Consider the following 253,454-nt stretch of genomic DNA (forward strand, 5'->3'; position numbering starts at 1 on the left):
TATATATATATAAAAATTCCACAGTTTAGGCTGATACGTATTCTTCTACATATTTTTGGTAAAAAGAAATTGCAATAAGCGTTTATTGATTGGTTTGCGCAAAAGTTATAACGTCTACAAAATAGGGGACTGTTTTATGGCATTTTTATTAATAATTTTTTTTTACTAGTTATGGCGACGATCAGTGATCTTTATCGTGACTGCGACATTATGGCGGACACATCGAACACTTTTGACACCATTTTGGGACTATTGTCTTTTTTACAGCGATCAGTGCTATAAAAATGCACTGATTACTATAAAAATGACACTGGCAGTGAAGGGGTTAATCACTTGGTGGCGCTGCAGGGGTTATGTGTTCCCTAGGAAGTGCTTCTTACTGTTAGGGGGTGTGGCTACACGTGACACGTCACTGATGACCGTTCCCGATCATGGGGAACAGTCATCAGTGACAGTGTCACTAGGCAGAATAGGGGAATGCCTGGTTTACAAAGACATTCTCCTGTTCTGCCCTTGCTGACCCCAATCGTGGGTCTCCCGGGAACATCGAGTTCACGGGACAAGCGGCCGCACTGGGCAGCAGATTTAAATGGACGTACCTGTACGCCAATCTGTCTGCCCGTGCCATTCTGTCAATGTAAATAGTCGTGCGGCGGTCAGCAAGTGGTTAAAAAAATAGCTTTTAATATCACTTTAAACGCAACATGAGAATGAAAATAAAAAAGGTCTAATGATTTAAAGTGGATCTTTTTATTTATTTTTTCAGAAAAGCTGCAGCTTTTATCATGAGAAAAATCAGTTCTTGAGCTCCAGTCCAATGACTTTGCTTAGACGAAGATAATGTAATCAGTCTGCTGCAGGCAAGAGGAAGCATTTCCTCGGTCTTCTCTCTCCCGCAGTGATTAGACTGCAACAATGTAACTTTCAGCAGACCACAAAAAGTGAGCCGCACTAGTGAAAAACACTAAGGCCTCGTACACACGACCGAGGAACTCGTCGGAAAAGACACATCGTTTTCCTCGACGAGTTCCTTGTTAGGCTTGTCGAGGAACTCAACAAGCTTGCTTTGTGTACACATGGTCAAGACCAAATCTCCTCGTTCTGAAACGCGGTGACGTACAACACATACAATGGCTGGGGAAGTTCGATTCCACTTGCACAACCCTTGGGGCTGCTTTTGCCAATCTCATGTTACTGCGTGTTAAGTAAAAGTTTGGTAGGAGACAATTTGCACTTTTCAGTCTGTTACAGCGTGACAAATGTGTTATCTCCATTACAAATGCTACTTTTACTCCCATCTCACACTTTATTCTGAGCATGCGCGGGTTTCTTAGCATACACACGCTCGAGTTTCTCGTCGAAAACCAGCCCGACGAGGAACACGACGAGGAAATTGAGACTCCCGTCGAGGAAAAAGAGAACTTGATGTTTCCTCGATGAAAAACATACACACGACCGTTTTCCTTGGCAAAAAAGCTCTCCCACCAAGTTTCTTGATGGATTATGTCGAGTTTCTCGGTCGTGTGTACGAGGCCTAAGGCCCCATTCACACCTTAGCGTAGCGTATTCACACGTATTTGTGCATTTGCATACAGCGCTACCCGACGTTTTTGAACTTTGTCGTTTTTTATTTTAGCCAATAGGAAAAATGATCATCTCTTTCATCACTTGTTGCTATGTTTGTAGATTGTTTTTATCTTCTTCCTGGGTGAATATTCCATTTCACTGAACAGATTAAAGCGACAAAACGCCCGTAGAAATGCTCGTTGTCACGCTAGACGCTTGAATCGAGCGTTTCCATTAGTTTCTATGGGAATACAAACGTTCAAAAACGCCCAAATCTGCCCAATTAGAGAGACAAAAAAGGGTCCAGAACTTGTTTGAGCTTCAGGCATTCGGCTTCAGACGTTTTGGAGTGGAGATGTGAACCATCTCCATTGAGAATAATGGATTTTTTCCCCTCTAGCGTTTTGGAGCTTCAGGCTTCAGGCTACAAAACGCTCAGGTGTGAATGCAGCCTTAGTGAACGTAAATAATCTACGACCCATAAATACTGCTTGTGATGTGAAAATATTTTGAGAAAATATCCAACTATAAATCTACATGTCTTCAAGCATCATAAAATAAATGTTAAATAATGTCCAATCAGTCCAATAGTGAAAGTAATACAAATTACAATAAGTATTAATTTGATGATATCAGACTAATAATATCTGGTGTTAGCAGAATGTAGTTGCCACGCTCTTAATGGAGTTTCTTTTTTCTTATTGGATGTTAAAGTATTTTGTTCCATGATATGGAGTTTGAGATAAATTGAATGGCTTCTCAGATTCTGATCCCTAGAGAGTCCAAATAATACAGTTCATATGTCATTGCATTCAACAAGTATAGTAATAGGGTGATATGGAGGGAGTTTAAAGGGTCCCTTTAACACAAAAGAACACAAATCTAATGTCATCTATGAAGTATGATTAATACACTGACACCTAATCTGTACCCATGAGATATTCTACATTTTTCTGTGAACCAGATGATTTATTTAGGTTCCTAAAAAATTGTTTATACTGTGCCACACATGGTTTATATACAATGGGCCAGATCCACAAACTAATTACGCCGGCGTATATATGGATACGCCGTGTAATTTTTAAAATGCCCCGTCGTATCTGCGTTTTGTATCCACAAAACAAGATACGACTGAATCTGGGCTCGATCCGACTGGCGTACGTCTTAGTACGCCGTCGGATCGTAGGTACGTCCGGCCGGCGCATTTTTTTACGTCGTTTCCGTAAGGCTTTTTTCGGCGTATAGTAACCCCTGCTATATGAGGCGTATCCTATGTTAAGTATGGCCGTCGTTCCCGCGTCGAATTTTGAAAATGTTACGTCGTTTGCGTAAGTCGTTCGCGAATAGGGCTTTGCGTAGAATGACGTCAACGTCGTAAGCATTGGCTTGTTGCGGGTTAATTTCGAGCATGCGCACTGGGATACCCCCACGGACGGCGCATGCGCAGAAAAAAAAAACGTCATTTACGTCGGGTCAAGACGTATTAACATAAAAAACACGCCCCCATCACATCCATTTGAATTGCGCGCCCTTACGCCGCCTAAGTTACACTACGCCGCCGTAACTTACGGCGGAAATTCTTTCAGGATACAAAAAAAAAACTGTAAGAGATACGCTACGCCGGACGGAAGAATGCGCCACGCTACGTGGATCTGCCTATATATATATATATATATATATATATATATATATATATATATATATATATATATATATATATATATATATATATATATATATATATAATTCCATCATCTTCAGAATTTCAGAATCTGCAATGTTTTCATGTATCTAGTTGCAAATGAATATATGCCACCAAAATAAAGGACAAGAATTTATAGACAAACGTCTGGATTACAGTTCATATGTCATTGCATTCAACAAGTACTGTATAGTAATAGGGTGATATGGAGGGAGTTTAAACACAAAAGAACACAAATCTAATGTCATCTATGAAGTATGATTAATACACTGACACCTAATCTGTACCCATGAGATATTCTACATTTTTCTGTGAACCAGATGATTTATTTAGGTTCCTAAAAAAATTGTTTATACTGTGCCACACATGGTTTATATACAATGGGCCAGATCCACAAACGATTGCATGCGATTTATATATCATGACACTTTTGCTGTCCTGCTGTTATATACAGTACTTGCATCAGTTAGGTGGATTATACATTTTATGGGATCTTTTGCTAGGATTTTAGAATAATTGTTGACATATTGTTAAACAATTACCGTTAATTAAAAGAAATTATTAGGGAAAACATTTCCTATGGTCCTTTCTTGTATGAGTTGATGTTTATTTATTACGTGAGGTTTGTTGAACTTATTTATACATGTGTTTTAAATATTCATTACATGTTACATTAGTAACAGAGATCTTGAACCTATTATGTGCTTATGGGGTTGATTTACTAAAGGTAACTACTGTTCACTTTACAAAAGTGCAGTTGCACTCTGCAAGGTTATTTGCTCCAGAGCTTAGAAAATGAGGTGAAGATTTACTTTGCAAAGAATACCCAATCACATACAAGGGAAATAAAACTAAAAAAAAAAAAAAACAGTGTTTTTACTTTCACATGATTGGATGATGGAAATCAGCAGAGCTTCCCCTCATTTACTAAACTCTGGAGTAAATTCCCCCTCCAGAGTGCAACTGCACTTAGACTCCATTCACACCTGAGCGTTTTCTAGCTTGAAGCCTGAAGCTACAAAACACTGGAGGGGAAAAAATCTATTATTCTCTATGGAGATGGTTCACATCTCCACTCCAAAATGCCTGAAGCCAGAAGCTCTAAAACGCCTGAAGCTCAAACAAGTTCTGGGACTTTTTTTTAGGCAGATTTGGGCGTTTTTCTGCTTTTTACATTGGTGACCTTTTGACCTGTACAAAATCGCGGCAAAAACTCACAGAGAGGCCTCGTACACACGACCGTTTTCCTCAACAGAATCCATCAAGAAACATGGTGGCAGAGCTTTTTTGCAGAGGAAAACGGTCGTGTATGTTTTTCATCTAGAAAACTGTCGAGGAACTCGACGAGAAAAAAAGTCTAAATTTCCTCGTCGGGCTGGTTTTCGACGAGAAACACGTTCGTGTGTATGCTTAGAAACCCGCGCATGCTCAGAATAAAGTATGAGACGGGAGCGCACCTTCGGTAAAAGTAGCGTTTGTAATGGAGCTAGCACATTTGTCACGCTGTAACAGTCTGAAAAGTGCAAATCGCCTCCTATCAAACTTTTACTTAACACGCAGTAACATGAGATTAGCAAAAGCAGCCCCAAGGGTTGTGCCAGTGGAATCCAACTTCCCCTGCCTTCGTATGTGTTGTACGTCACCGCGTTTGAGAACGACGAGATTTGGCCTTCACAGTGTGTACGCAAAGAAAGCTTGTCAAGTTTCTCGACAAGCCTGACAAGGAACTCGTCGAGGAAAACAATGTTTCATTTCCGACAAGTTCCTCGGTCGTGTGTAAAAGGCCTGAATCACAGCAAATTTGTTTGTCTTTCTGCCTGAAAACGCTATGCTCAGGTGAACAGTCTATTTGCTTTTAGTAGAGCCACCCTCTTGAGTCATTATTATTTAGTAAACTATTAATCCCCCCACCTTTTGTGTAATAGAGATGAGGAAAAGAAAAAAAAAAAAGTCAAGTCCATTCTGGGTGGGAACTATGGCTCCTTTCATAGATACAGTGGAGGAGTGGGTGTTTTGATCCTCTGACAGGAAGTGTGTTATTTCTAATATTAGCAGGTGAAAATAAAGAAAAAAAGCCTAAAAATAAATAAATAAATAAATAAAACAGCCACCACATCTAAAGACTGCAAAAGTTTGTTTTTCGTTTATTTTTTCACACAATCCAGAAACAAGGGATTTCACGGTTGTGAAGTCTTATAAGTGAGAAACAGCTGTAAGCGAGCTAGAATAAAAAGGCTCTGTAACTGTAGGCTGTACATGTGCTATACGCCAACATATTGGGGAACATACTTGGCCCAAGGGGTATAAAGAAATGATTTGCATTGCTCTGCCGGTTATTGGTAAAGCAACCCTTTCATTTGCCAATGTTTACAGAAAATGCTGCCAAATATAAATCTTGTAAATAAGTCATGGGTGAAAACAAAAATGTAACTCTAGTCTGTCTCAAGTATTTAATTTTTTCATCATCGTGCCGGTTGCATGGCACAGAGTAGGTGAAGCCAGGCTGTCCAACACAGCCATAGCTGGGAACATGTGGAAGTTGGTCAACCTAAGGCCTCGTACACACGACCGAGTTTCTCGGCAAAAACCAGCAAGAAACTTGCTGGGTTTTTTTTTTTGCAGAGGAAACCGGTCGTGTGTACACTTTGACGAGGAAACTGTCGAGGATCTCGTTGAGCCAAAAAGAGAGCATGTCTTCTTTTTCCCTCGACGGGAATGGGGAAATTTGGCTCACCGAGATCCTCGACAGCCTAACAAGGAACTGGGAAAACGATGTGTTTCGCCCGTCGAGTTTCTCGGTCGTGTGAATGAGGCTTAAAAGATTATTCATGTGGAAGTTGGTCAACCTAAGATTATTTATGTGGCATGCAGAGAAGCCAATAGCATTTGTTCAAAGCATGTTGAAATGGAGGGGTAATTTGTGTGCTTCTGCAAATTCCAAGGTTTAAAAGTTGGGAGAATTCAATAAAGCTGCTGAACCACTTCTCTGGCATTAATTGCTCATGGTAATGTGTTGCACCAAATGCAAAAAATATTTGTGCCATTTTTGGTTTTGACAGCGACTCATGCAGCAAATTCAGCTAGTTCAAATTTGCTCCACTGTACAATGTGGCGCCACACCGGCACCAAATTCAAAATAAAATACTGACAGTTTGTATCTTACGAACGTGGAGATAATTAAAGGGGTTGTAAAGGTTTGTTCTTTATTTTCTAAATAGGTTCCTTTAAGCTAGTGCATTGTTGGTTCACTTACCTTTTCCTTCGATTTCCCTTCTAAATGTTTTTTTTCTTTGTCTGTATTTCTCACTTCCTGTTTCACCTCAGTAAGATTTTCAGTAAGCTGTTCTAAATGACTTTCCACCACTCAGATGATGGTGGAAAGCTTACTGAGGAGAAACAGGAAGTGAGACATTCAAACAAAGAAAATAAACATTTAGAAGGAAAAAATCTAAAGAAAAAAAGGTAAGTGAACCAACAATACACTAGCTTAAAGGAACCTATTTAGAAAATAAGACAAACCTTTTAAGCTCGACTTTCCTTTGGCGTACAGAGACAGATTTTGCTAAAGTGTCTCACATGCGTTCTAAAAAGTGGAGCAGCGTACACCAAATTCAAGTACTTGTTCTAGGTATGTACATGAATTTGGTGTGCGCTATACCATTTTTAGAATGCATGTAGGTAGGTAATAGTTAACGCTGCCCCAGCCATAAAGTTGAGCATTTAAATATGTTCCCGGGTTTTCTTTTGCCAGGCTTCACTGGGTCCAACCCACTGGTTCCGTGTGATCTATAAGGAACAAAGGGCCAGATCCACAAAAGGGATATGACGGCGTATCTACTGACACGCCGTCGTATCCCTGTTTCGATCTTTGGAACTGATCCACAGAATCAGTTTCCAAAAGATAGGGAGAAGATCCGACATGTGTAAGGGACTTACACTGTCGGATCTTAGGATGCAGTACCTCGGCCGCCGCTGGGGGCATTTCTCGTCGGAATGCCGCTTCGGGTATGCAAATTAGCACTTACGGAGATCCACAAAGCTTTTACGCTTCGTTTTTTCTCCGTAAGTATTAGTTTGCAAACGCAATGTTAGGGCTGCTTTTACAAGGCCTAAACTGTTTAGGCCTTGTAAAAGTAGACCCTTCTATCTCGCGTCGTCGTCTTTTTTTTTTCAAAAAAAAATTTTTTCCCGCCGCAACTCGTATTTTTTTTTTACGCCCGTCGCGATTCTCAAAACCCGGCGCAACGTAAAACCGCACTAAGCACGTCGGGAAAATGACGTTGTGAGCATGTGCAGTACGGCCGGCGCGGGAGCGCGCCTAATTTAAATGGGACTCGCCCCATTTGAATAGGAACGCCTTGCGCCGGCAGGATTTAAGTTACACAGCCGAAAATTTCTAGGTAAGTGCTTTGTGGATCGGGCACTTAGGTAGAAATTTTGCGGCAGTGTAACTTAAATGGGAATATTTAAGTTACGGCGGCTGGCTGTGGATCTGGCCCAAAGGGTTTGAGCTCGAAGGAGGGGGGGGGGGACCCTAGGGAAAACATGGGGGATTTTGTAATACTATTCTACCAGAGTCTGGAAACCCAATGATGTGCCCAAATCGAAGTTCCCACTGCCCAGAAGGGTAGTGCCTCTTAAATACGCCTATTTACTTTGGACCTTGCCAAGGACGGATTATTTCCTCTACAATAAGCATCTCCAAACTTTCTAAACAAAGGGCCACTTTACTGTCCTTCAGATGTTAGGGGGGCCAGACTGTGGCCATTGGGAGTAGAAAATGTACCGATGTCCATTGAAAGTAAACAATGCCCTATCATTTGTGTTAGCGGAAGGAAATCTGTCCCATCGTTGCCGTTATCATTAATCTTAGGACTAAAATGGCATTTTAGTTTTAGTCCTATTTTAGTCTTTTGCAATTGTTTTAGTCCTATTTAGTCGACTAAATCTCCAGTACATTTAAGTCATATAAAATCTAATATGTGTAGTTAAATTGTAATGCATTATTTTAGCATTTCTTTATAATTTCCAAACTCATATACTGCTAGAGTGAAAAATCGAATATGTTATTATTTATGTTATTGAGGTATGAAAATGCACTACAGACCAGAGTTAATTTTGACATCAAATTTCAATTTAGTTTTAGTCTTAGTCTTTTGACTAATATGGCATTTTAGTTTGAGTCGTATTTTAGTCATCTCAATTTAGTTTTAGTCGGTTTTAGTCTATGAAATTAACACTGGTTTGGAGACCACAAGTCTGAGTTAGGGACTATGATGTTAGGGAAAAGACTGCACCTTATGTTGAACTCATACCTGTGAATGTCATCATGTTAATTTTATTTAACCACTTCAGCTCTGTAAGGTTTTAACCACTTCCTGACCAGGCCATTTTTTGCGATACTGAACTGCGTTGCTTTAACTGACAATTGTGCGGTCTTATGAAGCTGTACTCAAATAAAATTGTTGTCCTTTTTTTCCCCACAAATAGTTTTTTTTTTGGTGGTATTTGATCACCTCTACGGTTTTTATTTTTAGGCTATAAACAAAAAAAAGACTGACAACTTTAAATATAAAACTATATTTTTTACTTTCTGCTATAAAACATTCCCAATAAAATTCAATTTAGGCCAATATGTATTCTGCTACATATTTTTAGTAAAAAAAATCCCAATAAGCGTATATTGATTAGTTTGCAGAAAAGTTATAGCGCCCAAAAACTATGGGATAGATTTAGGGACTTTTTATTTATTTTTATTGTTTTTACTAGTAATGGCGGTGATCAGCGATTTTTAGCGGGACATTGCGGCAGACAAACTGGACACTAAATGACACTTTTGGAGGACCAGTGACACCAATACAGTGATCAATGCTAAAAAAAAAATGCACTGATCACTGTATAAATGACAGTGGCAGGGAAGGGGTTAACACCAAGGGCAATCAAGGGGTTAAGTGTGTGCCTGGGAGGTGTTTTCTAACTATGTGGGGGAGGGACAGACTGGAGGAAAAGAGAGATCGTGTTTCAGCTTAGCTGAAACACAAAGATCTTTCCTTTGCTCCCTGACAGATTAGCGGATTAGCCATCGAGGCCGCAGGACCCACTGATTGGCTCCCGCTATGTCCAGTCACAGCGGATTAGCCACTCCAACAGCGCACACACGCCCCCTACATGTACAGGTACGTGATATTGCACAGCCGGACCGCCCTGCCACAGCTTATGTATGGTGGGCGGTCAGGAAGCAGCAATGTAAAGCTTTTAAAACTTTGCCTCTGCCTGGTAAAAAGGTTTCTCTAGCAGCCTGTCATAAGTGTGTACAGGTAGCAGGTGAGATAGCCCCTTGCAGCTAGGGAGATTTTATCCGCATGCCTTCTGCAGCGATCCGTATCCCATAGCAACAGGAACAAATCTGCACTGCTAGGCCCTCATCCTATACACAGAGAAAGGTGAAGTGCACAGAGTCCGTACTAGGTGCACAGTGGGACCCCCATACAGTTACTGGGAGGGAGGCAGGGTTGGCAACCGTCAGTAAATTTACAAACAATTTGTAAAATCCGTAATTTTTTGCATCTGTCCATAAATGTCCATTACGGACATACAGACTATACGTCCATAATGGACATTAATGGACAGATGCAAAAATTACGGATTTTACAAACTGTTTGTAAATTTACTGAAAGTTGGCAACCCTGGAGGAAGGTGGCGGAGATAAGCTGGATAGATGGAGCGGGCAAGGACTCTGCATGTCCTTCATAAATGCACAAGTGTCCATCATGATGTACAGTAACATCAAGAGAGTTTATTAGAGTTCAGTCGGTTGTAGCAGTACCCCATGTGTGAGATGGTGACGTTAGCCAAAGTGCCTAGCGTAGTCCAGAAGAACCAATTCCGGGGTAGGCCTCTCATGTGACCCTTGCTTGGCGCCCAACGAGGAGGGAAACAGGGAGGACGCGACGACCACCCCCCCACCGCCCTACCCTTACCTTACACGCATGCAAGACACTTTAACAAAACCTGTCTGTGCCCACCTCTATGAATTCCAGGGATTGTGAATTGTGGCAAAATATGGGGCTAACTGTAAAAAGTGACAGACCTCCAGGGCTTTACGTTATAGTAGTATAAACTTTAAAACAAATAGTGCCGACTTGACAAAATATAGACAAAAAAAATTATCCTGACAACACATGGAGCCACAAACAGGCAATAGTTAGAAGACGTGGGTAAGAAACTGACAGTCTTTACAATACGCTCAAACAAATGGGCAATCTTAGCAATATATAGACAATCAACGGACAAGGAGAGCAATTGGCAATCATGACAATAGGTTTGCAACAAAAGGCCAATTACAACACTATGTAGACAGTATAACCTGGGCCCTGAGCCATGACCATGGCCGGTTGGTGTTTGATTAGTGAGCTTGTAACCAGATTCAGTGTTGCTATATAAACAGATACTCCTTTATTTCTTCTCCTCTTACACAAGAACATTTTTTTTTTATTAGCGTGCTTTCATTTTAAAGTGGAGCTTCAGTCATTTTTTTCAACTTTCCATCTAATAAATCTTTTGCCCTTGTTGTTTTATTTTTGGATAGTATTTTTTTTCTGCCAGTAAATACCTTATACAGCCCACTTCCTGTTTCTTGTCTGGTCATTAGCCCAGGTTTATAAAATCATGCACAGCTCTCTCTCTCACTCTCATTAGAGTTTGCCAATAAGGGAGGGGGGATGAGCCATAAGAGGGTCAATGACAGCTGCAGAGCTGGAGGTATGCCTCTGTGTGTGTTTAAATCCAGGAAGTGAACAGGCAGCAGCTTCAGCTGCCCACAGTTAAAAAGGATGCAAGCCAGACTTAGTGGAGGGAGATTTCTGCAGCATATTTGGCAAGTACAGAATCACAGTGGAAACTTGGATTACGAGCATAATTCATTCCAGAAGAATGCTTGTATTCCAAAGCACTTGTATATCAAAGCGAGTTTCCCGATAAAAGTCAATGGAAACTCAGATAATCTGTTCCACAGTGACTTCTATGGTATGCAGTACCACATGTGGCCAGAGGTGGGGGGCGCCGGACACACTCAGAAACACCCAGGAACCCACTCGGAGCTGCTCGGATGCACTCAAACACTTAGAGGCTTGTAAACACTACAACGGAGTGTGCAGTTCGTTTTGCACAGAGTGGCCCCGATCAACCTCTTCTGGGGTCCCTTGGCGGCTCCTTCCCATATCAGATAACCCCCTAGGAGAAGTGCTCTCCCACGGGGTTTCCTTTGCGGGCGTGCTCCTGAGTCCATCATTCGGCGACCATAACCAATGAATGTACCACTTGGCACCGCCCTCCTAAGCATCCGCGTCATTGGATTTGATTGACAGCAGCGGGAGCCAATGGCTGCGCTGCTATCAATCTATCCAATCAAGTGCCTAGAACCCCGGCAGAGAAAGAGTGTGTTGCCACCATGGGAAATTCCAGGGCTCAGGTACGTAAAACGGGGGGCTTGGGGGCTGTTCACTGCATATGCCAAGATACGGTACATGCAGTGGTCAATTTATTGTTTTAACGCAAACAAACCCCTCCAGGTTCACACTCACCAGAGGATGCCTTGTGTTGCACAGGACAAGAAACCGAAGATCAGAAGTGACGTGATAACAAATACCGATTCGCTAGCATCAAAAGTGGGAGGGTTCAGGGTGCAGTAATCTGTGTCCTGAGGACAACCTGCAATAAGCCAACTAGAGTCTCAGCCTCAAATCACATGTTTTCAAAAATCTACAGACCTAATAAGACACTCATAGTCCAGCGCCCCACACAGTACACACACACAATTTATTTTTTAAGGCTGGGTTCACACTGGTCTGACAAACACCCCGACATTGGGAGCTCATGTCGCATGACGTGTGAAAATGAATTTTCCCTATGAGAGCAGTCTTAACTGGTCTGAAACACAAGTCAGTCCGACTTTGAAAATGCTCCCTGTACTACTTTGCTCCGACTTTGATCCTACTTCAGCCCATTCAAAGTAGGATCCTTGTCCTAACCATACGACTTTTGACATCCGACATGGTGATTACAGCAGCAGTAAAAGGAATTTATCTCACACTTGGATTGTTTTGACAAGTCAAACTATTACAAAGTTTGATCAAAGTCGTATCCTGTTCATTCAAGTCAGATGGATGTAGGACCAATGTAGGACTGATGTCGCAGAGCAAAGTAGGATGAAAGTTGTATGGCTGTTGTGTAGTATCAGTGTGAACCCAGCCTAATAAATGATATGTGTAGCGGTACCCTGTTTCCCCGAAAATAACACCTACCCCTAAATTAAGACCTAGCGTACTTTTCCAGGAGGACTGCAATATAAGCCCTACCCCGAAAATAAGCCCTAGTTTAAAATCCTATAACCCACTCTATTACAGTAATAAACAATGTACAATGTGTGTGTGTTTCTGTAACATAAAATGCAGGGAAGAGAGCTCGGCAGGTCACAAAAGCGCAGAGCGGCGCTATAATGAAGGTATTTGGCACAATTATATTACAGAAATACACACATTGTACATTATATAATACTGTAATAGAGTGGATTACAAGATTTTACAAGCATTTTAACTAAGTTCACACTGGGGATTCCTAACAGCCAGGGAGGGAGAGGGGAAGAGAAGACAGCACATTACATGATAAGACCTACCCCGAAAATGAGCCCTACTGTGTCTTTTGTTGCCAAAATTAATATAAGACCCGGGCTTATTTTCGAGGAAACACGGTAGCTACAGTATGCCTCTTCATTACAGCTAGCCGGGACTCTTACTGAACAAAGATTCAGCTTGCCAGCTTTGCATGAGGGGTTTCCCCTCTCCCTTTCTTCTCACAGAAAAGACAACCCCTCTGCCCTTTCACCTGGTTTTTAATAGGCAGAGGTGAGTGAGCCAATCAAGGAAGAACTTTGGGGGAGATGCAAAGAACTTTGGGAGATGGAGTTCTTAGCACAGACTGTTTGATTGAAATCAACATGTAGAGAACTACATCTTCCATGAAGCACGGCTGGATAGGAAAAGTTTTACCCTGGAGGCTTTCTGGGAGGGGGAGAGCCACCATGAGGCACGGAAGAGTCTGGACGTGGGGAGAGGACGCTGCGGCCTTAGATCTGGGGGATTGCGCCTCTTACGGCTGAGAAGTAAGCAATACTCAAATGCTGGTACTCAAATGCTGGTACTGATTCAGAGGTGTTGCCACACCTCCCCCCGACAGCCCAGTACTTTAGCAGCACATGGTGACCAGTGGACTACTAGGCCCAGATAGTCCAATCTTGCAGATGCTGCGTTCCCCGGTCACAGTAATCCGCACTATGTTTAAAGTCTTTTCCTGAACTGCTGCGTTCCCTGGCCACAACAGTCTACACTATCCTCAATAGCTTCCTCTGGTTCCAGTAATTGCTGTAGTGTACACAATGACCTTCTCCATGCCCCCGGTCCATGGAGGAAAACACAGTTCAGCTGCACAGTCCAGTGGTTCCTCTAATCCTTTCTCTCTCTCCTGAATTCCTCCTCTGCGGTGTGTGTGAGGGATAAGACTTCCCCCAGCTCATGGCAGGCCCCAGGCTGGGGACTGCCCTGCAGCAGCTACCTAGTTCTCCATCTTGCTTCTGTAACAACTCCTCCCTTGCAGCATGTGACCTCAGCTTATATAGGAGGCCTGCCCCCTGCCAATACTAAATGGGGATTGGCAGAACTTCCTCACATGAGCTACCTGCCACTTCAGCACAAGACTAAGCCTCTTTTCCAGAACATACTGACTAGGGTTGTCCAGATACCAATACCAGTATCGGTATCGGGACCGATACCGAGTATTTGCGCTAGTACTCGTACTCGCGCAAATACTCCCGATACCAAAATAGAATACTTTTTTTTTTTTTTTTTGTGACATCGAACACAAATTGGATGGCACCATTGGATGGCACTGATAGGTGGCACTGGCATTGATTGAATTGCACTCATAAATGGATGGCACTGATAGGTGGCACTGGCATTGATTGGGTGGCACTTATGAGATGCACTAATAATCTGCCTCCCTGCACTGATGCACTAATGGGCACTGATCTGCACTGATAGGTGGCACTGGCTAGCTGCACTTTTGGGCACTGGCACCGATGAGCTGCACTGACAGTGATCACTACTTCAATGATATGTAGTTTTCCAGTACCGTATGCTAAAAAACAGCCCCACACCATGATGTACCAGTTCTTCATAATTCTAAAGAAAATATCTTTGGTCTGTATTGTGGTTTGAAAAGGGTCACATGACATTAAAAAAAAGTATCGGTATTCGGTATCGGCGACTACTTGAAAAAAAGTATTGGTACTTGTACTCGGTCCTAAAAAAGTGGTATCGGGACAACCCTAATACTGACTGAAAGCAGGGGAGGCGTCTCTGAGCCTGAGCACAAGTGGTCACACCCACAGCTACTCTAAACACTCCCAGCCCCAAATCAAAACAAGCAGGCCTAGCCTAGAGCACAGGCCTGCCTAAATTTACCTGCATTGATACCTGAACATACAAAAAAAACGAATTCTAGCACCTACCAAAAGGTAGTGGATGCTACTGTACATTTGTTTTGTCCTCTTTTAACCACTTGCCGACTATCCGCCACAGTTTTACTGCGGCAAAATGGCACGGCTGGGCGAAACTACGTTATTTCACATCTCTTCGCCTTTTGGCCACTAGGGGAGCCCGCGGCATGCCCCTGGAGCCAATGTGAGTGCCCGGCGGGCACGATGACTGCCCAGCACCCGCGATCGCTTGTGACAGAGAGAACCGGGATCTGTGTGTGTAAACTAGCACTTTTGATTTCTCCCATAGACTTTTAATGGGTGTTCCGCGGCTTTCGAATTTGCTGCGAACACACCAAATTGTTCTCTATTCAGCGAACGGGTGAACAGCCAATGTTCGAGTCGAACATAAAGCTCATCCCTACCAACAATATTCAAGTGGCTCCTGCGGGGGTAGCGATATATATGACTAACAGCTTTTAACATGTAAAAGTAGCTTTCTTCTTTTGAAAACTAACTTTGGAAACTTTGTAGGGGTGGCACCCCAGCGCCACTTATGGATTGGCCACCACTGCAATTGACGCTCCTTGTCATGATCCAATTAAAGCCAAATTCCAGGCTAAATTAAAACCAGGTCATAATCACTTGATCACCCCACCCCTCTTCGTTTTTTTTGGATAGCCTTTTATTTTTTTTGTGTCATTTTGTACCTTTTTTCTGTCCCAGCCCCTGTTCAAATCCAATCCAAGGACAAAACCGTTGACATACTTGGTCCAGGGACAGTGGATGTCTGGTCACCCTAACATATAGGCTGGTTTAACAGCAGCAGTAAGGTCACTGAACAAGCTTTGCTGATGGCAGGGGTGTCTGTATTACAGCACTGACACTATTATAAAACACAGATTACATATATGAATTTCAACTGTGTAGTTAGCTGTTTTTCTGGGGGTCAAAATCATCTATAAACATAGTCCGTTAAAGCCACTCTCTAGCTTACCCTTCTTTCCTTTGGCCGTTCCTCCTCCTTCTCCCAGTAAAAGTCGGCGTGAAAGGTTAAGAATCTAAAATCCCCCATGTGACATCATCCAGATGCCTGGATGATGTCACATGGGGACATCATCTGCTATGGGTGACAATGCTACAGAGTTTACTATGGCGCACGCAGCATTGTCACCCCTTTGAATGAAGGCAGAGCTACTGGCAGGATCCAAAGCTATATATTTGTTAGTATAATTATTTTAATTCAGATAGCGCAAAATGACCTTTGGATAGTATTTTTTTAGGAGGAAATATTTGTACTTTAACTGAAATATGATTACTAAAGATTAGAGTGACTAAATAAATATAGAAACTGCTTTTTTTTTAATTCTCTCCAGAGTTCGTCATCTTGACCAAGGCCTCACTTAGTTAATGACTGCCAAGATCCCACCCGATATACATGTTTGGGATAAGTGACATGAAAAGTATTTCATGGTTAGTTCACTTTCAACACTTTATGGAAAACAAACACTGGGGCTGCCTTTCTTATCGCTGAGTTCCAATAGCATGAACATGACTTACTATTTACTGGAGGTTTTTTGCAGATATACTTGAGGTTTTCACTCTTGAGATTTCAACTTCACAGATAAGACACAAATAATGCGCAATAAGACCGGCCACCTGCTGTTGTTCTGGATGTCAGCACTTACTGTATTAGAAGATGTTGACTACACAAATGATCATTGCAACATTCGTCTGGACATTCTGGACGTGCATTTATCATGTTTTAGGCTAGGTTCACTCTGTAGCAGGTTATTGCGGGGGCGTTTGCGCAGGCACGGCAGCTATTAATTTAAATGGAAAACGAAAGCCCAAGGGCTGACGCTGCGCTAAATTATGATAAAAAAAAGTAAGTAATAAAAAGTGTAAAAGAGCAGCTAGCACTAAAGTTCAGTACAAAAAAACTTTAAAGCAAATAAAAAATAAAAAAGAGTGCAGCGCTGATTAATTGATAACAAACTTAGTGACACAATTCAAATGATCAAAACAATCCTTAAAACTTTCAATTCAAAAATAAATAATTATCCATAAAAAAAGAAAAAATTTGAAAAAGAAAAGAAAAGAAAAGAGGAAAACAAAAGCAAAGTCTAATTCGGGTTCTGATTTTGAAAAGAGTCCGTGAGAAGTTGATTCCCAAAGTGGACCAAAGTGATTGCTGGAAAATAGTAAGTGACACAAATCTTCCCGTAGACAGCGTGATTTTCAGAAGAAACACCCAAGTGTATGGTATCCTGCTTACCAGAAAGCCGTGACTGTAAGGCCGCGTACACACGGTCGTTCCAAACAGATGAGAATGGTCCGACGGGCCATTTCCATCGGTTCACCGCTGAAGTGGTCTGATGTGCGTACACACCATCGTTCCAAAAACCGATCGGGTCAGAACGCGGTGACGTCAAACACACAACGTGCTGAATAAAACAAAGTTCAATGCTTCCAAGCATGCGTCGACTTGATTCTGAGCAAGCGCGGGTTTTGAACCAATGCTTTTCTGTACTAACCATCGGTTTGGACCGATCGGACAGCGGGCCATCGGTTCGATTTTAAAGCATGTTTTAAAAATTTTGGACCGAAGGACAACAGAACGATGGGCTATACACACACGATGAAACTGAACCTCGGTCCATTCTCATCGGTTTTGTCCGACCGTGTGTACGCGGCCTCATAGGCAGTCTCACCTAGCCCAGGGAATGAGGTCTCCCCAAAGCCTATAGATATCCGGGACGATGGCTGGTAATCTGATATTGCTCAAAGATAAAAAAACTGAAGCTTTTTTAAGAGTGATCACATTCCATCTGTTCTCAGCTGCAAAAGCTTATGCACCTAATGCAGCTGAGAACAGATGGAATGTGATCACTCTTACAAAAGCTTCCGTTTTTTATCTTTGAGCAATATCGGATTACCAGCCACTTGGGTGTTTCTTCTGAAAATCACGCTGTCTACGGGAAGATTTGTGTCACTTACTATTTTCCAGCAATCACTTTGGTTCACTTTGGGAATCAACTTCTCACGGACTCTTTTCTTATCAGAACCCGAATTGGACTCTGCTTTAGTTTTCCTCTTTTTCATATTTTTTCTTTTTTTATGGATAATTATTTCTTTTTGAATTTAAAGCGGAGCTCCACCCTAAAGTGGAACTTCCGCTTATCGGATTCCTCCCCCCCTCCGGTGCCACAATTGGCACCTTTCGGGGGAGGGGGGACAGGATACCTGTCAAACATAGGTATCCTTTCCGATTTCCGGGAGTCCGGCCGTGGCCGTGATGTGGCCATGACGTCACCTCAAGTCTTCCTCCTCCCCCGGCCACCAGGCTAAAAGGAGCGAGGAACGGGGCCTCGCGCATGCGCAGTAGGGCTCCCGGCGTGAAGCCGAAAGGCTACACTGCCGGGTTCCTTTACCCGCAATGGCGAAGGCAGCACCTGACAGCTGATGGTAACATCAGCTGCGATGTTGACATCGAGGGACTGCAGGACAGGTAAGTTTCCATTTATTAAAAGCCAGCAGCTGCAGTATGTGTAGCTGCTGGCTTTTAATATTTGTTTTCGAGACAGAGAGATTACCTCATCAGTCTGCTGCTTCTCAATTCACTGCCCACTGAGGCCCCGTACACACGGTCGGACTGAACCGATGACAATGAACCGAAGTTCAGTTTCATCGGACCAAACCGACCGTGTGTATAGGCCGTCGGTCCGTTTTCCTTCGGTCCAAAATTTTAAAACATGCTTCAAAAACGAACCGATGGACCGCTGCCCCATCGGACCAAACCGATGGTTAGTACAGAAAAGCATCGGTTCAAAACCGCGCATGCTCAGAATCAAGTCGACGCATGCTTGGAAGCATTGAACTTCGTTTTATTCAGCACGTCGTGTGTTTGACATCACGGCGTTCTGACCCGATCGGATTTTGGACCGACGGTGTGTACACATCAGGCCGTACGGCCACTTCAGAGGTGAACCAATGAAAACCGTCCGACGGACCAGTCACATCGGTTTGGTCCGACTGTGTACAAGGCCTTACAGATTCATGATACTGGCAAATGCAGCCTAAAGGTAAAGTAGAAGTAGCTCAGTTCAAAAGGAACTTTGCAGAGATCCCAACACTTTGCCTGCATGTGCAAGGTGACAAGGTCTCTAAGGCCACTTTCGCACTGAAGCGGCGGCCGCGCAAGTTTTAGCAGAGCTTTACTGTCCTTTTGGTTATAAGAGCCCGCATAGCGCCGCTGCCAAAGCGCTATGCAGGCGCTTCGGCAATGCTGCGCATTGATTTCAATGGCAGGGGCATTTTGGGAAGACTTCTTTCTTTTTTTTTTTTCAATTAATAATTTTATTTATTTAAAACAAGAAGATACAACGGAAAAAATCATACATACACTATACATTCCATATTAGAAAAACCATATATAGGACATATCCTCATAGAAATAACGAAAAGAAAAAAAACACGGAGAGAAATAACTCCCCCCTTCAGCCTTAAACATCTTAAAGTGGAGGTTCACCTGAAAAGTAAATTTTTAACCTTAGATTGATGCTCATTTTGTCAACGGGAATCGGGTAGTTTTTTTTAAATCGAAGCAGTACTTACCGTTTTAGAGAGCGATCTTCTCCGCCGCTTCCGGGTATGGGCTGCGGGATTGGGCGTTCCTATTTGATTGACAGGCTTCCGACGGTCGCATACATCGCGTCGCGATTCTCCGAAAGTAGCCGAACGTCGGTGCGCAGGCGCCGTATGGAGCCGCACCGACGTTCGGCTTCTTTCGGCTACTCGTGACGCGATGTATGCGACCGTCGGAAGCCTGTCAATCAAATAGGAACGCCCATTCCCGAAGACCATACCCGGAAGCGGCGGAGAAGATCGCTCTCTAAAACGGTAAGTACTGCTTCGATTTAAAAAAAACTACCCGATTCCCGTTGACAAAATTAGCATCAAATGTTAAAAAAAAATGTTTTGGATGAACTTTAAATTGAGACCTATTAACCTATTCAATTCATCCACTTATTAACCACTTAAGACCCGGATCATTATGCAGGTTAAGGACCTTGCCCCTTTTTGGGATTTGGCACTGCGTTGTTTTAACTGACAATTGCGCGGTCTGCAACATGGCTCCAAAACAAAATTATCGTCTTTTTTTTCCCACAAATAGAGCTTTCTTTTGGTGGTATTTGATCACCTATGCAGTTTTTATTTTTTGCGCTATAAACAAAAATAGAGCGACAATTTTGAAAAAAATTCTATATTTTTTACTTTTTGCTAAATAAATATCCCAAAAAAGATATAATTTTTTTCCTCAGTTTAGGCCGATACGTATTCTTCTACCTATTTTTGGTAAAGAAAAATCGCAATAAGCGTTTATCGATTGGTTTGCGCAACATTTATAGCGTTTACAAAATAGGGGATAGTTTTATTGCATTTTTATTAATAATTTTTTTTTACTACTAATGGTGGCGATCAGCGTTTTTTTTTGTGACTGCGACATTATGGCGGACACATCCTACAATTTTGACACATTTTTGGGACTATTGTCATTTTCACAGCGAAAAGTGCTATAAAAATGCACCGATTACTGTGAAAATGACAATTGCAGTTTAGGAGTTAACCACTAGGGGGCGCTGAAGGGGTTAAGTGTCACCTCACATGTGTTTCTAACTGTAGGGGGGTGGGGCTGGACGTGTGACGTCAGTGATCGTCTTTCCCTATATCAGGGAACAGACGATCACTGACATTACACACACCTCTCCCCGTTCTTCAGCTCCGGTGACTGATCGTGGGACACTGGCGGCGATCGGGTCCTCGGGTCCCACGGGCGTGGTCACGGAGCTTCGGACTGGGTCGTGAGCGCTCCGCTGGCGGCGCTCTCGCGACCCCACGGCTGGGCCTTAAAGAGACACGAACAGGTACGTGCTTGTGCCCAGCCGTGCCATTCTGCCGACGTATACCTAGCCAGGTATGAAAACCCAAATTCCATTTATCTAATAACATTTGGACCTTTTCCAATAAAGGTGGGAAATTTCGATCAAAAATCCCATCAACATTTATTGGGAGTTGTGTACCTAAGTATGTTAGAGCTCTATTAGTCCATTTGAACTTAAAATTTTGTTCCAAGTGTGTTATCAATATTTGTGATACATTAACCCCCATCGCTTCAGACTTGTTAAAATTGATACGAAGGTTCGAGAGAGAACCATATTTCTCAAACTCCCTCATCAAATTCGGGATCGAATTTAATGGGTTTGTAAGAGTAAACAGCATATCATCTGCATAGGCTGAGATTTTACACTGATTCTTCCCTATTTGTATTCCTGAGATGTCCCGATTCAGACGCAGCGTGCATAGAAAGGGTTCCAGTGACAGGGCGAAGAGGAGTGGGGATAGGGGACACCCCTGTCGTGTCCTATTTGAAATCCGGAAGGTCTCTGATAGTATTCTATTGGCCCGTACCTGGGCTGTTGGACAAGAATAGATAGAAAAAAATCCACTATATTATCTTACTACCAAAGCCTCCGTTCTGTAAGACTGCCCGCATAAAACTCCAATTCACCCTGTCAAAGGCCTTCTCGGCGTCTGTATTTAGGAATACACATTGCGTCTGTGTGGTGTTCATTATCTGTAGTAGATTAATGTTTTTTTTCGGTGTTGTCACGGGCTTCACGAGTAGGGACAAATCCATCCTTGATCTAAATGTATCAAGTCCGGGATATACTGTTGGATCCTATTCGCCAAAACTTTAGTGAAAAGTTTAAGATCCAGCCGATAGCTTCTGCAGAGGGCTGGATCTTTCCCCTCTTTTGGTATAATAGAGATATATGCTAACAAGGTGTCTTTTGTTAGAGTTGCCGAGGATCCTAGTTTAACCAGATAACGAAGGGAACAGTATTTTATAGTATTGAGCCGCAAGCCCATCAGGTCCCGGGGCTTTCCCTAGTTTCATTGAACCTACCGCTTCCTTGAGTTCCTCCACCGTTATAGGGTCATCTAGTTTATCTCTATCTACCTCCGAAAGTCTAGGTATTGCTGACGCCGAGAGATACCGATCTATCTGCTTTTGAGTCGGGAGTTTACTAAAGGGAGTGATAATATTCCTGAAATTCCCTCGTTATGTCATATGGCTTCGTAACCTTAGGTTTATTCTGTGGGTTAATATGTGGGATATAATTACTTGAATTCTGTCCTCGTAAAAATCTAGCCAGTAATTTCCCACACTTATCCCCTGATTCATATGAAAACTTCTTACATAGAAGTAGCCTTGTAGTATAGAAGGTCAGTGATTTGTGTTTGTTTACCGACAAGCTCTCCCTCTACTGATGTTGACCGTATCCGTTTATGTCTAAGCTCCAGTACAGTTAACTCTTCCATTAGAACTTTTAGCTGTTCTGTACGTTTCCTCTTAGTCCTAGATCCATGTTTAATCAACACTTCACGAATGACCGCCTTATGCCCTTCCCAGATAATTCACACTCTGGGGTGTCGTTAGTGTTAAAATAAAAATGTAACCTCTTTATCTTGTAAAAGGCTTTTGTTTAATCTCCATTGATTAGATCTAATCTGCAATAAATCTTGTAACGCATATGTCAAGAAAATTGATGCATGATCTAACCAAGTGATGGAGCCTATTTTTGCAGATCGTACAGAGTGAAGTTGGACATGTGGGATAAGGAAAAGATCTATATGGGGGGAGAGTAAAACGTAAAGTCTTTTTCTTTGGGGTGAAGAAGCCTCCATATGTCAGTCAGTTGATTATTATGCTGAATTTGGGCAATGCGATGCCGCGCACCGAAAGAGATAGATGGCATCCCAGAGGAGGTATCTTCCTTAGGAACCAATGGAATGTTCAAATCCCCCCCCAAAATCAGATGTCCTTCTGCAAATTCCATCAGTCGCTTAATCGCCTTGCCCAAAAAAGCTTCTTGGTGGTCATTAGGGGCATACAGATTAGCAAGTGTAACCCCTACTTCTCCTATTTTACCTTTCACAAATATATAGCGCCCTATTGGATCTCTCATAGAGTCTATATAGGTCCATGGTTTCTCCCTGCTAAAAGGATGGAAACCCCCTTTGACTTAGCTACTTGATTGGTCGAATGGTATAACGTTGGGTATAACCGACTCTTTAGGATCTGTATTTTGTCATCTCTAAAATGTGCCTCCTGTATATAGGCAACATCTATTCCTGCAGGACTTTTTCTAATGTCCTGCAAGCGCACCGCTCCAGTGTGAAAGCACTCAGGCTTTCACACTGAGGCTGCAGGGAGGCGTTTTTCAGGCTCTATCTTTAGCCCTTCAGCGCCTGAAAAATGCCTCAGAGAAATGCCGCAGAAAAAATTAGGTCCCCTTCTGCCTGGCAGAGCTGTGTAAATCTCAAAACTGGGTGGACAAAAATACATATTCTTTGGCAGGTAAAATAGCCCTCAGATGTGTGTTTAGCTGCTTGTCTGGAGTTCCCATCCATTGTTCTAAGAAAGTATCCATCCATCTGTGACTGGACTAAAGACAGCCATACACGGTTTGAATGCTTCTGAACCATTAGTGGGCAGGCTGAATGTACCAAGTTGAATCGATCAATCAACTTTGGTACAACCAGCCTGACAGATTATCTTGCGATCATTGCTAATGGCTGCTATAGTCACCAGCAATAATCACTGTCTTCTCCAGGCGGGGATGGCTGATTCCCCTGTCAGTACTGTCTGTGTTAATGAATCGTGCAAATTTCTTTCCTGACCCCAATTCGCACCGTGTATGGCCGGGCTTAAGCAGAGCTATTTTAGGGGCACAATGAGTCTGCAGGATTTCCAAATAACAAAATGTATCTAGATTTTACCCACATTACATGGATGACGTTTTTTCTGCTGAACAATGTAATTAGTGTCCACAACTGATAAGAGTCTCAGTAAATAAAGCAGCATCTGTATTTATGACTCACAAATGTACTTAAAATATTTCATAATAGTCCATCTGAGACAGTTGTTTACCTACTTCAGCAACGGAAGGTTTTCCCCCCTTAATAACCAGTCCATTTGTTTGTGACACTGCACTGCGTCAGTTTAAATGACAATGACAAAAAAAAAAAAAATCGCAATGGCCCTTTATTGATTGGTTTGCACAAAAGTTATCCCGTCTATGGGATAGATTTAGGGACTTTTATTTTTAATTGGTTTTACTGGTAATGGCGACGATCAGTGATTTTTAAACGGGACTGCGACATTGCGGCGGACAAATCTGACCCTAAATGACAATTTTTGGGGACCAGTGACAATATTACATTGATCAGTGCTATAAAAATGCACTGATTGATGTAAAAATGACACTGGCAGGTAAGGGGTTAACACTAAGGGACGATCAAGGGGTTAAGTGTGTTCCCTGGGTGTGTTCTAACTGTAGAGGAGATGGGCTGCCTGGGACATGATAGAGATCACTGTTCCTGATGACTGGGAACAGTAGATCTCAGTCATGTCACTAGGCAGAATGGGGAATAACCTTGTTTACATAGGCAGTTTACCGTTCTGCCTCTCCTCACCGTGATCGCGGGTCGCCAACGGACTCTGCATCCTGTGACGCATGCGTGCCCCGCTATCCTACCTGCATGGACCAACGTACAGGTACGCCGGTTCATGCAGGAGAGCCAAAGTGCCGCAGTGAGCTGGTTGGCTAGTGGTTAAGGCAGTGTGGTTTGATGGCACTCTACATTGTGGATGGTTTGGGATCAGTGCAGGAGAGGGATTGCCAGACACACCCACGCTGTAGAGTCCACCAGCAACACCAAATATTTCCAAGTTCTAATCCCCTCTGGAAAACATCCTCACTCTTGTAACCTCTGCCTTACAATTTCCAGGCTGCTAAAGTTAGTCGTGATGGTTGCCGATGTAGTGCATCTCCCTCCGATATGAGGAGTCGCCGGCAGAGTGATCGGTGTGCACACGCTGATACCCATTGCCAGAGAGACCCAAGGTCTGTGAGGCCAGTAAGGAAAACCTGTGATGACTGCCAAATCTTATCAGGAATTTCAGGATTAAAGAAATTGGAGGGGAGGTATAGGTCAGTTGCCCAACCCAAGGATTGGTAAAGGCATCTGTCCCCTCCACTAATGGATGAGGGTAGCGTGAGAGGAACCAGTTCCCCTTGTAGTAGGCTGATGAGGCAAAACAGATTCAGTTGTGGGAACCCCCACTCGTGGATGAGCCTTTGAAACACTTGGGGGTGAAGGGACCATTCGTTGGGATCCTTGAATTGTCCGGATAGACAATCCGCTTCCAAATTCTGATAGGCTGGGAGATATATGGCCCTCAAATCTGGGAGATATTGCTGGGCCAAAGTCATGATTGGTTCCACCTCTCTCAGGAGGGATTGGCTGTGCATGTCACCTTGTCGCTGTATATAGGACTGCTGCCGTGTGGTCCAGACGGAGTAGGACTGGCAGATCCTATATGTGTGGCAGTAAAGTGTTCAATGTCAATGCTGGTAGGAGTTCCAGAATATTGGAAACTAGACCCTGAGTGGGAAGTTCCCACCTGCCCTGGATCCTGAGATGCTCGCAGGTGGTGCCCCACCCTGCTGTGCTGGCATCTGTGGCAACAATGGTCCACGGCTGCAGCCCAAATAGACCAAGCCATTTAGCAGTTGTTGTTTTTTTAAATCACCAGAACTCTGGAGCCTCTGGCTGGAGATCCTGATTGGCTGGGCTATACAAACTCTTCCATTGCATCAGGAAGCCTTGTTGGAAAACTGAGTTTCCAGTGAACCCAGAGGATCATCGGAATACAAGAAGCCATTGTCCCGAGAGGACTCATGCACTGGGATGCTGACATCACTGGAGCAGCCAACGGCTGTTGGAACATCTCCCTGACTTTAGGGAGTTTGAGGTGGCAAAGAAAATGAGGCCGCCTGAGTATTGAATCGAGCCCCATTGGTAGAGCTCATTCTGCATAGGCGCCAACTGGTTTTGGCAATGCTTGCCCCTCAACACGAAACTGCTGGTATGACTGAAGATCGGGACATGCTGATAGGCATATTGCAGGTCCACTGAAATCCTCCAGTAACCTGGTTGAATTACCTGGATTTATGGTATGGAGAGACTCCATCTTGAGTCTATCCGTATAAATTGATTCAGCCTCTTGAGGTAGTTTTGGAGGCTGCCGTTTGAGCAACCAATAACGGCCTTGCCATTGGTAATGATTAAGCACAAAATGAATGTGTGAAATGCGTCTATGTGACCTTGTGTTAGTGTCATCACTTTGAACAATAAAAGGCAAACGGAATGCCTGGATGTGCAGCCATTTCTTTTCTTACATGGCCTTGCGCCACTGTGGACTGAAACCACCATTTTTCGGCAGTGGTCTTACCAGAACTGGGTCACTTTGTGCCACTTGGCTCCAACTGCCTTCTGGGCAGGCCTGGCGTTAAAAGGGCTTCTGGGTAGCTTGGTAAGCCGCAAGGATCTTGGCTCCCTGCAATCTTACGATGGTTGACTCTGTACCCTTCCAACGCCTTCTGAAGCCCTTGGATGGGCGAAAGCCTCCGAAATCCCAGTACCTGTTTGGCGCTCCTCTGTATGGTTGCCCCCTCTGGCTCTTCGATCTTGGGACAGAAGATCTGATTTCCCTCCTATAACCCTGGAGATGATAGTTTCCATTTTTTTTTTGGTAAAACAGCGCCTTCCCATCAAAAGGCAGTTTACAGCAATTCTGCTTTGAGAATGGGCCAGCCGTCCAGGATTTTTAGTCGCAGTGCTATTTTGGCTGTGACTGAGCCATGCATGGCTCTGTATGACCATCGAATGATGTCTATAGCTGCCTCACCTGTAAAGTCCGCTGAGAGTTTTCTCTCATCAAGAGCCTTGATGACTCTTCTCTTTGGCAGCTGGTTTTAATCACATACTTCAAGTTCTGCGCCCACACTCACATAGCACTTGCTACGGATGTTAAAGCAATGCGTCAATCAAGGATATCGTGAAAAGAGGAAGAGTCTTCCATCGGAAGAGTCACATTCTTGGCCAGTCTGGTGACTGCCGCATCCACCGTAGGTGGGTTAGATAAAAGGAGTCGCATCCTTCTCCGTTTGTGGATACAACTTCTGCAACCTATTGGTTGAGGAGTATTTTCTCTCTATTTTCTCATTCCTCCTGAAACAGGCTTCTTATTTATGTCATAAGAGAAAAGGTAGCTTTCCTGCTTCTTTAGATTCCTCCTATGGAACCCAAAGGCTTGTTCACACTTGCAGCAGGATCTGCTATTGCAAATCTGTGCTTAGGTCACTTTACAGAGGCATTTGACATTGTCACTTAGAGGGGACCAGTGTTTATGCGATTTTCAAAGAGCGATTTGTACACAATGTTGCAACTCGCATGGGTGCGGCCCATTCATTTGGTTACCCTCCGTGTGCAAAAAGAAGCCCCTGCTCCTATTTAAGGATGACCAGTTTTACACAATGTTTTAAAAGGCACGTTCTCCTACGTGACCTATCACAGCAGAATCGCATGCCATTTGGGGTACACTGAAAGGATAACGGCACCTAATGCATATTGTACAGTGATTGTCACAATTTTAAAATCAGATCAGGTGTGTAATAACAGGTTTTCTCCTTCTTTAGAGGGGATTCCGGATCCACCCATTTCAGTGCAGCTTTACTGCTATAACGAATGGTGATATTAGCGTAAAAACCAAGCCTCAACCTTCAGGATTCTCTGTTGAGGAGGAGGCAATATCATCCCCCTCTGCCTGAAAGGTTGGCTGTAATACTGGGTCTGGGGAACCAGCCTGCCTAATCTGCTGGGCTGGAGTCACCCCTGAAGTGCCTGGTACCCCTCTATTTAGAGAGGGTTAAATGGCTTGGTTTAGACCTGGTGTAGTGCCCATACTGTCCGTCCATTTCTGTCCCTGGCTGCCAGAGATGATTGGAAAATTCAGCCAGGGGGTTGGGGACCATTTTGCTGAGAAAGGTTGACACCTGCTGACTCTCAAACTCCTGGTCTCTGGCAAGCTGCCTGAAGCAGTTGCTGCAAAGTAGCTTTCCAGGCATAGGGTCGCCTCCACATGACCAACATTTTCCTTTCGGGCGCTGAGCCCTCATAGGAGAAGCTGTGTGCGTTCTCTTAAGCGTACATTTGCGCCCTTAGTACTGGGGTCTGCCAGGATTGGAGGAGACACTTTCCGCCCTGAAAAATCCTGATGATCCAGAGGGCCTCTGAACCTCCTTGAGCGAGTGTGAGCGGCCGGGGTTGCAATAGATAAGAAGGCACGCTCCTCAGGGCTCGATGCACTCTTTTCTCCTGCGTCTTCTTACTTACCAAAAGTTGGCCCTTTACCTGATGGCGCGGTGGTCTTTATTATGTGGCGGTAGGCTCATGCTAATGGAAGTTACTGAAAGATGCAAGGCGGACTGCATGACAACAGAGAAATAAGGGAAGCGAGAGAGAAAAATATATACATATATAATCTCTTTCCCTTTTTTTCTTTTTTTTTGGGCAAATAGTAATAATTTAAACAAAATAAATCTGGGAAAACCCCTATCCCCTAGTAATACATTGCTCCTTACTCCTCCCCCCATATATCCCCATTACTAGGATAGATAAAACTTACCTGTCATTGACTGTTCCTCAGACAGAGATACTGCTTCTCTGTATTTTGAATAGCAAAGACATTCATTACCTGTCCATTTGTTCCCTGCAATTAGATCACCTGAGACTCAGTCCTCTCTCACCTCTACTCTGATACTATTAGGAGGGCCAACACCCATCCACACAAAAGGACATCTTTAAGCTGGCTACACACCATACAATCTTCTGCAGATTTTTTCCCTCAGATCTATCAAAACCACACAACATAAGGCAAAACCCTAAAGCCTATACCTGTATGCAATCAGGCAGGCACCACATTGTCCCGACAAATCTAAAGGAAATCAGACAACAAAAGTTGCAGTGTGTATGGGGACTTTAAAGACATGAGAGCAAGAAAAAAAGTTTTATAGAAATGGACAGACCTGGAAGGAGTTCCATAGGAGAGAAGGAATCATGCAGTCACAGCTTGCTTAACCACTTGCTTACTGGGCACATAAACCCCCTTCGTTCCCAGGCGAAATCTCAGCGTCCGGCACTGCGTCGCTTTAACTGACAATTGCGCGGTCGTGCGACGTGGCTCCCAAACAAAATTGGCGTCCTTTTTTACCCACAAATAGAGCTTTCTTTTGGTGGTATTTGATCACCTCTGCGGTTTTTATTTTTTGCGCTATAAACAAAAAAAGAGCAACAATTAAAAAAAAATATATATTTTTTTTACTTGTTGCTATAATAAATATCCCAATTTTTTTTTAAAAAACTATTTTTTTTCTCAGTTAAGGCCGATACGTATTTTTCGACGTATTTTTGTAAAAAAAAAAATCGCAATAAGCGACTGGTTTGCGCAAAAGTTATAGCGCCTACAAAATGGGGAACAGAATTATGATTTTTTTTATTATTTTTTTTTTTTACTAGTAATGGCGGCGATCTGCGATTTTTATTGGGACTGGGATATTGCGGCGGACGTATCGGACACTTTTGACACAAATTTGGCGCCATTCACATTTATACGGCGATCAGTGCTATAAAAATGCACGAATTACTGTATAAATGTGACTGGCAGTGAAGGGGTTAACACTAGGGGGTGAGGAAGGGGTTAAATGTGTAGCCTGGGTGTGTTATAACTGTGTGGGGGGAGGGGGGGTGACTGGGGGAGGGGACCGATGCTGTGTCTCTATGTACAAGAGACACAGATCGGTCTCCCCTCCTGTTTACACACAGAGCTCCACGTCCCTGCTGTCACCTGCCGTGTCACCGACGATCGCGTGTACCCGGCGGACATCGCGGCCGCCAGGTACACGCATCGGGTCTTCGGCGATGCGTCGGGACAGTTTTTACCCGCCGCGCGCCACCCAGTGGCGCGCGCGGGTAATGCACATAAAGGCCGTTTTTAAACGGCCACTTGGCACTTGAGAGCCGCGCTGCGGACGTATTTCGTCTATAGCGCGGATCTCAAGTGGTTAAATCAGACTCCATCGCAGGCAATGCCAAAGGAGGACTGTCGTCTCTGATTAGAGAACACCTCAACCCCAGAAGACCACCAGAAGGGGTTCCCCACCTTGTTGGTGCATTTAGCGTGCCTAAGATGTGGGACCTCGCACTGGGAGAGGCTGAACCCAGGCGGAACTTCGACATAGTCGGTAGGTAAGGGCTTATCCTGAATGTAACGGTCTGTAGGTTGATCTTTGAGAACAAAAAGGAGAATGGGGAGGTTGCTCTCAGTCAGACTTTTATAAGAGAGTTAAAGGGTCACTAAAGGAATTTTTTTTTTTAGCTAAATAGCTTCCTTTACCTTACTGCAGTCCTGGTTTCATGTCCTCATTGTTAGTTTTTGCTTTGATGTTGCTGAAAATCCTCTCTGTTCTGGACACTTCCTGGTTGTCTTTCCTGATCACCACAGTACTGGGAGATTTCTCACTGTGGTGACTAATCAAGGAGGTGTGATTACTGTGTGTAAAACGAAACTGGATTGGTGCTGAGGAGTTTTAGACAAAGTAACGCTGCCCTCTATTGGCTCTCTGTACATCAGAGAACCAGGAAACAACAGCAAAAACGAAACTAAACTACAGGCACATTATATGATTGGTTTTTATCTATTTTTAATCATTTTTAAAAGGAATCAGTTAACTATTATGTCTCTATACCCTGTAAACAGTCATTTCAGCTAAAAAATGTTTTTCCTTTAGTGACCCTTTAAACGTGTCCTGTGGGTGGATATAGGGGCGGGGCTATATCATATGTAATGCTGCCATGTCTGGCGTCAGGAAACTACTGTTCATAATGGAGTAAGCACATTCATCACGCTGTAACAGACAGAAAAGCGCAAGTCGTCTTTTACTAACACGGAATCAGCTAAAGCAGCCCAAAGGCGAATAGAACTTCCCCTTTATAGTGCCGTTGTACGTAGGGTTGCCACCTCATCCCTTTAAAACTGAACACATATTAATAACACAGGTTCTGTGGCTGACCAGGGAGATAATTTAACTCACTAGGTGCCTTATCTGAATTAAATTAGTCTCATAACCTGTGTAATTCATGTGTTTTTGGGTTTAAAGGGATGAGGTGGCAACCCTAGTTGTACGTCACCGCGCTTTGCTAGATCATTTTTTAAAAACGATGGTGTGTGGGCAACATCGTTTTAATGATGAAGTTGGGAAAACTTTGTTTTTTTGGACATGCTGAAAAATGATCGAGTGCGCAGCATGACAGCTTGTAAAAATCTGTGCGTTTTTTTACAACTGCCAGTAAATATCAGGGGCTGAGAATTTCATGCTGTGTTGACTTTTTAAGTGTAAATCAAGCAAATTGCTTTTTTATAGGTATTGTCAGTGTTTCCATATCATGTTTATACTGTTTAAATATTCAGTTTTCAATAGGAGTTCTGTAATTTCTCAGGTTGCCAGTGAAAAACGCGCTCTGCCAGTAAATTTTCCACGTTTTTTTGTCAGTAAAAAACGCTGCAGGAGGCTGGCATCCCTGCCCGGTGTGGTCAGGTACCCGGGGGACAGCTGTCTATTTACAGGCATATAACTGTGGAATCACATTGAATCCAATGATCACTGTGTATAGTAATTGCACTAGAACTATATGATACAATGTTGCAGATAAATGAAAAGGCACATGTGCTGTATAATGTAAATCTTGGCAGGCAATGTATCTGTAGATGTATCTGTAGAGGAGTGCCTTATAAGAACTTGAAATGAAAGTAATATTATCCCTGTAGATCAGCCACCATGTCCCTCCTTTCTCCAGCCCCCTCCACTCCCCCCTCCAGGAGCTCCTTATCTGCTGCTTGGTCTGCCTAGGTTGAGTATAGCTTGATGTCCTCAGTGAACTGTACCATGGAGCTATCCAGAGAGCAACACCGTGTCCCCCTTAGTGATGGCAACAGCATCCCCCTGCTGGGACTGGGCACCTATGCTTCCCCCCGCACGGTGAGTCCGGAGAATACTTTCTTTACTAGGGCATAATGACTCAACTACTACTACTACCCCAATTATTGTCACTGCTGGATCTGTCCTTATACTATTCTCATTTCTACGGCTGTATTCTGTTCTACAACTACCTTTATCACTAAGGCTGCATTCACACCTTGGCGTACCTAATCGCGGCGTTTTGTCCCGTGATTTGCGGCGACAAAACGCTGCGATTGTGAATGCAGCTTACCCCCAGGTCCACATCTCCTATGCCGAACGCCGAAAGCCAGCTGAAAAAAAGGTCCCGGACTTGTTTTCAGGCGGCAGGCGTACGGCGTTCGGCGTGGAGATGTGAACCATCTCCATAGAGGGCAATGTAAAATCATCCCTCCAGCGTCTTAGGGGCTGCTGCGGCGTCGCGCTTCAGGCATATATACGCCTAGGTGTGAACAGAGCCTTACAATCCCCCCACTCTACCTACTTCTACTATTATTGTCGGTGGTCATGTACTAACTATTATTTATTTGTATGCTTTCTTTCTACCATATGTATTACCACCTGTACTGGCTATATCCCAATTGTACTATATAATGCAGATTATTACAGATTCAGGGGTGTCTGATTGGTAAACACTTCTGAGTTTGTTGTTCACAAACTATGCTCCTTGGCCTCGGGTTACTTCTTCTATTGTTTAGGGCACAGTGGCATTCTTTCCCACCTTTGTACACAGGTAATATCAGGTACCCTTAAAAATGCTTTAAGCAAGTAAAATGTAAATACTTAAAGCGTTAGTAAACTGCTGAAAAAAAAAAAAAACCTGCAAGAAAATTGGCATAATGTGCTAGCATCGCATACTAGCACACTATGAAATACTTGCCTTAGAACGAAGCTCCCGCGGCCCGACCCATCCAGCGCTGAGGGGGCTGACATGTTGCATCGGCGTTTCTTCTGGGGTCCCGGTCTCCGGCGCTGTGATTGGCCAGAGCCATGATGAGAGCATGCGCGGGAGTCCTCCGTTCCGGCACAATACGCTGGACCTTCACTGCGCATTCGCCGCTGACGTCAGCGGCTGCATGTGGGGTGAGTATCTCGTAAACCAGGGGTGCCCAACATTTTGAAGAGCGAGGGCCACTTAAACAACTTGATAACCGGTCGCGGGCCACAATGAGCGGAGCCCACTCTACTTTTTTTTGTGGATCAGATTGAAGTCGGTTTACGTCTGCCACTACTTAGAGGTTAATGGAGGGTCCAATTGGTCAGACTGTCGGACTGACCGTGTGAAAGGGGCCCAAGGCTGCTTTCACACTGATGCGCTGTGGTTTACCCACACCGCGGGTGCAACGCAGTGTACCTTTTGGCTTTCCTGCACTTTGCAATAGACTTCTATTATATTCTGCAGGTTTGGTACACTTTCAGAAAGCTCACCAAACTCGCAGGTAATAACAGAAGTCTGTGGCTCAGTGCAGGTAACCCGCAGGTAAACTGCTCTGCATCTGCGGATCGGTTTGAAAGCAGCCCAGTAACCATTGCAGAACAGATATGCCCACATATACACTCTGATTTTAACAATAAACTGACTTTTAATAACAGTATCCTATTCTATTCCATCCCAGAGCAGGAGGTCGCGGGCCACATCAGAGGGCTCCGCCGGCCACATGTTGCCCCCGGGCCACTGGTTGGGCACCCCTGTTCTAAACTGTGTAGGTTTAGGAGATATTAATTTTACCTACAGGTAAGCCTTATTATAGGTGTACCTGAAGGTAAAAATGTCCAAGTGGAGTATACAATCCCTTTAAGACCACCCAATGTACCAAAATTCCGGTTCAGCGGGAATTGGACCATATTCATTATGTGGCTTCTGTTGAACGGTCATGCTGGAAAACTAACATTCGACCAGTGCTTGTAGTCAATGGCTGGTGCTGATCTGTGTATTCTGATGGGGAGTGAGTCCCCATTGTCAGAATGCAATATTGAAACAGGAGAGAGCCCTATAGCCACATCATTTGTGTTGATGCACTATGCATGTATACCCCGCTTAAAGTGGAAGTAAAGTCTTATTCTTTTACTTGTACCTACCGGTAAGCTTATAATAATATTAAGAGCTATTCAGAGTGCATGCGCGCGAGTGATATCATTGCAGCTCTGGCCACTCACAGCACCGGAGCCCGTGAACCCGGAAGAAATGCCAGGGAAGATGTCAGCCGTATACGGCCAACGCTGGAGGGCTGTTCTGAGGTAAGTATTTGATAATGTGATAGTATGCGATGCAGGGCTCAAAATTTCAAGTCCTGAGCTACTAGCCAGGCCTCAAGAGTTACTCGCCACCAGTTGCCCCACCTAATTCATACACTACCCTGCGCCTAATTGAACCCGTAAACACGCCCTCGTAGATTATCTCATGGAATTACAATGTTTTATGCAGAATCAAGTTACAAAATGAAATATTACCAACAACAACTTTAACAAAATGGGACAGGGCACTGGGGGCAGACCAGAGGGACAGGGCACTGGGGGCAGACCAGAGAGACATGGCACTGGGGGCAGACCAGAGGGACAGGGCACTGGGGGCAGACCAGAGGGACAGGGCACTATAACTGGGTCTCTTCCCCATTCTCTTGCTGTCTCCTCCTCTCTCTCTCTCTACCATTCATCTCATCATCAGGAGCCTGTGTGTGTGGCTCCACGCTTGCATGTCCCCACTTCCCCCTTTTATTCAGGCTGGCAGAGAGGAGAGGAGCTGCAGCACAGCGGGAGGGAGTACAATCCAGCGCTGAGATCCACACAACTGCACAGCCATTGACACCATAGCACAGCACACATTGACACTACACAGCACACATTGACACTGCACAGCACACATTGAGACCAGTCTGCTCACAGTGCTCAGGCTGAACTGTTGGACACTTACATAGAGCACAAGGAGAAGAAAACTGCACAAACTAGAAGGCTGCCGCTCTCATGTCAGGGCAACTTTCAGTGAGTGCTGCACCGGAGTGGTCATTTTTGCAATCCTCCACCTCACTCATTACTTTCTGCTCTCCAGCTACATTGGTCGGGGCCCGGGGGAGAGGGGCAGGCTCAGAGAGGTCATACTGTTAGGTCCCATGGCTTAATGAGAATTGTAAGGAGAGCACCTGTGTACTGCTCTGCCTGTGCGCGGCTCAACAGACTACTTTTCCCGAGCATGCACCTTTCCTCTTCGGCCGCCAATCTCATCGGGACTCTAAGTGTAGGCACAGATTGGAGGGAGATTGGTCATGCAGTCCTGTCATCACTCGCCCCCAGCTTAAATCCACTCGCCAAATGCTAGTAGGCGAGTGGAAATTTTGAGGGCTGTGCGATATATACTAGCTCATTATGCTTTTGCCTTACAGGGTTGTTGTTTGTTTTCTCCCAGAGTTTACAACTGCTTTAATACCGTAAACAATTAACAATGACCTATTTGAATAGAATTGGCTGACGAAGATTCTGACAATACTATTCTATCAGTCTTAAGGAGCTTCCTTTTCATGTGTAAATGGGCTTTCTACATGTCTACATTCAGGAGAATATATATATATATATATACACACACACACACACACACAGTGTGTGTATATATATATATATATATATATATATATATATATATATATATATATTAGGGGTGCAACGGATTAAAAAACTCATGGTTCTGATCGTTCCTCGGATCAGAGTCCCGGATCGGATCAATTTTTGGACCAGTGGGGGAGATGTGGATATTAGTAATATCCACATCTCCCCACTGTAATGTCCACATCTTCCCCCACTGTAATGTCAACATCTCCCCCCCCATCTCCTCCGCTCTAATGTGCACATCTCCCCCCCACTGTAATGTCCACATGTCCCCCCCACTGTAATGTCCACATCTCCCCCCCCACTGTAATGTCCACATCTCCCCCACATCTCCCCCACTGTAACGTCCACATCTCCCCCACATCTTCCCCCCACTGTAATATCCACATCTCCCCCACTGTAATGTCCACATGTCCCCCCACTGTAATGTCCATCCCCCCCCCCCCTACTGTAATGTCCACATCTCCCCCACTGTAACGTCCACATCTCCCCCACATCTTCCCCCCACTGTAATGTCCACATCTCCCCCACTGTAATATCCACATCTCCCCCACTGTAATATCCACATCTCCCCCACTGTAATATCCACATCCCCCCCCCCCAACTGTAATATCCACATTCCCCCCCACTGCAATGTCCACATCTCCCCCACTGTAATATCCACATCCCCCCCCCCAACTGTAATATCCACATTCCCCCCCACTGCAATGTCCACATCTCCCCCACTGTAATATGATATTACAGTGGGGGGAAGATGTGGATATTACAGTGGGGGGGGGGGGGAGATGTGGATATTACGGGGGGGGGGAGGGGTGGATATTACGGGGGGGGGGGAGATGTGGATATTACGGGGGGGGATATGTGGATATTACAGTCGTGGAGATGTGGATATTACTGTGCTAATATCCACATCTCCACCACTGTAATGTCCACCTCTCTCCCCACTGTAATGTCCACCTCTCTCCCACACTGTAATGTCCACCTCTCTCCCCCACTGTAATGTCCACCTCTCTCCCCCACTGTAATGTCCACCTCTCCCCCTCCATCTCCCCCACTGTAATATCCACATCTCCCCGCAAGCAGACAGACCTGTGCGCCCAACGTCAGCACGCCGCCGGGTGTACCAAGATGGCCACCGCTCCTGAGCTAGGCCGAAGCCGCCCCGGAGCTAGGCCAAAGCCGCGGCCTTTCCTATGACCGAGGATCGCGTGGTGTGCCGATCCGAACAGGTTGACCCTGATCATGGATCGATGACGATCCCTTGCACCACTAATATATATATATATACACAATTAATCTTAACTTTGAAAATCCATCTTCATGTACAAACAATTGATTGCACAAGCAACTATACAGTTTCAAGCAACACTCTGCTCTTTCTCAAGCCATGTGTTGAGTGTTGATTGAAGCTGTACAGTTGCATTATACAGATCACATCCTAATGTTTTGCTGTTTATCATCAGTGGATTGATTGGGAGCCCACAGTTGATGTGATCTCAGAGTGGTGAGACGTGAAGGAGTGACTCACTCTACTTTCAGTGTTTCAGTGTGTGTGTGTGTGTGTGTGTGTGTGTGTGTGTATATATACATACACACATACACACTGAAAGTAGAGTGAGTCACTTCTCACCACTCTGAGATCACATCAACTGTGGGCTCCCAATCAATCCACTGATGATAAACAGCAAAAAATTAGGATGTGATCTGTATAATGCAACTGTACAGCTTCAATCAACACATGGCTTGAGAAAGAGCAGAGTGTTGCTTGAAACTGTATAGTTGCTTGTGCAATCAATTGTTTGTACATGAAGATGGATTTTCAAAGTTAAGATTAATTGCATTATACAGAGATCTCATGCTAATATATATATATATATATATATATATATATATATATATATATATATATATATATATATATATATATATATAGACATACATGTGTGTGTGTGTGTATATATATATATATATATATATATATATATATATATATATATACATACATACATACATAAATTTTTAAACAACATGTGTGTGTGTGTGTGTATATATATAATATACATTAATATAATCTTGCGCTCTTATAACTGCTGTACTTCTAATTTGATTTCCGTTGTTTCTGCTCTATCTATCCCTGCCTTTCCCACCTGCAGTGCTGCCACCTTTACGTCGAACCTCTATACTGTACTGCCTTCTACTGGCGGCCCTATTTCTGCAGCTACTCTCTTTGTCCTATCCTACTCACACTGCTACTACAACTTCTGCTCCTGATCTCTCTAATTATAGCTACTGCTGTATAGTTCCATTTACTATCCCTCCTGCTATTCTCCCCTCCACCCCTAATATACTGACTGCTACTGTCTCTGTTGTTCCCTGTCTTATCCCATGTGTAGTGTATAACTGTCATCGGTTATTGCTACTCCCTGTCCTACCTGCTATCCCACCGGTACTATGTCTACTATCACCCATGTTACTGCTGCTTCCTATTCCTGTCCTAGCCCACATGTACTACTCCTACCTCTCTGTTACAGCTACACCTTTCCTATCCAACCTGTACTACTGTCACATTTGTTATAGCTGCTCCATGTCTCTGTCCTAGCCCACCTGTATTACTGTCACCTCTGTTACTGCTGCCTTATCCCACCTATACTCAGAGCTTTTTTTCTCAGAAAATAGGTGCAGGAACTCAACCACGACCCGTTCAGATTTCACAAACAGTAGAAGGGTCTTAAAGGGGCATTAAATACCAGAATTGCATTACATACAGAGTGCAGAGTTCAGGGGGGTTACACACAGAGTGTAGAGCTGTCACTTGTAAACACAGAAACCAGACTTCTGTGTTTACAAGTGATTGTGGTGAGCAGGCACCAAAGGGTCTGAGCCAGAGGTGGTGGAACTGAGTTCCACCAAGTTCCCCCTGAAAAAAAGCCCTGCCTATACTACTATAACATCTGTTACTACTGTTTCTTTTTTCTGTCCTATCCTACCTGTACTACTGTCATCTTTGTTACTGCTGCTGCCTGTTTCTATCCTTTCCCACCTGAACTACTATAACCATAGGTGTGCACAGCCTATTGCATTAGGGTGTGCAGTGCACCCCAAAGCTCAAACGCACCCAACCGATTACTCACGATGTTCATTCAGGGGAAGGGAAAGGGAACAGTAAATTACATATTTAATGGCGCCTTTCCCCCCATTCATCCTAAGACATCCCTGCAACAACAGCTGGCGGGAGAAGAGAGGAGGAAAGCCAGCAGCACCGCGGGAGGAAGGGGGAGGAGCCAAGGCAGTAGGACGAATCTGAGCTGCACAGGGTGATTAGGGTGTGCCTGGGCACACCTGGCACACCCTGTGCGCACGCCTATGACTATAACCTTTGTTACTTTTACTTTCATGATTGTTGACCTGGACCTGTCCTCTCCCACATCATTTGCCTTTCTATTGGCACATCACTGTAATGAGCTGCTTCACTAATATTAGGTCATATGGGGTCGGTTTGGAGGGCCCAGAGATAACAGAAGTTGGTCGGTATTAACAGTGGTAGACAAGTTAAAATGGAATTCAGAAGACAGTCCATCCAAGCCAGGAGCCAGCAGGATTTTTTTTTGGGGCCAATTCTACTGACAACAATTATGCCCTGTACACACGATCGGTTCATCCGATGAAAACGGACTGGTGGATTTTCTCATCAGATATCCGATGAAGCTGACTTTGATCAGTCTTGCCTACACACCATCAGTTAAAAAAACGATCGTGCCAGCATGCGGTGACGTAAAACACTACGACGTGCTGAGAAAAACGAAGTTCAATGCTTCCAAGCATGCGTCGAGTTGATTCTGAGCATGCGTGGATTTTTAACCGATGGACGTACCCACAGACGATCGTTTTTTTCTATTGGTTAGTTAACCATCAGAAAATTTTAAAACAAGTTCCTAGTTTTTTAACCGATGGATAAAAAAACGATGGGGCCCACACACGATCGGTTAGTCTGATGAAAACTGTCTATCAGCCCGCTTTCATCAGACAAACCAATCGTGTGTACGCGGCATTAGAGAAAACCTTAAAGTTAGGCTCTAGCTTTAAGTTTTAAACAGCGTTTGCTTCTTGGCTCCTGGGATTTGCCCCGCCATGGTATTGGCATCACATAGCACAAGTGCGAATCGGAGGCACCATGTTGTGCTTAACCACTTCAATACTGGGCATTTTCACCCCCTTCCTGCCCAGACCAATTTTTAGTTTTCAGTGCTGTCGCACTTTGAATGACAATTGCGCGGTCATGCAACACTATACCCAAATGAAATTTATGTTTATTTTCCCCACAAATAAAGCTTTCGTTTGGTGCTATTTGATCACCTCTGCGGTTTTTATTTTTTGCGCTATAAACAAAAGAATGTTGAAAAAACACAATATTTTTTACTTTTTGATTCAATAAATATCACAATTTTTTTTCTCAGTTTAGGCCAATGTGTATTCTTCTACATGTTTTTGGTAAAAAAAAAAACGCAATAAGCGTATATTGATTGGGTTTGCGCAAAAGTTATAGCGTCTACAAAATAGGGGATAGATTTATTGCATTTTTATTTTTTTACTAGTAATGGCGGCGATCTGCGATTTTTTTATTGTGATCATGACATTGCGATGGACATATCGGACACTTTTGACACATTTTTGGGACCATTCACATTTATACAGCGATTAGTGCTATAAAACTGCACTGATTACTGTGTAAATGTGACTGGCAGGAAAGAGGTTAACACTAGGGGACGATCAAGGGGTTAAATATGTTCCCTAGGGAGTGATTCTAACTGTATGGGGGCGGATACTCACAAGGGGAGGAGAACGATCTGTGTTCCTCTGTACTGGGAACACACATCGGTCTCCTCACCTCTGACAGGACGTGGATCTGTGTGTTTCACACACAGATCCATGGTCCTGCTGTGATTGCGGTCAATCACGGGTGCCCGGCGGTGCGGCGGGCGCACGAGCGCTCCCCCTAGATGAAGCGTCATATAACGTCCACCCAGGATGGGAGATCCCTCCTGCGGACATCATATTACAATAGCCCGGTATTGAAGTGGTTAAAGCAGTTCTTTACCCTGTTCAAATGTTTTTTTTATATACTGTAGCTGCTGACTTTTATAAAACAGACACTCACCTCTCCAGGGATCCAGTGCCATCCTCACATGAACCAGTTCTTCACTGGTCTTTGGGTCCTCTGCATGTTAAAGGGGTTATAAACCCCTTTAACCTACTTTAACCTTCAGGTAAGCCTAGATTAAAGCTCATCTGTAGGTGTAACAAATATCTCCCAAACCTAAACGGTTTAGGAGATATTTGCAGAAATGGCAGGCGCCGATGTCTACGGCGCATGCGCACTGAAAGTGCAGTTTTTGTCAATGCCATTATCGTGGTTAATGCCGTGATTTCACACATTCGCATGCGCAGGAGTGACGTCATCGCCACTCCGGCCAATCACATTGCCAGAGTGGCGATAACAGGAAGAAGATGCGAGGAAACATGGTGGCGGCAGCGGAGGGGAACGAGGAGGACTTCGGGGGCTTCAATCTCAGGTAAGTGCCACATAATGAGCTAGTATGCTATGCATACTACTGTAGCTCATTATGCCTTTCTCTTGCAGGTTTTTTTTTTTTCGGGGGGGGGGGGGGGGGGGTTTACTTCCTCTTTAACTGTGGCAAGTCGGCTTTGACTCCTTGCGGCTTCACATCCTGCTTCCCACTGCGCAAGTGATCGGAGGGCGAACCGACCGAAAGTATGCGATCCAACCAGAAGTGGGGGCAGGTACCTGTCAAAATCTGGTACCCACTTCCCCTCACTCCCAAAAAAAGAGTTACAAAAGCAGGAGAGGAGAGGGAGAGGAGGGCATAAAGCAGAACTTTCCCTTTAGGGTGAAGTTCTGCTTTCAAGTTTTCAGGGCCATTTAGGTTTTTGTAAACACGGGTTCACTTCAGTATGCCTAGATGTGAATATTATTTTCAGCTATTTTATTTAATATATTTATCATTTGAGTTTAAGGTCATTTCAAATTCATAAATTCAGATGGGTGTCAGTTGACAAGGTCGTGGGTGTGATTTGTAGTTATGTTTACGATATCCAGCCTTTATCAGATATGACTAATCTAAGTATCTATGTCTGACCCAACCACCCCAATTGAACTCACATACAAGTCGTTTTTATCCTGGGAACTACCATTTTAACCACTGACCATTCACTGGATTGCTGTAAGTGTTTAGTAACCTTTTCTCAAAATAAAAGGGCCAGATTCTTAAAAGGCTTACGACGGCACAACGCCATTTGCGCCGTCGTAAGTCCTAATCTGGCCCGGTGTATCTATGCGACTGATTCTTGGAATCAGTTACACATAGATATCCCTTAGATCTGACAGGCGTAAGGCTCTTACGCTGTCAGATCTTAAATGCAATTTTTTTTCCCGCCGCTAGGTGTCGCCTCGTCGTTTTCCCCGTCGTCTATGCAAATTAGCTATTTACGGCGATTCCGAACATACGTGCGGAACAACGCAACGAATTTACGACGTTTCCGTAAGCGTAAACTTTCCCCCTGCTATATGAGGGGCAAGTTTACGAAGGTCCGTCGTAAGCCATGTTAAGTATGGCGCCGGGTCAGCGTTGTCTTTTTCCGTTGTTTACGTCGTTTTCGTAAGTCGTTCGCGAATACGACTTTACGTCAATGACGCACACGTCGGCGTCATTGACGTTTTCCGTCGTGAGCTGGAGCATGCGCACTGGGCTATTTTTATGCCCGGCGCATGCGCAGTTCGATCGTCGCGGGGGCGCGCTTAATTTAAATACGAGGCCGCCCGCTTTGAATTACGCGGGCTTACGCCGAGCTATTTACACTACGCCGCCGCAAATTACGGAGCAAGTGCTTGGAGAATACGGCACTTGCTCCAGTAATTTGCGGCGGCGTAGTGTAAATGGCTTACGCTACGCCGCCGCAGATTCTACCAGAATCTGCCCCAAAGTGTTTTATGGTTTTACACCATGTGGCATCCTTTTCCTTCCTTATTGGTCACGTCTGAGGAACACCTTGGGTTTGTTTGGCCAGCCATGTTACCTTTTTTTCCGGTCTAACCACTAAGGGATTCGCTTTGAGTGCTGGATCATTATCGAAACGCTTGTCTAGACTTCTATGATGTGGAGTCTAAAGATCTGGTAAGCTCACATCCTTTGGAGTACGGCTGTCCACATTTTTCTTTCTTTGCACATAAATTAAAGTTTTACGCCATCGACAAAATAGATCAAAACTGGAGGAATTTGAATTTAAAAAAGAAATGTATCGCGTAATGAAACCCAGTGGAATTTTAAATTGGACACACTCAGACCTATTGGAATGAATGTGGAATTAGATATAAATTGTTTTTTGGAAGTTTATTAGCAAACTTTTTTTTTTGGAAAATTAAAAAAAATTACTGAAGGTCCGCTTTAAATCCCTCTCTCACCGAGTTCTCCCTTTATCCAGATTTATACACGTTCCTGTATCTTCGCCAGTCTTTTTCAACCAGGGTGCCTTGAGGTTTCTTCAGGGCTGCTTTGACATAATGCCTAAAGATTTATCAAAAAATGTATACAAGCCAGCAGGTGGATTAAGCCTGCCTTTTAGTTACAGAAAGCCATGCCTTTTCATTATGCACCATTACGACTTTCTAGACACTGGCATCCTAACAACCAATGATGTTGATTAAAGAGGATGTCTGTTGCCTCCACAATATCCTTGTTTGACCCTCCTGTGCCCCTCTCCCTCAGCACTGGGGTCACATCCGGTGAAACCACTTTCCACTATATAAAGAGCCCTTCAACCCACTGTCCATGAAGGTCTCGACAAGTTGTTACCTTGCTGGTGTGAGGAGATGACGGGGTTGGAATATCTTATGCAACAACTGGCCTCTACCCAGGACCGATTGCTTCAATTTAAAACTCTCCATGGAGTTTATTTTATTTCCCAATAATTACAGTACACACACTGTTTTCTTTACATGCATCTACATGCTGACGTTGCTCAGAGGATCCAGCAACGTACTTGCATGTGTTTTGGAACTGTCTAGTAATTAAGTCCTTTTGGGCAGATGTTTCCAGGTGTATCCACTCTGTAACAGCTATCTTTGTGCCCTTAAAGTAGAAGTTCAGGCTAAAACTAAAATCTCAGATCCATAATCTGAGACTAATCTATCTAGCCCTGTAAAGAAAAAAACGATTTACTTACCTATTCTGCAGCCAAGCCGGTCCAATCCCACACTGAGCTGCAGGCAGCGGCCTCTGTATGTGGGAGTGTGCAGGAGAGGCAGCCGACAATGGAAGCCCCATAGTAACTCTATAGACTCATACACATGATTGGACCTCCATCAAACAAATCTGTGGAATTTTGTCCGAAGGGCGTTGGCCGTGAACTTGTTCTGCATACAGACGCAAGAACTTTTTCAGCCAACATTCACGAAACTACATGTTTTTTCTGCTCTTTAGCACCGCCCTTTGGGCAACGTCTGCTAATGTTGTCTGATGGTTTGCATTGGTTCGGAGCATGCGTGTTTGTACTTTGGATTTTAGTCCATCGGCTTGTGTACACATGTTGGGATAATCCAACGGAACACATTTGTTGGACAATTTGAGAGCATGCTATCCAACATTTCCAATTGTCCGATGGAGCATACAGATGATCGTATTATCTGACAAAACACGTCCGTCGGACAATTGTTGTCGGGAATATCTGATCGTGTGTACAGGCCTTAAGAGTGACATTACTTCCCAGCCGCTGTCGGCTGTCTCCTCTGCAGAGCTTCCGCCGCTGGAGACCAGACCGGATCAGCTTTAGAAAGGGTATGTATAGCATTTTTTGCTTTACAGGGCTAGATAGGTTAGTCGCACATTGTGGATGCAAGCAGACTTAGAGATTTTGGTTTTAGGCTGAACTTCCACTTTTCTGGTTCAGTTATGTTGTGCAATAGTCATCCCACCACAGGGGTCACTGTGGGTAAATATTCATGTTCATCTACTCACTGACACATCGGCGCTGAACGAAGTGTAGTGTGCCAATAGACACTGGTTGCCATGGTATTAACCAGATAGCAAGGGTAACTTGCCACAAATTTGTGGCAGTGTTGAATTGTAAGACTAAGGCCTTGTACACACGAGAGGACCGTTTCCAGCGGATAAATCCTCTGGCGGATTTTGATCTGATGGCTGTACACACCATCAGATCAAAATCCCCGCGGAATACATCCGCGGCGACGGCGATGACACGGCGACGTGCGTGACCCTGGAAGGTAAATACTTCCACGCATGCGTCGAATCATTACGACGCATGCGAGGGATGGGAGCGGACGGACTGATCCGGTGAGTCTGTACAGAGTGTACAGACGACCGGATCAGTCCGCTGGACTGGATTCCAGCGGATAGATTTCTTAGCATGCTAAGACATTTTTATCCGCTGGGAATCCGTCGGCTGGATTTTTATCCGCCTGAAAATGTCCGCTAGGCCGTACACACGACCGGATCTATCTGCTGGAACTGATCCGATGAAAACGGTCTGCGGACCGTTTTCATCGGACATGTTGGGTCGTCTGTACGAGGCCTCAGTGTTGATGGTGGTATTCCTCCCATAGCACTATTGTGTTCTGCTGTTCCGACAGAACACAAGGATTAGTGTTGCCCGCTATAGCCAGTGGACCTAATTGTTTGAGAAAAATGTGACAGGCTAGTCGTGCAAAAGTCAATCAATGGATTAACTTGTGTACAACCAGGGTGCCCATACATGGATTGAAATTTGGCTGGTATAGACTTTTCAATTCTTCCACCATGGGTTAAAGGGAAAAGAAATTGCTTGATTCCCCTATTCACAAAATCAGTGTGGATAAAGGAATCCCTCGTGCTGCGCTATTTTATTCTGACAGTGTGAGGTTTCTCTGTCGTCAGAATACAATGATCACTGCCGGTGTCAATAGCACCTATTGCTTGGAGGAGTCAAGCATAGTAAATTAGTTCCATGCCAGGCTGCCAAAAATGTTTGAGAACTATCAATGAAAGGTGCAGCTTTCTCAAATAAATATGTAAAGAGTAACAATTCCAATTTTGAATTACTTCTTACCAAGACCACAGTACTTCCTTTTATTCATGCAGACCTTTAAAGGAAATTCACATTCTCTTTCATGCAGATGACCACTAGAGGGAGCATTTACAGATCTGTACCAGAATAATAAAAATATGGAACATCAAATAATTAAAAGCACAAAAAGCTATGTAAAAATGTACTTTCAAGCAGTAATAATGTCTTAAAATAGTTTGGTTTTCCTTTATGCATATTTAACTAAGCCACATGGCCCACAACAAGCTGAATGTTCTTCAGCACTTCCCATAATAACGGGTGAGGAGGAAAAATGTGCAGCGTTGTACATTTATTTGCTTTTCCGTGTTGTTGGAAATTGGCTGCCTTCTCCCTTTATGTTCGAGGAATCCCTCAAAGTTCCTCAGAAAGACTTGCAGTCAGGACACTTAAGCCGGGGTAAAGGCAGTTCAACTTTAACACATTCACTGCCATGAGCTATGGGAATGGAAGGCAAAGCAAATCTTCTATGAACCAGTATAAAATTCCGTTTTGAAAAGCAGTGGAAGACTATCCATTAGTTAGGACATCAGGTAAACAAGGGAAGTGGTTAGTGAGCCAAATAGGACCGACTAACACAGCTGACCTGATTTACTAAAGAATATGCGTGTCATCTAATCAAGGAATTTAGTATGCGCAAAGTGTGCGCACAGGCTAGCGTGTGTGCTGAATTTAGTAACAAGTGTGATTTGCTATGTTATACATGCTCCAGTATCCAAATACATGGCAGCTTGCATAACATATATTAGAGGGGTGTGTATGCACTCTACGGTCATCTGTCAAATGCTCTCTGAAGAGTGATCTGAATACAGAATTTACAAAAATGTGAGGGGTGCACTCACTTTTGTGAGATACTGTATATTATATACTGTGTGTGTGTGTAAGTAATATAACTATATATATATATATATATTTATTTTTTCTCACAAAAGTGAGTACACCCCTCACATTTTTGTAAATATTTTAATATATCTTTTCATGTGACAACACTGAAGAGATGACACTTTGCTACAATGTAAAGTAGTGAGTGTACAGCTTGTATAACAGTGTACATTTGCTGTCCCCTCAAAGTAACCCAACACACAGCCATTAATGTCTAAACCACTGGCAACAAAAGTGAGTACACCCTAAGTGAAAATGTCCAATTCGGGCCCAATTAGCCATTTTTCCTGCCCGGTGTCATGTGACTCGTTAGCGTTACAAGGTCTCAGATGTGAATGGGGAGCAGGTGTGTTAAATTTGGTGTTATCGCTCTCACTCTCTCATACTCGTCAATGGAAGTTCAACATGGCACCTCATGGCAAAGATCTCTCTGGGGATCTACATTTTTTTTAGTTATTTTTTGCTCTACATAAAGATGACCTAGGCTATAGGAAGATTGTGAAGACCCTGAAACTGAGCTGCAGCATGGTGGCCAAGACCACACAGCGGTTTACCAGGAAAGGCTCTACTCAGAACAGGGCTCACCATAATTGACCAAAGACGTTGAGTGCACGTGCTCAGCATCATATCCAGAGGTTGTCTTTGGGAAATAGATGTATGAGTGCTGCCAGCATTTCTGCAGAGGTTGAGGGGGGTCAGCCTGTCAGTGCTCAGACCATACGCCGCACGCTGCATCAAATTGATCTGTCGTCCCAGAAGGAGGCCTCTTCTAAAGATGATACACAAGAAAGCTTGCAGTTTTATGAAGACAAGCAGACTAGGGACATGGATTACTGGAACCATGTCCTGTGGTCTGATGAGACCAAGATAAACGTATTTGGTTCAGATGGTGTCAAGCGTGTGTGGCGGCAACCAGGTGAGGAGTACAAAGACAAGTGTGTCTTGCCTACAGTCAAGCATGGTGGTGGGAGTGTCATGGTCTGGGGCCGCATGAGTGCTGCCGGCACTGGGGAGCTACAGTTCATTGAGGGAACCATGAATGCCAACATGTACTGTGACATACTGAAGCAGAGCATGATCCCCTCCCTTCAGAGACTGGGCCGCAGGGCATTTTTCCAACATAACGACCCCAAACACACCTCCAAGACGACCACTGCCTTGCTAAAGAAGCTGAGGGTAGAGGTGATGGACTGGCCAAGCATGTCTCCAGACCTAAACCCTATTGAGCATCTGTGGAGCATCCTCAAATGAAAGGTGGAGGAGCGCAAGGTCTCTAACAGCCACCAGTTTTGTGATGTCATCATGGAGGAGTGGAAGAGGGTTACAGTGGCAACCTATAAAGTTCTGGTGAACTCCATGCCCAAAAGGGTTAAAGGGGTTGTAAAGGTTCTTTTTTATTTTCTAAATAGGTTCCTTTAAGCTAGTGCATTGTTGGTTCACTTACCTTTTCCTTCGATTTCCCTTCTAAATTTTGTTTTTTCTTTGTTTTCTTTGTCTGAATTTCTCACTTCCTGTTCCTCCTCAGTAAGCTGTTCTAAATGACTTTCCACCGCTCGGATGATGGGGGCAAGCTTACTAAGGAGGAACAGGAAGTGAGGAATACAGACAAAGAAAAAAACATTTTTAGAAGGGAAATCGAAGAAAAAGGTAAGTGAACCAACAATGCACTAGCTTAAAGGAACCTATTAAGAAAATAAAAAAACAAACCGTTACAACCCCTTTAAGACAGTGCTGGAAAATAACAGTAGCCACACAAATTATTGACACTTTGGGCCCAATTCGGAAATTTTCAGGGGTGTACTCACTTTTGTTTCCAACGGTTTAGACATTAATGGCTGTGTGTTCAGTTACTTTGAGGGGACAGCAAATTGACACTGTTATACAAGCTGTACACTCACTACTTTACATTGTAGCGAAGTTGTCACGTGAAAAGATATAATAAAATATTTCCAAAAATGTGAGGGGTGTACTCCCGTTTGTGAGATACTGTATATCACACATACACTCTTAAACCTTGTACACCAGGGGCCAGATTCTCAAAGGACTTACGACGGCGTATCTCCACATACGCCGTCGTAAGTCCGAATGAGCGCCGTCGTATCTATGCGCCTGATTCTTAGAATCAGTTACACTAGATTTCGGCCAAGATACGAGCGACGTAAGTCTCCTACGCCGTCGTATCTTGGGGTGCATATTTACGCTGGCCGCTAGGGGCGCTTCTATAGATTTACGCGTCGAATATGTAAATTAGCTAGATACGCCGATTCACGAACGTACTTGCTCCCGCTACGCCATTTACGTAAGGCTTACGTCCGGCATAAAGTTACCCCTGCTATATGAGGCCCAGGTAATGCAAAGTATGGACGTCGGAACAAGCGTATCTTTTTACGTCGTTTACGTAAGTCGCACGTGAGTGGGGCTGTGCGTAGGTTACGTTCATGTCACAGGCATTGAGCCGGCGTATCTTAGGGCGTAAATTTGACGTGATACTGAGCATGCGCCGTTTGTTAGGCGCATCATTTACGTGGGGTTACGATTAATTTCCATACAACACGCCCCCAACTAGCCTACTTTGAATTACGCGGGCTTACGCCGGCCCATTTACACTACGCCGCTGCAATTTACGGAGCAAGTGCTTTGTGAATACTGCACTTGCCTGTCTAAGTTGCGGCGGCGTAGCGTAAATAGGATACGCTACGCCCGCACAAAGATATGCCCTCCTACGTGAATCTGGCCCCTGATCTGAAAATCGGATGACAGATCGTTTCTTTTTTTTTTTTTGCATGCTAGTCGCAAATTGAATATGAACAGTTAACTAAAGTTAGGAAAAACTTGTGCCAACAGAATAAAAAATTGGAAGTGGTGTCAGGTTCTGCCCTCTGACCACACAACCAACTACAAAGAGGTTCTCTGGAACTCCAGTTTCTGGAGGTATGACTTTGGGATAGCTCCCTCTCCACTAACCTTTTTATCCATACACTGACCTTTATTCCTTTTGGACAAATATATCATGACCAATTTATGATGCCCGAATGTAAGGTTTAAATATACAGGTATGTATCCAAACAATATCTTGCTGTACATTCATTTGTTTATAGATCATGCAACACAATTTAAATGCTATCTAACACAGCCCTTTCTCCACGTTGGTGACCGTGAATCAAAATTCTGTTGGCTCCACATGAACACTCTAGATTTAGTATACACATTAACATTTCTGTTGTGGGAACCATCCGACCCCAGTGGATCACTAGCTGGGCATTTTTCAGATTGTTCAGAGGGCAATATGCAGCCCAAATTTTAATCCTGGTTATTTCTAGATGTACTTTCTTTTTGAAAGAAGGCAATCTTCTCTCTCTAATGTGCATACACCCCTGAAGAAGAAAATCACTTTCCAAACGCGTTGGGTGTTTTCCATCTTCATCCTTTGTTTGGTGATTCCCTTTTTGAGTACACTGTATCCAGAAAATTATCCAATCTAAGTTTAACACGTACTGTCCTTTTGTAATTTTGTAACATTAAAGCGGAGTTCCGGCCACAATTTCACTTTTTAAATATAAATACCCCTGTAATACACAAGCTTAATGTATTCTAGTAAAGTTAGTCTGTAAACTAAGGTCCGTTTTGTTAGGTTGTTACAGCATTTAGACACTTTATAAAATAGAAATTGACTGGGGCCATCTTAAGTGTGGGCATCATGAAGCCAGACTGTATGACTTCCTGGATTTCAGCCTTGCAGATCTCGCACATGCTCAGTGCTGCACAAGCAGTGTAATAGGTTTCAGATCAGGTTTCAGCACCTGTACTGTCCAAGTCGCATGATTCTTCGAGACTGGGGAGTGCACAGACTCCTGGAAAGTTACACCCACTACATTCCCAGGAGTCTGTGCGGTGTAGGTTAGGAAGCTTAAGCACCTAGGTGCAGGAAGTGGGAAGATTAACTTTTCTGCCTAGCAACAACACTTTGAAGGCATCTAAACAAAAAAAATGTTTTTCTTAAAGGACTAATGACATTTTTTTAAAACTACTGATGTAATGTTATATTTATGGGTGGAACTCCACTTTAAGGAATTTTCAAACTTTTAACAATCCTCTCTAAGACACTTTCTATTTACTTAAAGGGGTTGTAAAGGTTTGTTTTTTATTTTCTAAATAAGTTCCTAAGCTAGTGCATTGTTGGTTCACTTACCTTTTCCTTCGATTTCCCTTCTAAATGTTTTTTTTCCCTTTGTTTTCTTTGTCTAAATTTCTAACTTCCTGTTCCTCCTCAGTAAGCTGTTCTGGCTGACTAATCCCCAGGGATGATGTGGGCAAACTTACTGAGGAGAAACAGTAAGTGAGAAATTTAGACAAAGAAAAAAAAACATTTAGAAGGGAAATCGAAGGAAAAGGTAAGTGAACCAACAATGCACTAGCTTAACCACTTCAGGTCCAGTCCATAGTCAAATGACGTCCACAGATGGGATCTCCCATCCTGGATGGACGTCATACGACGTCCTGGGCTTCCCGGCCATCTAGGGGGTGCGCGCCCGTGGCATTGTTGATTAACGGTTTTCAGCCAAATGACCAGACCAGTAGTGATATGCAATTTCTACTTAACTTAACAATGAAATTCAACACAAATTGTGCAGGAGATCATGTGAACACGGGTATACAGTACAAAACATTAATATGAACCATAAAGGGAAAGGCTATAACAACTATACTGCAGTTCTACTAATGTCCACCAGGTAGCAGCAGCGTGTTCTGCGTTCAATCTACAGATAGAATAGAGGGCTAAAGAATCTCACGTGTCCAAGATAGTAATTGTTCATTCAGCGGACTGTGAGCTGAGTGGACCTCCTGCTGGCACGGACTTCACACTGGCACTGCTTGCTACTTGCTTTGGTCAGGAGGTTCTGGTGGCTGCAGATAGGGCCAACCCACTTCATGGACAGCTTCCCAAATGGACTGTAACAGAGTCCTCTCCAGTGACTGGGGCTTGGAAAGATGCTGCGTGCTCTTGTGCTCACTGCTGGTGGCCCGCACACCAGGCTTAACAGGGGAGGACCTAGCACCTGGGGACAACTCACTTGCCCAGTCACTAATGTCCTATCAGGCCGGATCTCTCTGAGCCCCAGAAGCTGGGTGGAGCTGACATTTATATCCTGTGCGTGTCTAGGAGCTCAGAGGATTGTGGGGAGTTGAGTTAAAGGGACCTGCACCGGAATCTGGACAAAGAGGCATCCCACTACAGCATCACTCGGGACACTGTGCATGTGCCCAGCGGATGCGATGTCTGCCGGGCACACGCGATTGCCTGCAATCACGGCACGAACTGTGGATGTGTGTGTGTGTAAACACACAGGTCCATGTCCTGTCAGAGGTGAGGAGACCGATGTGTGTTCCCAGTACAGAGGAACACAGATCGGTCTCCTCCCCTTGTGAGTGGCAGGTTAGGGCCGTATAGTGGCGGCCTGGGCAGTATAGTGGTGGCCTGGGGCAGTATAGTGGCAGTATAATGGTAGGCTGGGACAGGTTAGGGCAGGATAGTGGCAGTATTATGGCAGGTTAGGGCAGTATTATGGCAGGTTAGGGCAGTATAGTCACAGGTTAGGGCAGTATAGTGACAGGTTAGGGCAGTATATTGGCAGGCTAGGGCAGTATAATGGCAGGTTAGGGCACTATAGTGGCAGCCTGGGGCAGTATAGTGGCGGCCTGGGGTATTATAATGGCAGGTTAGGGCAGTATAGTGGCAGTATTAGGACAGGTTAGGGCAGTAAAGTGGAAGTATTATGGCAGGCTAGGGCAGTATAGTGACAGGTTATAGCAGTATAGTGGCAGGCTAGGACAGTATAATGGCAGGTTAGGGCATAGTGGCAGCCTGGGGCAGTATAGTGGCGGCCTGGGGCAGTTTAGTGGCAGGTTAGGGCAGTATAGTGGCAGTTTAATGACAGGTTAGGGCAGTAAAGTGGAAGTATTGTGGCAGGTTAGGGCAGTATAATGACAGGTAATAGCAGTATAGTGGCAGGCTAGGACAGTATAGTGGAAAGCTAGGGCAGTATAGTGGTAGTATAGTGGCAGGCTAAGGCTGTATGTAGTGACAATGTGCTCAGTCGCTTACAGCATGGCAGCATGGCTGGAGATGGAGGCTCACAGGCTCCTCTTTTACCTTTTGTGAGATCAGCCTGTGTGAAGGAGTCTGTAGGGGGAGGGTGGAGGAGGCAGCCAGACCCACCAACTCCAGCTGCCTCGGAAGCTAGTAAAGATGCCCGAGGGACAACCTAACCTTGTTGCACAGGTACAGGCAGCCTCCACCAGTGGCGTCACTAGGGTTGGTGCCACCTGGTGCGGTAAAACATGGTGTCACCCCCTGGTGGGAGAAGTGGACGCCATGTTGTCCTGCTGCCGCTGCTCCTAGCACAAATCCCTCTTCCTCGCACAAATACAGGGGAGGGCACAGACTGCACCTCCTAGCTCTATCCCCTGTCATATCTCCTTTGCAGACTTCACTGTTCCAGGCTGTTCTCCCATTGTCCCAGCCAAGTGTGTGGGGATAGGGGAAGGCACTCAGCAGGCAGGCGCAGAGACCACGAAGAGAGACCTGAGGCGGCAAAACTAAAATCTTGGGGGGGGTAGCACCCCCCTAGATCTGGCCATGTGAGCAGATAGCTTTTCACATTGTACGTAGCTCTGCGCCTACGTGAATGAACCCCTCAAGGGACAATAATTCTGCTATTCAACATGACCACATTGTTACAAAACATCGTGGGGTTTAATTTTTAATTTTTTTTTACTTTTATTGAAGTGTCATAAAAAGACACTTCATTCAGCTCTATGCACAACCAAACGTTGGGATGCATTGACATGCAGAAATGCAGGCCTGTTGAATTTTTATGCTACACACATCATCACACATGTATGGTATGAACAGGGCATGGAGTGACTTTTTTTTCCACTAAGCTTTCATTGATCAACGTGACTCGTGTGAAAAAGACCTTAAACTAAAAGTTCAGTTGAGTTTTAAAAATGATAAAAGGGGTGTGAAGAAGGGTGTGCTTTGAAAAATAAAAACCGAAGGCCTTTTTCTGCTGAAGCTTACAGCTTTAAAACAATGTTATCATGTACTAAGCAGCTGAGAATGGTGCCAATCCCTTTAAAGCTCTCTGAAACAATGGCGGCATTATGAGATTGCACAATGGCAGTATGAGTGAGCACTCTGACCTTTTGTGACTTTTACCCACATGATGCCTCATTTAATCCGTGGGGGGGTTGCGACCTTGCATCGGATGCTTCGCATTGTCACATTATTATTTCTATCAGGTCTCATCATTATCCTGTGGGTATATTTCTGCCTCGTGGAAATCACACTGGAACAGCAAGGCCCTAGCCTTAAACTGTTAATATATAGGGGCCATTCATATGAAAGTTTTAGCTTACGTGGTTTCTAACATGCTTGCGTTAACACATTGCGTTTAAGGCCAATGGGATGCAAACACACCAAAATAGATAAATGTGCATGATTCTTTTTCAAAATGCAACAATGCACAGTATGGCCTAGATTCACAGAGAGCGGGCGCACATTACGCCGCCATAGCGCAAATAAAATACGCTACGCCGATGCAGCGCAGAGAGGCAAGCATGGAATTCACAAAGCCACTGCTCCCAAAACTGCGATGGGTTTCGAAGGCGTAAGTCGGCGTAGGTGGAAGTGGGCGTGAGCCATGCAAATGAGGCGTGACCCCATGCAAATGATGGGCCGAGCGCCGGACAGATACATATCACCAACTGCGCATGCCCAGGGACGTGGACGCATCCCTCTGCACATGCTCAAAACCACGTCGGAACAACTGCTTAAACTACGCCGGATCACTGCCTATGGCGTGAACATAACCTACGCCCAGCCAGACACACGACCAACGTAAACAACGTAAAATACGCCGGCTTGAGTTCCCTGGTGCAGACCTTTGCATGTCTGCTGCTGGGTTACACCTGCTTTATGGGGCTTAACTTTACGCCGGACGTACAACTTACGCGCACATCGCGTAGCCTGCGTCGGGCGTGCGTGCGTACGTTCGTGAATCGCCATATTTCCCTCATTTGCATATTTGAATGGCTAAACAATGGGAGCGCCACATGCGTCCAGCCTAAATGTACGCCCACACTACGCCGGCGTAGGCAAGTTACATTGGCGGGTTGAAGCCTGTTTTTAGGCGTATCTTAGTTTGTGGGTCCGGCGCACAGATACGACGGCGTATATTTGCACTTACGCGGCGTATCTTGAGATACGTCGGCGCAAGTGCTTTGTGAATCCGGGCCTATATGTGTTGTGGTGCACTACATTGTGTTCCAATGTACAACATGTTGGGATGTCATTTACAACAGATGGCACCACAATGCAACACACGTAGAGCAAGCGCCTTCCCACGTGTTGTGGCAATGTGCATAATCATTTACATTTTAGTGCATGTTGCCATAGAGTACCAGTGTGAATAAGCTCTTGATGTTTCCTGCAGATCAGCCTAAAGTATTTGTAAAGTCGAAACTTTATAGTTTTGGATAAAGTGTGGAAAGATTAGAACCCTAGTCAGGTTTTTATTGCTGTCTCACCTGGGGAAATTTACCCTTACTATTTGTCTTGTTAACTATTGTCAATAGAATCTTCCTACACTACTCTGATCATTGAATGTGTTTATTTGATATGTAATTTGTGACTGTATGCAAACATATGTTCTTATTACAAAATAGACTGTGCACTTTGCAAGGGAATTTGCTCCATAGCTTGGTAAATGAGGAGAAGTTCTGCTGATTTCCATAATCCGTGTGTAGCCAGGTATCACCTTTCTCGTGTGATTAAAAGACTACCATCAGGGTTGTAGCTTCCGCAGCTCTGGCCCTCAGGTCGGCTACCTGAGGCCACATGGCAGCCTGCACAGGGGAGGAGCAGAAGCCCATTTCCTCCGGGAACCCGCTCTCAAGCCAAAGACCCCGAGCACATGTGCTCTAGGCATATACAGTGAGGAAAATAAGTATTTGAACACCCTGCTATTTTGCAAGTTCTCCCACTTGGAAATCATGGAGGGGTCTGAAATTGTCATCGTAGGTGCATGTCCACTGTGAGAGACATAATCAAAAAAAAAATTCCAGAAATCACAATTTATGATTTTTTAACTATTTATTTGTATGATACAGCTGCAAATAAGTATTTGAACACCTGTCTATCAGCTAGAATTCTGACCCTCAAAGACCTGTTAGTCTGCCTTTAAAATGTCCACCTCCACTCCATTTATTATCCTAAATTAGATGCACCTGTTTGAGGTCATTAGCTGCATAAAGACACCTGTCCACCCCATACAATCAGTAAGAATCCAACTACAAACATGGCCAAGACCAAAGAGCTGTCCAAAGACACTAGAGACAAAATTGTACACCTCCACAAGGCTGGAAAGGGCTACGGGGAAATTGCCAAGCAGCTTGGTGAAAAAAGGTCCACTGTTGGTGCAATCATTAGAAAATGGAAGAAGCTAAACATGATTGTCAATCTCCCTCGGACTGGGGCTCCATGCAAAATCTCACCTCGTGGGGTCTCAATGATCCTAAGAAAGGTGAGAAATCAGCCCAGGACTACACGGGAGGAGCTGGTCAATGACCTGAAAAGAGCTGGGACCACCGTTTCCAAGGTTACTGTTGGTAATACACTAAGACGTCATGGTTTGAAATCATGCATGGCACGGAAGGTTCCCCTGCTTAAACCAGCACATGTCAAGGCCCGTCTTAAGTTTGCCAATGACCATTTGGATGATCCAGAGGAGTCATGGGAGAAAGTCATGTGGTCAGATGAGACCAAAATAGAACTTTTTGGTCATAATTCCACTAACCATGTTTGGAGGAAGAAGAATGATGAGTACCATCCCAAGAACACCATCCCTACTGTGAAGCATGGGGGTGGTAGCATCATGCTTTGGGGGTGTTTTTCTGCACATGGGACAGGGCGACTGCACTGTATTAAGGAGAGGATGACCGGGGCCATGTATTGCGAGATTTTGGGCAACAACCTCCTTCCCTCAGTTAGAGCTTTGAAGATGGGTCGAGGCTGGGTCTTCCAACATGACAATGACCCGAAGCACACAGCCAGGATAACCAAGGAGTGGCTCTGTAAGAAGCATATCAAGGTTCTGGCGTGGCCTAGCCAGTCTCCAGACCTAAACCCAATAGAGAATCTTTGGAGGGAGCTCAAACTCCGTGTTTCTCAGCGACAGCCCAGAAACCTGACTGATCTAGAGAAGATCTGTGTGGAGGAGTGGGCCAAAATCCCTCCTCCAGTGTGTGCAAACCTGGTGAAAAACTACAAGAAACGTTTGACCTCTGTGAATGAATGAATGAAATGAATGAAAAACTTATAAAGCGCGGCGCATGCGAACTGAATCGCTTCTGGGCGCTAGTTGTTCGTGTCTCATGACATCAAAAGAGCAGAGTTTTGATCCGTCTTCTGAAAGTCAGGTGGTTTTCCTCCAACCGAATGCTGGTTGGTAAAGCGTTCCATAGTCTAGGACCCTGAAAAGCAAACCTTCTTTCTCCTTTGGACTTGTATTTGGTTTTTGGTCCCCTGACCAGATTTTGGTCGGTGGATCGCAGAACGCGATTCGAATTGTGAGGTTCTATCTTGTCGCAAAGATATTGCGGAGCCTTCCCATGGATGCACTTATGTGTCAGGCAGAGTGCTTTAAATGCAATTCTGTCTTTTACTGGCAGCCAGTGAAGGGTTCTCAACGAAGGTGAGATTGATTCCCATTTTTTTTTCCCAGTCACCAGTCTGGCGGCCGTATTCTGAACGACTTGCAGACGGGAGATTTGGTACTTTGGGAGTCCGAGGTACAGGGCGTTAGCATAGTCCAGTCTGGAATTCACGATTGTTCCCACCACGACTGCTACGTCTTCTTTGGGGATAAATGGAATAAGTCTGCGTAGTAGGCGCAACAGATGGTGCGCTCCGCTGACTACTGACCCTATTTGTGCGTCCATTGTCATGAAGGTGTCGAAGATGACCCCGAGACTTTTGACTTTGGAGCTAGGGGTGATGATTTGGCCCAGAATGGGCGGGGGTGTCCAGGTTGTTGCCAGTTCACTCTTTCGGCTGGCATGAAACATAAGGAGTTCTGTTTTTGAACTGTTGAGTTTAAGATAACTCTTAGGCCCCGTACACACGACAGAGTTTCTCGGCAGAATTCACCGAGAAACTCGGTCAAAACCCGGATTCTGCCGAGAAACTCTGTCGTCTGTACAGTTTTGGCTCGATGGAGCCGCCGAGGAACTCGACGAGAAAATAGAGAACATGTTCTCTATTTTCTCGTTGTCCTCGTTCTTCTATGGGAGAAGCCGGCCCGCCGAGCTCCTCGGCGGCTTCATCCCAAAACTCGACGAGGAACTCGACGTGCCAAGCACGTCGAGTTCCTCTGTCGTGTGTACGGGGCCTGAGTCATCCAGTTTTCTATCAAAGAGAGACATTTCTCTAAACTGAGATGATGATCCTTTTTGTTGCAGATGCGAAAATACAGTTGCGTATCGTCTGCATAAGAGTGATAGAGTAGTTCTTGGCTACTGATAATATCAAAGAGAGGGCGAAGATAGATGTTGAAAAGCACCGGTGACAGGGGGGATCCTTGGGGGACTCCACATGACACCGTGCGCTTTTCCGACGTGAAACAACCCAATTTAACTGTTTGTGATCGGTTTTCAAGAAAGGAAGAAAACCATGGTAAATCACCTTCTGCGACTTCTGCTACCTTGGCTAGTCGCATCAGTAACAGTTTGTGGTCTACCGTGTCAAAGGCTGCGCTTAGGTCCAGCAGAACCAGGAGACAAGATTCTCCTTCGTCTGCGGCCTCGAGGGCATCGTCCCATATTTTGAGTAAGGCCGTTTCTGTCCCGTGTCCGGGACGGAAGCCTGATTGTAATGGATCCAGTAGATTGTGGGTATCTAGATGCTGTTGCAGCTGTTGTACCACTACTTTCTCCATTATCTTGGAGAGAACATTTAGGCCTGTTATGGGACGGCGGTGAGTTGGGTCCTTGGGATCCAGGTTAGGTTTTTTCAAGATGGGCTGGATTGTGCCCTCTTTCAACAGGGATGGCACTGTGCCTTCCTTAAATGACTGGTTTATAAGCTGTGTGATGGGTGGTGCCAGGATGTCGGCACATTCCTTCAGCAGTTTGGTGGGGATGATATCATTGGGCGATGTGCTGTTCCGCAAAGCACCAATGATATTTTTTGTGGTATCGATGGAGATCGGTTCCAGAGTGAACTTTGTTGATTGTAGAGCGTTTCTGTGGGTGTTTTGTGGTTGATTGACGGTGGGGTTGAGGGGGGTATTGTTTTGCATGATGCTTTCCCAGATTCTTTCAATTTTGTTGATGAAGAAATCCGATAGTTCATTGCAGAACTCTTGGGTGTCTGAGTTGGGGACTTCAAGACATCCTGGATTCATGGTCTGGGTGACCATCTTGAAGAGTTCGCGGGGCGGTTTAGGGCGCTGTTAATCGCCATAGAAAAATGATGTTTCTTGGCTTTGAAGATTTCTTTATGATATCGTGTTGTTATTGCCTTGTAGATGATGAGGTTATCCTCTGCAGGACTTCTTTTCCAGGCGGCTTCCGCCCTTCTGCGCTCTTGCTTCAGAAGCGACAGCTGGTTGTTGAACCAGCCGGACTTTCTTTTTCGGATGCAGGCTTTGCGTTTCGGTGCTACTAAATCGGCTGACTGTAGCAGGGCTGCGTTTATGGCATCCAGTGTATCTGCGGCTGTTTGATGTGGATGGATTGTTTTGATTCTGTTTCCCAAGGTAGATTTGAAGAGTTCCGAATGGAGCTTCTTCTGAGATCTAGCCCAGTGTATTGTCACCGGCTTGGGTGCTTTTATCACTGGGGGAATTTCGGAGATTATGAAATTAATTGCATGGTGGTCTGTCCATGGCAATGGTTCATTTTCTAAAATGCTTATTTTCAGATTTTGTCTGAAAATTAGGTCGAGTGTGTGACCTGAAGCATGTGTTGGCCCGCATATAAGTTGCTGTAGCCCTAATCCCTCCAGGTGATCAATGCAGGCGTCCGCAATGGGATCCTGTGCGGAGTTGGCCCACAGATTAAAGTCCCCGAGCAGCAAAAGGTGTTTGCTGTTAAGGGTATAAGTGGATATAAACTCCGTTAATGATGGCAAAAACTGTGATTTTGGCCCAGGTGGCCTATAGCAGAGGAGAATGTGAACAGTCTCCTGGGGGGAAGTTTGAAGTTGAAGAGTAAGGGTTTCCATGAATGGAAGAGGATTTTGAAGGGCTGGCTTAGTGATTGTAATGCGATTCTTGTGGATCACCGCCAGGCCTCCTCCTCTTTGCCCTATTCTGTTTTCCGTTATAATGCGATAGTTTTCTGGCACCAATTCTCCGAGAATGGTGTTGCAGTCGTCTGAAAGCCAGCTTTCTGTAATAAAGAGGCAGTCTAGATCGTTTTGTAGTAAGAAATCGTGGATTTCTAATCGGTGTTTTACTGCCAATCTTGTGTTGATCAAAGCACATGATATGTGCTCGAGCTGGGTTAAATAGTTAAAATTTTTGATGGTCGATCGTCGATCGAATCTCAAAAGTTGCTCTATTTTTAAGGCCTTTTTGGTGACGGCTGGTAATGCTGTTGCGAATTGTCTCAGACCCCGAATAGAGTCCGCAGAGTATCGCAGATTAGCCATTGTCGCCAGTCACATTGTCGTCAGTCTTTCCTAATTGCGGCGGGCGCGAATGAGGCCTGGTCTGGCGCGGATGCGGGAAGAGCCGCGAGACGCCGGACGTGATGGGTGGAAGACTGTCCAAGTGAGCCGTCACTCGTTGAGTCTTCTCTCCCCGATTGGTCCAGAGGAAGGCGAAAAAACCCCAGGCGTGCTGTGCCAATCTGCAGCGGTCGGGGGAAAAAATTCCTTCCTGACCCCTTAACGGCGATCGGTGCAACCCTGGATCAATTGGCTAGGGGGGTGTGGTGGACCCTGCCTGGCTGCACTATCCCTGGGGAGAGCCGACTCGTTTGAGAGCGTCCTGCTCTCACTATCCCTGGGGTGAGCAGACTAAGATGAGAGCGTCTGCTGCACCGCTGAATCTATATAGCAAGAGTTCCAACTTTATTAGCTGCAAGCTTGTTCTGGATCAGTGATTGAAAAAAATAATGAAGACTCCTGTCTTACCTCCTGTTTCAAACTCCTGGTTTTTAACTCGCACTTTTGATCAAAGAATGCACTTCTGATCAGAGAGTCCACATGTGAAGCCACCATCAACTGTAATTGCAAACAAAGGCTACTGTACCAAATATTAACATTGATTTTCTCAGGTGTTCAAATACTTATTTGCAGCTGTATCATACAAATAAATAGTTAAAAAAATCATACATTGTGATTTCTGGATTTTTTTTTATTTTTATTATGTCTCTCACAGTGGACATGCACCTACGATAACAATTTCAGACCCCTCCATGATTTCCAAGTGGGAGAACTTGCAAAATAGCAGGGTGTTCAAATACTTATTTTCATCACTGTATACAGTTACCCAGCATGCCTTGAGGCGCCTTCCTCTGCCAATGGCCAAGGCTGGAACTACGCCTATGCTCCCCTTGGTCAGGTTTCCTCCCATTGTCCAATGTGCCCCGTTCTATTGGACCAGTGTGAAACAGGCGAACAACATGAGCTGCATCTGAGAACACTGAGCAGAACCTAACAGTCCCTCCGTTAGGAAGGGAAACCCAAAAACTATACTCTCTCTAGTACCTACCTAAGAGGGTGCTACATGTATTATTATTTTAAATGTTTAAATTTTTTTTGTTTGTTTCTCCTTGGACTTGCATATGATTGGGTATTCTTTGCAAAGTGAAGCTTCTCATTTACTAAACTCCAGAGCAGTTGCACGTGCAAAGTCTATTTGACTTTAGGAAATCCACCCCAATGTATGGCTAATTTTGTTAACAGTTGTCATAAGAGAGACATGTTATCGCTAAACCCTTCTTCTGAAAAATTGCTAGCTCCTTGGCTTCCATGCGAACTTTCGGCTTGCTTTGAATCACTGACCTGGAAGTCAGTGTAGAGATAAGCACTTTAATTTCTTTAGCTTACCTGATTTGCATTTATGTTCCCTGTTCCTAGTTAGGGTGCATTCACACATGTGAATACACCCTGCCTGCAATTACCTGCGAGAACCACAGCAGGGGGGTTCCTGCTATTGGCTGTGAGTAGGCAGTCCAATTGGAAGCAATTTGAGACTGCCAGCTCTTGCAGCTAATGTGCCCACTCGCATGTAGCGATTACATGTGAGCAATCAGCCCTGGACACAGACTGCCTGCTTGCATGTGATCGCAGCATGTGTTATTACATGACAGTGGGTGCAATTAGCTGCAAAAGCTTACAGCCTCCCATTTCTTTCAGTAAGGGGTTGCCTACTCACAGCTAATCGTGGTCGCTATTTCAATTTGGCGAAAAGGGGAATGACAAATGGAAGGAAGCACATTTGACATGCTATTTATTTGAATGGCACCTAAAGTCGCGGTGCGGTTCTGCCGCGATTGTCACATGATAAACTCGCATCCCATGAAGCTTGTTGACCAAAAAAAGTTCAGGAGCTACTTTTGGGGCGACGTGCTTCACACGATGCAGGTTGCCACGATTGAAGCACGATTTATTGCAGCAGAACTGCACCGCGATTTTAGGTGTCATCCAAATAAATGGCACATCAAATGTGCTTTCTGCGATTTGTCATTCACACCTCCCGCTTTGAAATCGCGGGCAGAGTTGCTGCAAATCTACCCGCGATTCAAAATGCCGAGATGTGAATGCAGCCTTAAGATCAAAAAAGCAGGCAGTCAACTAGCATTTTCAGAAGCTGTTAGCATTTTAAGCCTCTGTATGTCTCTGTCTATTTATAATATATCTAATGTAATTTTTTGTTTTTGGAGTATAGAATGTGGAAGTGTGTGTTGTGTATTTTAAGTACATTTCTATATTATCTGCACATTTTTCCATGTTGTATTCCTTTAAAAACATTGGGCCAGATTCATAAAAGAGATACGACGGCGTATCTCCTAATACGCCGTCGTATCTCTGAGATACGAAGGTCGTATCTATGCGCCTGATTCATGGAATCAGGTTACGCATAGATCTCCCTAAGATCCGACAGGTGTAAGTGACTTACACCGTCGGATCTTAGGCTGCAATTCTAGGCCCGCCGCTAGCTGGCGATTCCATTGCGGTCGGCGTAGAATATGCAAATGACTAGTTACGCCGATTCACGAACGTACGCTTTGCCCGTCGCAGTAAATGTACGCCGTTTCCGTAGAGATACGCGGCGTAAAGATAAAGCTGCCCTCTAGGTGGTCTAGCCAATGTTAAGTATGGCCGTCGTTCCCGCGTCGAAATTTGAAATTTAACGTTGTTTGCGTAAGTCGTCCGTGAATGGCACTGGACGCCATTTACGTTAACGTCGAAACCAATGACGTCCTTGCGACATCATTTAGCGCAATGCACGTCGGGAAATTTTAGGGACGGAGCATGCGCAGTACGTTCGGCGCGGGAACGTGCCTAATTTAAATGGTCCCCACCCCATTTGAATTAGGCGGGCTTGCGCCCGGCGGATTTACGCTATGCCGCCGCAACTTTACAGGCAAGTGCTTTGTAAATCAAGCACTTGCCCGTAAAACCTGCGGCGGTGTAACGTAAATGTGATACGTTACGCCGCCGCTAAGTTTCGCGGAAATACGTGAATCTGGCCCATTGCAGGTACAGAAAAATACCCTTTTGAATTGTGAAAGAAATCAAGTAAGCTCCTAGGGCCAGATTCATAAAAGAGATACGACAGCGTATCTCCTGATACGCCGTCGTATCTCTGAGATACGAAGGTCGTATCTATGCGCCTGATTCATAGAATCAGGTTACGCATAGATCTCCCTAAGATCCGACAGGTGTAAGTGACTTACACTGTCGGATCTTAGGCTGCAATTCTAGGCCGGCCGCTAGGTGGCGATTCCATTGCGGTCGGCGTAGAATATGCAAATGACTAGTTACACCGATTTACGAACGTACGCTTTGCCCGTAGCAGTAAATGTACGCCGTTTCCGTAGAGATACGCGGCGTAAAGATAAAGCTGCCCTCTAGGTGGTCTAGCCAATGTTAAGTATGGCCGTCGTTCCTGCGTCGAAATTTGAAATTTAACGTCGTTTGCGTAAGTCGTTCGTGAATGGCGCTGGATGCCATTTACGTTAACGTCGAAACCAATGACGTCCTTGCGACGTCATTTAGCGCAATGCACGTCGGAAAATTTTAGGGACGCTCCTAATTTAAAGGGTCCAAGGGAAAAGAGGGATTACTCACATCATCATTTAACTGTAGCCACCTCTTCATGCCAGTAGTGTTGTATAGCCGGGCACGACCAAAAGACTTAAAAATAAGTGCCCACCTCCATGTATGTAAGGAGACAGTCATTGGGGTGTATAAAAAACATGATTGGTGGAATTTCAGTTGAAGTAACCGATCTTTGGAGGAAATCATAATTTTCAAGAATAGCACTGTTTAGCACTGGGGAAACACTTTAGATAAGTAGTGATTTTTTTATACAACTATATAGATCAGACCAAAATGAGGAGGAAAGAGTGACAGATGAACTTTGTTCCAAATCAGGGACAGTCCCTCAAAAGCAGGGACAGTTGGGAGTAGGGATGAGCCGAACACCCCCCGGTTCAGTTCGCATCCAGAACATGCGAACGGACCGAAAGTTTGCGCGAATTTTCGAACACCGTTAAAGTCTATGGGACTCGAATGTGAGAAATCAAAAGTGCAAATTTTAAAGGCTAGTATGCAAGTTATTTCTTAAAAAGGGTTTGGGAACCTGGGTCCTGCCCCAGGGGACATGTATTAATGCCAAAACAAGTTTTAAAAACTCCTGTTTTTTAGGTAGCAGTGATTTTAATGATGCTTAAAGTGAAGAAATGAAATATTCCTTTAAATATCATACATGGGGGGTGTCTATAGTATGCCTGTGAAGTGGCACATGTTTCCTGTGTTTTTTTTTAAATCAGAAAAAAGTTTATTGAGAAAACCATATAACATACATACAGTGGGGATCGAAAGTTTGGGCACCCCAGGTAAAAATTTGTATTAATGTGCATAACAAAGCCAAGGAAAGATGGAAAATTCTTCAAAAGGAATCAAATTACAGATTAGACATTCTTATAATATGTCAAAAAAAGTTAGATTTTATTTCCATCATTTACACTTTCAAAATTACAGAAAACAAAAAAATGGCGTCTGCAAAAGTTTGGGCACCCTGCAGAATTTATAGCATGCACTGCCCCCTTTGCAAAGCTGAGACCTGCCAGTGTCATGGATTGTTCTCAATCATCGTCTGGGAAGACCAGGTGATGTCAATCTCAAAGGTTTTAAATGCCCAGACTCATCTGACCTTGCCCCAACAATCAGCACAATGGGTTCTTCTAAGCAGTTGTCTAGAAAACTGAAACTGAAAATAGTTGGCGCTCACAAACCTGGAGAAGGCTATAACAAGATAGCAAAGCATTTTCAGATGTCAATATCCTCTGTTCAGAATGTAATTAAGAAATGGCAGTCATCAGGAACAGTGGAAATAAAAGCAAGATCTGGAAGACCAAGAAAAATATCAGACAGAACAGCCCGCAGGATTGTGAAAAAAGCAATTCAAAACCCACGTTTGACTGCACGATCCCTCCAGAAAGATCTGGCAGACACTGGAGTTGTGGTACACTATTCCACTATAAAGAGATACTTGTACAAATATGGTCTTCATGGAAGAGTCATCAGAAGAAAACCTCTTCTACGTCCTCACCACAAAAATCAGCGTTTGAACTTTGCAAATGAACATATAGACAAGCCTGATGCATTTTGGAAACAAGTTCTGTGGACTGATGAGGTTAAAATAGAACTTTTTGGCCGGAATGAGCAAAGGTACGTTTGGAGAAGAAAGGGCACAGAATTTAATGAAAAGAACCTCTGTCCAACTGTTAAGCATGGGGGTGGATCAATCATGCTTTGGGGTTGTATTGCGGCCAGTGGCACAGGGAACATCACGAGTAGAAGGAAGAATGTATTCAATAAAATTTCAGCAAATTTTGGATGGTAACTTGATGCCATCTGTGAAAAAGCTGAAGTTAAAGAAAGGATGGCTTCTACAAATGGATAATGATCCTAAACACACCTCAAAATCGACGGGGGATTACATCAAGAGGCGTAAACTGAAGGTTTTGCCATGGCCTTCACAATCTCCTGACCTCAACATAATTGAAAATCTATGGATAGACCTTAAAAGAGCAGTGCGTGACAGACAGCCCAGAAATCTCAAAGAACTGAAAGACTTTTGTAAGGAAGAATGGGCAAAGATACCTCAAACAAGAATTGAAAGACTCTTGGCTGGTTACAAAAAGCGTTTACAAACTGTGATACTTGCCAAAGGGGGCAGTACAAGATATTAACTCCGCAGGGTGCCCAAACTTTTGCAGACACCATTTTTTTGTTTTCTGTAATTTTGAAAGTGTAAATGATGGAAATAAAATCTAACTTTTTTGATATATTATAAGAATGTCTAATCTGTGATTTGATGCCTTTTGGAGATTTTTCCATCTTTCCTTGGCTTTGTTATGCACATTAATATTTTTTTTTACCTGGGGTGCCCAAACTTTCGATCCCCACTGTAGATATAGCCATAAGATTCGGGCAGCAAGCAAAAAAATACAGGAATAGAACATTCTTAGGTTTTAGAAACAGACGTTGCAACAAATATTCGGGATGATGTATCTACCTGTACATACTAAACTATTAGTAACCAGTGCTGCACAGTATATTATAGTATCAAAGTGCAATAGGCTGGACCAATGGTCCTACAGTATCAAAAAGTGCTAAAAAGAAAAAACAACAGAAACAATAAGAAACTGAAAAATAAAAGAGCATACATCCATCTCTCCAATGGGAGTGGATGACATTCCCCTCAGAGAAATCCTAATAGGAAATTAACAACCACCATGTCCTGATTACCTTTCCACGATACACACCACAAAAGTCTGCAGTTCGTCACCAGCATATTATGAAAAGTCGCTACCTTACATTTGCAAGAGTCTATCTTTGACTAGTTGTGTAGGCCCCAGACCGGGAGTGTCAAGCCAAGGTTGCCACAATGAGTACAATTTTTTCAGGGCATTAATATGCTGATAAATGAGTTTCTCACGTACCAGCAGACTGTTGACCAATTCCACCCATTGTCCCCCCCGCTGGCACCCTAGTAGATATCGAAAGCCTTGCAATTGCCTTCCGGGCTATATATAGGAAACTGATTTTTGCAGTGTGGCCGTTAGGCGAGAGCGAGGGTATCTCCAGTGCACCAAGCAGACACACAATTGGGTCGTGGGGCACCGGTAGTTGGTACACCTGTGAAATGGCAGTAAGAACAAGTTTTGGCACTTCCACATCATATGCAGCAGGTGCCCTTCATGTATGTAGCACTTCGGACACAGTGGTATATCCCGACATCCCCATTTATATGGACGGACTGGAGCCCTGTACACTCTATGTTGCAAAAATAGATGTGATAGTCTGCGGGACGCAGAAACTGAGACCAATGGGGCAGAAGTAAAGCACAGTTCCCAGGTTTCCCCTGTTTATGGGGCCTAAATCTTTTTTCCACCCCTTTCTGCATGGAAGTGTAGAGGCATCGTGCGTGGCGCTAAGCAGTCTAGCATAAATCCTTGATATCATACCTTTTTTATCTCCTGGCAGGAACACGTCATTTAGCAGAGGATGTGTCCATAGCATAAATGGAGATATTCTAAGTTAACTCTGAACTGCATTTCTCAATTGCAGATATCTATAAAATTGTGACCTGTGAAGGGAAAATTCTTCCCTAAGGTCTGTGAATGATTTAAAAATTGTACCCCTAAACAGTTGTGCAATATGATAGATGCCCGACAGCTCCCAGGAGCGGAAATCCCTAAGTTTAAGAAGTTCAGCAAAGTATTTATTTCTCCATATGGGAGTGAATGAGTATATTCCTCTAATCTTCAGGAGTGATCTAGTGTACGTCCAAAGGGTGTTCAACAACTTAATCGTGGGGAGGGAACGGAACGTGAGATATGTGTGAGTCCCGCCTCCAGGTGAGATAGCGCGGAGAGCTCTGAATCACAAGGGACTAACAGCAATCTGATGGGATCATCTCCCCACCCCAATTACCAAGGTGCTGGAGTTGGGAGGCCACAAAATAGTATTGAGCATGCGGAACTGCCATGCCTCCCTGATCCTTAGCCAATTGTAGTGACGAGAGGCTAATTCATGCTGACTTCTTGCCCCATATTAAGTCTCTGAACTGGGCATCTATTTGGGCAAACCATTAATGGGGTATCCATATTTGAGCATTGTGAAATACGTAAAGAAATTGTGGGGCCCAAACCATTTTTACTAGGTTAGCCGTTCCTGTGACCGAAAGAGGCAACTTCGTCCACGCCGAGCATTTTGCCCGGAATTTACGAAGCACTGGTACCAGGTTCAGCGAACGGTATTGAGTTGGGTCTGGGGTGACCTCTATGCCCAAGTAGCGAAACCCCCCTTCTATAAGAATGCTCCCCGAAGTCTGCGATCAAACGCATCACATTCCTCAAAGAGTCGTCGGTTTCCCTGAGGTAAATCAAGGTGTCATCTGCATATAAAGAGATCACATCTTGCCTGGGACCTCTACAAAAGCCTACAATGTCCTGCGAGGCTCTTATATGTATAGCTAGGACATGGGTGCTCAACCTGTGGCCCTCCAGCTGTTGCCAAACTACAATTCCCATCATGCCTCGGCCTTTGGGAGTCAGGCTTGTAACTATCAGCTTTGAAGTGCCTCATGGGACTTGTAGTTCTGCAACAGCTGGAGGGCCACAGGTTGAGCACCCATGAGCTAGGGGTTCTAAAGCCAAGGCAAACAGCAGGGGTGAAAGCGGACACCCCTGCCGTGTGCCCCTAAAAAGCCTAAAAGAGTCAGACACATCATCATAAATTTTCGCCAATGGGGCGCTATATAATAATTGAACCCATCTAAGATACGCTATCAAACGCTTTAGCGGCGTCCACAGGTATTTGTAGGTTAATAAACAATCTGTGTACGTTTTGGGAGGTAGATCTCGTCGGGATGAAACCAGATTGGTTCCTATGTATCACATGATGGATACACTTGGCCAATCTGTTGACCAGCACCCTGGCCAGCAGTTTGATGGCAAACGTGAGCAGGGATATAGGCCTTCATGAGTCCGGTGACATAGCATCTTTGGTTTCAATAGCACCACTATGAGAACCTCATTCATAGAGGGAGGAAGCACCCCAGTTCCAAAGGCTTTGTTATAAACTTTTAAAAGTGTAGGAAGCAGCTGCCCTGAGTATCGTTTAAACACCTCAGCCGGTAGGCCATCCTCCCCCGGCGCCCGCCCATTCTGGGCATGCACCAGAGCTTCTAGGAGTTCATCCTCAGTCAATGGGGCACCAAGTAGAGCCACATCAGATGAGGATAAACAAGGCATGGGGCACCTATGTAAGAAGGAAGAGAGGTCCTCCGGGGTATATTGAACTTTAGATGTGTAAACATCCTGAATTTTTTTTGAAAAGCTGTCCATAATGGACTGGGTGGAGTAGCATGGTGCTTTAAGCATAGACCTGGAATCTAACCATGTTGTTTTAGTGTTATCATTGGGATCCGCAACATAATCAGTCTCAGAGCGTTACACCTCTGCCAGTACAAGCATCTCCCATGCTTTGGTGTTAGTCTTAATCTGGGAGATGACTCTAATAAATTGATCTCACAAATATGCTTTGGCTGTGTCCCATACTGTGCCTATATCTGCAGAGTCTAGATTGTGTTAAAAAAAATCAGAAGTGCTGGAATCGGGTCAGGGTCTGGTATAAGAGACAGACAAAACGGGTTAAGTTTCCACAGACTATTGCCCCTAACAGCCCCCATCCTTATATCTACGGAGAACGGTGAGTGGTCCAAGATCTGTCTGGGATGGTACTGTGAGGAGGCAACCATTGGCAAAAGGAGGTCAGTACCCAGTTCCAAGTCAATTCTAGACAGGCCCCCCACCGAAGCTGATTGACAAGAGTACACTCAATCCTCGGGGTTATGCATTCTCCAAACATCAGTAAGGCCCATTTCCGATAGAAGGCGAGCAAAAGGGGTAGACAACTGACCCCGCACCATTGTTACATCAATGCGGGAACTAAGCTTGTCCTTCTCCTAATCAAGGTAATTGTTGAAGTCTCCCAGGACCAGCACCGGTATGCCCGGGAAGCGGGACATAAAATCAGCTAAGATTTTAAGTAGACCAGCTGAAAAGGGAGGAGGAATGTACAGCCCTGCCAGTATACATTTTGTCCCATAAAGGGAGCACAAAAGGAATATAAAACAACCCTCTGGATCAATTTTAACATCTAGGAAGGAGAATTGCATACCTTGTCATATCAGGACACTCACCCCCCTTGAGTACACCGATCCTGTAGCGTGGTACTGATGACAAAACTGTCTTATTGCAAATTGTGGAGTAGACGTCCGGTGGAGATGAGTCTCCTGCAGACAAATCACATCCGCATTCAACCTCTTGATCGTGCGAAGCACGGCCAAGCGTTTAACGGGGTTATTCCAGGACAAAAATCTAGTTAGCTTAGACATTGCATTGTTGTGACCATGGGAACAGAGAAGGACATTACACATTTGCTATGGGGGTGCAGCACACATGGAGAACAGTATACAAAGGCAAACAGCGTTCGGTATATAGTACATGAAGGGAGAGTAGAGGCCCTCCATCCCAATGGGCAGTCATGTAGTGAGGAGAGGTATATGGTAGTCTCGTGGAAAGTAGTGAGCAAAAAAAAAAAAATAGTAAGGAAGACATGGTGGAAGTTTTGTAGAAGGTTGAACTGAGAAAACCGGCCAACTTGGCCAAACTATCATGCCAAAGATTGGCTTGAGGCCTATACCAGGCCATCCTGGGGGCAACAGTGGAAACGCACTTCAGTGTATTAATAACTTCTCAGCAGATAGAACAAAGTGCCGTGATGGTAGATAAAGAGGCCGTACAACAACCGCATACTCCGCCTTGGAACATGAAAGTGAAATTAAAACTGAAAAAAAGTAAAGGTGATGCAATAACGCTCATGGTGGAACAGGACACCTGTTGCGTGCCTCACAAATCGCTTGCTCCTCTCTGTCCAGCCATTGTGCAGCCTCAGATGGTAAATCAAAGAATTTGGCCCGCTGTTTCTGCAGTTCAGCTGAAAAGTCTGGGAACAGAGACCTTGGTATTATCAATTTTCAGGGCTGCCGGTTTCAGTCTGGCATAGCCTAAAATGGCATCTCTATCCTTATAATTAAGGAGTTAAATTTTGGGGGAAGTGGATACATTTTAAGCAATCCTCGATCTATCTGAAGATTATGGGGAGAGAAGAAAATTTACAGGCTGACACTTAGAGGGGAATTTTTTCCCTTCTTTCCTCTTTTTGCTCCCCCTCCTCTCTCTCCCCCTTTCCCCCCCCCCTCTTTTTTTATTGTTTTTTTTGTTCACATAATATGAAGTGATAGGGAGGACAGAAGGTCCACCATTTCACTTCCTTAAAAAGTATCAACACATATATGGACACGGGGACAGGTACGGGGTACACTATAAAGGGGGTAATTTCCCCAGGGTTTGGAGGGGGAAAGGAGAGAAGGAGAGGGGAATTCCCCCCCCTTTTTTTTTTTCTTTCTGGTCTGATGATAAGAGACACTTGGGTATATATATATATATATATAAAGGAATGGGTTGGGTGCAGGGGGGGGGGGGGGGGAAGCAGGCACAGACTATATAGAAGTGCTTGGATAAAACCCCCTCGCTCTTGCTCCCTCTTTTTTACTAGGGTTTTTTTTTTGGGGGGGGGCTAAATGGAGGGGGGAGGGAGAGAAGAGGAGAAGGAAATGTGCCCTAGTTTAAAGGGGAGGTTCACCCTAAAAACGACTTTCTAGTATTACATTGGCCCCCCACATTACAATACAATTATGCCTATTATGTTTTTTTGTATGCTGTACATACCTTAGGAACAGCTAATTCACCCGTGGCTTCCGGGTTGCGAGTCCCGCGGGAGTGGGCGTTCCTAACATGCTGGCGATTGACGTGATGACAAAAAACGAGCTCCCCCCGTCGCGTAAGCTGCGTCACGATTGCCGAAAGGAGCCGAACGGCGGAGCGCAGGCGCAGTATAGCGCCGACTCGCCGTTCGGCTACTTTCGCCAATCGTGACGCAGCTTACGCGACGGGGGGAGCTCGTTTTTTGTCATCACGTCAATCACCAGCATGTTAGGAACGCCCACTCCCGCGGGACTCGCAACCCGGAAGCCACGGGTGAATTAGCTGTTCCTAAGGTATGTACAGCATACAAAAAAACATAATAGGCATAATTGTATTGTAATGTGGGGGGCCAATGTAATACTAGAAAGTCGTTTTTAGGGTGAACCTCCCCTTTAAAGAATATCATCATAGAGGCAGTATTATAAGGATGGACCTAGCTCTGTACCCACACAAATGTTTTTTGTATTTTTGTAGTATGTAGTTTGTATATGTTAATGTTGTATGAAGAACTTGTGAATTTTATAATGGTAGTTGATTTAAAAAAAAAAAAATTAAGAAAGTTTGTAAAGTTTTTCTATCTATGTGAAAACAATAAAAATAATTTAAACAAAACAAGAAAGGTCATGGCGGTGCACCAGGCACTGGAGGCCTAGCAGGGACTCGTTCCCCCGACAACATAGGGTAAAACACTTCTTTGCCAAAAGCAGTAACTAGCCAGTTCTCAATAAACTCTACAGGGTTCTTGCCTTCTATTTTCTCCGGGAATCCAAAAGCTCTCACATTATTTCTTCTCATCCTATTTTCCAAATCTTCCAAACGGGAAGAGTGCTGCGAGAGAAGATGGTTGTTATACGTGAGGTCCCTCTGCAAAGGCGCCATGTCATCTTCTATGGAGCTCACCCTCCCTTCTAAAGCTGGCGTCCTCTCTCTGAGTTTCTGAATGTCTTGCCTCAGAAAAGTGATTTCTGCTTTAACTCCTTTTATCTCTGCAGTGAGAGCCGCTATGGAAAGGTTGCAGGATGTTACTACGGTGAAGATGTCCCTCAATGTGGGTTCACCATCAGCACTAGGGCTCGTGGGGCCTTGGGGCCTAGTAGGGACCTTCCCTGGAGTACTCACTGTGTCCCATGCAAAGCCCAAGCCGGCTAAATCCTCCAGGGGGACTGTGTCATCCGCTTCCGATCCTCCTCTGCGTGAATCCTCAGGGGTACTGGAAGAGGCTGCGGTATCAGAGGAGAGTGGCATAGAGAGCCTGTGCACAGGATACAGTACTGAATCAACTGCAGCTTACTGAATCAACTGAATCAACTGCCTGCCTGTAGTATATTAGGAAGAGAACAACAGGAATGGTCTGCAGTGAGATCTAGCTGCACACTGTGCACAAGGATACAGTACTGAATATACTGCAGCTAACTGAATCAACTGCCTGCCTGTAGTATATTAGGAAGAGAACAACATGAACGCTCTGCAGTGAGATCTGGCTAAACTGTATACAGTGCACAAAGCCTGGAATGCATATATATACTGTACTAAATATACTGGAGCTAACTAAATTAACTGCCTGCTCAATATAGCTAACTGAATCGCCTGCCTGCTCAATCTATCTAAATGAAATTAAATGACACTCTGTCTCTCTCTCTCTCTCTCTCAACGCCGCAACACACTACACAAAAGCAGACATGCAGGCTGGCTTATATAGTGTGGGGCGTGTACTTAATCCCCTGAGCCATGATTGGCCAAAGGAACCCTGCCTTTGGCCAATTGGGGCTCTCTGTGCTGACGGCACTGTGATTGGCCAAAGCATGCGAGTCATAGTGCATGCTTGGCCAATCATCAGCCAACAATGCACTGTGATGACGCAGTGCATTATGGGCCGTGACGCACCGCTCAAATTTGGCGCAAACGGCCCATAATGTTTGATCTTCGTCGAACGGCCGATGTTCGAGTCGAACTCGAAGCTCATTCCTAGTTGGGAGTTATGAATTAAAGCCTGCCATTATAGATCCGTCATTTTGGGCAGAGTCAAGGGAATACTGAATATTCTTTAGTTAATTCAGTACATAATTCAGTAAACCTTCTGAAATCTGAGGTTGGAGCAAAATTTGGTTGCTAGTGTTATGAATGGGTTTTGCCAGCCACCCCTAGTATCAAGTCGAATGTACTTATCCCTTTGATGACACGTCTCTTTTTTTTCAGACCCCAAAAGGAACCTGTTTGGAATCAGTTAAATTGGCTATAGATATCGGATATCGACATATTGATGGGGCCTTTGTCTATTGTAACGAGCATGAGGTGGGACAAGCTATCCGTGAGAAGATTGCAGAGGGCAAGATTAAGAGAGAAGATATCTTTTACTGCGGGAAAGTAAGTGTGATATTTAGTAGGATCATCTGTGTTGTAGCTACAGCACCTGCAAAGTTATACCTTACTCATCCAAGTGAGTAATTCAAAAGAGAATAGTCGCCAGTAAGGGGTCAACTAAATAGGATAGAATCATGGCTTGAAACGGGACCTGTATGTCATTATCCCAATAATGTTGTATTATGGCTTAACAAAGATCTCATTTGCCAACTTTGTAACATACAATGTGCTACCCCCCTTTATCTGTGCTACACGTGATGGACTGCATAGTTCAGCTTATACAGGGGCAGAGTATACTTACAGGTCCATAACTATTTGGACACAGGCACAATTTTTAGATGTAGCGCCTCCTTACATTCAGTATGGGCACTACGCTAAAGTTAGTGGGGAATGGAAGAGTTATTTTGCTCCCATTCTGTCGTTCCAGAAATGTCCACTGAGTCAGTCTGTGCTCCAGGTATGCTGTGGCACCCCTGGCCGGCAGTTGACACCAGAGGGGTTCTGGCAGAGCAAGTTTTCACCAGCAGCCAATCAGAGGAGTTTTCCCTCGCGGGGCATGCTGGGGGAGAGTATATATGTGACAGATGTCATGTGCTCAAAAATCTTCGCAGGGTCCCGGTTCCAGGTGCGGCATCCACCTTTAGGGTGCGCGCATCCATGGACCCTTCCAGCGCGGCCCACCTGGCCAAATTTGCAGGCTACACAGAACCTCATCCAGAGGTGAAAAGGGACTCCAGTGACTTACTGGGTCCCCAGTTCTATTGAGAGGATCCCAGGCTGGGTGCCGTTCGATGGGGGGGTCGGCTTGAGGAGAACCCGGAGGCAGGTTGTCCAACAGGGCTTGAACGAACCAATCGGGGATCTGGTGACTGGAATGCTGACAGGTATGCTTTGCTGTCATCCGGTGACCTATGCTAAAACTTACTGGGAGGATTCGCTCCAATCATCCACCTAGCTCGCTTAAAGTAATAGGCCTGTGGCAGAGGCCCTAGAGCCAGGCCTGTGAGAGAGACCTGTTCCTCCCAGCAAAATCTAAAGTGACACCTCGGCTGCCAGGCTTATGATAGGGGTCTGTCTGGGGGCACTTCACCCACTCTGGCTAGAGTGGCGACGAACCATAATTTGATACTACTGAGAGCAGGACTGCTCGGTTCATATCCAGGCTTGACACTGCAAGGTTTCTCTCTTTTCCTTCATCAACCTTTTCTTTCCCATTTGATGTTGATGTTGGCCGTGTTGGCCTGGAAATAAAGCATTGGAAAACCTTTATTCACTGTCTGGACCTTCGCTCACTGCTCTGTTCTCCAACCGCACCCCTAGACTGCATCAAGGTAACTTAAAACGCTGATCCCAACAACAAATCAGCGGCTCCTTCGGGGGTAGCGCTACATAGATTTTTACAGGTATTTACCAAAACATATTCAAGCTTTAGTTCTATAATGGATATGGGCAGAAAGTACACACTCTCAGGTTTAATTTGAGGGTATGTACATCCAAATCAGAGGAAGGGTTTAGGAATTACAGGAGTTGTAAAGTCTCAAGGTTTTTCCCCTTAATGCATTTTATGAAAAGACCTTATGTGCTGCAGCAGCAGCCCCCCAGAGCCCCCCTTTTTCTTTCCTGAGCCCAATCATTCAAGCGTCGAGGATGAGCCCAGCAGCTCCAGACGATATGTTGGGTTTTCATTGGATAGATTGATAGCAGCAGTAGCCCTTGGCTCTTGTTGCTGTCAATCAAATCCAGTGACACGGGAGCCGGGGGTGGGGCTGAGTCCTGCTCTCTGTGTCAATGGACGCAGCAGCAAGACTCAGGAGCATGCCCACACAGGTGCCCCCATGGAAAGCACCTCTCGGAGGGGGCACCTGATGAAGACAAGAAGCCAGGAGCGCCGATGGGGGACCCCAGTAAAGGACTATTGGGGCCACTCTGTGCAAAACCCTTTCACAGAGCAGGTAAGTATAATATGTCTGTTATTTAAAAAAAACAAAAAAACCTTTACAATCACTTTAAGAATAGCCACCCCCTCCCCCCTTTTCAAGGGACCTAAAGTAATTGGACAATTGAATCAAAAGATGTTTTATGGCCAGGTGTGGGCTACTCTTTCATTATTTCTTCATTAAACAGGTAAAGGGTCTAGAGTTGATTCTAGGTGTGGTATTTGCATTTGGAATCTATTGCTCTGAACCCACATCATACGTTTAAAGGCGCTGTCCATGCAAGTGAAACAGGCCATTGTAAGGCTTCAAAAACTAAACAAATCCTTCAGAGAGATAGCGGAAACATTAGGAGTGGCCAAATCAACAGTTTGCCACATTCTGTGGAAAGAAGAACACACTGGTGAGCTCAACAACATAAAAAGGCCTGGATGTCCATGGAAGACAACAGTGGTGGATGATCGCAGGATAAATTCTGCGGTGTTTAGAGATATACTGTCAGCCCAGATTCAGCCAAATGCAGCAAAGTTGATTGGATGGCGCTTCACAGTACAGATGGACAATGATCCAAAACACACTGCAAATACAACCCAGGAGTTTTTAAAGGGAAAAAAGTGGAATATTCTGCAATGGCCATGTCAATCACCTGATCTCAACCCAATTAAGCATGCATTTCACTTGCTGATGGCAAAACTAAAGGCAGAAAGACCCACAAACAAAAGAACAACTGAAGACAGATGTTGTTAGAGCCTGGCAAAGCATCAGAAAGGAGGAAACCCAGTCTTTGGTAATGTCCATAAGTTCCAGACTTCAGGCAGTCATTGCCAGTAAAGGATTCTCAACAACATATAAAAAAATAAAATTTTATTTATGATTATATTCATTTGTCCTATTACATTTAAGCCCCTGAAATTAGGTGGAATGTGTATAAAAATGGTTGCCGTTCCTAAAATTTGTACTTGATATTTATGTTCAACCCCTTGAAATAAAGCTGAAAGTCTGCACTTCAAATTCACTGGGATGGTTTTGTTTTAATTTTATTTGGTGGCATACAGAGCCAAAGTGTGCCTGTGTCCAAATATATATATGGACCTAATTGTATATGGTACCAAGGGAGCTAATATTTTTTCCTGATTTAGACATGCTTAGCTATGATATGCTGAGATATTGCAACATGGGATTTAAAATTACAATTACTGAACATGTTCCTGGAAAGTAGAAAATTACTGAACATGTTCCTGGAAAGAAGGTAATGACACCATTAAAGCGGTTCTCCACCCTAAAGTGGAGTCCCGCTGATCGGAACCCTCCCCCCCTCCGGTGTCACATTTGACACCTTTCAGGGGGGAGGGGGGTGCAGATAGCTGTCTAAAGACAGGTATTTGCACCCACTTCCAGCCACACGCTACGGGCAAAAGACGGGTTTTTCTGACTTCCCGTCTGTCGCCCGTTGTGTGCTGGGAACACTCGGCTCCCAGCACACAGCGTGTGAGCCAATCGGCGGGCGCAGCGCGACTCGCGCATGCGCCGTAGGGAACCGGGCAGTGAAGCCGGAGCACTTCACTTCCTGGTTCCCTCAGCGTGGATGGCGGGGGGAGCAGCAGAGAGACGAGCAATCGCTCGTGCTCTGCTGCGATCAGCGCTGGACTCCAGGACAGGTAAGTGTCCTAATATTAAAAGTCAGCAGCTGCAGTATTTGTAGCTGCTGGCTTTTAATATTTTTTTCCCATGGCACATCCGCTTTAAAGTATTTTTGTATTTTAGGCGAATTTTGTTCTTGTGAGCTATGCTGGGCAGTTCCCACCATTGCTTTTGTTGCTCTCCGAGACCCTAATGGGCAGATGTTCCCTCAACTCCATTGCAGCTTTGACAGACAGAGCTTGGCTTTCTAGGTGAGCTACTGCTCACCCTTGTCCAGTCTTCAAACATTCACAAGATGTGGCCTGATCCTCCTGTTCTGGGGTCTCACATCGGCTCTCACGGCTCCTCCCCCTAATAGATAGCCCTCTCCGGGAAGCTCCCTCCTATGGAGAACTCTCTTTGGATATTGATTATGGTAACTCGGCCAAAAAGAAAAGTTCAGTGTGGTGTGTGTGTGTGACATTTTCCTTCATAAATTCTGGCTGGAGATAAAGTATGCCCTGTTCTACCCAAAGCAGTGAAAAAGTTAAAAGCTCCTAATAAGAACATACGTGCCCCCTGGCAAAATGTTCCAGTAGAAGTACATTTCCCAGTATGTTCCCCTCTCCCACCATTGCTACACTCTGTTGTTTCTAATTACAGAAATGTGTAAAACCTCTTGATGCAGAACAGGGTTACTATATGCCTGCGATCTCTTTAGCAGACACCCAGAACAATTTGCTGTCTGTGCCCAGCCTACGTCTAGGTTTGTATTCAGTGGGAGGCATGCTGTGTCTGTGCCCTGCCCCAACAATCACAGCTATGGTACGTTCAGGGGAGGAGTTGCCACACCATATTTAATCTCTGGTTAGTGAGGAACTTTGCCTAGGCTGAGGTGATGTAATCAGTCCGCTGAAGGCAGGAGGAAGCATTTCCTCAGTTTCTTCCCCCCCCATTGATCAGACTGCAACATCACAACTCTAACATGTCACAACCTGAGAGGCTGCAGCAGGAACTGATCTTTGTCAGATATTTGTGTACACTGCAAAGAACTGCACATGTCCCAATATTTACATCTCGGTACAGGAAGTAGATGGCAATCCAAGATGATATCTGAACAAAGGTGTCCATTTTTCTGGAGAAAAAAGTAGATGAAAGGATGGCCAGGGGGAGTACTGTGAGAGGTAATCAATACCTGAAGGCGATGCACTTAAATGTTACTTAGCATGTATGCACTTGACATGAAAAAATATGACAGGTCCACTTTAAGGAATTACATGGAGCTCCCTTGGGTCAATATCCATGTACTCCATGTACAGCTACTTTGTAGCTTTTTCCTTTATTTACAATTCAGTGCAACACAGGGGTGATGTTCTCTCCTTCCAACTCATTAGTATCCTAAAATAAATTTGTTCTTGGCTGAGAGAATTTCTCTTTCATTCAGGAAGGACTTCTGGTATTTTGGAGGCTTTCGATGTTCCAGGGAATGGATGGGTAATGTAATATTCTCTGTAGAACTTCTAGCGTCAGTAGATAGCTGTCTCGGCTTGTTTAAAATGTACAAGGAGTATGTCAGTTCTTTCCTGGCCGGTCCCTCCAGTCAATGGCAGGTTCTTCTTCACTTCCAGGAACTTCAGGACCCACCAGATTTCTCCTGGCTCTGTTCCGTGGCTTCTGTCCACAAATAGAAATAACTGTGAAGCTTATATACAATGTTCTTCCAAGAACTCAGTTTTGTTCCAGTCTCACTGACATAATATTATACCCTTCAATTAACTGGGCCTTAGAGGATTTAAAGGAACACTATTATATATTAAAGTAGGCCTAGCATTAGATATATTTGTTTCAGGTTAAGTGCATGCATTCTGAGTATTGTGTAAAGCTGGCCATAGATGTTATGACAAGAAGATTTGCTTGATTCCCTCCCATCAACACAGTCAGTATTGATGGGGGAATCCCTCCCGTGGAGCTATTGTGTTCTTCCAGTGGAAGGGGCATGGGTGGCCATCACTGTCGGGAGAACACACAAAGATTATTGCTAGTGATCATAGACCCTGGCATCAATCGCATGAAAAATCCGACATGCTGGTTGTACCCAAGTTAATTGATCACCTTTGGTACAATCAGGGAGTTAGGAACACATTAGCTCAGAATCCAGATTGATACTTAACACTGGTAACAGGAGAGATCTCATATGCATAAGATATCTGAAAAAGAAAAAATATGGAAAAAAAAGTGCAGTCACGATAAAAATCACTGAATCGCCGCCATTACTAGTAAAAAAAAAAAAAAAATGCTACAAATCTATCCCCTTTTGCGCAAACCAATCAACATATGTTTATTGCGATTTTTATTTAACAAACATATGTAGAAGAATACAAATCAGCCTAAACTGAGGATTTTTTTTCTTTTATATATATATATATTTTTTTGGGGGATATTAATTATAGCAAAAAGATAAAAATAATGCTTTTTTTTTTCAAAATTTACATTTTTCTTTTGTTTATAGAGCAAAAAATAAAAACCGCAGAGGTGATCAAATATCACCAAAGGAAAGCTCTATTTGTGGGAAAAAATTATTTCATTTGGATACGGTGTTGCATGACCGCGCAATTGTCATTCAAAGTGTGACAGTGCTGAAAGCTGAAAAATGGCTTGGGCAGGAAGGGGGTGAAAGTGCCCGTTATTGGGGTGGTTAAAGTGTTGCAGGAAATGCAAGCCACGCACAGGAAGAACATGCAAACTCTATGCAATTGGTGTCCTGAGCAGAATTTGACTCCAATGAAAAAAAGGCAACCAAGAGGGACTTCTTATCCTTCTTGTCTTGACTGCTCATGCAGATACTGCTGGCAAATAAAGCCAGGCAATAGATGGAGCAATTTTCTTTCATGCAACCACAGGTGCAACCAAAGTCTGTGTTGATGGGGGGGGGGGGATGCCTCCTTTGGAGCTATTGGGCCAGATTCTCAAAAGAATTACGCCGGTGTATCTACAGATACACCGGCGTAATTCGAAAATCCTGCCGGCGTATCATTGTTTTGTATTCTCAAAAGAAGATACGCCGGAATTAGGCTAGGATCCGACTGGTGTAAGTCACTTACACCGTCGGATCCTAAATGCAATACTACGCTGGCCGCTAGGTGGCGTTTACGTTGATGTCAGCGTCGGATATGCAAATGAGCCGATACGCTGATTCCCGAACGTTTTTGCGCCACTTCGCCGTAGTTTCCGTAAGCGTAAGGTTACCCCTGCTATATGAGGGGTAACCTTACGTCGGTCCGTGGTATGCCATGTTAAGTATGGCCGTCGGGACAGCGTCTGGTTTTTTCATCGTTTACATAACTCGTCGCGAATAGGGCTGCGCGTTAATTACGTTCACGTCGCAACCAATGTATTTGTGGCGTACTACGGAGCATGCGCAGTGGCCTAGGTTTAAGGCCGGCGCATGCGCAGTTCGTTTGGCACGGGGGCGCTCTTAATTTAAATACAAGCCGCCCCCTTTGATTTACGTGGGGATACACTGGGCCATTTAGACTACGCCGCCGCAAATTACGGAGCAAGTGCTTGGAGAATACGGCACTTGCTCCAGTAAGATGCGGCGGCGTAGTGTTAATGGCATACGCTACGCCCCGCTCGTAGATACGCTGATCTACGAGAATCTGGCCCACTGTGTTTTCCCGGCGGGGGAGCTGCCCTTTCCGAAAGAACACACAGTGATAATTGCTTTCGGCTATGGCCGCTGGCAATAAACGCATAAAAAAACCAATAGGCTGGTTGTATCCAAGTTGACTGATCGATGAACTTGGGTACAATCAGCCTGCCCATACACGGTTTAAATCACATAGGAAAGCCTTTTTATGGGTTCAAACAAGATTTTCATTTTTAACTGAAGCCCTGATAAAGAGGGAGTTCCTTTGACCCCCAAAACATGTTGGTTGTCTTTTAGCACAATACCCATACGTGAAATTGGACTATTTTATCTTTTTTGGTCTGGTGCTTCTTCCACGTATGCATGTTTTTTTTCTACGGGCCAGAATTTTAACCGAAGACCCCAGTGCTACAAGACAGAAGTGCTATCCACTAATCCACTGTGCTGCCTCTTTGATTAGTAACTTGTTGATCTGGGAACATCAGTGGCTCAGGTAAAAATACAGGCCCATCAACAGTAAACAATTTTCTGACACTGAGTGAGCAGAAGTTGCACTTACAAACTCCATGCAGATATTTCTTGGTGAGCTAAAAATGATGTGTCTTATTAAAATCTTTTTCAGTTGTGGAATACGTGTCACCCACCAGAACGTGTTCGTCCAACGTTGGAGAAGACACTGGAAATCTTGGGATTGGATTACGTAGATTTATATATTATCGAATTGCCAATGGCATTTAAGGTACAATCCTCTAAAACATTTCTATTTATAGTAGCACATAAAACTGAACTTCCGACAAACAGATGTATGGGCACGGTCTTATCTGCCAAAGGATTTGTATTTCTAATCTAAAACAAATGAGACAGCTGCAATCACCAGGAAAGAACAGTATGTTCGCAGGAAGATAAACAATATCCACAATGTATCCACAATGATTGGTTTCCTGTCTAAATTGAAGCTTTTGTTGTGCTGGTATATAACAATCATAATGATTCCTATAGAATATAAATCCTCTGTCAACTAGTCTGATCGGAACTAAATTGCAGAATTTACATCAAGTCTGTTTGCTCGTAAGACATTGCTTGTTTTTGGCAAGCTCATGAGTTGGGATGTGTCACTGCATGGAGACCTACAGCCAGGCATGTACAGTTGTGCTCATAAGTTTACATACCCTGGCAGAGTTTATGATTTCTTGAGCATTTTTCAAAAAAAAAATGAATGATAACACAAAAACTTTTCTTTCACTCATGGTTAGTGTTTGGCTGAAGCCATTTATTATCAATCAACTGTGTTTACTCTTTTTACATCATAATCACAACAGAAACTACCCAAATGACCCTGATCTAAAGTTTACATACCCCAGTTCTTAATACCGTGTATTGCCCCCTTTAACATCAATGACAGCTTGAAGTCTTTTGTGGTATTTGTGGATGAGGCTCTTTATCTTCTCAGGTGGTAAAGCTGCTTATTCCTCTTGGCAAAAAGCCTCCAGTTCCTGTAAATGCTTGGGCTGTCTTGCATGAACTTCACATTTGAGATCTCCCCAGAGTGGCTCAATGATATTGAGATCAGGCGACTGAGATGGCCACTCCAGAACTTTCACTTTATTCTGGTGTAGCCAATGACAGGTCGACTTGTGTTTTGGATCATTGTCATGTTGCAATGTCCAAGTTTGTCCCATGCGCAGCTTCCAGGCTGATAAATGCAAATGTTCCTCCAGTATTTTTTACTAACATACTGCATTCATCTTGCCAACCATTTACCAAATTTTCTGTGACTTTGTAGCTCACACATCCCCAAAACATCAGCGATTCACCTCCATGTTTCACAATTGGAATGGTGCACCTTTCTTCATAGGGCTTGTTGACTCCTGTCCAAATGTAATGTTTATGGTCGTGGACAAAAAGCTAAATTTTGGTCTCATCACTCCAAATGACTTTGTGCCAGAAGGTTTGAGGCTTGTCTATGTGCTGTTTGGCGTATTGTAAGTGGGATACTTTGCGGCATTTGCGCTATAATGTCTGCTTTAATTTAAGTATTTTTGTTTTTAGCCGGGGGATGAAATCTACCCAAAGGATGAAAATGGAAAATTTCTTTACCACGAGACAGACCTCTGTGCTACATGGGAGGTAAGGCTATGGAAACTTCTGGAATTGTTTGAAAACGTGGACATTTCCACCATGAAGGCAACCTGTCACTACCAGAACAGGACAAACACAAAGGGTTCCCTTTCTTGCACTTTGAGGATAATTGGCCACATTTGGGCCAATTTATGCCTTTTAGGTAGGCTTCTGAAGCCCTGTACACACAGGCCAGAATCTCGTCAGGAAAAAAACGTTGTTTTTCCTGATGAGATTCTTGGCAAGAATCTCTTGCCGCCCAAGTATACAGACACTCCATTCAAAAGAACCGTGGTTCTTTTGAATGGCAAGAACGCGGTGACGTCGAGCATGTACGACGAGCATGTGCTGCAACCTACCTATGCCTAGGAAGCTACCGTGCATCCGTTGAAGTCATTTCGAGCATGCGCGGGTTTCCACGGCGACAGGTAAGTAAACACACTCTCGGGTTTCTCGGCAGGAAAACACTGCTGAGAATCACTACGAGAAAATAGAGAGCAGGTTCTCTATTTTTCTCGTCGAGATTTTAGGCAGTTTTCTTGACGAGAAACCTGAAAGCCTTGTACACACGCACGGTATACTCGGCAAAAAAGCTCTGCCAGCAGTTTTATTGCTGGTTTTTACCGAGTAAACCGAACGTGTGTACGAGTCTTGGGTCCTTTCATATTCAAAGATGCGTCTGCTGTTAAATCTTAAAGGGCCATTTATAGGGATATTTTATATATTTAATTTAATATTTTGAGTGCTAAAAAAATTCTATATACCATTTTTAAAATGTTTCTATTTAATCAAATGAAGCATTGCTCAACATTCAGAGTATGATTGACTGTTGTCTGCTTGGTTCAGAGCTCAAGTTGTGTGTGACTTTTGATGTTGTGACAACTTTGTCTCATTTTTAATTGTTGTTTCGATGGTTGCTGCGCATTGCTCAGCAGTCTGTTTGCTATCGAAACATATTCTTTTGTATAATAAAGTATTTTTTCTATTATGTACTATTCAGTGGTTGGTTTTGAATAAAATGTCCTTTTGAGTGGTTGTCATGACCCTCGGTTTTTGCTATACTGATCAGAAGTCAGCTGATTAGTAAATAGTCCACTAGGGATGAGCCGAACACCCCCCCGGTTTGGTTTGCAGCAGAACATGTGAACGGGTAAAAAATTTGTTCAAACACATGAACACCGTTAAAGTCTATGGGACACAAACATGAAAAAAGTGCTAATTTTAAAGGTTAATATGCAAGTTATTGTCATAAAAAGTGTTTGGGGACCTGGGTCCTGCCCCAGGGGACATGTATCAATGCAAAAAAAAGTTTTAAAAATGGACGTTCTCTCGTCCCCCCTCTTTTCCTGCGGCCTGCCAGGTTGCGTGCTCGGATAAAGGTCTGGAATGGATTTTTGGGGGAACCCCACTGCATTTTTTTTTAATTTGGCGCAGGATTCCCATTAATATCCATACCAGACCTGAAGGGCCTGGTAATGGAATTTGGGGGGACCCCCCACACTTTTTATTTGTTATTTTTCAATAACTTTCAATGACTTTCATCTGTATTGCCGGGACCCGACAATTCATTATAGCCGCGAGTAGTTTTAAATGACTTTTTTTTCTTTAGAAATTTAATTTTGTGCAGAGACTGTTATAAACACGGGAAAAGTGCGCTACTTTACAGGCATCCCCCAGGTACGAAATATTTCACCTTTATTGTTTCTCTTTAACTACTTAAGGACCCGCTCATGTACATATACGTCGGTACTTTAAAGATGGATATCTCGGTAACGGCAGCAGGTGCTGCCACAACCGAGATATCCATCTTTTCTTTGAGCGGTCCTGTAAACGATGACGGTGGTCTCCGCAGCGGATTCGCCGCAAGATCACCGTTACACCGCACTCAGCCTCACTCGGCCACAGCCGCGATCAGATCGGTCCCGGGCCCCGGCACACGGGGCCAACAATACAAAGCATCGTTCAATAGACTCTGGGCTTTTCGGGGTCCCATTCGGGGCTACAGCCGTCCAGGCCTAACGACGCCCCTGCATAGGACAGTCTAGTTGACTCCATGACCACACTGTTAAGTGGGACCCAATGTCGTTCAGATGACATATGGAGTGTCCAGGATGATATAAAGAAATGGCAGTACAATTCTTGAGTGGTTAATAATGAGATGAAATGTTATAGCTAATCAGTCGCTTTTCAGCGGCATGGAGAGCAGTAAATCGACAGGGAGGTGGAGAGTAGTAGACCCAGATTGGGCATGGGGACATGTGTCCAATTGTGACCTCAGACAAGGTGGATTGGCACTTGGGAATACTGGTTTTCAATTCAGGTGACAAAAAAAACCCACTTCTTGTTGGTGTATGATGAGTAGTAAGATAGGCTGCCCGCAGGCTCTCACCATACCTGTGTACTCCGGTCAGTATAGAGTATTAATATTAAAACACATATTCTTTTGTATAATAAAGTATTTTTTTCTATTATCTGCTATACCATGGCTGGTTCTGAATAAAACTTAATTTTGAGTGGTTGTCATGACCCTCGGTTTTTGTAATACATATATTGTGTTTTAAGGACCCCACCTATTCGGTGAGACGGTGTTTAATCCGTGATTTGCGGGACGTTTTTATGACCCCCCCCCCTTTTTTTTATATTCTGTTTTAAACAGTGACCTGAGTGGTTGGTAGCAGCATTTTAACTAGTGAATTAACATTGTTTGCCAGAAAGCATAAACCTAGTGCTAGGCTTTCCTATTCACAAGCTTAGCATGCTTTTCAGAATATGGGTATTATATATCTATTTGTAAAGCAAAAATGATATGCAGATAAAGAAAAATATAAGCTTGAAAATATGTACAGTAAATCTTCAGAAAAGATCATTATGCTTTCTTCTTAAAGCAGAGGTCCACCCAAAAAAAAAAAAAATGACATAAAAATGCTCCAAAAAAATAAATAAAAATAAATTGAAAAGAAAATTTTTTTTTTTACTTACCAGAAATCTTCCTAATCTGCCTCTTCCTAGTTCGCGGCTGGTCTTCATTCTTGTCCTCCTCGCATTGTCTCCTGGGGAATGGGGCGCGCTGTCTTCTGGGAAATGTGTGTATCCCAGAGAACAGCTGCCCATTCATAAAAGCGCCGCGCTACTCGCGCATGCTCTACTCGCGCATGCTCTACTGGCTGTTACCCTTAGTAAGGATGGCGGCGCCGGGACCTGCAACGATCGAGGGATCAGCCTCGGGGGGGCCGACATCGCGGTTGTCTAGGACAGGTAAGTGTCCTTATTAAAAGTCAGCAGCTACAACATTTGTACCTGCTGACTTTAAAAAAAAAACATTGTTTTAAGTCTAAAGTTTTCTTTCCCTTGTGGAATCCCTAGGATTGGGTGCTTACATTGGGTGATTACAGCCAATAGAATTTTGATAAATACATTTTGTCTGTATTCTGCAGGCTTTGGAAGAATGTAAAGATGCAGGACTTTGCAAATCCCTGGGAGTGTCCAACTTCAACCGCAGGCAACTAGAACTGATCTTGAACAAACCGGGAATCAAGCACAAGCCTGCATCCAACCAGGTGAGAACACAGGCAATATACAGCTGTACAGTCAATCAAAAAAACAAACAAATTCCTAGCTCACTTGCCAGTCTGCAACAAACCGAATTGACCCTGTCTAACAGTTCACAATAAAACCAAGGGGTTTAGTTTACACACTTTTGCAAACACAAGCTGCAGCGTCCAAGTTGTGGCACCCTAGTGTACTGCAGTCCTAACTCTATAATTTTGAGAGTCTCCTGAGTTGTAGCACATATATAATAATGGATAGATTAAGGACGGGTATGCCTGGAGGGAGCCCACCCCTCCTTAAAGGTACAGGGATGCATTGGACACCCAGCAATAACAAACTGGTTTCAAAAAAACGAACTGGTTTCAAAAGGTTTTTTTTCCCCTTAAAGTGTTACTAAACCCAGGACCCTGCATTCACTATATCTGGTCTCCCACAGTACACAGAACATGGAAATGCTATTAACCACTTGCCGACCGCCGATGTACGTCGACAACATGGCACGGGCAGGCAAATGGGCGTACCTGTACGTCCCTTTAAATTTACCACCCAGCGGGCACGCCCCCGCCCGCCGACCGCCTCATGAGTGTTCTCGCGGGTCCCAGAAACTCAATGTTCCCGGGCGGCCTGGGATTGCGGTCGGCAAAGGCAGAACAGGGGGATGCCTTTGTAAACAAGGCATTCCCCTATTCTGCCTAGTGACATGTCACTGATGGCTGTTCCCCATGATCGGTCATCAGTGATGTGTCACTCGTAGCCACGCCCCCTAACAGTAAGAATCACTCCCTAGTACTGACTTAACCCCTTCAGCGCCACCTAGTGATTAACCCCTTCACTGCCAGTGTAATTTTTACAGTAATCCGTGCATTTTTATAGCGCTGATCGCTGTACAAATAACAATGGTGCCAAAAATGTGTCAAAAGTGTCCGATGTGTCCACCATAATGTCGCAGTCACAATAAAAATCGCAGATCGCCGCCATTACTAATAAAAAAAAAAAATTATTAATAAAAATGCCATAAAACGACCCCCTATTTTGTAGATGCTATAACTTTTGTGTAAACCAATCAATGTACGCTTATTGCGATTTTTATTTTACCAAAAATATGTAGAATACGTATCGGCCTAAACTGAGGAAAAAAAAACGATTTTTTATATATTTTTTGGGGATATATTTAAAAAATATAGGCCCAGATTCTCAAAGGGCTTACGACGGCACAACGCAATGTACGCCGTCGTAAGTCCTAATCTGGGCCATCGTATCTATGCGACTGATTCTTAGAATCAGTTACGCATAGATATCCATTAGATCCGACAGGCGTAAGGCTCTTACGCTGTCGGATCTTAAATGCAATTTTTTTTTTTGCCGCTAGGTGTCGCCTCCGTCGTTTTCCCCGTTGAGTATGCAAATTAGCAAAATACGCGAATTCCCGAATGTACGCGCGGTCGACGCAGTGAAGTTACGACGTTTACGTTAGATTTGCGACACGTAAAGTTGCCCCTGCTATATGAGGGGCAACCAATGTTAAGTATGGCCGTCGTTCCCGCGTCAAAATTTAAAAATTTACGTTGTTTGCGTAAGTCGTCCGTGAATGGGTTTGGACGCCATTTACGTTCACGTCGAAACCAATGACGTCCTTGCGACGTCATTTAGCGCAATGCATGTCGGGAAATTTTAGGGACCGCGCATGCGCATTACGTTCGGCGCGGGAACGCGCTTAATTTAAATGCTCCACGCCCCCTACCCGCCTAATTTGAATTAGGCGGGCTTGCGCCGGGTGATTTACGCTACGTCGCCACAACTTTACAGGCAAGTTCTTTGTGAATAAAGGACTTGCCTGTAAAACTTGCGGCGGCGTAACGTAAACCAGATACGTTACGCCCGCACAGTTTTACGCCCAGATACGAGAATCTGGGCCATAGTTTTTTCTTCAAAATTCTTGCACTATTTTTGTTTATAGCGCAACAAATAAAAACCGCAGAGGTGATCAAATACCACCAAAAGAAAGCTCTATTTGTGGGGAAAAAAGGACGTTAATTTTGTTTGGGAGCCACGTCGCACGACCGTGCAATTGTCAGTTAAAGCGACGCAGTGCTGAAATGCATAACGTGGCTTGGTCTTTGGCCAGCAAAATGGTCCGGGGCTGAAGTGGTTAATTTAGTAACTATAAACTGCTAAATACCTTTTTTCATTAGCAGTTAGAGCGGTCTTGTAACTTCTATCTGTATCTGTCTGGTTAAAGCTTGTAGGAGGAGTTTTCATTCTCCCACGATTGTTCTATGAGAATGCAGGACCCCTAACCCTCTGTCTGGACAGTGCTGATCACATGCAATCTCCCAAGAAAAAAAAAACTTTACATACCAAACTGAGCCTGGCTCTGTAAATATCAGTAAATATATTGGAGTCAGTGGAAGAAGGAAACGATCAGAAGAGACAGGATAGAACAGCCTTTTTACACAATGCAGAGATTCCACAGTGAGTATAACAAACATGCTTTACTGCATACAGTATATAGACAGATTTTACTGTTGTGGGTTTAGTAACACTTTAATGTATTATAGACTTTAGAACCACCTTTAATTCTTGCAAATGCTGGTGCAACCATGCTGCAAGATTATTTTTTTTCAGATTTCCTAAAACCAGGCTATGCTTTTCGAATATGCATTCTCAATTATGTTTATAAAAAAATTAGCTGTGGATTGTACAGCCTATTAATCTAAACACAAGATGGCAGCATACTATTTGTGCTACAGAGAGCCTTGCAGCTTGGTAGCCCTTAAAATCATTTGTGTCTAGAGGTGGCCATACAAGCCAATAACGTACAGATTGTAAACATGGCTCCTTGGTGCTGGTCCCTCCTCATCCTGGTGCCATATAATGTAACATTGTCATTTTAATCTGCTTTCGTACAGGTCGAATGCCATCCTTATTTCACCAATCCAAAATTATTGGAGTTCTGCAAACAACAAGAGATCGTCATCGTGGGCTATAGTCCTCTAGGAACTTGTCGCGATGCACTGTGGTATGTGTCAATAAAGGAAAAAAGTCCCACCTCTATCCACATTTAGAGACCTGAAATTGGAACTCCAGCCTTAAAGCGGTGGTTCACCCTGCTGAACAACTTTTTATCATAAAATTTGGCATCGTAGCGCGAGCTACAGTATGCCGGTCTTACATTTTTTAACCCCGTACTCACTGTTTAATCGTACATAGACGATTCCGTCTGCCGCGGGTAATGGGCGTTCCTAGCAAGAGGGAGGGTGATTGACGGCCGACTCTGGCACGTCACGCTCCCCGAAGACAGCCGGAGTAGGTCTCGGCTCTTCACGGCGCCTGCGCACAGGCTATGCGCAGGCGCCGTGAAGAGCCAAGCCTATTTCGGCTATTTCCGGAGAAGCGCGACGCGCCAGAGCCGGCCGTCAATCACTTTCCGTCTGGATTGGAACGCCCATTCCCCGTGGGCAGTCGGAATCGTCTAGGTAGGATTAAACAGTGAGTACGGGGATAAAAAATGTAAGACCGGCATACTGTAGCTCGCGCTACGATGCCGAATTTTATGATAGAATAAAAAAAAAAATTTTTTTTTTTTAATAGGGTGAACCCCCGCTTTAACAAAATAGTTACTATAATCATAGCTCCCAACTGTCCCTGATTTCGAGGGTCTGTCCCTGATTTGGACCAAAGTCCCTCTGTCCCTCTTTCCTCCTTATTTGTCCCTCATTTTGGTCCGATTTATATAGTTGTATATAAAATGCACTTTTTATCTTTCAAAAAGTGTTTCCCAGTGCGAAACATTTTATCCGATTTCTAAATTGTTGTATTTGTAAATTTCAAAAGCCAATATAAAGGAATAGTAGTGATAAATAAAAGCGCTTGCGGGTTTAACTAATCCCTTTTTTTTCCCCGTAGAATTCACCTTTAGGGGGGCATAGCAGGGGTGTCCTATGCCTACATACTTTTGCTAATTGATGTCCCTCGTTCCCATCTCAAAAAGTTGGGTGGTATGACTATAATGGAGTACCCTCCTAGCACTGCTCCTGCACATGCTATGCAGGTGTGGAGTTCCAGCTGCATTATAAAATGTACACTTTTTAAAAATACTTTAACCACTTCAGCCCCGGATCATTTTGCTGGTCACTGACCGGGCCACTTTTTGCGATTCGGCACTGCGTCGCTTTAACTGACAGTTGCGCGGTCGTGTGACTTGGCTCCCAAACAAAATTGGCTTTTTTTTTTGGCACAAATAGAGCTTTCTTTCGGTGGTATTTGATCACCTCTGCGTTTTTTTTTTTTGCGCTATAAACAAAAATAGAGCGACAATTTTTAAAAAAAATAAATATTTTTTACTTTTTGCTGTAGTAAATATCCCCCACAAATATATAAGTATTTTTTTCCTCAGTTTAGGCCGATACGTATTCTTCTACATATTTTTCATAAAAAAATCGCAATAAGCGTTTATTGATTAGTTTGCGCAAAAGTTATAGCGTCTACAAAATAGGGGATAGATTTATGGCATTTTTATTAATATTTTATTTTTTACTGGTAATGGCGGCAATCTGCAATTTTTTATCGGTACTGCTACCTTATGGCGGACACATCGGACACTTTTGACACATTTTTGGGACCATTGGCATTTTTATAGCAATCAGTGCTATAAAAATGCATTGATTACTGTAAAAAATTCACTGGCAGGGAAGGGGTTAACACTAGGGGGCGAGGAAGGTGTTAATTATTTTCCCTCATTGTGTTCTAACTGAAGGGGGGGTGGGACTGACTAGGGGAAATGACAGATCGCTGTTCATACATTGTATGAACATGCGATCAGTCATTTCTACCCCTGAAAGGACCAGGAGCTGTGTGTTTGCACACACAGCTCCCAATTCTCGCTCTATAACAAGCGATCGCGGGTGCCCGGTGGGGATCGCGCCCGCCAGGCACTCGCATCAGCACCAGGGGCGAGCCACCTAGTGGCTGCAATGCAAAATCACGTTATATAATGGGGTTTTGCGCAGCCGAGCCGACCTGCCGCCGCAAAACTACGTGGGCGGTCGGCAAGAGGTTAAAGTTGAACTCCAGCCTTCCCTTCAGTATTGAACAGCTTCCTCTCGTGTAATGAAATAGCTTACTCTGATTTCACTGCACACTGTAAGCTTCTCGAAATGTGCATTACAAGCTGCAGTAACCTTATATGATGTCCTTTGTTTGGTGTTTCTTTTCTATCTTTGTTATGTGAAAGAAAAAAAAATGTGTAGCGCTGTTCTCCCAATGAGTCAGGCGCTATTGTAAATTCAGGGGTGTCTGAGCCAATAGTTGGGCTCAGACTCTGTTAATTCTATTTAAATTTGCCTCTGTTCTGGCTGTGGTTGTGCTCGATGGAAGTTTCCCCTTGAATGCCTGTAGGCGTTACCACTGAAGTGTTGGAACTCGGGCAAACCATAGTGTGTTAAGTAACCCTTCTCGGCAGCAGCCCAGTGGGAGTGGTGCCCCGCTGTGCATTCTGGGAAGGGGTACTTAAGGGGCAGACGCCGCTTTCCGGGGGGTTCCTTCGCCTCGTGGCCCTCCTGGCGCAAGGTGGGTGTGCGTTATTTCAGTCTCGGGACCACGTTGGTCTGAGGCTGTGTTCCTATCAAGTAGGCCCAGCTATGCTGGCTGGGGCCTATGGTTCCCAAGCTGTCCATCCAAGTGGAGGAAGCTTCTTAGAGAAGGAAACCGGGGGAGGACATGCCCTGGAGGAGACAAGCAAGGCAAGCTGATGTCTCGGGATAGGCCTGGTAACCTCTTTAAGGAAAAGGGATCCGCTACGTAAATTGTCTTACAGTTCACCGGATTGGCTTAAAGGCTCTTTGGCTGTAAGGCAGGAAGTTCAGGACTTTAAATCCTGTGGCAGAGGATTCCTGACTATCCATCCTGTGTTCTTAGACGGTCTGTGGCAGAGACTGTCCGTGCATCATCCCGGCTGCTAGGCCATGTGAGAGGGGTCTATCCGGGTGAGCAATACCCACTCAGGAGTGAGTGGTGAATACTGGAACTTTGAATACTTTTTGTGCAATCTGTACTGCATACCTGAACCTTCCCCTTTTCTCTATACTCTCTACTTCCTTCACAAGTTTTATGCAGCAAATATAAAGCCTACAGTTGAAGGTTTTACATCTTGTGTGGACATTGCAATTTCTACAGATTTCTTCCCCTGGAAAACGAACTTAGAGGTAACGTGCAAAACCCAAAATCTAAACCAGCAGCTCCTTTGGGGGTAGTGCTACAAATGTAATAAAAATTGTCAATTAAAAAAAAAAAGCTGCTGTATGTCAGAGTCCTCCTCATTTCCAGTTTGAAAGACATCCTTTATCATCTAACCTTTCATTAAAGTGGAGGTTCACCCAAAAAATGTATTTTTAACAGTAGATTGGGTCTAATTACGTGAAGCAGAATCGGGTGTTTTGATTAAAATCAATGCAGTACTTACCTTTTTTGAGATAGATGTTCTCCCGCCGCTTCCGGGTATGGGCTGCGGGACTGGGCGTTCCTATTTGATTGACAGCCTTCCGACCGTCGCATACAGCACGTCACCAGTTTCCGAAAGTAGCCGAACGTCGGTGCGCAGGCTCCGTATAGCGCCGCACCGACGTTTGACAACTCGTGATGTGCTGTATGTGACCGTCGGAAGGCTGTCAACCAAATAGGAACGCCCAGTCCCGAAGACCATACCCGGAAGCGGCGGGAGAACATCCATCTCAAAAAAGGTAAGTACTGCATTGATTTTAATCAAAACACCCGATTCTGCTTCAAGTAATTAGGCCCAATCTACTGTTTAAAAAATGTTTTCGGGTGAACTCCCGCTTTAATTGGGTTTCAGTTCTGCAAAAACAGCCAACCTAGGAAATCCCACACCTCCAAACTGACATCCAGTTATCAAGATATTTAATATTTGATTAACTTCTCCCAAGATCAAACCCACTGCTTGCATCAGGCCTGAGGGTTCTCGAGAGAAGTACTTAGGCAGGGTGCTGTGATGTTTTCAGGAAACTATATACAGCACCCGGCCAGTCCCTCCGACCAGCCATGGTGTCCCTTCTCTTCTGCTATTGCGAATATACAGTACCTTGTCTCAGCACCTGGCATGCGCAATAACAAAATTCTGACTTTGCATGCCAATTCTGCCCAAAAAAAAACCCTACTTCCAAGCAATTTCTTATTTTCTGACTTTACTGCTACTTTGTATAACTAATAATGTTTAATCTATAGGAAGTGTACAGTGAAGCCTATGTTATTTATTTGTGAAGGGTGAACGTGTCCTCTCCGCCTCTCCTGGAAGACGCTACCTTGAATGCAATAGGCAAAAAGTACAGCAAGTCAGCAGCCCAAGTTGCATTACGATTCAATGTCCAGAGAGGTGTGGTAGTCATTCCAAAGAGCTTCAATCCAGATCGGATCAGAGAAAACTTCCAGGTAAGAATGTGCAGCTCCTCGTGAACTAAGGACCAACTTTGTCATTTATGACATGCAGACTGTGTTCTTTGGAGTGTTTTCTGCATATATTTGTAGAAAACACGATGTGATAGGATGAAAGGCCAGTCACATGACTTTGCCAGGTCATGTGATCAGGCTCATTCCCTTTTTAGCACGTTTTGACATTCCTTAAAAAGCACATTTGTAAATCATGCCATGTGCTGGTGTGTGTTTTCATTTTAATTTTTTTACAGAAATAATTCGATCAATGTAGGTAATGTTGTAAAAAAAAATTTTTTTCCTAGATATAGTTTACAATTATATATGTAAGTGTGCATAGAGGCAGTCATATTTGATACGCAAGCTCTGCATCTTTCTGTGTACTGGTTGCACTTAAAGCAGAGGTTCACCCAAAAATCCACTTTTTGACATTAGCTGTAGCATACTGCTAACATCTGCAGTATGCTGTTTTTTTGTTTTTTTTTTACTTGTACTTATTGTTATATGAGCCCTTGTTTTCCGGCTCCGAGCGGGGAATCCTGCGGGGAATGGGCGTTTCTAAGCGAAGAGGAGTTGACGGCTGCTAAGGTGCATCTTGGCCTCTGTTTAATCTTCAACTGCCATGATGCTGCACATGTGATCAGTTATGACACCAGCCATTGGATGGTTTGACAGTTTGGTTGAGAGCACAACCAATGTGACAGTTAGCAATCCCGGCATGCCAGGAATGTAACTGCTTTTTCAAACTGTTAAATTGATGGGTTTACTTCCGCTTTAAGGATGCTGGAAAGTTCATTTTAACCACTTACCCCCCGGACCATATTGCTGCCCAAAGACCAGAGTACTTTTTGCGATTCGGGACTGCGTCGCTTTAACAGACAATTGCGCGGTCGTGCGACGTGGCTCCCAAACAAAATTGGCGTCCTTTTTTTCCCACAAATAGAGCTTTCTTTTGGTGGTATTTGATCACCTCTGCGGTTTTTAGTTTTTGCGCTATAAACAAAAATAGAGCGACAATTTTGAAAAAAATGAATATTTTTTACATTTTGCTATAATAAATATCCCCCAAAAATATATAAAAAAAACATTTTTTTTCCTCAGTTTAGGCCGATACGTTTTCTTCTACATATTTTTTGTAAAAAAAAATCGCAATAAGCGTTTATTGATTGGTTTGCGCAAAAGTTATAGCGTTTACAAAATAGGGGGTATTTTTATGTCATTTTTATTATATATTTTTTACTAGTAATGGCGGCGATCAGCGATTTTTTTTTTTTCGGTACTGCGACATTATGGCGGACACTTCGGACACTTCGGACACTTTTGACACATTTTTGGGACCATTGGCATTTTTATAGCGATCAGTGCTATAAAAATGCATTGGATTACTATAAAAATGCCACTGGCAGTGAAGAGGTTAACACTAGGGGGCGGGGAAGGGGTTAAGTATGCCTGGGTGTGTTCTTACTGTGGGGGGGGGGGGGGTTGGCCTCACTAGGGGAAACACTGATCCTCGGTTCATACATTGTATGAACCGAAGATCAGCATTTCCCCCGCTGACAGGACCGAGAGCTGTGTGTTTACACACACAGCTCCCGGTCCCCGCTCTGTACCGAGCGATCGCGTGTGCCCGGCGGCGATCGCGCCCGCCGGGCACACGCACGGGAGTCGGGGGCGAGCGGGGGGGCGCGCGCGCCCCTAGTGGCGGCTGGGAGAGAGGACGTCATATTACGTGCTCTCGCCCAGCCGAGCCAACTTGTCGACGTATAACGGCGGTGGCTGGTCGGCAAGTGGTTAAGGGTGAACCTCCGCTTTAAAGTGGTTGTATAGTTCATTTTTACACTTTTACCTTCAGGTAAGCCTATAATAAGGTTTACTGATATTCCCCTCGCAATGAGCTGCTGACTGCAGCGGCGCATGCGTACAGGGGATTCTCGGCTAAAGGCCTGGCAGACGCTGGACCTTTGTAGAAAAGGAGTCTCCCACGCATATGTGTGGGAGACTCCTATCTACGTCCCTTGGATAAGACTGACGGCCGTCTCAGCCAATAAGGTTCACTGATTCTGGTTATCAGTAACCTGATTGGCTGAAGCGTCATCGAGGGCGGCAGAAGACATCGAGGGACCGTGGAAGGAGGATGACGACCCCCAGAAAGGTAAGTACCGGGCGGGAGGGGGGGTCAATCTGACTGGCAGCATTTTAACAGGGCACAGTGGGGACAATTGATGTGGGGACAATTGATGTGGGCACAGTGGGGACAATTGATGTGGGCACAGTGGGGGACAATTGATGTTGGCACAGTGGGGACAATTGATGTTGGCACAGTGGGGACAATTGATGTGGGCACAGTGGGGACAATTGATGTGGGCACAGTGGGGGACAATTGATGTGGGCACAGTGGGGACAATTGATGTGGGCACAGTGGGGACAATTGATGTGGGCACAGTGGCGACAATTGATGTGGGCACAGTGGTAACAATTGATGGCATGGCACAGTGACTGCGTTTGATGACACAGTGGCTGCGTTTGGCATGGCACAGTGGTGACAATTGATGGCACAGTGGCGACAATTGATGGCATGGCACAGTGGCTGCATTTGATGGGCACAGTGGCTGCCTTTGATGGGCACAGTGGCTGCCTTTGATGGGCACAGTGAGGCTGCAATTGTGTTTTTTTTTTTTTTTTTTCATTTGTTTGCGCCCCCCTAAAAATTTTGAGCACCAGCCGCCACTGCAGCTAGTTAGTATATAGTGCAGTCCGTGTAGTATATATAATACATTGCAGAGTATATAGTGCAATCATTGTAGTATATATAATACAGTGGAGAATATATAGTGCAGTCAGTGTAGTGTATATATAATACAGTGCAGGGTATATAGTGAAGTGTAGAGTATGTAATACAGTGTATTGAAGTGGTTAAGGGGAACACTGTTTTTTTCATCTATATTGACGATTACTGGCAATACATTACAGCCACGAGCAAGTTTAAATTACATTTTTTTCCTTTAGAAAAATGTCATTATTGCTGTGGCATGTACTATGCAGCACCACTTTACAGTCAGTCTAAGGGGACCCCCCAGGCACGATATTTAAAGGAATATTTTGTTTTTATTGTTTCACTTTTAAGCATCATTAAAATCACTGCTCATGAAAAAACGATTGCTTTAAAAAAATGTTTTGCATTTAATCAAATTAATCAATTTAATCTAATGTAATCGCCTCATCTAAGGACTGGCTATCGGCAATATGTTAAATTTTTGTTTTGTTTATATACACTTTAACCACTTATCCACCGCCCGCCGTCAAATGATGGCGGGAGGCAGACCCTATTGTTCTGGGTGGACGTCATATGACATTGCGCCTTTCCAAGCCACTAGGAGGTGCGTGCGTCACTGGGGACCCGATGCTCGTGTCTGGCGGCCGCGATGACCGCCGGGCACCCATGATTGCCCAGTAACTGAGCAGGATCGTGGATCTGTGTGTGTAAACACACAGATCCACATCCTGTCAGGATGAGGGGACCGATGGTGTGTCCCTTGTACATAGGGACAACCATCTGTCACCTACCCCAGTCACTCCGCCCTGTAGGCAAGTGGTTAAGCAGAGAATAAGTGTTGCTGCTAATCTACTTTGCATATAGAGACTAATCTCTAAATATCTACACTTAAAAAGTGCATCTTCCACCATAAAATCAAAGTCTGCTTATTACATTTCTACCCCCTATCCTTCAAGGGTGACTTTATCCTCCTCCTGGCAATATTTGGGGAATGTAGAGCCCTCCAAATCCCAGTAAAACACTCCCAGAACTGAAGTGTTCTAGTATGTTGTACTGAGATTTATTACACCTTTTGCACTGTACACCCCTGGTGAAGCCTTGTTTTAGAGTAAAACATGTTGGATTAAGGGATTTTTGTTTTTTTTACTACGTTTTCTTTATTTTTCATTATTGCCACTTAGATTTATTGAGGCAAGGGGGGTTTAGTTGCAGGAGGAAAAAACTGGTGGATATAGTGAATTATTTTCCCAGGCTGGAAGGGTTCTGTGGTAAATTAGATTTTGATGGCCTGCTGAGATATTTATTAACCACAGTAACCCTCTGAATCAACTAATGGCTTTGGGTTTTGGTACATGGCCAGTATACTGACCCTACTCTATACACACTCAGACAGAAAGATTGACCAATGGCAGCTAAAATCATTTGCTGTCTGGTTGTTATCTCCCTATAATTAAGTTATACAGTAGGTATATAAAAGTATCACCCTCCCCCCCCTTTTAAAATAATAAAATGTTGTTACTTTGCAGCCTGAAATTAAGACAGACAGTTTTTGTTTTATCTAGCTGTATTTACTAGTGCAATTTATAACATTTAAGTGAAAGATATGACACCAACATGTCAAAAATCTAAATCAAAAACAGAATCACTGAGTTGGAAAAAGGATCACCCCCTTATGTCTGTATTTTGTTGGACCATATTTTGCTTTAATTACAGCCTTCAGTATAAGGGCAGCAAAGAAATAATTTTTTCTTCTATCCTGACCAGTGCTCAAGTCCCTGCTGCAGAGAAAAAAAACAACATAACATGATATTACCACTTCCAAGCTTTACTGTAGGAATGGTGTTATTTGGATGGTGACCTGTACTGGTTTTGGATTGGTGGTGACTCGTGAGGCAAAATAATATTTTTTTTTTATCTCATCTGACCACCTTAAATGCACCTTGAAGATTCTGAGGCCACATCACATGGAAAAAGGTTTTATGGCCAGATGAGACTAGAATTTAATTATTTGGACTCGATATGTCTGGTGGAAATCCAATACAGCTCACCATCTTAATTATGCCCTGTACACACGATCGGTTCATCCGATGAAAACGGTCTGATGGATTTTTTCATCAGATATCCAATGAAGCGGACTTTCATCAGTCTTGCCTACACACCATCAGTTAAAAAAACGATCGTGTCAGAACGTGTGACAAAAAACACAACAACGTGCTGAGAAAAATGAAGTTCAATGCTTCCGAGCATGCGTCGACTTGATTCTGAGCATGCATGGATTTTTAACCGATGGAAGTGCCCACAGACGATCGTTTTCGATCATTTTTTTAACCATCAGATAATTTTAAAACAAGTTCCTAGTTTTTTCAAAGATGGATAAAAAAACGATGGGGCCCACGCGCGATCGGTTCGTCTGATGAAAAGCGGTCCATCTGACCGTTTTCATCAGACGAACCAATCGTGTGTATGCGGCATAACACCATTCCTACAGTAAAGCATGTAAGTGGTAATATCCTGTCATGGGGGTGTTTCTCTGCAGCAGGGACTTGATCCCTTGTCGGGATACAAGGAAAATAGATGGGGCAAAATACTATAAAATTCTTGAGGAAAATCTGCTGTCCTCGGCCAGAAAGTTGTCAATGTGAATATAACAATTCCATTATAACAATGACCCAAAGCACACAGCAAAAATTATCACATGGTGGTTGAACGAGATAAAGGTGAATATCCTTGCATGGCCCAGTCAGAGCCCAGACTTAAACCCCATTGAAAATCTGTGGAATGACTGCAGTCCACAAACGGTCAACAATAACATCAGATTTAACTAAACTTGCAGAGTTCTGTAAAGAAGAGTGGGCAACTATTGCAAAGTCTAGATGTGCAAAGTTAGTAGAGACGTATCCCAACAGACTAAAGGCTGTAGTTAAAGCAAAAGGTGATTCAACAAAATACTGACACAAGGGGTTGATCCTTTTTCCAATTCTGTTTTTGACTTTTTTTATTCGTTTCTGACATTTTAGTGGTATATCTTTCACTTGGATGTTATAAGTTGCACTAGTAAATACAGCTGGATAAAACAAAAACTATGTCTGTCTTCATTTCAGGTTACAAAGCAACAAAATGTAATAATTTTAAAGGGGGTGATTCTTTTCTATACCCAGTGCATGTCTGTTCCACCATTTTGTATTTTTGCACTAATTCCGTATCACCCTATAAGGTTCTACACCTGGGATTCTTATGACTTACTTTAATTTTCTACATTGTGTGTTTAAGGCTCCATGCACGCCAGCTATTTTTATAAGCTCAAAAAATGCTAGAAAAAAAAGCTGGATGAAAAACTAGCAAAATAGCGTTTTTGTGCCAGCTACTAGTAGCGTTTTAGGAGCTTTTTGGAGTGTTCGTGTTTTTAAAATACATGAAGAAAAACAACTGCTTAAAAAAAATTATTAGTGTTTTAGTAGCGTTTAGCAGTTTTTATGCTGGGAAAAGGCTCCCAAAAACTGTACAAAAACAATGTTTTTTTGGTATTTGAAATGCAACTTTAATATGATCTAAATAAAAAATGTATGGGTATGACAGTAACAAACAAGATCATCACTGAACATTGTGATCTGACTGTAGCAGGCTTAACTTATATTTGAAACGTTTGAGGTTGCTTTCACACCTGAGTGTTTTTACCGCGATTTTTCCGCATTTTTTGCAAGGAGGTCACCAATGTGAAAGGCAGAAAAATGCCTGTAATCTGCCCCAAAGAAGCTTATGTCCATTTTTTGAGCTCAGGGCGTTTTTCGGGCGTTTTGCTTCAGGTGACAAAATGCTCAGATGTGAACAGGTGCCATTGAAATAAATGGGATTTTATTTGTTGGGTGTTTTTTTGGACATTTTACAAGCGTTTTATGAGCTGAAAATGCTCAGGTGTGAATGCAGCCTAAAGGGAATAGTATTTGCAGTCCCAAACAGCTAGACTGTCACATTCACTCCAAAGCCTATTCATCTAACAGGAATGAAAAAATTGGAAAAATCGGAAAAAGAAATAAGGAGGTCAATATCAGACAGAATGGGGGAAAATATTTGAAATAATTCATAAAACATCTATAGCGAATAAATATAAAGAAAGAAACGATAAAATAGCAATGAGATGGTATTGGAGCCCTGTAGCGTTAAATACAATAAATAGTGGACAAACAGATCTATGTTGGAGATGTAAGGTTGAAAGGGATACTATGGAACACATTTGGTATGAATGTCATATGGTGAGAAAACTCTGGAAAACAGTTCATGAGATATATAAAAAAATGTTGGGAATAGAGAGGACTCTAAATATAGATATCTCATTACTATCTCTGATGCCAGAAACAATAAAGAGTATTAAGAAGGATATTTTTCATCATATGACATCAGCAGCTAGAACAATAATAACGCGCAAATGGAGAGAAAAATAAAAGTCCAAATATAGCAGAATGGATATGTGAAATTAACGAAATACAATATATAGAAAAACAGATAAGAGAAGAAGGACACATAAACAGTCAAATGCCAGGAATATGGCAGAAATGGGATGAATTTCTGCTCTCAAAAAGAATGAAAGAATATTTATAAATGGAAAGTAAGGAAAAATATGAAGGGGGAATGTAAATGAAGTATAAAATTAGTGCAGGGAAAGGGAAAGAATAGGACGAATGGGAATGGAAGATAGTAGAATATATGTAGGTATATGTGATAGGAAACTTTGTTTTTAAAGGTAATGTGAATTATGGAAATTGATTAAGATTCTGTATATTGAATAATGAGCAGAAACAGATACATAATGTGACAGAATCTTGTTTAAATGAAAACTTTTTGTATTTAAGAAAAATACCAATAAAAATAAATTGAAAACAAAGCCTATTCATCTCTGACAGCATCCCAAAAGGTTAAGCACATGTTCTGCTTAGCTAAATAAAGTGGCAAACATGCTGCAACAAAAACTTTTTTTTTTCCTGCTCCTAGACGCTGAAGCTCAAAAAACGCTAATCGCCTGGACACATAGGATAACACTAGCTTCTAGGAGCAGACAAATACTATCAACAACAGTCTCTAGCTTAAATAAATGCTAGTTTGCATGGAACCTTAGACTGAATAAAAGTGAATCATGAATAAAATATAATGAATAAAATAAAATAATAAAATAAAATAATATAATGAATAAAATAATAATGAATAATGAATAAAAGTAAGGTTTTAGGTCATAGTGGGTTTGGTGCGTGGGTATAGTGCACCCCTCTGTTGTTTCTCTAATGAGATTGAGTATTCAGCATTCCCTGGAACCTCATTGGAGGATGGCATGAACCCCTGCACAAGAGAATCCGGAGGAAAGGCAAGTATATATAAAAAAATTCTATACAGGTATTTCTTTACAGTTTTATTTACTGTGTTTTGGCAAGGTGGAGGGACAGCACAGGTAAATCGTAGACCTTGCATGTAATAAAAATATGGAAGAGAAATCTTGTAATAAATATGGATGTTTTCTTTAAAAAGAACAACTCAAAATATGCCCCAACCATTGTACGTTCCATTTAATAGGTCACTCGAGGGTTTCATGCCATTTTGCCATCTGACTTGTGTGTAGCCCAAATCTAAAAAGCAAGGGTCTAAAAGTCTCCAAATGTTGTGTGTATTAGTGAATCCCTGATCCGGTGTGGTGTAACAGGGCCTTACTTTGCTTGTTTTTTTTTATTTATTTTTTTGATAAATGCAGATTTTTGACTTCTCACTCACTGACGAGGATATGAAGACAATTGAAGTTCTGAATAAGAACATTCGCTATGTGGAACTGTTAATGTGAGTACTTATATGGGTCAAAGCACCAAAACATTGGAACAATGTTGCTCTGTTGCGTCGCCATAATACACACAACTTATCACACATTATGGTATGCATTGCATTAATATTTATTAAAAATGGGCTGCCAAGTGAAAAAATATGCATGATACTTTTTTAGCAACTCAGCACACCACAATGGACAGTATATGGTATATGTTGTGATGTGCTGCAGTGCGTTGGACTGTTGTGTATAATACATTGGAGTACCATTCACAATAAATGGCACCGCACATAGGGAAGGCGTGGCAAGTGTGAATGGGCCCTAATGTTTTTTGGTCAGGTTTTATTTTCCACATGTACCAGTTTGTAAATTGATGTTTTATATGCTTTTTAAATAACTATAAAACTTGTATTCAATGTGAATGTTTGGGCAATATTATATATAGTTAAAAAAAAATTGTATAGCTCTACAATAAATGCATTGTTCCTTATTAATTTGTTACAATTGATACTGCGGAGATACTATGCAACTCAAACACAGCTACATTAGAGATTACCTATTGTCTGCAGAGTTGCAATGTTTATTTTAGACCCAAGACATTTATTAATTTGTTTGTCATTTTGGTTTATTTCAAACTCCTTCTTGTTGTGACTCTTTATTTGCCACTGATGGGTAAATAGGACTAAAGCCTCGTACACACGGTCGGACATCAAATAAACTTTCCCTTGGATTTTTGTCCGAAGGGAGTTGTCCGGTCACACCCATAGCATACACACGCTCAGACTTTTCTGCAAACTTTTCTAAAACTTTCCCAACATCACATGTTTTTTCTGCTCTTTACCGCCACCCTTTGGTTAACTTCTGCTATTGTTGATTTTAATATTGGTTCTGAGCATGTGTATTTGCACTTTGTACAAAAGTCCGATGGCTTGCTGTACACACGGTCGGACTAGGCACCATCGGACTTTTGTTGCCGAAAAGTTTGTCCGTTTACAGACCAAACTTTTTGTCCGATGAAACCTGAAAAAGTTGGTCCGATGGAGCGTACACACGATCGGACAAATTTGAAAACTTATTGATTTTGAAGTTTGTTGGCCGAAAGTCCGACCGTGTGTACGGGCCTTAAGATACCCAGCCTAGCAGTGCCACCTTCAGGCACAAAAGCATACTACAACCTTCAATTACGTTTCATAGCTTTTCTAATGCCAGGCTCTAGCTGACCTCCAGATATAAAAGATACCAATTAATGCCACTCTATATTTACTAATACATCCATGAAAGCTAAAGTTTAGTGGAAAAAAAAGTGGTTAACAGCATTGCGTCTTCAGGCAGAACAGACTTAAAATTTCAGTGCTGGAAGTTCAGAACCAGGTACAAGACAGGCATCCCTGCATTGAAAATTTCTCCAGGATCCAGCTGCCAGCACAACATTTTTTTTTTTAGCCAAGCTTTATTCTTTTTAATTAAATAGTTTAAATACCTAAAGTTCACCTGGCATTAGCCCGTTGCAGATTCTGTACAGCAGAACACTGACTGGGGGAAGGACAAGCAGCACAAGGAGCAAATCAGTTCATGTTCTGACAGTCACTGTCCAGTCACAGGCTAGAGGTGGGTCCAGAACAACCTGGGTGCAGAGGAAGTGGGTTAAATAATGGTAACCATCAGACTGAGGGAAGCTAGCAGCAGAAAAAAAGTACTGCAGGCAAAATCTCTGCACTGAAGATGAAAATAAAGCAAAGTCTGGTTTCAGTTTCATAGTTGGTAAGCTTGAATAAAGACACCAGTCCATCTAGTTAAACCTGTGTGGGTGTGTATTTGTCTCTACCACTTTACATATTCCTGTATATTGTATTCAATAGGATGCCCATCTAAAAGTTTATTTTTTTAAATTAGTGACACTTCCAGCTGAAACCACCAGTTGTGGAAGGAAGTTCCACATCCTTACCACTCTAGCAGTAAAGAACCTCTTAAGCCCCATACACACGGTAGGACTTTTTGACAACAAACTTCAAAATGAGCAAGTTTTCAAAAAAATCCTACCGCGTGTACGCTCCATCGGACAAACTTTTTCGGTTTTCATCGGACAAAAGTTTGTTCTGCAAACGGACAAACTTTTCGGCAACAAAAGTCCTACGGTGCAAAGTCCTATCGTGTGTACAGAAATCCATCGGATTTTGTCCAAAGTACAAACACGTATGCTCAGAACCAATGTTAAAATCATCCAACAATAGCAGAAGTTGACCAAAGGGTGGCTGTAAAGAGCAGAAAAAACATGTGATGTTGGGAAAGTTTAGGGAAAGTTTGCAGAAAAGTCCTGCCGTGTGTAGGCTTTGGGTGTGCCCGGCCAACTCCCTTCGGACAAAAATCCATGGAAAAGTTCATTTGAAGTCCGACCGTGTGTATGAGGCTTTACACAGTTTAAGGTTAAACCACTTCTCGTTCAACTTCATTGAGTTTTCACATGTTTTCTTGAGTGATCTGAGACTAAAAAGTTTCCTACCAATGTTGGAATCAACATTAAGATATTTATATATCTTGTAATGGGCTATTCATTTGTATATTGTTATTTTCAGGTAGAGCTCTTCTATAAAAGGGTTTAAACAGTCTGAATGTACAGTTTTTAGCATAAAGCGGAGGTCCACACAAAAAGTGAACCTCCGCTTTTTGGAACCCTCCCTCCCCCTCCGGTGTCACATTTGGCACCTTTCAGGGGGGAGGGGGGAGGGTGGTGCAGATATCTGTATAATACAAGTATTTGCACCCACTTCCTGGAATAGACCCCCGCTGTCTTCTGGGAAACACACTGGTCCCAGGAGACAGCGGGGACCAGTAAGGATGGGCTGTGCCACTCGCGCATGTGCAGTAGGGAACCGGGCAGTGAAGCCGCAACGCTTCACTTCCTGATTCCCGCACCGAGGGTGCAGCCGAGAGACGAGTGATTGCTCGGCCTCAGCTGCCGACATTGTGGGCGCGCTGGACAGGTAAGTGTCCATTTATTAAAAGTCAGTATTTGTAAAACAAATTTGGGTGGACCTCCGCTTTAAGTGTCAGTTATGTGTTAAGAATGGTAGTATATAAGAAGGTGTCAAACTTTATTGCTGGCTTTCCTACTGCTGTCAACAAATACTGAATGAAGATGTTGAAGTTGTTGCCCCCCCACCGCCCAACTTTGTATCTTCATTATTGTGCCAGAATCTATCATCAGCCCTGAATGATAGCAGTATTTTTACTGACTGGGCTAAAGTCGGCCTTTGCATAGGACAGGAATCCTTTGTCCAGGGAGATATATGAGCAATTGGCAGTTTGTTCTAGCACCTAATGAAAAACTTAAAGTCAGCAGCTACAAATACTGCAGCTGCTGACTTTTAATATATGGACACTTACCTGTCCAGGGACAGCGCGATGTTGGCAACCCAGCCGATCTCTGGATCGAATTGGTCCGGTGGCGGAGGAAGAAGAAGGGGTCGAATTTCCGAGAGACCGTGCCGCGTTCCAGTCTCTCGGGAAGTGGGGAACGGGACCTGTCAAAAACAGATACCCGTTTCCCCCTCCCTCCAGAAAGGTGACAAATGTGGCACCAGAGGGGGGGAGGAGACGGTTAAGCGGAAGTTTCACTATTGAGTGGAACTCCACTTTAAGTGTATCCTACTGCTGCTTCATAGAATCTCTGTTAGTAGATTATTTACTTTAACCGCTTCAATACCAGGCATTTTCACCCCCTTCTTGCCCAGACCAATTTTTTGTTTTCAGCGCTGTTTTTATTTTTTGCTCTATAAACAAAAGCAGAGCGACAATTCTGAAAAAAACACAATATTTTTTACTTTTTGATTTAAAAAATATCATAATTTTTTTTTTTATATTTTTTTTTTCTCCTCAGTTTAGGCTTATACATATTTTTCTACATATTTTTGGTAAAAAAAATCACAATAATCGTTAATTGATTGGTTTGCGCAAAAGTTATAACGTCTACAAAATAGGGGATAGATTTATGGCATTTTTATATTTTTTTACTAGTAATGGCGGCGATCTGCCGCCATTGTGACCGTGACATTGCGGACGGACACATCGGACCCTTTTGACACGTTTTTAGGACCATTCACATTTATACAGCGATTAGTGCTATAAAATAAAACTGCACTGATTACTGTGTAAATGTGACTGGCAGGGAAGGGTTAACACTAGGGGGCACTGAAGGGGTTAATATGTGAGTGATTCTAGCTGTAGGGGAAGGGGACTCACAAGGGAAGGAGACCGATGTGTGTTCCTCTGTACTGGGAACACACATCGGTCTCCTCTCCTCAGACAGGACATGGATCTGTGTGTTTACACGCACAGATCCATGGTCCTGCCGTGATTGCGAGCAATCGCGGGTGCCCAGTGGAAATAACGGCCGCTGGGCACGCGCACAGGGTCCCAAGCGATGCAGCGCGCCCCCTAGCCACCCTGGGAATCCCAGGATGTCATATGACATCCACTCGGAAGAAGGGAGGGTTCCCGCCGACGTCATTTTATAATGACTCAGTAGGGAAAAGATTACATTTCCTAAAAAGTAGCACCAAGAAGGGGCAATGACAACATCTTTGTTATGCTGTGCAAATAATCCTTTAGTAGCCATTATTCAGTATATAGTAATCAATAAACAGAAGCCTTGACCAGTTTTTCTATTTTTAGGTGGAGTGATCACCCAGAATACCCTTTTAAGGATGAGTACTGAGGTCCAGGTATAAAAAGTCCTCTCCACCATCAGTCAATGATAAACCACTCTTCTGGAGTGGACACTCTTCATGATCTTTCCATCTTTATCAGATAACCAAAGACAGAATACATGCATGAACATACCAAGACATCCCAAGGACAGAGTTTTTCATATTAATCACAAATAAAACTGTTTTTTTTTTAATAAAACGCGTTTGCCGCTCTCTTCCTTCCAAGCCAATATGACCTAACTGCATTTAGTATATATATTTGCTGTGGCATTTTTGTGATCATTGTGAAGGTGTGTTATTTTCTACAAACATGAAATGAGTAGAAGATCTTTTGCCGAATCCTATTTTTTTTTTTTTAACAAAACAGGAACAAGCTTATCTAAACCCAAGAACAGAAATGTTATACACTGCAGGTTGCCAGTCCTTAGATGTGGCGGTTTCATTTGTTTTCTTTTTCAGGCTATTTTTCTCATTTAATTTTTAGGTGGTGATCCTGCCAGTAACACACTTTCATGTCCTAGGCTCACTTACTGTATTGTTTTTATGGAAGAGCAATATTGTCAACCTAGGACAGCAAGTGTGTTAGGACTATAAACTGAGTGTCATTAGGTACAAGTTTTGCATAAATTAACATTTTTAGGCTACATTCACATGACCCAACCTGGTTCAAAGGCAGCTACTTCTTGCTGCTGTATTTGCCACCTGTGAGCCTCAAGCTGTGGCCCTCGCTGACCTGTCGTTAAAGTGTATGCGCTTGGTGGCTGCAGCAAGCCGCTCACAGGTTGCAAAAGATGCAGAAGATTCCTGCCTCTGTCATTCACACCGGGTCCAATCATCCATGTGAATGTAGCATAAAGCTGGATAAACACTATACAACTTTTGTTGTTTGATTTCCTTTTGATTTACCATCAGCTATGTAGTGCAAAGGCCTGCCTGATTGCATACAAATTGAAAGTGTTTAGGTTTGACCTCATATTGCAGTAAAACCTTGGATTGCGAGCATAATTCGTTCCAGAAACATGCTTGTAATCCAAAGCACTTGTATATTAAAGCAAATTTTCCCATAAGAAATAATGGAAACTTAGATGATTCGTTCCACAAACATTTTTTCAGTTCTTCAGTTTATAGTCCATATAAAAAGATTATAGCAATGTGATAAGTTGTGTCACCATAAAATGTCCATCCACAAACTGAAGCCTCCCCAAGGGGATTAGAAGCAAAACCCAGCAGAAGCTACCAAGTATAAAAGAGAAAAGAGGCGCCTCCAAGTGTAGCAATATGATTACATTTAATAAAGGCACAACATTTAGCAACTCACATGGTTGATGATTAAAACAGGCACATCTAAGTATACAGGGATTCGGGGTAAAGCTGTCCACATAGACCATATATGTGAATTTAGGCCCAGGCTTCAGGCCTAACGGCACGGCTGTGCTGTAGTCAGCAGCTCCGCAGAGGAGAAGAAGCAGGTCCCGAGAGAGCAAGATCAGCCACTCCCTTTCCTTAATTAACCTCCCCCATAAGTCTGTGCGGAGGTGTCACATGTTCCAATAACACAGGGCATTGTGGGATGTGTAGTCTGTTTTCTCCTAAGAGTCAATAGAGTCCATATCTCCCGCTACTTGCAATCCCACAATGCATAACTTCTTAAAGGTATCGTACATATTTACAAACATGAGCAAAGTTCCAGCGGAGAGTCAGGCCTGTCATTATACTCTGACAGGATTACCCCGCTACCAGGGGCGGACTGACAACTCATGGAGCCCCCGGGCAATAGAAGATTATGGGGCCCCCCTGGCTTACAGATGGCCACCACGCCAGGAGGTAGTGCAGAGGCGGGCAGCTAAAATCTTGGGATATTCACATTAAAAGCATGTCATTTTCGGACATATCAGGGACAGATCTAAAATAAACACAGATTTTTACATACTGTCCCTGGTTTTACTGAGCCTGGCAACCCGGATGGGGCCCCCTAGTGGCATGGGGCCCTCGGGCAGTGCCCGAGTGACTCAATGGTCAGTCCGCCCCTGCCCGCTACATATATATATATATATATATATATATATATATATATATACACACACTACACACACATATAAAGTTGCCCTTCCTGTAAACAAGCTTTCAAAAATCTTGTCCTGAAAAATTGTATGTTAGTGTAAATAGAAAAAGTATCACGGACAGTTCTCAATTGTCAGAACTCGGGAGTGAGACAGACTCAGTCTCATCAGGACTCAGGAGGCCTCAGCCTGGCTGGCCTGTAACGCACAGTGCTGCTATGCCTCTTTCTGGCAGTCATCACGGTGCACACAGTCGAACTCGCTTACTTGATGGAAACAGGCTGCGGAAGCAGACGAACCTCCGTGAAAAAATTCACAAGAATAAACGTCCCTGCCTCACATTTTCATCTCGCGTTCGTTTGTTAACAAAAACAGATTTTTGTCATAGTTTTTGTCAGTGGACTGAAATGTGCTGTACTTTTTGTTTCCTTTTCATCACTGTGCAAATGCCGCTGACAAACAATGATGAAAACATTTTCATTGATGAAATGAACACTGGTCTGCATAGTAGGCATAGGTTTGCGAAGCCTAAAGCATTATGGTGTGCACCCCAAAGCTCAAACAAACATGCATGTGTGTGTGTCTACATATATATGACCCTGGCACATTGATCTCCCTGCCAACACAGTGAAAGAGAAGAGCATAGACATTTCTCTTATGGCAGAGCAGGTAAGAGGTAGAAAGTAGCCGAACTGCGAGTCGGCTCTATACGGCGCCTGCGAAGTCAGCTCTACACAGGTCCTAGTCGGTGCGCAGGCGCCGTATAGCACCGTATAGAGCCGACTCGCAGTTTGACTACTTTCGGAAACTCGTGACGCGCCTTATCCGCCGGGGGGAAGTTTTCTCAAGACGTCAATCATCTGGGCGAAGTCCCACATGACACTGCACCTCTGCTTAAGAATGCATACTCCCGCGGGAGTGAGCACCTGGAAGCTGGTTGGAAAATAGCAATAATTAGGTATGTACAGCAAAAAAACAAACAGCATACTGTAAATGTTGGAAGTATGCAGAATGTAATGTTATATACATGTTTTTAGGGTGAACCTCCGCTTTAAGGACAGTGGTCACCAACACAACTATAGGGGGGTAGAGACACAGCATTCCGCCATTCCACATATGAAAGTTCAATTTGAAATTATAATCGATCAAAAAGATTTTGATCGATCAAAAAAATTAAAGATTAATCGATTAATTAAAAGTTAATTTGCACAGCCCTAATTTAAACGCACCTGGGAAAAGCCGAAGCAATTTGTGAGTTGCAAAATCCCCCATCTTCGGGGCTTTTGCTGCCAGTCCCCTTGGGAATCTTAATCATGCTGCATAACTATAAAGCAAGGTTTATTTCTTCAGGGCCTTCCAGCAATAGACCTGAAGTGAGAAGAGTTTGCAACTTCCAAAATGTATGGACCTTTCCCTGGTGATTTTATATATATATCACTCTGGACTTTCATAGGAGCGGTGCTTCTATCCTTAATTCTGTATTCAAGTTTACCTGTGAACTTTTCACAGAAGTCCTAAGATTTAACCTAGGACTTTGTTAAATGGTCAAATAACTATGGTTCATAGTCAGTTATCAGCGCACAACTGTCTCTATGGGTTACAGGGAATGCTCCGAAAAAGAGAAAATTTCCAGCAAGCGGTAGTTGTGTGGACAAAAATGCCTTGAGGAGAATGGGCAGACTGGTTTGAGATGATAGAAAGCCAACAGTAACTCAAATAACCACTTGTTACAACCATGGTATGCAAAATACCATCTCTGAATGCACAACACATTAAACCTTGAAGCAAATGGGCTACAGCAGCAGAAGACCACCCCGGCTAAGAACAGGAAACTGAGACTACAATTCACACAGGCTCACCAAAATTAGACAACAAAAAATTGGAAAAACTTTCCTGGTCGGATGAATCTCGATTTCAGCTACAACATTCAGATGGTAGGGTCAGAATTTGGTGTAAACAACATGTAAGCATGGATCCATCCTTGTAGGCTGGTGATGGTGATGTAATGGTGTGGGGGATATTTTCTTGGCACACGTTCGGCCCCTTAGTACCAATTGAGCATTGTTTAAACGCCACCGCCTACCTAAGTATTGTTCCTGACCATGTCCATCCTTTTATGACTACACTGGATGCCCTTTGTGGGTCCACACGCACCTTCAGTACCTCCACCAATTTTACATATAACTCAACACCTATTCACTGCTGAACCTGGCATTAACATTATTGTTCAACATTGACAGAGTGCCAGCCTGTTACAATATGCACAAGAGATCAGCACGAAATAAATAATGTTATTGGTGTTTCCCAGTGGCGGCTGGTGCTCAAAATTTTTGGGGGGGCGCAAACGGAAAAAAAAAATTGCAGCCTCACTGTGCCCATCACATGCAGCCACTGTGCCATCAAACGCAGCCACTGTGCCATGCCACCAAATGCAGCCACTGTGCCATCAATTGTCACCACTGTGCCATGCCATCAAACACAGCAACTGTGCCATCAATTGTCACCACTGTGCCATGCAACACAGCAACTGTGCCATCAATTGTCACCACTGTGCCATGCCATCAAATGCAGTCACTGTGCCATCAATTGTCACCACTGTGCCATGCCATCAAATGCAGTCACTGTGCCATCAATTGTCACCACTGTGCCATGCCATCAAACAGCAACTGTGCCATCAATTGTCACCACTGTGCCATCAATTGTCACCACTGTGCCATGCAACACAGCAACTGTGCCATCAATTGTCACCACTGTGCCATGCCACCAAATGCAGCCACTGTGCCATCAATTGTCACCACTGTGCCATGCAACACAGCAACTGTGCCATCAATTGTCACCACTGTGCCATGCCACCAAATGCAGCCACTGTGCCATCAATTGTCACCACTGTGCCATGCCATCAAACACAGCAACTGTGCCATCAATTGTCACCACTGTGCCATGCCATCAAATGCAGTCACTGTGCCATCAATTGTCACCACTGTGCCATGCAACACAGCAACTGTGCCATCAATTGTCACCACTGTGCCATGCAACACAGCAACTGTGCCATCAATTGTCACCACTGTGCCATGCCATCAAACGCAGCTATTGTGCCATCAAACGCAGCCACTGTGCCATCAATTGTCACTACTGTGCCATACCATCAAACGCAGCCACTGTGCCATCAATTGTCACCACTGTGCCATACCATCAAACGCAGTCACTGTGCCATGCCATCAAACGCAGCCACTGTTCCATCAATTGTCACCACTGTGCCATGCCATCAAACGCAGCCACTGTGCCCCTCAATTGTTGCCACTGTGCCAATTGTCACCACTGTACCCTTTAATTGTCACCACTGTGCCCCATGATGCCACTGTGCCCATTGTCACCACTGTGCACCATGATGCCACTGTGCCCATTGTCACTCACCACTGTGCCCCATGATGCCACTGTGCCCATTGTCACTCACCACTGTGCCCCATGATGCCACTGTGCCAATTGTCACCTCTGTGCCCTTTGTCATCACTGTGCCCCATGATGCCACTGTGCCAATTGTCACCTCTGTGCCCTTTGTCACCACTGTGCCCCATGATGCCACTGTGCCAATTGTCACCTCTGTGCCCTTTGTCACCACTGTGCCCCATGATGTCACTGTGCCCCTTTCCCTGTAAAAAGCACTTACCTGAGGATTTCATGTCCTCCCTCGATGTCTTCTGCCGCTGTGGTGAAGCTTCAGCCAATCAGGTTCCTGATAACCAGAATCCGGGAACCTGATTGGCTGAAACAGCCGTTTGTCTTATACAAGGAGCGCAGATTGCCTGCGCTCCGAGTATAGACATCTGAGAGCCGGAGAAAAGCCTATCAGAGCCACTGGCTTTGATAGGCAGTTCCCCTCAGCCAACCAGCTGCCGCTATTCGGGTAACCGGCGTCCCGCGTCCGGTTATATGAATAGACCAGTCAGCTGGCAACCAACCAATAACATACATTCGTGCATAAAAGTTCTTAAAGGGCCCGTTTTTTTTTTTTTGTGACTGTGGGAGGGGGGGCGGCGCCCATGCGTCCCTATGGACGGGCCGCCACTGTTTCCTAAAAAAATGTATTCTTTTTTTTTTTTTATAACATCCAGTTTATTGAAAGAGAAGTTAGAAGTGCTAAATTCAGGAGACACAGCTCCCAACATGTGCGTAGTACAAAACACAAAACAGTCCAACATATGGTGCGTTAGAAGAAGAGTACAATAATTAACAGTTGTACTTGACAAAAACCGTTAAATGACAGATGCAAATTATATAGACCAAAAAAAAATGTATTCTTAAGTATAACTTGAATTTGTACATTTGCTTGAAAGCTTAGTGAATGAGGTTAAGCTTCACTTTGAAAAAAATAACCAATCACATGCAGGGAAAATGATTGCACATGATTGGATAATGGAAGTCAGCAGAGCTTCTGCTCATTTACTAAGCTCTGGAGCAACTGCACTTTGCAAAGTGCACAGTCTACTAGCCTTTAGTAAATCAACCCCTATGGGGGTTATTTACGAAAGTAAAATCCACTTTGCACTACAAGTGCAATGTGCACTTGAAATTGCACTGAAAGTGCACTTGGAAGTGCAGTCGCTGTAAATCTGAGGGGTAGATCTGAAATGAGGGAAAGCTCTGCTGTTTTTATTATCCAATCATGTGCAAGCTAAAATACTGTTTTTTATTTTCCTTGCATGTCCTCCTCGGATTAGTGACTGCATCTCCAAGTGCAATTTCAGTGTAATTAACAAAAAAATGTTTGTACTTGTAGTGCAAAGTGGATTTGCCTTTCGTAAATAACCCCCTATGTCTCAACAGTTGTTAAAAAGAAAAGCAGAGTGATTACACATTAAGTGTTTGCTCCCCCGGTGGCTCATTTTTAGAGAACTCTTTAGTCGCTATACAAAATTACTTAAAGAGGGGATCCAGCCTGGGTGAATTTTTTTTTAAGTCAGCAGCTACAAATACTGCAGCTGCTGACTTTTAATATTAGGGCACTTACCTGTCCAGTGAGCCCATAATGCTGGCACCCCAGCTGATCTTCGGATCAACTCCCAGGTGCTGCCACTGCCATTCCTGGTAAGGGAACCCGGGAGTGAAGCCTTTCGGCTTCACAGCTGGTTCCCTACTGGGCATGCGCTGCGCTTTCTAATTGGCCCGGCAGGGGGGGAAGGAGGAGGGGGGCCAAACTTCCAGGAGATTGGGCCGCGGCTCTCAAACTTCCAGGAGATTGTGTCCCCTCTCCGACCAGAAAGGTGCCAAATGTGGCACCAGATGTGAGGAGGAAGCGTATAAGTGGAAGTTCCCCTTTTGGGTGGAACTCTGCTTTAAAATAAACATTGTAATAATAATTAACTATACTTGTTTACTGAAAATACATTGTATCCCTTAAAAATGACATTCCCTATGGTGCTATGGTTGTGAGATCTGGCTACTGTGTATCAAAACCTGGCTTTGGCCAATTATGGCTCAGGGGGTTTAGTACATGCCCCACACTATAAAAGGCCGCCTGCAGGTCGGCCTTGTGTAGTGTGTTGCGGCGGTGGTTAGAGACAGAGAGAGAGAGAGAGAGAGAGAGTGTAATTTTTTCTAGGTAGATAGAGCAGGCAGGCTAGTCAGTTAAAGTTACAGTGTGTAGAGAATATATATGCATCCCAGGTGTTGTACATATATTTATTCACTGTATAGTTTAGCTAGATCAGCTCTTCCTAATTTACTGGCAGGCAGGTGATTGTGCTAGCTGCAGTATTCTCACGTGGTGTATTGCCTGTGTCCTTTGCAGTGTGCACCATTAAAGCTACGTGGTGTGTGTACTGCCTTTGTCCTCTGTAGTTTGCACCTAAAGCTACTTAGTGTCTACTGCCCGTGTCCTCTGCTGTCTGCACCTAAAGCTACGTGGTGTGTACTGCCTGTGTCCTCTGCAGTGTGCACCATAAAGCTATGTGGTGTGTACTGCCTTTGTCCTTTGCAGTTTGCACCTAAAGCTACTTGGTGTGTACTGCCCGTGTCCTCTGCAGTTTGCACCTAAAGCTACGTGGTGTGTACTGCCCGTGTCCTCTGCAGTTTGCACCTAAAGCTACGTAGTGTGTGTACTGCCTTTGTCCTTTGCAGTTTGCACCTAAAGCTACTTGGTGTGTACTGCCCGTGTCCTCTGCAGTTTGCACCTAAAGCTACGTAGTGTGTACTGCCTGTGTCCTCTGCAGTGTGCACCATAAAGCTACATGGTGTGTGTACTGCCTTTGTCCTCTGTAGTTTGCACCTAAAGCTACTTGGTGTGTACTGCCCGTGACCTCTGCAGTTGGCACCTAAAGCTACGTGGTGTGTACTGCCAGTGTCCTCTGCAATTTGCACCAAAAGCTATGTAGTGTGTGTACTGCCTTTGTCCTCTGCAGTTTGCACCTAAAGCTACTTGGTGTGTACTGCCCGTGCCCTCTGCAGTTTGCACCTAAAGCTACATAGTGTGTACTGCCTGTGTTCTCTGCAGTGTGCACCATAAAGCTACGTGGTGTGTGTACTGCCTTTGTCCCCTGTAGTTTGCACATAAAGCTACTTGGCGTGTACTGCCCGTGTCCTCTGCAGTTTGCACCTAAAGCTACGTGGTGTGTACTGCCTGTGTCCTCTGCAGTGTGCACCATAAAGCTACATGGTGTGTGTACTGCCTTTGTCCTCTGCAGTTTGCACCTAAAGCTACTTGGTGTGTACTGCCCGTGTCCTCTGCAGTTTGCACCTAAAGCTACGTGGTGTGTACTGCCCGTGTCCTCTGTAATTTGCACCTAAAGCTACTTGGTGTGTACTGCCCGTGTCCTCTACAGTTTGCACCTAAAGCTACTTGGTGTGTATTTCCCATGACCTCTGCAGTTTGCACCTAAAGCTACGTGGTGTGTACTGCCTGTGTCCTCTGCAGTGTGCACCATAAAGCTACATGGTGTGTGTACTGCCTTTGTCCTCTGTAGTTTGCACCTAAAGCTACTTGGTGTGTACTGCCCGTGTCCCCTGCAGTTTTCACCTAAAGCTACGTAGTGTGTACTGCCTGTGTCCTCTGCAGTGTGTACCATAAAGCTATGTGGTGTGTGTACTGCCTTTGTCCTCTGTAGTTTGCACCTAAAGTTACTTGGTGTGTACTGCCCATGTCCTCTGCAGTTTGTACCTAAAGCTACGTGGTGTGTACTGCTCGTGTCCTCTGCAGTTTGCACCTAAAGCTACGTTGTGTGTGTACTGCCTTTGTCCTCTGCAGTTTGCACCTAAAGCTACTTGGTGTGTACTGCCTGTGTCCTCTGCAGATTGCACCTAAAGCTACGTAGTGTGTACTGCCTTTGTCCTCTGCAGTTTGCGCCTAAAGCTACTTGGTGTGTACTGCCCGTGCTCTCTGCAGTTTGCACCTAAAGCTATGAGGTGTGTGTACTGCCTTTGTCCTCTGCAGGCCATTAGTATGCCTGAAAGGACAACAAGGAGAGACAGAGAGTCACAAGGGCAAGCAGGCTCTGCGTCTAGAGGCAACAGTGCTGGTCATGGTCTTTAGGGAGACGGTAAACACCCTAGGCTCATACTGACCGCTTTGATTGTGGTCACAGCTTCTGGTAAGGAGACTGCATCATTAGCACTTGGGTGCTCCCCTTGGTGGAAGGAGTGTGTTTTCTGGCTTTATCACAAAGTTTATATATACGAAGAACTTCCTGGATCTATACACATTTAGTTGTGATTGATTTGGACTTTTGCACTATATATTGGATTGTCACATTCACCCATTTAAATAGCTTATATTTATTTTATTGTTATTTTATACATGCTTGTTTTTGAAGTACTGGTATTCACATATGTATTTTCCTGTACATACATGTTATTGGTTTTCTAATTTTCTCACCAAAGTTTTGGACATTATCAATTTATTGGTTTAGCGCTGTACCTCTTATTTTAACACATGCTTCCTTATCTTACCTAAGGCCTCAACTCCTGTTGTTCTGGGACTTCCTGGGTTATGGCTCCATTCTCCACACGTTGACTGGACTACTGGACAGATCCTGGCTTGGGGTTCCTCCTGTTCCTCGTCCTGCCTACTCAAGGTTGCCCTAAAAGAGAAACTTACTGCTGCCACCATCCCATTATATTTTGCTCTTCCTACTGCATATAGTGATTTCTGGGATGTGTCCTGCAATAGTCGGGCTGATGCACTCTCTAGGTCATGTGGCACTCTGGATGAGGAGCCCACCTGTGAACCTGAGCCAATAATTCACTCCATTTACCTTTGTCTGTCCCTAAATACCCTTGGACGCACAGCCAGGCTAACTTGTCTGCAAGTTCTGCAGTCGCTATGCCTTGCAATGCGATTCAGGTAGTCACTACACCTGACCATGCTATTCACTCGGTCTCTGAACTTGTTATGCCACTCCAGCCCATACCCAGTGAGCCTCCTACTTTTCAGGACCTTCTGCAACCTCGCCTCACCCTAATACTGTTACGTCCATTCAAACCTATCTAAGGGGTTCAATCCATCCTCATTCTTCTTGTCTTTCAGCTATCCAGCTTGACTCCTGTGACTTGTCACCTTCTAACCAACCTGACCCTAGGGTTCCACTGACCTCTGCCCAGTCTGATGGTCCTGTGCTAGCTGCCCAGTTCCTTTTTAAGGGTTTGGGGGACCCTCCTCAGATTCCTGTTGATCCTCTCATGCCCTTGCTTATTCCTAAAAGGCGTTTGGTCCTCAATAAATCCTCTCGTCCTCTCCCTACCTCGGTTCCGGTCTCTGAGGATAATCTAAAATATAAGGTTAGTCAAGTTCTGGATTCTTGGCTCTGCAGAGGCATTCTTCAGTACCTTGTGCATTGGAGAGGGTTTGGTCTTGAGGGGGCGTCTTAGATCGCTGCATCTGAGGTCTTTGCACCTCGTCTGTTGAGGTGGTTTCATCTGAGGTTTCCCTTTAAGCCTGGGCCCAGGCGGGGGAGGGGGAGGGGCCATAAGAGGGGGGGTACTGTCATGGATGGATATGCAGTAATGTTTGTCTGTCAGCCAGGGCCGATCCTAGGGTCACAGACGCCTGGGTGCAGAAATATTTCTGGCGCCCCCACATGGGTGTAGTCATCTTACTAACTCCTCCCCTTTACACATGTTTCTATGGCTACGACTTAAATACAGAGATGCTCCCCTAAGAATTCTTCATTAGTTTCCCCCATCAGAGCCTCCCAGCAGGTGTCTCCCATCAAAGCCCCCCCAGCAGGTGTCCCCCATCAGAGCCCCCCACATCAGGTGTCCCCATAGATCAGTACTTGTCCATTAGATCCCTGTAGCTCGGGCGCGCTGGGAGCAAAAGCACTTTACAGGGGGCGGGGCATACATGGCATCTTTGGCTACTAGGAGGGTGGCACTCGGAGAGCATTTCTGGGAGTTCACGGGATGATTGGCAGCAGCTCCAGCCAACCCAGAAGCCTCTCATCACACCGCCTATGGGAGAAGACTTGACACACACGCAGAGGGGGCGGGGCAGACAAGAGACTGCTCCATGCACACTGGACAGAATTAATTAGTGGAGCCTAGTGCCGTAACGTGTTCCGGTACTAGGCTCCGCTGTGGTACCCAACCCGGATTCCGGGGACAGCGGGAGGTATGCGCTCTTGTCAGTTGCCAACGGAGAGAGCAAGGGGGATGGGGAACCGCAGCACCCGCTACATGCGCTCCGCCTCTGGACTCAGACAAGGAGGATGGAGGGGAGCACTTTGGAGCTTCAGCGCCCCCACCTCTGCGGCGCCTGGGTCAGCTTACCTCCTCCATGTGTTCACTTTAGAGGCCAGCCACTCTCACCTGGCTGCTTAAATAATCTCTCCTCTAGCATGGCTCCACCCCAGGCCCTATTAGGGAACTCTATATTAACCTGTGCACTGCAAGCCAGCCGTGCTGATCAACAGTGTTTGTTAAGCTATTGTGTGTTTAAGTTCCTGCTTGCCGTGTGCTACGTTTGTCTCTATTTTACCGATCTTGGCTTGTTTTCGACTTTACTTGTCTGCTTGTGACCTTGACCTTTGGCGCGTCCTTTGTTTATCCTTGACTCTGCGCCCTGGGGAATCTTAGGCTCTAGCTCCCTGTGGGATCCCTGTTAGTGCTCCAGTGGACCTGCCTTCCTTAGCCACCCAGTGTTCCGTCCACAGCAGTCAGTCGTAGGGTCCACTACCTTAGCGATGCACTCCTGACCACAACGGTGTGCATCTGTCACCTGACCGCAGGTGACCTGACAGTAGGAATGCTGGCATCTGCCAGATGTGTTTTTTTATTTATCACAGAAGGATGCTCTGGTTGGGAGATTTAGACCCCCATATCCCTCCCCTTACTTTGCCACTGAGTATATAGAGTTTCATATTAATACACAAAGAGGCTGACATAATTGTTTAAATAAGACACTCATAATGATGTTATATTTATTCAGTGCACTTTTTATAAAAAAAAAAAAGTAAAATGATAGAACAAAAATGATAGAACAAATTATGCTGCAGAGAAAAGGTAACCTTGACAATGCTTTGTCATTATGGAGTAAGATGCCTTTTAGGAATAGTCCTTTCATGTTGAGTACTGGCACTGGTTATGTGCAGTTCTTATACACTGTTCCATATCTATTCCACTTGGTCATAATGGTAATTTGGGTGATTTTCCCACCTACATTATACAAATTACAAACAGAACAAAAGAAAAAAGAAAAGACAATAAGGCTCAGTTCTAAAATTGGTCACAGCAAAAAAAAAATAATAATAATAATAATAATAATAATAATAATAATAACCTCAGGTTTTAAGATTTATAGACTAGGGCCCAGATTCTCAAAGACTTAAGACGGCGTATCTCCAGATACGCCATCGTAAGTCCGAATGTCTGCCGTCGTATCTATGCGCCTTATTCTTAGAATCAGTTACGCATAGATTTGGCCAAGATACGAGCGGCGTAAGTCTCCTACACCGTCGTAAGTCTCCTACGCCGTCGTAAGTCTCCTACGCCGGCTGTTGTTGGAAAATCTGACGTTTGTATGCTCCATCGGACAATTGTTGTCGGATTTTCCACGGACAAATGTTGGATAGCATGCTTTAAAATTGTCCGAGCATGTGTACACAAGTCTTTCGAGAAAAAAACCTCCAAAGTACAAACACACATGCTCGGAAGCAATGCTCCCCATAACACAACATTAGCAGAAGTTGCCCAAAGGGTGGCGCTAAAGAGCTGAAAAACCACGTAGTTTTGTGTTTGTTGGTCGACAATTCTTTGCCATTTGTATGCAATACAAGTTTACAGCCAACAGCCTTCGGACAAAAGTCCTACGCTTTGTCCAATGAAAATCTGATTGTGTGTACCAGGCTGTAGAGCCAAAATGACAGCCCATTGCAAAATGGGCATCAGGAATGCACATAACAAAAAAATACCCCCCCCCCCCCCCCCCATTCTGTCTGCACCATCCCCTGCCCTTGCGCATTTCGCTTTTTTTTAATCGCCTTGTATTCTAACTGCTCACACTGCATACAGATGGAATAGGAAAGACAATTTTTATGCCATTGTGTATGAAAGGTGGAGACCAGTTATGCCACTCTGACATTGAGAAGTCTTGTTTTGGCATCTTATAGATGCCAGGACTAACAGCTGTGGTGCAGCTTTATTCTACCTGCACATTTGACAATCTATGGCACCCCAAGCCTTAAAATATTTCTTTATCACTTGGCTTGTTTACTCACACTTTATATTTCCAGAAGCGGAGGTTTTTATTTAGGCCATCAATGGTTTTCATGTCTTCTTCGCTGAGCTGGAAGTCAAAGACCTGGTGGGACGTAAAAATTAGAGGTTTCATATCTTGAAACTTTTACTTTGCGGCTCTTTGGTATGGAAGCTAATGACACTCCCTGAAACATAAATGCGGGAAGTTAGGGGTTAACTGTAATTCCTGTGTTTTTCTTGGTAGGTTTTTGCTGAGGCCGACCCCGATACTGTGTGATATTAAAGGGATGGGCGTTCTGACCCAGAGAGAGATGGTGCGGAGTGAGGTAAAGGGAAAGCGAAGAAGGAGCTCAGTTTAGGCCTGTCCACTCTTCCTAATGCTATTACCAGAGTCTGAATGGACAGTATCATGCTGAAGTCGGAGCTAGATTCCAGATATGGACTCAACCAGTATTGAACTTTTGCTTGAACAGGTATGCTGGGGCAGCCACATGCCTTTAGTTAGGGACTAAGGATGCTAGAAAATGTTAGCACTTTATCTTGGACTGTTGATTGTCGCTGTCATTATGTTAATACATTCTTCAGATAAAATGTTTGAAACTTTGCCTATGCCAGGTCTTAAGTTACTAAAGGGGTGCAATGTAATAGCTGGCACACATAGTCTGGGTCACTAGACACACTTGGGTACGAAGACAGAGGTACAAAGAGTTAATGCAGTGTGAATCTCCAATTTGTTTACTAAGGGTAACGAAGGTCTCTCTAGCAGCCTGTCATTAAGTGTGTACATGTGGCAGGTAAGATAGCCGCTTGCAGCGAGGGAGATGTTGTTGGCACTCCTTTGGCCATAATCCGTCTCCCAAAGCAACAGGAGAAGATCTGTCCCACTGGGGCTCTCATACTGTACACAGATATGGAAGAGAAGGAGTCAAGTGAAGTGCATGCATGGAGTCAGCGCTAGGTGCACGGCAGGACCCCATACCGTTACTGGGATTGATGTAGTGGTGATATGCTGGACAGGTGGAGAAGACGAGGGCTCTGTGTGTCCTTTCTAAATACACAAGCAACTATGGTGATGCTTATTACATCAAGAGAGTTTACTAGAGGAGATCATTCATGTTTAAACACCTGTCTGGGTCATGAGCGTGGCTCGTGTAAACCCAGGTGTACCCCATGTGTAGTGTGGTGACCCTGTACAAAGTGCCTAACGTAGCCCAGAAGAACCCACCCCGGGTTAGGCCTCTCATGTGACACACACTTGGTGCCCAACATGGAGAGGAACATGGAGGTCGTGACTACCACCCCACCCACCTACCCTTACACATACAATTACCTTTTGAGGCTGTAAGTACCCCTTACAGCCTCAGAAGTGCAATATAATTTGTCCTGTATAGAAAATTGTAAGGAGGAATATACTTACCTTAAAAAAAGAACTTAGCACCTTCCAATGTTTTTATAAGTTCTGTACACAATGTTGCTTTTAAACGTATACAGTAAAACCTTGGTTTGAGAGTAACTTGGTTTGAGAGCGTTTTGCAAGACAAGCAAAATGTTTTAATACATTTCGCCTTGATTTACAAGCGATGCCTTGATATAAGAGTAGCGTCATGTCACAACTGAGTATAAAAAAGAAGAGAGGAGCCTCTAAGTGTAGCAATATGGTTACATTTAATGAACATTTAGCAACTTATTGCTACACTTAGAGGTGCCTCTCTTCTCTTTTATACTTTGTAAAAAAAATGCTTTGATATACAAGTGCTTTGATTTAAAAGCATGTTTCTGGAACAAATTATGCTCGCAAACCAAGGTTTTACTGTATAGAATAAAAACCCTGGTTTAATGAAACACTATTCAGTTGTACATGTGGTGCCGTGATAAACTGGGTAAAACTCCTTTCTGCTGAATTTCTTGTGAACTAACTTGCATTTTTGCCTTTTCCATTCAAGTTAATGCAGCTATATTTTTCCGGACACTGCACGCAATGCATTTGAAAATGGATCACAATACTGATACTGTAATTCAGTGGCGGTGCGTCCATAGTGGGTGCAGGAGTGCTGCCCACTCTCTCCTGCACCCATCAATCAACAATACATAGATTCATGTATTGTCGCCGTTGTCGGACACTATTAAGGTGACCGCCCCCCTGTTGAGCACCGGCCATCTGAATAACAGCGGTGGGTGTGTTTTGGAAGTGACTGATTAGAGTGAGAGGCTCTAATAGGCTTCCTGATTAGAGCTTGTGGGCTCTAATCGGCTTCCAAATGGTTAACCAGAGTGTGCACAGGCTGTGCGTTCCCTGGTTAAACAGTGCTGTGTTAGGGAATCGTTTCCCTAACACTGACCTGCCTCTCAGCCAATCAGGTTCACCGGGTCTGGTTACCGGTCACCTGATTGGCTGAAGTGGCAGGCTTAGAAGGACAAGAGGAGGAGCGGGGAAGAAATGGAGGACACGGCTCGCCGCTCGCCTCCTCCCGCCGTCACCCGCTGCCGACCCAAGACAAGGTAAGGGCCAGGAAGACGCAGGTCAACGTTTGGGGCACTGTGGCAACACTTGAGAGACACTGGCAGCATTGGGTACACTGGCAGCATTGGGCACACTGGCACAATGGCAGCATTGGGCACACTGGCAGCATTTGGAACATGGCACACTGGCAGCATTTGATGGCACAGTGGCAGCGTTTGGTGGGCACAGTGGCAGCGTTTGATGGCACAGTGACAGCGTTTGATGACACAGTGACAGCGTTTGATGGCACAGTGGCAGCGATGTTTTTTTTCAAATTCTTTTCAGTTTATTTGCGCCCCATCCCCCCCCCCCCCCAATTTTTTTTTAGCACCAGCCACCACTGCTTCAATTCATTTTTCAGATGCTTTAGGTGCAAAAAATATTAACTTGGTACACTGCGCCAGTAGTGTGTAATGACATGCCCCATTAAAGAGCTGTGATTCCACTGCAAAAAGCTACTGTTGCAGTTTCTGGTACCTTTAGGCTCAGGTTCACACCTAAACCGGCCGCAGATCACACAGCAACGCTGTCCGTCCCTGCTCTCTGTTTCAGGGATGAATCAGGGCAGAATCTTTGCCTGAATTTGGCCCTGAAACGGATGGGAAGACGCAGTGCGCTCCGCAGCCGCCCCAGAGACATGTGAACCGGCTTCGCATTGGTGTGAACCCAGCCTTAATGTAGAGAGAGTTCAGCAATGGCACCCTCAAAGCTTTTATTTTAAGTGGAATGTATCGTTTTTTTTTTTTCAATTTATAATATTCAGATTTTTTTTGTATTTTATTGTAAGCATGCCAATATAAAAACTTGGATATGATTTTTTTCATATTTACCATGTTCAGCCAGCAGATAGTGCTTTAGGCTCTGCTCACATAAGCTGCAGCAGCAGCATGGGGTCCTGTGCGTCCCTGTTCACCAATTCAGGTGCGAATCAGGTGCAAATTCTTGCCTGAATTTCGCACCTGATCCGAACCAAATTACGCACAGAACCCTTCTTCAATGCGGACCCGCATCCCATTCTCATATGTGTGAACCCGGGCCTAAAGAGGGAATGTCTGAATGGACAAAGTGACAGTGTATTTTAAAAATTGCAATTGGTTTCTTTAGTTTTATGCTACAAAGACAAAACAATTAGATTTCCTGATGCCCAGATTTATTCAGAACACATGCACACAGCTACAGTAAATGAGTCAAACAAGGGATGAACACCCCTCCCCCATTAATACTATGACACTGTAAGAGGTATCAATTAGCCCTCGTTCACACTGAACAAGGTTTGAAATTGCGCGAGTTCAGCTGAAATCGCACGATTTCAAACCCCACATTTCGTTTTGAAGGACATCTGTGCACAGATGCCTTTCAAATCGCCCCCAAAGTCGGCAAAAGTAGTGCAGGAACTCCTTTCAAAATCCCGTTGACTTTGCGGCGCCGCACCGCTTGGCAGAATGGAGCGGCTGCACAAAGTAAAGCATATTTATGTTACTTTGAATTTCGCGGCGTGCGGATGCGTGCACGTCGCCGCCGGTGCCACATGTGCGCCCCTGCCGCGAGCTCCGTGACCGTTCCCGCAGGACCTGCGGACTTGATGCTGGAGCGGCAGAATGGGGAGAGGCCAGTGTAAACAAAGCATCTTCCTGTTCTGCCTAGTGACAGGACACTGATTGTCTGCTCCTTCTCATCGGAAGCAGTGATAAGTGTCTGTCGTGTCACAGTAAGCCCCGCCCCCACACAGTTAGAGTCACTCCCTAGGACACACTTAACCCCTTCCTAGACCCCTAGTGGTTAACCCCTTCCCTGCCAGTCACATTTATATAGTAATCAGTGCATTTTATAGCACTGATCGCTGTGTAAATGTGAATGGTCCCAAAATAGCATCAAAAGTGTCTGATGTGTCCACCATAATGTCGCAGTCACGATAAAAACTGACGATCGCTGCCATTACTAGTAAAAAAAAAAAAAGATCCCCTATTTTTCAGACGCTATAACTTTTGCGCAAACCACTCAATAAACGCTTATTGCGATTTTTTTTTACCAAAAATATGTAGAAGAATACATTTCGGCCTAAACTGAGGAAAAAAATTGCTTTTTTTTTAAAAAATGGGATATTAATTATAGCAAAAAGTTCAAAATATAGCTCTTTTTTCAAAATGATCGCTCTATTCTTGTTTATAACGCAAACAATTTAAAATGCAGAGGTGATCAAATATCACCAAAATAAATCTCTATTTGTGGGGAAAAAAGGACATCAATTTTGTTTGGAAGCCACGTCGCACGACCGCGCAATTGTCAGTCAAAGTGACGCAGTGCCGAATCGCAAAAAGTGGCCCGGTCATTTGGCAGCCAAATCCTGGAAACTATTTTTTGGTTTGTTAGTCTTGGTCATTTTTTATTTTTATTTTTTTCACTAACTGACAGGTAATAAAAGATTAAAGAAAAACACTATACATACAAATAAAAAAGCAAAAAAGAGGTGAATTTCCATTGGTGGCATTACCTGGAGATTCTGCTTCATACGCTCAGGGTTAAAGCTCTTGACGATAGCAACGCATCCCCTCTGAATGAGGTATCGGATAGACACCTGTGCTGAGCTCTTTTGGTATTTCTCACCGATTGAAACTAGGGCAGAATCTTCCAGTAGATTTGGGCAGTCTGGATCCAACCTACATAGAAATCACATACTCACTGTCTATGAACATTTCACTAGTTAAAATATTATGCCTCTTTCTTACAGTTTTTTAAGTTTTCCAGTGAGCTGGATAAAAAAACAGGAAGCTGGGATCAGAAAAGGCTGAAGTTAGAAGCAGTCACACTATACTCACCCCCACATTGTGCGTTAGAAGCTGAAGCAAGTCAGGTAGAGCCTCATTACCTGGCTGGAGAATGTCCCTGGCCCACCTATTTTATTTATTGTATTTCAGTGTTTTTCAATCATGGAAGCATTTTATATAGATATTTTCTAGGGTGGTCTGTATACAAATTCCATTTGCCTTGGAACTCCCACTCCTCTAAACTGACATCCTCCCAACAGAATTTTGATCTCCTACCAAGAGCCATCCCAATGCTTTCATCAGCCCCTCCCACCAGCCATGGTCTACCTGCATTGCATTAAGCAGAAAAGAGACCCCGTGATGACATCTCACCCGCTATGTCCAAACACGGACACAGCCCGCTCGCATCTACATGTCGGACACAGCCCATCTTGCCTGTCCATTGCCATCTGATCTGCTAGATGGATGGGGAATAGGTCCCCCATTCTTCTGTTTTTGGCAGACAGGATCAGATTGAATGGTGGCAGGTGTCAGCAGACATGTGTCCGCTGACATCAGCAGCTCCATAGAAGAGACTGGAGGGTCCTTATCAGATTTCCCGTGTGAAAGGGGTCTTAGGGCTCATTTACACAGGGCTTAAAGGCTTCAGACAGGCTTTGTTAAAGTTCTCTGAATGCCAGTCAAAGCTCCTATCACTAAATGAAATGGTTTGCTTTGCTTTGCTTCGCTTAAAAAAGTACACCCCATGTAGCTTCAGTGGTGCTTCAAACCATCTTCAAAGCCTCCATAGAATTCTATGACAAAGCTTGCTTGAAGCCCCACTGAAACCACACCAAAGCCCCACCGAAGCCTCATCAAAGCACCAAGCAAAAGCAAAGTGTAAACAGGACTGTAAGCTAACCATTTTATTTAGCTTTGACTAGCGTTCAGAGAGCTTTAACAAAATTTGTACAAAGTCATGTTTTGAAGCAAGTGTAAACTAGCCCTTACTGGAGTTTTATAGGGGCCAAGTTTGATATTGCTACTTTGTTGATACAATGTTTTCATTGTATGTTTTAAGTAAGCTGATTGTGTTCTGAAAAATACTCTGGCAAATGACAAAATTACCATGGACCTCCAAAGTATTTTTGCTACTGGAAGAAATGCCATGTAACACCAATAGTATAGTTTTTCTTTAACGATATTAAAGTTGGGTGTTGACACCAAATAATAAAATTTTAGTCTCATCTGACCATAACACCCTTTTCCATGTGACCTCAGATTCTTCAAGGTGTGTCTAAGGTGGTCAGATGAGACTAAAATTTAATTATTTGGCCCTTAACACCAAACGATATGTCTGGCAGAAATCCAATACAGCTCACCATCCAAATAACACCATTCCTACAGTAAAGCATGGAGGTGGTAATATCCTGTTATGGGGGCGTTTTTCTGTAGAAGTGACTGGAGCACTTGTCAGGATAGAAGGAAGAATAGATGGGGCAAAATACCATCAAATTATTGAGGAAAATCTGCTGCCCTTTGCCAGAAAGTTGTCAAAGGGAAGAAGGTTTAAAGCGGAGGTCCATCCAAATTTTCTTTTTTAAAAGCCAGCAGCTACAAATACTGCAACTGCTGACGTTTAATAAATGGACACTTACCTGTCTAGTGCTCCTGCGATGTCGTCAGCCGTGGCCGAGCAATCGCTCGTCTCTCTCTGTGGCTTCACTGCCAGGTTCCCTACTGGCCCTCACTGGTCCCCGCTGTCTCCTGGGACCAGTGTGTTTCCCAGAAGACAGCGGCGGGTGACGCAAAGGGGTGTGACTCCCGTGGGAGTCTATTCCCGTAAGTGGGTGCAAATACCTGTATTACACAGGTATCTGCACCCCCTTCCCCTCTGAAAGGTGCCAAATGTGACACCAGAGGAGGGGAGGGTTCCGAAAAGCGGAGGTTCACCTTTTGTGTGGACCTCCGCTTTAACTTCCAAAAATACAATGACCGAAAGCACACAGCAAAAATGACCACACATTAGTGAAGGAGAAAAAGGTGAATGTCCTTGCATGGCCTAGTCAGAGTCCAGACTTAAACCCCATTGAAAATGTGTGGAATGGTTTGAAGACTGCAGTCCACAAATGATCACCATCAAATTTAACTGAACTTGAGCAGTTCTGGAAAGAAGAGTGGGCAAATATTGCAAAATCTAGATGTGCAAAGTTAGTAGAGACACATCCCAACAGACTAAAGGCTGTAATTAAAGCAAAAGGTGGGTCAATAAAATACAGACTTAAAGCGGATGTTCGCTCAAAAAAAAATATTAAAAGCCAGCAGCTACAAATACTGCAGCTGCTGACTTTTAATATTAGGACACTTACCTGTCCTGGAGTCCAGCGGCGTCCGCAGCAGAGCACGAGCGATCGCTCATCACCCTGCTGCTCCCCCCTCCATCCACGCTGAGGGAACCAGGAAGTGAAGCGCTCCGGCTTCACTGCCCGGTTCCCTAGTCGCGCTGCACCCGCCGATTGGCTCCCGCTGTGTGCTGGGAGCCGAGTGTTCCCAGCACACAACGGGGGGGGGGGGCGACGGGATGTGACGCAATGCCCGTCTTTTGCCCGTGAATGCCGGGCCGGAAGTGGGTGCAAATACCTGTCTTTAGACAGGTATCTGCACCCCCCTCCCCCTGAAAGGTGTCAAATGTGACACCGGAGGGGGGAGGGTGCCGATCAGCGCGACTTCACTTTAGTGTGGAGAAAGTGGGTGATCCTTTTTTTTTACATTTTTGGATGTTATAAGTTGCACTAATAAATACAGCTGGATAAAACAAAAAATGTGTTTGTCTTCATTTCAGGCTGCAAAGCAACAACCTGTGATTATTTTAAAGGGGGGAGGGTGATTCTTTCTATACCCACTGTACTTGTGTGAAAAAGTATCCTGTTCTCTTTGTATTGCTTCCTTTGTTTGAAATGCCTGATGTCCCTGCCATACCCTCTGCTTTCCCATCAATAACTGACCACACTAAGGAAAACACACCGTTCTTTAGCTATGCTGGGAACTCAGCCTGCTCTCCTCCAATGATCGGACCTGTCCTAGAACACCCCCCTCCATGGCCTCAATAGGAAGATAAGTGTAATGCTGTTTCTCCTCCCCAAGCTCTTATGCAGCTGAGAACAGAGGGAATGTGATCACTTATTAAAAAGGGTGAAAAGAAGGGTATCGATAAAGGAATACACAAATTTTTTGCTTTTAATTCCTATTTTAAACTGAATGGGTTCTTTTTACAAGATGATTGTTTACAATCGCTAAGAAGGAATAGCAGCATTAGGGAGATATTAAAAAAAACATCAAGTACCTTTGGCAGTTTTTTACAGCAAATAACACGAAGGGTCAAAAACGGAGACAGTTTGGAATCACTATGGGACTGTTAAAGCCTCCCTTACAAAGCATAGTTACCTTTTAACCAAAAACTCTAGTAACTGATCTTACCAAGAAGCTCCAGTCCCAGTGGGTGATCCTAGTACCCCATAGGCCACAAGAACAATATTGTTCGATTTACAAAACTCCAGCATCCCATGCTGATTAAAGTATGGGTGACATTCCACCTGTCAGTAAAAAGTTTGATATATTAACTTCATTCCTAATAAAAACACAATGCATAATTTTAGTTTGTAGGTTTCACTTTGGGAACATCAAAATGTCAGAAAGTAGATCCATCCAGAGGGCTAAACTGGAACTTCAGCCGACAATGTTCTTTTCAATTTTGGCGAAGGTGAAACTCATTCAGGTTTTTTTGCTGTCTGGGTCCCCATCAGTTGTGATTTTGTTTTATTTCCTTTTTTTTCTAATGTCAGTGCTCATATTATAAGGAAATCCACATAAAAATGTATGTAGTTTGGGAGGGATAGCGTAGGGAATGGTTAAGACCCCTGTGAGGATTTTCTTTGCAGTGTGTGAGAGTTTAAATGCTGATTTAGACCTTTGGTAAGCGGCACAATAATAACTTGGGTGTTGGTGAACAGCAGCTGCATGAAGATTTTGCACACTTTTGGTGGACTTTGATTTTTCATTTATAGGACTTTATTATCTTTGGATTTGTTTGTTAGATCGAAAGTTTGGGCACCCCAGGTAAAAATTTGTATTAATGTGCATAACAAAGCCAAGGAAAGATGGAAAAATCTCCAAAAGGCATCAAATTACAGATTAGACATTCTTATATGTCAAAAAAAGTTTTTTTATTTTATTTCCATCATTTACACTTTCAAAATTACAGAAAACAAAAAAATGGCATCTGAAAAAGTTTGGGCACCCTGCAGAGTTAATATCTTGTACTGCCCCCTTTGGCAAGTATCACAGCTTGTAAACGCTTTTTGTAGCCAGCCAAGAGTCTTTCAATTCTTGTTGGAGGTATCTTTGCCCATTCTTCCTTACAAAAGTCTTCCAGTTATTTGAGATTTCTGGGCTGTCTGTCACGCACTGCTCTTTTAAGGTCTATCCATAGATTTTCAATTATGTTGAGGTCAGGAGATTGTGAAGGCCATGGCAAAACCTTCAGTTTACGCCTCTTGATGTAATCCCCCGTGGATTTTGAGGTGTGTTTAGGATCATTATCCATTTGTAGAAGCCATCCTCTCTTTAACTTCAGATTTTTCACAGATGGCATCAAGTTACCATCCAAAATTTGCTGAAATTGTATTGAATCTATTTTTCCTTCTACTCGTGAAATGTTCCCTGTGCCACTGGCTGCAAAACAACCCCAAAGCATGATTGATCCACCCCCATGCTTAACAGTTGGACAGAGGTTCTTTTCATTAAATTCTGTGCCCTTTATTCTCCAAACGTACCTTTGCTCATTCCAGCCAAAAAGCTCTATTTTAACCTCATTGGTCCACAGAACTTGTTTCCAAAATGCATCAGGCTTGTCTATATGTTCATTTGCAAAGTTCAAACGCTGATTTTTGTGGTGAGGACGTAGAAAAGGTTTTCTTCTGATGACTCTTCCATGAAGACCATATTTGTACAAGTATCTCTTTATAGTGGAATAGTGTACCACAACTCCAGTGTCTGCCAGATCTTTCTGGAGGGATCGTGCAGTCAAACGTGGGTTTTGAATTGCTTTTCTTACAATCCTGCGAGCAGTTCTGTCTGATATTTTTCTTGGTCTTCCAGATCTTGCTTTAACTTCCACGGTTCCTGATGACTGCCATTTCTTAATTACATTCCGAACAGAGGATTTTGACATCTGAAAACGCTTTGCTATCTTCTTATAGCCTTCTCCAGGTTTGTGAGCGTCAACTATTTTCATTTTCAGTTTTCTAGACAACTGCTTAGAAGAACCCATGGTGCTGATTGTTGGGGCAAGGTCAGATGAGTCTGGGCATTTAAAACCTTTGAGATTGACATCACCTGGTCTTCCCAGACGATGATTAAGAACAATCCATGACACTGGCAGGTCTCAGCTTTGCAAAGGGGGCAGTGCATGCTATAAATTCTGCAGGGTGCCCAAACATTTGCAGACGCCATTTTTTTGTTTTCTGTAATTTTGAAAGTGTAAATGATGGAAATAAAATCTAACTTTTTTTGACATATTATAAGATGTCTAATCTGTAATTTAATGCCTTATGGAGATTTTTCCATCTTTCCTTGGCTTCGTTATGCACACTAATACAAATTTTTACCTGGGGTGCCCAAACTTTCGATCCCCACTGTAATCTATATATTGAATTATACCCTATATGTTGAATTAGAAGTTTTCCTGACAGCGCAACACAATTCTTTTTTTAATTTTAGTAGATTGTTATTTAAAAATGTAAGTACAAATCATAGTGTACATTTTTGTAATTACCAAAGAACTATTATGCCGCGTACACACAATCATTTTTCGGCATGAAAAAAAAAACTTTGTTTTTCAGCATGTCCAAAAAAGTTTTTCCAACTTCATCATTAAAAACGATGTTGCCCACACGCCATAGTTTTTAAAAAATGATGAACAAAGCACGGTGACGTACAACACGTACGACGGCACTCTAAAGGGGAAGTTATTTTCGCCTTTGGGCTGCTTTAGCTGATTCCTTGTTAGTAAAAGACGATTCACGCTTTTCTGTCTGTTACAGCGTGATGAATGTGCTTACTCCATTATGAACGGTAGTTTTACCAGAACGAGCGCTCCCGTCTCATAACTTGTTTCTGAGCATGCGCGGGTTTAAAACGTCGTTTTAGCCCACACACGATAATTTTTTACTACCCGAAAAACGTCATTGTTTAAAACGACGTTAAAAAATGCAGCATGTTCTAATTTTTTTTTGTTGTTTTTCAGAAGATCATTTTAAATGACGTTTTTAAAAACTACGTTTTTTTTCATGCCGAAAAATGATCGTGTGTACACGGCATTAGACAGCTGGAACTTAGCTGCCAAGCAACACTATTTTTTTAAGTACTTAACTACTTGACCTCCGAAGGTTTTACTCTTTCATGACCAGGCCGTTTTTTTGCTGTTCAGCCATGCAACACAAATTAAATTTTTATTTTTTTTGCTATATAAACAAAAAAAGACCAATTTAAAAAACAAAAACAAAAATAAATCTATATTTTCTACTTACTGTTATAAAACATATCCAACAAAATTGAATTTCTTCATGAATTTGGCCAAAATGTATTGGTATACAGTATGTACTGTATTTGAAAATTTATCAACCAATCATTTCTTGCGGCCCTTAATTTGCTTAGTGAGAGGCATTTTTTTTTGTCACAATTTTTTGCAACATGAAGAAATAAAATACAATTTTATTTTTTTCACAACTTTTTTTTACATACTATTAACAGTGCAGAACAGCATCATTATATGACTGTTGTGGAGGTGATGAGGGATACTGGCTAAACAACATCATTATATGACTTGTGGACTTATTATATGACTGTTGTGGAGGTGATCAGAGATACTGGCTGATGACAGTATATTAAAATAAATAAATACATATTTTTTTTTTATATATATATTTTTTTTACATGCTTTCATTAGAGTAGTTCAGTGTTGCCATAGTCACACTGTACTATTCTAAGGGGTTGATCAGACATTTTTTTTATATATATATATATTTGTATTGCTGTTACTGTCATGATCACTGTAACTGGGTTACATTCATACCAGCTGTGATTACTATTGTGTGCTGTGATTGGCCCACAGCTATCACATGGTACAGGGTGCCGTGAATGGGCAAATCATAGCATCACAATAAACTAAGCACAGAGTCACAATACTAAACACAGCAACCCATTCATAACAGTTGTGTTTACATTGTGATCATTCAATCACATAGCGAACATATGATATCCAGATGCTAAAAGCGGCTGGGTACCGGGAACCGCAATATGGTAATTCCAAAAACTGGTGTCTGGAATCAATAAAATATAAATCTACACATCTACCTGATTGCAGACCGGCTTGTATTTCAGGTTTGGTTTATTCAGGATCAGCTCCAACTGTTGGCGGTTAAAATTGGACACTCCGATGGATTTGACTAATCTGGCATCTTTACATTGCTCCATCGCCTAGGCCAAAAGACAGTCAAAAGCTTTAATCATATATATATATATATATATATATATATATATATATATACACACATATACAGTATCTCACAAAAGTTATATCTTTTCATGTGGCAACACTGAAGAAATGACACTTTGCTACAATGTAAAGTAGTGAGTGTACAGCTTGTATAACAGTGTACATTTACTTTCCCCTTAAAATAACTAACTTCATAGCCATTAATGTCTAAACTGCTGGCAACAAAAGTGAGTACACCCCTAAGTGAAAATGTCCCAATTGGGCCCAATTAGCAATTTTCTCTCCCCGGTGTCATGTGACTTGTTAGTGTTACAACCTCTCAAGTGTGAATGGGGAGCAGGTATTAAATTTGGTGTTATCGCTCTCACTCTCTCATACTGGTCACTGGAAGTTCAACATGGCACCTCATGGCAAAGAACTCTCTGAGGATCTGAAAAAAAAATTCTTGCTCTACATAAAGATGGCCTAGGCTCTAAGAAGGTTGCCAAGACCCTGAAACTGAGCTGCAGCATGGTGGCCAAGACCATACAGCTGTTGAACAGGACAGGTTCCACTCAGAATAGGCCTTGCCATGGTCGACCAAAAAAGTTGAATGCACATGCTCAGCATCATATGCAGAGGTTGTCTTTGGGAAATAGACGTATGAGTGCTGCCAGCAGTGCTGCAGAGGTTGAAGGGGTGGGGAGGTCAGCCTGTCAGTGCTCAGACCATACACCGCGCACTGCATCAAATTGGTCTGCATGACTGTCTACCCAGAAGGAAGCCTCTTCTAAAGTTGATGAACAAGAAAGCCAAGCAGACTAAGGACATGGATTACTGGAACCATGTCACGTGGTCTGATGAGTCCAAGATAAACGTATTTGGTTCAGATGGTGTTAAGCGTGTGTGGCGGCAACCAGGTGAGGAGTACAAAGACAAGTGTGTCTTGCCTACAGTCAAACATGGTGGTGGGAGTGTTATGGCCTGGGGCTGCATGAGTGCTGCACCACTGGGGAGCGACAGTTCATTGGGGGAAACAAACCATAAATGCCAACATTTACTGTGACATACTGAAGCAGAGCATGATCCCCTCCCTTCAGAGACTGGACTGCAGGGAAGTATTTCAATTATGATAAAAAAAAAAAAACACACCTCCAAGACGACCACTGCCTTGCTAAAGAAGCTGAGGGTAAAGGTGATGGACTGACCAAGCATGTCTCCAGACCTAATTGAGCATCTGTGGGGCATTCTCAAACAGAAGGTGGAGGAGTGCAAGGTCTCTAACATCCACCAGCTCCGTGATGTCATCATGAAGGAGTGGAATAGGACTCCAGTGGCAACCTATGAAGCTCTGGTAAACTCCATGCCAGGAGGGTTAAGGCAGTGCTGGAAAATAATGGTGGCCACACAAAATATTGACATTTTAGGCCCAATTTAGACATTTTCACTTAGGGGTGTACTCACTTTTGTTGCCAGCGGTTTAGACATTAATTGCTGTGTGTTGAGTTATTTTGAGGGGACAACAATTTTACACTGTTATACAAGCTGTACACTCACTACTTTACATTGTAGAAAAGTGTAATTTCTTCAGTGTTGTCACATGAAAAGATACAAGAAAATATTTACAAAAATGTGAGGGGTGTACTCACTTTTGTAAGATACTGTATGTATATATATATATATATATATATATATATATATATATATATATATATATATATATATATATATATATATATATATATATATATACACATACATATACACATACACACATATTTTGGTACACGTTTGTACCTTGTTTGTCCAAAAACAGTTCATGCATTCACACAGCATACGCAAGAAAATCGAAAAATGAATATAAATGAATAAGATTCTCGTTTCATGTTAAGAATGTTAAGAGGAGATAGGTTAAGAATAAAAGCAACCAAAAATAAATGATTTCCAAAATCATTATACACAGGGGTCAAGTCCTGGGGAAAAAAGTGTGGGAACTCCCACCCAAGATCCACTCCCCCACCAAAAAATAAATAAAAATGATACGCTCATATGCATAATTACTAAACCGCATGTTTTTTTTTTTTGATCCACTGTACCTTAGTAATCCTTTATGTTACTGGCCGCTTCCTGTATATGGATTCATCGGGTAGTATATTCGGGTATATTCCGTTACTTCCTCGATGCCGCAATTTCTCCTGGGAGTCATTGTTCCCAGGAGGTCTGCCGCGAGTTATCGCTGGATTTAGAAAGAAGCAATGTCTCCTGGGAACAATGTCAAAAGCTCCCAGGAGACATTGCGGCATCGAGGAAGTGACGGAATACCCGCACACTACCCGATAAATTCATATACAGGAAGTGGCCAGTAACATAAAGGATTACTAAGGTTCGCCTGCCCCTGACCGTGACTCGAGCTGGGCATCGCCGCTTAGTGAAGGATTGGCTCGGACGGCTCGGCTGCTCTAGTCCTGCAAAGGGAACTGCGTTCCTGCTGTGAAAAAAGTGCAGGAACTCCGTTCCCACACGTTCCCGCAGGACTTGAGCCCTGATTATACATCGTAGTTTTAAAGTGTATATATAGCCAGATAATGTTTTTTTTTTGTTTTAGATAGAATGTGGAAAAATTAGAACTCCTGCCAGGTTACTATTGGAGTGTGTGCCCCCACTAGTAAGATCTACCTCTCTAATTGTCCTGTTCGCCACTGTTAGAGAGACAGAAAGTGAGGAAAAATACAAAATGATACAGTGGTCACCAGAACTGGAGGTGAGGAGAGTGTGGAAACCTGTTCCAGCAAAAAATTTCTGAGACTAATATTCCACCAACTATGTAAAAATGTCCTCTTGCTTCCTGTTATACCCACAAGGTTTAGGAGTGTGTCTATGGGAATGTTTGACCATTCTTCCAGAAGTGCATTTGTAAAGGCCAGGCACTGATGTGGAAGAGAAGACCTGGTTTACAATGAGCGCGTTTGGGGTGGAGGAACTTGGTGGCCTGCGCAGAGTCCTGACCTCAACCCGATAGAACACTTTTGGGATGAATTAGAATGGAGATTGCAAGCCAGGCCTTCTCGTCCACATCAGTGCCTGACCTCACAAATATTCTTCTGGAAGAATAATCAAACATTCCCATAGACCATGGGTCCTCAAACTATGGCCCTCCAGTTGTTCAGGAACTACAATCCCCATCATGCCCAGTCATGTCTGTGAATGTCAGAGTTTTGCAATGCCTCATGGGATGTGTAGTTCCGCAACAGCTGGAGGGCCGTAGTTTGAGGATCCCTGCCATAGACACACTCCTAAACCTTGTGGACAGCCTTCCCAGAAGAGTTGTAAATTGCATAAATGGGGCTAGAGCTTGGATTAAAATGTGTTTCTGTAGCTCTACTTGGGCTTTCTGATAATTATGGATCTGCTATTGTCAAATGTACTCACCTCCCAGGTCTGTCGGAGGTCAACATTGTCAAACAATGGTATGCTTTTGTCATCACTTGGGAAGAGGTTGTCTCCTGGCTAAACAGACAAAAATTAGTAATATGATAAACATGAACATAGTCACCTGTGGTTTAGCTCGGATGACCTAGGCTACTGTATTTGTAATAAAATATCCAGCAGATGTTTTTTGAATATTGCATTTCGACATATTTTGACCACATCGACGCACAGCAGCTAGGGTTGGACTATTTCTTCTTTTACACACATTATTAAAAAACTAAAGCTTCAATTTATCAACATGATATGTTAAAGGCCAAAACATTATACTCTGAAGGGACCATATCATTGGAGTGGACCTAGCAATTAATATATTTTTGTGTTTTTTGCTTTAAGTACCCAAATGCTAAAATGTTGTTTAATTGTACCACTCCTAGGTATTTATTACCTCTAATGCCCCGTACACACGGTCGAAATTTCGGACAAGAAAAGTCCGATGTGAGCTTTTGGTCAGAAATTCCGACCTTGTTTAGGCTCCATCTGACTTTTCCTGTCGGAATTTCCGCCAACAAAAATTTGAGAGCTGATTCTTAAATTTTCTGACGGAAAAAATTCCAATCTGAAATTCCGATCATCTGAAGCAATTCTGCCGCGCAAAATTCCGACGCATGCTCGGAAGCATTGAACTTAATTTTCTCGGCTCGTCGTAGTGTTGTACGTCACCGCGTTCTTGATGGTCGAGAACTTTTGCATGACCGTGTGTATGCAAGCCAAGCTTGAGCGGAATTCCGTAGGAAAAACCATCCAAGGTTTTTTCGACTGAAAACAAGCATGTAAGCAAGCATCTCCCTGTTCTGCCTAGTGACACTGACACTGATCGTCTGCTCCCTCTCTTCGGGAGCAGTGATCAGTGTCGTGTCACTGATAGCCCATCCCCTAGACTGTTAGAATCACTCCCTAGAACACACTTAACCCCTTCCCCTACTGGTTAACCCCTTCACTGGCATTCACATTTACACAGTATGTGAATGGTCCCAAAATAGTGCCAAAAGTGTCTGATGTGTCCGCCATAATGTCGCAGTCACGATAAAAAACGCTGATCGCTGCCATTACTAATAAAAAAAAATATTAATAAAAAAATGACATAAAACCATCCCCTACTTTGTAGACGTTATAACTTTTGCGCAAACCAATCAATAAACACTTATTGCGATTTTTTTTACCTTATGTAGAATACATATCGGCCTAAACTGAGGAAAAACATGTTTTTTATATATTTTTGGGGTATATTTATTATAGCAAAAAGTAAAAAATATAGCTTTTTTCAAAATTGTCGCTCTGTTTTTGTTTATAGCGCAAAAAATAAAAACCGCAGAGGTGATCAAATACAACCAAAATAAAGCTCTATTTGTGGGGAAAAAAAGGACGTCAATTTTGTTTGGAAGCCATGTCGCATGACCAGTTAAAGAGGCGTAGAGCCGAATCGCAAAAAGTGCTCTGGTCTTTGGGCAGCCAAATGGTCCGGGGCTGAAGTGGTTAAAGACTAATTGTTGCTTGCAAGTTAAAATCAATATTTTTTGCTAGAAAATCACTTAGAACCTCCAAACATTTTTTATATATATATATGTATATATATATATATATATATATATATATATATATATATATATATATATATATATATATATATATATGTTTAGTAGAGACCCTAGAGAATACATTGACTGTTGTTGTAATATTTTATGTTACACTATATTTGCGCAGCGATCTTTCAAAAAAATTTTTTTTAGGAAAAAATATACTACAATGGATTAAAAAAAAAAATACACAGTAAAGTTAGCCCAATTTGTTTGTATAATGTGAAAGATGATGTTACGCTGAGAATCGTGATCTTTATTCTAAGCAAAAAAATTGCGATTCTCATTTTATTCAGAATCGTGCAGCTCTAGTGTCAGGTATTTATTTATCCATGCATCCATAAAGTTACTGATAGGTTCACTTTAAGAATCTCCTTCTATGTAGAAATCCTGACTGTGCTAATCTCCGACATTTGTATTTGAGTCCAGATATTGGTAGAACAATGGAGTCATTTACGGACACAGATTTTACACATTAAACAATAATGCTTACCTTTAATGATATAGGGTGATGGATAATAAGTAAATCAATATAATCCATTTGAAGAGCAGCAAGAGACCTTTCTACAGCTGAGCGAACAAGGTGGGGCTGGTGGAATGTGACCCAGAGCTGTAAAAACAAAATGATGGCATTCCGAAAGGACTATACTGTAATGTGTATATTATTGATCACACTATAAGAGTAAAAATGTAATACCATTTTTTTAAATAAGAAAAAAAGCAATAAAAAAGCAGATTCTTAATTGTTCTGCAGAAATTACTGTTTGTTTCACAATTCCCTTTTTAAATGGCTAAATACTGTCTATTGACACAGCAATGTTCTGTGCTATGACCACATACAAAGTGACTGATCACCTGCATTCAGTTTGTATGTGGCACCACAGTGTGTGCAGGGAGAATTTACAACCACCTTCCAGAATTTACTGGCTGCTACTCTGCAGTTGTCTAAATGTAGCCTTACAATTGCATGCCTGTGCCCAAAGATCCGCACATGTTAGGGTGCCCACGTGTCCCGGATTGCCCGGGACTGTCCCGCAATTGACATGTCTGTCCTGGGTCCCGGGCACCTTCATTCTGGGACAATACATTGTCCCGGAATGAAATTGAGGACATAGCCACCCCCTACTAACTAATAACTACATTTCTGGAACTGGTTGCTAGGGCCAACGCTGCCTGGCATCTTGCAACCAGTGACAATTTTCTCTCAGGCAGTGAGACTCGTGCAGCACTGCTGTCCCCACCCACCTCGGCACCTCCTCCTTTTTGTCATTTTTTTGTAAGACTCAATCAATTATTCTCCTCTTTTTTATGGGGCCCAAAAAAAACCTAGATATAAATTGACAACTTTTATGTGCCCCTGTAATCAGGGCGGTCTAGCTTTTCCAGATCTCTATAAAAAAAATGTAGCTACACATCTGATGAAGGCCACATGGTGGTTATGTCCAGATCTATCCAATCCTTCCACTCGGTTGGAAGCGGCGGTGGTGGCCCTCTGGCCCCCTATCATTTGACCCCCTCAATGCTCACTACCATTTGAGCTTGGGGGGCTGGCCTTAGATGTGAGCATTATGCTAGAGCAGCAATTTCTCCAAATGCCCCCCTATGGTTGAATCCTACACTATTCCAGTTTTTTTTAATTACCTGAACCTATTGTATGGACCAAGTATAATGTTAAGTTTATTTCTCAGACAATAGCAATTATTCATTTGCTATTGTCATACAACTGGGTGGGCTCAGGGCGCAGTGCTCTGCACCCTGAGCCCACCCTTTTTTTAAAGCCAATTAGAGCCTTGGGCAGGGGCGTATCATGAAATGAGTGGGCCCATGTGCAAGATAAAAAGGGGGCCCTAGGCACAGAAGAAATAATGCGGTGTGAGTAGCGAGGCGTGGCTTAAATTGTGCTAAAAGTTGAGCTTGTCTAAATGGGTTGTGGTTAATAGAGTCTAAGATGACTTACATAGTGCAGAATACAGTCATGTTAAATCGGGAATGTACAGTGCAGAGTGTATGGTGGTGGGTAGTATGTGCAGGAGAGGAATGGGGTGTGTTTGGTGGTGGGTAATATGTGCAGGAGAGGAGTGGGGTGTGTTTGGTGGTGGGTAGTATGTGCAGGAGAGGAGTGGAGTATGTTTGGTGGTGGGTAGTATGTGCAGGAGAGGAGTGGAGAATGTTTGGTGGTGGGTAGTATGTGCAGGAAAGGAGTGGGGTGTTTTTGGTGGTGGGTAATATGTGCAGGAGAGGAGTGGAGAATGTTTGGTGGTGGGTAGTATGTGCAGGAGAGGAATGGGGTGTGTTTGGTGGTGGGTAATATGTGCAGGAGAGGAGTGGGGTGTGTTTGGTGGTGGGTAGTATGTGCAGGAGAGGAGTGGGGTGTTTTTGGTGGTGGGTAGTATGTGCAGGAGAGGAGTGGAGAATGTTTGGTGGTGGGTAGTATGTGCAGGAAAGGAGTGGGGTGTTTTTGGTGGTGGATAGTATGTGCAGGAGAGTAGTGGTGTGTGTTTGGTGGTGGGTAGTATGTGCAAGAGAGGTCCCCCTGTCAGTTTATTAGGCGAGCCTGAAGGGACGCTCCATACGTTCTATGGAGCGACGGATGTCAGCTGTGACATGTCCGTTGACATCCGATCCGTTCCGCTAAATTCAGACGGATGGAAACCCTGGATGGGGCCCTGGACGATGTCATCTCTGATGAAACGCGTAGGGGAAGTGGCACACCAAACTTAAGGCTTCCATCAAACCTTTAATCTGTAAGTGCATTACTTTACTTTAAAATACATTTTAAAAGGTTTTATGTGGAGCTTCTGTTGTTTTTTACATATATCCATCCATCTATATGAGCGAGTGACACCCCAGGATTAGGAGAACGATTCCATTAGGAGAAAGGCCCAGGCTGGGTATGAGCTAAAGGTGCTGTTTGATCATCAGGGATCATCAAGTTTCAAGGCTAGAATCACTGGTGGACTCACAATTTTTCTATAATTTAGAGTGATTCTACTATTTTATATTATTGCTACACTGTAGTTGATGTCATACAGGAGAATTGCTGCTCATACTTGCTGGCTTGTTTTTTATTTATTATTTTTTTTTACCTTTTATAGTGCAGTTTGTTCAACCCTTTTATAAATGCTGTGTATATACCGGTACATATATAAATATATATATATATATATATATATATATATATATATATATTTACCTATTTTTATTTTTTAATCAGCCTTGTTGGTGGTCTTTGGTGAGATGTTAGGGGTCTAAACAGATGCCTGACATCTCCCCTTTGATACAGAGAAAGGGGCACAGAGACACAGATTCCCCAGTCCTTTGCTCAGTATTGAAGATGAATGGACAGTAAACTGAGGCTCCTGTTCATTCATAAACTGAAGCAGGGTAACACACTGGTTACTCTGCTCAGTTATTACAGGACATAAAGACCGTTTGGTAATGATCGCTCTCTGTGTCCAATTCAGAAAAGGAAGGAGCCAGTAATAACATATTTACTGGTTCCTTCCTCCGCTCTCCATCCTGACAGATTCCCTGCAGCCCACAGGAGAGGAGAGGAGGGAAGCTGGCTGTGGGAGACAAGAGGGGGACCGGGGGCGGAGAAGAAGGAGGACATGGCAGGCCAGAGGATAACGGAGGGCAGAGGAGGACACAGCGGGCCAGAAGAAAACGGGGGACGGAGGAGAACGGGGGAGCGGAGAAGGAAGACAAAGTGGGCTGGGAGAGAACACAGGGAGCAGAGGAAGAGAACAAGAGGAGGAGGACACAAAGAACATCCCGGGATGATCGGTGTGGCAGGAGGGATAGCAGTAAGCATTGATAGCCATGGGAGGGAGAGGAGGAGAAGCAGCATGCAGGGAGATCGGTGCTTACAGCTGTCCCTCCTGCCACACCGATCATTCCGGCTGTGAATCAAAGGAAAATCCTCCATGTGTGCAGGGTGGGTCACAGTGGACCCTCCTCGCCTTGGAGGCCGGTGTGCAGGGAACACCCTGCACCCATGGAGGATACGCCACTGGCCTTGTGCTCTAATCATGTGCTTAAAAAATATGGAGATTAGAGGCTGGGTCCTGGATGCATGAATTTCAATGTTTTTTTTTTCTTTTCAAAATAGAAAATGGAGGGTAGGGCCAGTGCTGTAACCCAACAGAGGTTATATTGCTTGGAAAGTGCTGTCAGTATAGCCCTATGAACATGCTTACAGGAGAGAAAAGCATCAGGCTGAATTCAGCTGCCCACAGTTAAAATGGTTGCAGCCAGAGTGGAAGGAGATTTCTGCAGCATATTTGGCAAGTACAGAATCACATTATATATAAAATATGCAAAGATTTTTATATTACAAATACAAACTGCATTAAAGCGGTAGTAAACCCGCTGCCGTTTTTTTTTTAACACCTGAAAAGCAAACGTCATAATGAGCTAGTATGAACCACATACTAGCTCATTATGAAATACTTACCTTGAAACGAGGTGTGAGGATCTTACCTGGTCCACGCCGAGGGAGATGTCATCTTGCCTCGGCGTGTCTTCCAGGTATCGCCGCTTCATCGCTGTGATTGGCTGGAGCGGCGATGTCGTCACTCCCACACTTCTCCCCGGCAAGGTCCGGCGGCTGCCGGGCGTTTAGCCGAGGATCTCTGATGTGCATGCGCTGCTGCAGTCAGCGGCGCATTGCGAGCGGAATATCTCCTAAACCTTATAGGTTTAGGAGATATTCTTTATATCTACAGGTAAGCCTTATTATAGGCCTACCTGTAGGTTAAAGTGGTAGTACAGAGTTTACTACCACTTTAAGCTTTTATCACATAACAGTAGTAAAGAACAATAAGGTGGCCAACCTTACTGTGCTGCCTGACTGGTGTGTCTGCATAACAACACTGGATATACAGAGTTACAAATCTTTTGAAAATGAAACCAGATCATAATTTGCATTTGGCTGATTGCCTTTAATCTGCAAATAAGGATACCTTTGTTGTATAGAAGACATCTTCTCTTTTTAAATTGCCCTCTGAAAATGTTTCTTGAAAGGCCTGGCCAATGTATTTCTCAGTCATATAGATGTAGGCGCAGTCAACATGTCGGTAACCAATATCAAGGGAAGTTTTCACAGCTTCTTTCACCTTATCTGTGAGAGACTAATGCGAGATGAGAACAATTACTAATATATACATATAATTATAATGATTACTATTACTATATTTAAAGCTATTTTACAGTTTTTGGTTAGGTGTGGGATGGTTAGATTAGGTTTTTATTGTTGTCTGTGTTCCCTCTAGGTCGATTCACCATCTCTATTTGCACTGGAGTCACTAACACAGAAAGTGATAAAAATCAAATATGTTATAGATGACACCGGAATAGGAATAGAAGGAAAAAATCCTATGGCGATACTATCTCATGTAGCAGTTTCCTAAGAGAGTATTTCCTGTCTCCAGGACAGCAAGTGAAAGCATATTTCCCCCATTGGAACATGAGCTATATGCTATGGTTTTCGACACAGAACTACTTGCAGAGTGCATATTCAACTACAGCAACCTTTTAGAAATTAAGTTTTAAATGGGTTGTAAAGGATCATATTTTTTTTTTAAATAACAAACATGTTATACTTACCTCCACTGTGCAGCTCATTTTGCACAGAGTGGCCCCGATCCTGGTCTTCTGGGGTCCCTCGGTGACTGTCTCTGCTCTTCCCCTCTTCAGCTAACCCCCTTCATTGAAAGCTCTTTCCCAAGGGGGTTAGCTTGCGGGGCAATCCCGTGATACCCGCCGACTGTATCACTTGGCCCCGCCCCCTGGTGCGCCGCGTTATTAGTTTGATTGGCAGCAGCGGGAGCCAATGGCTGCGCTTCTATTAATCCAATGAATAAGCCGAAAAGCCCGGTCAAGAAAACTGCTCTTTCGCGACACGGGACTTTCGATGGCTCAGGTAAGTAAACAGGGGGCTGGGGGGCCGGAAAACATCAGTTGTTTTTTCACCTTAATGCATAGAATGCAATGCATTAAGGTGAAAAATATGAACCTTTACAACCCCTTTAACTGACCTGTCTACAGGAAACTGAAATCTGATTGGACAAGGCTGCCACACACCTTTATTGCCCCTAGACATACATTGCTGAATTAGTCCTATATTATCTATTGTATTGATCCATAGCATAGAACATACCTTGTCCAAAATGTCAGATGTCTCCAGAACAGAGACGGTCATCCTGTTTTCTCCAATCAAGTCCTCGCGCATCTAGGGAAGAACAGTTTTTTCATTTGCTGCATGGAATTTGCATAACGACATTGTTCAGAAGCCAACTTAAATGACCAAATTCTCAGCAGCCTGTACCCTCTATACCAGTGATATATTTTGTAGCGTGGGTTGTGTACACGGGGGGGGGGGGGGGGGGTTGGGAACTGGATGAGTGGTAGTGCTGGTGGGGGGGGGGATGGGATGAGTGGTATTGCTGGAGGGAAGTTGGGATGAGTGGCAGTGCTGTTGGTGGCAGTGCTGGGGGGGAGTTCAGCAGTGGCGTCTCCAGCTTTCATATTTAGGGGGGGCACATGGGGGGACAGGGACAAAAGTAGGGGGGCCAACTATAAAATGCAATATATATATATATATATATATATATATATATATATATTATATATATCCTGGGGCCCTTTACTACGATCCCACTATGGGCCCTTTCACATGTTCTGCAGTGAGCTCCCTTCCTACTATACTGGGGCCCCCCAGGGTGGCAGAAAACAAGAGATATATGTCACCAGCACACCAAGAAAATATAAGGGTCCAAAGCAGTGGGAGAACTATCAGGGTTGCAAAGGTTGTCTTGCCACCGGGCCCTGGTGTTCTGCCACAGTGGGGATCCCCAGTTGTCCTGTCCCTGCTATTTACAGCGCTGGTCTGGCGTCTGTCTCCTTGGCAGCGGCGGCAGTCTATTAGGACCTAGTGCTGGTGACATTATGGGTGCATGCAGGGGAAGGCTGGCACTATTAGTTATAGAGAGCCGAGCCCCCAGCTGGTCACCTAGCAGCAGTAATGCTGTATAACCTTCTCTGTTGACATGCTGATCGGCATGTGATCCAGGTGATGCTCCCAGTCAGATCTAATAAACACAGTATTTATTAGCATCAAGAGTACAACCACATAATGATAATCAACCATATGATCAGCAGCCATGTGGGCTCTATGCCTGTAAAGTGTGGGCTTTGATCAATAAAATCTCTGATATTTATGACTAGGATTTGACTAAGAGCATCACCTGGATTGCATCCCGATCAGCTTGTCAGAGAAGGGTCCACTGCTGCTAAGCAACCAGCAGGGAGCTCAACTGTCTACAACCAATAGAGATGAGCTCGGGTGTGTTTGAAATCCCACATGCCCGATCACGCCAGGAAGCCGACACTCCACAGTGCTAATCAATGTATGGGCTGCCTAAGAGCTAAGACCAGCCATAGACAGTTTAAATCTCAGCTGGTTCAGCAGAAACTGGCTGAGATTTGAACCATTAATGAGCCGGTTCTCTTATAATTATCACTAGTGGTTGCTGTATAGCCACTGGTGATAATCACTGTTTGTCGGGAGAATACAATTGCTGGGCAGGAGGGATATTCCCGTCAGCAGTGTCTGTGTTGATGGGGGAATCATGCAAGTTTCTTTCCTGCAATCTGTGGATGCAGGAAAGAAATTTGCACCATATATTACCTGCCTAACTGAAAGTGAAAGTAAATTGTGAATGTTTTGAAAGAACAGGAGAGGGGGAGGGAGACAGATGGGGGGGGGGAGAGAAGGGATGGAGATAATGTAGTTCAGTGATTACAGTGTACTGCAGTCTGCACTGCACACACTTAAACACGGGCCAGGCTAGAATATCTGGTTGTGTGAGCGCTCGCATTATGCAGTGTCGGCGAGCACAGGGAGGGGGAGGAATCCCTCGCAGAGCTGACTGGGGACGCTCTCCCTCTCGGGGAGCAAAATACAAAAATTGCAAAAAAAAAAAATTATTTTTTTTTTTTTGGGGGGGCACATGGTGGGGCCCCCCCCTAGGGACGCCTCTGGAGTTCAGATCAGCAAAACTTAGGTGCTCTTGATCAAGGTCATCTGCTGATCTGAGAACTGTAGTGGGGACTTTTAATGGCAACTATAATCACAGGTAGTGTTACTCACTTTGTCTTTGACTTTGTGGCGTCTCGTAGCAGTGACACCTATGCCAAAATCAGGAGATAGGGTCTGCTCCAGCCCTTCCTACTTCACATTCCTAGGCTGCAAAGAGGCTGAGTGGGTGGCCGCGGGTTCCAGGAACAGCCCTGCTGGGCGGCCGCAAAAAGGCTGGGAAAGCATACCGCTTTGTACTATAGAGGGAAAAAATACTTATAGAGCAGTGGTTCTCAACCTGGGGTCGGGACCTCCTCGGTGGTCGTACCGGGCTTCAGGAACAGACCAGGATTCGGCGACCCCTGGCAAATCATAATTTGACCCCCAGGTTGAGATCAACTGCTCTATATGTTGACAAATACTATCCCAAGCTTAAAATGTATGTAAACCCTAAACATGTACTTCTATTATGTGTGTTTTTTTTTTTTTGGTCTGTTAAGCATACCACATAAAGTGTTTTGTTGTGCTGTATATGCTTGACAAGTGCAAATTATACATGTTAACCGTGCCATGAAACCTAATAGCTTAATTTCCCTGAAATTACATTTAAAAGAGCGCACTCTGTGAAAGATAGGGTTACTAGGAACCACTTTGAGGTAGCCAAATATGATAACAACCCTGAACCAAATGGCACTTGGAAATGTGGAGGATGTAATTTTTGTGATTAGATTTACAGTTAGAGAACCAATTCCTGCACTCACCTCATGGAAAATTGCAGGCCATTAAATATCACGTAGATTGTCAAACAATAGGAATTGTCTACATAATGTTCTGCGAATGTGGAAGATTTTATGTGGGCAAAACTAAATGTCAATTTTTGGCGTAAAATAAAAGACCACATATACAGTTGTGCTCATAAGTTTACATACCCTGGCAGAATTTATCATTTATTTTTATTTTTCAGAGAATATGAACGATAACACAAAACTTTTCTTTCACTCATGGTTAGTGTTTGGCTGAAGCCATTTATTATCAATCAACTGTGTTTACGCTTTTTAAATCATAATGGGAACAGAAACTACCCAAATGACCCTGATCAAAAGTTTACATACCCCAGTTCTTAATAGCGTGTATTTCTTCCTTTAACATCAATGACAGCTTGAAGTCTTTTGTGGTATTTGGGGATGAGACTCTTTATCTTCTCAGATGGTAAAGCTGCCCATTCCTCTTGACAAAAAGCCTCCCGTTCCTGTAAACTCTTGGGCTCTCTTACATGAACTGCATGTTTGAGATCTCCCCAGGGTGGCTCAATGATATTGAGGTCAGGAGACTGAGATGGCCACTCCAGAACCTTCACTTTATTCTGCTGTAGCCAATGACAGGTCAACTTGGCCTTGTGTTTGGGATCATTGTCATGTTGGAATGTCCAAGTACGTCCCATACACAGCTTCCTGGCTGATGAATGCAAATGTTTCTCGAGTATTTTTTGATAACATACTGCATTCATCTTGCCAACCATTTTTACCACATTCTTTGTGCCTTTGTAGTTCACACATCCCCAAAACATCAGCGACCCACCTCCGTACCTTTCATCATAGGCCTTGTTAACTCCTCTCCAAATGTAGGGTTTGTGGTTGTGGCCAAAAAGCTCAATTTTGGTTTTATCATTTCAAATGACTTTGTGCCAGAAGGTTTGAGGCTTGTCTCTGTGCTGTTTGGCGTATTGTAAGCGGGAAACTTTGAGGCATTTGCGTAGTAATGGTTTTCTCCTGGTGACTCGACCATGCAGCCCATCTTTCTTCAAGTGCCTCCTTATTGTGAATTTTGAAACCGCCATAATTCATGTATTTTTTAGAGAGTCCTGTATTTCACCTGAAGTTATTTGTGTGTTTTTCTTTGCATCCCTAACAATTTTCCTGGCAGTTGTGGCTGAAATTTGAGTTGTTCTACCTGACCGTGGTTTGGTTTCAACAGAACCCCTTATTTTCCACTTCTTGATTAGAGTTTGAACACTGCTAATTGGCATTCTCAATTCCTTGGATATCTTGTTATATCCCTTTCCTGTTTTATACAGTTCAACTACCTTTTCCCGCAGATCCTTTAACAATCCTTTTGCTTTCCCTGTGACTCAGAATCCAGAAACCTCAGTGCAGCACTGGATAAAAGATGCAAATGTCTGTCAGGAGTCCAGAAACTCATTGACCTTTTATACACACACACTAATTTCAAGCAAACAGATCACATTTGAAGATGGTTACATTTAATAGCTCTTTGTGTCAAACCCCTTTGTGTCAACTTGTGTGCATGTTATCAGGCCAAAGTCATCAGGGTATGTAAACTTTTGATCATGGTCATTTGGGTAGTTTCTGTTACCATTATGATTTAAAAAGAGTAAACAAAGTTGATTGATAATAAATGGCTTAAAGTGGTTGTAAACCCACTTTTTTGACTTTTGCCTACAGGTAAGCCTATAATAAGGCTTACCTGTAGGTATAAAGAATATCTCCTAAACCTGTACGGTTTAGGAAATATTCCCCTCGCAATGCGCCGCTGATTGCAGGGGCGCATGCGCAGGGGGGATCCTTGGCTGAAGGGCCGGCCCTGCCGACCCATGCCGGAAAGGAAATCTCCCGCGCGCAGTGATGTCATCGCCGCTCCAGCCAATCACAGCGCAGGAGCGGCGATACCCGGAAGACACGCTCGGCTCGGCGTGGACCAGGTAAGTTCCCTACCTCGTTCCGAGGTAAGTATTTCATAATGAGCTAATATGCGGTGCATACTAGCTCATTATGGCTTTTGCCTTGCAGGTATAAAAAAAAATGTATATGCGGGTTTACAACCGCTTTAAGCCAAACACTAACCATGGGTGAAAGAAATGTTTTTGTGTTATCATTCATATTCTCTGAAAAATGGGCATGAAATCATAAATTCTGCCAGGGTATGAAAACTTATGAGCACAACTGTACTATGCTAAAAGTTATCTGCTATCTACACCTATAGGTAGGCACATTGGTCTGTATAACAAAACAATACTGAAGTAGTCAGGTTGGCAGCATTGGAGAGAATCATGAAGAACCCTGGAGGGGGGGAGTTTGATAAAGTTATTCTACAACAAAAAGCACGTTGGATTTTCAGTTTAAAGGCAACTGAACCCCAGGTCATAATGAAGCCCTCAGTTATAAACCCTTTTTATAATCCTCTGTATTGATTTGAACGATATTATTTGCTTGTGCTCCCCCTGGCTCTCCATGGTTCCCTCTATATGCAATCACATCAAGCCTGATGCCCCGTACACACGATCACTTTTTGTGATTAAAAAAAAAAAATTCATTTTTTATCATGAAAAAAATTAAATTTTTCCAACTTCATCATTAAAAGTGATGTTGCCTACACACCATCGTTTTTGAAAAATGATGAACAAAGCGACGGCACTCTAAAGGGAAAGTTCTATTCGCCTTGAGGCTGCTTTTAGCTGATTCCGTGTTAGTAAAAGACGATTTGTGCTTTTTTGTCTGTTACAGCGTGATGAATGTGCTTACTCCATTATGAATGGTAGTTTTACCTCCCGTCTCATAACTTGCTTCTGGGCATGTGCAGGTTTAAAACGTCGTTTTTGCCCACACACGATAATTTTTTACGACACAAAAAATGACATTTAAAAAAAATGACATAAAAAATTGAAGCATGTTCGAATTTTTTTTTGGTCGTTTTTCAGAAGACAAAGAATGATGTTTAGCCCACATACGATCATTTTAAATGACGTTTTAAAAAATGACATTTTTTTTCATCACAAAAAGTGATCGTGTGTACAGGGCATAACACTGAATTTATGTCTCCCATTTTAGGGGACATAAACATACTGGGTAGCCACCCATGTATGTGCCCAGATAGACATTGTCCTCAAATATGTAGGGATTCTTTATAGTTTACTATGTGTAAATAACAGTTAATCTAAATATTATACAGTATGGGCCATATTCTGAGAGAAGTTACGATGGAGTATCTCAGGATACTCCATCGTATCTCTCTTTTTTGGCCCGTGTATCTATGCGACTGATTCTTAGAATCATTTTCGCATAGATACACTTAAGATCCGCCATGTGTAAGTCACTTACACTGTCGGATCTTAAATGTAATTACGCCGCCCGCCGCTAGATGGCATTTACGTGAAGGTCTCATTTGTTTATGCAAATAAGCCTGCTACGCCGATTCCCCAACGATTTCGCGTCGCGTACCCGGCGCTAACCTCGTTTGCGTAAGCGGAAACTTACTCCTGCTATATGAGGAGTAAGTTTCCGCATGTCCCACGTAGGCCATGTTACGGATAGCGTCGGGTCCGCGTCGTGTTTTTCCGTCGGCTACGTCGTTTCCCTAAGTCGTTCTTGAATACGACTTTACGTCAATGACGCACACGTCGGCGTCATTGACGTTTTCTGCCGAGAACTGGAGCATGCGCACTGGGCTTTTTTAAGCCCGACGCATGCTCAGTTACTTAGAATCGGGGGCGCGCTTAATTTGAATAGAAGCCGCCCCCTTGAAGATACGCGTGGCTACGCCGGGCCATTTACACTCCGCCGCCCCAAACTACGGAGCAAGTGTTTGGGGAATACAGCACTTGCTCCTGTAGTTTGGGGCGGCGGAGTGTAAATGCCTTACGCGCCGCCCGCGGACATTTACAGAGAATATGGGCCTATGTTAATTTGTGCAATAGGCTGGCAGCCTTTAATGGTTCCTGATTCATTCTGCGGGGCGAACATATGCTTTCCACACACTCCCGTACCACACAGGTACAGGTACTCTCATACCACATACCCCCACTGCATGTGTAGCACTACCCCTGAGGGAGCTGCTGGTTTAAATTTGGGCCTGCACGTTACCTCACCATTCGTTGTCTAGGACAGTGGTCTCCAAACTGCGGCACTGGGGCCGGATGTGGCCCTTTGCTTGCCTTCATCCGGCCCTCGAGGCATTATTCCTGCCACTGTTACCAACAATGGGGCACTGTTCCTTCCACCGACTCCAACATGAGGGACTGTTCCTTCCACTGACACCAATGATGGGGCACTATTCCTTCCACTGACACCAACAGTAGGGCACCATTTGTCACAATGATACCAACTATTTCTCCCCCTAATAAAAAAGATTGGGCATTCTTTACTCCCACTGGGCACAGTCCGGCCCCCCTAAAGTCTGAAGGACAGTAAACTGGTCCTTTCTTTAGAAAGTTTGGAGACCCCTGGTCTAGGGGATGAGAGTCTATAGAAACCTCAATGTCCACACAAGTTGTAAATCCTTTTTGTTAAGCTTTATTTCACACTAACTTGCACAGATAGAGGGATGGAGGGTCAGGGGAAGTTTCAGGCAATGTATGCAGATCACTGGGGAGCTTTTAAGCTTCAAAAGATACTCACCACTTTCCTCTGAGTGGGTATTGCTCACCCGGATAGGCCCCTCTCACCGGTCTAGCAGCCGGGATGATGCACAGACAAAAATAAAGAATAATAGTCTCTGCCACAGACTTTATTACGATAAAGATGAAGTGTTCAATAATCCTCTGCCACAGGATTTAGTATTCGGATACCCCGCCTTACAGTTTAGAGCCTTTAAGCCGACCCGGCACACTGTAAGGTAACATAGGCTACAGTGCATCCTCCAATAAAGTCATCAGGCCTTGCCCGAGATACCAGCCATCCGCTTGGTCCTCTCTGGGACAGGTCCTACCCTGGTTCCCTCCATTGAGTGGCTTCCTCCTTTAGGACAGACAGCGCAAGACCACCTCCAAAGTGTAGGCCCCAGTCAGGACAACTGGGCCTACGTGGCAGGTATGCAGCCTCGGGCCAACGTGGCTGAAAATCAACCATCACATACCTCGAGCCCTGAGGGCCACGAGGCAAAAAAAAATGGCGTCTGGCACTTAAGTACCTTTCCCCAGCATGCCCAGCGGAGAGACCACTCCCACTGGGCTGTTCCTGGGGAAAAGCACCCAATACTCTCTGGCCTGCTTGTATTCCAACATTGGCCTGGGGTGGTAACGCCACCTACAGGCAACAATGGGAAGTCCTTCAAACACAGCCATAGTCGGAACAGAGGCTGTTTTAGCCTTAATCATCCCAAAATCTGAGCTAACTACCAGCTCAGACATACACTAAATTTAAACATGGCGCCTGGTCATCAGGAGCAGGGCGCTACACATGCCTTTTGGCTGTGTGGATATCGGCCGTGACCGAGATGCGCATTCGCTCGCCAGGTTTGCCGATCTGGAGGGCTCTAGAACCATCTATTGGGCATGGCACATCTTGCGCCTGCACCCTTAATGTAATGTACGCTGTGCCAGCACGTCCTTAAATGCTGTTGCGCCGCTCTGTGATGTCATCAGCCAAAAGCCGATGCTTGGCACGGCTGAGGTTGATTAGGCGCGGTAGGGGCATATAACTGGACGCCTGGATGAAGGATACACGTGGCGGCCTATCCATATGAGAGTGGTTTATCTCCAAGGTAGGTGGAAGGAAAGATGAGCGATGCAGCTGGCAGTATATTCTATACTCCTTATGATTGATGTCTGTTCACAGAAGCTTATACCATCAGATTGGGTTTCTGATTCATCTCATCAAACTATCCCTCTATCCCAGTCCTCAAAGCATGAGACTATTTTGATATTTTCGACTTGAAATATTTTATTTTCTTGTGGTAGAAGCAGATGCTGATACACAATGGTGTGTCTCCACATTTATATCTATTTTTGATTCATAGCCGGTGTCCTGTCGAGAACTGCACCCTATAGAAAAATGCCCGGCCAGAACTGCGCATACGCCATGCATGCACCGAACGCAGCCTCAGCGCAGCTGAGGTTATGATCAGCTGTTGTCTCGCATTGCCGAGGCACGTTCATGTAGGAGACGTGCAGATATTTACATGAAGGGGGTGGATTTTTAAATGATGGGCAGTGGTGGGGGCGGAATTTTTATCGATGGCCAAACAAATCTACAAAATAAATCTTTATCTGCTATTCATTATGTACGCTTGCGGGTGGCAGGTTTAGTCAATTGAAGGGTGGCTTTTTTAGTAGATAAAGATTTATTTTCCAGCTTTGTTTGGCCATCGATATAAATTCTGCCCCCATCACTGCCCATCATTTAAAAATCCGCCCCCTTCATGTAAATACACAAAACAACAGCTGATCGCCAACTCGGCTCCGTGCGGAGCATGTGCAGTTTCACCCAGGCACTATTTGATAGCCAGGCACTTCTCGACAGAACACCAGCTCCCCTAGGGGGACTCTCTAGTCCTACACTGAGCATCCTCATTGGAGGCATATACATCAGGATATACATGTACATCATTATAAGCTACGTAAATTCTATATACAATATTATATGGTATACGGTTTCCATACATGTATTACTGTATAGCACACCAGGGCATTCATACAGTACCTGCTTGTAAATTTTCTCCATCAATGTATCACTAATGATACCAGCCCATTTTATTTAACTATTTTTTCCTTGGATATTCATTTCGGATAGCTGATGCTTATTTCTAATCTACTGGAGTAAATACGCACTAGTGGATCATTTTATTCAATTTTTTTGTTATTCTGAGTAAGTTTTTGTTTTCTTCAAATACCTATTAGTACATTGATAGTTTACAACCAAATATATGTACTAATTTAAATACACTCTATACTTAGAATTTTCTCTAGCCTCTGGGTGCCTGCCTTGGGGCTGGCCGATTTGAACCCCTGCGTTAGTCCGCCCCCCAGACTGTTATATCAAAGACTAGGAAGGTATCGCTAAATGTAAGACATGTATATCTTGTTATATGATCTTAAAGATGTAATTATATGAAATGATCTGTACATATTCCTAACAAATATTTGTTTGTTTTAAAATAATCTTGTTTGTACCCTTACTACTTAACAAATGTGTTGACCTCCCTTAGACAAGAGTATTTATATCCATGTATTTATACATTGTGAAATTATTGTCACTCTTGTCTAGATGCTAGTTAAGGGTACATGAATACTTTTGTAGGGGACCTATTTTGCCCCACTGTTCATTCGGCTTTAGTTCTAAAGCCTGGATTTTATTCATTTTTTTTTAATTTTGTCTAATAAATTGATACTTTTATATTATCTATGTGTCTCATGTTGTGCCCATAAAAGTCCACCCATTCTCAAAGGGGTTCCCATGTGAGATTCTTCTTTCTTACATTATTATCAGCTATCTCTCAGGACTACCTCTCTCGTATGCTGTAGAAATGAGGAGAGTGTGGGGTAATCTATAGTCCTGTTCTACATGGACAACACTGCTCCTCCATGCAGTACAGAGTGATGCCTTATACACACGACTGGTTTTCCCGTCGGGAAAACTGCCATGAGAGCTTTTGGCCGGGAAAAAGGCTGTGTGTATGCTCCATCGCAGTTTTCCAGGCGAGAAAACTGCAGGGAAAAAAAAGAGAACCAGCTTTCTTTTTTCCAGTCGGGATTCCCCGTTGGGAAAACTGGTCGTGTATATGCTTTTTCCCGAGGGGAAAAAACACACATGCTCAGAATCAAGTATGAGGCGGGAGCGCTCTTTCTGGTAAAACTAGCATTCGTAATGGAGATACCACATTCGTCACGCTTCAAATTATTGCATCGTTTAATGCAGCGCATTAAAAGCGCGAATCGTCTCTCACCAAACTTTTACTAACATGAGGATAAGAAAAAGCAGCTCAAAGGGTGGCCCTGTTGGACGGGCGGTATTTGGCCTGAACGTGTGTATACAAGGCAGGCTTGAGAGGAATCCCGTTGGGAAAACGTTGTTCTTTTTTCCTGTCGAGAAAAACGATCGCGTGTACGAGGCATGAAGGTTATCGCCATAGGGCAGAAAGTGTGTTACTGGCGGATTTACCAGGTGAAAATAAAGGAAAAAAGGCATGAAAAAATTAAAACAAATGCAGACTGGAAACCTGCAATATATACAATTTTTGCTTTTGAGTTTAGATGTACTTTACAGTGCGACGCATATTGACAGATAAAAAAAGCTAGTATTACCGCATATAGGTGTGAATGAGCCCTGAGGCCCCGTATACACGACCGAGTTTCTCGGCAGAATTCAGCCAGAAACTCGATCGGAGCTGTATTCTGCCGAGAAACCCGGCCGTGTGTACACTTTAGGCCGAGGAAACCGACGAGGATCTCGTCGGGCCAAATAGAGAACATGTTCTCTATTTCCTCGTTAGTCAACGGGGAAACTTGGCTCGCCGAGATCCTCGGCGGCTTCACAATGAACTCGACGAGCAAAACGATGTGTTTTGCCCGTCGAGTTCCTCGGACGTGTGTACGGGGCCTCAATGACTAAATTGTTTATGTGATATAGCATTGCTCATTTTACCTTGATACTAACTAACATTGTAAAAAAGAAAAGTTGAGTGTTACTCACTATATCAGGGAGGAATGTCCCCAGTGCAATCACTGGAATGCTGTGCCCATCATTGAGAAGCAGGCGGGAGTCTTGGTGGAATTTTGTTCCTTGGTCCTGTGTGCCATCATCCTTCTTGACTGACGAGGACATCCTTACTGTATGTGATTCTGAGCAGACCCTGCATAAGACAGATTTACCTTTCATAAGCGTGTCTCCAGGTTTCTTTTTGAGGTGTGGCTGCATCTAAATTAACAATGTGATAGTTAATAACCAGTTTAACAGGTTATGTGTTTAAAACCTAAAATCCCTATTTTAATTCATATTCTCTTCTTTAACCACTTACCCCCCGGACCATATTGCTGCCCAAAGACCAGAGTACTTTTTGCGATTCGGGACTGCGTCGCTTTAACAGACAATTGCGCGGTCGTGCGACGTGGCTCCCAAACAAAATTGGCGTCCTTTTTTTCCCACAAATAGAGCTTTCTTTTGGTGGTATTTGATCACCTCTGCGGTTTTTAGTTTTTGCGCTATAAACAAAAATAGAGCGACAATTTTGAAAAAATGAATATTTTTTACATTTTGCTATACTAAATATCCCCCAAAAATATATAAAAAAAGTTTTTTTTCCTCAGTTTATGCCGATACGTTTTCTTCTACATATTTTTCGTAAAAAAAAATCGCAATAAGCGTTTATTGATTGGTTTGCGCAAAAGTTATAGCGTTTACAAAATAGGGGGTATTTTTATGTCATTTTTATTATATATTTTTTACTAGTAATGGCGGCGATCAGCGATTTTTTTTTTCGGTACTGCGACATTATGGCGGACACATTTTTGGGACCATTGGCATTTTTATAGCGATCAGTGCTATAAAAATGCATTGGATTACTATAAAAATGCCACTGGCAGCGAAGGGGTTAACACTAGGGGGCGGGGAAGGGGTTAAGTATGCCTGGGTGTGTTCTTACTGTGGGGGGGGGGGGTGGCCTCACTAGGGGAAACACTGATCCTCGGTTCATACATTGTATGAACCGAAGATCAGCATTTCCCCTGCTGACAGGACCGGGAGCTGTGTGTTTACACACACAGCTCCCGGTCCCCGCTCTGTACCGAGCGATCGCGTGTGCCCGGCGGCGATCGCGCCCGCCGGGCACACGCACGGGAGTCGGGGGCGAGCGGGGGGCGCGCGCCCCTAGTGGCGGCTGGGAGAGAGGACGTTATACTACGTGCTCTCGCCCAGCCGAGCCAACTTGCCGACGTAGAACGGCGGTGGGCGGTCGGCTAGTGGTTAACCTCTTGACCAATTTTCAGCTTCTGGTGCTCTCACAATTTGAATGACAATTACTCAGTCAAACAACATTGTGCCCATCTGAAATTTTTGTCCTTTTTTCCCCACAAATAGAGCTTTCTTTTGGTGGTATTTGATCGCCTCTGGGTTTTTTATTTTTTGCGCTAAAAAAGAAAAAACAATTCTGTAAAAAAAAAAAAAAAAAAATCTTGTTTCTGTCATATTAGCGGGTATTGCGGAGTATTGGCAGTATTGCAGAGTATGGGGGGTTATTGCAGCATATGGGGGGGTTATTGCAGCGTATGGGGGGGTTATTGCAGAGTATGGGGGGGTTATTGCAGCGTATGGGGGGGCTATTGCAGAGTATGGGGGGGCTATTGCAGAGTATGGGGGGGCTATTGCAGAGTATGGGGGGGCTATTGCAGAGTATGGGGGGTATGGGGGTATTGCAGAGTATGGGGGGTTATTTCAGAGTATTGATGGTAATGCAGAGTATTGCGCAGGGAAGGATGGCTGGATCTGTGACTGCATTTGTCACAGATCCAGTCACAGCAGCTGCTGCTGCTTCCGCTCTCCCCCCTCTCCTCTCACAGAGGAGAGGGAGGAACCGGCGTCATTACATGACGCTGGTTTGTTTACAAGTGATCGCTCCGTCATTTGACGGAGCGTTCACGTGGTAAACCGCCGCTATCAGCGGCGATTTACCGCGATCTGTGATGCGCCGGGTCTTCTACCCAGGGGTGCGCGCGAGTGAAGGATTCTGGGAGGACGTCCCAGGGACGGTTAGTCCTCCCAGAATAACTCCACCGCGCTGTAGACGTCTTTTGTCTATGGCGCGGTGGGGAAGAGGTTAAACATCTGATAAAAGGCAAACAGCACATGTTTTGTTGTATTATTTTCCCTGTGTAATTTATATACAGTGATCTTGCATCTACAGTGGGGATCGAAAGTTTGGGCACCCCAGGTAAAAATTTGTATTAATGTGCATAACGAAGCCAAGGAAAGATGGAAAAATCTCCAAAAGGCATCAAATTACAGATTAGACATTCTTATATGTCAAAAAAAGTTAGATTTTATTTCCATCATTTACACTTTCAAAATTACAGAAAACAAAAAAATGGTGTCTGCAAAAGTTTGGGCACCCTGCAGAATTTATCGCATGCACTGCCCCCTTTGCCTAGAAAACTGAAACGGAAAATAGTTGACGCTCACAAAGCTGGAGAAGGCAATAAGAAGATAGCAAAGCGTTTTCAGATGTCAATATTCTCTGTTCGGAATGTAATTAAGAAATGGCAGTCATCAGGAACAGTGGAAGTTAAAGCAAGATCTGGAAGACCAAGAAAAATATCAGACAGAACTGCTCGCAGGATTGTAAGAAAAGCAATTCAAAACACACTGAATGAAATATTATGATCAGCGCTTACATAAAACAAAATAAAAATAAAACCAAATCATATAAAGTAATCACATATAACAGTGCAAACCTGTCATGGAATAAATACTGTGCTTAAAAGATTGGCTGCAGCAGCTGGTCACCCTAGGGTGATAAACCAATTAGCTGTCAAGCCAAATACAACAGGCAGTGATCTCTAGCCAAAGGAAACACAGTGAATAAATAATTGGGGAAAGAAGGAAATAATCAGTATAAATAAATGGCTACAAAAGTCACTGTGCTAGTGTGGTAACACTCATAAGTGAAGATGGGAGATGAGTCTTCTACATCTGGTGTATGCATCCAACAGCAATCTCACAATGCCCTTACCTTCAATAGGTGGTAAAATAGCATGAAGGGCAGATGCTGTCTTCTCCTGTGGATTTGTCGTCACCAGTCCCCTGTTCCTCCAGAGCTCCACTATATCCTAAACAGACGGATGGTCCTCGAGTGCGGTGTCCTCCGGTCCGTCCGTATGTGTGACAAAAGTAGAGCCCGGTGTGGAGGGAGATGTATAAAGAATGGTGAAGCACGTCCAGGTAGAGGGTAAAACTATTTATTTTCGATGGTACCGTTACAGTGCGGTTTTAAATTCGCCGCCCAGCACAGAGCTCGGCTTCAGACTAGCCTGCTACAGTCTGCTGGCCTCCGGTTGGTTGCCTGTGTCACGTGGTTCCTTATCCTACGTCGTTGCGTCACCGTCACATCAGGCCCTGATGAAGTCACGAGACGGTGACGCAACGACGACGATTATTTCCTTCTTTCCCCAATTATTTATTCACTGTGTTTCCTTTGGCTAGAGATCACTGCCTGTTGTATTTGGCTTGACAGCTAATTGGTTTATCACCCTAGGGTGACCAGCTGCTGCAGCCAATCTTTTAAGCACAGTATTTATTCCATGACAGGTTTGCACTGTTATATGTGATTACTTTATATGATTTGGTTTTATTTTTATTTTGTTTTATGTAAGCGCTGATCATAATATTTCATTCACTTTATTTCACGGATTGGTGCACCTTTAGATTCAGCAGCCGCATATATATTATATACACTAGTTCTTTTTCACGTTCCAACACTCGCAGTAGCGCAATAGTCTTTATCACCGTTTTTATAAATTCAAAACACACGTTTGACTGCACGATCCCTCCAGAAAGATCTGGCAGACACTGAAGTTGTGGTGCACTATTCCACTATAAAGAGATACTTGTACAAATATGGTCTTCATGGAAGAGTCATCAGAAGAAAACCTCTTCTACATCCTCACCACAAAAATCAGCAAATGAACATATAGACAAGCCTGATGTATTTTGGAAACAAGTTCTGTGGACCGATGAGGTTAAAATAGAACTTTCTGGCCGGAATGAGCAAAGGTATGTTTGGAGAAGAAAGGGTACAGAATTTAATGAAAAGAACCTCTGTCCAACTGTTAAGCATGGGGGTGGATAAATCATGCTTTGGGGTTGTATTGCAGCCAGTGGCACAGGTAACATTTCACAAGTAAAAGGAAAAATGGATTCAATAAAATTTCAGCAAATTTTGGATGGTAACTTTATGCCATCTGTGAAAAGCTGAAGTTAAAGAGAGGATGGCTTCTACAAATGGATAATGATCCTAAACACACCTCAAAATCCACGGGGGATTACATCTAGAGGCGTAAACTGAAGGTTTTGCCATGGCCTTCACAATCTCCTGACCTCAACATAATTGAAAATCTATGGATAGACCTTAAAAGAGCAGTGCGTGACAGACAGCTCAGAAATCTGGAAGACTTTTGTAAGGAAGAATGGGCAAAGATATGTCAAACAAGAATTGAAAGACTTTTGGCTGGCTACAAAAAGTGTTTATAAGCTGTGATACTTGCCAAAGGGGGCAGTACAAGATATTAACTCTGAAGGGTGCCCAAACTTTTGCAGACGCCAGTTTTTTGTTTTCTGTAATTTTGAAAGTGTAAATGATGGAAATAAAATCTAACTTTTTTGACATATTATAACAATGTCTAATCTGTAATTTGATGCCTTTTGGAGATTTTTTAATCTTTCCTTGGCTTCGTTATGCACATTAATACAAATTTTTACCTGGGGTGCCCAAACTTTCGATCACCACTGTATTACAATTTTGCAAGTAACAATCTGTTCATCTGTTATACATGCTTGTAGCACTAGCGCCGCAGGAGCCGCTTAAGTATGTTTGTTGCATGCTTTGCCTCTCAACTCCAATAACAGTCTCAGCCCCTCTGGCACACTTGGCAATCATGTAAGTGCAAGGACCACTGAAAAATACACATGTTATGATAAAACACAGAAATTGTCTTTACTATAAGATATATATGTCAAGTGAATCAACTGAACAGTAATAGCTGAGACCAAGAGCAATATAGCTCAATACTACATTCAGGCTACTGTCAGGGGATTCCAAACCTAAGAATAACCTCAAGAGCAGAGGCAAACATTTCATCAATGGCAACTCTATATCAGATTGGTTACCTTTTCATAAATTGGCTCAATGAGTATAACGGTCACCACCATTTACGATCTTCCATTCCACCAACCCAAGACAGCTTATCCGACAAGCCAGCAGACAGGATCCATACTATTTCCCCAGAAATAACGAGACACACGCTCTGTTTTCTGAGTCCAAAATGAATGAATACTTTTAATGGTACCTTAGCTTTCTTATATACAGTTACACAACATGCTACAGTAGTTACAGGAACAAAGACACACTCCACCCACCACATCACACAATGGGCTTCATACACATTCTTTTAGATAATGACATTCAGATGAGTTAATTATCCTCCAGACGTCCTGACTCCGACAATAAGCTATTCACCTACATAATACATAATACACATTCCTATGTCAGATGTTCTGTCTCCGACAATAAGCTATTCACAGCTGATACACAATACACAGACGTCTGACCTTTAGAGGGTGCTCAGTCACATTCCACATCTATCATCAATAGACTTTTCACACAAAACAGTTTCATTAGCATCACACAATGGAAGACCTTAGAGCAGACTTAATTAGCATCTCAACAGGCTATGTTAAGCATTGAAGGAGGCATTCTATTGACCTGTTGTGGACAGAATTAACCAAACTGTAATATTCCAAGATATCCTGCAAAACATGAATTATCATTAATGTCCCTTCTCATGTAATCCGAGATATCAGTTCTCAGTCATCCTATGCCCAAAAGGGACTCCCGTTACATGGCTCCCTCATTGTAGGACACTCCGGCAGACCCGGCTTCATCCTTTTCGGGTCAACTTGGGGATGTCCAGAACTAGGAGGCGGGGATGACGTCTGTTTGTCGGGATAACCCATCAGCATTGCCATCTTGCTTACCAGGTCGGTAGCTGATGGTGAAGGTGAATAATGGAATTCAGTTCTGGAACAGTCACTTGCTTTGCTCTCTCAATGGCTCCAAAAACCTGTTGCTGATGCTCTTGGGAGAGATAAGGCACAACCTGGGCGCAAATTCCATTTAACCTTTTGACAATTTCAGCCTGTTTGTGTATTTCAATGTTCAAGCCACTGGACATCTCATAATACATGACGTAGTGTCGTTGCATCTCCGATTTCTCACTTGCCAACTTGTCACATTCCCACTTTAGACTGTGATATTGTGCCTGATCTACGGTACCTGTCGGGGAAGATAGTCTTACCTGGGTCTCAGCAGCAAGCGGGTTGGTTCCAGCAGCACGGGTCTGGGCACAGGTAGTCACTGTGTGGGCTTCAGCGGGGCACATCGGGGCGTAAGCAGAAACAAGGGGGGCCAAATCATTCCCCAGTAGTACATCCGCTGGCAAATCCTTCATCACCCCCATATTCACATGTCCTGAACCAACCCCCCAATCCAGGTGAACCCGGGCAACGGGTAGCCGGAAGACGGTGCCTCCCGCTACTCTTACGACTACAGTGTCTCCGGTGTGCTGGCTCTCTGGGATGAGTTTCTTCTGTAGCAGGGTCATGGTGGCCTCAGTATCACGTAGCCCATTGGCTACCTTTCCATTGACCCAGACAGTCTGCCTGTGTTGCTGCCTGTTGTCCTGGTTGGCTGCTTGTATCGGATCTGCCTCGTGCAGGACGCCCCAATGTTCTTCCTCCTCAACGCAGTGGGCCGCAGGCATGGGTATGTGGGGGTTCCCCCTTTCTGGCTGTCTCCATGACTGTGACTGCCTGGGTGGATTCAATGGACAGTCTAGCTTTTTGTGTCCTAGCTGTTTACACCCGAAACACCTGATGGGCTGTGAGTAGTCCTGGGAGTTGAACATGGGCTGCAGAGGATAAGGGGCCGCTGGAGGTGGTGCTGTAGGACGGTCCGACTGGGGTTTGTAGGCAGTAGCCGGCGGGAGTGCCACTGATCGATAATCCACCCAAGCTGTTGTCTTGACCACAGAGTTATCCAGTTTGCAGGCATCTGTATATTCGTCCGCCAGGCAAGCTGCTTCAGACAAGGAGAAAGGGTTTCGGTCCCGGACCCATTCTCTGACTTCCCGGGACAGTTTGTCAAAGAAGTGCTCCAGCAGGAACACCTGCAGCACCTCTTCCCCGGATTCTGCTTGGCATCCATCGACCCAGTGGGATGCTGTGCGGTGTAGGCGGCATGCCCACTCAGTATATGAGTCTCCAGTCTGCTTGCTTGTCTCTCGGAACCGCCTCCGGTATGCCTCTGGTGTGACGGCATTCCTGGCCAAAAGTGCTTCTTTTACCAGTCCATAGTTCATAATATCCTTGTCTGGGATGGCCCTGAATGCTTTATTGGCCTGGCCGGACAATTTCCCAGACAAAATGGTAACCCATTCCTCTCTGGGCACCCGGCGTAGGGCACATTGCCGCTCAAAATCAGCAAGGTACCCATCAATCTCCCCTTCAGTTTCAATGAAATTCTTAAAAGCAGCAAAATGTATCTTTCTCCTTTCAGTTGGTGCTGCTGTGACTTCTGCTGCTGCAGAACCTCTTTGCCGTAGCCAATTTGTGTCCACAGCAGCTGTAACTGGGTCTATGGTCTCCGGTGGAGGGTTAGGACCATAGTTTGCCAGTCTTAGTTTAACAGCCTGATCAAAACTTGCCTCCTCGGGTGTCCTGTCTGTTACGCTGGGCCTTTCCGTTAAGTTGGGTCTCTCATCTCCATTCATTTGGACAAGTTCTGTGATCACGTCCATCTTCTTACGGTTGCTGGCCGGTCTGCCACGGTTCTCCAGTAAGTCCTTGTAGCTGTCCTTTAAGGCTGTGGGATCATCTCACTGCTAGCCAACAATTCTAACGGTCACTACTGTTTACAATCTTCCATTCCACCAACCCAAGACAGCTTATCCGACAGTCCGACAAGCCAGCAGACAGGATCCATACTATTTACCCAGAAATGTTTTCCGAGTCCAAAATGAATGAATACTTTTAATGGTACCTTAGCTTTCTTATATACAGTTACAAAGCATGCTACAGTAGTTACAGGAACAAAGACACACTCCACCCACCACATCACACAATGGGCTTCATACACATTCTTTTAGATAATGACATTCAGATTAGTTAATTATCTCCCAGACGTCCTGACTCAGACAATAAGCTATTCACCTGCATAATACACATTCCTATGTCAGACGTTCTGTCTCCGACAATAAGCTATTCACAGCTGATACACAATACACAGACGTCTGACCTTTAGAGGGTGCTCAGTCACATTCCACATCTATCATCAATAGACTTTTCACACAAAACAGTTTCATTAGCATCACACAGTGGAAGACCTTAGAGCAGACTTAATTAGCATCTCAACAGGCTATGTTAAGCATTGAAGGAGGCATTCTATTGACCTGTTGTGGACAGAATTAACCAAACTGTAATATTCCAAGATATCCTGCAAAACATGAATTATCATTAATGTTCCTTCTCATATAATCTGAGATATCAGTTCTCAGTCATCCTATGCCCAAAAGGGACTCCCGTTACAGAGTCCAGGCAGGAAGAGAGCCAAAACATTAACATTCAATGACTTAATTCCCAAGGTAAACCATCCCGCACACCCACTACATATACAGAGCCCTGAGAATGTGTGTGCATGCCTGTATGGCACCAGAAACTTCAGTCCCTTGGAAGAAGGATGAGGCCTTGGCTTTTCAGCTAGCCACTTAAACTGCTGCTTGATGAAGTGTATCTGTGGTATGCTGACAGTATCCAGATATCAAAGGTGGACACTGTGACTGTTTAACAGGGCATCAATGAGACCCATGTTCTGGTTAGTGTGAGCAAAGTGAAGTAAATCTGTGTGCAGTGTCCTCATTTCCTGCAAACAGGCAAGTGCCCTCTTACCAATCCTGCGGTCAAGGCCCAAACTAAAGTCCTGGAACAGGCAGGCTCTCCTGGTAAAGCGACTGTTCACCTCACACTGGAATGCTTCACGCCATCTGTGCAGGTGCGCCTGGTTTTGCACCTTTGATCCCCTCTCTCTGGCAGGACATCCCCAATGTATGAATGGAACAAAGCAGTGGGCTGACCCAGGAGGCAACATCTCCCCCCAAGGTCCAGTCTCTTCACTTGCCTCATGGTGTCTGTCTTCCCCAAGCAGACAAGATAGAGTCCTTTCCTTTCTTTAATCCTGAGGGCAGCTGGTATGTGTAGTTTTGTGTCCATATAAAGCTATGGGGTCGTTTTAGATGGGTACTACATGTTCCAGAATTCCTTGCTGCAATCCAGGTGGCTGTCTTTTGGCTCCCTCCTCCCTGCCAATGAAGAAGCAGGGGAAGATGCATAGTGAACAGCTCTGTGTGTCTCTCTGCACAGCGAGAAGAGGAGAGGGAGAAATCCCCTGCAGGAGCTGACAAGCACTTTCTCCATCAGGAGAGCCTGTGTACTCAAGGCAGCCAACTTGACAAGGCCACGGGAGATGCAGGAGCACCCACTATACACTCTTCCCCACCACAGAACCTTTGGTCCCCCAAAGGAAGTAACAGTCCTTGACCTGGTAAATGCTTTTTAGAATACATGAGGAAGGAAATAGGTTAATGTACACAGGAAAACAACAATTTACATGTTCACAAGAACCTAGCAAAGGAACCTCCCACCAGTTAACATAGGAAGGAAGGTTGCCGTGCCCACAGGCCATCCTTTATAGGGATAACATACCAGTTGTGCCAAGGGGTGGGTCAGGGTTGCCCTTCACCAAAGCGGCGATGAACAGGTCAGGCATGTTAAGAGTCCCTTAAAGGGTGAGGACAACTTCTTCAGGGCTCTCACCCAACATGTCACAGGTCGGTTTCTTGAAATAGGGAATGACTCTTAATTTCCTCTGTTCCACTTGCTCTGGCACAGTAGGCTCACTAGTCTCTTCTTACTGTTTGACTGTATTTGCCTCCTGCAGATCAGTTTCTTTCGCTTTTGCTGTGGATCCTTTTTCATCCACTGTGGAAGAGGCACTTCTGGCCCTCCTGCAGACACTGAGGTTAAGGGATCACATCTGGGGACAAAGGGGGCTAACAGCCGCTTCACCAGATCTGTGTTGGTCCTTATGATCAACGAACTTCCTGTAGACCCTGGCAGCCATGGACACACAATGGACAGTGTCTCAAAATTCAGAGGCTTTCCAACCCTCAATGGATCACACAATAACTGGATCCGCAGGTACCCATCACAAGGGTAATCCTCTGTTTGAATACCCTGGATCTCTATATCTTCCAACTTTTGCAAGGGCATGTATGACAAATACCTCTCGTAAAAGTCTCTGGTCAGCAAAGTAACCTGAGCACCCGAATCAAGAATGGCTCTTGTATAAATAATTGACTCTGTTACGTCCTGGATGGGCAAGTATATTGACTATTATTTACAACCGCTGGTATCGCTGATGCCCTCTTACAATAAGGACACTAGGCAGGTCATTAATATGGTATCTAAACTTATTCCATCATCAGGGTTATGGCTGGTGACGGCTGATGTGTCCTATCTGTACAATCATCCCCCGTCATCTGGGCTTGGAGGCAGTTAGTCTATACCCGGACCGCAGCTCTGGACTCCCTAGATTGCAACAGGAATTAATTGTGGAGTTGCTACAATTTGCAGTGACGCACAACTATTTTTGGTGCGATAACCAATTTATTTCACCAGGATAAGGGAGTGGCAAAGGGGGCAAAATATGCTCCCAGTGTGGCTAACCTCTTTTTGGCCAAGTAGAAGGAGGACGTCGCCTATTCACAGGGGAACCTTCACGTGGTTCGCTGGGCAAGATATATTGATGATGTTCTCCTCCTATGGGATGGCAGTTGCACTGAACTCACAACATACCGTATTTATCGGTGTATACCGCGCACTTTTTTGCCCTGAAAACCAGGGCAAAATCGTGGGTGCGTGGTATACGCCGATACCCGATTTCCCGCACAGAGTTTGAATACTGCGCCGACATATACCGAGCGCAGTACACTCGGGTATAGTCGGGCAGTCTTGGCTCCTTCCGCGCTCACGTCCTGGACGTACAGGACGTCAGCGCGAGAGTTGCCGAGCCTGCCCGACAATACACGAGTGTACTGCGCTCTGTATATGTCGGCGCAGTATTCAAACTCGGCGCAGGAAACGAGCGGGGAGGACGCGAGGACGCCGCAGAAGGACGCCGGACCCGACGAAGAGGACACCCGAAGCCGCAGACGGAAGCCGGACCCGACGAAGAGGACACCCGAAGCCGCAGAAGGACGCCGGACACGACGAAGAGGACACCCGAAGTCGCAGACGGACGCCGGACCCGACGAGGCCGCCGATGGACGCCGCGCAAGACACCAAAACTGTAAGTACAAAAAAAACTTTTTTCCACAGGTTTGAGGGCAACTTTAGGGGTGCGCGGTATACGTGGGAGCGCGTTATACAGTGATAAATACGGTAAATGGAAACACTTAATAACAACAATAGGGGGATCATATTGAATTTTGAGGCTAGTGAGGAGGCAATCCGTTTTTTGGCATATTTTGGGGAACAATCAGGTACTGGGTACCATGTTGCCCAAGAGACGCCAGGTCTTCTTTAGTGGTGCCTCTTCCTGTAGGGACATAATGGCCCCTTGTGTCCAGGAACCACCTAAAGCCACTAGATGCTTTTTCCAAAATCTTACTGGGTATTTCCAGCATGGTAGGTGTGCCCACTCAATAGGTGTACCAGTAGAAAAGTGAATGTTTTTTCCTCAACCAGTACGGCTCTGATTTTGAGATCAAACTATTCATTCATGTTCCTTAACAGGAGTCGTCTATTTGATCCAATGTCCCTTTGGACTCCAATATGTGGGACAGACCAAACGTACCCTAATAATATGGCTTAATGAACATATTAATAATATAAGGAAGGGTTTTAAAAACCATTCCGTATCAAAACATTATGATATAAAACATAAATCGGGATCCCTCAAATACTTTATTTTTGGGTATTGATAAGTATCGTCCTCACTGGAGGGAAAGCTCTCTAGTGAGAGAAATATCCAAACAAGAAATGGCCTGGGTGCATAGACTTAACGCCTATGTTCCCTTTGGCCCTAATGCACAGTATCTCACAAAAGTGAGTACACCCCTCACATTTTTGTAAATATTTTATTATATCTTTTCATGTGACAACATTGATGAAATGAGACTTTGCTACAATGTAAAGTAGTGAGTGTACAGCTTGTATAACAGTGTAAATTTCCGGTCCCCTCACAATAACCTAACACACAGCCATTCATGTCTAAACTGATGGCAACAAAGTGAAAATTTCCAAATTTCCAGTTAGCCATTTCCCCTCCCCAGTGTCATGTGACTTGTTAGTGTTCCAATGTCTCAGGTGTGAATGGGGACAGGTGTGTTAAATTTGGTGTTGTCACTCTCACTCTGTCATACTGGTCAGTGAGAGTTCAACATGGCACCTCATGGCAAAGAAACACTCTGAGGATCTGAAAAAAAGGATTGTTGCTCTAGGCAACAAGATGGCCTTGATGGCCTAGACTACAAGAAGATTTCTAAGACCCTGAAACTGAGCTGCAGCATGGTGGCTTAGAGCATACAGCAGTTTAACAGGACAGGTTCCACTCAGAACAGGCCTCGCCATGGTCGACCAAAGAGGTTGAGTGCACATGCTCAGCATCATATGCAGAGGTTGCCTTTGTGAAATAGGCATATGAGTGCTGCCAGCATTGCTTGCTCAGACAATACGCTGCATCAAACTGGTCTGCATGGCTGTCACCCCAGAAGGAAGCCTTTTCTAAAGATGATGCACAAGAAAGCCTACAAATAGTTTGCAGAAGACAATCAAACTAAGTACATGGACTGCTGGAACCATGCCTGTAGTCTGATGAGACCAAGATAAACGTATTTGGTTCAGATGGTGTCAAGCGTGTGTGGCGGCAACCAGGTGAGGAGTATAAAACAAGTGTGTCTTGCCTACAGTCAAGCATGGTGGTGGTGTCATGGTGTGGGGTTTCATGAGTGCTGCCGGAACTGGGGTGCTACAGTTCATTGAGGGAATCATGAATGCCAACATGTTCTGTGACATACTGAAGCAAAGCATGATCCCCTCCCTTCGGAGACTGGGCCGCAGGGCAGTATTGCAACATGATAACGACCCCAAACACACCTCCAAGAAAATCACTACCCCTTGCTAAAGAAGCTGACGGTAAAGGTGATGGACTGGCCAAGCATGTCTCCAGATTTAAAACATATTGAGCATCTATGGGGCATCCTAAAACAGAAGGTGGAGGAGTGCAGGATCTCTAACATCCACCAGCTTCGTGATGTCGTCATGGAGGAGCGGAAGAGGACTCCAGTGGCAACCTGTGAAGCTCTTGTGAACTCCATGCCCAAGAGGGTTAAGGCAGTGCTGGAAAATAATGGTGGTCACACAAAATATTGACACTTTGGGCCCAATTTGGACATTTTCACTTAGGGGTGTACTCACTTTTGTTGCCAACGGTTTCGACATAAATGGCTATGTGCATTTATGTATGCATGTGTGTGTGCATGTGTATGTATGTATTTGCATGTATGTGTTTATTTCAGTGGCGGTGCATCCATAAGGGCGCACGGGCGCTGCCCCCTCTCTCCAGCCGCCTCCTCTACCGGCATTTGACAGCCGGCAAAAAGTCAATATGTTGCCTCCTGACCGCCTGTTTTAACCCCTTAAATGCGTCATCACTATGCTGCAACTGCATGCAAAGCACACAGTTGCAGAGTGGTTGCAGTGCAGCCCCATTCACCTAGGCGTATACTTCAAGGGTGCCCTGGCTGGAAAAATATTGAGAAACACTGGCATAGAGAAAACAATCTCTCCATTTTCCTCCTGCAGCCGCTGAATGACTGCAGGAGGGAGAGGAGGAGAAGCAGGGGGAAATGGAGAAATTGGTTCCTTTATATGCAGCCACCCACTTGCGACCAGGACCTGTTGTTCCGTAACCGGGCTCGGAGAAAAGAGCCCTGAAGGTTCTAGTTACACCACTGCTCTAATGCCTGAAATAGAGAGGAAATGAAGAGACTCATGGGTATTTAGCCACTCGCAGCTGGATATGGCCTCTCTCCAAGACATCTGATAAACTTGTTACAAACATTTTTCTCTTCCAATACACACTGCTGGGATTGCATTATCACTTTAGGCAGATTATGAAACATAAGGCACAGTTTGCCAAACTCATAATATTGCACAATGTTTAATGGGATCTGTAGATAACAAATATGTTCTTTACACATTGATCTGTGGTTTTACCTTAAAGCAAACCTAACATCAAATATATTTTTTCATATTAATGAAAAATAGTGTTGGGTGAACAGTTCGGGTCAAACATGAGTCTGAACCGAACATCGGCTGTTCGTCCTTTTGGCAAACACCAAAATTATCAGGGCATTTGACAGTTTGTTTGACCTGCCGAACGCCCCACAATACACTGCGCAGTACAGTGCATTGGAAGCCTCGATTGGTTGAAGCAATAAAGGCTTTGCCCAATCAGGGCACATAGCACTGTCAAAGCCAATATTGGAGAAAGTAATGATGACTGTGCCCAGTCATGGCTTATTGCTCATAGTCCCACCCAACACTATAAAAGGATCCTTCCCAGAGCAGTCATTTGCAGTGTGATATTGGAGTGGAGATAGATAGAACAGGGCTCCGTTCATTGCCGCTAGCGAGTTGGTGTGCTATTGTGATAGAGTGTAAAATATCAGTGTAGTGTGCATATAGTGATAGTGCAGCGCGAGTGTAGAGCAACCGTTCATTTTAACTGTAGTGTCAGTTTTGTCAGGGCAGGTTTACTGCAGTATATTGAACTGTGTCAATGTAGAGTGTCCGAACAGTTTTACTACAGTATATTGTACTGCAGTATAGTAGTGCGTTAGTGCAGTTTTACTGCAGTATATTGAAGTGCGTTACTGCATGTTTACTGCAATATATTAAAATGCAACTGGGTACTTTTATTAGCGGTATATTGAAGTGCGTTAGTGCATGTGTGCCGCAGTATATTGAAGTGCATCAGCGCATGTTACCCTCCTCATCCTCTATCACCAAAGCAGAGACTAGTGCACAGTCCACTGCAGCTGTCAGAGTGGCCTATTCTGCCTCCCACTCAACAGGTACTCCTGCTATAACCCCAGCATCAGGCATGGAGGAGTCAGATGAGTTATTTGAACACAGCATCAGCCACTTTCTCTTTAACAATTCATAGGCATTACTTGATTCTAATATTGGTTCGGAGGTTGAGGAAAGTAGGAACATGAGCCTACAGAGAGGGGAGAACACTGGTAAACAACAAATTGGCAGTCATGTTCCCCAGCCGCAGCATATTGCCAAGTTGGCTCCGGTAATAATGAGGCTGAAGGGGATGATGATGAGGTCACTGATGCAACTTAGGTGCCGGATAGAGCGGAGGAGGAAAGTAAGGGTGAGGCACAAACCCAACAAGGCAGCCATCATGGAAGAGTAGAGAGCAGACAGATCACCTTTTGATCCCCACTGATGTTAAAGTGATTGTAAAGCCTTGTTTAAAAAAAATAACAACCATGTTATACTATACACCTCTTTGTGGTTGCTTTTGCACAGAGCAGCCCAGATTCTCCTCTTCTTGTGTCCCTCTTTACTGCTCCTGGCCCCTTCCTCCTATCGAGTGCCCCCACAGTCAGCAGCTTCCTATGGGGGCACTGGAGCCGAGTCACAGCTCTGTCTATTCAGACATGGAACCCTGACTCGGCCCAGTCCCCTCACTCCCCTGATTGGCTGGCTGACTGACTTTGATAGATAACAGCAGGATCCAATGGCGCCATTGCTGTGTCTCAGCCAATCAGGCGGAGCGTCCCGGGCTGCGTAATCATTTGTGGACATTGCTGGAGAGAGATGGGGCTCAGGTAAGTAATTAGGGAGTGCTAGGGTGGCTGCCACACACAGTTTTTTATCTTAATGCAAAGAATGCATTAAGATAAAAAACCTTCTGCCTTTACAACCCCTTTAACCCCTTCCCTGCCAGTGTCATTAGTATAGAGACAGTGCATATTTTTAGCACTGATCACTGTAATAATGTCACTGGTCCTTAAAAAGTGTCAGTTAGTGTCCAAATTGTCCACCGCAACATCAGTCCCGCTATAAGTCACTAATTGCTGCCATTACTAGTAAACAAAAATAAAATGACTAAAAATATCCCATAGTTTGTAGATGCTATAACTTTTGAGCAAACCAATCAATATACGCTTCTAGGGTTTTTGTTTTTTTACCAAAATATATATAGCAGAATACATATTGCCTACATTTTTGAAGAAATTCGATTTTTACATTTTTTATTGGATATGTTTTATAGCAGAAAGTTAAATATATATATATATATATATATATATATATATATATATATATATATATATATATATATATATATATTTTAAATTGTCACCCCAGAGGTGAGCAAATACCACCAAAAGAAAGCTCTATTTGTGTGAAATAGAGCATTTTATTTGGGTACAGCGTGCACAACTGCTTAATTGTCAGTTAAAGTAAAGCAGTGCCGTATCGCAAAAAATTACCTGGTCATAAAGGGGGTAAATCATTTTAAGGGGTTAAGTGGTTAAAGTAGAACTAAATTGAAGACTTTTTTTGGATAGAGTAATGTATGGTTATTACCCTTGCCAGGGTTGTTTTGCCATATGTGTTCCATTGGGGAGATCTCTCTTCACTTCCTGTCCAATAACCACATCAGGAAGTGGGAAGAAATCCCTTCAAATATCTTCAAAGTGAGGGAATCCCTGGATGTCACCGGGGTCACCAGATCTAGTATCTCCATTGCAAGATATTTTACTGTTCTAAGGACAACCCAAAATGTGGGATTGTTTTTACTTTCGCTATCAATGATAATTGTAAACAGGACAAATATATTACATTAACTTTGATGATTTTCTATTTTTTCAGTCCAGCTAATTCTGCAGAATGCCTGTATTTATTCACAAAATGTTGTTTGACTTGTCAACGCTGTCCCTTTGGCCCTTGAAAAATCGGTCTGGCGAACAGCTTGCATTGAGTTCCTCGGTGTTAATATTGATACTGACAGCATGGAATTTCGTTCACCACAGACCAACTTGAACCGTTTACAAATTATGATTTCTTTTGTGATTTCCAAACCTAAAGTGTCGGTTTGCACAATACAATCCTTGTTGGGCTTACTTGCCTTTGCTACTTGTGTTATTCCTATTGGCCGTGTTTTTTCGAAAAGATTATACAAAGCACTTTCTGGTTTTAAATCTCAAAATCATTTTGTGCGTATAACTTCCTCCTAAGTCTCTGATTTTTGGTTTGGAATGATTTCTTTATTTCATACAATGGTTGTTCTTTTTGGCAAACCCCTTTCCAAGATGCTTCGTCGTTTCTTTGTTTACAGATGCTGCTGTGAGGAGTTCTTACTATGGTGCCTTTTTACCAGGGCCATTGGTCAGCTGCATCTTGGCCGCATTGTTGTTTTTCCATTGGTTATATGAAGAACATAGTTCTCATTGAGCTATTTCCGATCTTGGTTTCTTTGGAACTTTGGGGAACTCGCCTCCGCAATTCACGTTTGTTATTACATTCCGATTACAAGGGGGTTGCATATGCGATTAATTGTTTGTCATCTAAGTTTGTCATGTTTTAGCGGTCTTGCGTCATATTGTTTTTAAAGGTTAGAACTTAATTTGTGGATTAAGGTCAATTTATCCCGGGTTATACTAATGTTATTGCTGATTCTCTGTCCCGTTTTTAGCTAGATTCGATTTTGCGAAGCAGATCTCCTTGGTTTACCTTGTCCGGAGCACTTGTGCTCCGTAGTTTGCAATCCGTGAATGCTGCTGTTGCCAGTTCCTAGCACCTTTTTTACGTGGGCGAATTATAACGCTGCATGGTCCTTGTGGTGTGTTTTTATGAGCTCTATGTGTATTCCTTCCAATTGTTTCTCTGAAAGTTTGGTTCTTCGATTTTTGGACGATTTAATGCAATGCTCTTATTCCTATTTCCACCTAGTTACAATTTAAGCTGGGATTTCCTTCTTTTCCAAATTACAAGGTTTTCCTCCCTGTTCCACTTTTTTCTTAGTTAAACAGGCCCTCAAAGGTTACCGCAAGCGTTGTTTCCACAGTGATACTTGAGTTCCAGTAACTTTACATCTTTTGTAGCATTTTATGGCAGCTCTTCTTTTGTTTGTTATTCTCCTGAATAAGCTTTACTCTTTAAGGTTTCTTTTAGTTTATTCTTTTTTGGGGCCTTCCGCATTTCAGAAATACTGCCTAAATCTTCATCTTCATTAGGTGGATTGTTGTTTTCTGACGTTTCGTTGGGTCCTGATTTTATTAAGATATTTTTATGTTTCGGCAAGACTGATCCATTAGGTAAGGAAAGGTGGATTTGTAATACGTTATTCACCTGGTTCATCTGTCTGTGACTTTTTCTGGTTATCTAAATATTTAATGTCACGACCCCTTGGTTCGAAACAATTGTTGCTTCACAGCTCTGGTGTTCCTCTTACTCAAAGCCAGTTTTCAGCTGTGCTTAAAAAATGTCGTACTCATTCTGGTTTAAACCATTTATATGTTACTAGTCACCCTTTTCGAATTGGCTCAGCTGGGTTTCTCAGAGCCTGATATAAAAACATTGGGAGGTTGGAAATCCGATTGTTTTCGATCTTACATTAGGCCTAATTTATGTTTTTTCAGATTTTAGGTTCTCCACATGTTATATGGCTTATTGGACATTCGTTCATTTACTGGGCTAACGTTCGCGTTTCTAACAGAATTTATGGGCCTATTTTGAATTTGGACTGTGCCTCTTTTTCTCTTAATTGGCATGGCCGCTGAGGCATGTCATGGTTTGATTTATGTTCTATGTTAAAAACTTTACTTGCTTCATGGTCACATCCTGATGTTGTTAGTGTTCACTTGGGGGGTTAGGGGGTAATGATTTAGGGGTACATAAGATATTAGACTTGGTTTCACAAATTAAAATTGACTTTTTACATTTACATTCTATCCTGCCTACCTCAGTTCTGATTTTTTCTGAGATCGTTCCACGATTAAAGTGGTTGCTTAATCCAGGTCTCATGTATCTTGAAAAGATCCGGAAAAGGGTAAACAGGATTATAGCTAAATTTATGGCTTCTGTTCAAGGGTTTTCCTACGGACATATGGATTAGGAAGGAGGTTTGTATGTATTTTTATCGCCCTGATTTGGTCCATCTTTCTGATATTGGCCTAGATATTCTGAACTTGGATTTACAATGTTGTGTGAGGTTTGGCCAAGGCCCTGGTGGGGTGCCAGGCGATGTAAGTTAGCCTGGCGTTTGGGGATAGTTGGTGTATTGGAGTTAAATATAGTCCAAGCTTTAATGGCTGAACTTTTGGTATGGTAAAGGTTTAAATATAGTTTGAGCTTTAATGGCTGAACTATTGCTATGTAAAAGATGTTGTAAGTTAGTGGTGTAATTTTAGTAAATATGGTTATAAATAAATTATTATTGGAAAATCGTATTTATTATGCCAATAATAAAGGGCCGCAGCCATTTTTATCCATGAGAACAGTTTAATTGTATTTATTTATTTATTAAAGATTAATATGAGTTTTCAGCTTCTGGTCACATGCAGGCATCATACAGGAGATGGTCAGAGACTGTAGACATGGTACTGTGAATGATGTGGTGATGTTGCAGTCAGTGTACACAGCTCTGGGTAGGGATGAGCCGAACACCCCCCTGTTCGGTTCGCACCAGAACTTGCGAACACACCAAATGTTTGTGTGAACTTTAGAACCCTATTAAAGTCTATGGGACTCGAACATTTGAAATCTAAAGTGCTATTTTTAAAGGCTAATATGCAATTTATTGTCCTAAAAAGTGTTTGGGGACCTGGGTCCTGTCCCAGGTGACATGTATCAATGCAAAAAAAAGTTTTTAAAACGGCTGTTTTTTCGGGAGCAGTGAATTTAATAATGCTAAAAGTGAAACAATAAAAGTGAAATATTACTTTAAATTTCGTACCTGGGGGGGGGGGGGGGTGTAAAGTTAGCATGTGAAATAGCGCATGTTTCCCGTACATAGAACTGTCCCTGCACAAAGTGTCATTTCTGAAAGGAAAAAAGTATTTTAAAACCGGCTTTGCGGCTATAATGAATTGTCAGCTCTGGCAATTCAGAGTGAATTCATTCATAAAAAAAAAATAAAAATAGCGTGGGGGTCCCCCCAAATTCCATTGCCAGGCCCTTTAGGTCTGGAATGGATATTAAGGATAACCCTGCTATCAATTTTAAAAAAAATGACGTGGGGTTCCCCCCAAATATCCATGGGTTCCTGCTCCAACGTTGTCTGTATCCAGCGATGGGTGCGGGTGATCTCCGGTCCAGCGATGAGAAGATTAATCCATCCAGAGCGCAGCATCGCCGACCTCCTCTCACCGCTGGACACAGCCCAGCGAATGAGCGGCTGAAGCTGTGACATTTCTTATCTAGGGGAGGCGGGGCCACCCATCACGTGACCCCGCACCCTCTGACGCACCCACTGCTACGTCACTGGGGAAGCCCAGCAAGGGGGAAGACTGCACGCTATTTTTTTTAAAATTTGGGGTCATTTTTTATTTAATTGACAGCGGGGTTCCCCTTAATATCCATTCCAGACCTGAAGGGCCTGATAATGGAATTTGGGGGCACCCCCACGCTTTTTTTTTTTTTTTTTATGAATGAATTCGCTCTGAATTGCCAGAGCCGACAATTCATTATAGCCGCAAAGCCGGTTTTAAAAGACTTTTTTTCCTTTCAGAAATGACACTTTGTGCAGGGACAGTTCTAAGTACTGGAAACATGCGCTATTTCACATGCTAACTTTACACCCCCCCCTAGGTACGAAAAAAAAAAATCGCTGATCGCCGCCATTACTAGTAAAAAAATATATTAATAAAAATACCATAAAAATACCCCCTATTTTGTAAACGCTATAACTTTTGCGCAAACCAATCAATAAATGCTTATTGCGATTTTTTTTTACGAAAAATATGTAATCGAATACGTATCGGCCTAAACTGAGGGAAAAAAATGTTTTTTTATATATTTTTGGGGGATATTTATTATAGCAAAAAGTAAAAAATATTAATTTTTTTCAAAATTGTCGCTCTTTTTTTGTTTATAGCGCAAAAAATAAAAACCGCAGAGGTGATCAAATACCACCAAAAGAAAGCTCTATTTGTGGGAAAAAAAGGACGCCAATTTTGTTTGGGAGCCACGTCGCACGACCGCGCAATTGTCAGTTAAAGCGGCGCAGTCCCGAATCGCAAAAAGTCCTCTGGTCTTTGGGCAGCAATATGGTCCGGGGGTTAAGTGGTTAACAGGGTGTTCCGCGGCTTTTCGAATTTGCCGCGAACACCTCTAATTGTTCGTTGTTCGCCGAACAGGCGAACAGGCAATGTTCGAGTCGAACATGAGTTTGACTCGAAGCTCATCCCTAGCTCTGGGGAAGGCTGTCCTCCCTCCCTCTAGAATATACCTGGCTCCTTGCTGAGATCTGGTGTGGAATTTCTGATCAGAAGTGGAATTTTTTGATTACAAGTGGAAGAGTTAAAAACCAGGATTTGCTTTTAGCTGCTTTTAACTGTTTCTGCTGCAAGTGTTCAATTGTTTGTCTTTTTTTCTCTGACACTTTTTAAACAGCTTTTTTTTTTTTTTTCTTTTTTTCCTTTCTGCTAATTAAGGGGAGTGTTTAATTGTTAACAGGGGAGTGTCTAATTGTTAACAGGTGAGTATATAAGTGTCTGTAAAAACTCCATAAGAGCTGGCTCCTTGCTGAGATCTGGTGTGGAATTTCTGATCAGAAGTGGAATTTTTTGATTACAAGTGGAAGAGTTAAAAACCAGGAGTTTAAAACAAGAGTTAAGACAGGAGTCTTCTAAAACTGTAAGTATCATTTTAATCTTCATACAAGTAATTATATTGTAACTGGGAAATGAGTGCTAGCAGGGTTGAAGGTTTTGCTCAGTGCACAGAGTGTCACATGTATGCAAAATTGGTGCAACAGCTCCAAGATGGATACCGCTGTGACAGATGTGAGCAGGTTGCCCTTCTGGAAGCTCGTATTAGAGATCTGGAGGAGCAAGTTGCAACACTGGGTAGAAATGACAACCTTGAAAGGGGTCCTCTGCTCGCTGAGCAAGTGGTCAGTAAGGTTGATGTGGAGGGTGTAGGGGCAAGTCAGGATTATCAGATAGGGAGATGGGTTAATGCAGTTAGAGGGAGTGGAAGGGGCGTGAAGAAAGGGAAGGCCAGTCCTGTATTTGTGCATCAAAACAAATTTGCCAAGTTGGGTGATGATGTGGAGGTGGCAAACACAGAGGTGGCAGCCCTAGATGTTACTGCTACCCCTAACAGCCGGGAGAGCAACCCATCTAGTAGAGGTGGGGAGGGGAGTGCAGGTAGGCCTAGACAGTTGGTGGTAATAGGGGATTCTATAATCATAAGGACTGATAGAATAATTTGTCGCCAGGATCGCTTCAACCGAATAGTTTGCTGTCTCCCTGGTGCCAGGGTTCGGCATGTGGTGGACCGGGTGGATAAATTACTGGGAGGGGCTGGGCATGACCCAGCTGTCTTGGTCCACGTTGGAACCAATGACAGTATACATGGAAGGTGGAGGCTCCTTAAGAATCAATTTAAAGAACTAGGCTGCAAGATGAAGGGAAGGACCTCCAAGGTGATATTCTCTGAAATATTGCCTGTGCCATGCGCAACACAGGAAAGGCAGGGGGAGATTAGAGAGCTGAATGCATGGCTAAAGACCTGGTGTAGGAAGGAGGGATTTGGGTTTCTAGAGCACTGGGCTGACTTTTCATTGGGGTGCAACCTATATGCTAAAGACGGTTTGCACTTGAATGGAAGGGGGTCTGCTGTGCTGGGGGAGAGGTTTATGGGAATGCTGGAGGAGTATTTAAACTAGGATTGAGGGGGAGGGTGAATTAGAATTACATCGAGCAGACAGGTCAGTTGGTGGTCAGACATTAATGGAGAGTGGAATGGGGATAGATGGGGGAAGGGTTATGGCAGGTGACAAGAAAGTTCCCATGTTGCAAACAGCCATTGGAAATAATAGTGCCATTTGTACTACTATAAATTATATGAAAAACACCAGAGAAAAATGTAACAATACATTTAAGTGTTTGTTCACCAATGCCAGAAGTCTGCCAAGCAAAACAGGTGAGCTGGAAGCTCTGGTGCATGAGGAGAGCTATGATGTAATCGGTATTGCTGAAACTTGGCTTCAATCCTCACATGACTGGGCTATTAATATTCCTGGCTATGCTCTCTTTCGGAAAGACAGGGTAAAAAGGAAAGGTGGAGGGGTCTGTCTCTATGTGAGAAGTGACCTCAAAGCAAGCGTGAAAGAGAACCTGGTTGATGGAGAGTGTGATGAGGCTGAAGCATTATGGGTGGAACTGCATACAGATGTGCGTAGTTCAAAATTAATCATTGGAGTTTGTTATAAACCACCCAATGTTAATGAGGAGGTGGAGACTCAGCTCCTTGCACAGATGGAAAGGGCTGCAAGGTCTGGGACGGTGATAATAATGGGGGATTTTAACTACTGGGATTTGTCCTTTTAACTTCTGGGACAGTTAAAGGACAAAAATTTAAAAACCTATTGCAGGACAATTTTATGGTGCAGTTTATTGAGGCCCCAACTAGGAATGATGCCCTGTTGGACCTGATAATCTCAAACCATGCAGAGCTTATTACTAATGTTCAGATAAAGGAACACCTGGGTAGCAGTGATCATAACATGATTTCATTTAATGTTAACTATAAGCAAGAAATACATACAGGAAATATTAAAACACTAAATTTTAAGAGAGCAAATTTTCCAAGGATGAGGGCTGCTCTCCAGGACTTGGACTGGGAGGGACTATTGGCACAGCTGAACACAGAACAGGAATGGGAATTATTCAAAAAGACTGTGTGGAACCTCACTGCAAAGTATGTTCCCATGGGCAATAAGTTTAAAAGGCTAAAAATAAAACCTATGTGGCTCACGGTCAAAGTTAAAAAAGCTATAAACAATAAGAAAGTAGCTTTTAAAAAATATAAAAATGAAGGAACACTAGTGTTGTTTAAATGTTACAAAGAATATAACAGGATATGCAAAAAGGAAATCAAGGATGCAAAAATTCAAAACGAACGACAGATTGCAAAAGATAGTAGGACAAACCCCAAAAAATTATTTAAATATATTAATAGTAAAAAGGTGAAGTCTGAGCATGTAGGCCCCTTACAAAATAATCTAGAGTGGGTGACTGGGGACAAAGAGAAGGCAAATTTATTAAATGTTTTCTTCAGCTCTGTGTATACAATGGAGCATGGGGGAGCTCATGTCCAAAATGGGGGTGGGAGTGACACAGCCTCAAATCCACAATGGCTCAAAAGTGATATGGTCCAGAAATATTTAGACAGAATAAAGGTGGATAAAGCACCTGGACCTGATGGCATCCATCCACGGATCCTAGGTGAGTTGAGCTCTGTCATTTCAAAGCCACTGTATCTAATATTTAGGGACTCATTAACCACTTGAGATCCGCGCTATAGACGAAATACGTCCGCAGCGCGGCTCTCAAGTGCCAAGTGGCCGTTTACAAACGGCCTTTATGTGCATTACCCGCGCGCGCCACTGGGTGGCGCGCGGCGGGTAAAAACTGTCCCGACGCATCGCCGAAGACCCGATGCGTGTACCTGGCGGCCGCGATGTCCGCCGGGTACACGCGATCGTCGGTGACACGGCCGGTAACAGCAGGGACGTGGAGCTCTGTGTGTAAACACAGAGCTCCACGTGCTGTCAGAGGAGAGGAGACCGATCTGTGTCTCTTGTACATAGGGACACAGCATCGGTCCCCTCCCCCAGTCACCCCCCTCCCCCCACACAGTTATAACACACCCAGGCTACACAGTTAACCCCTTCCTCACCCCCTAGTGTTAACCCCTTCACTGCCAGTCACATTTATACAGTAATTCGTGCATTTTTATAGCACCGATCGCCGTATAAATGTGAATGGCGCCAAATTTGTGTCAAAAGTGTCCGATACGTCCGCCGCAATATCCCAGTCCCAATAAAAATCGCAGATCGCCGCCATTACTAGTAAAAAAAAAAATAAAAAAAATCATAATTCTGTTCCCCATTTTGTAGGCGCTATAACTTTTGCGCAAACCAGTCGCTTATTGCGATTTTTTTTTTTTTTTTACAAAAATACGTCGAAAAATACGTATCGGCCTTAACTGAGAAAAAAAATAGTTTTTTAAAAAAAAATTGGGATATTTATTATAGCAACAAGTAAAAAAAATATATATTTTTTTTAAATTGTTGCTCTTTTTTTGTTTATAGCGCAAAAAATAAAAACCGCAGCGGTGATCAAATACCACCAAAAGAAAGCTCTATTTGTGGGGAAAAAAGGACGCCAATTTTGTTTGGGAGCCACGTCGCACGACCGCGCAATTGTCAGTTAAAGCGACGCAGTGCCGGACGCTGAGATTTCGCCTGGGAACGAAGGGGGTTTATGTGCCCAGTAAGCAAGTGGTTAAAGACAGGAATAGTACCACTGGATTGGCGCAGGGCCAATGTGGTGCCCATATTTAAAAAGGGAACAAAGTCTTTACCAAGTAACTATAGACCTGTTAGTTTAACTTCTATAGTTGGGAAGATACTGGAACGTTTAATAAAAGACCACATGGATGAGTTCTTGCTGGAAAAAAACTATTTAAGCAGCAGACAACATGGATTCATGAAAGACAGAAGTTGTCAGACAAACCTGACTTTTATGAAGAGGTAAGTAAAACCCTGGACAGAGGCGTGGCTGTGGACGTGATATATTTGGATTTTGCAAAAGCATTCGATACAGTTCCGCACACACGGCTCATGTGTAAGGTAAGGTCTACAGGATTGGATATATCAGTTTGTAAATGGATAGAAAACTGGCTGAAAGACAGAATTCAGAGAGTCGTGGTTAATGATTCTTACTCTGAATGGTCCAAGGTTATCAGTGGTGTACCCCAAGGTTCAGTGCTGGGACCCTTACTTTTTAATATATTTATAAATGATATTGGGTCTGAGATCAAAAGTAACATTTCTGTCTTTGCAGATGACACCAAGCTATGCAGTGGAATAACGTCCTTGCAGGATGTCTCCAATTTACAAGCCGACCTCAATGCTCTGTCTAATTGGGCGACTAAGTGGCAGATGAGGTTTAATGTAGATAAATGTAAAGTTATGCACTTGGGGGCTAAGAATATGCATGCATCATACATACTAGGGGGAGTACAACTGGGGGGATCTGTAGTGGAGAAGGATCTGGGGGTTTTAGTTGATCATAAGCTCAATAATGGCATGCAATGCCAAGCTGCGGTTTCCAAAGCGAGCAAAGTCCTTTCTTGTATTAAGAGAGGTATGGACTCCAGAGACAGAGATATAATTTTGCCCCTGTACAAATCATTAGTAAGACCTCATCTGGAATATGCAGTTCAGTTTTGGGCACCAGTTCTCAAAAAGGACATCGGAGAACTGGAGAAAGTGCAGAGAAGGGCAACCAAACTGATAAGAGGCATGGAGGAGCTCAGCTATGAGGAAAGATTAGAGGAACTGAATTTATTCACTCTTGAGAAGAGGAGAATAAGGGGGGATATGATCAACATGTACAAATATATAAGAGGTCCATACAGTGAACTTGGTGTTGAGTTATTCACTTTACGGTCAACACTGAGGACAAGGGGGCACTCTTTACGTCTAGAGGAAAAGAGATTTCACCTCCAAATACGGAAAGGTTTTTTCACAGTAAGAGCTGTGAAAATGTGGAACAGACTCCCTCCAGAGGTGGTTCTGGCCAGCTCAGTAGATTGCTTTAAGAAAGGCCTGGATTCTTTCCTAAATGTACAGAATATAACTGAGTACTAAGATTTGTAGGTAAAGTTGATCCAGGGTAAATCCGATTGCCTCTCGGGGGATCAGGAAGGAATTTTTTCCCCTGCTGTAGCAAATTGGATCATGCTCTGCTGGGGTTTTTTGCCTTCCTCTGGATCAACTGTGGGTATGGAGTTGGGTGTATAGGATTTTACTGTGTTTTTTATTTTGTTTTTTTATTTTTTGTGGTTGAACTGGATGGACTTGTGTCTTTTTTCAACCTGACTAACTATGTAACTATGTAACCTGTGTGATCGATGTCCCCTCCTGTGGTGTCCACTTAAAAAGCCGGATAAAATATCCACTGCTCAGTTCTCTGGCATTCACAGAGGAGATGACTCTCCTCTGAGTGCATGTTTATGAAGCGGTGTAGATCACTTCTCCTTTTGTGAAGTGAAGCGATCTACAAATTATTCGAACAGTGGAAAACGCCCCCTGATACTGTACTTTCGTAAGATATAGCCAGATTACAGTACCAGAAATTCACTGAAAAAACACTCAGAGGAGACCCCCCTCCTCATGTTAATAAAATAATTAGTATATATATATATATATATATATATATATATATATATATATATATATATATATATATATATATATATATATATATATATATATATATATACACATACACATACATACACACACACACACATGTTTTTTTCTGTGTCTGTCAGTGACAGCTTCTTCGTGTGTGGAGATGATCGGGGGAGAACATGTCCCCCGATCATCTCCGTTTCATAAACCATTAATGAACTGAGATCAGCGGTGATCCTCAGGATTGCCGGTGTTCACAGTTTCATAAACAGACCAGACACCTCTGTATGCAGCTATTAATGGAGCTCTGCTCACTTACATTAGCAGTGTCCTGATCCGGATTGCACTTAGGTCTCCTCAGACCTGAAACGTCACTTTAGCTGCTTTTCCTGATAGGTAGTGGCTTTCTGATAGAACACCGGGGCCTCAATGCACCATTTTGACAGGCGGGACTTGGACGTGCTGGGAGTTCTGGCACTGGTGCAGGGTTTTACCCTAAGTTAAAGACAGCCCTGGGTGTCACCCCTCTGGTGGGTGTCACCCGGTTGTGGTCCGCACCCACCTATCGAAGCCACTGACCGGCCTGTGTTCTGTTTGACTGGTAATCATTTTTCAATTATTTTCTTACAGTCTCAAAAGTCTCTGCTGGTGGTACAAAAGTGATATGACATCATAGGACACCATTGTCTCTTTTGGCTCTAACTTCAGTTTACTGACAATTACTGACAAATTCTGAAGATGGTGGATGGTGTACCATGTTGTAAGGGTACCTGATTCTTTTAAAAAATAATTCAGGCACATCTTGCTGACCAAGTTCTCGTTTAACAACACACACACACACACACACCCCAACAAAAAAATCACACCCTCCTTTATAGCCACACAAATAAATTTGCGTCCCCATTTTTAACACTTTAAAGGCATCCCCTTACCCGGAACACCTAGGAGTGTGGCCAATAAAGTGGGTGTCAAGTCAAGGTTTATGGCTTGTATGCTGGGAGTAAAATAAGCCCTAGAATCCCTGTATCCCATTACCCAGCACTCCTGCATTCAGGGATGCCATTAGAAATCATTACATGTATATTCACTACAGTAAAACCTTGCGAGCATAGTTGGTTCCGGACGCATGCTTGTAATCCAAAGCACTTGTATATCAAAGAAAATTTTCCCATCAGAAATAATGGAAACTCAAATGATTTGTTCCACAACCATTTATTCATAAGTCCTTCAGTCTAAAGTACGTATAAAAAGATTATAGCAATGTGATAAATTGTGTAACCATAAAATGTCCATCCACAAATGGAAGCCTCCACAAGGGGGATTAGAAGCAAAATCCAGCAGGAGCTAGAGAGTATAAAAGAGAAGAGAGTCGCCTCTAAAGTGTAGGTACAACATTTAGCAACTCACATGTTTGATGATTAAAAAGGCATGTCTAAGTATGCAGGGATGCGGGGTAAAGCGATCCACATAGACCGTCCTCCTCACGCCAGATCTCACCGCTGTCAGTCTGCAACCGTGACTGTGAAGACTACCCTGCAGGAGAGCAATCTGAAAGTGAGGCTTGAACCGTTGGTGGAAGGGACGACATCAATGGTGGTGCAGAGGATGGTCTATGTGGACAGCTTTACCCCGGATGCCTGCATACTTAGATGTGCCCGTTTTAATCATCAACCATGTAAGTTTCTAAATGTTGTACCTTGTTGTAGCTTTTATATCAAGTCAACATTTATTTAAAAATGTTGCTTGTCTTGCAAAACGCTCTCAAACCAAGTTACTCTCAAACCAAGGTTTTAATGTACTTTGCTTTTTTTATGTTCTTTCTGGCTTTTTGGCTTTTTTTTTTGGCTTCCTTTTCTGTCTTTTTAATCCAAGTACAGCTTGTCCCATCCCTTCTGAAGTGAATGCTGCAGCTGCTGGTGCACTTCATGCTGATGTAAGTTCTGAAATTTTCTGGGCTTGTGCTGGTGCTTGTTGTCCCTGGTGCCCCTGCCTCCTCCATTCTGTAGCAGCAGCAATGGCCTATGTGGACTGTCTCCTCTCCCGGGTTTCCACAGCTCTCCCCTGTGGGGCTGCCCATGACTAAGTTCAGAGAGATTGCTGCTACAAACCAGAGCCAGCAGAATAGCTGATGTTACCATCTGATGCAAATCTCCATGTTGCATAGGCAGTGGCAGCTTTTGGGGCTGAACTGCATCTAAGATGACCAGGGATGGACTGGGACAGAAATTTGGCCCTGGACTTCATCCAGACTGGCCCACTTTGACAGGTCTCTCCCATGGCGGCCAGGCAACTCCCGCACCCCCCCCCCCCGGGGCCCCCCAAGCCCCCTCTCCCCCGTCACTAGCCACTAGCCGTTCTACTTTATTAGAGTAGAACGGCTGGTACTGGTACTCTTATAGGCAGTACCAGTGGGGAAGCTAGACATTATTTCACCCGAATCCGTTCGGTGCTCCCCCTTATGGTACAAGATTAGGCAGAAGTGAGAAACTCCCAGGCCATAGCTGTTGAGTCAGCTGTCTGTCCCCTCCCCCCATGCTCCTCTGTCGTCCCCCCTGCTCCTCTGGTCCTCCCCCTGCTTCTTTGTTACCCCCAGGTGAGCGCTGCGGGGAGAGACAGAGAAGCGAAGGGGGGCAGCAGTCCGCTGTCACTGAAGCCAGCCCACCGGGAAACTCCCTATGGTCCCAATGGCCAGTCCATCCCTGAAGATGACTGGTACTGCACCAGTGGCAAACTGAAAAAAAAAAAACATCAATTGCAGCCACTGTGCCCATCAAACGCAGCTACTGTGCCATCAAACCAGCCACTGTGACATCAAACGCAGCTACTTTACCCATCAATTGCTGCCAGTGTGCCCATCAATTGCTTCCAGTGTGCCCATCAATTGCCGCTACTATGCCCTATCAAATGCTGCCAGTGAGCCCATCAATTGCCGCTACTGTGCCCCATCAAATGCTGCCAGTGTGCATCGCCCGGCACTTACCTGTTTCGCTCCTCGATGTCTTCTTCCATCCTCTCTATCAGGCGTCCAATCACAGCACCTGACGTTTCAGCCAATCAGGTGACAGGTAACAGACCCGAGCACCTGATTGGCTGAGAGGCCGTTCAGTGTTAGCAAAGCGAATTCCTTCGTCCTTGTAGACGCGTGGGCTGTGTTGTTTTTAAATTATGACAGGATCTGCCACCCGCCTTTTGGGGGGAAAGGAGGAAGGAGCTGGAACGTGTAACATGTGCTAAAGGTGAACTCGGTAGGACCGTCCCAGTGCCAAGCAACACAGTCCCTCCACCACCCATTCAACCGCCTGTTGGCTTACCCACTGCACATCCCCTGCCCACTGTATATCCCCCGTCCGCTGTATATCCTGTAACAGGAGGGAAGGGAGGTAGGCTAGGTCTGCCCCATCTCCTCTCTTTGTCCTCCTGTGCCAACTTACAACCCTCCCCCCGTGCAGCCAATCTGTGCCTGGGAAGGGGGTGTGGGTGGGAGATTTCAAAGCATACAGTGATCTTGTTTTGATGTCTCCCTGAGCCTCTGAAGACAATACAGCCTTGGGTGAGTGAACTCTCCCCTCTCTCTCTTCCTTTCATGTGCCATAGTCTTCCTGCCTTCCATGTGCCACAGTGATCTTTCCTTCCTGCTTTCCATGTACCATAGTGATCCTTCCTGCCTTCCATGTGCCATAGTGTTCCTGCCTTCCATGTACCACAGTGATCCTTCCTTCCTTGTACCATAGTGATCTTTCCTTCCTGACTTCCATGTACCATAGTGATCATTCCTACCTTCCATGTGCCATAGTGGTCCTTCCTTCCTGCCTTCCATGTGCCATAGTGATCCTTCATGCCTTCCATGTGCCATAGTGATCTTTCCTGCTTTCCTTGTGCCATAGTGATCCTTCCTTTCTACCTTCCATATGCCATAGTAACCCTTCCTTCCATGTGCCATAGTGACCCTTCCTGCCTGCCAGGTGCCATAGTGATCCTTTCAGGTGTTGTAGTGATCCTTCCTGCCCTCCAGGTGCCATAGTGATCTAGCCTGCCTTCATGTGCTATAGTGATCCTTCCTGCCTTTCATGTGCCATAGTGATCTTTCCTGCTTTCCTTGTGCCATAGTGATCCTTCCTTTCTGCCTTTCATATGCCATAGTAATCCTTCCTTCCATGTGCCATAGTGACCCTTCCTGCCTGCCAGGTGCCACAGTGATTTATCCTGCCTTCCAGGTGTCATAGTGACCCTTCCTGCCTTCAATGTGCCACCGTGATCCTTCCTTCCATGTACCATAGTGATCCCTCCTTCCTGCCTTCCATGTACCATAGTGATCCTTTCTTCCATGTACCATTGTGATCCCTCCTTCCTTTTTTCCGTATACCTTAGTGATCCTTTCCTCTCTCTCTACCTAAGGGTTGGTTCACACTGCAGTACTTATTCTTTGGCTCCATCCCGGGGTTCCACCATAATCCTCTATTTTAAGCCAGATTCTGGTAGATTCTGCGGCGGCATAGCGTAAGCCATTTACACTACGCCGCCGCAACTTACTGGAGCAAGTGCCGTATTCCTCAAGCACTTGCTCCGTAATTTGCGGCGGCGTAGTGTAAATGGCCCGGCGTATCCCCGCGTAATTCAAAGGGGGTGGCTTGTATTTAAATTAAGCGCGCCCCGCGTTGATTGAACTGCGCATGCGCCGGGCTAAAAAATAGCCCAGTGCGCATGCTCCAGCTCACGACGGAAAACGTCAATGACGCCGACGTGTGCGTCATTGACGTAAAGTCGTATTCAAGAACGACTTAGGAAAACAACGTACCCGACGGGAAAAGACGACGCGGACCCGACGCCATACTTAACATGGCATACGGCGGACTGGCTTAAGGTTACCCCTCATATAGCAGGGGTAACCTTACGCCTACGGAAACGACGTAAGCGACGACTACGAGACGCAAATTCGTTTGGGAATCGGCGTATCAGGCTCATTTGCATAGTCAAATGAGACCTGAACGTAAAAACGCCACCTAGCGGCGAATTACATTTAAGATCCGACAGTGTAAGTCACTTACACCTGTCAGGTCTTGGCTGTATCTATGCGAAAATGATTCTAGGAATCACTCGCATAGATACCCGGGTCAAAAAACAGAGATACGACGGTGTTTCCTGAGATACACTGTCGTAACTCTGCTGAGAATCTGTCCCTCTGTCTATTTTCAGTGTATTCAAAACCAGATTTATTGAAAGTAATTTTCGAAATGATTGTGTTGAGGTTTATATGCATCCCTGAGACTCCAGCTTGTGGCACAGCAATCAAGCATATTTCATAGGTACTAGAAAGCCCAAGTTATGTTTAACAATGGCCCTTAAGCCCCTCCCACTATCATGTTTGGCCACACCCACTTTTTGATAGCGTGCCGCAGGTCACTGTCTCCCCGAAGTGTCCCACATTCTCAAGTTCAAAAGTTGTGAGGTATTTTACATTATATGCAGTATTTTAACTGTAGCCCCCTGCTCCTGTTGAACAGGTGCTGCTGTAAATGTAAAGGGGAAAAAAGGTCGCGCTAAATATGAGAATACATTATGCCCATTGATATATAAATATATAGTAAGCACAATAAAATACACAATAATCAAAAACATACAGTGAATATCGAATACCATACAGTATGTAAATATAAAAGTGTAAATATGAATAAGAAAAATCAAGTCCAGATTATAATAAAAAAAAACAGGAGGAAAGAAGTCCCCCAAAAGTGCAAATGATCCACAGGACGGTGTAATAGATGACGACAAAGAACCTCCACCACCATTAAACACTGAGGCCTCGTACACACGACCGGCGGACCGTTTCCAGCGGAGATCCCCTCGTCTGTACGAGGCCCGACCCTTACCAGAGCCTGAGATCTCAATGAGATCAAACACAGCAGTGCTATGAGATAGGGAACATCCTTCACAGTAGGAACACCATAGGAATATTCATCAGGATAAAGGAAGCAGCCAGATCTCCACCAAAGTCTCAATCATCGAGGGGTGTCGGCACTCACAGATATGTAAAAGAACCAGGGGAGACTTGCATAGTGTAAAATCCTTTGGATGTTTAATGAATAAAAAGAAATGCGCACTTACATCATATCAGTAGCATTCAATCGTAAAAACGAATAAGCCGGCCGGCTGTAAATTTAGAGGGGGCCTGAGTCGTTATTTGGCTCAGACAAGTGTAATTATGGGCAATTTCGCCTCTGTTCCAGCCATGGCTGGTGGTGTTATTACCATTCCAGGCCAAGGGTGGCAGCAGCAGAGTCAGGGTGTATTGGGTGTCCCCCTTGGCAGTGAATGAGTGGGAGTGATCGTCCCGCTGTGCATGCTAGGGAGGGGTACTTAAGGGACAGACGCCATTGGCGGGGGTCTGTCGTCCCACGCGCCTCGTGGCCCACCTGTCCTGGGGTGCGTGTTTCTGAATCCTGACTCTGGAACCACTTGGTCCAGGGTTGTGGCTTTGCTTGGTAGTGCCCAGTAGTCAGACTGGGTTTACATTTTCAAGGTGATCCTGTGCTGTCTGTCCTGGAGTGAAGAAGCCACTGGATGAAGGAAGCCAGGGGGGGACCTATCCTGGAGAGGACCATGCAAGAGGCTGGTATCTTGGGAGAAGGCCTGGAAACTTCACTGAAGGATGCACCATATACTGAGAGGCTCGACGGGCGGTCGCCTGTCAGGTTTAAATTCCACAAAAGTTAATCTGGAGAGATCCAGGTGCTGAATCCTGTGGCAGGGGATTCTGGACCAAAAGTTTCTCCTTATAAAGGAAGGTCTGTGGCAGAGACTGTAATTTATACTGTGCGCCATTCCGCCTGCTAGGCCAGTGGGAGGGACCTATCCGGGTGAGCGATACCCACTCTGGCTTGAGTGGCGACGAGAACTGTTTGCTGGAAGCAGGAGTGTTTCCTATTTGTGACTATACACCTGAACCTATTTACCTACCCTTCCACCCCTCCAACTTCTTTTCTACTAGGTTCTACAAATAAATCCAAGAAAAAAAAGTGTATCGTGTGGACATTGGAATTCATCAAACTCTCTTTATTACCCTGGACGGCGAGCAGATAGAGGTAACGTGCCACCCAAAAATACTCAGCAGCTCCTTCGGGGGTTAGTGCTACATAACATTTCCAGAATATATACAAGCTGACTTTTAGGTTATTGAGACATGAGTCATTACAGTACAGAAGGCAACAAATCCATATTAACTGGTTAAGACCCGGACCATTATGCAGGTTAATGGCGCTGTAGGGGTTAAGTGTGACCTCATGTGTGTTTCTTACTGTAGGGGGACGGGGCTGGACGTGTGACATCAGTGATCGTCGTTCCCTATATCAGGGAACGATATCGGGTCCCGCGGGCGCGGTCACTGAGATTCGGACCGGATCGCGAGCTCGCGACCCACGGCTGGGCTCTTAAAGAGGACGTATAATAAACTTTGAGTCACAGATGAATTATGATTATAGAGAGATGTGTACTGTTCCTCAGTGCTTCTTTTAAATTATTCTGTAATGCAACACATTTCTCACATATGAGGAATCTAGAGAAGGAGCCTCAATGGAGTTTGAAAATCATAAATGCGTGAAAATTTCCATGGATCAGATAGGAAGGCAAATAGCTCACATGGTGGTAATTAGTGCTGGCAGGAAGAGGTCATCTCCTGACTGGCAAGTTTTATGCTCCTGGGTCCCCTCTGGCTCTAATTCTTCATCCAGATTTGCTACAATACAACTCTCTAAAATAAACACACTTATGACCCAAAAACATAGAATATCCAGGCTCAAACTTACCGACCAATCAGCAACCAACCAAATTCCCCTGTCTAACTGGTGCGTTAAAAACAGAGGCTTAGTTGCACACATCTGCAAATGCATGTGTAAGCTGCAGGCCCCGTCAAGGCGCTCTGTGTAAACTGCAGTCCTAACTGCAACATTGCATTTTATGTCTCCTCAGTGGGAGCACATGACTGCTGATGGATAGATAAGGGGCAGGTGACTGGAGGAGCCCAGCCCTCAATAAAGGGGCAGGAACACACTGCACACTAAGCACATGGAAGCAAAGGTGCTAGTGCGTTGCCTGACCACAATGACAAAAATTCAACAAACAATAGTCACTGCCCCTACCTATGAATGGTATAATAAGGAGCGCTGGAATGGGCGTATAAACATACAAAAACATAGAATATCCAGGCTCAAACTTACCGACCAATCAGCAACCAACCAAATTCCCCTGTCTAACTGGTGCGTTAAAAACAGAGGCTTAGTTGCACACATCTGCAAATGCATGTGTAAGCTGCAGGCCCCGTCAAGGCGCTCTGTGTAAACTGCAGTCCTAACTGCAACATTGCATTTTATGTCTCCTCAGTGGGAGCACATGACTGCTGATGGATAGATAAGGGGCAGGTGACTGGAGGAGCCCAGCCCTCAATAAAGGGGCAGGAACACACTGCACACTAAGCACATGGAAGCAAAGGTGCTAGTGCGTTGCCTGACCACAATGACAAAAATTCAACAAACAATAGTCACTGCCCCTACCTATGAATGGTATAATAAGGAGCGCTGGAATGGGCGTATAAACATACAAAAACATAGAATATCCAGGCTCAAACTTACCGACCAATCAGCAACCAACCAAATTCCCCTGTCTAACTGGTGCGTTAAAAACAGAGGCTTAGTTGCACACATCAGCCGCCTGACGAGTCGCGTCCCATTCAATGCAATGGAACCGTTCTAATAGGAGCGACGCAAGTCGCTCCGACTTAGAAAAAGGTTCCTGTACGACTTCGGGAGCGGCTCGGGGCGACCTGCATTGACTTCTATACAGAAGTCGTTTTGCAAATCGCCTCTGAAGTTGTCCTCAGGACGACTTGCAGAGTCGCCCCCGAAGTTGTGCCGCTGGAGTGTGAACCGACTCTTACCCTTTTTAGTAATTGTTTGTATTTTTCAGTTTCTTGTTGAACATTGTGAGAACTTTTAAAGTGAACCTGCATTGCTTCCTACCCAAAAGAAAAGACAATAATAATAAAAACACATATCCAACAGGAGGGATGAGCAGGTGATATCACAGAATTTGCTTTTGTTGCAAAAATGACTGATTTTGCCCTTGTAAAATATAACTGACTTGCTCGGCCATGGATCTTTATGTGACACTGCTTTGATCACCCAGTTGTTTTCTTCCATGTACTCTGTCTTTATGTTTTGCATTTGTTCTGGATTGTGAACATTATTTAGTACCTTCTTCGATCTGGATATTGATACATCCAGGCAGGGGCGTACCTAGAGCATTTGGCATCCGGGGCGGATCCAATATCTGGCACCCCCCCCCACGTTAAAATGTAAAAACACCCCACTGTGCCCCCTGCATACCTCTGCATCCTTCAATATCTTTTTGTTACTACTGTGTACCCCTCTCCACAACTGCACCTCTGGACCACTTTACATTGCACAGCACCCTGCATCACTGGACCCCTTTACATTACACAGCCCCCTGCATCACTGGACTCCTTTAAAATTACACAGTACCCTGCATCACTGGACCCCTTTAAAATTACACAGCACCCTGTATCACTGGACCCCTTTACATCTCACAGCCCCCTTCACCTCTGGACCCTTTTACATTACACAGCACCCTGCACCTCTGGGTCCCTTTACATTACACAGCACCCTGCATCACTGGACCTCTTTACATTACACAGCACCCTTCACCTCTGGACCTCTTCACATTACACAGCCCCCTGCATCACCGGACCCCTTTAAAATTACACAGTACCCTGCATCACTGGACCCCTTTAAAATTGCACAGCACCCTGCATCACTGGACCCCTTTACATCTCACGCCCCCTTCACCTCTGGGCCCTTTTACATTACACAGCACCCTGCACCTCTGGGCCCCTTTACATTACACAGCACCCTGCACCTCTTTACATTACACAGCCCCTGCACCACTGGACCCCTTTACATCACATAGCCCCCTGCACCTCTGGACCCATTTACATTACACAGCACCCTGCACCTCTGGACCCCTTTACATTACACAGCACCCTACATCACTGGCCCCCTTTACATTACACAGCACCCTGCATCACTGGACCCCTTTACATCTCAAAGCCCCCTTCACCTCTGCACCCCTTTACATTACACAGCACCCTGCACCTCTTTACATTACATAGCACCCTGCACCTCTGGACCTCTTTACATTACACAGCCCCCTGCATCACTGGACCCCTTTAAAATTACACAGCACCCTGCATCACTAGACCCCTTTACATCTCACAGCCCCCTTCACCTCTGGACCCTTTTACATTACACAGCACCCTGCACCTCTGGACCTCTTTACATTACACAGCACTCTGCACCTCTGGACCTATTTACATTACACAGCCCCCTGCATCACTGGACCCCTTTACATTACACAGCACCCTGCACCTCTGGACCCCTTTACATCTCATAGCACCCTGCATCTCTGGACCCTTTTACATTACACAGCACCCTGCATCGCTGCACCCCTTTTACATTACACAGCCGCCTGCACCTCTGCACCCGTTTACATCGCATAGCCCCCTGCACCTCTGGACCCTTTTACACTACACAGCCCTCTGCACCCCTTTACATTACACAGCACCCTGCATCACTGGACCCCTTTACATTAAACAGCACCCTGCATCACTGGGCCCCTTTACATCTCATAGCCCCCTGCACCCTTTTACATTACACAGCACCCTGCATCACTGCACCCATTTTACATTACACAGCCACCTGCACCTCTGGACCCCCTTCAGTGCAGACACCCCCTCATTGCAGACACCCCCCCTCAGTGCAACCCCCCCTCAGTGCAAATCCCCCCCTCAGTGCAAACCCCCCAGTGCAAACCCCCCTCAGTACAACCCCCCCAGTGCAAACCCCCCTTAGTGAAAACCCCCTCAGTGCAAACACCCCCTTAGTACAACCCCCCCTCTCAGTGCAAACACCCCCCCTTCCCATTCAGTACCTCAGATCATCGCAGGCAGCGCCACGGCACATGGACAGAAGGTCCCCTCGCCCCTCCCCCTCTGTACACACAAACAGAGAGGAGGGGGCTGTGCCTGTGTGCCAACTGCCGAGCACCGCTAACAGCACGTGGCTGTGAGAGGAGGGGATGGATGGTGCTGCGGTGTCACCCCACAACCCCCCCTCCTCTTGTACCGCGGCGCTCAGCTCTCCGATTCTGCGGCGCTCATCGCTGCAGTCGCGGGGGGGGGGAACCGCCCCCCCCCCCCACGTCAGCTAAAAAATAAATAATTTTTTTTTTTTAAATCGGGATGGTGTCACCCCTCTAGTGTGTGTCACCCGGGTGCGGACCGCACCCCCCGCACCCCCCTAGCAACGCCTCTGCATCCAGGCCAAAATGTATTCTCATGATCCAGCTTTGGTTATCCTTTGCTAAGGGTGGAGATTGTATGTCCTCGTCTACTGTTAACCACTACTATTTTGTACGCTGCCTGTGTATTATTTATTTTGCTGGAAATTTTTTATAAAACCAAGCGAGAGAACTACAATTGAAATTATCCCGCAACAATGATATAAAGAAATAGACTGTGCCCAGAGTCAGCCTTTAACTATGACTGTAGCTGTCTATCATGACATGACTTTAAATACAAACAAGTTTCTACAAATCATTTTTTTATTACAGGGTGAACATTTGTATAAAACATGTCCATACTTGTTTTATAGACAAGCAAAGGCTTTTTAGGAACAGATTCTAGTATCACATTAGACATGGTAGTATTTCCTATCACACTTTATTTTATTTTATTACAATTGTTCTGTTACAGATCTTGCCCAGAGTGATAGATATTGAGTGTCAAAATTTCTCTTTAATACTCATCGTGCAGAGGGTACTCCGGATGGTCGGAAAATCTGTAAAGAAAGATATAAGAACTGTGAGTAAGTCCTGAGTGAGTGTGACAATCAATGAAATCCAATCGCATAGGACCTCATATTATATAGCTGTTAGTATTTTTAAATGTGATTGAACAATGGGATTGTAATATTTGCGGTTCACTTTAAGACCAGGCCTTTTCTGGACCTTTTTTTTTTACATGAAAAAATCTGCATTTTTTGCTAGAAAATTACTTAGAACTCCCAAACATTAGGTATAATTTTAAAGGAGAGGCTCTAGAGAATACAATGGTGGGTGTTGCATTTTTTATGTCACACGGTATTTGTGCGGCGTTTTATCAAATGCAATTTTTTTGGAAAAAATATACACTTTTTGTTATTTTATTGCACAAAAACACAATATAATGCCCACTTGTTTGGAAAGATATAAAAGATCATATTATGGTGAGTAAATAGATACCAAACATGTCACGCTTTAAAATTGAGAATACCCAGGCAAAGGCAACAAACTGCAAAAGTTTACTATCCATAAGCAAAGCTTTCAAAGCTTTTACATTACCACTTTAGATTTACACAGGAAGTCCGGTGCTTGAATTAATCCCTCACGTGTGACAATTGCTCTTTTCACGTGTGTGGGACTGTCACATGCGCTCACCCTAACAGGGGGTGCCTTAATTTTAATTTTATCATTATTTAATTGTATTTGAATTGTTTTAATTATTTTTAAACTGTCACTTAAATTTTTTTTATCACGTTTATTGTTATCACCGGGAATATAAATGTCCCCTGTGACAGCAATTGGCAGTGAAAGGTACTATTTATGAAGGGATCTGGGGCCTATTAGACACCGGATGTCTCCTCTGCCCTTATAGGAGTTCTATGCATTAAGATAAAAAACCTTCTGTGTGTAGCAGGCAGCCTCCCCAGTACCCCCCCTAATTACTTATCTGAGCCCCTTCTCTCTCCAGCGATGTCCACGAGTGTCTAAGCCATCCGGGACACTCCTCATAATTGACACAGCAGCAGCACCGTTGGCTCCCGCAGCTGTCAATCAAAGTCAGCCAGCCAATCAGGGGAGAAAAGGGGTCGTGGCCAGGTCGGGGCGCCGAGTCTGTCTAAATACATACACGGAGCTTTGATTCGGCTGCTTGGGTGCCCCCATATAAATTTGCTGGCTGAGGGGGCACTCGATAAGAGGAAGGGCCAGGAGCAGCAAAGAGGGACCCAAGAAGAGGAGGATCCAGTCTGTTCTGTGCAAGACCAACTGCACAGAGGAGGTAAGTATAACATGTTTGTTATTTAAAAAAAAAGAGACTTTACAATCACTTTAAGATTAAAAATCTTTTGTGTGTAGAAGCCACCCCAGCACTCCCCTAATTACTTACCTGAACCCCATCCCTCTCCAGCGAAGTCCACAAATGTCTAAGCCATCTGGGACACTCCTCCTGATTGGCTGAGACACAGCAGAAGTGCCATTGGCTCCCTAATTGTCAATCAAAGTCAGCCAGCCAATCAGGGGAGAGAGGGGGTGGGGCTCCATGTCTGACTGGTCCCACAGAGCTGTGACTCGGCTCCAGTGCCCCCATAGTAGGCTGCTGACTGTGGGGCACTCGATAGGAGGAAGAGGCCAGAAGCAGCAAAGAGGAACCCGAGAAGAGGAGGATCCATGCTGTTCTGTGTAAAACCAACTACACAGAGGAGTCAAGTATAACATGTTTGTTATTTATTTCGTTTTTTTAAACAAGACTTTACAATCACTTTAAAAGCATTTGATCACACCAAGATCAGTGTGATGGAATGCTTCTGTAGTCTGGTCACTCAGGTCTCAAATGGGATGGGAGAGCCCGATAAAGCCACAGAAACCTGCTTGTAAAAGCAATCCAGCATCTAATTAGCCACTAGGATTGCTTTTACAAGAATGCTGACTGTGGGCTCTAAAAAAACAATACTGGGATGATGCTTGCAGCTGCATCATCCCGGTATACCCACTCAAAAGTCCAGCAATGTATCGATACGTCGCTGGAGCTGAAGTGGTTAAGCTGAACTACAGCCTTATCTTCAGTCTAAGGCCTGGTTCACACTTATGCAGGTGCATTTAGCATTTTTCAAAACACGCTTTTAAACCATTGAAGTCTATGGAACCGAAAACCAGAAAAGAGTCCCTGGTCCTTTTCATAAAATGCACAGATGTGAACTACATCTATAGAAAAACATGTTAAATGAACTGTAGTGTGTTTCTGAAAAACTGAAAATGCACAAAAAAATGCTCAGGTGTGAATGGGGCCTTATAGTCTTTTCCATTCAAGCTGAGCTGTCTCCTGACAGCTCACATCCCATACGACAGCTCATACCTGGTGCGAATCTGTGGCAGTGTTTTATTTATATTTTTTTATAAAATCTCTTTATTATTTTCAAAAATCTCTGTTTCACTCTAAAATAAAAAACTGTCGCTGATAGACCTGAAACAGGTACATGTGCCGCTCCTGATGGTGTTAAATTACATTACAATGGCACATGAAGATTAGTTAATTCCACTGTATGGGTTCAAATCTAGTTTACAGCTGATAAGATCTTAAAGGCAAAACCTTTTTTTTAGTTTTGGATATAGTGGAGAGGGATTAGAACTCCTGTGGTATTTTAATTGCAGTCTGTGCCCCCCATTAGGGATATTCAGTCCATTTGTCCTGTTTACTTACTTTGAAAGTGAAAATTAAAGGAAATCCCACATTTTGCGTTTACATCAAAACATGAATAGAGGGGAATTTTTCCAATGGGGACACTTGTTCTAGTGCCCCTGGTGATACCCAGGGATTTGTTAAATTTCCAGGGATTTCCTCTCATTGTTATGGCTATGGGGCAGGAATTCAAAGGAATGCTACACAATGAGACATACTGCATATGGCAAAAACAAAATTACAGGTTTATAATGCTCAGAATAAAGGGGGTGAATACTTTTCCAAGTCACTGTAAATGTGATAAATTTGTATCGAAAAATATGTAAGAGAAACAAAGTCCCAAAAACATTCCTTTGAATAATCCAATAAAAAGTTAAGTGTGGATTTACACTAACCAGATAGTAGATCCTCCTGCCTTGTGACAAGAAGGATCATATAAGGTTTATGGGGTCTCCCCGAGCCCCTTGGGTCTTTTAAGCGAATCCTCTGATATCCTCCTCATCCGTATAGGACGTAACTTCAAATGGGATCTCACCAGCAGTATGGGTAAGAGAAAGGAGAGGGCAAACTCCTCAGAGTGTGAAACCATACAGGTAGTTTATTAAAAGTCTCAAATGGCTACAGCAAATGACAGATTAAAACAGTCTATGGAACCTCCTATGCAAAAAAACGCAGGCTGTGGAAAACCGGAAGACCCACTCCAGAGTCAGCGTGCTTTCCACCAGGACGTGACGTAGCGCCTACGTCACATCCTGGTGGAAGGCACACTTACTCTGGAGTCCTCTCTTTTCTCTTTTCTTCTATCGAAAGCCCATGGCGTGTGAAACTCACTCAAAAAACTTCACCCGGTGCACAACATAAAGGAGTGACACAAAAACGTGCAGCGGTTACACTAGCCCTCTAAAATCAGAGGGCCCTGCCCTGAATCCCCCGGCACGTTAGGCTCCTGACAGGGAACAGGGTACTTTACACTATGGTCCGTCCAGCCGAACGGACCCCTTTCTCTGGAGGGTCTGCCGAAACAGACCCACCCAAGTACTTAGTGAGGCTCCCCCGAAGGGAGACCCCATGAGAGAGGGCAAACTAAGCCAGAAGGCCATGTCCACCCACTCCCAAGACTTTCAGGGCAGGCCCGAGGACCAGCACCCTACTCATCACACCGTGTAAAACGTGTACAAAACATAAAAATACAAAAACGTGACACACAAAAGGTATATATTAATTAAAGTGGGGAAAGGGACAGTGAAGAGGAGAGTGAAAGTGGCCATTGTGCAATACAACGGCCAGGCCCTCCGGCCAGGAATAAAAAATTCCTCCGGTCCCAGCCAAAAGGCCCAGCCCAGGAGGCAGGTGCTAAAAAAAAAAGCGTGTTCTGGTGCAGTGACCGTGGTGCCTTAAATCAATGTGACCCTCGCTCACAGTGATTGTCCGGCACCCCTGGACTGACTCCAGGGGCACATATGCCATAGGCTTTCTAGTCCCAAATCCAACCCCCCGACCGGTCAGTGCAGCCCTCCGCTCTCTTTTCTTTTACCCACACCACTGGTGTCATCCCGTTTGAAGTTATGTCCTATTCAAATGAGGAGGATATCGGAGGATTTGCTTGAAAGACCCAAGGAGGTCAGGGAGACCCAATGAGCCTTATATGATCCTTCCTGTCATAAGGCAGGGAGATCTACTACATCTGGTGTGTGTACATCTACACTTAACTTTTTCATCGTATGACCCACGAAGGAGGAGTTTTAAATATAATCTTTATTGGAGGTTTATAGGTCTGTTTATCCAAGCAGTCCTCCTGTTTGTTTATTATTTATGCCACTTATTTGTTTGCATCAAATTTAACAGTTTATTACATTGTACACTTTTTTACATCCCTTTCCTTACCTGAACCCTGCTTTCAAGCCTGTAGTGGATGGGTGTTTCCTACAACTCTGCTCTCTGCACAGGCTACATACAGCACAGTGGTGATGTCACTGCTACGCACAGTAATAACGGGATTTGTAAATGCATTTGGTGCACACAAAATGGATTTATATCCCTTGTGGCTATTGCGAGAGTATTTAAATAAAAGTTTATATGCCCAGAGTTCAGCTTTAAGTAAGCCCACGTGTTGCTTAATCATTTCTCCTTAAATTTTGAAAACCCTAAAAAAAGCTCTTTGTTACTTGTTTGCATTTTCAGATAGAATTCATTGTTTTCAGGCTCCAGACTCGTACATCTCCTGCCAAACTTTTCCCTGGAGGCCATTTCTGAATTGTACTTCTCTATATACATCATCATTAATGGATGTTGCACTTAGTATGTTTACAGTTACTGGTCATGTGGAGTAATGGTTATGCGGTTATACTTGGACAATGCTTATTGTGGGTTTAGTATACCTCAAATGCCAGTTACATATTGTATCTTTTACAAATTGTGGCCAACAGGAAATGAATGTTTTAAATTAGGTCTATTTATTTTAACATTGAGACCTGTGAGTGTTTTGGGCATTTGGCAATCCAACAATTTAGGCCATGGGGAAAGGTACAGCTATAACAGCGATTTAACTCATACATAGTCCAAAACTACAACCTCAATCTCTACAACACATGGGCAATTGTTTGCCACGTGTGTAGCACATCTTAAAGCAGAATTCCAGTTTGGATTTTATTTCCCATATCTTTGCTGCAGCGAGGCCACCAACTGTATATTACAGCTCCATGGTCTACATACAGGCCACCTTTGTGTACTCTCCTCTGTTAAATGCTTTGAGGGGACTTCAAACTACACAAAACTGATCATCTGAGCATCTGCTTCCTGTCATGGGCAGCTGGCATTTTAACTCAGTACTACATGGGTGACGTAATGATGCAGTTGCCAGACAAACTGCACATACTTCTGAGACGTGCAGTCCCTTGTGTCACCACTATTTTCTGCCAACCACCATACTACAGAAAGAAGAATGTGACTGCTACATTATATTGCTAAAAAAAAAAAAAAAAAAGTGTTTAGGTTGATATTTTAGATAAAGAGTGTACATTGTACAGAAGTAGTGGAGAGGTCTGGGGGAAACACACTCAAATCTTGTTGAAAGCCTTCCCAGAAGACTGTAGCCACAAAGTGGTAACTCTATATTTGAATTGGATATGTCCAACCAGGCACTTCATGTTAACTATAACTGGTAAGGTGTCCTCTGTTCTGGACCTCTCTGCGGTCACTTCATGCTTGTATTCTTCTAATGCGTTTTGCTGCTCTGTGTATGCCAGAGACTTTAAATAAAACATTAAAAAAGTCACTACATTAGAGATATTGCCTCCCTTCCACCATTTGAATGCCTTTTTGTGGAAGATGATCCGCTCCCACACCTGGTCTCCGAAATGTACATTGGGCTCCACCACCCTGGATCCTAGGCCTGCACACATACGGGTCTAGGAGAGAGACTTAAATCTTCAATTCTCCGAAACTCAGCTGACTCACCTATACCGGCTCACTCACTCCAGTTCCGGGGAGTCTAAAACTCAAGAAACTAATTATAAAATCGTGTTGCGCTGGTATAGGGTGCCGGCTCATTTAGCACGTATTTATCCCTCTGTGTCGGACCAGTGCTGGCAAGCATGCGGCCATAGAGGCACACTTATACACATATGGTGGGACTGCCCCCGGATCAAGCCCTTTTGGGAAGACATTAAACTCCAAATAAAAGAGCTGTTAGACTTGGACATCCCCCTCACTCCAGCGCACTTCCTCCTCCAATGTCCCTCAAATGCCAATCAGTAGATACAAGAAAAGTGCGTTACTGCATCTTCTTAATGCAGCTAGACGTTTAATCCCCATCTACTGGAAACGTTCTCAAATTCCGACAAGGGAGGAATGGGTGGCCAAGGTAAATGATATTAGAGAGGCTGAACACTGGATAGCGACCTGTAAGGGTACTCTGGACCGCTTTAACACGGTATGGGCATCCTGGGTGGCGCATGCGACTGACCCTGGGAGTGTATCCTCTAGCTTAGACTTGGCAATATTGGAACTAGCTGAACCAGCCCTCAGATCCCGGGTGAAGAGGGGCGCTCTAATGCCCCAAGACAGGAGTGGCTCGGCTCGGTGCAGACTTAAGGGCTTCTACCTAACTCACAGATACGCTCTGATTCCCCCCCCCCTTTTTCTACCACTATTCCCCCACTAATCTCTCCCCTACCTTTCTCTCTCTCTCCTAGTTTCTTCTCATCTCTGTGCAGCCTCGTGGCTGCATGATTTAGGAAGCTGTTTAAGTGTTTGCTCTCATTGGACCTATGGTTATAATTATTTGCAGATGCGAGGGGAGCCCACATAGCAATGTGGGCATCCTTTTCCCCTCCTGGCATCGAGCATTTGTCATGAGGTGTTGTGTGCTGGGCGGGGCGCCGGTGGAGGTTTGATGGAGGCAGATTTGGCCCCCCTCCACTGGCGTTGATGCCGGCGAGTTGCCTCTTACCCTTTAGAGGGAATGGACTGCCAAACAATTTGTCATATTAGGTCTAAGGAGGCGCTGAAGTGCCTACCATGCACTTCTGTTAATTTGCAACATGTTCTGTTGTATTGTCGTTTTCTTTGTCATGTATTTGTCTTTCAAATAAAATACAGATTATAAACAAAGTCACTACATAGTGGACAAGCTCTAAAAAATAAAAATAAAAAATGTAAACATTCCATACGGAAACATACAGTGGAATATCCACATAACGAAGGTTTCTGTTCATCCCGTCAAGAGTTTTCATGTCTTCGGGAGTCAGCTCAAAGTCAAAAACCTGAAAATAGTTAAAAGATCCTTCATAAATACTTCTTTGTAGTTCACATGAAATAGAATGAATGTGCATTAAAGACAAATCATTAGATATAATCAGGCAAAATGCAATTAAGTGAAGGTAGGAACTGCCATATGGTTCATGACCAGAGCCCCATGAAATATCCCATACTTTTGGGTATCCTTCTTTCCACAATACAATCAGTTGGGAAATCAAACAAACTGGTTTCTTTTACTGAAAGAGTAAATTACAGACAGATTCACTTGATTACATTTGCAAAAAATGTAAGTTAAATCCATTGCAAGCCTGTACAATTTAAACGTAGTAATCAATACACACATAAACGGAGTTTATGAAAACTGCATGTCAGAATATAACATTTCTAATTTCTACTTTCTACTTTACCTTATGTAAGTATATCCATCACATTAAGGGACCAACAAAAAAGTGTGGAAGCTGGGTGGGGAACTGCTTTAAAAAAAATTAAATAAAATAAAGCTCCATGCACACTATAAGCTAAAAAATGGCAGAAAAATGCTTGATGAAAAACACTCATCAGCTTTTTGTGCCAGATTTTAGCAGCATTTTAGCAGCAGTTAGGACGCTAATGCCACGTACACACGATCGGTTCATCCGATGGATTTTTTCATCAGATATCCGATGAAGCTGACTTTCATCAGTCTTGCCTACACACCATCAGTTAAAAATCAGATCGTGTCCAACGCAGTGACGTAAAACACAACGACGTGCAGAGAAAAATGAAGTTCAATGCTTCCGAGCATGCGTCGACTTGATTCTGAGAATGGGTGGATTTTTGACCGATGGATTTTCCCACAGACGATAATTTTTTTTTATTGGTATTTTAACCATCAGAAAATTTTAAAACAGGGTCTATTTTTTTTCACCGATGGAAAAAAAACGATGGGGCCTACACACGATCGGTTCGTCCGATGAAAACGGTCCATTGGACCGTTTTCATCAGATGAACCGATCGTGTGTACAGGGCATACGTGTTTTTTTTCTGCCAGCTAATCACTCCCAAAAATGCAAAACAAATAAAAGTTTTTTTTTTCTGCTCCCAAGTGGAAACTTAAAAAAACACTTCTAGACTAAAATAGTGTGCATGGGCACATAGAACAACACAATTAGCTTATGGATGCAAAAAAAAAGGGTAAGAAAATAGGATTTTTTTTTAAGCTAGTGTCCATGGAGCCTAAAAATTGAGTGCCTGCCACTGCAATTAATACTCACGTATCCCACTAATTTTCGCTGTATTGACGAGATGCCTAAAGGATTTTCTGAATATGACACTTCCAGGGGTGTCAGAGGCCTAGTTCCCCTTTGTGAGCGTTGGTTCTTTTTGCTGACTCCAATATCATTCATAGTAAGGGCTGGCAGAAAGCAACACAGTGCTCAGCAGGGAACAAGCACAAAAATGGAAGTGTCAGATGCAGAACATTCTTTGGCAGCGGTAGAATATGTTACTTTTTCTGGAAGAGGAAGAGTCAATATTACAATGTGAAAATATGTGGTTCTTTCGCTATAACATTGGAGACACAGAGGGGCGCAGTACTTACCTTGAAGTTTTCCTTAATCCTATCAGGGTTATAACTTTTGGTGATGGGCACCACTCCACGCTGAATCTGGTAGCGAATAGCGATGTTTGCCGGTGTCTTATTGTACTTCTTTCCAATTTCGGCTAAGACTGGATCTTCCAGTAGTACTGGATAGTTCTGATCTACCCTAAATGCAGAAAAATAAGAGAAGAGAAAAATGCCCCAGAGGAGATCGTTCATTAAAAATGTAACTCCATTCGAATCCCTTTTTTAAGGGAAAAGGTTAGAACCTGTTAGGTGTTATATTGCTGTCTGAACCCCATATGTAATATTGTGTAACCAAGACAGAAAGCTAGGGAAAAACCTCCAATGGGACACAAACAGCAATAAAAAGTGTAATGCCCCGTACACACCATCACTTTATGTGATGAAAAAAAACGACACTTTCTGTGAAGTAAAAAATGACGTTTTTGAAACTTCAATTTTCAAAGACGAAGTTGCATACACACCATCGTTTTCTCACAATGATCTTGCAAAGTCAGGTTACGTTCCACCACGTTTTACCATTGAAGCTAGCTTCTGGGCATGCGTGGATGAAAAAACGTCTTAGAAAACGACGTTTTTTGCTACACACGGTCAATTTCTGTGAGGTAAAAAGTGCACTTTTGAAAAACGACACATAAAATTGAAGCATGCTTCAATTTTTTTCTGTCGTTTTTTAGAAGACATAAAACGACGTTTTTGCCCACACACGGTCAATTAAATTGACGTTTTTGAAAATGACGTTTTTTTCCATCGCAGAAAGTGATGGTGTGTACGCGGCATAAGCCTTTCCCTACTCCATTTCTACTTTATTGTTGTATGTGTGCCTATGGAAGTGTCCTCTCACTTTATGTCCTGGCTACACATTGTTATTGAGACAGGAACTGAAGAGAAATCCCCCCCAGCATAGTCACATAGAGCTGTAAAAACATGTCAAAGCATGTTAAACGTTCTAACATATAGAAACATCGATTTTGGCTGCATATACATTTTGAAGGATTACTCTGATCTAATAGAAAAGCAGATTTCTGTTTTCTAAACTCACGAAAAAATAATGAACAGTTTTACCTTATAAATGTTGTGTTTTGCCCCTCCCCTCCACTATGTAATGATGACTAACAGGACAGCTTACACAGAGTGGAATAGGAGATGTTTTAATTGTATCAAAGGGACATGATGGGTAAAGGTCTAAGCTCAAGTACCCTCAGGTACAAATTTCAGCCTTATCTGCAAAGACAGGCTCCAGATGGGCATTACACCCTCTAGTGGTTCAGTTCATGAAAGCATGCCTAAAAATCAGGCCTCCAAGAAGGCCAACATTTCCAGCATGGGATCTCTCAGTAGTGTTGAACGCACTTTTAAGTTCTCCTTTTCATCCAACCAATACTATCTCATTGTGGAACTTAACACTAAAGCTAACATTCCTCATCGCCATTACCTCTGCTAAATGAGTTTCAGAGATGCAAGCAGGGCCGGCGCAACCACCAGGCGGACCAAGCGGCCGCTTGGGGCGGGCAGGTCCGCAGCCTGGGATGGGGCGGAAAGATGATTTTTTTTTTTATTGTCCGGACTCCCGCAGACTCGCAAGCGGCGGGCGCGCTGCACACAGTCGCAGAGTCCGGTCCGCGGCGGCGGCGATCTATAGTGGTGGTAGGCACGGCTCAGGCTGCCTGTGTCCAATAGCAGGCTCCACCGCTGCGGCGCCGTCCTCCTAGCCTTTCCCCTAAAGAAGGCGACGGCAGCCCCAGAGCATGGCGGGAGTTGTAGTTCTCCAACAGAGCACAGGCACACAGACTTCACTTGGCCCTCTGGTGCCTGTGCTCTGCAGTGACTACAACTCCCAGATTGCACTGCAGGGCACTCAGAGAGAGGGAGAACGTCACATGTTGCTTCTCTCGGTTCACGATTGTCCCGCCTCCTGCTCTCCGCTCTGTGAAAGGTAGGAGTGGAGAGGGAAGGGAGGAAAATATATGGAAATGTGATGGATGGGGTGTGGGGGGCAGTGCTGTGTGTGTGTGGGGGAGGCAGTGCTGTGTGTGGGGGGGGGGCAGTGCTGTGTGTGTGTGTGTGTGGGGGGGCAGTGCTGTGGGGGGACAGTGCTGTGTGTGTGAGGGCAGTGCTGTGTGGGGGGGGGGCAGTGCTGTGGGGGGGCAGTGCTGTGTGTGTGTGTGGGGGGCTGTGCTGTGTGTGGAGGGGGCAGTGCTGTGTGTGTGTGTGGGGGGGCAGTGCTGTGGGGGGACAGTGCTGTGTGTGTGAGGGCAGTGCTGTGTGGGGTGGGGGGACAGTGCTGTGTGTGTGGGGGGGGGGCTGTGCTGTGTGTGGGGGGGGGGGCAGTGCTGTGTGTGTGTGTGGGGGGCAGTGCTGTGGGGGGACAGTGCTGTGTGTGTGAGGGCAGTGCTGTGTGGGGTGGGGGGACAGTGCTGTGTGTGTGGGGGGCAGTGCTGTGTGTGTGTGGGGGGGGTAGTGCTGTGTGTGTGTGTGTGTGGGGGGGTAGCGCTGTGGGGGACAGTGCTGTGTGTGTGTGGGGGACAGTGCTGTGTGTGTGTGGGGGACAGTGCTGTGTGTGTGTGGGGGACAGTGCTGTGTGTGTGTGGGGGGGACAGTGCTGTGTGTGTGTGGGGGACAGTGCTGTGTGTGTGTGGGGGGGACAGTGCTGTGTGTGTGTGGGGGACAGTGCTGTGTGTGTGTGGGGGACAGTGCTGTGTGTGTGTGGGGGGGCAGTGCTGTGTGTGTGTGGGGGGGCAGCGCTGTGGGGGGGGGGGTAGCGCTGTGGGGGGACAGTGCTGTGTGTGTGGGGGGCAGTGCTGTGTGTGTGTGGAGGGCAGTGCTGTGTGTGGGGGGACAGTGCTGTGTGTGGGGGGACAGTGCTGTGTGTGGGGGGCAGTGCTGTGTGTGTGTGTGTGTGTGTGGGGGGGGGGGGTAGTGCTGTGTGTGTGTGGGGGGGGGGATGTGTGATGGGGAAATACTGTGTGGGGGGGGTATGTGATGGGGGGCAATAATGTGTGGGGGGATATGTGAAGGGGGGTACATTACTGTGTGGGGGATATGTGAAGGGGGGCATTACTGTGTGGGGGGATGTGTGAAGGGGGGGGCATTACTGTGTGGGGGGATATGTGAAGGGGGGTGCATTACTGTGTGGGGGGATATGTGAAGGGGGGCATTACTGTGTGGGGGGATGTGTGAAGGGGGGGGGCATTACTGTGTGGGGGGATATGTGAAGGGGGGTAATACTGTGTGGGGGGATATGTGAAGGGGGGGCAATACTGTGTGGGGGGATATGTGAAGGGGGGCATTACTGTGTGGGGGGATATGTGAAGGGGGGGGGCATTACTGTGTGGGGGGATATGTGAAGGGGGGTAATTATTGAAAGAAATATTTTTGCAAGGGAGGTGGGTGGCCGTTGGGGGGGGGGGGCGCCAAAATGGAGCTTCGCTTGTGTAGGCAGAAATCCTTGCACCGGCCCTGGATGCAAGATTTGCTGATATCTGAACCCTACATGTTTCTTTACACTGACAGAGTGGTGCTAAGACCTTCAGACTGTTTTATTCCAAAAGTGGCAACGGCATTCCATTACAACCAGGACATCAATCTCCCGACTTTTTCTAACGATCAAGGTGAACCACATGCCTTGGATGTAAAATCTGCTATTATCTCTTATCTGGTGGCTACAGCCTCCTTTAGAAAGTTGGAGAACCTCTTGGTGATTCCTCATGGGAACAGAAAAGGACAGAAGGCACTACCACGCACTATTGCATCATGACTAGTCAAGTCTATCAGAAAAGCTTATGCCATTCAACATGTCCGGTACCAGAGGACATTAAAGCTCACTCAACTAGGGCAGTGGCAACTTCATGGGCAGTGTATTGCAGGGTTTTGCCTGAGACGATATGCAGAGCAGCTACCTGGTCATCCATACATACATTCATGCCCCACTATAGGGTGGATTTTGCTAAATTAACGAGCCAATTCTTCAGCTACATGTTAAATAAATACTACTTTTTTTGCACCCATTCGACTGGCGAGTTATTTCCCAGTGTGTGCTGCCATGATGCGTCAGAAAACTGAAAATTGTATACTCACTTTTCCGTAATTTTCCTTTTCAGGCGCATCTTCATGGCAGCATCCTGCCCTTTTTTATTAGTTGATAGATACAGAGAATGAAGTGGGGTGTCTCTTTAAACCGTATAGCTAACCAATTCCGTCAGGTTGTGGGGGCGAAGTCACAACCCAGTGTGTGCTGCCTGCCATGAAGATGCGTCAGGAAAGGAAAATTACCGAAAGGTAAGTATACAATTTTCAGTCTTCACACTAGTTCCCTGTTGCTCAAAGCTCATGGATGTCAGAAGATGTCCTGGAGATTTCTAAGCAAAGGCTGGCCAATGTGGAGGCTAGAGAAGCTCCCACCTTGGGCAATATGGTGGGTTTGCATAATTTTAACAGGAACGTCTTCTGCCCCTACATTGACCCTTGCTTGGGAGTCTGTGAGAGATGCAGCACCAGGCTGTCAAAATGACAGCCCAGCCCTGCTGATTACATGGAGATGGCTCTACAGATGCTATCATTGGAACTCCTCTCTCATTGTGACACAAACCCATCTTGTATCAGGAGCATTGACAGCAGCCCCTGATACATACAGTGTGGCAGGCCAACTGTGAAAGTGTGTATTTGCAATAAGACCTTCCTCTTGTCACCTAACAACATTTTCCCCCTGGCTGACCACTCTGCCTGTGAATGTTTGTGTATGACTAGCTGTGGCAAGGAGTGTAAGCTCTTTGGAGGACAAGAAAAGAGGTTATAAGTGCTTTCTGTAGAGTGCAGCAGAAAAGCTTTCTAAAAGAGTCAAATAATAAAACAAGGTGAACAGCTGAAGCAGCCCCAACTCTAGGTCATACCAGTCCCTGTGTCTGTGTGAGCCCAGGACACTGTACGCAGTCAGCAGGATGTCTTTTGTTTTGCAGAACTCTAGCAGTTTGCTTTGATTCAGATATGGTTGACATTCAACCTGCAAAACATGGAAAGTCAATGCTTTAGGTCCAATTGTACTTTCATTTTCACAAGGTGTTTCTGTTGTAATATCCTCATTTAGTTTTGCTGCATGAAAGAGTAAGGCCCTGTACACACGATCAGTCCAAACTGATGAAAACGGACTGAAGTCCAGTTTCATCAGTCCAAACCTACCGTGTGTATGGCCCATCAGACTTTTGTCCTTCAGACCAAAGTTTTAAAACTTGCTTTAAAATCGGACTGATGGACTGATGATCGATCGGTCAAAACCGATGGTTAGTATGCAAAAGCATCGGTTCAAAACCCGCGCATGCTCAGAATCAAGTCGACCCATGCTTGGAAGCATTGAACTTGTTTTTTAGCACGTCGTTGTGTTTTACGTCACCGCGTTGGACTCGATCGGATTTTGAACTGATGGTGTGTAGGCACATCAGACCATCAGTCCATCAGACTTCAGCCTTCAGTCCATTTTCATCAGTTTGGACTGATTGTGTGTACAAGGCCTGAGAAATGTGACAGATGAGTGGAACTTGAAGCTCAAAGGCCAACATCTGACCTCTAAAATCCTTCACAGAAAAGCCAGCAAGTGGTATAAACTGGAGCAATGTACTTGGAAACTTCACTAACAATTTTGTGCTAAGGCTTGAGTTGCGCGCTACAACGCAGGTACCAAAAAGCTTTTCACTCATACATCCTAAAATGTTAAAGCGTGTATGTACAGTATATATAGTATATGTACTGCATTATTATTACAAACCTACTATATAGTACACATTGTGACATTTATTAAAAACTATTAATAATTTCTAATTACCTGGTTGCACACAGGCTTATACTTCAGTCCATGCTTGTTAAGAATTTTCTCTATCTGCCGACGGTTAAAGTTGGAGACTCCAATAGATTTCACCAGCCCAGCATCCTTACATCTTTCCATGGCCTGTGAGTGGCAGAAGCATAGTGGTGAAAAATTAACAATGGGAATGTCCACTTTTAGGGTACTTTCACACTGGGGCAGTGCCGGCGTTATCGGTAAACCGCCACTCATTTTAGCAGCGCTTTACTGCTGTTATAGCGACGCTTTGGCGACACTTTTTGGGCGGTAGCGGGACACTTTTAACCCAAGAAGGTCTTAAAATTGCCCATGATGCGGCGCTTCCTGAGTGCTTTTCAGGTGCTTTGGAAGCGGTGCTTATTCATTTCAATGGGCAGGGGCAGTGCAGGAGTGGTGTATACATCCTGCACTGTACCGAAGATGCTGCTTGCAGCACTATAACGCCTGAAAAGTGCCTCAGTGTGAAAGAGATCTTAGCCTTTGCTATAAAGTTACAATGTTGCATGCTTTTTACTAGAGAGACAAAAAAAACTCTAGACCGAAGAGATACTGTTTGCTATTGCTGTTACCTTGATATGCCTTTATACCACGTTTCTATGCGAGTATAACCATTGCTGTTTTACTTTTATTAAAATAGTTTTGGTAATGAACAAGGTCAAGGCGCCCTCCCTTCTTTTCCAAGTGCTATTGTGTTCCGAAAGGGGGATGGCCCCCTCGCCAGAAAACACCGTTTAGTACTCGCAGCCATTGGCTGAGAGCGCTGATCAGATGCCGATCTACAGATGTTTTTCAAGCCCCTTCGACAGAAACCGGACGTTCGGCCAGGTTCTGTCAGACAGGCTACCATACACACGGAACAGGGATAAATGCACAGAAAGCAGAGGTGCATTGCACTTAGATGGTCCCACGTGCAAGGGGCCTGATGATTTCTTGATTTAAAGGGGTTGTAAAGGAAAACATTTTTTTTCATAATAAGCATCCTTTACCTGCAGACATTTCTCTTTTCACTTCCTCATTGTTCGTTTTTTCTCAGAAGTTGCTCTATTTCTTCTCTGTTCTGTTCACTTTCTGCTTGTCTGATTTTACTGACCATCGGGAAGGGAGGCTTTACTGCGGTGGTCAGTGACATGCTCGCCCCCTCCTGGGAACTACATCTGTGCGGCAGGACGCGCTCTACGTGTTAGAGACTTCAAGGAGGTGTGAATTACTGGGTGTGCCGCAATGCATACGGGAAAATGTAGTTCTTACATGAACGAACAAACCAGGAAGTGAATGAGAGAACAGAAACTAGAATGCCGGAGGTGATATAGATGAAGGAATTTAATAGGTATTTACTCATTTTTTAACAGAATCATTACACTATTCTGTCTGTCTACCTTGCAGACATTAATTTTAGGCAAAAAAATGTTTTCCTTTACAACTCCTTTAATTGTTTGGCTTCATTTGAGGTTTAAAAAATACAGATATACAGTACATATTTTAGCCTGTATGACTGCATGAACTAAAAACAGCATTTTATTTTGAACACATCCAATCTGCCATTATCTGTTACCAATTACCATTGCTCTAGCTGAGCCAATCAAATGCCATCTCCTACCTCCCATATAGCACACAGGTCTGTTGTGGTATCGAGCTGAGCTTTTCCATTTTCATCCATGGGGATCAGATCTCCTCCGGGCTATAAAACGAGAACAGATTGTCAAATCTTGCACATTTCCAAGACTCGCTCAGCGAGTGTCAGCTATTGGACCACAACCCCAACTTTTACTCCAAATGGCAAGTTTCCAGCAAGTCCACTGAGCCAAAGGGCTTATTTCTATTTAATATCTAGAGCTGTCCTTCAGCTGCCAATACTATGAAAAGTTTAGGAAGAGTGTAAAAGATGATAAAAAGAGTTGTTGAAATCACTGAATGCTTTACTAAGTCTATGAAGACTATTACCTGTTGTTCTTGAGATAGAAGGGAAAAAAAGCACAGCCCCTCTAAGTGCAGTAATAAAACCATTTAATAAGTATTAACATACAGATGATCTACTCACAAGGGAATAGAAATAAGGCACAATGTAATCATGGGGTCCCCCTGGCGACTGATATGGTAACATCCGATACTCGACTGCGAGTTGTAATACTGCACTTAGAGGCGCTGTGCTTTTTCCATTCTGTTTGATGCAGAGTCCGCTTCTGGCTCCCTCACCTGGCTGCCTATAGTGCTGGTATATGGACCACCACCGCTGTGTCATTCTGCTTTAAAAGTCAAACTGCTGCTTTTCCCTGAGAAAACAAAACTCAGATTTCACTTTAGGTACACACAGTCCTTATTTTCTCTTGCAAGTGCTATTCTAAAGGGCAGCGTGTTCAGGGTGCATTTAGAAATCATTCAGAAAACGTCTAGCAGCTGTCTTGAAGTCCTACTGATACCCTTCAGTTCTAATTTGGGAACGTGAAATACAGATCAATAATTAGAGTAATTGTAGGTTTAAAAGGAATGTGTAATAATTTAGCATATATGATTTATTTTGGTTTGGTTTTGTCCTGTAAATATGAAATAAGAGTTTATTATTATTTTTGCATTCTCATTTACTGCCAGCAGATGGAGCACTTGTCACTTTTTTACATGTTCTACAGGCTGCTTTTAACCTCTTCACACCGGCCTCTCTGTGGGCGGGCCTTAACATCAAGAGGCCGCATATATGCGTAAACAAAATGTAAACAATGCTGTGAGGGAGCGCGCAGGGGGTAACAGAAAGTTTCTGATCGCTACTTGTGATCAGGAGCTTACCAATCATGTGACCGCTGTTACAGCAAATCACGACGGTCATATGACTGAAATGCCCGCCTTCGCCTTTTAAAGGGCCAGGAGGTACAGGTGCTGAAGGGTTAAAGGGGAAGTATGGTCAAACTTCTACTGTGTGTCACAGTAGTGTCTATAGTTCTGCACTCCTGAGACCCAGATTCAGCCGACAGCTGTCTTTGATCGCTCAGTTCTCAGTGTGGAGCCAGCAGGGGACAGCTGGAGCATCAGATTGATTTCTGCACCCATTTACCTAGGTGAGTATGTATGTTTATTTGGAATCCCACCTTTCTCTTAAAATGCTTTGCAGAGTTAAAGCAGCACTCCAGACTGTATATGTACATATCAAACAAAACAAAAGAAAATCCCCAGCTCTTACCAACCAAATTATGATGTCTAACAGTGTGCGTTAAAAACAGGGGTTTCGTTTGCACACATTTGCAAGGAAATGCATAAGCTGCAGAGCCACGTCATGGCACCCCAGTATTATCTGCAGTCCTAACTCAAAATTTTGAGAGCCTCCACAGTAGAAGCGGATGCATTATAATGGATAGGCAGAGGGCAGGTGAGCCTGGAGGGAGCCCACACCTCCTTAAAAACACAGGGGCGCACTAGACACACAGGCTGGTCGGTAAGTTGAGCTAGTAATTTGGTAATGTGGAATACCCATAACTAAAATCTAGTGGACCCAATTGCCTTCAGAAGTCACCTAATTAGTAAATAGAGTCCATCCGTTTAATCTCAGTATAAATACAGCTGTTCTGTTAAGCCCTCAGAGATTTGTTAGAGAACCTTAGTGAACAAACCGCATTATGAAGGCCAATTAACACACTACACAGGTCAGGGATAAAGTCGAGGAGAAGTTTGGACGCTCTCCATCCAATCTGACAGAGCTTGAGCTATTTTGCAAAAATGTCACTCTCTAGATGTGCAAAGCTGGTAGAGACATATCCAAAAAGACTTGCAGCTCCAATTAAAAAGTATTGACTGAATACAAAGTAGTGGCTAAATACAAATGCACACCATACTTTTCAGATATTTATTTGTAAAAAAAAATTGAAAACCATTTATCATTTTCCTAACACTTCACAGTTATGTGCCACTTGTGTTGGTCTATCACATAAAATCCCAATAAAATGTATTTACAATACATTTACGTTTTTGGTTGTAACATGACAAAATGTAGAAAATTTCAAGGGGTATGAATACTTTTTTAATGCACTGTAGAATATGGGAAAATGTTTTATGTGGACCTTCAAGGCATAGAAATGCCATATTTCTCTGTTCTCTAACGCATTGTTACGATATTTATTTTACAAGTACCTGACCCATCCTGCTCTAATTTTGAGGGACACATTAAAAATATGTAAGTCACAGCCTGCTTAAGACAACTGATCCAGCTGGAATGAGTAGGATGACCAACACTTAAGTGTAAGGTGTAGTGATAACAGTCGCCACAGTAAAGCTGGGCCTGATACAAAACACAGGTAGATACAGCTAGAACTATAGACATAAAAGAACAACATGTAGTTATAAGAAAAATGCAGACACTTACAGTACCTTAAGTGAAAATGGCCAGTGGATGAGGAAGAGATCCATATAATCCAGTTGGAGAGTCTCCAGGGATTGCCTCACATTAGGTTCTACCAGCTCTGGTGAGTGAAATGTCGACCACAACTGAAAAATAGAAGCAGAGTGCACCAAAAATGTTCAACAGGTTTCAAATTAAAACTAACAAGATTGAAATAAATAGCCCAAAAAAATAAATAAAACCACAAAACCTGTTTTGCAATATTCACCCAAAATTTAGAGCTGTCCCTCACAGTTATTCTGCCGCTAAGCGTTCTCAGTCTGATGCCTGGCATCATTCACCCCCCTACCTTCCGCTGAGTCCAGGCTGCCATGGATCTGCTACCAGTCTGTGACTGGACAGTGAAAGGAGAAGCAGCACAGTGATGAGTTAATCTCTTTGCCAATCTGCTCTCTCCTCTATCAGCATGATGACCTTGTAAACAGATAGTCTCCTTGTGCTGCTGCTTCCTCTCACACTCAGGGGCGGACTGACCATTGAGGCACTCGGGCACTGCCTGAGGGCCCCATGCCACTAAAGGGCCCCATCAGGGTTGTCAGGCTCAGTAAAACCAGGGACAGTATGTAAAAATCTGTGTTTTTTTTACATCTGTCCCTGATATGTCCAAAACCGACATGTTTTGATGTGAAAATCCCGAGATTTTAGCTGCCCCGCCTCTGTACTGCCTCCTGGCTTGGTGGCCATCTGTAAGCCTGGGGCCCCATAATCTTCTATTGCATGGGGGCCCCATGAGTTGTCAGTCCACCCCTGCTCACACTCCAGCCCTGCTGTACATGGACTGCAAAAGGCTGATACTAGGTCAAATTCAGACACAAACACACTTACTCACTTGAAATACTGTACATTTAGGGATATATTCACTATTTAGGAGCTGCATTAATTAATGTATTTTATATCTGCCTAGAGTTCAGCTTTGGAGTGGTTGTAAACCTCAAACATGAAATATGAACAAAGCATATCCCTCTATAATGTGCATTTGTCTCAATCCAGAGCACTAAGTATCATTTCTGTCTGCTGCCCCTTTCATCTGCTATTAGATTCATGAAGTAAGAAAAGCTGCTCCAGGTGAGTGAGTCTCTGGTTAAACCACACACACTAGTCAGGTGCTAGCCCAGCTTGCATGCTGTGTAACATGAAGAAATAATTCCGGACGGCTGCACTTCCAAAACTCCTTTTATTAAAGCTTCATATGACAAGCAATAAAATCAAAAGCCTGGGAGTCATCTTTGACTCGGACATGACTATGGATGCACAAATAGGATCTGTAGTCAGCGGATCTCACCACCTTCTCTGCCTGCTACCTAGACTCATCCCGTTCATCCCGGAAGAGGACACAGCAATAGTAGTTGGAACAATCATTAATTCACGACTCGACTACGCAAACTCCCTCTACATAGGACTACCCAAATTGGCTACAAGTCGTCCAGAACACAGCAGCCAGACTGGTAACGGGGAAAAAAACGCTTCTCAATACCTAAGCGAGAAAATTAAACATAACAACCCTGGTCACGCCCTCCGATCAACTAACCAAAACCTTCTCCACATCCCTAAGTCCCGCTGCAAGTCGAAAGGAGAACAAAGATTTGCAGTCCAAGGACCAAGGCTATGGACCGCTCTACCCACAAACATCCATATAGAAGAAAACCATCGGGCTTTGAGGAAAAAACTTAAGACCCACCTCTTCTGAAGGATAAGGACGGCACTGAACACAAGCGCCTTGAGGCGATTTAGTTCACATTTGTAGCGCTATACAAGTTACTCGGCGCATTTTTTTACGTCGTTTCCGTAAAGCTTTTTCCGGCGTAAAGTTACCCCTGCTTTAAGAGGCGTAGCCAATGTTGAGTATGGACGTCAGGCCAGCGTCAAATTTTCCGTCGTTTACGTAATTTGCGTAAAACGTTCGCAAATAGGGCTTTGCGTAGAATGACGTTCACGTTGAAAGCATTGGCTTGTTGCGGGTTAATTTCGAGCATGCGCACTGGGATACCCCCACGGACGGCGCATGCGCCGTTAAAAAGAAAACGTTGATTAAGTGGGGCCAATAGGAATTACCATTAAACACGTCCCCATCTCATCCATTTGAATTGCGCGCCCTTACGCCGACACAGTTACACTACGCCGCCGTAACTTACGGCGCAAATTCTTTCTGGATACGGAAAATACGCTGTAAGTTACGGTGGCGTAGTGTACCTGAGATACGCTACGCGGACGTATAGATGCGCCAAGGTACGTGGATCTGGCCCAAAGTGTTAGAACATACTGGCATATTCCAAAAGTATGTGCATATCTCGAATGACCGTCAATGGGGGGGGGGGGGAGGATTAATTAGGCAAAGGGATGGACATTGACTCAGTGCATTTCCCAGAACTAAATGCTCTTGAACTCCCTACCCTAATTTGTCCGGCTGTCGCCTACTCCGTCTACCTTTGGGTGATCCCTGAAAAATCATCTCTTCATGCAAGCCTACCATGCCCCCACCTAAAACAAGAAATTTTTATTCCGGAACATGTGGACCCCATGCAGATATTACGTTATGTATAACTTGCTCCTTTCTTTTAGATTGTAAGCTCTCATGAGCAGGGACATTATAATCTTCTTGTTCTGAATTGTATTGTAACTATACTGTCTCCTTTTTGCAGTGTGAAAACTGTTGGTGCTATATAAATCCTGTTGAAAAAATAATATTACTGCTAAACATTTGCTGAGTAACCAGAAAATACGGCTGGTGAACTCTGGCAAATGTATGGTAGATCTGGGCCAATCGAGGAAGTAGAACTCCTCCAGGTTTAGCCCAATAGGCCTCTGTCCCAGTGTGGCCCTGAAGCCGCCGCCACAGCTGGAGGGAGCCAAATTGGACCAGACTCTCCTGTCTCAGTCCAAATATCTGACCTAGTAATAATAAATTGGCTTTAGATGTACTCTGTTATTACAAACAGTAAAATCTAAAATTTTGAATTGCCCCTTGAGGAATAAACCACTTAATCCAACCACATGTGTTTGTGACTTTGAATCCAAAAAACATCTTGACAGCTAGAGTTTGCCAGTAAACAAGGGGCCACCTAATTCATCACCTCAGGGAGGTTGGAAGGTGAAATTAAGTAATGTTAGCAAAGGTTTTGTAACATCCCCATAAAACTGGGCTAAAGCGTCTACCATTTTTCCTTGTTCAAACTTTTGTATTAAATATAAAACATGCCATCTCGTACAAAATTGTACATATGAAAAATGCTAAATATCACTCATACAGGGAGAGCCACTTGTGATGTTTACAGTTTGCAATATGGACCAACATATGAACCTCTTAGGCCCCGTACACACGGTCGGTTTGGTCCGATAAGAATGAACCAAAGTTAATTTTCATCGGACCAAACCGACCGTGTGTATAGGCTATCGGTCTGTTTTCCTTCGGTCCAAAATTTTAAAACATGCTTCAAAACCGAACCGATGGACCGCTGCCCCATCGGACCAAACCGATGGTTAGTGCAGAAAAGCATCGGTTCAAAACCCGCGCATGCTCAGAATCAAGTCGACGCATGCTTGGAAGCATTGAACTTCATTTTTTCAGCACGTCGTGTGTTTTACGTCACCGCGTTCTGACCCGATCGGATTTTGAACTGATGGTGTGTACACACATCAGACCATCAGGCCACTTCAGCGGTGAACCGATGAAAAAGGCTCAGTCGGACCATTCTCATCGGTTTTGTCCGACCGTGTGTACGGGGCCTTAGAGGGGTATAAACACTTTAAGGTCCATATAGATTTGGTGGGTGATGACCAGGGCCGGACTGGCCTACCAAGATAGGGGGAAATTTCCCGGTAGGCCGCCTTTCCTTGGGCTGCTTTCAGCTGTGGCTGCAGCGGCGTCCAGGGCCAATCCTGGACTGGTGCACTGAGCCCAGGCACTGTGAGCCGATAACACTAATCCAATGACGGGAGATTGAATCAGTATGAGATGTATCATAGAAGCCGGTCTAGGAGATTAGGACTTTGTTACAGTGGGCGCCCGTGATATTCAAATCCTATCTCTGTGACACAGCGGGAGATCGCTGCTCTGTGTGATCCAGACACAGGTAGGCTGCATTTGGGGACACTGGTAGGCTGCATTTGATGAGGCAGCATTCATGGGCACAGTGAGGGGTCATCATGGCTTTTGTTCCACTAAGTGAAGGGCACTGCAAACCATGTTTTGGCCCACTATATACATGCTGATATTGAAAGAGAAGTTTCCAGATGTGCCCCATGCAATGCTCTTTGACAGCACTGGATGGGAGAACCTTTAACTCTTCACCAAATACCTGACAGACCATGGTCCATCACAGCAGCTGACAAACAAGGATCACCTGGTCTTGGTAGGTTCGTACTCTGGCTGGTGGGAATTTGATGCCCTCCCAAACACTTCCAGTAACAAAGTGACCAGGACATTAAAGTGGATATTCTCCACACATGGAGTTCCGTATAAATTGATGACTGACAATGCAACATAATTTTCAAGTAGAGAATTCAAGAACTTTGCTCACCAATGGGATTTTTGGCACGTCACTAGCAGTCCCAATTACCCTAGATCCGATGGTCTTGCAGAGCATAATGTAAGATCAGCATCTCCTAGAGAAATGTGCACGTGATGGTTCTGACATTTATGTAGCCCTACTCAACCTCCGCAACACACCTAGGGATGGCATGCCTTCTCCAGGAACAACGTTTACTATCACAACGAACCAGGACTCTGATTCCCATGGTCCCATCCCAGCTCCTACCAAAAGTTGAGATTGACATTCAGGCTGCTTTATTTACCCTCAGGCACAAAGAAAGGATAAGCCTCTGGAGCCTGAGTAGGTGGTAAGGATGGAGACAGTGCCGGCCCAAGACATTGTGCTGCCTGGTATCAAGAATGAAATGCTGCCCCCCCCCCAAAAAAAATTGCACCCACTAAAATGCCCCCACATCCATTATTTTATATCATAATAACTAAAGTGGACCTATCATGGCTCTATCCATGTATATAGGAGTATAAAGAGGACCTGTTATGGTTGTTTACATGTATAGGAATATAAAAAGGACCTGTTATGGCTCTATTCATGCAATTAACCCCACAGTGGAGTGCAGAGCGGAACGGAACGGGAGGAGCAGTCTGGCGGCAATTAGCCCCACAGTGGAGTGGAGAACGGAGCTGGCGGAATGGGATGGCGTGCGGGCGGCAATTTGCTGCCCCCCTGAAAGTACTGCCTGGTACAATGGTACCATCGGGTCCCATGGTAGGGCCGGCCCTGGATGGAGACAACCCGTGGGTTTGACAAACTGGGCACGGTTCACGGAAAGGCCTGCCAACCAAACAGCTATGTTGTCCATTCTGATGGTAGAACCTATGTAAGAAGCTGCTGTCACCTCCTACAGGTACCTGAATCATACTGTACCGCCACTGCCCATGGATGGAACACACAACCACAACAAAATTATGACGGCAACAGGCAAGCGGTTTCAGGTTCCCAAGCCCCACAAGTTCTTACTCGATCTGGAAGAGTGTGTAAACCTAATCCAAAGTTCCAAAACTTTATCACACACTGACTCTTACCCAGTATTTTGTTTTATATTGTTATATGAATAATTAATGCACAGAAAATTAACTCTATTATCGTGAAACTTAAACAACAGTACAATGGTAATGCAGTGAGAGTGAAACAAAACCATAAAAAACAATAGTCCCAATAGTGACTAGGTAAGTGCAAACCACTACACTCCCTGTGTAGAAAAATGCTGATTGTAATGACTTGAGTGGGATGCGCCTCCCTGTTCTAAGTTAACTGTCTCACTGGCAGGTGTAAGATCATCCACGCTGACACAGCTCATGCAAAGCAAGCAGAAAGACCTTATTGCCCAATATAGTAACCACCATTAACAAATATATGACAGGCTTATGATATGGGCACACTCAAGAATCCCCCGGACACAACAGGCAACAACAAGCCGCTCAGGATGGATATTCTCCTCATTCGGATGTGCAATCCGTCATTCCTGTTCGTAGCTCCTCCCCCACGCGTTACGTCACTGGACACATGACTTAGTCATGGGTAACTGCAGGTCAGATCTCAGCTGACGTTATTTATAGCCAGTGAGACGACCAGACCAACGCGGAATGCAGCACAAGGAGTTGAACACCTTACATCTTTGCTGGCTATTAAGAATGTTTGTAAATGGCATATACAAAAACCACATTAAGCATTAACTTTTAATACGATAAAAATCGATAAAACTTAAAAACAATCGTATAAGAACATATTATAAACCGGACACTTATGAGGATATGCAAATGCATAGCAGCCCCAAGTGGCCAAAGTTCATATGACAGGACAAGCCACTACTAGAACCAAAGAAATTCTTCATAATATATAAATGGCTTATTGTGACCTGCATCCTATAGATAGCAACTAATTACAATATTACGATATCTAGGTGATTAAAAATTAGTTAGAAATTATTAAATTAAAAATCCATAATCAATACTGAAAATATAAATATTAATTACAATATCAATACTAAAAATTTGATATATACTAAAAAATATATACTAATAAATTGATTGATTAAAACTGAGAAAACAAACCCATGATTAATAGTCTGAGATGAAGCAATTAAAAACAAATTCAATGTTCAAGCCGTTAGGCAATAAAGATCTCATTTCGTGTATCCATGTCGATTCGTTTTTACTCAAGTCCCACACCTTATGACTACCCCTCCAGTGAGGTGTATATTTGGCAATAGCCCAGAACTTTAATTATTTGGGGTTCTTTTGGTGACATAGAGCGAAATGTTGTGATACATTATGTTTTGGGAAGCCTTTTTCAATATTTTGTACATGTCCCCTGAGACGTTTCCACATCGGTCTCTTCGTACGTCCAATATATTGGAGGGAACATGAACACTGAAGGGCATACACTACTCTTTTGGTTCTACAGGTAATTAGGTCTTTGATTTCATATTCCTTATGTGTTACATTGGAGACAAATTTTGAACATTTTTGACCGCCAAAGTTTGTTTTCCTGCAAGCTAGACATCGCCTGCACGGAAAAAAACCTTTTCCCTGGTAAAAAGTTAACGTTAAAGTTAAGTTAAAGTTAAAGTTGGAGGATCTGGTACATTCTTTGCCACCAGGTCCCTTAAAGTGGGTGCTCGTCTGTAGACTATTCTTGGCATACTTGGTAATATGCCTTGAAGCTGTTTGTCAGTCTGTAATATAGGCCAATGCTTCTTAAAAATAGTTTCCAATTGCTTATGTTGAACATTGAAGTTGAGGATAATAGGTACTTGATTGTCTGGACCCTTACTTTTTACCTTGTCCTGTATAAGTAGATCTCTCGGCATTTCTAGTACATTTTGTATTTGTGCTTGTATAAATTTAGTGTCATAGCCTTTATTCACAAACTTAGTGCCAATCATATTAGACTGCTCAAGGAATGTTTGTGGGTCGGTACAATTTCTACGGATTCTCACCATTTGCCCTTTGGGAATATTAATTAGCCAGGGGTCAAAATGGCAGCTGTCCACCGGTATGTAACTGTTTCTCTCCACTGGTTTGAAAAAGGTTTTAGTGGTTAATTGTTGTGCCTCCAGTGTGATTTCCAAATCCAGGAACTGAATCATTTTCTCACTGATGGTATATGTGAGTTTGATATTCCTCTGGTTCTCATTTGATTTCTCAAAGAACTGGATCAGTGATCTATCATCACCCCTCTAGATCAATATACAGTCGTCAATAAATCTTCTATATAGAACTTGTTGGTCAGGTGTGTCGGCATATATAGCTGATTCCTCCCACTCTGACATAAAGACATTAGCCACACTTGGTGCGTACTTGGCCCCCATGCCTATTCCATTAAACTGCCTGTAGTATTCCTGGTTATGCCAGAAATAGTTGTGTTGAAGTCCAAAGGCCAGGCATCTTAGCACAAACCGATTTTGTTTGGATACGAGCAAACCAAATGTATTCAAAGCCCACTTGGAGGCCTGAATAGCTTCTGCGTGATTGATATTCGTGTATAGTGAAGCCACATCGGCTGTGGCTAGCAAATAGCCTCCTGATGTGTCAATCTTCACTGTATCCAGAACCTGGATTAGGTGCTTAGTGTCCCTCAGGTATGCCCGTGTTTGCGGGACCAGTGGCTGAATGAATTTATCTACATATTCCCCCAATCTGGAATTAATGGCCTGAATTCCATTAATTATCGGTCTTCCTGGTGGTCTGAGGGGGTCCTTGTGGATTTTTGGGACTGTATAAATTATAAAACTTTTCTTCCCTTTTATGTAGTACTCCTTTGTTCCTTCTTTTTGGACCAGCTCAATCAATTCTTCCTTATATTCACCAGTGGGATTTTTTCTGAGTTTAATGTAGGTATTTGTATCCTTCAGTTGGTTCTCCAATTCCTCAATGTAGTAATTCTTGGATAATACCGCTATGGCTCCGCCTTTATCAGCAGGAGTAATGATGACAGTTTTGTTGTCTTCTACTTCTTTGATTCCTTTGTGAATAGCCTTGGCATCCGGGATTTGTTTTATTTTCAATTTTTCCGAATCCCGTAGTACCATTTTGTTAATTGCGGATTAAAGAGAGATTTGTTCCTCAGCTGGCTGTGTTGAACTCTCCCTAGTCAATTAGTTCGATCCTCTTCCCTTTTTACGGGTTGGTTCAACATATATTTTTTAATGTTCAACTTTCTCGTATATTTTTGTATGTCTACATAGACGTCAAATTTGCTGAGATTTCGTTTAGGGGCAAATTTGAGTCCCTTGTCCAAAGTAAGTAGCTCCGTCCGTGTTAATTCTACCCCACTATTGTTGTAAGTGCCTTCCCCTATTGGACCTTTCTTCTTTTGGATCTTGTGTCCACCTCTGCATCCTCTCTGTCGTTTGGGCTTCGTGTGTGTGTCATTTGGTCGTATCGTGGAGGTGTCCTGTCGCTCCTGCGATACTCTAAAAAAGAACGAGAATCTGTTTCCTCTCTGTAATTGCCCAGTGGTTCATATTTGTTGTGCGTTGGGATCGGACTTCTTCTATTATCATAATATTGGTAGTCCCTAGGAGCTGGACCACCATACTGGGGTTGTTGTGGTGGGGCTCTTGGATGTTGATAAGGATACACATCTCTCGGATCCCTGCGATCCTGATTGTAATATGTGTAATCCTGTTGATATCCATATTGATGTGCCCCTTGTTGATCAGATCGATTCTGTGGGGGTTTTTGAGATTTTTGATTGTTCTTATTTTTCCCCAAAAAATTTTTTTGGTGACTTAGACCTGGGTTTTTGATTTTTATTCACCCACCACGGTTTTGGGGTTCTGGGTTCATTATGATCGTCTCTCGTTGGTCGACCTTGCCCATTTGGATAATCCCTATAAGATCTTCCATAGTCACCCCCATTATTGCTAGTGGGTTCTGGTGATCTGTATCTCATCTCTCTCACAGGGGATACAATTCGTACCTCTCTATTTGGGGAAGATGATACTGATCCCCCATTCCCATGCTTCAGATTGATTTGCCATTTGAAGGTTTGATGTTGTTGATAATCATGTGTGTCCCTGAGGTATTTTCTCTTTTTCCGTTGTTTAATCTCAAGGTCTTTTTGCTCCAATACTTTGTTCAGTTGGGCAGTGAGTGTTGTAAAGGAAGGAGTGTCTTTTTGACCCTCTAAAAAAACTTTGCATTCAGCAATCTGTTTATTTATACTAGCAATTTTTCTTTGTTTTCGTTTGATTAAAAATTGCAATACTTCTAGCCCTTTTTCATTGAAGAACTGATACCATTCCTCAATGGAGTCTTTATCTAAAAGACCATCATTGATGGGAATATCCCATCTAAGCCTCCGTGGAACAATACCTAACCATGGTTTTTCCATGCTAGGATCGGTATCCCAGAGTCACGCTCGGGGTAGATGTGCAGAGCGTGCAGCGGCGCGGCTTACCTTCTCGCAGCATTCACAGACAAAGTTACTTACCTTGTCCCTGGATCCTGCGATGCATCCCCGCTGGGTCCTCGCTCGATTCACAGTGTCCCCGTGTGCTGCCGATCTCCGTTTCCTGTGACGTTACGACGCACAGGGGCGGAGAACGGCGCCAAATTCAAAAAAGTAAACAAACACATTACATACAGTATACTGTAATCTTATAGATTACAGTACTGTATGTACAAAATACACATCCCCCTTGTCCCTTGTGGTCTGCCCAGTGCCCTACATGTTCTTTTATATAATAAAAACTGTTCTTTCTGCCTGCAAACTGTAGATTGTCCATAGCAACCAAAAGTGTCCCTTTATGTCAAAAATGGTTTTAGAGCCGCTGGAAAACAGCGATAATAAATTATAATCACTTGCAGAATTGTGCGATAGCGATTTGTGGGGAAATTCGTCATAAAAAAATAAAAGTAATGACAGTGACAATTCTGCAATTGAGCAAATTTCAGTGATTTTGAGTTGATTACATTATTGAATGATTTTTATTATAATTACATTTTTATTTGTTATAATTATTTATAATTATTTATTATATTATAATTTATAATTTTGTTTTTAAAAAAAAATCACACTCGGGATGCCTACTAGACTCTTGTTTGGTCAGATTTAAATGAGTTATTCCTAAGAATTGCAGGCCTACAGTATAAAACGCTAAATTTCCTTGCAAAATAATTGTACTGCTTTTGGTACGTAATTCCAGACAGAATCATACCGCCAAGGAGGTTAATATATTTCTCATGAGTGGTTAAATCCCACCATATGCTCACCTTCTTTTCCATTAGGTGACCAAACTTTCTGAATGTGGTATCAAGATCACCTGTCTCAGAAACTGGTTTGGTGGTGAAAACGTCTTTCAAGTCTACTGTGCGGGTTTCCATATATTTAAATATATCCATAGTGGCTGCTAAATAGTGGTGTGAGTAAACAGTGAGTATAATATAAAATGTACTACAGTTTTATATTGTACTTTGTTATTGTTCCTTGCTATGCTGTACTCCTTGTTGGCTCTATACAGTATTATGTTTGATGTGATATATATATTCACTTCATTTATGTGATTATTTATATATATATATATATATATATATATATATATATATATATATATATATATATATATATATATATACACACACACTTAATTTATATATGCATATAAGGGGAAATATATAGAATATGTATGTGTGAGGACCTGTATGTGTGAGTAAACATGTTTACTGCTGGCTGGGAATAAACAAGTTTTGTACAAGATTCATCAGACCATTCATCATTGTTTCCACAAAATCTACATGGCTGGAACCTACTCATCGGCTGAGCCAATGACAGAAGAGAGCGATGTGCAAACAACACATGGCTCTCTACAGACAGCAGCTATGTGCCGTTTTTTTTCTCTCTCCCTGCAAAGCAGAGTAAAACCAGCACAAATAACACTTGTTAGGCACAGAGTTAACCCTTTGATCACCCTAGATGTTAACCCCCTCCCAGCCAGTGTCTTTAGTACAGGGACAGTGTATATTATTAGCTCTGATCACTGAATAAGTGGTGTCACTGGAGATGTCAGTGGCAGTCAGTCAGTTTCCTCCCAGCGTCATTTAGTGTCAGATTTCCCACTGCACTACTGCAGTCAAATTATAAGATGCTGACCACTGCCATTACTAGTATAAAAGAAAAATAAATGAAAATTCCAGTATATATACAATAGTTTGTAGACGCTATAACTTTCACGCAAACAAATCAATATACGCTTATTGGTTTTTTTTTTTACCAATGACGTAGCAGAAAACATTTTGGTCTAAATTTATGAAGAAATATATATTTTTTTAACCAGTACAACCTCGGAATGTTTTACCCCTTCATGACCAGAGCACTTTTTGCAATTTGGCACTGCGCTGGTTTAACTTGTAATTGTGCGGTCATGCGATGCTGTACACAAACAAAATTTGCGTCCTGTTTTCCACACAAATAGAGCTTTCTTTTGGTGGTATTTTATCACCTCTGGGATAAAATTTTTATTTTTTGCGATATAAACGAAAAAAGACAGAATATTTTGAAAAAAATTATATTTTCTAATTTTTGTTATAAAAAAAATACAATAAACTCAATTTTAGTCATACACTTAGGCCAAAATGTATTCAGCTGCATGTCTTGGCAATTTTTTCAATAAGTGTATATTTAATGGTTTGTGCAAAAGTTATAGCGTCTACAAACTACGGTACATTTTCTGAGATTTACGCAGCTTTTAGCTTATAACTGCCTGTCTCATTTCTTGAGGTGCTAAAATGGCAGGGCAGTACAAAAGCCTTCCAAATTACCTCTTTTGAGAAAGTGGACACCCCAAGGAATTTGCTGAGAGGCATGTGGAGCCCATTGAATATTTAATTTCTTTGTCACAAGTGATTGAAAATTTACAAAATATTTATATATATTTTTTTACACAAAGTTGTCGCTGAAATTATAAATTGCTCACACATGCCATTGGCATATGTGGAATTACCCCCCCAAAATTACATTCTTCTGCTTCTCTTGAGTATGGGGATACCACATGTGTGGGACTTGGGAGCCTAGCTGCGTACAGGAACCCGAAAACCAATCACCGCCTTCAGGATTTCTAAGGGCGTAAATTGTTTATTTCACTTCTCACTACCTATCTTAGTCCCCTTTTCAAAAAGTAGATACCCCAAGCTATTTGGCAGAGAGAGTATTTTGCAGATCTCACTTTTTGTCACAAAGATTTGAAAATTTAAAAAAGAATAAAAAAAATCCTTTTCTTTCTTAATTTTCCAAAACAAATGAGAGCTGCAAAATACTCACCGTGCCTCTTAGCAAATACTTTGGGGTGTCTACTTTCCGAAAAGGGATCATTTGGGGTGGTTTTGTGCTATTTTTGCATTTCATGGCCCCTGAAACTGTTATAGGTGGTGAGGAGTGAAATTAACAATTTACGCCCTTAGAAAGCCTGAAGACTCAACATGCCTCCCAGCAAATAACTTGCGGTGTCTACTTTCCAAAATGGGGTAGTTTGGGGGGGGGGTTTGAACTGTCCTGGCATTTTATTCCCAACATTAGAAGCTAATGCCACACATCACCCACTCTTCTAACCACTTAAACCAACCATGTCCTTTCTGACATGTTTTTGGAAAATTGCTGCGCAAATACTGTATTTGCGCAGCAATTTTCCAAAAACATATATATATTTTTTTTAAAAATACTTTTTTGAATCTTAATGCACAAAAACACACTATATTGGCCAAATGTTTGGGGGGGGAGATGATTTTATGCCAAAAACATATTACCCAAACACACATGCTCAGAATCAAGTCAACGCATGCTCGGAAGCATTAAACTTAATTTTTCTCGGCTCGTCGTAGTGTTTTACGTCACCGCATTTTGGACGGTCGGAATTTGGTCTGACAGTGTGTATGCAAGACAGCTTGAACAGAATTCCTACAAAAAAATCCATCGGATTTTATCCCATCGGAAATTCTAATCGTGTGTACAGGGCATTATAAAGGGGATTTTGTTTTTTAAGTATATATGTATAATTGTAGCTGGACAGCTAGAACCTGTCCTAGGTAGCTATTATAACCTACATGTATATACAGCTAAACCTGCTAAGAACCTAAATGTAATGCACATGTTTATATGTGAGAGACAAAAGCAAAGTTATTCACTGTGATTTTATGCTTGAATGTCATATAATAGTTGTATGTTGTGTTCACAGAAGCAAAAGAAAAAATATGCCTTTAAAAATCGTTTATTTATATGACAGTGAAGGTAAGCTCAAATTACACAGTAGATTTCATACCAGAAAGCATAGAGTTAAAGGGACTCTAAAGGCAGATTTTTTTTTTTTAAATAACAAACATGCTATACTTACCTCCGCTGTGCAGTTCGTTTTGCACAAAGTGACCCGGATCCGTGACTTCTGGGGTCCCTCGGCGGCTGTCTCGGCTCCTCCTCGCAAAAGCTTTCCACGTTCATGCATTAAGGTGAATTTTTTTTTACCTTTACAACCCCTTTAAGCTTTTGTGACTCATCAGTAGCCTTGGCCAATCACAGCTAATCTCACATGGAGCAGAGTCTTGACCTATCGCAGCCACCTTTGCATCCATTCTGTCTGGGAGGTTCCTAATACTGTACATGTGCTGCATTCATTCCACATGGAGACAGAGAGCAGAGCAGACATACAGAGTTCAGTTTTATGGAAGCAAGAGCCTAAATAAGTATGTTACACAAGTTATATATATGTTCTTATTAAAAATAGTGTGATCAGAACTGAATACTGATCTAGTTGTGTGTTCACTTGCAGTTCCAACAAACAAAGTCATCAAACAAAGTCATCTAACCGAAATAAGCTATCGAACTAAGTCCATCCATCCATCCATTCAGTCATTCGTTCCACACAGTCATTCATTACCCCTAACTGCATCAAAGTTAACCGAACTAAAGCAACCCTGCAAACTAAGTTGCAAACCACAGTTATACCTTTCAGAGAAATCCGAGAATGCTTTGATAACTTACAGAGAGAGAGAGTATATATACCGAAGAAAGAAATATATCCATTATCCACCATTTTATGTTGAATGACAAGATTGAATATTTGAACCGCCATTTTCTGTTATACTTTATTCAACATGTGTTTGTACATGGACTGTCTGCTGCAAAGCAGCAGTGTTATCTATGAAGAAAAGTTAATAAATAAGTTATTTTAAGCATTTGGTGTGCTCTTTAAACCTTACTGCTTCCATAGAACGGCAATAGAGGAATTTCAGAGTAATAGACAGTCTTGTTGGACTGAAAAGTCAGAGATATCACAATTCTTCTAATGCCACAGCGCATAATGCACTTTATAGTGTTGCGCCTGCCACAATAATCTTTCAGTCCACTTGGGATTTTTTTTATTTATATTTTTGCTTCCAGTGCTAATAACATTATATTTGGATGCATGTGTATATTTATATAAGTCATTTTATTAGTTATAAAATGGACCATTGAATTTTAGATCAACTTGATCTCGAATTTGTAGAAATAAAAAATCCTTTAAACCTGATTAAAGTGCATAGGACGAGCCTTGAATGGTCCCTCCAATGTCATTCCTGTCTAATAAGTATTTAGTGCTTGGTGAGTGATGTCTGGGAAGAGTCTCCGGTCCCAGTCGATGCCTCTTCAGCCTGCTGGCAAGATCAGCAGCTGTGTGTTACTTCAATTTATCTTCTACCACGTTTTGAATGTAAGTGCTACAATTTTTTCTTCCTTCCATTATCTCACATATCTGACTGAGACAACCTAAAGAAGGATGATCTGTATCTTTGAGAGATTACTTTAACTGAACAGCCTGTTTACTGGAGAGGAGCATTGTTTGGAGGAGTTTGAGGAGTGGATTACCCCTGTCGACTGACATTTGTGTGAGCGTTTATGATCTCTATAACTTGAGATCCAGCTGTTCTGGTAAGCGGCGCTGATTATAGGAGCACCAGTTGAAACATTGAGCTAGATTCACGTAGCTCTGCGTATAGTTTTGCCGGCGTAGCGCATTTCATATGCGCTACGCCAACGTAAAATAGGGTGCCCAGACCATTATTCACAAAGGTCTGGCGCCGTACGTTGCGCCGGCGTAGTGTAACTAGGCAGGCGTAAGCCCGCCTAATTCAAATGTGGAAGGTAGTGGGCGTGTTGTATTCAAAGTAGCCGTGACCCCATGTAAATTTTTTCACTAACGATCCGCGCATGCGCGTGCATGCTCAGAGTCACGTCGCATATACTCCCTAAGATACGTCGGCTCAGTGCTTTCGACGTGAACGTAACCTATGCACAGCCCCATTCACGTACCACTTATGTAAACAACGTAAAATTCGACGGCTGTTCCGACATCTATACTTTAACATTGGCTGCGCCTCATATAGCAGGGGTAACGTTATGCCGGACGTAAGCCTTACGTAAACCGCGTAGCGGCCGCAAGTACGTTCGTGAATCAGCGTATCTAGGTCATTAACATATTCTACGGGTAAATCTACGGAAGCGCCCCTAGCGGCCAGCGTAAATAGACAGCTAAGATACGACGGCGTAGGAGACTTACGCCGCTCGTATCTTAGCAACATTTAAGCGTATCTCAGTTTGAGCATATGCTTAAATATACGACGGCGCGAATTCGGAGTTACGACGGCGTATCTACTGATACGCCCGTCGTAACTGTACCTGAATCTAGCTCAGAGTGTTCATAAACCACTCTGCACTTTTGGGAGCACCTTTTGTTCTTTTTTATTTCTACACCTTATTTGTTTCAAATAACTTTTGTTATGGAAACATATTTGGGCAGATCCACGTACATCGGCGCATAAATCCGCCGGGCGTAGCGTATCTAAGATACACTACGCCGCTGTAACTTATTTTTTTTTTCGAATCCTCAAAGAATTAACGCCGTAAATTACGGCGGCGTAGTGTATCTTTGGCGGCGTAAGGGCGCGGAATTCAAATGGATGTGATGGGGGCGTGTTTTATGTAAATACGTCGTGACCCGATGTAAACAAAGTTTTTTTTGAACGGCGCATGCGCCGTCCGTGGGGGTATCCCAGTGCGCATGCTCGAAATTAAACCGGAACAAGCCAATGCTTACGACGGTGACGTCATTCTATGCAAATCCCTATTCGCCGGATGTACGCTCGTGGATCGCCGTAACTAGCTAATTTGCATACTCGACACGAAATTCGACGGAAACGCCACCTATCGGCCGGCAGAAAAATGCATCTTCTATCCGACGGCGTACTAAGGCGTATACCTGTCGGATCGATCCGAGATGCAGTCGTATCTTGTTTTGTAGATACAAAACAAAGATACAACGCAAAAAATGTAAAATTACGCAGCGTATCAATAGATACGCCGGCGTAATTCTTTTGTGGATCTGCCCCATTGACTTTGAATTTACACAATTTGTATATTTTTTCCATATGTATCATTAGCTGAGTATTTAGGCCACAGGTGTCAAACACAAGGCCTGAGAGCCGAATCTGGCCCGCCAGGCCCTACTAAGTGGCCCGCACAGCCGACACCTGGTAGTTTTTCTCACTGCCACGTCTCCCAAGAGTAAACATCCTCCCCCTCAATCCTGCGAGCAGCGCCGGCTTGTGTCAGCGCATGCCCGGCCCATCGGTCTCCATGGAGACAAGAATAAACCTCTCCCGCTCGCTCTCCTCCTCAGTCCATTCAGTGGGGCCGGCTTTATGTGAGTTGAGTGCATGCGCGGCACATTAGTCTCCGAAGGGAACGAGAATAAAACTGAACCCAGCACTCTATACGCAGTGCAATCCTGAACCCTGCAATCTATACGCAGCATACTCCTGAACCCTGCACTCTAAATGCAGCACACTACTGAACTTTGCACTCTATATGCAGCGCACTCCTGAGCCTTGCACTCTGTACGCAGCGCACTCCTGAGCCCTGCACTCTGTATGCGGCGTGCTCCTGAACCCAGCACTCTTTTTGCAGCGTGCCCCTAGAGTAGATACATAGTCCTACAGATACAACCGGCCCTTTGAGGGCAACCATACTGCTGATGCGGCCCCTGATGAATTTGAGTTTGACACCCCTGATTTAGGCTGTTAAGCAGCAGTACCTTTATATATATTTTTTTGGGAGGGGTAAGCAAATATATATTTTATACACACGATTACACAATTGCCATTTAAAGTGCAACAGTGCTAAATAGCAAAAAATGGCCTGGTAATGAAGGGGCAAAATCTTCCAAAGCTTAAGTGGTTAAAGAAAAAAAAACACAAGAAACATGGTAAGAACACATGTAAATGCTGCATCTACCAGTCATTGGACCCATAAGCCCAGTGTAGCCCTCTAAGCCACAGAACTACAGTATGTAGTCACCTTTCCTGTGTAGAAGAGATCTTCCCTTTTTACAGTCCCATCTGCAATTTTCTTCTGGATGGCTCGACCCACTTCTTTTTCATTCTGATACAGATGCGCTCCATCAATGTGGCGGAAGCCAACTTCGATGGCAACTTCGGTGGCTTGTTCAGAGAGGGAGACCGGGATCTAGAGCACAAGAAGCCATATATAAATTGCTAATTAGTGTAAAAAAACATAGTATATTTCCATTCATGGATAAATACAATTAGTAAGAGTTAAGCCTAAAATGATAGCCAATTTAAAGGCTGCATAGCAGTCTTATATATGTGTGAAATATTCCACCATTTCACATTGGCGATTCTGTTGTCTCTGTTGAACTAGTACCACCTTTCCTACTAATATCTCACCTATGAAAACATGCCTTGTAATAGAAAAAAACATGACAGGTCCTCTTAAATATGAGAGCTGGGGTCAAAAAGACCTCAGATCTCATATTTGGACTAAAATGCAATAAAAAAAATATGTCGTTCTAAAAAATAAAATAAAAATGTCCCTTTAAGAGCTATGGGCGGAAGTGGCATTTTGACATCGCTTCCACCCTGCAGTGATGGAGACGGGTGGGTGCAATCTTCCCTTCACTCGTCTCCATACACAGCAAGGGAGAAGACCCGATCGCCTCCTCCGCTACGACAGCTCCGGTAAGCGGCGGGAGGGCCTCTCCCGCCACCGATAAAAGTGATCTTGCGGCGTATCTGCCGCAGAGACCACTTTTATCTTGTAGCGAACCGCCGGCTGAAGAAGAAGATACCGGCGTTATGGTAGCTAGCTGCTTCCATAACAACGGTATTCCTCTTCAAACAGCCAACGTATTTCAGTGGCGGGCGGTCCGTAAGTGGTTAATAAAGCCACCTATTCAAAGTTCAGTCTGATTGTGCACTCTCTGTAGAAACCTCTTCTCACCACTAACTTTACAATCTGATTGTACAATCTACTTTAGATTTACCCAGAATGTATGTCGCGCAAGGACCTGCCTATGATTTGATTTCTGAAGGGCCCAGTCCCTTTCAAAGGAGATTGCATCGGTATATTCTAAGGCCATGTGTTGGGTGGCAGCTGCCCTCGAAGACCAACTGACAGGCAGGAGGCGTTTAGCCCTGCAGACCTTCCCCTGGTATCTAAAACCCTGACTGAAGGGTTTCTACCAGCTGTGACCAGACAACAAATACATACTTGATATGTATTTGCTATGTGTTGGAAATATCATATAAATGGACAACTTTGTCTAAATAAAATGCGTTTTCATTTTTTTTCACATTTTCAAAAAACTTCTGGGAAAAAAATAACCACTCAAAAGACTCATTATGCCTCATAGATTATACGTTGGGGTGTTTGTTTTCCAATATGGGGTTATTTTGTGGGCAATTCCATTGTCCTGGTGCTCCAGGACCTTCCAAAGTGTAATAGGTGGTTGAGAACTGAGATGTGCAATTTATGCTCGTAGATCGCCTGATGGTGCTACTTCAATGTTGGGCCTTTGTATATGGCCAGGCTGTGTAAAAGTCCCACACATGTGGTATGACCATACTCAGGAGGAGTAGCAGAATGTATTTTGGGGTATAATTTGTTGTATGCAAATGCTCTGTGAGAGAAATAACCAGTTAATATGACAATTTTGTAAAAAATAAAAAAATCTTAATTTTTCAAAGAATTGTGTGAAAAAATTACAACTTAAAAAAACTCGCCATGCTACTTACTTAATACCTTGGAATGTCTACTTTCTAAAAAGGGGTCATTTGGGGGGGTATTTGTACTTTTCTGACTTGTTAGTAGCTCTATTTGTGTGAAAAAAAAGGAAGCAAATTTCATTTGCGTACAGTGTTGCATGACTGAGTAATTGTCATTCAAAGTGTGAGAGCACCGAAAGCTGAAAATTGGTCTGGGTAAGAAGGGGGTTTAAGTGCCCTGTATTGAAGTGGTTAAGTTTTGATTTTGTATCAGTGTCAGCTAATCTCAATATCAATGTGTTTTAGGTGCAATAAAAACAAAACAAAATGTGCATTGTTGTTTCTGGGCTGTTCCACGGGTACAAATAACATACACATATGGTATCGCTTCGATTGTCATGAGCAGGAGACTTTATTTTTGGTTGTTCTTTGGTAATAGATTATGGTAATAGCAAGAACATACAACTACATTTAAAAATTATAATTTTTTTTACTATATTTGTGCCAGTCCATTGTTTGACAATCCCTTGCCTTTTGGCTTTGAAAGTCAACAGAATTGATTTGAAAGATTTGGTTCCCTTTGGCTTTGATGGAGTTCAGATAATCATTCAGAATTTGGGAGCAGTTGGTGACTAGAGTTGCCACCTCATCCCTTTAGGCTGGATTCACACCTATGCAGTTTTAGTGCTTTTTGCAGATTTGCACTACAGTCCATTTACCATGGTTTCCTATGGAACATATTCTGTAGTGCAAATCTGCAAAATGCAAAAAGCACAAAAAATGCGAAACCGCCCTGGGACACAGGCTCAGCAACATCCAATGGGAAAAAGCATGTATATTTGCACACAAATGCTCACTTAGTACAAAATACCAGGAAATCTCCTATAAAATCTTAACACAGTGGTACTTGACTCTGCAGAAAACCGTAAAATGGTCACACGCAGCATCAGATACCTGCTGGCGATGCGGAAAGGACACAGGCTCTTTCTTACACATTTGGTGGAGCTGCCCGCCAATCCTTGACTACTGGGAACAGATTACAAACTGGATAAAACATATTACAAGCACCAAAATAAACCTGAACGCTGAGGCATGTCTGTTACATATTAACCATTTAACGCTAAGTAAATATAAGAAATCATTAACCAGACACCTCCTAACAGCAGCAAAAACTCTTATCCCTTTACATTGGAGAACCACCAAAGTTCCGACGGTCAAGGATTGGCTAGACAGGGTACAATATTTATATAAAATGGAAGAGATTGTGGCAATGAAAAAAGAAAATAGCGATAACTTCAATGTGACTTGGCAACCCTGGGTTTTATTCATCTATTCAAGTGAATATAGCTCACTTTACAATTAAATGGATAATTCAATTCATGGTATACAACCCCGAGGTACTCCTTAACTATGTCTTTAAGTTATTCTCTCTAATATGACCCTATACTGGAAATGTGTATTCGTACAAGCTAATACAGGTTATGGTACAAATTCCCCATTACTATCTCCCTTTCCAACTCCTTTTCATCTCTTGACCCCTGTGCCGGGTACCCCGCGTGGTACAGGAGATTCAGTTTCCTGTCTTCCCGGCCGGACTGAAAGGAAGTGAGCACTCGGTGTGCACTTCCTGTAAGTCTGGCTGGGAACAGGAAACTGAATCTCCTGTACCACGCGCGGTACCCGGTCAGACTGACAGGACTCCTGGTGGAAGGAAGAGGAGCCCAGCCACGCTACAGCCTGGGAAAGGGGAAGTTGGGGGCCCCAGGCCAAGCAATTGTTTGTTTTGCCTGTCCTGTAGCGACGGGTCTGCCTACTCACCCGCGCTGATGGCCCCCCCGATGCCGATCCCTCGATCGGTGCAAGTCCCGTGCCGCCATTCACACTAAGGAAAACAGGCAGTGAAGCCTTAAGGCTTCACTGCCCGTTTCCTACTGCACATGCGCGAGTCTTGCGCCAACTTGTGAATGGGTGGCTGCTCTCTGGGAACACACACAGTTCCCAGAAAGCAGCGCGCCCCATTCACTAGAAGAAGATGAAGAAGAAGAAGATAGACTGCGGCTACGGAAGAGGCAGATTACTGACTTCCGCATAGCAAAAGATATTTCGGGTGAGTATAAAAAAAAAATTCTCTTTTTTTTTCTATTTTATTTAGGATTTTTGGGCTAATTTATTTTTCCACTTTAATGCAGATAAGGCACCAAGTGAGTTTAATTACCACCATAATCAGCCACAGAACCTGTGTAATTAATATGTGTGTGGTTGTAAAGGGATAAGGTGGCAACCCTATTGGTGACTGTCCATTAAACTGAACCCAGGTTAGTTAGTTTTATCCTTAGTAATAGGCTGTTTCTTTTTATAGGACTGTTGTACAATGGAAAACTTCACAACTGATAAAAACAAGTGTGTTGACACCGATATACTTGGATTTGTCTGACTCAAACTAATCGGGTTGAATTGTCTAAGGACAAATAAATTGTTGCTCTAGCATGTTCTGTGTTAACGTTTTTGTTACAACATGTTCTTTACGCTAAATTCTTTTTTTTTTTAGTCCCTTTCCCAAATAATGTGGGGCCTCACAGTGTGCAAAGGCCTGCCCTGGGCCTCTTCTGATCTCTCAGAAGGTTTGCATGTCTCACATTGCATAAACTCTTATAATCCCTAAACATTTCAATGTTCTACATTCCTGTCTGTACTCACATATTCTGGAGCGTACGTCCCAAACCCAATAACTGGAATCTTGCCGCCATCATTCATTAGAACAGTGGGATGAGAATGATCTGCCATGGCTGAAGCTGAGTCACACTGATACAGAGCAATGTGTGTCAAAGGAATACTGAATGTACAAAGTGAGGAGGAGTGTATAACTACACAGGGTGAGGTCAAATATACATAAGAATATAAACCGGAGGAATCCTGGGCGTGCAATACCTAGACCAACACCAACACCATTTCTACCTAACACAGATTATCCTTATAAAAGAACATTTCATTTCCAAATCAGGAGAAATAAGGCAATAATGCCAATATGATTTACATTTACAGGGCTTGACTGGTGAATGAGGCAATGTTGCGTTTGCTTAGTAGCATCAGACTTGTTATTTCTTGTAGTTGCTCAACGTTAAAAAACACTTATGTACTGCCATGAAATACCCTTAGGCTCCATTCACACATGATAAACAAGAAAAACAAGGATGCGCCAGATCTAAGTGCAGTATGTAACGTTTTAATGAATAAAATAAAGACACACAGCCAAATGGCTACTCACAAGTGCTGAGGGATAATAGGCATGTACATAGACTAAGGTCCGGGGTCACTGTTGTCCGATGTATTCAGGTTGTCAGCATGAGATGGAAGAGCTGTGGATGGAATATGACAGCAAACTGGATCTGAAGAAACAGCGGAGCTGTGAAACGCATCATCCTATTGGTCCTCGTCTGTAAGCCACGCCACGTCACTTCCGGTGCGACGGTCCCTTGTCTGCGGTTCAAACCGAGACGCACGCCGCCTCGTACGGCGTTCAGCACGGATTGCTGTCTCCCTGCTTGGTTGCCCAGTTTGCTGTCATATTCCATCCACAATTTCTTTTCAAAATTGTCGCTCTATTTTTGTTTATAGCGCAAAAAATAAAAACCGCAGAGGTGATCAAATACTTCTATTTGTGGGAAAAAAGGACGCCAATTTTGTTTGGGAGCCACGTCGCTCGACCGTGCAATTGTCAGTTAAAGCGACGCAGTGCCGAATCGCAAAAAGTGGCAGGTTAACCTGCATAATGGTCCGGGTCTTAAGTGGTTAAACAAAAGCCAGTTCTCGGGTTGTCACCTTGACAAAAACATTAATGCATAAACAAGCAGAATATTTTACAAGCATTTTAGAAACATTACAAACGTTTTACAGCTTCAGGCGTTTTTGTTTAGCCAATAGAAACCACTAAGGGGAGGAGATAGAGAGGAAATTAGGGGTGGAGAGCTGCTTTTTCAGCAGAAAATGAGCGACAAAACAGTTGTAAATCACTTGAGTCAGGTGTTTCTATTGAAGTCTATGGGGCCACGATCGCTTGTAATCTGCCAAAAAGAAGTGTACTTTTTTAAGTGACAGACATTTTTCTTTAGGTAACAGAATGCTCAGATCTGAACAGGGGCCATTGAAATGAATGGGATTTGGCTCAGAAAATCACTCAGGTGTAAAAGGAGTCCACACTATATGCAGAGCGGCTCACAGCAGGGAGTCCAGTGCATCCCTGTTCTACGTTTCAGGGGCGAATCGGGTCTGAATTTTTGTCTGAATTAGTACCTGAAACAAAGCCAAAGACGCACAGGACCCTTCTGCAGTGCACTCTGCCCAGGAGATGTGTGAACCAGCTCTTAATGAGCTGGTCGCAATCTCCTGTCATGCAAATTGGATGCAAGGAAAAACCGCACCCAATTCGCATTAGTGTGAACCCAGCCTAAATGTGCAACTTCAGCTGCTGCAAACCACCTAATGTAAGTTCACCACCAATAGCAATTTTTCATAAACAAATGTGCACTGCTGAAAAAACTAATGAAACTAAAAAAATATTAAAAAAAAAAATCCTCCCCACGTATCTTGTTTTTCTTAGTAATTACACGTATACATAAATCCAAATAAAATGCTTAATTTCACAAAATAACAATCAAAAAGTTTACGTACACGCATCCATAAATGGCAGAAAAAAAGTTCAAAAAACGTCATCTACTTTCAGGCTGCATTCAAACCTCTGGGTTTTTGTGCAATCCTGTCCGCGATTTCAAAATGCCCAGGTATGAATGACAAATCACCAAACGCACATTTGAGATGCCATTCATATGAATGGCACCTAAAATCGTGGTGCAGTCCTGCGCTGCAATCGTGGCAAACCGCATCACATGAAGCTTGTTGCCTTAAAAAAAGTTCAGGAGCTTCTTTTGGGCATCATGCTTCACCTGATACGGTTTGCAGTGCAATTTATCGCGCGATAATCGTGGCAGAACCGCACCATAACTTTAGGTGCCCATCAAATGAATGCCATCTCAAATGTGCGTTCTGCGATTTGTCATTCATACCTGGGCGTTTTGAAATTGCTGCAAATCTACCCACGAGGTGTGATTGCAACCTCAGTGCTAATCCATGCATGCATAGGAAGGATATGATTCCAGGTGCCCAGAGTGTGGAAGAGTGTTTTGCAGCACTGGGCACCTGGAATCACTATCCTTCTTTTGCATGTATGGAATAGCACTGTTTTCGGGGGCACAAATAACAAGGGTTCTGCCCTAGCTCTACCAGCAGGCTAAGCTAGCACCTGTCTTTTTGTCCATCACATGTTCACCCCATACTTACAATCATTCTTCTTTTTTCACTATAAAAACAGACATGACGGTAACACAACCTTGAGGTCATTATGGGCTGGTCAGTCTCTTATGGCTGCATTCACACCTGAACATGGCTTATTGTACCGCAATTTGCCGTGACAAATTGCAACGTTTTGTCCTGCGATTTGCCGCGACAAAACGCAACGTTTTTAGCCTACAATACGCCGGAGGGGTGATTGAAACATTGGCGGCTATGCCGAACGCCGAAAGCCGCCTGAAAAAAAAGGGTATCGGGACTTGTTTTGAGCTTCAGGCGTACAGCGTTTCGGCGTTCGGCATGGAGATGTGAACCATCTCCATAGCCGACAATGTTAAATCACCCCTCCAGCGTATTGCAGGCTGCAATAGCGTCGGGCTTCAGGCGTTAAAACGCCTAGGTGTGAATGGAGCCTATAGGAGGAAATATCTTGCTGCCTGTTTCAGGTGCTCTTTTTTTTATCTAAATAAAGATATAGGGACAAAGAGAGCCCCTAGCCCTGTGTGTGCCCCATCGGAGTTTTTCCTTCGGAAATTCCAAAGGACTTCGGAAATTCTGTTGTTCTGTATGGAACTCCGAAGGAGAAAAAAACACGCATGCTCAGAATCAAGTCGACACATGCTCAAAAGCATTGAACTTCATTTTTCTCGGCTCGTCGTAGTGTTGTACGTCACCGAGTTCTTGACAGTTGGAATTTGGTGTGACAGTGTGTATGCAAGACAGCTTGAATGGAATTCCATTGGGAAAATCCGTCGGAGTTTATCCCAACGGAAATTCCAATCGTGTGTACAAGGCATAAAAAAGATCTAATAGTTGGAAGGCTTCCTGCACCATGAAGGACATACTGGAACATCGGACAGTGCCCTGAATAAAGGGGAGATCTTTAAGCTCCCAAAATGTGCTTGCTATTCTGTTTTTCTCTTTGTGAACAAATATCACTATTAAAAGCTTTTAGACTTTCAGAGCCTTTGCTTCCTACTCTCTTTGAGGTTGTGTCAGGGGTCAATCCTTATAAACATGAGACTGTCAGAAATTGATCAGACAGCCAGAAACATAGCAGATAGAAACATGCTTTACACTCATTCTTGGTCTCATTCACCACTTTCATCAAAGTAGAAGTCAACCCAAAACTTTTTTGAAGTGGAACTCAGGCCATAGATAATAATAATAAAAATACCACCCCAGCTGATGCAGCATATAATGCTCATTTTACTAGTGTATACTGTAATTATACTGTGCTGTGTCAACCGTCCATCGAGTCCTTCGATTTCCAGTGACAAAATGTGGGTAGCCACGCCCACATATTAGGTAGATATTATAGGCAGCCCAGTGACAAACTAAAAGAGCATGCGTGGCTGGCTGACAACATTGCTGCTTATTGTGAGCCAGTGGCTTAGTCTTTTCAACAGGAAATTATGTTACTGGCCAGATCTCCAGATAGGAAACTTTGCAAGACATTCAAAAAAATTATTTGATTAATAAAACCAAATAAAAAATATAAAAATATAAATGTTGCTTTTACATACACTTTAAGCATAATGCACTAGTCAAGACACAATGAGGCAGCATCATGTTGATTGTGCCATCCTTTTACCCTCTGCTACTGTCTCTGTCAGTATATTGTCTTTCAACAGATAAGCACTGTAGTTGGCTTCTCTCTCTCTCTCTCTCTCATGAAATACTTTTTTTAAGGAATATGTAACTTTAATGTACATTTTATATTTTTATTTTTTTCAGGTCTGTCTGTAGTTCGATTGTATGTTCCACCAAATTACTAGGCACATGTAATACTACAAATTGGCCATTAGAGGGCAGCTTGTGTTCATTTCATAATGATTTCATATCTGCCTGAGATTCAAGACAGTAAATATTTGTAAAATGATTTCTCACATTGTGCTACTACCAAGTACATCTGATGCTTTTAACCACTTAAGACCCGGTCCTTTATGCAGGTAAAGGACCTGGCCAGTTTTTGCGAATCGACAATTGCGCGGTCGTGCAACGTGGCTCCCAAACAAAATTGGCGTCCTTTTTTTCCCCACAAATAGAGCTTTCTTTTGGTGGTATTTGATCACCTCTGTGATTTTTATTTTTTGCGCTATAAACAAAAATAGAGCGACAATTTTGAAAAAAATGCAATATTTTTTACTTTTTGCTATAATAAATATCCCCCAAAAAGATATAAAAAAACGTTTTTTTTCTCTCAGTTTAGGCCGATACATATTCTTCTACCTATTTTTGGTAAAAAAAAACGCAATAAGCGTTTATCGATTGGTTTGCGCAAAATTTATAGCGTTTACAAAATAGGGGATAGTTTTATTGCATTTTTATAAAAAAAAATTTTTTTACTACTAATGGCGGCGATCAGCGATTTTTTTCGTGACTGCGACATTATGGCGGACACATCAGACAATTTTGACACATTTTTGGGACCATTGTCATTTTCACAGCAAAAAATGCTATAAAAATGCATTGTTTACTGTGAAAATGCCAATTGCAGTTTGGGAGTTAACCCCTACAGCGCCCCCTAGTGGTTATGTGTGACCTCATATGTTTTTCTAACTGTAGGGGGGCGGGGCTGGACGTGCGACGTCATTGATCGTGTTTCCCTATATTAGGGAACACACGATCAATGAAGCTGCCACTGTGAAGAACGGGGAGCTGTGTTTACACACAGCTCTCCCCGTTCTTCAGCTCCGGGGACCGATGGCGGGACTCCGGCGACGATCGAGTCCGCGGGTCCCGCGGTCACGGCTGGGCACATAAAGAGGGCGTACAGGTACGTGCTTGTGCCCAGCCGTGCCATTCTGCCGACGTATATCTGCAGGATGCGGTCCTTAAGTGGTTAATGGGCAGGTCTACAGCTTACAGCTACAGTATTTGCTACAAAACAAATTCAGGAACGTCAATGTCATTATTTATAAACAATTTAAATATATAGTACAGGTACATAGCTCCCAACTCTCCTTGATGTCGATGGGCTGTTCCTGATTTGGAGCAAAGTCCCTCTGTCCCTCTTTCCTCCTCATTTGTCCCTCATTTTGGTGTGATCTATATAGTTTTAAATAAAATGCACTTTTTACCTTTCAAAAAGTCTTTCCAAGTTTTAAACCTTTTATCCAATTTCTAAATTACTGCATTTCTAAATTTCGAAAGCCAGCATAAAGGAATATTCGTGGTAAAAGAAAGCACCCGTGGGTTTAACTAATACATTTTTTTTTTTAAATAATTCTCCTTTCAGGGGATGTGCAGGGGGAGTGTCCTATGCCTACATACTTTTGATAATAGGTGTCCCTTGTTCCCAACTCAGAAAGCTAGAAGGTATGATAGTAATACTGAAGAAGACCACGTCACTCTTAAGGGCTTGCACACACTTGTGGTGGGGACAGCAATAAAAATAGCTTTCATCACCCTCCGACCTCCCCCCTAACTTACACAGTAGACATAGGAAACAATTATACTCCTGGTTTGTCTGGCAGTAACTAAAGTGAATGTAAACCATTCAAGTGAATGGGCCCTTGACACACCTGCAGCTGCAGTGTCATGCCTTCAGCAAGGTTTTCTTATGTTCATTGTTAATTCTTGTATATGCTAATGGTATGTATAATACATTGTAATATCGCCATCTAGTGGCTCTTTTACATACTCAGTATTTGTAAGATTTATAACTGAAGGTAGATAGGTATTGTTGCTTAAAAGCCACCGTAGCTTCCCTTAATTCTCGTGGACTATACCATGAGATCTGAGAGGCAACCCCCAGTAGCCATTCCCTTATTCATACATGCACCTTCTCCAGAGGACTCAACATCTGCATAGCTGCAATCCTGATGTCAGCCTAATGGAAACATCGCCGGTATGATTATAATCCATGAGAAACATGAGAATATACAGAGCCTCCCTTTACATCAGAGTCTGTAGAGCCCCTCCTACATCAGAGTCCGAAGAGCGCTCCTTACATCAAAGTTTGCAGACCGCCCCTTACATCAGAGTCTTCAGAACTCCCTTACATCAGGGTCCATAGAGCCCCCTTACACCAGATAATGAAAAAACAGCCAGCGCTAAATAAAAACAATGTTTAAAGCTGCTAGCAATATAAGAGCAGCACACTAACACCCAAAAAAGTACAATATAACAAATTACAGTGCTTAAATCTAATAATAATTAAAGTACAAAGTTCAAAGTAAACGTCAATCGAAGTCCTAAGTGGAACAAATATAAAGTACCTGAAGGTCAAAAAAGTTCCCCCAAAACAACAAATGTTTCTCTTCAGTAGTATCACAACCGTGCTATTGACGTATATCAGCTTGAGCCAGCCAGCAAGTGGTTAAAGACTCAGAAAGTGCTTCCAGTGATGAATAAACTATTGTGCAAAACTCCTCCACCAGTGAGTAAAATGAATACTTATCAGACAATTTTGGCTCCCAAGTTAAAGAGGAAGTAAACTCTACTTTTTTTTTCTCTTTTTTCTTTCCTGCAAAGTAAAGGCATAATATGCTAGTATGCATCACCTACTAGTATCAGGGGCCACACTTCAGTCTTCCTATATCAGGCTAACGGCCAAGAAGATGGCCCAAGTGGCTTGGTTGAGAAGTTGGAGAAATGGATATAATGCAGCAAAAACAAATTCACACAACACAATATAATTTTTTTTTAAAAACATAAAAAGTACATTCAAGTGGAAATTGAGATATACACATAAAGGGCCAGATTCACGTATATGGGCGTATTTTTGTGCAGGCGTAGCGTATCCTATTTACGCTATGCCTCCGCAACTTAGACAGGAAAGTGCTGTATTCACAAAGCACTTGCTCCGTAAGTTGCGGCGGCGTAGCGTAAATCGGCCGGCGTAAGCCCGCCTAATTCAAAATAGGCTGGTAGGGGGCGTGTTGTATGTAAATTAATTGTGACCCCACGTAAAGGACGCGCCTAACGAACGGCGCATGCGCGCGCATGCTCAGTATCAAGTCAAATTTACTCCATAAGATACGTCAGGCCCAATGCCTGTGACGTGAACGTAACCTACGCACAGCCCCATTCACGTACGACTTACGTAAACGACGTAAAAAGATACGCTTGCCGACGTCCATACTTTGCATTGGCTGCGCCTCATATAGCAGGGGTAACTTTACGTCGGACGTAAGCCTAACGTAAACGGCGTAGCGGGCGCAAGTACATTCCTGAATCGGCGTATCTACCTAATTTACATATTCGACGTGGAAATCTACGGAAGCGCCCCTTGCGGCCAGCGTAAATATGCACCCAAGATACGACAGCGTAGGAGACTTACGCTGCTCGTATCTTGGCCAAATCTATGCGTAACTGATTCTAAGAATCAGGCGCATAGATACGACGGCTCACATTCGGACTTACGACGATGTACGTGGAGATACGCCATCGTAAGTCCACTGTGAATCTGGCCAAAGAGTATTTACACGCCATGAACCTTTGGAGGATTTACCCCCCCCCACACACACACACACACGCACATAGACATGTGCAATTCGTTTAGTTTCTAATTCGTTTTTTTAACGAATTTTGAGAAATTCATTAATTCCCAATTTTCGTATTTCCGATTTTTTCTATTTCCGGATTTCGAAAATACGAAAATTTTAGATTTTCGAATTCTAAAAATGCGAAAATTAAAAAAATTTGAGATTCGAAAATTCGAAATTGCAAAATCGAAAATCTAAAATTCGAAAATGGGAACATTTTTCGAATTTCCGAAAAAAGCAAAAAAAAAGGAATGAAACCAAAACGATAAAAAAAATGAAATTTTCAGCAGTGCACATGTCTAAACACACACACACCATGACCAGGCCATTTTTTGCGATACGGAAAACTTTGTCGCAGATTCCTACCCTTTGTTATTCTTAAGAAACAGCTATTTGTTTGTCTGTGTCCACGGGCAAAGTGAATGTGAATGGGAGTTACTTTTATAATTATCTTGCAGGGTTCTAATGCTAGGTTCACACCTATGCGTGACTGGGGGTGAGGGAATCGAAGCAATTCCTAGTGAAAATTTGCAGAGAAAACTTGCAGGACTGCCATTCTTTCTAAATGGCACCCCCAAGCATGTAAAAATGCAGCACGTTTGCGGGTGCTAGGACCACAGTATATCTCAGGCTCAAAATTACCATGGGATAACCCGGCGGTCCACATTTTGAAAAAGGTGCATGCACCTTTTTCTGCGGGAAACGCAAGTTAAAGCGGTGGTTCACCCATAAAAACGACTTCCCCCTATTACACTGCCCCCCCGCATTACAATACGAATATGCCATTAATTTTTTTTTGGCTGCTGTACATACCTGGGTACAGCTATTCACCCGTGTCCTCCGGGTTGCGAGTCCCGCGGGAGTGGGCGTTTCTACCATGGCGGTGATTGACGTTTTGACTAAAAAATGAGCTCCCCCCCATCGCGTAAGCCGCGTCACGACTGGCGAAAGGAGCCGAACTGCGATGCGCAGGCGCAGCATAGCGCCGACTCGCCGTTCGGCTCCTTCCGCCAATCGTGACGCTTCTTATGCGACGGGGGGAGCTCGTTTTTTAGTCAAAACGTCAATCATCGCCATGGTAGGAACGCCCACTCCCGCGGGACTCGCAACCCGGAGGACACGGGTGAATAGCTGTACCCAGGTATGTACAGCAGCCAAAAAAAAATGAATGGCATATTCGTATTGTAATGCGGGGGGGGGCAGTGTAATAGGGGGAAGTCGTTTTTATGGGTGAACCTCCGCTTTAAGCAGCCCATTCCAATAATGGGCTGCCATGCCTGCACAAACGCAGGCTGAAAAAACGCAAAGGTGTGAGCCTAACATAATGAGGAAAGTGGCAGAGTCCCAACCCCTTTAGACATAATTTGCCTTTGAGTGTAGATCACCAAAATGGAAATTTTTGTTGCAGAGGATGCCCAAAATCTGACTTGTAGCTTAGCTCAGACTTCCGGAAAAATCAGTGAGCCAATCACACAAGCAGGAAATTACATTTCTGGGGGACATTCTGTACACCATCTGTGTACAAAACACTTCCAGGTTGCCATATTTGCATTGCATTTTGCAGAAAATTACAGTGCTGCAGATTGAAAAGGAAAGGTAATTTTTAACCACTTCCCGACGGCCGTACAACTTTATACGGCCGCAGGGTGGTTCTACTTCTCTAAGTCGCCGCCTTTTTACGGCCTCCGCTCCTCCTGGCCACTGGGGGGCACGCGCGCGTGCCCGCCGCATCACTGGGATGCCGATGCACGTGACTGGCGGCCGTGATGTCCGCCAGGCTCCCGCGATCGGCGGTTACAGAGACAAGGACGTGGATCTGTGTGTGTAAACACAGAGATCCACGTCCTGTCAGGGAGAGAGGAGACCGATCTGTGTCTCTTGTACATAGGGACACAGATCGGTCACCTCCCCCAGTCAGTCCCCTTCCCCCACAGTTAGTAAACTAGGCAGGGTACACATTTCACCCCTCCCTCACCCCCTAGTGTTAACCCCTTCAATGCCAGTCACATTTTTACAGTAATTAGTGCATATTTATAGCACTGATCGCAGTATAAATGTGAATGGTGCCAAAAATGTGTCAAAAGTGTCCGATGTGTCCACCATAATGTCGCAGTACCGATAGAAATCGCAGATCGCCGCCATTACTAGTAAAAAAAAAAATAATAATAATTCTGTCCCCTATTTTGTAGGCGCTATAACTTTTGCGCAAACCAGTCGCTTATTGCGATATTTTTTTTTTACCAAAAATATGTAGAATACGTATCGGCCTAGACTGAGAAAAAAAAAATTGAGCTATTTATTATAGCAACAAGTAAAAAATATTATTTCTTTTTTCAAAATTGTCGCTCTATTTTTGTTTATAGCGGAAAAAATGAAAACCGCAGAGGTGATCAAATACCACCAAAAGAAAGCTCTATTTGTGGGAAAAAAAGGACGTCAATTTAGTTTGGGAGCCACGTCGCACGACCGCGCAATTGTCAGTTAAAGCGACGCAGTGCCGAATCGCAAAAAGTCCTCTGGTCAGGAAGGGGGTATATGTGCCCAGTTAGCAAGTGGTTAATAACATTCATTCAGTAAAATATGAGTGTAGCAAGACTGACAGGTACAAGTATGACTTCCAGATGCAGAGGCATTATTTATGGGACTTGTAGTTCCACAACAGCTGGAGGGCCACACATGCTGACCACAGGTATATGCTACCGGTATATTCTTTTTTATTCTTTTTATTTTATTTTCCCACAAAAGTGGATTTACCCTGTAATGCAGAGGTAAGGGAAGAATAATGGCAAAGCTTTCGAAAAAAAAAAAAAAAATACTTATACTGGAGCAGGGCATTTATTTAACGGTTGAACACCAGGATTACAGGTTACTTAGATGGTGTTTAGTGGATGAAATTGGTTTATTTGATCTGTTTCATTTCATTGCATCAGCATCCTTTGTGTATCCTGGTGATGGATTTCAGAAAGTGAATTAGCAGGTTGTGGCCAGCAGCTCTTGCTTTTGTAGCATAGACATTTGCCTACACAGCACATCCTGCTTACTTACCACAATAGGGGAATTTCGGGAAAAATGTAGAGACAGCAGCTAGTTTGATTGAGAGATAGTTTTGTGAGTGTAGAACAGGGCACAGCTCCACGTTTACTTATTAATGCAAACTTGTTATGAGAGAAAAAAGACTGCCATTACTGATCCTCCCTTACAAATGCTAATCGACTGGCCATTTTGCTTGCCATAATGCCAGAGACACCAATCTAGAATAAGGCAATTAGGAAAGTCATAACTTGTGATATAAAGCCCTGTTTTGGGTCAGTGACCTATAGTATGGAGAGTGTGAGGGCCAGGCTTTGAGCACATTCATACTTCAGTCCCAATTTTAATGTGTTTTACCAGTTCAAAAATTATTTAGAACCCATTCAGATACACTATATTGGGACGCCTGCCTTTGCACGCACATGAAGTTTAATGGCATCCCAGTCTTAGTCCTGAGGGATCAATATTGTGTTGGCCCACCCTTTGCAGCTATAACAGCTTCAACTCTTCTGGGAAGGCTGTCTACAAGGTTTAGGAGTGTCTATGGGAATTTTTGACCATTCTTCCAGAAGCGCATTTGTGAGGTCAGGCACTGATGTTGGACCAGAAGTCCTGACTCGCAGTCTCCACTTTAATTCATCCCAAAGGTGTTCTATCAGGTTGGCACCCATGTATTTTTACATCATCCATGCTTTTAATATTGTACAATTTAAATTTTTTGTATAATTTGCTAATAAACTTATTTATATATTATTTCTTACTGCCTTTTAAAGTCCCAACCTTGGGGGGTTCTTCCTCTTTGTATTGACTCTAGGGATGTTGGCAGTTATTTAGGTCTCTTTTGATGTTCATTATTGTATTCTATCAGGTTGAGGTCGGGACTCTGTGCAAGCCAGTCAAGTTCCTCCACCCCAAACTAGCTCACCCACACTATATTGCCAAAAGTATTGGCCCATCCCTCCAAATCATTTGGTGGAGGGAGGGTTATGGTGAGGGGTTGGACTTGGCCCCTTAGTTCCAGTGAGGGGAACTCTTGAGGTGTCAACATACCACGACATTTTAAACAATTTCATGGACCCAACTTTGTGGGAACAGTTTAAGGGTGGACCAATTCTGTTCCAACATGACTGTGCACCAGTGCACAAAGCAAGGTCCATAAATGCATAGATAAGTGAGTTTGGGGTGGAGGAACTTGACTGGCCTGCCTCAACCCGATAGAACATATTTGGGATGAATTAGAGCGGAGACTGTAAACCAGACCTTCTCGTCCACATCAGTGCCTGACCTCACAAATGCACTTCTGGAAGAATGGTCAAACATTGTAATAGACACACTCCTAAACCTTGTGGACAGCCTTCCCAGAAGAGTCTAAGCTGTTATAGCTGCAAAAGGTGGGCCAACTCAATATTGAACCCTTTGTATGGACACTTTTGACAATATAGTGCATCTTTAGGTCACTGACCAAGCACAAAAATGTATATCACAAGTACAGTCATGGCACCAGAAGGAGCCATGACTGTTGTAGTAGATAGACGTGAGGTAGCCCAAACAGGGGTAGTACTGCTGCAGACCTGTTGCCCCATCAGATCCGGTATCAGTAAGAATTTTGTGAAGTACTAAAAACAACTTGAAAAAACAGAACAGTTAACCAGATATGTAAAATAACAATAAAGGGGAGGGGAAGTCTCTGGGAACATGTTGGGGACTTCACTTTTTTCCCCATGGATAACTCTCCCAAAACACCCCTGCCAGAGAGTGCTCTCCCTGACCATGCAGATACACTGCAGCTCCAAGGAGGTGGGGGGGGGGGTGAAGATAAGGAAGGAACAAAAGTAGGGATGGGGGGGAAATGGGAGGGGGGGAGGAAAAAAAAAGGAAGAAGGTGAACCAAAGTTGAAGCAGGGACAACAGGTCTGAGAGTCCAGTGTAATGTCTCAGGCAGCAGACAGCAGTCAATAGGGCCCTCTGGGAGGGATAGAGAGGAAATTAAAAGCCATGGTCTCTCAATGGAAGGGGGCCTCATGTGTCAGGGGAGGCAAGGGGCACTTGATGCCCAGAGTAGAGGATAATAGAAATGGTGGGCTACAAAGTAGAACAAAGTCTAGCAACCACCAATGATGGAGGGAGCAGGCAGTCAGCGGTGCGCAGATTTATGGAAATCTGGAAGTCCAAAGCACACCCTCTTGTAGGGAGGTTTCTGAGGATTTTGCTGACTTCTGGAAGATGAAGCGAATCTCTTGGGTGAGGAAGGCTCGTGGGAGGGAGAAGGATCTTCCTGTTCCATAGCTGAGGGTTGTGCATTGTTAAGGTAGTGCTCCACTTCAGATGGAGAAGTGAAAGAAAGACACTCACCCGTGTCAGGTTGGATATGCAGAATTGCTGGGTATGCTAGGGTAAATGTAACATGATGCTTGCAGAGTGAGGAGCAGGTGGCACAGAAGGCCTTGCACTGGCGCTTAACTTCAATGGAATAGTCTGGATGGTCTTCAACGGATAAATTGCGCACTCAGCAAAATGTTTTAAGTATATTGCGTTTGTGCGCGTAGTTGAGATATCTAACAATCACTGGTCGGGAACGCGACTTTGATGGCTGGCCGATGCGGTGGGCACGTTCCACTAAGCAAGGAATACGATTCATTAAATCCAATGATGTGCAGGTTGTTGCGTCTTGAGCAATTTTCGAAATCGTCCACTTTTTCCTGTAGTTCCTTCTGGACAGTGGAGAGCCTGGCTACAGCAGCAGACATGGCAGTAGCATCATCCTCTATGGAGGAGATTCACCCCTCTGTTTGATCAATTCTCAGGGCTTGGAGCTGTAGCTAGCTCTTTACCAATTGGTCCACTGGTTTGGTGACCATAGGGGTCAGAAGTGCCACCACAGACTGGGCAATACTAGCAGGAGAGACAAGGTCCATCTGTGCAGGCATAGATGGAGCCTGTTTGATCGTAGGTGCTCCTGCAGTATTCAGCACAGCAGAGGGAGTGGGAGCCATATTGGCTGCATTGTGAGCTGTGTCCCCTATGTCCGGGGGGGAGCGGGGGTGCTCGAGCCACGGATCGTTCTATGAAGCGATCCTGACAGGAGGGAGGAAGTTGGAGAGAATACTTCAGGAGCTGGCTGGTCTGTAAACAGGATTGAGGGAGCGCGGCAGGAGCTGTGATCGCCTAGCTCCTCTCCATGCTGCGCTGGAAATGGAAGTCGAACCAACCTAATTTTGATAATTTTTTTCTTTCTCTGTTTTAGTGAGTTTTTCACTTTACAGTCAACACAGAGGGTCAAGGGGGCACTTTTTATGCCTTGAGGAAAAGAGATTTCATCTCCAAATACGGAAAGGTTTCTTTACAGTAAGAGCTGGGAAAATGTGGAATAGACTCCCTCCAGAGGTGGTTCTGGGCAGCTCAGTAGATTGCTTTAATAAAGGTTTGGATTATTTCCTAAATGCACACAATATAACTGGTACTAACATTTATAGGTAAAATGATCCAGGGAAAATCCAATTACCTCTTGGGGGTCAGAAAGGATTTTTTCCCCTGCTGTAGCAAATTGGATCATGCTTTCCTGGGGTTTTTTGCCTTTCTCTGGATCAACTGTGGGTATATGGGATTGTTTGATATTGTTGATTTATTTATTTATTTTTATGGTTGAACTAGATCAGGGGTCTCCAAACTTTCTAAAGAAAGGGCCAGTTTACTATCCTTCAGACTTTAGGGCGGCTGGACTGTGGCCTTTTGGGAGTCCAACATGTCCAGGTGTCCAGAGGGAGTAAACAATACCATATCTTTGGTGACAGTGGGAGGACTAATGCCCCATAGGCGGTGTCAATGAAAGTGCTGATCAATGTTTTCTTAAGCCCTGTACACATGATCGGTTTGTCTGATGAAAACGGACCGATGAACCGTTTTCATCGGAAAAAAGCGATAGAAAAAAATGATTGTCTGTGTGGAAGTCCATCCGTCAAAAATCCATGCATGCTCAGAATCAAGTCGACGCATGCTCGGAAGCATTGAACTTCCTTTTTATCAGCACGTCGTAGTGTTTTACGTCATTGCGTTGGACACGGTCGGAATTTTGACTGATGGTGTGTAGGCAAGACTGATGAAAGTCAGCTTCATCGGATATCCGATGAAAAAATCCATCGGATTAGATTCCATCAGATATCCGATCGTGTGTACAGGGCTTTATAGTGGGGAGTCACTGCTGTCAGAATAGGATAACATGGTGGGGAAGATCACATCGCTAGTGTGGATACAGGAATCTGTGAGATTTTTTCTATCATTCAACTGGCTGGTTGAAAAAGAAAAAAAAACAGTGTGTTCCCAGCTTTAGGCTAAAAAAGACACCAATACGATGAACGGTACTACCAGACAGGAAATCAACACTACCCATTGTTAATACCATTAGTCCAGATAATATGAAACTTTTGTTTATTGGTCAACAGTATAAAAACCCCTTTTGTATAAGACAGCATGGATTTTTTTTTGCTTCGTATCTAATTTTCAAACTAATTTTATAAAAAAAATGAATAATAATAATAAAAAAAAAACACTTGCAAAGTAATTTCTCTTTCTCTGTTTAGCATTTGGGATGATGGGTAGTCGTCACCTTCTCTTCTTTTTTTTCTTCTTTTTTTTTCTCTCTCTCTTCTTTTTATTGTTTG

The 253,454-nt window shown here is 43.7% G+C and overlaps 3 protein-coding genes across 6 annotated transcripts; 1 reads left to right on the top strand and 2 right to left on the bottom strand.

The window, feature by feature from the left end:
* Positions 1-31,658: 31,658 nt before the first annotated feature.
* On the top strand, positions 31,659-107,680 carry AKR1D1 (aldo-keto reductase family 1 member D1). 3 transcript variants are annotated; one of them, XM_040345616.1, is made up of 10 exons: positions 31,659-31,807; positions 73,733-73,900; positions 81,723-81,839; positions 83,150-83,227; positions 86,653-86,775; positions 89,677-89,786; positions 94,045-94,210; positions 102,718-102,800; positions 107,455-107,527; positions 107,560-107,680. In XM_040345616.1, exons 1-9 carry the CDS (start codon positions 31,694-31,696, stop codon positions 107,495-107,497), a joined length of 1,002 nt encoding a protein of 333 aa, XP_040201550.1. In that variant the 5' UTR covers positions 31,659-31,693; the 3' UTR covers positions 107,498-107,527; positions 107,560-107,680. The 3 variants fall into 3 exon arrangements, with proteins under 3 accessions (XP_040201550.1, XP_040201551.1, XP_040201549.1); XM_040345615.1 differs by having other exon boundaries at positions 31,660-31,807; positions 107,455-107,680; XM_040345617.1 differs by lacking the exon at positions 73,733-73,900 and having other exon boundaries at positions 107,455-107,680.
* Positions 107,681-119,944: 12,264 nt separating this feature from the next.
* On the bottom strand, positions 119,945-156,806 carry LOC120932840 (aldo-keto reductase family 1 member C23-like protein). The gene is made up of 10 exons (XM_040345618.1): positions 156,578-156,806; positions 145,236-145,307; positions 144,040-144,207; positions 139,569-139,685; positions 137,442-137,519; positions 133,892-134,014; positions 129,956-130,071; positions 126,226-126,391; positions 121,255-121,337; positions 119,945-120,193 (listed from the first exon to the last, which is right to left on the bottom strand). Exons 1-10 carry the CDS (start codon positions 156,800-156,802, stop codon positions 120,151-120,153), a joined length of 1,191 nt encoding a protein of 396 aa, XP_040201552.1. The 5' UTR covers positions 156,803-156,806; the 3' UTR covers positions 119,945-120,150.
* A 39,063-nt stretch (positions 156,807-195,869) lies between these two features.
* LOC120932841 (aldo-keto reductase family 1 member C1-like) lies at positions 195,870-237,783 on the bottom strand. 2 transcript variants are annotated; one of them, XM_040345619.1, is made up of 9 exons: positions 237,629-237,780; positions 233,226-233,393; positions 215,325-215,441; positions 212,572-212,652; positions 210,957-211,079; positions 210,031-210,140; positions 205,118-205,283; positions 203,461-203,543; positions 195,870-196,123 (listed from the first exon to the last, which is right to left on the bottom strand). In XM_040345619.1, exons 1-9 carry the CDS (start codon positions 237,713-237,715, stop codon positions 196,081-196,083), a joined length of 978 nt encoding a protein of 325 aa, XP_040201553.1. In that variant the 5' UTR covers positions 237,716-237,780; the 3' UTR covers positions 195,870-196,080. The 2 variants fall into 2 exon arrangements, with proteins under 2 accessions (XP_040201553.1, XP_040201554.1); XM_040345620.1 differs by lacking the exon at positions 215,325-215,441 and having other exon boundaries at positions 237,629-237,783.
* Positions 237,784-253,454: the final 15,671 nt, after the last annotated feature.

Source organism: Rana temporaria, chromosome 3, assembly GCF_905171775.1.
Source record: "Rana temporaria chromosome 3, aRanTem1.1, whole genome shotgun sequence".
NCBI lineage: Eukaryota > Metazoa > Chordata > Amphibia > Anura > Ranidae > Rana > Rana temporaria.

What these genes read in the sequence shown, in the direction of transcription:
- AKR1D1 (XM_040345616.1), top strand. Translation starts at nt 31,694, where the DNA reads ATGTCCTCAGTGAACTGTACCATGGAGCTATCCAGAGAGCAACACCGT. An exon ending in ATATCTTTTACTGCGGGAAA is followed by an intron (nt 73,901 to 81,722) that starts GTAAGTGTGATA and finishes AATCTTTTTCAG; the next exon opens with TTGTGGAATACGTGTCACCC. An exon ending in ACTTGTCGCGATGCACTGTG is followed by an intron (nt 89,787 to 94,044) that starts GTATGTGTCAAT and finishes TTATTTGTGAAG; the next exon opens with GGTGAACGTGTCCTCTCCGC.
- LOC120932840 (XM_040345618.1), bottom strand. Translation starts at nt 156,802, where the DNA reads ATGCAGCCACACCTCAAAAAGAAACCTGGAGACACGCTTATGAAAGGT. An exon ending in ACAAGCCGGTCTGCAATCAG is followed by an intron (nt 130,072 to 133,891) that starts GTAGATGTGTAG and finishes TTTTACTGACAG; the next exon opens with GTGGAATGTCACCCATACTT. An exon ending in ACTGGGACTGGAGCTTCTTG is followed by an intron (nt 126,392 to 129,955) that starts GTAAGATCAGTT and finishes ATTTCTATGTAG; the next exon opens with GTTGGATCCAGACTGCCCAA.
- LOC120932841 (XM_040345619.1), bottom strand. Translation starts at nt 237,715, where the DNA reads ATGGCAGATCATTCTCATCCCACTGTTCTAATGAATGATGGCGGCAAG. An exon ending in ACTGGCCATTTTCACTTAAG is followed by an intron (nt 212,653 to 215,324) that starts GTACTGTAAGTG and finishes CTCGTTTTATAG; the next exon opens with CCCGGAGGAGATCTGATCCC. An exon ending in ATAAGCCTGTGTGCAACCAG is followed by an intron (nt 210,141 to 210,956) that starts GTAATTAGAAAT and finishes CATGTTTTGCAG; the next exon opens with GTTGAATGTCAACCATATCT.